Source organism: Thermobia domestica, chromosome 5, assembly GCF_964235325.1.
Source record: "Thermobia domestica chromosome 5, izTheDome1.hap1.1, whole genome shotgun sequence".
NCBI classification, from domain to species: Eukaryota; Metazoa; Arthropoda; class Insecta; order Zygentoma; family Lepismatidae; genus Thermobia; species Thermobia domestica.
Genome location: NC_137458.1, coordinates 300,393,666 through 300,682,023, shown reverse-complemented (window position 1 = coordinate 300,682,023; position 288,358 = coordinate 300,393,666). Strand labels below are relative to the sequence as shown.

The window sequence follows — 288,358 nt, the reverse complement described above, 5'->3', positions numbered from 1 at the left end:
GACCTCGCTCAGCTATGTTTCGTAGCGTAGGTAAGTCACTTCCTTTATCAATAAAGTTGTGTGTGCAAAGTGGACTAATACCACCTGACATTACGTCACGCTTGGATGGTGCATGTTCAATGTAAATTTAACCTCACCCGTTATTTTGAAGGTTATTTGTTGTGCGTATGCTAACCAAGTGACCACAAATAGGTTTATGATAAGCGTTTACAATGACAATCACTTAAAACATTCTTAGGATTCTATTATTATTATTATTATTATTATTATTATTATTATTATTATTATTATTATTATTATTATTATTATTATTATTATTATTATTATTATTATATTTAAATAAATATTTGAAATGTTATACTTACTTAACCTATCCCCTGCACAGAATAAATGGAAAAATATATTTATCGAATTTCATGTACATTATTAAACCAATATTTAACCTTACGCATAAGTATTAACACGGGAACGACAAGATATGCCACTGAGGTCCAAATTATCCATTTAAACCTACCCCTTAAGTCTTTATATCCTCGTTCGATAAGCCCTTATCGTACTATTAAATCCAAAAACCTAAACATTTTATCAACTTGTTCTCGAGAATATCGACGTTAAACTTTGTGATAAATGCAGATAAAATGAACCATTCTGGGCATAAAATATAAATTAGCAATCAATGCTTAATTGACTGCCAAAATATAGTTGATTTTCACCAAGCCACTTTCGAAAAAAAAATAGAGTTCAAACTTTACCACTTACGACATCCACATAAAAAATATCAGTTGTACAGGGGCGAACCAAAAGTCAGATGGCATTCCTAACACAGGAAATGTTGTTGGGTTGGACGTCCACATTGCTCATAGATGGTGTTTGAAGGATTTGGGAACCACAGAAACATAAACGAATACTTGACCGATATGTTGGATCCCTCCACCCTAAATATCACTTTAATGTTTCTAATATGAATTTTGGTATACGACACATGTTTTATATTCAGCCTTTTTGCGGGATTGAGTAGAATCCAAACCTAACTAAGAGCGCAGTTTTTAGCGCTATACTTAACCAAATTTGCCTCTAAAAAGTTTTTCTGCAGCATTTTTGCACATCGTTTGTGGCGCTAATGTTATTGGTTCGACATTTTTTATTAAATACGCACTAAAAAGTATTTTAGGGAAGGGATAGATTACTTTTAGCGCACTTTTCTTCCCATATTTTCGCATAATTACAATTTCTAAAGTTTATTTATTAAGTGAGGTGCTCTGCGCATATGCTTTTATGGACATCATAAGAAGTTCCATCCCTACGGTATCGCTAGTATTATTTCTTAACACCCTTTATTAAATACACCATTAAAGGTTAGACAGCTAAAATTGAGCGGAGCGCTATATTTAACTAGGTTTGCCTTTAATAAGTGCTTTTGCAGCATCAATAATATTATTGCTCAACACATTTTATTAAATATGCTACTGTACGGTATCGATCGATAAATTAAAATTTAAAAAAGCTGCAAAACCAGTGCACAGGGAGGACTTCAGAGAACTTACACCGTTGTCTTATTTGTTTCCTGGTTTTGGTTTATGGCTGCGTCTCAAGCTCCTTTTCTGTCTGTCTGCTTTTTCTGCTTATCTTATTTGTTTGCCTCTCAGGCTCCTTTTTCTGTTTGAATCTGCTTCTGCTAGTGGTCTCTCTCTTTTGCACCTTCATCTTTGTTACATTATCTTGTAATGTCGAAGAGCATTCCAAAGATCTTCTGAGTCTTACGACAGAGGTGGCTAAGCTCTGGTGGTAGTCGACCCACACTACCGCAAAAAAAAAAAAAGGTCATATACGAGTCTCGTATATAGTTACAAACACGTTGAGAAAGAAACTGGCAGAGTTGAGTATTAATTAAATATCAATTTCTGTATTTGTAAGCATGAGAAAAAATCATATTCTTTCTGTCTAAATTAATATTTCTACATTTCTTTGTCGCATTAATTTTTCGATTGAAATAACGTTATATTTTATAGGCGTAGTTTAAGTTATACGTCAGCCATTTTCTGATCATTTTTTTTACATATAGAGGAAAGTACCTAAATATGGAATAGGGTTGAGAATATGGAATACCACCATATCTACCCTGGTAGGTGGTGCACTTTCGTGAAGGTGCCCGGAAACGCTTAATTATGTATCCTGTCATGCGATTCTGGTCAGTTTGTGGTGAAGTAAGCAGTTTGTTGCACGTAATACTTCAAGGAATGGATGTTCGCAATTGTTGATTATCCAAAGTGAGTGTTTCAGAAGTAATTTTCTTAGTTACATTATAATTTGAAATAATTGATAATGAATCACGCGGAAAGTTGATGTTTTCTAGCTATAGGCTATGCAAGTTAGATTATTTTGTACCTAGGCTAAGTACCATTTTTGTGGTTATGAAAACAAATATGGCGAGGCTTGCAATATGGAATACCCTAAGGTTTTAAATATGGAATAGTATTCCATATTTAGAGTCTTATGCACTCTTTTTGTTTCGTTTCCCAAATGAATAAACAGCGGAAGACTTGGGATCACAACGCAATGAGAAGTGCAATTCAGATGTGAGGAAGAAGAAAATCGGATTTTTGAAGGCGGCCAAAATATACAATGTACTTCGGACAACACTTTTTCGCTTGGCGTCGTCTAAATTGAGTCCTGAAGAAGCTGTTGTGAAGAAGCTAGGAAGAAAACCAATTCTAACACCGGAAATGAAGGAGGAACTGGTCCAGTACCTGTTAGTTATGGAAGACAGATTTTTTGGTCTTACTCCGAGGGATGTGCGAACTATGGCATATCAATTAGCCAAACAAAATGAACTTGCATACTCATTTTCAAAGTGCCACGAGTTTGCAGGAAAGACTTGGCTGAAATTGTTTATGAAGAGAGACAAGGGAAAACTTTCTTTCAGAAAACCGACACAAACCTCATACAATCGAACCGTTGGCATTTGTAAAGATAAAGTGACCCACTTTGACTTTTTTGCAATCGGAGGTTGATGATAAGAACATTTCTGCTGATCGCATATTTAACTTTGATGAGACAGGCCTGACTGCCGTTCCGTCAAATATTCCTCAAGTTCTTGCACACAAAGGAAAACGTCAAATAGGCGCAGTTAGCTCTGCAGAACGAGGCTCTTTAGTGACCGTAATAACGTGTATGGGTGCCACGGGTATTTATGTTCCTCCCATGCTAATATTTTCAAGGAAAAAGTGGTCAAATCACCTCATGCGCGGTGCTCCTGAAGGATCTATTGTAGCGTGTCAACCTTCTGGGTGGGTACAGAGTAATCTCTTCACTGAATGGTTCAGACATTTTATTAAACACACAAGGTCATCTGAAAAATCTCCAGTGTTGCTCATTCTTGATGGCCATTATGCCCGCTCAAGGAATTTAGAAGTTTTATATTTGGCGAGAAGCAATAATGTTTCCATACTTTGTATTCCTCCAAATTCATCGCACAAACTGCATCCTCTTGACAGAACTTTCATGAGTCCCTTAAAAACGTACTACAGTGAAGAGATCAGGGTTTGGATGAGAACTGTTAAGACAAAAGACGGTTGTGTGCGGCCTCTCTCTGCATTTGAGGTAGCAGAGCTCTTTGGAAAAGCGTACGTGAAAGCACAAACTGCTTCAAACGCCATTAATGGTTTTAGAACGACGGGAATTTGACCCCTCAATCCCCACATTTTCAATGATAGTGACTTTCTTGAAGCAAAGCACGCACAACAACATGGATCAGTACCTGGCTTTGAACCTTCACGAGATCTCTGTTTCCCTCCTATACCACTACTAGACTCTGAACCTTCATCTGGACTCCCTCTTCCTTCTACATCAATCATACCAAACACTTCTCCCTCATGTATTTCAGACAACCTTTCTACTACCTCTGCTTGTCCAATCGCAATTCAAACTTCAGGAAGTGGATCATCTGGCAGCAGTACAACTCCATGGCATATATCACCAGTGCCTGCAGTGAAGAAGAGGGAAGGCAGTCGAGGAAGAAAGGCTGGCTCTGCAGTCATAATTACTTCATCACATTACTAAAATCAGTTAGAGAAATCTGTGAATGCTGTCGATAGTGGAAAAAAATTAAAAATGAGGAACAGTGCAAAAAACAAAGGTAAGAAACAGAAGAATGAAACAGAAGAAAAGGTAAAATTAACTAAGAAAGGCACGAAAAGTACGTTACGAAACAAATGTGACGACAGTCGTCCCCAAAGTGAAATTTCAGATTCCGAAACATCTATGTCCATCCGCGCATATGATGATCACGTTTAGTAGCATTTCCGATAATGATCAACCAGAGATAGGAGAAGATGCTGAGTGCCTCTTCTGCTTATCAAAATTTTCTGAAGATAAAGGCGGTGAAGAGTGGGTGATGTGGATGATGTGTCAATCCTGGGTTCACAATAAATGTGCTGGATATGACGAAGGTGTTTATATCTGTGACTTCTGCAAATAGACATATATTTCTCATTGGTTTTTTGCAGCATATCTAACACTAGGCAGCGTATATAATAATTTTTCTTTTACCTAACTTTACAACTCCTCTAAGATATAAATGTCTCTTTGCAAATTTTGCTTCTATGCTTCTTTTTGTAACTTTACAGCTCATTTACTACATTTTTTGCATTTTTCAAATGATTTTTGGAATTATTTGCATCTTTATATCATGTAATTAAAATATTTCTATTGTCAACTTCCTTTGTTTTACTTAGCATACCTATATTAGAAGCATGTAGAACACTCTGGTACATTTCATGAGAGTTGTCTATGGTATTCCATATTTAGAGCACTTTTTTTTCGAGTAACAATTTTGTACTATTTTGATTTTCATTTATTTTGGGGTCTCTTTTTTATTATTGATTGAATTGAAATGGCAGAAGTTATTACCATATGTGTATAGAATGCACACAATGTTTTTCATATGTAGAAACGTATAAGGTGAGCTACAGTTGCCAAAAAATGGATCGGTATTCCATATTTAGGTACTTTCCTCTAAACATTAAAGACACTGAGCTATGACATTAAAATCATAAAAACATATATCTAAAACTATCTACTTGTCTTTCTATTTTGTAGTGACCCAAGCTAATGTATTTACACGGTCTTATTTTCCCAATTGAATTTAGATCATAACTTTCGTATTAAAACAGAGAAAGAAAAATAATCAAATGATATTTTAGAGCTATATACGCATGAAAGCATCCTTTCGTAGTTTGCCAGGGCCATCAACACAGCGATTTTATAACGACAGCGAGAACGAGGTCTTACCAGATGGTTCTTGTGGGAGCATGCGGTGTTGAGCGCTGGAGGCAACAGACACATACACAAGCGCTCTTTCCAATCAATCGAAGCAGCCATCAGTTGGTGCTCTCATCTCCTTACTCGAGGGTGGGAAATGCATATGAGTAATAACACTTTTCATCCTTAGTTGAGGATGCTATATACTTCGGTGGGCCTTATTCCTTTCTCCATTACAATCATTATTGAAATACCTCATTCTATCGCGCTCTTTTCAAAAATTGCAGTGTTTCTAACTTACTTGACGAAAACTATCATATATTCTCCAAATATTTTAAGATGGTTATTTTGACCCCCTAAGTTTCAATGTCATATCTTCATAAATAAAGACTATGGCAATTTTCTGACAAAAATTGAATTGGATATACAGTATATACCCATTTTAAAATACAAAATCATATATTTCAGCTTCTATTTCACCGATTTTCAAAATTCAAACGTGCAGGTATGTTTAATTTACCATTAACAATATAAACTTTATAGTTTCACCCTTCAGCCACCCTTAATTCCCACCCCAAAATAAATATATCAATTCCTAATTAACATTTTGAGAAAGTAAGAACGGGTCTAGATTCGTTTACCGTCAAACAAATCATCCCATTTGTTCACCCCAAAAACTACCCCTAACTAGTATTTTTAATTTTATCTTACACTTGATAAGTTTTTATATCTCAGCTCCTAAGACAATAGAAAATTCAAACGGGCACTTTACCTTGATAATCTCAACTATATATTTGCACCTCAATTCATCCCCTACTAACTTCAAAATTTAATATCTTAGCTTCTAATTAAGATATTGAAAAATTCAAACGGTATTCAATAACGGATTAAACTATTTTCTCTAATGCATTACAGATTGCATATTGCTAAGGATAACATTATAAGTAGCTTTATGATATTATAGCCATAAAACTTAATTCCTAAATTGTATGTATTATATGTTTACATGATAATTATGTTTGGATGCTGATAGTGAAATCTCCTGCTTATCTCCCTCTCTATGGAAAATAGTGACTTCTTAAATTCAGTTTAAAGAAAATAAGTAACATTCACTTCGAAAACTATTTCAGTATCTAACTAGACATTTTTGATGATTACAATGAATTTGTTGGTAAGAACAAATTTCTTTTGAGGACCCATACTAACATCTCACTTCTTTATACCAATTTCATTTTGTTTCTAATAGTCTCAAACCTCGTTAAGTATATCATTGATTCTATTAACAATACCCCTTACATTTTCAACTGTTAATTCAACATCCCTTAACTTAATTACATTAACCTCATTTTTAAACAACTCAATTTGATTCAACATACTTTTATAATACTCTTTCTTCGAAGCTAATGTTAAGTCGTGTATACAGGCCAGTTATTATGGCAGAACCCGAGCCGAACGCTGTAGTAATATTTCAATACATAGTAAAATGAATAAACACATTCATAAAAATTGCTGAAGCTGATATTAGAATTTATAACGTAATAAAAGTAGTATAAAAATATTTTATTCTCTTAAACCTCTTTTTGTTTTTCCGTAATCACTTCTCAAGATTTAATATGGTCTCTCGTGGAATGTTATTTGGAATATTCATTTTATTAAATGAAATCTATGATATATATCATAAAACACTTACAAACTAAAAAAACCTAAAAAACATAATTGATTATATTTTCTCAATCATCCTTTCTTTATCTACATCGTATCCAAAGTTCTTGCCAAACATAACAAAGCAAAAATTTGCTTTATCTGGTACATCACTTTCAAAATTAACATTCAATTTCAAATAAGTTCTATCACTTACAGCTACTGACTTATGTTTGCTCGTGTTATTTACAAACATTGGTCTACTTTCTAAAAACTCTTTTGGATAATAATACTTCTCTGTGTTTCGAATTGTAACTCTCTTATGTACTATATACATTTCAAATGCTTTTGATATTTGTGTTTTTCAAAATCTAAATTCAAAGATTCTAAAGGAAAAGATTCCGAGCGCCCATTCTTAAAATGGATATTCTGGACTTTACAATGATCAAAATAGCTTGAATCTCTTTCTTGATTATCATTTCTATCAGTTTGGAAAATGGCAAATACGAAATTAGGTATATCAAATTAATTTGAGTTAAATTGTGTGGTTAAATCAAGTTCTAAACATATGCCTGTAAAACTATTCTGTAGACATTGATATGTGTTGAAGGAAATAGGTATCTTACCCTCTTTCAACATATTAGATCCTAGCAGGGTAGCATAATAGGTTCATAATTAACAACAGACATTCTCAACTCCATATTTGTAATCGTAACTTTACCTGGATGTGATTGATCATTCTCATATATTCCATCCCCTTTCTTTGTTTTCCAAATAGCAAATCATCTATTATCATCAGAACCGCTTCTTTTAAATGTATATTATAATCCTCCTTTCCACGTAATATTATTATAATCAGAACAAAATCCTGGGAAAAGTCTTAGCAAAAACACCATTATTCTTCATCTGTTCTTAACTAAGTAATTCCTTCTCATCCACATTCACCATAATGATTTGCTTCTGGTTTTTAAATCATACATGTATTTACAGCTGTCGAAGTTAAACCAGGATAATCTATAATATCCCATATCTGCCAATGCTTACTAACTTGTATTTGAGAAAACAAATGTGGAAAGAAATTATTAATAACTCTAATATTTTGACCAGAAGTGTACTCTCCATTAGCCTGTCTTCCCCTTATTTCAAAAGTTACATACATATCAGCATAATAAGGATGTATAAAACCCTCACCTATATCAATATCAAACTCAATAGCTCTGTTTGATTTATTTACATTTTCGATTGTCTTTCAATTCATCTTGAAAAATTGTAATTCATAAGATACCATTTTATCCATATTTATTATAAGAAAAATACTTTTATTTGTATAGACGCTCACTAAACTTAAATATACTTTCTGCAAACATCTTTATTTCTATTTAGTTCGCTAATAATTTCTGGAAAACTATATCCATCTATAAACATTTTAACACTGTAATATATAAATGCCCACAGATTAACTCGTTAAAATGTTGTATACGATTGTTACTGTACTCTGTATTATTATGACCAAGACATTTTGTGATTGTTTTTCCTGGATTACCTTCGAATGAATCACACACATACTTTCTATTTCTTTCTTTGCAATAACAAATCCAAAGTGTTCCTACATTTTTAGACTATCAAAATTAATAATACCCCACTCATTCTGCTTCGACTCTTAAGTTAATTCATCACTCGTAAATACACATCTAAAGTTTCTTATCTTAAGCCATTTACCAAGTTGTATTAGGTCCAGATTACGTAATTGTTTAATTCCTTCTTTTTCTTTTCTCTGGGCTTTACGTTTCTTTGAAGCTCACCACCTTGTTCTTCTTTCATTGCTAAGTTATGTCTATTTTCTTCTTATAATTCCTTTTGTTCTTAAGTTTTTCTTGTTCACATCTACCGTTCTGGCTATAGCACAAAGCTCCACTAGCGGCAGAACCAAGAGCACTTACTAAAGCTAATATGGTTGGAATAGTAAATGTCAAACCTCCTTAATGAACTTCGTTATCACTGTCTTCATTTCTTTTTTCTTTTTTAACTTGTGGTGTATATATATATATATATATAGAAAGAGAGAGAGAGATAAAGACATACATTCCCCTTTACTTTGTTTCGTTTCTTTCGTTTGACTTGTTTCTTGGTTAAAATGTGATCAATATTTAACTGTTTAAGTTCCTCGTTAGGAATTGTAAATATAAAACTTTTGAATTTCACACTTATACTTATTATAAAATTAAAGAAGTTTTTTATGGAATATCCATAAAAATTAAACACAATACACATAATAATAAACTAAAGTACTTACAAACCTACACACAATACATATTTTGAAAAACTTAAAATACTTATAAATTTAAACTAAATCTTACTTTTGTATTCATAGTCAAAGCAGTTCCTAAAGCTGGTAAACGTTCTGTGAGTAATTTTGCATCCTTAGCAAAAGATCTTTCCCATGCTTTGTTTTCTAATTGTTTGTCTGCAGTATGTCTAGCAGTTGTATTTTATTATCTCTGTGGTAAATATCATGTTCTTTACAAGCTTCGCCTAATGGATATATATATCCTTATCTCCTCTTTCTAACATTTCCTGTACCTTTGTACCTGGCAGTTAACCCTTCAAGTTTTCCTAAAGCCTGGACTATATCTTAATAGATCATTGGAGTTGGCCAGACTCCTCACCACCACATCCATTCAGTACCTGAAACGGCTCAATATTAGACTAACCATTTTGCTAACTTAGGAGCTCGCCTGCGGATTACACAATTCTTGCCGTTATTACCATTGTGGTTCGGTCATTATCTGAATTTCCCCTAAAAGTTTCCTAATAGAGGTTGTAGATTAGGCTTTAAGGACTTTCCCGCAGCAAGGTGTGTATTGCCATGCTCTTTTAAAAATATGACAGAGGCCCACAGTTGACCGCAGTACGAATATCGTATAATATGCATCTCAAATGGAAGTTTGTTAATAAAGTTATTTATTAATCTTTTCCCATACTTCTCATTATTCCAAAATTTTGGTGGTAGCGTATTCAATATCTTCAGTCTGTTACAAAATAACTGCACCACCTGCTAAAATTTCAAGGTTTTAATTTCTGTTAGAAAATTTTTAATTAATTTTATCTCTAAAGGGGCTTAACGTATCATACACTTGTTAGTCATTGCATTTTGATGTGTTTTTGTTTATTACTACTCATGGATTATGTGTGATCTTTGCTCAACAGGTGGCAGTTCATTCACTATGCAAATGGCTGCCTCATGTATGAGCAAGTGAATGCTAATTTGCTAATTGTTGTGAATGAAAATTTGTTCCACACGTGGCCTTTTGTGCTTCTGGGTTGTTGTTTATGGTCTGTATATGATACTTAGTGCATTGTGATTGTTCCTCAATAGTTAGTGTGATTACATACTAAACATGAGTAAAATACTTAACGACACATCCCCTCGTAAAAAAGGGAAGATACTGGCGTTGAACTATCGTGTCGAAACGTCAAATTGCAAAACAACTTGAACTGCATCATACAACGGTTGGTAGGGTTATTGAAAAGCAAACAATGTATAATAAGTCCTCTTTGAGAGACAAATGTGGCCAAGAGACAAAAACAAACCATCGTATAGACAGAAAAATAAAGGCCATAGCTCTGACAAACAGAGCATCATCTTCACTATAAATTGCTCAAACTGTGTCCGATGGTACAGGTGTTAGTGTAAGCTACGTGACAGTTGTTAGACGGCTAAAGAACAAGGAGTTCGGGGGAAAACACCTAGAAAGAAGCCGATATTTAACACAAATCACGTAAGAGCCAGGAAACACTTTCTTACCATGTACAAAGCGTGGAGTGTGGAAGAATGGGAACATGTGATTTTCTCCGATGTGAAAAAATTTAGGGTGCTTGGGAACGACAGTGGCGTCCGACTATGGATGAGAAGTGAGGAAAAACTTAACGACTGAATATCACCGACAGAGAAGTTTTGTGAGAGTGTAATGATGTGGGGCTGTTTCACGTCGAAAGGTGTCGGAAGATTAGAAATTTGCAGCAGGTCAGTTAACGCACAGTATTACATTGACATTTTAAACTTTTAACTTCTATCAACAGCAAGGGATCATTTCTCATGCAAAAACTTAGATTACTTCATATTTCAAGATGATAATGCGCCGTGTCACAGAGCTGCTGTAGTTAAGAAGTGGTTTGCAGACATGCATTTCCAAAGGTTGTGGTGGCCACCTAACTCTCCAGACATGAATCCTATTGAAAATTTATGGTATATCATGTCTCGCAAGCTTTCAGGAAAGTGCTTTCAAACAAGAAAGGAGATTATTAAAGCTGTGATGCAAGTGTGGTTCCCCGAGTTAGACGAATCTTTGTGCCAATCTCTCGTACACCGCATGCAAAGTAGCTTGGCAGCACTGAAAGCTGCACATCGGAAACATACATAGTACTGAATGAGGAATATATACAGTTATGGCTTTTATACACTTAACAATACTGTTCAAAAAACTCGCACCCATTTCTTGTTCATTAATGAGATGCTAACATGCGTTCATACAAAGTTAATGAAAACAAATATATTCGTACTTTTTGTAATAATGGCTATTTGTAGCATAGTATTATGTAGTATATTGTATTTGAATCTTTTGTCTCTATATATCCAGTAGACAAAACACCAAACGATGTATGAGAAATAATTTGAAACCATTGCTATTAACATCTTTCATAATATATATAACGATTCGCAAAATGTATAGATTTTTCTTAGGTGGTGCAGTTATTTTGTAACAGACTGAGAGGTTGTAGATTAGGCTTTAAGGACTTTCCCGCAGCAAGGTGTGTATTGCCATGCTCTTTTAAAAATATGACAGAGGCCCACAGTTGACCGCAGTACGAATATCGTATAATATGCATCTCAAATGGAAGTTTGTTAATAAAGTTATTTATTAATCTTTTCCCATACTTCTCATTATTCCAAAATTTTGGTGGTAGCGTATTCAATATCTTTATCAAATAACCTATACCTTTTTAATCCTTAGGAATATATTGTAAGAGTTTAGAATTAATTACTTCCATAATATCTAATTCCTCATTGTAAAAATTATTATTTCCAGCTTTTTCTTCCCCATCGATAACAATAAATCGATCAATTAGTTTTCTCACATCATCCATCCATATGTATTCTTTTGGTAATTCGCTATATACCTTTTTCCTTCTCCAGACTTTGGTGTCTTTTTTGGAGGTGTTGATGGTTTTATATATTCATCCCAAACAGGTTTGATGATATCTTTATATTTTCTACTTCTACTAATTTTTTGTTTTCTTGTACTTGGATCATTGTTGTGAAATGCAGTATTAGAATCAATTACTATTTGCTTATAGTTTTCTAGATCATTATTATAGTTTGTTGGATTGTTTTGTTAATAATTCCCATAGACCTCTTCATGTGTAATGCCGATTATTAACGACTAAATCATCACCATGGATTTTAACTTCCGTGCCCCCTATCTTGTGTATGATTTTCCATTTTTATCATATGCTTGTGTTCCAAAACTTTTGTCATGTCCTGTTGCATAATATCTTGAGGCAATTTTACCAAAATGAGTTCTTGCTAAAGACTCTGTTCCTTCTACTTTAATTTGTTTTCTCATGTTTTTATTTCTTCTGTTATAAGTGTATAGAATCATCATTATAATCACTTATAGAACTATCATACAAAGGAGGTGTCACTAATAAGCTTGAATCTACTCACACACTTTTACGTAAACTGGAACTAATTCTCGAATTCGATTCTTATTTTCTTCTGTTACTTTTGATATATCTTGTCCTAAATCTTTATTTGCATCCATAACAGGCTGACGTTTTTTTTATTTCTTATATTTACTTCGATTAGCCTGTTAATTTTGTTAAATCTTTTAACAAGATCTTGTCTTAACTTAATAAATTTCTTAGCTTTATTAACAGCCATTTATTATATAAAGAAAATAAAAAACATTAATGCAACGTAGCATAATATAACATAACGCAAAATCCACGTTTAAGTACGTTCATCTACCTTTACATTACATTTTAGAAACTGTCTAATTTTATTTTTGCATTTGCCATTATTTGCTTTTCTACTCATAAATATATTGTTAAGAAACTATGCTCTTTACTCCAACACTTACTGCATAAAGATTGCAATTTTTCAAGTGATATATCAGATCCAAGAAATTCATCATATAGGCCTATATGAGTTTTAAATTTACATTGCTCTGTCTAAAGATACAAAAAAAGTTTAAGTTATCTCTAATTAATTTTTTTGGTACTTTAGAGTAGTCTTGTCCGAGATAGAAACAGCTTAAATTCTTATGACGATCTCGGTTAACATATTCTTTTACATGGTTTTGTTTTTCTAAAACAAAATAATTAAGCACTACCACAGAAGCATTCTCACATTTATCAAGTGGAATAATTTCTTCGTTATTTCCTCTTACTATTGTATCTTTTATATGGCATTCTATATCTCGAAATAGTTTTAATAGTTGATGATATTTAGGCTCATTTAGACTTAAAATAACTATAAATATTTCCATATTTTCACCAGTCAGGTGCTAACAAGAAATTACACTGGTCAGCAAAATGAAACTTTTTTTCGCTCCCACGAAAATAGGTGATTCCTATAGATTTCGAGCTCCTGAATTCGAATCCGTAACCCGTTTTTCTCCAGGACGTACCAGTTTTCAGGGAGGAGGGGGTGTTTCAATATCCGCCCAAAGATGGTATTTCCAACCCATAATAATTTGCACGTTATAATTTAGTCAGTCATTAGAAGTCAGTGTTCTCTGATATAGTTGTTGAAACTATTTTTTTGCGAGAAAAACACATCTAGCTGCATCCTGGCATATTTGCTCAAAAGGGTAGACGCTGTCCTAGAAGAATTGCATGGTGCCAAGAGTATATCTGGACAAGTGGCTGAGAACGCGAAGAAAATAGTATCTCCAGCCCACATTGAAAGCTTGGACTGAAGAATTTAAGGAACACTCGAATAAATTTATGGCCAATGACAGAGATGGTATTGAACTTGATGAGTTTTTTTTTTTTTTTTTACTTAGTCTTAGGAAATATGAAGAACTTCGTTGACTTATGGTCAGTTATGAAATTGTGTTTTATCTTCTTTCACGGAAACGCATTTTTTGAAAGTGGTTTCACAATAAATAAAATTCTCATTGTTGACAACTTACAAAAAGAATCTCTGATGACTCAACGGATCATATATGATTCTGTGATAAGAATAGGTGGATCATAATGATTAATAATTACAAGAGGTGTGATAAATTCAGTGAGAAGTTCAAAGAGACAATATCAGGTGTATTTGGAAAAGAAAAGAGAAATAAATGCTGGAGACGAGAAAAGGAGAGAGAAACGGAAGATTCAGCAACAACTAAAGGAGCTGGAGGAAGAAAAGAAGAAAATTAAACTGCGGAGACAACAAGAAGGATATTCAGATCAATGAGAAGAAAACAGTGCGAGAAAGAATGGAAAAACATTTCTGAATGGGTTGCATTTAACAACTGCACCAGCAAAAAAGTATGTGTTACATAATGTGTGTGTGTGTGTTTTTTTTTAAATAATCAGTAAAATCATGTATGAACTGTTTATTACTATAAGCAATATTATAATGCTGTGTAATTGGTATTATAATGTGTAAGCATATAATGTGTATTTTTTCATATCTTAAGTACTCTGTATACTGCACGCTTTCGTTTGTAACTTTACATTTTGTGTAATATTTAAATATGTAGGCCTAATCAATATTGGCTTAATGCACATGTTTGTAAATTTAGATTCCTTTGGAAAGAAAATTTAAAAAAGAAAGAAACAGAAGCGGAAGAAAACAAGGCCAACTATTATGGGGAGTGTGGAGACTGGGGATTCTTTCTTTTTTCTATATTTTTAAGTTATTCAGGGGTTAGGGAAATCTGGAATTTTCGTCATGGGAAGTCAGGGAAAAGTCAGAAATATTTTTTCTAAATTGTGTGGTCACCCTGTTTACATTTCCAAATGAAACTATATAAATTAGGGCCTCACTTCATAAAGTGGGGGAGCAATTGCCCCTCTTGCCGCCCCTAATCGCCGCCCATGGTAGTAGACAATGAAGTAGTACTAGACATGGTTTCCTTGTCCCCTACGTTAGAAATTTACGTAGTCATAAGTTTTATTTCTTTATTTATTTTTTAAAAAGCAATATTTCCGAATGTGATTAAACAAACACATTTCTAAATACACAAAAGACCAATTTCTAGGATGATATCTTCCAAGATAACGTAAAGAACAAAACATTCACCGAAGGTGCCAACTACATATTTACCCGTTCCGTATAACATTCTCTAAATCTAAAATATTATTTCAAGTCTAGAGACGGGGACATCGCTCTAGAAGTTTATATGAACTACAAATTCAAAATATTCTCAAAAGGTAAACTGCGGGATATCCATCATTAACACTTTAGAGGAAGAATTTTTAAAAAAGTCAAGTTCAGTGATCTTCAAAGTTACATCTATCTTACCCTATATCGTTATTTTAGAATTTCTGGAACTAATTAAAACGTAGTTTACTCACTAAATGTTCAATGATAACACACAAAATAAAATATATTTAACACATGATGTATACCTATCTTCCGTATATTTTCTGGGCATCTATTCCGAAGTTGGGCGTCCGCTTTCGCCACGTTTGTTTTCGCTGTTATCTCCTTTCCACACTTTCTGCAATTTGTTATTAGGTTCATTAATACGTGCTCTTCACAAACTTTTAAAAGATTTTGTTCATTATCAACGTATTGCTTCACAAATGTTAAAACTGTTAATTCATTGCCCTTGTACATTCGCCATGTTGATAACATAAATGTTCGTTTCTTTCCCACAATGCAACTGTTCGGTTACCTTGCGCCAAGTAGTTCCCTCCGCTCGCCGTATAGTCCCATGTTTATAACCGCTTATATATAACAAATAAACAGATTTTTCGAGACTATTATATATTATCAAGCATACAAATGATCAAATTATCCGTATCTTTCCTGTAAATTTTAAAAATTTTGCTGGAAACGGACGCCCAACTTTTGAAATTAACCCATTTTCTGGGTTCACCTTTCTATTTTTGCAAAATTACTTTGAAAATATATCCACTATTAATGACTTGTCTGCGTGTTACCTTCTCAACTGTTTAAACAAACATGTTTATACATGTCTGGCTAAAAACGTAACAAGTTAATGTTCAGGTCTGGCCATAGAAGAAAATGATATCATACGATACGGACCATTGTCCATATCAACCTATACATATTTATTAATGTTATCGTTATAAAGTGTAACTGTTTCCTTAGTAGATAGAAGTGATAACTCACTTTAAGCTGTAAACCTCTCTCATACAACTAAAACATTCCAATGACCGTAAACGAGATATAGGAGCAAAGGATCTTCAACATTGCAGCAGTGTTTCATTTTCCGCCCTCTGACCTAGAAGATCATCGCTACTGAATTATGAAATTTACATTAAATCTTTCGATATTGACAAATTTTAAATGTATCCCGTCAGCATAACATATTATCACAACAATATGAGCTCTTAACGGGCATCAAACCTGTGTATCTCTCACATAAAGTGTTTATGCTAACTAGAACTAGCCAGAAGGAAACTTACAGAAGTGTTACAACGGCAATAACTTGAAGCATCTTTATGATTCTCCTTCACGCTTTTACTAAAATATTAAGATCCCTTGACAATATATGCATTATAAATGTATTACTCACCAGGAGAATCTGAATAGAATAAATAAAAAGAAAAATTTAGCGGATTATATGAAATTTACATTAAATATTTCGATATTGACAAATTTTAAATGTATCCCGTATCCCTACATTCTTATATTTACTTGCACTGGAGTAAGATTTATCTTAAATTTGATTGTAGAAGTGAAAACATATTATATAGATGCCAATTCGTAGTAAAAAAAAATATGAAAGCGTTTGTTTCTTGTTTTCTGAATGCGTCTTTCAGGAGCGAGACAATATGAGACGTACACCTACAGCATAACATATTATCACAACAATATGAGCTCTTACCGTGCATCAAACCCGTGTATCTCCCACACAAAGTGTTTATGCTAACTAGAACTAGCCAGAAGGAAACTTATAGAAGTGTTACAACACCAATAACTTGAAGCATCTTTATGATTCTCCTTCACGCTTTTACTAAAATATTAAGATCCCTTAACAATATATGCATTAGAAATGTATTACTTACAAGGATAATCTGAATAGAATAAATAACAAGAAAAAATTGGCGGATTATATGTATACACATTATTGAATCATTACAGATATTTACTTTGTGGGTAAGTTCTATTAACCTGATACAATTCTGATATATCTTGGTAAGTACTAGATCAATTTGTATAATATAAAGGAAAAATCGAAAAGTCCTTGCTTTTATTGATTTATTGCCAGATTAAAAAATCATAGACAAAGACCAAGATATACAGAACATATTACTTACTATTATCTATTTTTTTTTTCAAATAATCACCACATGTGTTAAGGCACATGTCGCACAACACCATAAGTTACTTGATGCATGTTGCGTAGAAGGCGGTTGGCTGGTCACGGAGCCAACAACGAACAACGTTCTGCGCTTCGGTATCGTTTGTGAACCTCTATTCGGCAAGATATATTTTCAATGGACCGAAAAGACTGTAAGACAAGATTTGAACTGTAAGAAGGATGTTCCATAATCATCCACTCCCACCAGAGAAGTTCGGCGATTGTTTTGTTCGCCAACTGGAGTTTCAGGTTGTTGTGGAGGAAACCCATAATATCAACATCCCGAACACCCTAACACTTCTAACTAATGGCTGCTTACAGATGGAAGAGTGTGTCCAACAGTAGTGTTCTGTGTTGATAGTTTCCCTCGTGGCAGGGCATCCAGTACGAGTGGTTCTTGAGTGTCCAAAACACTGTGAGTTTCAGTTTCCGGTCGATTTAGTAGCTCGGAATTTCTTCGTTACTCCTGAGTCGGATTGTTTCCACACCAAGCTGTGCTATACAGTTCTACAGCTGTTTCCCGGGTGTGTAATACAGTTGTACGTTTCCTCACCACTGACAATGAAGTCCAGGAAACTGTCACCCTCCTCGACATAACGTTGCAAATGGTTCAGTGACATGACAATTCGCTTGCTCTTGTTGACATTAAGAACCTACCGACATGACGCCTTGCGGTATTCCAACGAATAGCGGGCAATGTCATAAACACTACTATAGGAAATATCAAGCTCTCTGACAACGTCCTTAAAATGAACATGTCTATCTACTTTAACCATTTCGCCAACATGCATAATCTTGTCCAGTGCCAACGAGGAATGAGGTCTGATCGATTGCTTATTGTCTTGAATGTCATTTCGTTCATTTTCAAACTCCTTGCACTACAACTGCACACTTCATAGTGCTAACCACTTGTTCCTACATACTGACTCCTTTCTCTGTGGGTATCTGTGGCTATGTCCCTTGCACCATAGAAAACGTGTGGCGTGGACGTTTGGGGCCATTTCTTTGGAAATTGATAATAGCGACGTTTGATAGAAGAAACCGGAAATTACACTGGGTCCGTTCCGAAAAAAGACTACTGCACCGCACTTCGGTTTAAACTGCATTACATTCTCGAAAAGAAAAGAAGCACAGACTTCTAGGTTCGTCCTTGTAACTTTCCAAAAATTAGGTAAAATTTGCTCCAAATATTAATATGTTTGATCGTTTGTGCCTATAAAACATTTTAAAATGATTTTGTTTTGGAAACTTTTCTACAAAAGAAATATTACGCATTTCAACGAATAAAAATATTACAAAAGATATACTACTACCTTCGTCAACAATTACTGTACGTAGGTAAAAATTTAAAGTGATAACTAAAAGTTAAAACACGTAATTTGGGAGTATCAAATAGAATATTGTAGTTACTGTTAAATACAAAGATACAGTCCAAAATAGATCTCCCAAGTTATAAGTCCAAAATCTGGTTCCAGGGGTACATTGTCTTTCTTTCAAGTTAAAATGGTTTTCTCAAAACACCAATCTTTGAGTCCTATAGACAGGGACGTAAGCAGGAATTTATTTCGGGAGGGGTCTAAAGCGTTTCGGGGGTCCAAATACAATTTGAGGCTAAATTATATGAAAATTTCTAAAATTGTCCCTAAAAGTAGACTACATTTACAAAAATGTCGGGATTTCGGGGGTCCCACCCACCCCCTGCGTACGCCTCTGCCTATACACTATTAACTCCTAGCGAAGTGTATGACTGATATTTTCACCCTAAATAGTGTCAAAATCATTTACTCCTCAAATGTACCTTAAAACCATAACACACCTTTACTATTTTTTGATCAAAAGATCCAATATATTTCAATAAAAAATTTCGTGTAGGCCTTTTATCTGGAGAACTACATATAGTGTAGCTGAACCCAAACTATCGGTTAACTCAGTATGATGTGCTTTCGATCTGGGGACGGTTCAAAAACTTTGTTGCCCCTGATCCAAAAACTAATTGTTGGACAAGATCTCAATCTTTTCATCCTTTTTTGTTTTTTCTAAAATTCTTGTTGGTAATTTTAAGGAGCCATCATAGACCCCTAGCAAAGAGTTAGAGATGATCACTTAATACATCAAAGTATCACCAATATTGAGTCATAAAACCTCATCATGGAGAATAAAATTATTTTTTTTTTAGCAGTTAAGTACCCTTTCCATAGGACTAACATAAAAACGAACATATGATACCCATAGTATTAATCCATTATCAATGTGTACTGGGACTGCGGCACCTCTGCCAAAATGAACAAAAGATGAATCTCGTTTATTGCCCCTGAGTCAGGGACCATGCCCACTAAGCCAGTGATCGAGGAACAAATTCAAATATTACCCCTCAATGACGTCATGCTACATTAAAGGGGCGGAATAACATTCATTTTTTCCCCTTCAGATTACACGACCCTGCAATATCAAATGAGAGAAAGTCACATGACTCTGATTCTCAACAACCAATTAGTGACGAATGCGTCCAAATGACCCACTTACTACTATTAGGTAAGCTTTTTCCCCTTACTTTGTAGCGATACCAATTACATTTTCTATCAATGCGACTTCCCTCAAGAGCCGTCAGTGCTAACACTAACATCATAACAGGAATGATCCCTAGTATCAGAGATAGCTTGCAAACAGTTTGCAATAAGCTTGCATTTTGGAAGTCGGCTTGATTGGAAAGTGCGCAAGCATGCCGCAAGCTGGATTCCAGTAAGAAAGTTAAATGGGGGGAAACCTTTGCATTCAGTGTTCAACTTAAGCTTGACGCAAGCGTTTTACCAAGTCAATGGTCAATGAACGGCCAGTGATTGTATGACGCTCTGCGAAGGATATAAAGTGTCGCTTGCAATTACAACAAAAGACAGATTGTATGAAAGCACTTGTTCGAAAGGGCTAGCGTAAAAAACCAAAAGCGAAGCACGCGACAATTGGCCAAAAGCTTTCTTGCTACTTGGGAGATTTTTGGTCGAAATTTCATTCTTTTACTGTATTTGCTTAACATTCACGAGACAATATAAAGTATTGTAGTGCTTATCAGATCAAGTAAGTAATTGTTAATAAGCTAAGTTGTTTAAAACTTCGGCAATTATTTTGTTCACATTAATAAACAGTAGACCTATAATCATGTAAATAATATGAAGAAAATTTTAAAAACTTACTGTCATACTGTTCTGCTGTAAGAAGAATAAATACATAAGTCGAAATATTGAATGTGTACTCACTTATAAGCAGATACTTACGTGCACTATATACAATGATCTGGTAATAAATACAGTGTGAACAAATTATCATGAAGTGCCCTAGTAACTTTTATTTATTTATTTATTTTATAAATGTTTCAGGTACAAATCATTGTCCATTTTACACTGAAACAATATAACAACCTATATAAGAAATAACAAAAAAAGAAGAAAAATTTTAAAAATAAAAAATTGTTTATATATACATAGAACATGTACCAAGGATGTTATAAATAGAGGATCTGCCCATATGTATCTTCATCCTATTAAATCGGTGCAGCCGAAAAGCAACCGAGCATCGGCACGTCTGATTGGCTACTCTCGTTTCTGCCATCGTCTGATTGGCTACTTTTGTTTCCGCCATGGTTGTTGGCTCAAAACATTGCGATCTTATTGGACGGAGTGGGCAGAGTAGGAGTGGCAAAACTGTGACGTATGGCTTCAAGATTTTGTTGTAAGGGCAGATCCTCTATTTTATAAGATCCTTGATATGTACCCTATTTATAGAAACTTTATCTTCTTTTTTTAATGATTTTCAGAGTCAAAAATATCAACATTTGACGATGAACTATTGTATTATACAATGGCGCCAGCCTGAAGTATAAAGAACGTTGTATAATTGATAATCTGAGTGTTACATATATGTAAGTAACGTATGACTGCGAGTAAGGCGAGAAGGTACGCGAAAATTGAGAATGAGACCAATAATTCAGAGTTAATTTTCCCATTAATAATTGTATGGAGAAACAACAAGTCCCCCACCATACGTCGAGTAAGTGGGGTCTGAATATTAAGTTTGTTTAGGAGACCTGTTTTATTAAGATTAAATAGATTGTTTAGGAACTCTTTGTTTGACAATGGCAAGGGAAAAAAAAGTTAAGGACAGAATCAAAAGGTGATGCAATATTCCATATCGGTGAGTAACATTCAATTTTTGGGAGATGCAAAAGTTTTGAAGAAAATACTGAATGATTTGAGATCGCGAATTTTCGTAAATCTATAGAGAGTGTCCAGTATTCTCATAGCACTCTTCATAGTAAGGTTGAAGTGATCAGCAAATGTAAGATTCTCATCGCACAATGCTCCGAGATCTTTATGTGAAGCGACTCTTTCGATAGACCTGTTACTAATACAATATTTGTTATAAATTTTATTTTTCTTTAAAGAAATACCAACAGTACAACATTTTTGAGGGTTTAGTTTTAAATTCCAAGTCGAACAACAGTCAGTAAGTTTAATAAGAATTTGTTGAAATCGTAGGACATCATCTAAGGTAGAGATTTTATGGAAAATTTTACAATCATCAGCAAATAGAAGAATGTTCGTAGATGGTAAAGACAGGAAAGAAGGGAGATCATCCATGTAAAGAAGAAATAGCAGTGGTCCTAGAACACTACCCTGCGGAATTCCAAAAAGAACTGGGACAAATTTGGATTAAGCATCTGGCATAACAACACCTTGCATACGATCAGTAAAATAATCCTTTAATAGAGACAGAGCATAAGATTAACAATGTTACCAGCCCAACATAAAGTTGTATTTCTTTGAAACATCACTACATCAGGATAATCATTTTTTCAAATCTACATATTAAATGAGTAATATGTAGTAAGAAGTACTAAGTCTCTACACAGTATTAAAGCAGGTGAGTCTGTGGGGCAGTGCACATCCAAAGTACCTGAGTGTTCGTTATAAAACTAGAGTATTACCACGTAATTTTTATTCCACAATGTAGCTTTCTCCAAGGTTTTAATGTTTCTCAAAAGTAAAATTATTAAGTATGAGAAGAAAAAAACGGAACTATTTGTAAAACTTATTATTCTAGTATATTTTGAAAAGACAGTGAACTATTTTTATTGTTATTATGTAAAAAAAATAGTAACCTAAAGACTAGGTTAAAATTCACTAAAATTAATTCAGTTCGTTAGGCTATGAGCATGCAGCGAACTCGTAAAGAAATCATGCATATTAACTTTTGCAGTTGCTCCAGAATGAGGCCGTTAATATGTAGTCTACAAGAGTTTTGTTCCGAGTCTCTAAAAAAAATCAGTGTGTTGTTCTCAAGTCTGCGTTGAACTGCATATTTGTGGGTGTGTTCTTCCCACGTCACCACCAGTGGCGTATACTGGTTTGATGCCTTGCGCTACCACTAACTTTATAGCACCTGTACATTATTTACCAAGACAACAATGTGACTCCACATATCGGTCCAAGACTGTTCAACTGCAGTTTACTGATAACAATGGGTTGTTTGCTCATCTGGATTGGATCGCAAAAAGCCCGAGTGAAAATCTTGCCACCCGCTCTTCAACGATTTTCCCGAAATTTAATAGAACTGGATAGTATTTAACCAAACATGGGGTAATATCTCCCTCCTCAGATGCCACAACCTTATTTATTACATCACTTTTACTATGTGTGATAGCTCTATACAGCGCAAAGGGTAGAGTACTACATATTGAAGTGTGAGATAAGTAGTTTGTCAGAGTGTTTATTTCTCTCTTTCTTTTACCGTTTTTGTTCTGTATCTGTGGATAGAAAGATAGATGGACGCGCGAAATCGTACTATGAGACTTCGCATACATAAGCATAGTATACTTTGGAAGTCTCAAGAAATCTACCGTCGCATATCTATACCGACACTCTTATTACATCTGTACAGTCTTTGCTCTCGTTACATTCAACACTGTGTAGCAGACGCTCATCCGATTGTCCATGAACTCTTAGACCAGACTCGAGCTTTATCGTTACGCATATTCATCGTTATATCACCTTATTGCTATCCATGAACACAATCAGTCCACTGCTCTGATCGGATGACTCTATCGATAGATTAACACCATCGTCCCAACTAGCATCATATATCCTTGTGTCCTGTTACCTCCACTTCCTTTCATCATATAAATTACGTATTATGCCTAGGTCATCTTCTTCCGTATGTCAAACCAGATAAATATATAAATAAATAAATCCTGATACCAATCTCCTACTAAATCCTGAAACTATCTATAAATGAATGTTCATGGCCCCAGAGAAGGTGTTATCTTCTGTGGCCCGCCCATCTTCGGATGGGAATGAAATAGCACTTAAAAAATTGAATTCTTAAATTTCTGGTCAACTATGAAGAAAACAGTTCTTTTTATATGAAACTATTTAAGCTGAAATCCGTTTTGTTGTCCTGACACGTGAAACTAGCTTTACCATCAAATTCCTCAATGTTATCTGTTGATTGCAAACGGAAATGAAGTAGTTAAATCTTGCAAAATTTAAATTAGAATCTTGATAAAATACTGCTAAACGCAGTAAAAAATTGAAATATGTGAATCACAAAAAAAAAAAAAAAAAAAAAAAAACTGAAAGAAATATGTAGACAAACTTGATTTAGGCATCATACCTAAATATTACAACGAACAGAAAACCGTAAGTTAAGTATCACTGTCATCAATCAATATATGGGAAGATTCATTTCCGTCAAAACTCATATTTGAAGTGTGATAATTATTACCAGCGACATTTTATGAATTGTTAATAATGCTTCAAAGTCAGCAACACTTCGATTCACAATACTTTCCAAGTATTACATCGCTACGTACTCTATTAAAAATTTGCCATATATCGGCCTGAGAGGGTCAGCATTTCTTACAAACAGTTGTAATTTTTTTTCTTTTAAACGTTGATTGATTTTGGTTAGGTAAAACTAGTTTAGGTTAGGTTTGTCATTTCAATGTAACTTATGTCTTTCCTTAGCTTCACGGTTTGTATATATAGGCTATTGGCCGCAGCTTCCAAAAATTTGTGCGCTCGGCCTGAGCAGGGGCAATTTTTTTAGTTATTTTTTTTAAAAAAAGTGCCTAATTTTGATTAGGCAAGGTTAGGTTAAATTAGTTTTGTTGAACTAAGATTGAAATTGTGTATTCGTACACTGTTAACTGCTCTTCTGGTAACAGCAAATAGTCCCTGCCATATTTCCCAATCTTCCATTCAACATGCCGCTTTTACATTGCACCATCATCACAGATTACTCACATATATATTAGCTTTCTGTAATATGAACTAATTTCTCCTATAAACGTTCTGTTTTTTTTAAACCTAGTTTTGGCCCCCCTTTGTCCAACATAACCCAAAAATTTTGTCCCTTCTGAATAGTGAGTCTTAAAATTCGTAAGTACTTGAGTAGAAATAGTTTTAAAAATACTTACTTAGTACTGCCACTGCATGTTGGAGGAAAGAAAACAAATATTAATTATAATTTATTTTATTAAATATTGATTCGCATTTAAAATTTCCTGTTAAATAATATTTACTATGTTAGTATGTTAACATGATACGAGTATGTAACATGCAAGCATTCAAGAAATAATGAGGGCAGATATTTAGTTTGTGATCAGATTTTTTTAAAAAAAAAACATTCCCCATGAAACATAAATTATTCACTAAATTGGCGTCGCTGGAAAAACAAGTAGCATATCCGCACAGCATTGAGACTCGGCTCACACTGTGGTGAAGGAAGGAGCTAACTGCGCGCACGCGATTGCAGTGGTGGGCGCCGCGCGCAATGTGAAATAGTTCTTTACTTTCTGAATATTCCTCGTATTATTTCACTCCATGCCACCTGAGAGAAGAAAGAAAAAAATTTGGTCATATAAGTTTAAAAAATGATTGAAATAAACTGAAAATATCAAATCTGTAACAATTGAAAGAACTGAGTTTGTAAATCTTCATTTATTGATATTTATGTGTAGTCTCAATTCATTTCCCTACTCCAATTCTCATTCGTTCTCGTCATACCCCATATAAAAAGATACCTTTCCTACCCCATATAAAAAGATCTATTTCACACTAAATATGGATTGATATTGAATTATATTAACTTTTATCTTGCTGGAATTTCCTGAGTAGAAATCTAATACGGTAACCATTTGTCTATGCGAATCAGTTACTTATTATTGCTCACAAAAATGTTAGCAGGCTAAAACTCTTGATGTAATTGTAAATAAGATACTAAACTACATACGGAGATCATTAGTTAATTTATTTCCTTAATAGGATGTCGATTTTTAGATAATTGTTGTAGCTATTCTGTTATTGCTTTGGTAACAATATTATATCAACGATCACTCCAATCTTCATTTCACAGATTTAACCTGTTTTACATTAGTTATCGTGACGTAAAAGAACATGTAACTTATGGAAGAAATAAGTTTACATATTGAAAAATATATAATTACAAATCATTTATCACGAACTCGGTCATACTTGACTGTAAACAAATCCTAGTGTGAAGCAGAATAACACTTTACACAAATTCAAAAGCAGATTTGAGGTAGCGTAAAAAATAATCAAGCGGTTGAGTGAACAACTTATTAACCATGCTTTCGTGTGTTCAGCCCTGGAATTGGTCAAGTTTACTTTTCTTTGTGTGTACCTAACTTAATGTGAAGAGTGAGGAGATTTCTTTGAATATCCTTTTGGCAACTCCTTTCTTTTGAAATTCAATTAGGAAACATTTTATCGAACTATGAAACATAAAACGCCGTACACTGTAAAAAATGAGGTGTTGAAACAACACAAAATGACTACCACTATAGAGTGTTACTTGTGTGTCAATTCAGGACCAAGCACATCGCCTTCTGAGCATATCAGAAATAACTTGTTACTGCCTGAGAGAATTTGCATTGGTATTTATCGTTTAATAAGAGCAAAGCTTTGCGAAATACATTTGGCACTTGTGACAAGTAACGAATAATGTTCCAAGTTTCCTGTTATCGATCACAATAATATTGTTGTAAATCTGTGAATCATCTGACAACAGTTACATAAGCAATAGTTCTGCCATCTTCTGTTCATACGTGCTAAGACACAAGAATAACAAATAAAGAAAATAGATGGAAGCATTGCTATCTGTGTAACTGTTGTCAAGTGATTCACAGGTTTACAGCAATATTATTGTGACCGATTACAGAAAACATAATATTATTAGTCACTTACCATAAATGCGAAACGTTTTTCGCAAAGCTTTACTCATACCAAACACTAAAAAACGATGCAAATACTCACAGCCAGTAACAAGGTATTTTTGATATGCTCGAAGGCGATGTCTTGGTGTTGCATTGACACACAAGTAACACGATAAAGTGGTACTCGTTTTGTGTTGTTTCAACACCTAATTTTTTTGCTGTGTAGATGAGAACAAGGTATTAAATATGTTTACTATTCTGTTATTATCCTTTCGAGCACGAGAGAGCAGGCTTCAATTCTCGCCAGAAGCTCATGTAGTTTGGATCCCACGTTGAGTAGTGGAAATATGTCTCATACAGACTCGCTGTTGAAAGAGACGTACACTCTAATTAACCAATTGTTATCTTCTGGTTCGTATCATAATATCGTTCCGTAAGGTTTTTTTTTTAAACAAATAAAATATTTCATTTGTTACTTGTTATACATTTTGAAACGGCAAAATCGAGCCATTTCAGTATTCGTTTACTTTTTCTTTTTGCGTTTGAGTGTGTGTTCTCTGATATTTCGTTAAATCCTCTGCGTTCTTCAGGTACTTCTGCACTATCACCATTAGAAATAATTTGCCAAGGAAAATACGAAAAGATCCTATCGTTAATTTATATTTTGCTAGAAACATCGTTATTTTAGCGAAACTATACTTTTTAGCAGAAAAATAAAGTTTTCCGCTATCTGTAAAATTAGTCCTCTCCGTACAATTTTCATATATACCCATCTTCTATTATTATTTTATCGTTAGTTTGTAAAACTTTCATCATTTTGTGTTAAGCATTATAAGTGTTTACTCTATGTATTGGGTGTCGTTAAGTGCTTAATTTTTTGCCATGAACTCAGACATATGTGACTATAAACAAATCCTAGTGTAAAACAGGATTTTTATCTTGCTTGCTTTTTCATTATAATACTAGTAAAACATATTATTCAATGCAATTTTATATATATTTTGTGTATAAATATCTCGAAATATACATTAATGTAATACCTCTTTTGTAAACATTGCTCATTTATGTAAGATACAACATCTTGGGATTCGTTTATTTTATTTTAAAAGTAAACAAGTACATTGGAAGTTTAACAAAAGTTTTCTTTTTTTTAAAAAAAATCAAAGAACAGTATGAAGTTTTGAACTTTGACGGAGTTAAAACAATTTTCACACTTATTTACCTGACTTTGATAGTTTATCGATGCTTTATGTTGGATTTCGTAAACCTAGGGTGGTTCAGCAAAATAAATATTTTATTTTAGAAATAAAATTAGTGACTTGGTGTTAAATTACAATTTCTGTAGTTTTCCACTCGGCATCGTTAATTTTTGTTTTCATTACTTATTCTAAAATTAGTAATTACTTACTATTCTAAAATTACTTATTCTAAACTTGCAGAACGTAAATAGTTCTCTTTCTTTCAGTTTTTAAACAGGAATTCTTGATACTAATATTGTCTTTTGTGGAAAAGCAAAAATACTGCTTTTCTCAAACACTGCTTTAAAATTTCAAAGCATTTTGTGGTTATGATTACAGGCAGTTGTACCTAATTCTGGACAACTTAAACCAGCTTTTCTCAGTCGCTATGTCGCAAATACATATCAGGTGTGTCGCGAGATTTTAAATGTCTTCTAAGAGTTTCCTCAAAGAAATTATCATTAAAAGAAAATGTTTTTATTCCGTAGTCTTCAGAATATGTTTGTATTCAAGTGTCTTTCATAATTTGCTTGTGAAATTTGTACCTCATAGTCGTTCCATATTTTTTTTTTCTTTTTTTTTTTACAAAAAGGTATTTTATTTATTTTTGTGTGTTTGCTTTTTTGCATCTAAGAAAAAAAACACATACAGGGGTACCGCGAAAGTTTGAAACGTACTTTGGTGTGCTCCAAACGAGAAAAGATTGAGAAATGCTAACTTAGACATGAAGCTTCCCGAAAACAATTTGATACCAATAAGCTCCATATAATGATAAATTACCGAATTAACAAATAAATTGCAAATAAATTACCCAAAATGAAATATATAATAAGACCTTTTTCATCTTATCTGATATAAATCGAACTTGAACATGGTTTGAGTATCCGTCATATGCCTTTTTGTTTTTAACTCTAGATTACTACCGTGTCTTCTTATTTCACTATTACTACCGATACATACATTTTACGTACACGTATCTTCTTTTTGTGAATTAAGAATGACATTTTCAAGACTTTAATTACATAACTTTAATGTTTATATGGTTATAGATCCTAAAATTAACGTTAATACAATGAATTAATTAATTGTGGCAGCAAATAAGAGAAATACATTTACATGCATTGATACGTAAAATGTATGCTGGCATCACAACCTTCCATTATGCCGTCACAGGGAGAACTAACCAGTGGAAGCACTGCTGGGTGGCGACGGAAGCGTATATCGTTCTGTGGAGAGATGGGGTGAGCAAAAACGTAGATGCACGTAAATTTTACGCGCGGCAGTAATCTAGGGTTAAATGAACTAGGGTCAAGTGGGGGTAATTGTGAAACGAAAAAAAAACATACTTTTGAATATACAGCAAAAGCTGCTTGGGTTAGAAACATGAAATAAAATCATTATATACCTACGTTACACACACACACATCTTTGAAACTAACTCAGGTGCTTTTCGTTATCACATTTAGTTATCTTGAAAAAAAAATGTAAACAAGTGTTCCAAAATAGCTCCTGCATTTGAGTCTATTTTGAAACAGCAATGGGGCTATTGTGAAATACCCGACTAACTTACAGGATTGGAGACTCTAAAGTATTTTGGGGCTGTAATAAATTGCTTTGGCTGTAATGTTTGACATGACAAAATTTGATGTAATTATCTCTGATAGTTACTCAGTTATTCCCTATCAAAAATGGAATAAACAAAAACTTCTTTTCTTTTTATGGTGCTTACTTTATAGGTATCACCAATAACTTTGCAAGTGATGACGGAGAGCAGGCTTGGAGTTAAGAAAAATCATTTTTACGTTCTGTCTTTACAAAAAAAAAAAAAAAAAGGTTTCCATGAAAAGCTGCATATCATGCAGAAAATATCAATTATAAAATATCATGCCGTATTTGTGATTGAACATGATCCCATTAAATGTGGGAAAATAAAAAAGATGAAGATTTCGAAGCTTGTACTGAACATTAAATGTGGACACACACCTCTGTTGCATAGCATGAAAAGTTCCGAGATTATCATATTCTTATTGGAGTACCTACCAACAGTTCTAGTTTTTACACTTCAAACACATTAACAATCTTGACTAAACAGTATTTATAACTATCACCAGTCTTACCATTTCGGGAGTAGGCAAACTGCCAATGATATCCGACTCTTTAATGAATTAAATGTCAGTTCTCACAGGTTTAAATGTTTTCTTGTTCACATCTGCTTAAGGTCCATAACCTTAAATTCATCATGAGTTAGGACTTTTAATCTTGTCACAATATAACGATATGTGGTATCATTTCGGCGACTTACTTTATAATTTACAAGAACAAAGTCTCCTGGTCTAATGTACTCTGTTTCAGGGTTCTCTATTTCGACGAAATCGTCAGGTTATGGGTAATCCAAATTATCATAATCAGAAGATGCTGTCAGACAAGCAAGCAAGCATCAGCAAGACATTCTTTGTTGCTGCTCGAAGAGTCACGAGCCTTCTATTGTTTATTCTTGGATGCTCTGCAATATAATGGCACTGAAACATCATAATTAGCGTGCAGACCTTCATGTATTTAAAAATGTTATCACATTTCATAATAGCCCCTTGACTTTTGACCCACGTTACTCCTCCATCGTGCATCATTTCACACATTGCTTACATAATCTGGAAAGCCCAAAACATCTTCTAAAAGAGGCATTTGATATACTAGATATAACAAAGTTTTTCAAGAAAAAATAAAAGTTTTTCATTGAAAAATAAATACTTCCAGATTAATTTTTTCTCTCAAAACTGTCATACTTAAGATATTTGAGATATAGCAATAAATTTACTACCTTGTCATATATATATATATATATATATATATATATATATATATATATATATATATATATATATATATATATATATATATATATATATATATATATATATATATATATATTAGGGTGGTTCAAAATTTCGAAAGGTTCAAATTTTACCGTGGCACCCTCTAAATATCTTCTCCCTTCTAACTGAATCATAAATGCAAAATTTCAAATCCATAGCTCAATATTTTGAGGTTGCGCAATGGAAGTTTAACAAAATTAGTACTCATTGTCGCGGTAACCGGAAGTAAACTACCTTCGAATGGCGATGATTTACGCGTATTTCACCATCATCTAATCTTAAAAAAAAATCCATGTAGGGATGCGCACGAGACAAGATTTGTGACTGTCTCGTCTCGAAAATGTTCTGTAAAAGTGATGTCTCGACTCGAAAACTGTATATTTCTCTATTGGAAGAGCCTTGTCTCGACTCGAACTTTGGCAGGGAAGTCCTGTCTCGACCCGTCTTGTGCACATTCCTAAATCCACGATAGTGCTAGAGATGTTATACGAGAAACTGTAAAATTTTGGGGAAAAGTTCGTTCCAATTCGTGAGGAAAAGCATGTAATTGTGAAACTCGAAAAATTGAGAAACCAATGGGCAAATTTAACGAAAAGCAAGAACTTAAAATCTATCAAACAGAAAGAGAATGAAGCTAGAGTAATTTATTTGAGTAATTTATTTGATATAGCACATGGGAATGTCATTATACTAATGAATAATAAAGAAGACAAGTACTTTCTCAATGTTCAAAGGGAAGAGGGACGACGTGGTTGCATGATGTCAGTGGACAGAACTCTTGCTGAAAAGGAAGGCAAGGCGGCAAGAAAGAAGCAACTAAAAGATGAATTCATGGAGCCACGTAGTAGTGCTAACACTGCCACTAACGCTGTTTGTTTGGATAGATAGTGACACTGGCAGTAATTTGGAATCACGTGAAACCTACTCTGATGAGAATTGAAACCCACGCAACCGCATATCCTGCAGAAGTCCTCAGACACAAAACGAAAGCAGAAAACCTGGAAAAAAATGTTACTACTAAACTTACTTCTATGTTAGGTAGATCGAAATTAACTGACAGAGAAGCAACGTTTATTATAGCAGCAACGGCCAGAGGTTTGGGCCATAATCTGGACGAAGTTACCCTCAGTCGTTCATTCATCAAAGGAGCTCGCAAACGCAATCGCAAGCTGAAAGCAACAAGCGCCCTCGTTGCCCATTGGGATAGCAAAATTCCACAAGACATAACAGTAAAAGAAACCATCGATGGCCACCTGTAATACTATCTGGCATGGGAAAAACTCAATTGCTCGGAGTCCTAAAATTGAAATTTGGAACTGGACAAATTAAAGCTGATGCCGTGCTATGTGCATTGAGCTCATGGAATATTATTGACCAGGTAAATACAATGTGTTTCGATACTACTGCCAGAAAAACTGGACGCTACAGCGGCGCTTGTGTCATAATAGAGCGGGAAATTAATAAAAGACTTCTGTATATAGCACGTCGTCACCACATACTGGAGATAGTTTTGGCCGCAGTTTTTAAGGAATGTATGCGTGGAGAAGTTATTTAAAGAAACTTGGGACTCCTTGGATCACACACGCTATGATTCAGCAGAAATAAGTATAGATTTGCCCAATATCAAGCATGAACTTATAAATTTCGCACGTAGCCATCTTCAATGTAGCCAGCCAAGGGACGAGTATCGTGAATTATTGGAAATGACTATTACCTTTCTTGGAGAAATCTCACCCGTGGAGTGCGATTTGCGGCACACGGAGCTATTCACCACGACAGGTAGATGGAAAAAGCATTGTACGCATTCAAATATGGCTTTTTAGAGACCAATTCAACCTTACTCACCAAGAATAGAAAAGGTTGATTACTTTGTGTACTTTCCTTGCTAAAGTTTATGTGAAAGCGTGGTTCTTATCACCACTTGCTATATCTGCTTCATGAACGACCTTTTCCAATATGAATCAGACAATCCAGCAGCTTACAAAGCCCAGGGAAAAAAATCGTGGTCATGTCTGGTTCTTGAGTGAAGAACTCATTGGCTTGGCGTTCTTCGACGACGAACTGTCCGCAGAAACAAAGCAAGAAATGATAAAAAATTTGAACACAGACACCAGCAATGATTAATCTCCAAAATACCTGCGAATACCACGAGGTACTCTTACTACAGGATGCCAAGATCGAGAATTTCGTAACGAAGAACAAGATGCAGTTATTTGAACGTCTGAGTACTTGAACATCCTTCCTTGCACAAAATCCGGAGACATGGAAATCCAACACTGACTCCTTAGCTAGTTATGAAGTAGTTAAAGACAAGCAGGTAGTTAATGGTCACGTAGAACGCGAAGTTTCCCTCATACAAGAGTATAATGATATTGTCACAAAGGACGAGGAAAAGAAATAGTACTTATTTCAAGTTGTTGCGGAACACAGGAAACAATATCCATACTCTTCAAAGAATACCCTGTCTAACAATAAGTAAACTTAATATGTGAAAGAGAGGTATAAACATAGAGTAAACAAATAAACTTTACGAAGTTTTAATAATGCATATATAATCAGGAATAATGTAATTTTATGTATAATTGTGTAATATGTATATAACAATGCGATAAATGTAAACATACCGATAGCATTAAAAATTTCAATCGGCTTGCGCAACTATTAAAAATCGTTGTAAAAGTTTAAAATTTTACCAGTGTATCTATTTTTAGTGGTGTAATAAATATTAGGGGTGCCGCAAGTGAAATTCGAAGAAAAATATATTTCCCTAAATTCTGAAAAACAGGGGTGTTTCACAATTACCCCACCTGACCCTATATATTGTAACTGTAATATTAAGTTGTTTTTAGTTAAACAGTTTCGAGATGAGTTCACCAGCAAATATTATGTTTTATTCTTCCGTAAATCAAACTAAACATTAAAATTCATTCTACTTACAAATTTTCCCCACTACACAAAAATGAGAAAGTGAAATAATATTTACATTACAGAAATGATAATGGAATTAAATGTAATAGAATATGTAAAAAAAATAAACAATTTTTGGAGCTAAATAACAATGGTTATGTTTAAAATAACTTTGAATTATGTAGATATACGTACTACTAAACTAAAACAGCAAGTGCAAATCATTACAATAACTTTCGCATGAACACGTAACATGGAAATGGCAAATTTTTAAAATCGAATTACTTCAAATGGATAGAACAGAAATTTTAGAATCCCATATTAATAGGGTTGTCATTCGTTCTGGAATATCCAAGACCGTTTCGGAATCGAGATCTGTGTCCCGGCGCGCCAAAAATATTTCTCGGGACGCTTAAATGTCCCGGATTTCAGTAAAGAAGACAGGAAGGGAATATTATAGTATAATTATTTTCTTCAGCTTCTGAATATGGCAATTCAAAAGTTGAAACAAAACTTGAATTCATAAAACATGGATTTAATTAAGTTGACAATTTAACTACTTGGACATTAAGAGTCTTCATCCCGGTGAAATTAAAATACCCTAATTTTACAGTAATTATGATATCTTCAAATAGATAAAATATAATTGAAATATGGAACAAGAGCGCCCTAGACAATATTATTTTGCGTGAGGTACCGTTATCACAAGTCACCTAGTGGCTTTCCGTTTTCAGCTGTTTAGAAACGCGAAAATAAATGCCGATTTTCAAAATGGCTCGAAATCGAAAGCAGATAAGTGAGTCGTGATAACGGTTTCTCATGTAAAATAATATTGTCTAGGGCGCTCTTGTTCCACATTTCGATTATCTTTTATCTATTTGAAGATATCACATAATTACTGTAAAATTAGCGGTATTTTAATTTCGCCGGGATGAAGACTCTTAAACGAAACATTCATTTCAGTGGGCCAGGGACAAAAGTTTTTGCTGCTCGATCTTATTGTTGTCTTTAATACTCTGTTTCAATCTGCATCTTTCTTCTGAAATATTTTAATCAATAATCCCTGACCAATATTTTTGGTAATTTTCGGCTGACCATTCAAGAAGAAATATATATTGTTTTAATTAATAAAACTGAACTCACAACAATGAGAAAAAGTAGGGGAGATATGTATGTTTTGCCCCACTTTCCCCCTCCACCCCCTAACTGCCCCAAAAATTTATGAAGCCACCATTGACCATTGTACTTTAACACAGAAGGATACCCCAAAGTGAGATTGAATATGCTTTTATGACATTTAAAATCATAAAAACTTACATCTAAAACTTATAACTAAAACTACACTACATATAATTATATCTACTTCTCTTCTATCTTATAATGCCCCCAAGCTAACGTATTTATACCATCTCGCGCTATATATCTTTTATCGTCCGAGGAATCTAGTGCCAGCTTATGAACGGTTATGCTATATATATCGTGCTTATAACTTCTAATGAGGTTTATGTCCTTATACGTTTTAACATTTTCAAATAAGCTTTCTTTATAGTCATCAAATTGCAACTCCTTGGCAACTACGCATTTAGTTACTCCTTTAGCTTTTTTCTTTTCTTTATTTTCTACTCTATAAGCATACATCTTTGATCTCAATCCAATAAACTCTGTCATTATCTTACCTTTATTCTCATCTTTCATCTTACCTATTACTTTTTTGTTTATTAGTGGTAGTCCACATATGTTATTTTCCTTGTATTCACTCGTGTCAAACTGGTCAATTATTTCTGCTATATCTTTGTAAATGTCTTCAGTCTCAATCTCATATATAAAGCTATCGGTGTCCATATAACATAAATCTATATTGTTTCCATATTTCGGCTTCATCGTGTTACAATGAAAATCATACATTAACAGTTTTGATAGTTCTAATACACTCATACCAACATATATTGGCTTATTAAATATTAATCGCTCTTTTTTCATATGTATAGCACACAAGTTCTCACTAAATATTGTTCTGTAATCAAAGTTAGGTTTAGCAATTAATGCTTCTACCCTCTTAGGATCACATTCTAATTGTATGGGCTGCCTCTTTCTAATATTTTCCATTGTTTTTCCGAATACCGAGTTATTCATGAGCTTATAAAAATCTTTTTCAAACTCATTTTTAGCTTGCGTCCTCATCTCTGTATTTAAATCAATGTATTTCTTTAGCCAGTTTGATTGTTTAAACTCTAATACCCTATACACTTTCTTCAATCTCATTCCAAGTGACATATAAAGTTTTAAGTTTCTATAGTGAATTACATATCTTTCCTTATTGTAAAGCGTTGTTAATAATTTCGATTGTTTTGAGCCGGGTGGACACATGTTCTCTGGAGCTAATGGTAAATCAGAATGCTTGTTATGTAAACGCCTTGGATATTATAAATCTACTTCTAATATGTAGCCAGTTTCTGAGTCATCTGGAATGTTCGTTATATCTATGTAAGGTTTAACCCACTTAAAGTCTTTATAAGGCATGTATTGACTCATAGCCCATCCATATAAGTTGTTTGCGTCTAGATATGCTAGGTATGTTGAACACTCATCTTTATTATAATCTTGCATATATTTGTTGTTAGCTTTTACATATCTTTTACTGCATTGTGAGATTCCTCCTCGTATGCCCTTTTCTAACATTAGTATTTTATCATAATCACTCAACATTTCTAAGTTAATTTTAGTCATCTTTAACATTGCATCCCACGATAGACCTGGTGCTGTATAATACCAAGCAGGATCTAATCCATATGCCTTTAAACACACATCTCTAAAGTTTTCAAATATATCTGTTAATTGAAGGACATCTGTTTTGTTATAATGTTCAGTTAAATCTTCCCCTATTTTCAGATCGAATTCTTTACAAACTCGCACATGAAGCTAATGACGTTCAGGACTCATTTTTTCTCCTGTTAATCTGTTTGTAAATTTATCTGGAGATAATGGAACAGGTTCTTTCAATTTTTCAAATGAATCATAAAAGTCATATGGATAATCGCCTTTTGTAGTAACTAGATCAAGCTTATCAATTGGAAAACACTTCAATGTTTCTCGAAATTGTTCTGGCTTTAAATTCTTTGTTAACTCTGCTAAACTCTTTGGCATAAATCTAAATGAATCAACAAATCTTAAGTTTATTCCATCTTTTTCTGATCCTGCTTTTACATATTTTTCATATGTTATGTACCTTTCCTCATTGTTTGCAATCAGTTTAATTTTCTGTGTATCATAAGCTAACTCCTTAATAAACAAATGCGTATCATAACCAGTTAAGTTGTGAAAAAATACAGGAACAAAGTTAGGATTTTTATAGTTTAAATTGCAATAACTGTGAGCTGCACCTCTAAACTTTCCAGTTAAATGATCATGATCTCTTACCTTTGCTTTATTTTTATTTATCTTATACAAACATTTCTTTAAGTCATGCTTCCATTCTTCTATTTTTTCACTCATATCATCTTTATCCTTGTAGAACTGTATTTTCTTCTTCAGTGTGTTTATTTTTTTCTCAACAGCTGGTGGTAAGTCATTCAAGTTTTTCTCACATATATGACAAGTATCCGAACTGTTATAAACTTCTATTTCCTCCTCACTAAGCGGGGTCATATTAACTACCCTTTTATATATTTTCATAATTTCTATTGCTTCTTTTTGTAACATTTCAATAAATACTTTCGCAGCATCTGGACCTATATAACTAACAGGAGCTTTGTAGTCCCCATTTGAATACTTGACATAGTAACAAAAACTCATTGGCTTATGCTTTTGATATTTTACTGTTTTACTACAATTATGCTCTATTTTTAACTTACATAAGATGCATTCAAAGTCAGCAATTATCACAAATGGAACTCTTAATGATCGATTATAGTTTTGAAACTTTATTTGATTGTCGTATGGTTTTGGAAGTTCTATTCTAACAGCCTCATGCTCTTTACAATACAGCTCATGGTTTTGTAACTGCTTCTCATTTCGAAAGTGTCTTGTTAAACATCTATCACAAAAGTATAACTTCTCAGTATGTTTTGTCACTTGACTTCTTATTAATCGTGATAAGTCTTTTATCCAACAAAAATGACTATTCTTTTCATCTTTTACATATAATAAATTGATATGAGTTTCCTGCTTATTTTTTGTGATTTGAAGTGGATATACATTATAGTTCTTGTCATAGCCGTAAACATTGATGGAGATATTACTTCTTCTTTCAAATTTTGGAATATCTTTTAACTGTACAGGAAACTCAATACCATCACAATATTTCTTTTGTAGTTCATTAACAAGTTGTTTATAATGAGAGGATCTTTGAGGATTTTTTGAAACGGCTCTATCAATAGGTTTTAAATAACTTGCAATAGAATATAAGAAACATTTATTATCTTTATTTTGAATATTTATTACTGCTTTCTTATCTTTAATCTGCTTTGGAAGTTCAATATAGGAAGAAGCTCTTAATGGTACATACTTATTTAATCTGATTTCTAGGTGTTTAATTTGATGTAACGTCCATCCTGATCCTCGGCCTTGAAATTCTTCCATTTCTCTACGAAGTTTTTGTTTTGCATGATGTATATATTCACTTAAGTCAGTTGATTCTAATATTCTCTCATTTGATGTTTTGAAATTTCGCTCTTGTATTTCTTTATCTTTAATATAGTCACAAATGAAAACAAGGTTAACTTTAACAGGGTGAAATTTTAATTCCTCTTTGATTTTGTTAATAGCAACTCTTCCACTTGTATTTAAAAATTTTATTGGGTCTTTATATCCTCCTGTGTTTTCGACTTTAATGGTTTGTAAACGCTTCTTGAGTGCTGTTTCTTCTAATTCTACTTTGATGGGTATACGTGCTGGCTTCGGTTCTTCAATTACTTCTTGTTTAAAGGGGAATATATCTCTAATTTGCCTTCTGCTTTGTTCATCGTCATGTTGTTTAAGAAGGTCTATCAGTTCTACTTTTCTTAATCGGGAATATCTTCTGATTCCCTTCTCTTTACATTGTCGTCTTAACTCTACTACGGTAAATTTATTATAATTACTCATCTTATTTATTATATAGAAAATCTTCGTTAGTACTCTTCACCGGGTTATTTCAGTTCATTTTCATTTTTCTAACACATCGTTTAAACATCTGCACGCGTCTGCCATTGCCTACATATGTTTCCTCGTTGTGTTAGTCTAGAACTTTCATGGGATTAACCCATCAAAGTCACATATATACATTTAAAACTGATTCATTTTTGTAAGCTTACTCATCATCATCATCATCATCATAATCATCACTACCATATTTGTATTCATCATCACTACTCAAATTAGATGTTTTTTGTTGCATTACTAATAACTCTTTTTCCTTTAACAGTATTTGCTTCTCTAGTAGTGTTGCTAAGAGTTTAAGATCTTGATGAATTAGTTCAAGTCTATCATGTAATAAATCAAAATGTGCTTCCATATTTGTTATATAGAAAACCAACCTTAATTATCAGATAATAACCTATCGTATAAACAATCAATTTCTTTAACCAATTATTTTTCTGATAGTGATGTCCAAAACTCATTACCCTTACCTTTACGAATATCTAGTTCTTGCTGCATTAGATTGAATAGCTTAATACTGTTAGGATCTCTAAACTTTTCGTATATTATTACATGATTCGGATATTTTTCTTCTGCATCATTAAGAGGCTTATATAGGCTTCTCTTTTGACATCTGATAGCATAATAAGGGAAAGGATCATTAGGTTTGTTCTTCTTATATATGATTAGACAATTATCTTTTGAAACATCATCTGTATATGGTGCTGCAATTCCTTTTAAGCCCTCGTTTTGAATCTTTAATCTTTCCATTGTTTGTTCTATTTCTTCTACTTTTCTTTGCAACTCTTTTTGGTCTTCTTGAATCTGCTTAAAACTAGAAACGAAATAGTCTTCGATAATATCATAGCACTTATCGTAAAAATCATCTGATAACCAATTGGCAATGTCTAGTATTATCTTCTTGTAAACGTATGTACCTGATATGGTGTTATTGATCTTGCTGCCTGCTAGTTTGACTTCATATGATGCTTGTTTGAAACGGTCGGAAAGCCGACCGTTAATTTTTTTCTTGTAGTACTCCATTCGCCTCTTAGATCTAGTGTTTTCTAACCAATGCTTAAGTTCTTTTCCGCCAGCCTTACACATCTTGGTTGCATTGAAGTACCCAGTGCTCTTGTCTATAATCAACTTGAAATCACCAAACAAACCATACCAGTAGTCATCTTTGATCTGTTCGTAGCAAATATCGTTTAAACTAGGAAAACTATCCATAGTACTCATATTTATTATATAGAAAATCTTTATTTTTAACTTCATTTTCGTTACCTGCTAATTTGACTTCATATGATGCCTGTTTGAAACCCTCAGAATTCCGATGATTAATCCCAGCCACTTCGAAGTTTGTTGTGTTGTTAATTTTTGATAATTTCCACAGCTTGAATACTTTTATTCGTACCTTTTGGTTCTATGTAATATGACGATTTTTGCCGGAGCACATCTGCTCCAGCTAATTTTTTATCATATCCGATCTTCCACATGGTTCTACATATTAAAATGGGTTTTGCAGCTTCCTACAATTATAGGAAGCTAATTTTTCATTGTAGTATTCCAATAATTCTTTAGATATCTAGACCGCTTATCTTTTCTGAAATGAGCTTGTCTTCTGATGTTTTGTTTTGTGTCATAATGGTATATTTTGCAATCGGAAAATCTTCCGTTCGGGGGTTTGTACCTTTAGATGTGAGAAAAATACTTAACAGATAGGGAGCTCCGATCGGTGCTACCAAAAATAACTAATTATCTTTTATGGCTATTATACCATAAAAGTTGTATGTTTGAAAGGGGGCCAGTGCTGATGCCCCCCCCCCAGTTGTAACCAAAACTTATTACCTTTACCTCTACAAATCTCTTATACTTAAAAACAAATCAATAACAAACTCATCATCTTCTTCTCCATCTGCATTCTTTAGATCTACATGACAACGATGCGAAATAACACAATCATACTTTTCTTTTACTTTGTTTAGGAGGTTAATCGAGTTTGGGTCTTTGGTTTTAAACAATATAGTCATGTCTGGATATTTTTCTTGTAAGCATTGTAATCTTGTCTTTACGTTACACTCTTGAATTCTTCCAGCCCAATACCTGTAACTCTCATAGCTCTTTACTTGTTCTCTTTTGTCTGTTTCGTACTTTTCTAATATCTTTTGTAGTTGAATAGGGGAGAGATTCTTTTTAATAATAACTAGCTTGTGTACTTTCCCTGGATCTTCTGTATGTTCAGCTGCTATATCTCTAAGTCTTGTGTTTTCTATTCTTAAATAGCTCATTTGTTGTTCTATCTCTTCTACTCTTCTTTGCAACTCTTCTTGGTTTTCTCTATATTGTCTAAAGTCTTTTGTGTAATAGTCGATAATGATTTGATTGCATTTAAGGTAAAACTCAGGAGAAACCCATCGAGATATATCCAAAATCAACTCTTTACATACATATGTTCCTCTTATTTCGTTCCATGTTTCACCTTTACCTCCAGTTATTGTTTTGATAATTTGATCTCCTATCATGAGAGTAGATGAAATATACTCTATCAGTTCTTTAGAATCTTTATTTTTCAGCCAGTTGTCAAACCTCTTACCACCACTCTGACACAACTTAGTAGCATTGAAGTATCCTGTACTCTTATCTATAATCAATTTAAAATAACCGAAGATACCATACCAATAGTTGTCCTTGATCTGTTCATAGCAAATGTCATTAAGACTAAGAGGACTATCCATAGTACCCATATTTATTATATAGAAAATCTTTATTTTTAACTTCATTTTCGTTACCAGCTAGTTTTACTGTGTAAGATGAGTTTCTGAAGTTCCTAGAATCCGAGGAACTTTGAATTTTGTCAAATCAGCCTTTTACTAAATATGTGGAAGAGCGACTCCCAGAACTCTGGGGGTCGGTTTTTTCATCGTAATACCTTAATACGAGCACTGGAAATACATGATATGAGGGGTAACGTTTTGATACCCTTATCTCATTTAAACATTTATATTTACACTACACTAAGGAATACAGACCAGACTCGTTGATGAAGATTGTATGAGGATGTACACTTGACAATGTCCTAGAAAACGGGACCTTGATTTGTTTGTATGTAACTTTGTTTTGGAGCGACCCCTCGTATATGAGGAGTTGCTTATTTTTTTGATAATTTCCACAGCTAGAATTAGATACGTAAAGCAATCACTCATACATGAGGAGTCGCTTATTTTTTGATAATTTTCACAGCTGGAACGCTGAAATATATGTTATGGGGGTATCGTTTCGTTACCCCTTATCTCATTTAAACCAACCTTTTATGGCATAATAACCATAAAAGACAAACATTTATATTTACACTACAACATTACTCTTATCTATCCAACTATTATGTGAATCATCAAACCCTAGCCATTTGACATATACTTTGTCACCTTTCTTTCTCAACACCTTTTCCACCAAGTATTCATCTTTATGCTTCGTCTTTAATAGTTCTGGTTCGTAAAATCTACCTTGCACATCCTCTTCTTCTAAATCTTTAATTCTATAGGTAGGCGGATTAGATGGAATAACTTCACTAATAACAAATACTTCTTTTGACCAATTAGGTGTATATCCCTTCTCAAATAACCCTTTCGATTTACTTATACGAGCATAATCACCTAACTTGTATTTGGGTCTAACACGCTTATATTCTTTTTGATACACTTTCTCCAATATTGTTTGCTCATTCTTCTTATTAACTTCTACAGGCTTTAAACCAACTGTTCTATGAATTTGATGATTATACTCTTTAACTAGTGTTGGTAATATCTCTATCCATTTGTAGTTCCCTTGTGTCGTGAACCTTTTCCACATGTTCTGCTTAAGTGTTCGATTAAATCTCTCAATAACAGAAGCTTTCTTACCACTATAGGTTGAGTAGTGGTTAATCTTATTTTCATCCATCAACTTCTTAAACTCTTTATTGTAAAACTCTTTACCTTGATCAGTTTGTAAGTTGCTAGGTTTTCTCGTTCTTAATATGGATTCGAATGCTTCTGTAACATTCCTCCCACTCTTATCTTTAACAGGAACAGCAAACGCATATTTCGAGAACACATCAATAATCGTTAGCAAATACTTATAACCTTTATTGATTTTGGAAACACCTTTTAACACACCACTATCCATTTCTACAAGATCAGCCTGCCAAAGATCATCGATACCTTTTATAACTACGCTTAATCTGTCAAAGTTTTTTCTAGATGGTTTGTGAATTTCTTCTATAATGTCTTCTCTAACACCTTTACTTTCTTCTAGTCAATCAGGCTTTTTAACGAATTGAGTTTTAGTAACACCACATACAGAACAAATACCTTTCTTTAGATATCTTCCATTCTTTGTTTGTTCAATTCTAATAGTATCTTTCTTCGTATCTGTCGATTTCTTACACTTAACACAATACATCATTACTATTTATTATACAGAAAATCATTAAAGTTCTCGCTCTATATACATAATAACGTATAATAACTGTCCTTCTTCGAAAGCTGAATTTTTATCTGCTTGAAACGTAATTACATCACTCTTTTTAACGTCTAATGGAAAATTCTCTACTAAAGTGTTGTTCAAAAATATATTTAGAAAGTATCTATCCAAACTTAATTCCATACGCATTATTTTCCCATTATAGAGAAACTTATAACCATTCGATAGATTAAATATTCCAAAGATTGAATCTTTAACATTTTTAGTTCTCAATCGACATAATAGATTTATAGTTTCTTTCTTCATAATGAACATATTTGCTTCTTTGTTTGATGTTTGGAAATCTTCTTTTGTAACAAATTTATCTATATCATCCTTTTTAGCAACGTTCACTAATTGTTTGTTAGCATCGCTTCTAACTGATTCAAGCTGGTTTAGCGTAACAGCATCTTGTTGATCAATAGCATTGGCTACATTAACTATTCTTTTGTTTGTAAAATCAATCCATGATCTATAATTTGTTGTGAAAATTTTATTTATTTCTTCTTTCTTAACAACGTTATCTAAATTCCTTAACAGTTGCAGCTGCTCCTCACTAATATTTACGTTTGAAACATGCTTTCTATCTTTAACATTACCAAATATATCTATACTCATTTATTATACAGAAAATGCCCATCCCAGTTTTTCAAAACATTTCTTTAACATCTCCATTTGTCTAGGTGAGCGTTTAAAATCAATATCAACATGAACATCGTGCTTTCTCAACAGATAGTGCAATACACATTTCAAGTTAATAAACAATGCTCTTTCCGGATACAGCTCCCTAAAGATCTCGTGTAAGTTTTCGAAGTCGTTTATAAGTGTTTCTTCCATATGTCGTAAGTTTAATGGTTTTTGATCGGTAAGGTGATAGTGTATTAAATAGACATCATCATAATATTTTGTGTATTTGTTTTTCTTTAGTACTTTTAGAACATCTTTTGTTGATATTAAATCTCTTGGTATATCTCTAAGTTCATCATTTAACACCTTGAGCACCTCTTCGGGAATAATTCTATCCTGTAAAGCTTGCAAACGAGATAGCTGTAACTTAAATCTTTTTATAGTATCATACCATGGTTTTCGTACGCAAGCAGCTTTCGTTTCTTCACAAGTACTGTAAACCCAACCACTCTCTACAGAACAATCGTCACAAATGTAACTACTCATACCTTTTGTTAATGACTTACTACCACAATAACTGCATTGTAATGGCCTAGAGCTATAACTCGACAACAAGTCCTTTAAGGTAATTATTGGACGTAACTTTCTCAACTCTTCTTCCGTGTACAAAACTTTTGGTATTAACCTTTTCCATAGATCAATAACATTGTATACGTTGTTTTTTATCGTTTAAGTCTATCTCGCTAACATCCTGAAAATACTGATAAAAATTATATCTATCTAGTGCATCTAGTTCATCCTCATGCTTCTCAAAATAATCTAAAAATCTATTGTGTATAGCTTCCATATTTATCTTAAAGCAAAACTTTTATGGATACAAAACCATAAAAGCATTTAATCATTTTTAATCATATACATAACGTCGCTAAAAGAATACCCTTGATTTAGAAGATTTAAAACCTTAACACAAAGATGACCACATATAACTGAGTTAAAGTCTTGTATTCGCTCGTCATTGTAAAGTAAGTTTTCGGTATCAAGATATTGTACTAGTTGTTTAGGAGGAACACCACCATAAGAATCGAACACGTACTTTATGTTGTTATCTTTCCAATAGCATATCCAATGAGTACCAATGTTTTCTGATTTATCAAGGTTAACTACACCACACTCATTTACATAAGGTTTTTGTGGAAGTTCATCACTCATAAATACACCTCTAAATCGTTTTATCTTTAATTCTTTAGCCAACCTCTCTATATCGAAGTTGGTCAATGGTTTTAGTTCTTTGACTTCTTTGGTTTACCTGCCCCCTGCTTTTCTTCCATAGCCATATTGTGTCTTTTTTGTTCTTCAAGTTCTTGTTTATTCTTCTTAGCATCAAGTACAGTTTTAGTAATCGCTGCTGCACCACCTGCTAATGAGCCAACTGCTCCTAAAGCTGCTAGAATGGCTGGAATTGTAAAGATAAAACCGCCAATATGCTCTTTCTTAATCTTTTTCATTTGTGGAGTAGTTAAAGTTAAATCCATTCCTTTACCTTCTTTAATTTTCTTGGCTTTATCGTTAAGTTGTTTCTTTGTTAATACATGATCAATATTTAAATCCTTTAGTTCGTTATAAGGAACACTAAACATACAACCTTTAATAGAACACATCTTCCTATTTATCTAAGAGAAAATCTTGGTTTGCAAAAGTACAGTTGTTGTTGCTCTACCAAAATCAATTAAGGAATCATTCTCATCTGTTATCCTTATCTCGAAATTGTCAACCTTGTCTTTGGATATAGGGAAAAATAATGGATAAGTAGGCTCGTAAATAATACTATGTTTGAACTCAGCATCTGTTTTGAATGACGCAATAATTCCTGTTTCTCTATGTGTGTATTCTGTATCCTTAACAAACATGCCATCAGCTATATTACAGTGAACATTTATAGTATCAAACGGATGAAACTTTGGCAACTTACTTCCAATATGTGTTTTGTTCTTTTCTAAAACTTCATAAAACTCAAATCCAAGAACAGTACCTAAGTTTCCCATCTTGATATCAATATCACCTGTTTCTATTTTTACTCTATTTGTTATATGATCCTCTTTTAACGTTATGTTTATGGAGCGAGATTTTAAATACTCATTAAGACTGTTTAAGCTGTATTGTCCATTTGGTATACGAACAGATTCGCCTCCATACGTAAACCGCGCATTATGTGTAACGTTTGGTGTCAGATATGTACTGTAAAACCCAACTAGTCCTATACTTAAATAGTTGCTGCTGTTGTCTAATTCGTAATGGAGCTTCTTCTTTAAAACAGAAGTAGCACTCGTTAGCTTAAATACCTTAGCCATATATTATATAATAAATGAACGAGTTTGATTTACCTAGAGATATTCCAAGAGAGAAAGTAATCAAGCTAATAGAAGATGTCATTCGAAAGTTAGAATGCAGTTTAAAGAAGAAAAAGAGAAAACTACGAATTGTTAAATATGCATACTACACTTTGATCACGTTGTCGGTTATTCTTTCTGCAACAACTGGGTTTATTAATATTTTTATACCTGTAACAATTTACTCGATATTGACAACGTCTCTTGCAACTGGAAGTGCTATAATAACAGGTTTGTCTTCTAAGTTAAACATAAGCAAAAGAAAAGACGAATATAAAACCATTGTCACTTGTATTAACTCATTTAAAGAACAGTTAGAGATGATAATAACATTGAATGGTGAAATGGACAACGAATATATAAAAGATACGTTGCTTAAGATCAGAGAACAACTTAAAGATATAAGATCATAAGATTTGCCCCGCTGTATTCGGAGGTCCAAAATGTTCTTAAGGGTGAGCAAAACGCTCACCCTACAGTTCATCCTCAAACTGTTTGAAAGGGGGCCAGTGCTGGTGGCCCCCTGATTTTCTCTATAATAAATGAGTAAGAAAACTATTAATTGGGATGTAAAAGAGATGATAAAAGAAACAACAGCTAAGAAAAGAAATGGAGAGCTTATACCTGATGATATTCGTTGTCTTATCGTTGGTTCGTCGGGGTCTGGTAAAACGTTTTTGCTATTTAACTTCTTATTACAGCCAGGTTGGTTAAACAATAATTACTTCTACATATATTCTAAAAGCATGAATCAGCCAAAGTATGAGCAGTTAAAAGATCGATTTGAAAAGGCAGAACTAAAGTTTAAGAAGCAAATAGCAACGTTCTTAAGCGGTAATGATTCTATTGTACCTATTGATGAATGTGAAGAATACTCTGTTGTTGTGTTTGACGATTACATTTTGGAGAATCAAGATACTGTTAGAAATTACTTTACAAGAGGTAAGCATAGACATTTAGACTGTTTCTATCTTGCACAAACATATTCAAAAGTACCTAAACAGCTTATAAGAGATAACGTCAACTTCCTATGCATATTCAGACAAGATGATACTAATCTCAAACATGTGTATAATGAGTTTGTTGGAGGAGATATGTCTTATGATAAGTTTAAAGAGATATGTTCAAAATGTTGGCAAGAAGATTATGGTTTCATAGTAATTGATATGACAAGGAAGGTAAACAATGGTAAGTATAGGAATAAGATAAAACACTTCTTGAACGTTTGATGTTTATTGACGTTTGACGTTTTAACGTTTGACGTTCTTTGACGTTTATTGACGTTCTTTGACGATTATTGACGTTCGTTCGTTTGCTATACAATAAATGGATGAGAAAGAAATTGAGAAGAATATCAAGTTAAAGGAGTTCTTGATAGAGGGCTTCAAATCTTGGAAGAAAGAAAGAGCAGGTATATACGATAAATTTAAGACACAAGAGCAGCCTGTAATTGATGCTATTCAAAACTTGGGAAGTGAGATCAAAGAAGTAGCAGAGCAAAATAAAAATCTAATAACTGAACTTGTTCCAGTTGCACATAAGACGGCTTCAATAGATCCCAGTCTACTAGAAACACCTAAAAAGATAACTTATGATAGCTCTCCAAGTAGTAGTGATACGCCTATAACGGGAGAAATAAAACAAATGAGGAAACAAATTAAAGACAAAGTGGAAGGAGTAGAACCTTTAACAACAACACAGTCATTTGGTAAGATTGCAACGAAATATTATAGTAAAAGAAATGATACTGTGTTTGGAATAAGAACTGTAGAAGAAGATGGAAAAATAATAAACAAGATAGGAAATTTGGAAGTTAAAGTGAATGGCGATGATTTGATAATTAATGGTAAAACTTATAAAGGAACAGAAGGTCTATGGGAATTGTTAACGACGAATACTAATAAATCCATTGAAGATTATGATGATGATGATTTTGAACAGTACAAGGAAATAATAATAGAATCAGATGCCGCCTTCCAAAAATATAATCGAGATAAAAAGGTAGCATCTAGTAGAGGTTCAAAGTACATTAATATTATCAAGCCTATTTGGGATAATTATATTAAACCAACTTTACCCCCAACTCCTAAAAAGAACACGACACCTAAAAGGACTGGTGAAGGAATTAAACAATATACAGAGATACCTAAAGAATATGTATGGATGGATGACGTGAGAAAGCTTATAGATAGGCTAATTGTTATAGATGGAGAAGAAAAGGCTGGAAATGATAACTTTTACAATGAGAAAGTAGGTATAGTGAGTATGATTAATAATAAGCTTTCACAGTTTATTCCTAATGATCCAAAAGGTATAGGTTATTTGATTAAGATCTTAAATACATTACCACCACGATTCTGGAATGATGAGAAGCTTGGGAAAGGACTAATGAATAAGATTTTAAACATGAAGGGAATACCGGAGTTACATATACCAGGCTTCAGATTTTGTGGGCCTTTTACGAAGCTTCAAGAAAGGTTAGAGAGAGGTGATGAAGGTATTAACCCATTAGATGAGGCTTGTAAAGAACACGATATATACTACAGAGACAATAAAGATACAGAGTCGAGACATATTGCAGATAAGGAACTGGAAACTAAAGCATGGAAAAGAGCATTTAGTAGTGATGCGCCAATTGGTGAACGATTAGCTGCTTTTGGGGTTGGTACTGCTATGAATGCTAAGGTTAAGTTGGGATGGGGATTATAAGTTGACTATGTTTAACAAGATTTCCCCATGTGCAAAATCTCACGGAGCGGCAATTCACCGCCCCGCGTTAATCCACAACCTTGTTATTATGTATGAGTCTTTTATGGGTATATCCCATCAAAGCGCTGTTTCAAGATTTTCTTTATAATAAATGGATAGTAGTGTTGAGAGTTACGAGTTACAGAGTTTTAAAGCTAACACAAGAACATTTAATAATTTGAATGAAGCTAACAAAGATATTGAGTTCGATTTCAACGTGGGGGATGGTTTCGTACATCCACACAAAGCAGATTGTCATAAGACTTTTGAAGTTGTTGGTGCATCAGCTGGAGGAACATTTGGTGCAAACGATACTATAAAACTTGTAAATAACTTCTTCCCATTCTTCTTTTCTCAAATTGAGGTTAGAAAGCATGGAGTTGTTATAGATAAGGTTGAGCTACCTGGAATTACATCTACAGCTTTCGGAACATTAAAGATTTCCAAGCCAGAAGTTGAATATTTAAAACAAGCAGGATTTGAAACAGATGATAAACTTGGTCTAAGAAAGGACTTTAGCGTTTTGTATCCATTAAGATTAATTCCAGGCTTCTTAAGTGATTATAAAGAGGTTATGTGGAAAGGTGGATTGAGAATAACATTTACAAAAGCTAACAACAATAACGATGTTTTGTACAAATGGACTGGGTCAGGAGCAGCTCCTCATGATGGAAAAATAACAATAAAAAGTATGGAGATAAGAATGCCTATTGTTGAATACGAATCTAATTACGAAAACAAGTTAAAGTTGAATATTCTTAAAGAACCAAAAATCATGTTTTCATTCCATACTTATCAATGTGTTCAGAAGACTGTTGTAGGTTCTTTCTTAGAGTTTGATGTTACAACTCAATTTAATTCTAGACAATTTGATATGCCTGATTTCGTAGTTGTAATGTTCCAAACTGATAGAAGTGGCAAACAAACAGCAGATGCAAGTAAGTTTGATCATTGTAAGGTAAAGAATATCTATCTTAAGAATGGGAGGAATGAGGTATTTCCAAAAGAATCAAGAAACTTAGATATTGCTAACAAGGATTACTTTAAGATGTACGAAGATTATACTGCGTTTAAGAGAATAACATGTGGCAACACCGAAATGTACTATGACCCTAAAGAGTTTATAGACAACAGACCAATGTATGTGATTAATTGTAGTAAGAGAAAGAATGTATCAGTAAACGAAAGAACAAACATAAAGATTGTTGTAGACTTTTCAGAAGGTGTGGCTGCTAATACTATATGTTATGCGATTTTAATTGGGCGAAAGAACTTTACATATGATCCCAAGAATGAGAAAGTAGTAGAAGAGTTTTAGGTAGTAATTTTCACTGTCCTTAACCCCTAACCTTGCTTTATAGACTTAGTCTATCAAGCGCTTAATCAAACTTCAACACGCTAACGAAAATGAACCACTTGAGCCTTAAACAACCATACGACAACCAGTTATCATGAGTGTATTTAAATTTCAAGACCAAGAGCTTCTAACTGTGATCGATGATAACGGAGCCGTATGGTTCAAAGGTAAGGACGTTGGGGAAATTCTTGGATATCAAAACACTAGAGACGTTGTAAACAATCACGTTGATATTGAAGACAGGCGTGAGTTTAAGTCTTTTACAGACGTCGGGAAAATCGACGGCCGCTGTGATGGTAAAGCAATCTTCATCAACGAATCTGGTCTATTTAAATGTATGTTTGTAATGTTTATGGAAGTTTTTCCATCAAACGAAATTGACGAAAATGATTAAATATTTTTTGGTGAAGATAAAAATTGAAGATTGATTTTCTATATAATAAACACGATGGCAAAACACGTTGATTTTTTAAACAAGCTTGGAAGTCTTGAACAAAAAGAGGTTATTGGATTAAGAGAATTAGAATTAAATACAGAATATAAGATTGTGAATATGGAAAAGATTAAAACTAAGTTTGAGAAGAGCATATTAGCCGAGTGTGAGAAGTTCAAGGTTTTTCTTCCACCTAGATTTACAAAACACTTAACAGATAAAATGATTGATGAGATCGTTAAAGATGGAATAAAAATCAAATACACTGGTCTAAAAGGTAACTATCCAACTGTTGAGTTCTGTATGTAAATCCAAAAATGAACGAAAATGAACAAAAATATGTTGTCATAAGTAAAAAATGAAGTGTTTAGAATGGATCCTCAAAAGAAGTTTATACTGACTAACAATTTCAATGTAATTGTGAAAAATGTGCAAACCGAAGTTCAAGTAGTTTTTGATATTAACGGTTGTCTATTCAGCTTGAATTACGATCAGTGGACAGAGTTTAAGAAGTCATTGTTTCCTATAGAGAACGAGGTTAACAGAAGATTCCATTATCAGTATCCGAACTTGTAATTTTAAGTATGTTCTAAGTGTTTTATGGTAATAAAGCCATAAAACTGAGATCTTTGGATATACAAATACAACTCAGCTATTGAATGCTTTCAACTCTAAAAATGTGGAGAGAAAAAGAGTTGCGAGAAAATACATTTCGTATATGTAATACGCTAGCGCGCGCATGCGGCACGTTTTGGAACTAAATAGTGGTTCTGTCGACAAGGCCGCTCACAGCCAGAAGTCCTCCATGTAACAGCGCGAAATGTTTCGCTCAGTTTCTGTTCGTTACGAGATCGTTACGAAAGGAAAGTTGAGCGAAGAATACAGCGCGCGAGCTATGTGAAGCCGTTAAATCCAATGCTAGCTATATGAGAGGCGACGTATATGCCGTCGTTAATCATTCTCTCTCTGTTTGTATTCCATAAACCTCTCTGTCGTTCAGAGCTGATGGGAAGGAAAGAGCGAGAGAATGAGAGAGAAAAAAATTGGCAAGCGTTCAAGTTTTACTTCCTCCTTCTTCCTCGTTGCTATGTATGTATATGTGTGCTCGACAGCTGATATTGTAAATGTGTGTGTGCGATTGAGCGAGAGTGTATATACATATATCTGTAGTATGCAACATAGTAAACTTTATCTTCTTATAATTCAGTTATTTTTGAACCAATTTACACCAAACAAAAACTATTTTTTCAATCAAAGACAGCGCTATAAGTTGTAGTTTTAGTTTTAGTTAGATGTAAGTTTTTATGATTTTAAATGTCATAAAAGCATATTCAATCTCACTTTGGGGTATCCTTCTGTGTTAAAGTGTAATGGTCAGTGGCGGCTTCATATATGTTTGGGGGGCAGTTAGGGGGTAGAGGGGGCAAAGTGGGGCAAAACATACATATCTTCCTTACTAGAAAATGTTGCAGTATTTTTTAAAAATAGAAGCTTATGAGATGGGGGGGAAGTATTTTTTGAATTATTTACGGCAGATCTCTTTTCCTTCTTTTTACGCAACAATAATACTTGAACAGCTCATCTAATGGAAGAAAGTAAATTAGTATATAACACTTCTTTTCATTTTAAGTATTTCAAAGATTCTCGTAATTTAGTAGCGTTCCGGATTTTCATTTTTGAAATATGGCAACCCTACATATTAAAAAAATGGGTCTGTTCCACGGAGTTTGGAAGGAGGAAAAGTCGCTTAGACGTAACCAGGCAATACACATTAAAGGATGAAATGTCCAAAGTTTAAATACGGTAGGTATGATTGAAAATTTGAAGAGAGGTAGAACGGCTCAAGGTAGATACGAGGTGTGATCGGAAAGTACGATGAATCATTGTATTAGCCCTATGAACAAAGTAATAAATTTACATCAAATATGAATCAATGTCCTTCAAAGTACTCCTCTGGCTTGCGTTGTACTTATTCCAACGTTGATTCCACGATTGGGAACACTTCTAGAAGTCTTCTTCCTTCAGGATCTTCAACTGCACCATCGTCACCCTCTCAGTCAGAAATGATGTCGAAATGTCTTCCTTTTAGCACGAATTAGATTTTCTAGTAGAGCCAGAAACAGCATAGTGCTATATTTAGAGAGTACGTCGGATGCGGACAGACAGGAATATTTTTTTTCGGCCAAAAACTCGCGAATCAATGCAAAGTATATAGGAAGTGGGTTCGTACTCACTCTTCTCATGTGCAAATCGCCGGTTAAAATGCTTTGCACAAACTAGTACGAGTTTAAATATATCATCTGTGTTAATTTTTTCTTTAAAACTTTTAACCTGTTTTTGATGTCGGAGGACGTCCCGGTCGTTGCTCGTTCTCAACCAACTCACTGTCCCTTTTGAATCACTCATACAACTTTTGTAAACAGTCCTCAATGTCATCGCTTCATCACCATACACTGATTTTAACATTTCGTGAGCATCTTTAGTCCTTTTTTTTTTTTTAGCTTAAAACAAAACTTAATGTTGACGCGTTACTGGAAATCCACGAAACGCGATAGATACCCTTACGAGTCTTCATCCCGGCGAAATTAAAATACAGCTAATTTTACATTAATTATGTGATATCTTCAAATAGATAAAAGATAATTGAAATATGGAACAAGAGCGCCGTAGACAATATTATTTTGCGTAAGGTACCGTTATCACAAGTCACCTAGTAGCTTTATGTTTTCAGCTGTTTAGAAACGCGAAAATAAATGCCGATTTTCAAAATGGCTCGAAATCGAAAGCAGATAAGTGAGTCGTGATAACAGTTTCTCATGTAAAATGATATTGTCTAGGACGCTCTTGTTCCACATTCCGATTATATTTTATCTATTTGAAGATATTACATAATTAATGTAAAATTAGCGGTATTTTAATTTCGCCGGGATGAAGACTCTTTAACACGTCCTCACTGTTTTGCCTGTGGAAGCCAACTGACAAGTCACAACTCGTTCAAACTCGACGTGACTGTCGCAGCGGTTCAGGCTACCGGGTTTATTAGTTGAAATTGATTAAAGGTTAATAGGTGGCGCTGTGTATTTACATTCACCGTACTTTATGCTAACAACTCGTATGGTGGGGATGAATCAAGTATATGAAAAGAATAAGATGATTGCTAGTCTGGTAGGTAGTATAATTAAAAATTTGGGAACAGAAAATGAGTTCACTGAGGTTGGAGTTATTTCTATAAAATAAAATTTAGAAGATAGGACGATGAGTCGGAATTTACAACTTAATAAGCGACAGTCATTAACTAGTAACACTAGCGACCAAGCTAGGAAAAATAACTATCATCTAGATACGGAAAAGTCCCCTTTATTGTACCATTTTTAGGAAATGAATCATCTTTCCTTAGTGTAATTCATTTTTTTTAAAAAAAATCATTAAATACTCTCTTAGGTATTTATGATTTTTTTTAAATGGCAATTGTACAGTGCGTTTAAAAAGTCACTCCTCAGTGGATTGTGGCAAAGAGACGCTTAGAAACACTCCGATACAGTAAATGTTGAAAATCGTTTATCTTAGATTAAAGATACGGATCTGTCTTCCTAGACGTTTCTGCGAACATTCGAAGTAATGACTGGTGATTGATAAATTGTATGTACCTTACATATGATAGCATTCCTCAGTACTATAAAGGTTTAGGCAGATCCTGGTACTGTTCAAGGTCCGTCGACCCTACTCTTCCTTTCCTCTTTAAGGTCGCGTCATAACTACCCTTCTTTGAAAACCGAAGATGCAGTAAAATTGTGACGTCACGGCGGGAGCAGAAACAACTTTCGCCCAAGGTCCTTGTCATTCGCTCTTGCTTGTTTCTTTGATTTTTGCAGGAAAGTGAGTGATTCTTGCTTTCCTGTATTAAGAAAACATTAATTACTGTAGTGCTCGTGTTAACCTATAAGCATGTCGAATTCTACACTAAGTACTTGTCGTAATTATAGTAGAAATACTACGGGTTCCAAAGTTATTTATCATGTATTTCCCTCGGATTTTTTTTTTTTTTTGCGGAAAGTTTGGCAAAAGAAATGCTGTCGGAAAGACGTCTTTAAAGTTGAAAACGCCAGCATCTATTCCGATCATTTTATTCTCGAAGCTTATGGACATAATTTAAAATGTGAACTTCTAAATATTCTACCTAAGAAAAAGTTTAAATAAGATGTACCTTCGCTAAACTTACCATTACCATACGGAACTGTGTTGATGTAAATAATGAAAGAATTAAATGTACGAAAGTTAGGTGTTTAAAGAAAAAACAAATCAGACATTGGAGTGCAGCCAGATGAAATATTTATTGTGACTGAAACAAAAAATAACTCTTTGTTTATGTTATTTTCCGTTTGTTCTGTGGAGAGGAAGGGCATAAACCAAAAGAAGAGCTCTCCTTTTTGCGTAAAGAGGACGAAAAACTGAAGTCTAACAGTATGTACAAAGCCAAAATAAAATATGTTTACAAACGAAGTTAAAATAATTGGAAAGCAAATATAATAAAGAATTAATTTCAAAGGCCAGTTCTAAAATATAATATTGTGATCGTTTCAATACAGTGGTTAATAACCGGTGGTGGATATATTACGAAAAAGTTTTATACAGGGCCAAGTAAATGTGCTAATAAATGGCAAGAAAAAACTAAGATGGGTTGATTAAGATATCATTCGTGCATTAACACAACACGCTTCATTGATAAATTATACAATCATCTGCGGTTACAAGTTCGAATCCCCGTACCCAATGTGTCAACATTTCGACGTCGTATGCAAAAATTACCGTTTTTTCCTGGTATTCTAACCCCAGTTTTGAAAATTTTGACTTAGCAAGGGCGCTACTTAAAGAGTATGGAAAAATTTTCAGTGCTTATATTTGATGAATTGAATGTTAATAGGCGCGTATGCTATGACCAAGAGGTTTATTTATTTTTAGGACCACACAGAAATGTCCAGGTGGCAATGATTCGAGGCTTAATAGATGTGTAAAAACAGCCAGTGCATTATGATTTCGATAAGACTATGAAAAGTAAAAAATTACTCTTCGAAATCATATCTAAAGTTAAGGCTCAAGATTCAAGATAGTTGCGATTCTTTCGAAGTTCAATGGTGACAATATGAGGCTACGTGGTGGTCTCGTTTTACCTTCTTCCAGGTGGATGGGAGCAATAAAATAGTATGAAGTTATATTTCGAATATTTCACAAAAAACTGTGAATCGAAGAAAAGAAAAAGAATGTGATTGGCCGACCGTTTCATGTCCTAAGAAAGACACTTCGATCTTGAAATATTCGACACGGCTAAGACATACTTCAGAATTCGGTTTTTGAATAGAAAAACACAGGAATTCCGCCGGAGGAATGTTTTTTAAGATAGTGGATGCAAAGCTATTCTTCAAGTGCTACTCAATGCTATAGTGAGTACATATTGTATCTGTATGTAGTCTTTACTTTTATTGCATTTAAAAATTTGTTTTCCTTTGCAAATCGCTACGGCGGAACATAGGCTTAGCACACGATATTTGTCCCTGCTTCACCGCGGTGACGTCACACTACAGCTGGAGAAAGTGGCTACGCAGAAACAGGGAGTTATGAAGGGACCTGTAAAAGCGCGGAACAGTAGGGTCGACGGACCTTGGGTACTGTTCAACGAATACTGTAGACAGGGTTGCCAACTTTCCTGAAGAAAAATCGGGACGGGACATCGGTGTTGGAATCCCCTTCCTAACCTTCCCCCCTCCGAGATGACTATACGAACGGCAAGTCGTTGAAAACAATGTAAATAATCAGCTAAATAACACGAACCTAAATGAATGCGGCACCTTATATCTCTATCTATCTATCTATCTACCTATATATATCCACACCCACTGCTCATTACTCGGTATAAGGAACATATGCAACATATTGAAACCAAAATAACTGCAATTTATTTAATATAAACAAAATTTTAGAGAGAAAACTAAATAGAATGTGTTAAACTGATTCTATATATATAAAACTGTCAGTGTAAAGGAATAAGTTATCCCTGTTTAAAAATGGCCAAGTAAAATATGAATTAACTTTGAAAATCGATAGATCAGGACAATATGCGTCCCGACAAGTGTCCAGTCGGGACGCGGGACAAATAAGTCAGAAGTCGGGACGGTTGGCAACCCTGACTGTAGAACCACTTTTCAATCACTGGTGTTTTACACGTTTCATTACAAGATAGAAGTCTTCAGCCAAAAAAAAACTTATTTCTCCCTTGGTAACACTGTAATACAGACCTCTATAACTCGATACTCAATAGATATCTGCACGAACTTTGGGCACAACAACTAGTATGAATGTAACTCGAACTGTTTATATTGTGCAGTACACGTCTATATAGAGTTGTAAGTTAAAATACAGATTCGTTCATGTTTGTCGTAACATACATATTTTCAATTATAAAAGTACATATTTCAATCCTTTGCTCACAATAACAAATACCTACGTCTACTGCGAAGCGAATTTTTGGATGCACTGTATAATTTCAATATTATAAATCAGATTTAATTTGAGTAATATTAAATTTATATTTAACTCTAATACATTTTCATAAAACAAGGAAAATTTAACGAGAGTTGAAGAAAAAAATCAGTAAATTCCAAATATTAATCCTATAAGGACGATTAGTTTTAAACAATCTTTCTTCAGAGGCGGAAAAAATCAAACTGATTATTTTATTAAATTCCAACACAGAATAACTTCTTAAACCAACTAAACTTAAATGAGGTTTATAAACCACAGCCCCTACACGCCCTGTTCTCTCTGTCAAAATTTTGAGTTTATATACCATACCTGTCCTGAACGAAACGATCTGATGTGTTTATATACTATGCTAATCTCTAGAGAATCGCTTTAGGAATGGCTACCAATGTTTCTTCAGGGATACATAAAATGGACGACCTAAAAAACCGTAAAGCCTCTAATTGAGTATTGAATCAGTTATTTGTTAAATTAAAAATAAATAAAACTTTTAAACTGCACCCTTACTCTCTGCCAAATATTAGGTTTATATACCACACTTGTCTCTAATGGAACAATTCGTTGTGTTTATATATCACACCCGTCTTCAATGGAACAATTCGCTGTGTGTTTATATACCACACATGTCTTTAATGGAACAATTTGCTGTGTATTTATATACAACACCCGTCTTCAGTGAAACAATTCGCTGTTTGTTTATATATCACACTCTTTTCAATTGAACAATTCGATGTGTGTTTATATATCACACCCGTCTTCAAAGGAACAATTAGCTGTGTGTTAATATACCACATACGGCTTTAATGGAACAATTCGCTGTGTATTTATATACAACCCCCGTCTTCAGTGTAACAATTCGCTGTTTGTTTATATACCACAACCTCTTCAATGGAACAATTCACTGTGTTTATATAGCACACCTATATTCAATGGAACAATTTGTTCTTTGTTTATATACCGCACCCTCTTAAATGGAGCAATTCAATGTGCGTTTGCCTCCGATGCAAGCGGTCCCGGGTTCGATTCCCGGTGGGGGCACTCAGTCGAAAAAGTGTAAAACGCCTTTTCAGGCCAGCCAATTGGGTTTTCCTCATTCACACCGGGCAAATGCCGGAATGGTACCTAACTTACAGGTTCCAGGCCGTTTCCTTCCTTCCCTTTCCCCGAATAGTGTGCTCGCCGAGGGACGTCATCCCTTAAACGTGACGGGCTAAATGGCCTTAGATGTTGAAAGCCCAGAAATCTAAATCCTAAATTAATGTGTTTATATACTACACCCGTCTTTAATGGAACAATTCTCTGTGTTTATATAAAACACCCGTCTTCAATGAAACATTTCGATGTGTGTTTATATAGCACACCTGTCTTCGATGGAGCAATTTGCTGTGTCTTTCTATTCCACGCCCGTCTCTAAAGGGTTAAAATCCAACTTTCTTTCAAAGAAAAAAGAAAAATACTTATGCAAAAAAAAAATCAATTGCTAAAAAAAACAGAGATGAAAATACCATCAACAATATTTGATTCGTCTCTTTTCCAGAGAAAATTACATGAAATATTGGCAAGATTTTTCATGGAGAGAAAGTGTAAATATTTTTGTAACATATCCTTAATATATTTTTTAAAAATGGAGCGATATCCTGGATATTGTATTGGAAACCTCACATTGTTAAAATGAAAATAAATAAATAAATAAACTTACGTAAGTGCGAATCTGTGGGAAAAATGTAATGTAAAGTGAAATATTTATATTATATACAGTAAAAAAATATATAGAATATATACTGTAGCTAAAGAAGTAAGTAAAACTTGATTGTATTTTTTTGTCACAATTTACTGTGTTTATTGATTGATCTTAATACAAATTTATTATAAGTTAAACACTTATTGTAACTTTGGTAAATCCACGTGGCCTTAAATTTGACTTTAATTTTTGACTTACAGTAGAGTTAACCTTAAATCTATAAGGTTGAAAAACTCTGTTACTAAAATCAGGGCCACTCATAAGGGACCACTATGTCAGTTAGTTCAGAGGATCAAGCTGTCTCAGTGGTAGAGCGTTCACCTCTGGTGTTTGGGGTCCCTGGTTCGATTCCAGCTCGCACCAAATCGATTTTGTGGTGGACAATCACCGTGTGCGCGAGTTTTCTCTGGGCCCCACTTTCTTCATTCCATCATTTTATTCATCTCTCTCATGACCGTCTCCTTTAGTCTACCCGGCATAAACGTGGGATGTAAAATCAAGATTTCATTTCATTTTCATTGTCAGGGAATTCAGACCTTAAGAGCCCATGAAAAAAAAATATATTTCTTAAGTTTTCTTCATTCAGGGATCACCACAGCTGGAATCAAATCACGGATGCCACACACCAGAGAGGAACTCTCTACCACTAAGCAACTATGACATTTTGAAGCTAGGGTAATGATAACTAAAAAAGAAAGAGATGTAAGAAAGAAAATATTGTAATTAAGGGTCTTCGATACAGCGAAATTAAACTACCGCTAATTTTAGAGCTTTCTGTAATATCTTCAAAACAAATAAAAATATTAGAAAAGCAGAAACGTAGTGAACTAGACAATACGATTTTGCATGTGATACCGTTATCACAACTCACCTATCTGCTTTTAATTTGCAACTGTAGATATATTTAGCATTTTTTGCGGGTTCTGTAAATAGCGGAATACCAAAAGCAGATAGGTGAATTGTGGTGAAGGTATCACATGCAAAATCGTATTGTCTAGTTCACTATGTTTCTGTTTTCCGAATATTTTTAATTGTTTGTAATGTATTACAGAAAAACTCTAAAATTAGCCGTAGTTAAATTTCGCTGTAGTGGAGACCCTTAAAATCCAAAACGATTTTTCCTTTTATCAAGAGATTAAACAAACTTCATTTTCTTACATAAGTGATTCTCATTTGGTATTATTCTTAAGATTATAAGGAGTATTACTTACATATTCTGCCAACTAAATGTTAAAGAAAAAAAAAAGGAAATATAATTAATTTATGAAGGTAATTACGACATATTTTATTGATTTCCTTATTTGCATTTTAACATGCGTATATACTAATTCTTCATTTTTTTTCCTTTGTAAGCTAAATATGTAGAATGATTTAAGAAGAAAAATAAAACTTACATGTTAAACAAACTTAATTCTAAAATTAACTAGCATCGATTAAACACTTCACTGGGTTAAAATGAAAATTTAAGTGCACAACTCCGTATCTCGTGTTTTTGGTACCCGTGAGATATGCAATTTTTGTTTTTAGCGGCATTGATTTAAACAGCATCGGAAAGACCACCGTTCATCTCAGCGACCCAGAAAACTATGGATTCGACACTAATATTAGTTATTTTTTTATCATTTTTATTATCTCCTTCTCCCCCAAGTTGCGGGGCTGAATTTGGTTGTAATTCAGCCTTCCCCTCCCCCAAGTTGTGCTGAATTTGGATTTAATCAGCAACAGAAGTGTCACTGTGCATCTCAGCGACCCCGAAAAGTATATATTAGCCTCTAATATCGATCATTGACAAATGTTGCTCCCCTCTTTTATCTCCTAAGTTACACCGTCAAAGGAAAATAATCAAAATTGTCACAGGGTCGACCCTCATCTATGCTGAAAATTTGATTGAGATCGGTCGAGTGATTCAAGAGTTAAGATTTATATATTTTTATATATTTCTCCCTCCTCTCCTTCTCCTCTAAGTTCTACCGGTCCCGTTTCCACCGAAACTGGCTTCGGTAAAAACTTTTGGGGAAAAAGAACTATTTCTGTGGAAACGGAATTAGTTTCTGGATAACAACGAAACACTATTCTGGTCAGAAATAGAACTAATTTTGGAAAAACAATCGAAGAAAACCGAAACTGAATCCGGTGAAAAACCGAACCGGTTTTGAATAAAACCGAAACCGGTTTCGCTGAAAACCGAACCGATTTGAAAGAAAACCGAAACCGGTTTGTGTGAAAACCGGTTTTTGAACAATTCAAAAACCGGTTTCGGTTTTCCTTTAAAAAGCCGAAAAACCGGTTTTCTGACCATTACTACTAAAGAGTTTACACTTCTAATTAAAAAAGGCTCTGAAATCATCACTAATCGAAATTTGAATTTCTGCTCAAGCAATGCTCTGTTACAATAACGGTGGATCTGATCTTTATGATATAAAATGGTAAAGTGTTTGTCATGGGTCATATTACGATTAATTTCAATTTAATTATCATATATAATTATTTCCTACTTTTCACTGGAAAATAGAATAAAATTTGAAAAATCTCAAATCAAGGTGAAGTAGGCCAACGTAAACGGACGTAAAATTCTACTGTCCACTTAAGTACCGGTTCCAGATCTAGATCTGAAAACCCGGTTCCAGAACCGGATCTTAAGAACCGGTTCCAGATCTGGATCTGAAAACCCGGTTTCAGAACCGGATCTTAGGAACCGGTTCCAGACCTGGATCCGAAAGCCCCCAAAGACCCGTAAAGGAGGCACAAAGTTCACCTTCAAAAAAATGCAAAGAGGACCATGCGCTTGTGCTTTCCCCGCCCAGACCCACTTGTGCCCCCAGAAAAATTTTGGTTCACCAGTGGGTGTTTAGCCATATGAGTTGGCCAGTTTGCCTGTTTAGCCAATGAGTTTGCCAGTTACCCAGTTTATTTAGCCAAATGAGACAAGCTGCCGCCGCCTGGGTGCCTGCTTGTCGCTTCCACCATTTCATCTAGCGTACTGTTCACAGCCTGCCAGCAGCTCGGGTTTAGCGTAGGGATGGTCACAAAGTTTCGGTTCCAGCGGAACCGGTTCTTGGAGATCCGGTTTTCAGAACCGGTTCCGGATCCGGTTTCAGACCTGGATCCGAAGAACCGGTTCTAGACCTGGATCCGAAGAACAGGTTCCAGACCTGGATCCGAAGAACCGGTTCTAGACATAGATCCGAAGAAACGGTTCCAGACCTGGATCCGAAAAACCGGTTCCGGAACCGGATCTTCTAGAACCGGATCCATTCAGAGCAGAAAACCGGTTCCACCAGGAACCGGTTCTGGCCATCCCTAATATGGACCTGTGGTCGAAAGTGCATAGTTTCGTAGTTATAGGGAGCCGAAAACGTGAGAAAAAAAAATGAACTTTAAAGGTCCATAGTTCCACTACTATAGGATCGATCATAGTTGGGTCAAGACATGACTGAAGAACTAGTATATGAACTATCCAAATATCCATCTTCCAGAACCTCCAGTACTTCCACAATCATTTTTATAGAGGCGGTTTGGAAGTACTTGATCACTCTCCCTCTCCCTTCTAAAAATTGGTATGCAAGTACTGGAGCATTCTTAAACATGGATATTTGAATAGTTCACATACCAGTTCCTCAGTGATGTCTTGACCCGATTACGATAGGTTCCATAGTAGTGGAGCTATGAACTTTTAAAGTTCATTTGTTTCACGTTTTCGGCATCCTATAACTTCGAAACTATCCATTTTTGATCACAGGTTTATATGTTTTTTTCCCCTTATTTTGATGTGACGAATCTGTTTCCAAAATATTGTAACACATTTTTTAACACTATGTATATTATTACTATTTGTAGTATTATGCTTGTTTCCACAATTAACACGTGCACAACGAACATACAATATATATTTTTTAATATATGATAATTTTTAAGACGAAAATCGATAATTTTGTTCTCTGAGATTGGCAACTCTGCTCTCTCTCACGTCAGTGTAACGTTATACGATTTTTTTAAACTATAAAGAGTGCCCAATCAATTTTTAATAACTAGTGTATTTCTATTTCAAAATCTGTATCTTTTGAATGCAACGTTTCATACTGAAATGTAAACAAGAAAACAAATACTTACACAACGGAGAAGGAATATTGTCTAAAAAAAATAAAGCAAAAAGTAATATTAGATTTATCTTGTAATTGTAAAATTTAAATAAATTTAAAAATGTAATTATTGAACTTAAATTTAAAAATACAGTAATATATTTATCGAATAAACTTGTCAAAGCATCTTTTATTCAATTTTCAAGTGTAAAACACATTGAAACGTAATGTGTCGAACGCAAAGTGGTCAGCGTAAGTGGAAAGGTGCTGAGAACGAAATATGTACAGTTACGCTTAAGAGAATTAGACGCATCGTTTGATGGTTCTCTTATATGTCTACTCAACTGTTTATTTGTGTGTAAAGAAACAGATATACAAGAAAACGTACCAAGAAGATAGATAATACAAGGTAAATTAAGGCGTGTTCGGAACAGTGTTGCCAGATCTACTGATTTTGCAGGAGATCTCCTGCTTTTTATACGTTTTACTGATTTACAAGTAAGTGTTGTTTAGATTGGGATTTGGGGTGGAAGAGTGGCTTAGATAATTTCTCCACGATCGTCAGCAAGAAATCGTCTTACGCCACGATCACGTGTGACTGTACCATATAGCTACGTTATCGCTACGTGCATGAAAAGACATTTTCCCACTCCATTTTGCTTTTTCACTACGTTTCACTTCACACACCTGTGTATCAAATAATATAAATATAAATCGGGACTTTTCCCTTTCATTTGCTCAACGTAGTTTATCGGAAATGAATTCTGGACTGCTTGTTTTGACTACTACCCCCTTAATAATGGCAAATTTTATCGCCCCCCCCCTTCCGGATTTACATTCAAACACCACCACTGTATGTGTCTACTGCTTTTTCCTGTTTTTTATCTTCGAATCTCCTGCTTTTCCAACTGACTGGTCTGGCAACACTGGTTCGGAAAGTAACCTCCGATTAGTCACTGTGCTTTAAAGTAGCGGGGGTAACGCTACCATCTTTGCACAGACGGGCGCGGTAGATCAGTCTGCATCCAGGCGTGATAGAGTAAAGGTTGTCTGATCACTAGTTCCACTTTTGTAGCGTCTCAAAATGTATGCTGCAATAGAAAATCCCGCCAAGTGGAGCTGGTGTACGTTTTGTTGTGGCAAAACAGTTTTCGGTAGCAGCTATTCATCGGGAACTTTGTGCCATGTATGGACCAAGTGTGATGAGTGAAGGAGTTGTTCGTGAATGAGTTCGTTCATTTAAAAGTAGATGAACAAACATTCATGACGAAGAAGAGGAGTGGCAGGCCATCAGTGGTCACTGATGAAATCGTTCAGGAAATGGATGGAAAATTTCGTGAAAATCGACGTTCCACAATCTGGGTCTCAGCACTTTTATGATGAGCAGGAGATGAAAGATGCCGTCACAGGCTGACTCAAGGTACAGACGGAAGATTTTGATGCTGATGGAATTTCTAAGCTAGTTCAGAGATATGATAATTGCTTGAATGTTTATGGAAACTATGTTGAAAAATAGAGCAATGAGTAGTTTCCAAATGTATGTAATAAATTCTTATTTACTTTGATACTTCTTTTTTAACCAATCGGAGGTTACTTTCCGAATGTATATGTAATTCTAATACGTACAACTAAAGGTTTTCAATACCCCACCATCTTTGTTTCTTATCCCATTGAATTGTATGAATGTGAATTTGGAAAATTAACATTAAATAGTTATAAAGAAATAACTAAAATGTAATTAGTTATTTTTTACAAGAAAGAAAAAAAGAGAAATCAAGTTCATAATATAGTATTAAAGTAGTTTTACTACGATTTCTTGTTAAAGAAGCAACCATTTCAAACTATACTGATTTCGTAACTATGGGCTATCATTTCGTCGAGATGGTGTCTGAGGACAAAAAAAAATACGAACTTTTCAACCTTGTCAATCCCGGATTGAAACTTAATCATCATTCAGATTTCACAAGATTACTCCAAATAACTGAACTAATTTCGAAACTTCTATTTCCTACCTATTTCTCAAGCACCTTCACGCAATTAATCATTATTTGAAACAGTCGGTTTCAAAGTTTTGAAAAGTTTTGGATGTGTCTATCTTCCTCAGTGGTCGCCAAACTTATGAAGTTTCTGATCTACCGTGCCATTTTAAATCCTACTGTGAACTACCAACGAAAAGAACTATCAATTTCCTTTAGCAAAATTCTTACATTTGTTTATTGCCTTTAAACTAGGCTTATAAATTAGGCGTAACGGGAGCGTTAACGCGATCTACCGAAAATGTCCCCTCGAGCTACTAAGTAGCTCGCGATCGACGGTTTAGCGATCACTACTCTTCATGAATGATTACTTGCTTGTTTATATCCGACATGCTTTTACATTACGGAAAGGCATTCTGTGTTCTCGAGTTCCCGAGAATCGGTTAGGTTATTACTTACGGTGTTGCGAGCTTTTTTGAGAGTGATTCAACACTACACTCTCGCCTAAAAACATTAGGTGGTAGTTTAAAGAAAGTACGTACACAAACACTAATGAGTACAGTTTATAACGACGTTCTGTAACGTGTTTGGGAGGAATGCCTCAACTCGCCCTGATACATGCGCTCTATAAGTAATGGCTATATCGAACACTTTTTGCAGTGGTGCCCACCCCCCTCATATCCATGATGCACCCCCCTGAATTGTCTATCCGTAGGTGTTCTTCCATGAAAAAAATATTTTCGATTAATTTTTACACCCCCTCAAACATATTTATATAGACTTTTACCCCCCCTCAAATATTTCAATGATGCAGTTTGCGTCATAGCCAGTGGCGTATTTACGATTTTGTTTCAGGGAGCTTTGCTAACTTTCGGGGGGGCTTTGCCTGAAAATGTGAAAATTCTGCAAGCTATTTCATATATTTTACTATAGTAAGTAAGATTTCGGGGGGGCTTAAGCCCGGAAGCCCCCCTAAATACGCCACTGGTCATACCCCGCTTTGTGGGCACCCCTGCTTTTTGTACAGAAGATAAAACTCAAGACGGGCAGTCAAATAAAAACCCAAAATTCCTTTTTAAAAGCATACTGAGCGAATTAGAAACACATTGATATTATAATTTCCCCTTCCTCTCACGTTCAATATTTCTTCCTATGGCTAACAAAGTGACTAATGCCTCTCGAAGATTAGGTTTGTGGTTCCTTGGGTAAGAAGTCATGCACTATTTGTTGCACTTTGTAACGTTTTAAGTTATATAACAACCCTGAGATCGTTATATTAAAATTACGAAATTATTTCACAAATAATTCAGATACCAACTGTTCAAATGATAACACAAAGAAATCGAATTTATTTTAACTGCTGTATTATTTGTGGATTTTCTGCATTTAACTTATTATTTTTATAATTTATCTCCTTTGTAAACGAACTTACATAATCCACTATGGCTTCCTCTCGTACTATATACAGAACTATCCAGAAAGAACAAGCTTCTACATGTCTGGCCACAATAGAAGGAAATGATACCATACGATACAGACTATAGGAAATGATATCATAAGATACGGACCAGGGACCTTAATAACATATACATATTTCTACAAGTTATCGTTACAACTTCTGCATCGGATTGGAACTTCTTTCTCCTTAGTGCCTTTTCAAATGGTCCAATGACGTAAAAATTACTGGGGACGAAAACAGGTGAGCAAGGATAATGAAGCAGACACTCAAAATAAAGTCTCCAATGGTTGCAGCCGTTGCACGAGCAGCAGTGTTGCCACACCTGGTACAATTGTACCAAATTCAGCCCTTTTTGTCGTTCAACGGCCCGTTGGTACCACGCTGGCATTTTCAGCCCTTTTTGTGAAAAAGTTGGTACAATTCTACCCAATTCAGCACCATTCAACAAATACTTGTCACATTTTCAAAAGTGTCAGTAAGACTTTTTCTACATCTCACTTTACTCATACTGTGTGTTGGACTCTCAAAAATGCTGCTGAACATTCATTATAAGACGTTGCACCGCATAACGCTACGAGGTTTGAGGAAAATTCGTAATTCGAACTATACCGGGAAACAAATGACGCTTGAAATTAAAAAAATAAAGAAGCACACACACCTTGAATCAAGGTTGAATATTCTGGAGAAGACCAGCGTGTGCTCAAGTAAGTCTATAATTTGTGTCGTTGAAAAGACTCTACACCAGAACGTTTTTAAAAGTAATTTTTTTAAAAAGTTTTTAAAAAGTAATTTTTAAAAAGAACACTTTCTTGATTTGAACTCTGGTAAGAAGGGGGGTTCTAGAACTTCACCTCTTTTAGTTTCGTGTTATAGAGCCATGCATTACAGTGGTATAAAAATTCAGCCCTTTTCGTTTCAAGTTGGTACTATTTTTAAGCCCACTCTAGAGGTAGGACTGTGGCAACACTGACGAGTAGTATGAGGCCAAACAATGAAATGTCATGTTGCCAGTGATCCGTGTTGCTTGGTTCGTATAGTCGGTTTTAAGATCATTTTGGAGGAAATAGGAATACGAGGCACTATATTGACGGTGCATCCCTAGGCAAGTAGTGCTCCAAAATGACACTCTATTGGTCTCAGAAGAAAGTAACTTTCTTGCAAATCATTGTCTTTGGGTGATGACGAATGCTGCCATTTCATGCTCTTTTTATTTTATTTTTTTATTTTTTTCGGAATGTAATAGTGCATTCATGTTTCATACCCAATAACCAGTCTCTTCATGAAGCCATTACCTTCTCGAAGCGTCGCAAAAGTTCTTCACGCACACATCAACAACACGGCGCTATTTGGAGAACAATTTCTGAAACCGGAGCACATCATAAATAAAAAGTTGTGTTGAAACAGGACTTAACAGATGCTAATAATTGTTTTCTTACACTTTTTGTCTGCTTTCCTCGCGTTATCTCAAGTTGACATGTTTGTCAAAACGATTATACACTTCACGTGGCTACGAATAGGCTACAAGGTATTTATTAAACCTTGGTGAGTATCAGTGCACCAAAGATAAAATTATTAAATATAGAAATAAGAAAAAAATACCTCTGATGTTTATTAGTATATCCTGTATGGTCATTATAGCTGAAATGTATTTATTATTATTATTATTATTTATTGATAACATCACATACGAGGTGCATCCAGAAAGTAACTTTCATAGCTAGGAAACCGTATGTTGCGCGAAGCGACTGCGTGCACTTGAGAGACTACGGTCAGAGCATGGCGTGTTCGCTAGTGAAACTTCCCTAGTGCTCTTAGTAGCATCGTGGCATTGGTTGAAGATGGACGTTCCTATTTCAGCTCCCGCCGCGTGTGAAGTGCCAGCAATGATAAAATTTCTGAATGCACAGGGCATAATGCCGGTTGAAATCCATCGTCAGCTGTACCAGGTGTATGGGCCTCACTTCATGAGTAAGAAGATGGTGCATTGCTGGTGTAGACAATTTGCAGCATGACTACTGAGAACACTAGCGAAGTTCGGCTGGCACATGCACCATGCTATGACCTTACTTCTTACGTGCGCAGTCGCTTCGCGCAACATACGATTTCCTAACTATGGGACGTGAGGGAAAGTAACTTTCTGCATGCGTCTCGTAAAATGCAAAACTACATACAAAAAACAGATTATTAAAAATATGCAGAGAATGAAATGAAATGAAAATAATACAATAGATTGCATATTGGCAGTTACACTCCTAACTTAGTAAAGAATGCATATTTCCTTTTTATTTTCTAACTTAACGTTTGATTGCTGCTAAGTGTAGCAACTGCTCTCAGTTATAAAATTCCCATCTTGTGACTAATGTAATACAACCTGTCGACGTTGCAAGATAAATCAAACTGTGAAAATCTTGTGCTTATTCCGTCAACTTCTCATGGAAAATTCTTGGTTATCCATGCTTTATAAATGTGGCAGAAAAGTATGGTAGTGTTTCTACATTTCTTTGTCTTAATTTATTTTTCTATTACTGGATGCATTGAATCAGTATTTTATCCAGGCATCTTAGGAGGGGAAAGTTTCCTCTCCAAAGTTGAATTCCCCCCCAAAATTTTTGAAGATATAGGAATAGCCATGTATATATATATATATATATATATATATATATATATATATATATATATATATATATATATATATATATATATATATATATATAGGGTGTTTCAAAACAACACCGACAGAGTTTGAGAGGTGATTCCTGACACCAAAATAAGACAAAAAGTATAGACCATCCTGGGTGCACAAATGCTTCCTTTCGGAGTTATAGGCTGCCGAAAACATGAAAAAATGAACTTTAAGGGTCCATAGCTCCAAACCTACGGGATCTACCGAAGTCGGTTCAATAATTCACTTAGGAAATAATATGTGCCCTATCTAAATATCTAAATTTCAGAATCCTGTGGTACTTCTGCAACAATTTTTATAGAGGTAGTTGGAGAGTATTTCAAATTATGTGCCAGTAGCTAAACTCCCTCTATAATAATTGCTTCGTGAGTACCTTAGGGTTCTGAAACATGTATTTTTGGATAGGGCACATATTAGTTCTTAAGTGAAGTCTTGAACCGACTACGGTAGGTCCCATAGTTTTGGAGCTATGGACCTTTAAAGTTCATTTTTACCTTTTTTCGGCAGCCTAAATCTCCGAAAGGAAGCATATGTGCACCCAAGTTGTTCTATACTTTTTGTCTTATTTTGGTGTCAGGAATCACCTCCCAAACGCCGGTGTTGTTTTGAAACACTCTGTATATATATTAACATGCAGTTTATGTTCTTCGAATTTGCGAGTTTTCAGTGGTTGTCCTTTTTCATATTCCGCAAAAAGGTCAGAATTTTTTCATGGTACCATTTTTATATCTCCTACTTTTTTCGACCTTAACAGCCTATGAAGTTCTTTCATAAGCCACCGAAAAGTCATACAAAGTTAAAAGTATTACAGGCTATCATGAATGCTTCCAATCTGGAGCTCGTGAACGTAGGAAACAGTCGTCACTTTCGAGCTGCCAAGTCCCTTGTTGACTGACAGCAATCGTAGTAACGCTACAAGAAACACATACAGATTGCGGGGATTTGTCATCAGAGGCAGGGGGATTGTTGTTAGTAGTCCAGAACAAAAAGCTAACGGTCTTATTGTTCGCTATATTGGAAGTGTTGAAACCAATTCATTCGTTGAATCTAATTTTACAGCCCGAAAGACTTACTCTTAGTGATTTACTGATGAAAACGTCAGTAACAACCTCTCGATTGAAGGATATTATGAGTTTCATCGACTTATTTGAAAACATTTCATAAGTATCACAAGAAAGTGATGGAAGAAAGTCTGTAGCAGATTTTGGAAGCAGATCTTGAAGACTATGAAAATGAAGTTGTGAGGCCATATGTGATAGTGTTGCTAGAAAATTTTGATAGAAGATTTGGCGATACCGCTGGCAATTTTTTTTTTTATCCCCCAAGGTTCAACCGTTCAACTGTGGTGACATTATGCTTAGGTATAATGCAATACAAAAACTCAAATCTTTGTGTGATATTTTCCTTTGATTTTTAAAGAGTGCGTAACTGAATATAAGTGTTTTCATTCAATTTTAAAGAAGTATACAAAGAAGAATATGAAGTTGAGTGGTATGTAATGTAAACCTCAAGTGGATGATATTAGGGACGGTTTTCCTACACTGCGACACTTAGCTGCTATATTAAGTGTGTGTGCTATAGGTACCTGCAAAATTGAGAGACCATTCTCAAGCAAGGCTTGAATTTGTCCTAAATTAAGACAACAACTTACACCACATCACTTAAGTTCACTTGTGTTAATATTCATGGAAGATCCTCGTGAACTGGAACTTTTTCTTATAAGAAATATTATAAAAATCTGGTATAATGCTTCCCCAAGAAGAATTGCACTGCCTTATTTCAAAACTTAAAATGTAAAATATGTTCGTTTATTAAAAATGTGTATTTCAATGTTTAGTTCAAGAAAAGGTAAGAATCTTCTAGATTAGCAGTAATATTTTAATAATTGGATATTTGAGGCATCTAGTATCAAAACCCACCAAATCTTTTTTTTTTTTTTTACCGAAATTGAGTTATATATCGCTTGTTATATGTTTAATCTAAAGGAATTCCATGGAAATAGAACTTTGTTTAAAAGCTTAATATTTCATACTAATAAAATCTAGCTCAAATATGGTACTTTGTATGCGTATATATGGAGCTTCACTGCACGTTTTTCGAGATTACTCGAAACTAAGCGAGATTAAGAGTCTTCATCCCGGCGAAATTAAAATACCGCTAATTTTACAGTAATTATGTGATATCTTCAAATAGATAAAAGATAATTGAAATATGGAACAAGAGCGCCCTAGACAATATTATTTTGCGTGAGGTACCGTTATCACAAGTCACCTAATGGCTTTCCCTTTTCAGCCGTTTAGAAACGCGAAAATAAATGCCGATTTTCAAAATGGCTCGAAATCGAAAGTAGATAAGTGAGTTGTGATAACGGTTTCTCATGTAAAATAATATTGTCTAGGGCGCTCTTGTTCCACATTTCGATTTTTATTTTATTTATTTGAAGATATCACATAATTACTGTAAAATTAGCGGTATTTTAATTTCGCCGGGATGAAGACTCTTAATGTGGCGGATTTTGATACTGGGCGCTTCATTTCATTTTCATTTCATTTATTTACATGGTATTTGGAGGGTTCAGTTCACATGTACATAGTATTTATGTGAGATTATGAAACAAACATAAAATGATTTACAGAAGTGATTATACATATAGATAAAATATTTTACATTGTTATGCGTATATTTTTAGATATTCTTTAACACTATAAAATTCTTTCTCTATTAGATAAGTTTTTTAAGTTTTGTTTAAATTTATTTAAGTTTTTCTCCATTTTCATGTAATTGGGCAAAACATTAAATATTTTATTTGCCATATGTCTGAAGTCCTGCTGTACCAGTGACAATCCAGTAAAGTAAGACTATTTGTTTTGATCTCTAGTGTTACAATGATTTTTCATTTGAGTTAGACTGAAAACGGATGCTTCATATATGTAAATACATGGAACTGTTAATATCATTAACTTTTTAAAGTACAATTTACAGCTTGTGGTGTAATGTAAGTTTGCAATGGTACAGACGGCCTGTTTTTGTTTAATAAATATAGATTTGCTTTCAGTTGCGTTACCTCAAAATAGAATGCCATACATTATGATAGGGTATATGAATCCATAGTAGATTTGTATTAAGCCTTTTAAAGTTAATGTGTCTTTATCTGATAGTAATTTTCTGATGGATCAGTCTAAGAATATTTATCTGATCAAAATATTATTAATAATAATTCCTTGTATTTGGAGAAGCTTTATATTTCAATAGTTAAAAATTAATGTGTAGCAGTGAAGGACAAAAATATAGTAGAGGAGAGGTGGGCAATGGCGATCACCTAAGAAAAATTGGTTATCACGTAGTTTCATTTGCAAAATATATTGAAACAAATTTGTAAACACGTACTCCAATCTTTCTACAATAAGTGTGTAAAAAAAAAAAAAAAAAGGATCGTTCTTTCACACGATGGAAAAAACACGATGAAAAAAACTCAAATTGCTACTTTGGTCGCCATTCCCATCACATGTTGGTAATGAAGATCACATTACAAGCTTAATAAACACTCACAGTGTCATAGGCAGCTCATTTTTTTTTTTTGGCTACACTGCGCCTTCGAAAGACTGGGAAACGTCAACTGAATGTTTTATTGATGTTTTTTCAAAGACACGTCACAGATAGATCCATGTGGGGAGTCAACAACAGTACAGACAGCATGCACCCATGATCCACAAAGGTTACACCGATACCAAAGTTTCAGTGTTTGACTCAAGTAGGCATATTACCTATCTTAGGTCTAGCCTCTTTTATAATTTTTGGCTGGAGAAGTATTCCAAATGTTTGTTAGAAATGGCGATCACCATGATCATAAACCGATCACGTTGATCGGCATTCCGAACATTGCGCCATTTTGAAAATTGAGCTGGTTATACTGTAAAACGTAGTTTATTTGAAAAATAACTATGTGTCGTGCATTAGACGTAATTTAACTTTTTATGAATCTTAATAACTTCAAGATCTTACAACTTAAAATTGTACGTATCGTGAGTTGAAATAATCAGATCCTTATAAGAAAATCAACAAAAACATGTTTCAACACGCTGTAGACTTCAGTCTTCTCTGGCAACTTCCTCGACAATATACAAGAAACCTTGCTACAAGAGGCAGATGGCAGCACTAGTTTGACTTCTCCTCGCGTCACGCAAGAGGGCAAAGTGGGCTGATCGCCATTCCCAATTGATCGCCATTCCCTTCTTCTCCCCTACTTTGAAAGTATATAGACGGTTTCTTTGGGCACAGTATATAAAGGTATGAGTTGCATAAGGTACCTGGTTACTTTCCACATTTTTAATGGGCTCCCTCTTAGAACTTTAGATTCTCCCCCAAAAAACTGAGGGGACTGAATAGAACACTGATTAAATAATAGCAGATGAGTCATTTCTTAATTGTTTTGATTCTTTCCGTTTAATTTGTTTCCGATGACTTCCAGAGAAATGTACCACATATGGAAGTTACAATAGTTATATTTTGCACTCACTTATAAATACGAGGGTCATTTCGGGCCGCAGTGGCTCAATGGTAGAGCGGTCATTTCGTAAGTTATGACAGACGTACTAGAACCGCTAAAGAACTGCAACAATGGAAATTTATTATGTGTAACAGGTAACGGCAACAGACAAGAGAAGAATATGCTCATGCGTATTAATTACTCGAATAGATTTTAATAAACACAAATGAACATGAACAGAAAGCATAATTTGACATTGAAGAGTACGTAATGTGCATAGCAAACAACGAAGACCCTTCACATAGTCCCCAGCGAGCTGAATACCATCTGCTTTAGATGCACCACATGTCAACGCCTTCTCCATCGTTGGCAAAGATGTGTGGACACCACGGAGGGTTATTTGAAGAATACTCGCTGTCAACGATACGTATTTATTTCTAAAGCTAATTTCAAGAATGAAATTGTTACATCCCATACACTGAGATATCCTCGGTCAACAGTACATACTCTATAGCTAATACTAAGAGTTAAATTGCCACATCTCTCTTACTAAGAAAGCATTCAGTCAACAATATTATTCTGCAGCAGATTACGAAAATTAAATTATCATATGTTCTGTTATTACCTTCCGATGGAAACATATTTCTTTCTACAACTGATTCTGAGTATTAAATAATCACACCTTGTATTCTTAGCCTCCCGTGGACAATAGGTAATATTTCTTTTTATAGCGCATTCCAAGAATGAAGTGTCACATGTACAAAGCCGTCAGTGGACAAGGTCTGTTTCTTTTAAATCCAATTTTGAGAATAAAGTTGTCCTATCTTATAGCATCTGGTCAACAACACATAGCGCAAGTATGTCTAATTTCGCAATAAATTGCATACTTGCATATATATTACAAGATATATAATTGGCAAGTAACAGCAGAGTTGATTGTTTTGGAGGTACATATTAACCTGACTAGATACATGTGTAGTAGCTTTCTTGCTGTGTTTAGAAATTTAGTAATGTTCCGTCGAAGTACAAAATATAATTGGTCTCAATTTCGCAGATATTTGTCCTAATTTCGCAATAGGTGTGCATAATTTCGCAGTACTGTCTGCTTGTTACTAATTTCACTATTCTATATGCGTATTTGACTTAAGTGTTACAAACTGATAGGATCTGAATTACATATGTGAATACACTTTTTTTATCATAGCTACATCTTATTGATCATTATTACAAATATTGTTTTGTAAACATAACATTCATCATTTCATTAAAAAAAACTACTACTGAAGCCAATTCAAAAACATTACACACGATGAAATAGAGCCTAGCTGCAATATTGGAAAGCAGAACATGAAGAGAATTGAGTGCTATAGCAAAGCTAGAAACAAAACAGGCTAATGTAGCTAAACATTATCTTACTCACATGATAAAGCAAGTGTTAGAACATCAAATGGTCAAAACACAACAAATCAAATTAGCTTAAGTAAACAAAAGCTGCTACCGAAACCAATTCAAAAACATTAAACTTGATGAAATAGCTACAACATCAAACAATAGAACACGAAGAGAATTGAGTGCTCCAGTAAGGCTATAAACAAACCAGGCTTAGGTAAACATGACAGATCAAATGAAAGAGAATCAAATGTGCGAAGCATAGGAAAGCAAATCATCTTGCTCCCTGCAATCAAGGCACATGAAATCAGGCGCATAGCCTTGACAAAGTTCATGGACCTTGACAAAGCCTTTGACAACGTTGCCTCCTAGAAAGCTTGTTACAACGAAGTCTCCTTGCCTTTGTTTTCTTTTGTACCCAGGCCACAAACAGCCTTACGGAACTTAACCCTGTACTGAGCTTCATACAATGACTAGGAATATTTTGCATATATCATTTCCTCTACACACCCCTTGTAATTTCCTCTACACACTTATATACACATGATATGCTGTGCTCTAACATCTATGCTACAAATACCTGGTGAATAAGCAGCTGTACTTCAAGTCCCAATGAACACGAAAAAATTCACACTGCTTTTTTCTATTTCATCTAGTTTCTGAGAAACTCTGCACGTGGGAACGCAGGACAACATTTCTTCCCATAAAGGAGTACCTGCCATGTATTACTCATGCAAAGAACTACTTCCATAACATTTTTTCAAATTCGTAATTCTTCATGTTATGTGGTACTGCGAAGTTAGGGATACTGCGAAATTAGGCATACTCACCCTATTTGTTTCTACCGAGCACTAAATTGTCACATTTCGTGTTTTTAGCTGTCGGTGAACTATGTGCATACATTTCCGACGATATTAATGAAATAATCACATAGAAACAACAACCAAGAATCTACGTATGGTTATATTCATACAAAAAACCTTCAATCAAAACTGGATCTAGCCTATACACTATCCATTTATGGAATTTGGTTGCCATTTACCTCTGCCTTTTCATAACATCCGAACTATAAAACTACATGATATGACTGCTAGAAAATAAAGGGGTACTTCCGGTTGACGTGGAAGGTTGAAATTTGGCTGATTGTATCTTTCCGGGACTAATCCCCAGGAAAATTGCCGAAAGTGAACATTTTTAATTTTTAAGGGGTCTAAATGGGGATGAAGAAATTCCCCATGCTATCTAAATGGGCTTTTTTTCTTTTTTTTACCTATAATCTCATGTTTTAGGCACTTGGAATAAAACTTTGAAATTCGATATGCTTGTACGTTTTCTATAGGATTATTTAATAAAATCACTAAAAATAAAAATTTATAACTTAAAAATGGTTTTATGGAATTGAAAAATATTCCCCATGTTATTTTTATGGGACACCTTTTGCACCCCAAAATTATGGGCACTTCCTGTAAGGCTACAATGATTAAATTTGATATGATTGTGGATTTTGGGGACTAACCGACAGAAAAATTGCCAAAAGTGAATACTTTTAAGTTTTAGAGGATCTAAAGAGGCAATGAAGAAATTCTCCATGTTATTTAAATGAGCTTTTTTGAACTTATAATCTCATATTTTAGGTACTTGGAATTGGTATAAAAACTTGAAATTCGGTATGCTTATAACTTTTTGATAGCGTTACCTAAGTAAATCACCAAAACTAAAAATTTCCAAATTACAGTGGTTTTATAGGGAACTGAAAAATTTTTCCCATGTTATTTATATGCACTGAGAAAAAATATATAGGTGGCGTATTTAAAAAGGTAGGTTACATGCGTAATTCCTGTAGTTTTTGGACTTAACGTACAGCAGACGTAAAACTGAAAACGCATGTTTTATAATACTTTCTGCATAAGTGTTCCATCTATACGTACTTTCCGTATGAAACAATATAGGCGGTCAGGATCTCACATACAAATGGACGTATATAACATGTAGCTGACGAAGATAACATAAGTATATGCATGTGATATACGGAAAACTGTTAGATGTCAGACATCCTGTAACGGCATGATGTAACATCTAAGGGCAGTGCCTATGTAGCATACGGATAACGTATGCTCCGTACTGATTTCTATAGTAAGCAAGAGGATACCTTATATTTGTACAATATACCGCTGTCCGGAGAACGGATTTTTCTCTGTATGGGACATCTACACTCCAAAATTTTTAGGCACTTCCGGTAGGATCAGAAAGATGAAATTTGGTGTAATTGCAGCCTTCCGGTATTAACCCACAGAAAAATTGTCAAAAGTGAATATATTTTTTTCTTTTAGTTTTTAAGGGACCTAAAGCGTGGATGAAGAGATCCCCATGTTATTTCATGGGCGTTTTCTTGGGATCTTATCTTTTAGATAGTTGAAATAGGAAAAGAAACTACACATTTCGTAGAATTGTGGGTTTAAGAGGTATACGAGGCCGTATGCCGAGCAATTGTGAGTATATAAAGGTAAACAAGGTGAGTTGACACTAAATTATTACATTCCCTGACTTTTTATAGCACAAATCAAGGGACGAATGAGAATTTTATTCTTCTGGTTAGATCCGGTGCACCTGATGAATAAAGGTACAGTTTTGGTGCGTGTGATTGAAGTTAGATTTAAGATAAACAATCCTGATTCTGAATAAGTCATTAAGTAATAGCGAATATTATAATAGTAATCTCTAAGCTTCTCTGGAAGAAAATATTTCAATAGGGTTAGAATGTAACAATTTAGTTAAAATTGACAATTGTGTTATTTTAGGTGAAAACGAAGTGAGAAAAGGAACTGCAATTTGTTGCAAGGCCAATATAACTTTGTTGCAGCGAAACTTGAGCAGTTGAAATAATACAGTACAACCCCTCAAATCCGAACTAATTGGAGCTGAAGCCTGTTCGGATTTCGGGGGGTTCGGATTACCCGGGAAATAATATTACGTACTTATTTCGTCACTGAATTGGCGGTAAAACAACGACTGAGGTTAGACAGGGCGGCCCAGTGGTCGAAAGGGCAGTGATCTTGATTGGCGGGTGTACACTCATGTCCAAAATGTTTTTCGCATATCTATAACTGTCTTCTTGTAAGAACATAATTAGACAATTATTTAGAATAAGCATTAAGTCTAAAAATGTTAAAAACAAAAAAAAAACTAAATTTGTGTGATTAATTTTTTTTCATTTTCCAGCTGTAGTTATTTTTTTCTCCTGAGAACGTGTTCGGATTTGCCAGGTTTTCGGATTTCCGGAGTTCGGATTTGAGGGGTTGTACTGTACGTCGTAAACAACAACAAAATGCGATTGTTAATGATATTAGTGAGTTAGTCAATTAACGTAATCAATAAAACTATTTCTAAAATGATTTCCAATACTCTTACCATACCAGTCGTCGTTCCCTTGCCATCCTTGCGTTCGCACTGCAAGAAATAATCAGACATTTATTATTAAAAAGAAATTAAGGCACATTACAACATGTTATAATATATGAGGTAGTCCTCCAACTTGATGTTAAATACAACTTCCCAGTAGAAATCGAACCCTCATATTTCGCAGAAGGGCCGTATCTATTTTCATTCTAAAACATTATTGTAATTTATCAAAACAACTCAATAATTTATATTGTTTTACAGGGATATGAATTAATACTTATTAATAATAATTTCTGTCATTTATAGGTTATAGTTATCAATAAACAAAAAATATTGTTCATTTCTGTAACCTTTGTCATTGGCGTAGCTAGATGTATTGAACAGGGCTTATGCCTTCACAGAGTTGAAAGTCTTTGAACTATGATATCCACAGAACTAAATAATATTCATATAAAATGGAAGAACTTTGTCTCCAATTGTAAGTAGTATATAATAGCTAATCCTGGAACAATGATACACGGATGTTACACAGGAAGTTTAAGCATAGATAAGGCGAGCAAAATACCATTTTTTACAGCAAAACCACGTGCCTCCGGTTTGTTAACTCCATATTTATACCTATACCACAAACAACTAGGCACAGAAGGCCAAGAGTGGTACCAGTACGAATACGAAATACCTCATAGTCGGGGTGTATGTGGCATAAGACAGAGAAAGAAACATAAAGCCCTGAAACTGGAAGTATACTGTATCTCCGCAAGCCGAAAGTAAACAGGAAGCGGACCGGAAGTGTGCAGAAAGTATAACTACTTAGTGTCTATGAACAAGCCAGATACAAGTAATATAAAATACCATTATATATAACATCACACAACATATACCTAGTATGTAAATACCATCATACGTTAAGCAAATGTTATACAAATACACATACATACGTAACATCATATAACACTGAACTGGTACATAAATACCATAATACTCACAACATGTCTACTTCTAGACCCCAACTAACGTGTCCATAATGTAATAAACACAATATCTATGCCCAGCAAATGGGTGACTAAGAAAAGCTTCTACATTTTAAAAGTTAATAAAACAAAAAATACTGTTGATAGAAACTAGTTTATTTAAAAATATAAAATGAAATTGAAAAACGTTTTTAATTACTATGCTTGGATTCTGTTCTGTTGTGTGGTGTAGAGGCCTGCACGGGCCGACTCTGCTATTTCTTTGGGCCGGGCTGGGCTTGGGCGGGCAGTAGAGTGTTGTCACTTGAGCGTGTTTTTTTCCTACTGCGCATGCGCAAACCCTTGACGCTGATTGGCTGGCGCAGGTCACGTGACCCCGCCCCCTTGGCCACGCCCCTTGACGCTGATTGGCTGGCGTCGGCCACGCCCCGGCCACGCCCCCAGACCACGCCCCTTGACGCCGGTTGGTCACGCTCTTTTATGACCTCCATTTTAGGACTATCTACTGCGCTGACTGGCTGGCGCGGGACCCCCGCCGATTGGCTGGCGCAGGACCCTCTCCCCCTTAACGCTGATTGGCTGGCACCGGACCCCGCCCCCCTTGACGCTGATTGGTCGGTCGGCGCCGGACCCCGCGTACATAAGATTCGTTCCCTTTTATGAGCACTTTGATCGATAACACACAAGACTATATAACATAGCAGGGGTGTACTCGTTTTTTACGAACACATAGCAGAGCCGATAACACATTTTCCATCCGCCTAGGAGCACTCTTTTAAACATAGCAAAGAATAATGGGTGTACTCGTTCCCTTTTATGAGCACTTTACAACCACATAGCAGAGCAGATATCACATTGTCCATCCACCTATTTAACATAGCACATAGCAGTGGCATATTTTCCAACCCCTATTTAAACATAGCAGAATTAATAAAAGACGGGCTTATTTTCCACCCCTATAATAAGGGAGTGTATTCATTCAACCACTATTTTAATATAACATAGCAGGGCTCAGATGAGAACAGAAAGTGGTGGACAGTGTAACACATTAAAAACTTGTTCTTTTGTATGAACAAAGCAGTCAAAGTTGAAAGTCGGGCGATGTTTACCAAACGTGGGTAGATTATACATTTGATGATCCTAAATCGAATGCCGTTAAAATGTATTTCTATCTCTCACCGTTTTCGAGATATGACGATCCTAAGTTTTTTTGGCAACTTGGCCCACCCTTGTCGTACAAGGTTGAAACATGGTTCCATGGGTTCTTCATGTGTAAAAACGGCAAAGGGTATTATAAAGGGGAGATTTTTTCCATTATTTTTTTTATAGTTTTGACCGTTTTCGAGATATGGGCCATTTTATGAATTTTGGACATTCAAAGGGATTTAGAAAATATCTAGCACATATCTTAGACGATCTGTTTGGAATATTTCTCGCAATGACGCCCGGAAAGTCGAGAAACAGTGCTTCAATATGTTATGTTTGCTCTATCTCTTACAGTTTTCAAGATATGACGATCCGAAGTTTTTTTTTTGGCTCCTTGGCCCACCCTTGTCGTACAAGATAGAAACATGGTTCCATGGGTTCTTCATGTGTGAAAACGGCAAGGGGTGAGGTACGGGGAGATTTTTTCGATTATTTTTTTGATATTTTTGACCGTTTTCGAGATATGGGCCATTTTATGAATTTTGGACACCCAAAAATGAACTTAGACGATTTGTCTGGAGTATTTCTTGCAATGACGCTTTGAAAGTCGAGAAATAGTGCTTCAATATGTTATGTTTGCTCTATCTCTTACAGTTTTCAAGATATGACGATCCGAAGTTTTTTTTGGGCACCTTGGCCCACACTTGTCGTACAAGATTGAAACATGGTTCCATGGGTTCTTCATGTGTAAAAACGGCAAGGTGTGAGGTACGGGGAGATTTTTTCGATTATTTTTTTGATATTTTTGACCGTTTTCGAGATATGGGCCATTTTATGAATTTTGGACGCTCAAATGGACTTAGAAAATATTTAGCACATATCTTAGTCGTTTTTGTTTGGAGCCAATAGTAAATAGTTTTATTTTAGCCAATGGGCTTGCAGATTTTGCTCCAATGAAAAAGAGTTTTTATTTTCCCCAATCAGAGGAAAGCAGAACAACTATATAAGGGCTGAGGTTCGAAGCAATTCCCAGTCAGTTATTCGTTGGATTGTAAAAATACAACATCGTGTGTAGTGTGTGAGAACATTGAAGTGAATTTGAAGTGTGAATTAAGGGTGTTTTTAAACTTTGTCAAAATTTTCGGTGGTGATTTTTAAGTGTTCCTCATAACCGCACCCAAGACCGATTATTTTTTGAAATATACGTTGTGTTGAATATGTTCGTGAAAACTAGGGGTCACAGCGGTCAAAAATAAGCAAAATATCGATTTTTAAAGAAATTAAGTACTTTTGAACTTTGTCAAAATTTTCGGTGGTGGTTTTTTGGATGATTTTGCAATGTAAGATTCCTTTTTTTCTATTTACAGGTTTAGAAAGAATACGTTATTGGGAAAAACACTTTTGGTTATCTATAGTGGGAACAGCCCCAATTACTTTTTTTCTTGCAAACATCTGATTTTTCCGAGAAGAGTTTTGCAAAAAAATACAATACTTAATTATTAGGAAAAAAATTCTATAAGCATTGCTTTCAATATAGCGTTACAGTGAATAATTGTTGATCGTTAATAATAATAGCTTATTAGAAAAAATATTAATTGGCGTTTTATAGTTGGAAGACTACAATTAAGATAAAACAGCAAGCATTAACGATTTTATAATATTCTAAGCATTGCTTTCAATATAGTGTTACAGTGAATAATTGTTGATCGTTAATAATAATAGCTTATTAGAAAAAATACTAATTGGCGTTCTATAGTTGGAAGATTATAATTAAGATAAAACAGCAAGCATTAACGATTTTACAATATTCTAAGCATTGCTTTCAATATAGCGTTACGGTGAATAATTGTTGATCGTTAAGAATAATAGGTTATTAGAAAAAATACTAATCGGCGTTCTATAGTTGGAAGACCACAATTAAGATAAAACAGCAAGCATTAACGATTTTACAATATTCTAAAAGTTAGCTAAACAGCAAAACATGGAGCGATTTAATATAATATCCGAATCTCAGCAATATTATAGACAGTTTAAAGATAACGGGAATTTACTGACAATTGAATTAACTCCTCCCCCAGAGGGAGAAAACCCCCTTGAATGGGTAGAAAACTGCATTAATGATTTGGTACGGTATGTAGAGAGGTGTGCTCCCTCATCATCGTGTAGGGTTGACTTTTATAAACCAAAATCACCCAGATAAACCATTCTATTTTTCTTTTCGAACTGCTAATAATATGACTGCTGAAAATTTGTGGGGTGCGTTAGAAAAAGTAATTCAATCCAATACTTCATTCTTATATCAAGATCGCTTTATTCTCTATTTTCACCACGTCGAATTACCTATTGGTATGGGACGGGTGAAACAGAATTTTTCTGACATAAACGAATACATAAAACATAACAGAGGTATTATAGTCATTAAAAACCCTGAATACTATTGTTTGGGTCAAGCTCTGGTGGTGGCTATAGGGCTTATTGAACATAAAAATGATAAAAAGGAAAGACATAGATATCGCGATCAATACGCAAAACATATGTTTCAAAAGGTATCCGAACTAAGTGAAAAGGCTGGTTTTAGCCTAGAGAATGGCGGGGGGATACCGGAATTTAAAAAATTTCAGGCATATTTAGCGGATTATAAAATCACAGTGTATGATGGGTTATCGGGGGAAAAATATTTTTGAGGGTCACGGTCATGGGAAACGGATTAATTTGTTATATATTAACAACCATTATAATGTCATCACTAGCCTAACAGCGGCCTTTTCATGTGTTTACTATTGCGAAGAATGCCACAAAAAGTTTCAGAATAAAGACAGGCACGTGGGGAAGTGTAAAGCTTTATGCAATAAATACCAGAACAGACCACCATGCACAATTATGAAAAGTGTAGTATACTGCCGGGAATGCAATAGATGCTTTTATGAGGCTCAGTGCCTCAAAAACCATAAGGCTTCATTGTGTAATATTCTGAAAGTGTGTCGTCAATGTCGTAAAGCATACGTGGTGAAAAAAGGGCTGAATCCCCATGTCTGTGGGGAAGTATTCTGCACAGGGTGTAATAATATGATGCCGTCAGGGCATTTATGTTATATACAACCCTGCCGAATGCGTACTCCACAGAAATGGCTATTAGTGTTTTACGACATTGAGTGCCTCCAGGATAAAGAAGTAGCCGGTGGTATTTTTGAGCATGAGCCCAACCTGCTAGTTAGTCAACAGGTGTGCTACTGTTGTAAAAACAGTGCGAGTGAACGGTGTGGTGTATGCGGCGATAGAACTCATGTATTTTATGGGGACAAATGCATTGTCGAATTTTTAGATTATTTAGCACAAAGGCGTTCTGAAATAAATAAAATAGTCGTTGTAGCTCATAACGCAAAGGGTTACGACGCCCATTTTATTTTACGCGCGATGATGCTTCATAAAGAGTGGACGCCGCGAATAATTATGCGGGGGTGCAAAATTTTATCGATGGAATATTTATATTTAAAATTTATTGATAGTCTAAATTTCTTACCAATGCCTTTGTCCAAATTAGGCGACGCGTTCGATTTGCCTGTCTCGAAGGGACATTTCCCTCATTTATTCAACACAAAAGCTAATCAGGAGTATAGGGGTGCTTTACCAGGCATCGAGTATTACGATGTGGGGGGTTTGAAAAAGAAGCAGAAAGAGAAGTTTTTGCGTTGGTATAATGAGGAAAAGGAAACACTTGGAGAGACGGGTTTCATTTTAAAAGAACAGCTTATAAAATACTGTGTGAACGATGTGAACGTGCTGCGCAATGCTTGCATAAAATTTATGAACGAGTTTGAGGTTATATCTGGAGACAACCCGTTCCTAGAAAGTATAAGCATTGCCAGCGCGTGCAACTTAATGTATCGAAAAAAGTTCTTGCGAACAGACACCATTGGTATTATCCCACATAGAGGGTACAGGTGGCGTGATAACCAATCTGTCGGCGCCGTTCAGTGGCTCGTGTACGAGGCCGACAGATTAAAAGCCCAAATTCAGCATTCTGGTAACGGACGAGAGGTTGTGGTGAGAGGTGGGTATAAAGTGGATGGTTATGCGCACTATAATGGTGCAGAACATGTTTGGGAGTACCAGGGGTGTCTATTCCACGGGTGCCGGGAGTGTTACCCCACAGGCCATGATAACCCCATATATAATGACGCGTACATTACTTTTAATATGCGTTATGAGAGTAGTGTAAACAAAATTAATCGATTAAAAGAGCTGGGGTATATAGTGCATGAAATGTGGGAATGCCGGTGGCGCGAGTTTTTGAAAGAACACCCGCCGGTGAGTATATTTGTAAAAAACCACATCATGGCTAAGAAATCCCCAATTCATCCGCGGGATGCCCTGTATGGCGGTAGAGTCGACACCATGAAACTCTACAAAAAGGCGAAAGAGGGAGAACGTATCATGTATACCGATATAATCTCCCTTTATCCTTATTGTTGTAAGGTGAAAAAATATCCTGTGGGTCATCCGAAAGTTTATGTGGGTGATGACGAGTGTCCTGATATTTCGGGGTTTGAGGGAATAATAAAGTGCTCGGTATTACCCCCAGCCAATCTCTACCACCCGGTGCTGCCCTATCGGAGTGGTGGAAAATTATTATTCCCCTTATGCCGAACGTGCGCGGACACTCTGAATGAAGAAGAAGAATGCACGCATTCGGAACGGGAAAGAGCTTTGACTGGAGTGTGGATTGTAGACGAAGTGCGGGTAGCTGTCGAGAAAGGATATAGAGTGCTAGAAAAACACGAGGTATGGAGCTATGAGGTTCTAATGTATGACGCTGAAAAGAAAGAGGGCGGTCTTTTCACGGAATACATTAACCTGTTTATGAAGATCAAGACTGAGTGTAACGGTTGGCCTGCAGGATGCGTCACTGAACAACAAAAAGACCAGTTCATACAGGAGTATTATGAGAAAGAGGGTATCCAATTAGACCGGGAAAAGATTATGCGCAACAAACCTAAGAAACGAATTTCAAAGCAAGGAGTAAACAGCTTGTGGGGTAAGTTCGCACAAAGAGAAAACATGGAGCAAGTCGCTATCATTAAAACTCCCGAGGAGTATTTCGATAAATTAACAAATCCGAATATTGAGGTTAAATCGTGTATTCCAATCGACGACAAATTCCGTGTGCTCAACTGGAGTGTTAATGAGAGCGTTATTGCTCCTGCTAAAAATATTAACGTGATAATCGCAGCATACACCACGACACACGCTCGCCTCGAGTTATTTCGTTATTTGAATTTACTTGGCGAGCGTGTGTTATATTATGATACCGATAGTATTATTTACACTCAATCGCCTGGTGAGCCACAGTTAAAATAGGAGTGCATTTAGGGGAATGGAAGAATGAGTTGGCAGAATATGGTCCGGATGCATATATCGAAGAATTTTGTGCTGGTGGTCCCAAATGTTACGGTTATTCCGTTGTTAACACTCTTAATGGTAAAACAAAGACAATATGTAAAATCAAGGGAATCACACTGAATAATAAAACATTAAAATATGTTAACTTTGAACAGATGAAAGATATGATTTTAAATAATTCACCTTCTATTAGCGTTCCTCTCGGTCGACAAATTCTACGTACTAAAGATTATAAATTGATTACTAAGCCGGAGGCGCATAAAATCTATCAGGTTACTGCTAGTAAAAGGAAACGAATAGAAAATTTTGATACACTTCCCTAAGGGTATAAAAGAAAACGAATAGGGTAAATAGAGAGAGAGTAAAAATGGATAATCAAATCGAGGTATGTGTTGGTCTAGCATACGATGATGAGGGAGAATTTTACATAATTACTATGATCGTATTCGTCTTTCACCTGATGAGTGGTATACTTTTCTATCATATTATTCATATATTGAAAACTACTTTAATGCTGTTACAAATTCTTCATTTCCATTAGTGCAAATTATAAAATATCATTGTCAGATACTGTTAAAGGTATTCGTCAGATGACGATAGTAATGGTCAGGTAAATTTCTGTGTTTGTACATGGCGAAAACTCCAGCTTCATCTGCCGTGCATTCAACGGGCCATAATTATGTAGAGATGTAAACATGTCTGAAAGTATTCACATTCTGAATCGTAATAATAATAATATGTTATTATATTCATAATTATTTTGTGGTGTATCAGAATATGGAGTTTCAACATCCATTTACTTGTATTATAGCTGGCCCCACTGGGTGTGGTAAATCATATTTTGTAAAAGAGTTTTTAAAACATTATGCCGAAAAATGGAAAAATATAGTATGGTGTTATGGTGAGTGGCAACCTCTATGAAACTCTATCCTCAGGTTGTACATTTAAAGAAGGGCTCCACAAAATAGATGATTTTTCAGCACAAGCGGGCCCACATCTTGTAATTATTGATGATTTAATGCGAGAATGTGATACACGAATTGTTGACTTTTTTACTAAAGGTAGCCACCACCGAAATTTAAGTGTTATTTTTCTAACACAAAATATTTTTCACCAAGCTAAAGGTATGCGAGACATATCATTAAATTGCCATTATATAATATGTTTTAAAAACCCCAGAGACCAGGCTCAAATTAATTATCTAGCACGCCAATTATATCCTGGTAACACAAAATTTGTACAAGAGGCCTATCAGGACGCAACACGAGATCCTCATAGTTATTTGGTTTTTGATTTAAAACAGGGCACTCCCGACGAACATCGTGTTCGAACAAAAATTTTTCCCTCAGATTCTTACAATTATGTTTATGTACCAGTAAAAAAATAATCTCAATAACTGTTATATTTTAATACTCAATTTTAGTATAATAGCTACAAAAAAATGATTAGCAAAGAGAGTGCACATTTACTAAAACTTTTAGCAAAGGCAAAACCTAAAGTACGCCAAGCAATTTTACAAAATGCTGATCCCGAATTAATTCGCTCTATTTGTGAATGTTCCTATAACGTATTACAAGGAAATGTTCCGTTAAATAAAAAAGAGAAAAATAGATTAAAAAGATATAGAAAGGAATTGAGGTATTTAGCGAAAAAAGGTCCATCATTAAAACAAAAGAAAAAACGAATAATTGTACAAAAAGATGGGTTTCTTACTGCTTTGCTTGCACCTATTATTGGAGGTATACTATCTAGTTTAATTAAATAATTATGCAGCATGCACAAAAGCTTGTTTTAATTGCACCAGAAAAATTGCACCAATATCAAACTATATCTAATTTAGATAATGAGATGAAAAATATTTTAAATAATAAAAATATGAATGTTGAAGAAAAATGGATACGCTATAAAGAGGTGTTACAAAAATATTTACACATTGTGCAAAAACCTACTGCAACAACATCAACTAGTGTTGGTACTAAGAAGGAGGAGGAGGACGAGGACGTGGAGGATGAAATACTATCTACTCTTCCCGAAAATTGTCTGCGTAAAGCAAGACCTTTATTACGTAGATTAAAACAAAATTCAAACATTCATTGGGATGACAATGGTAATGTTAATATTTATAATAAATTAATTCCTGGTGCTAATATAGTAGATCTAATAGCAGATTTTGTCAGGTGTCGCAAGAAAAATATTCCCCCTACAGGTTGGGAACCCTTTGCTGTACTGTTAGCAAAATCCAATATACCATTAGAGTATATAGGTAACCCACAGCGCATAGAATATATTCGTAAGCTGACATCATCATCATCTGCCGCTGATCCAAAACAGGAAGAAGAAGAGGAGGAAGAAGAGGAGCCACCACGTAAACGTAAAGTTGTCAACAGATGGCGTGATTATAAAATATGAAGAAGCTGTCCGATATTTATTATAACCCTTCACACTCTGCCTCGTTTTCAACTGCTACGTCATTATGGAGAGCTGTGAAGAAATCTATTCCTTTACACAAAGTGCAACAGTGGGTGAAAGAACAGCCGACTTATACTCTGCATAAGCCAGTACGTAAAAAGTTTCCACGTAATCCCTATTTAGTGTTCAATATTGACGATCAGTGGCAAGCTAATTTAAACGATATGCACAGTCTGCAGAAGTATAATGATGGCAATAGGTATATTTTAACAGTGATTGATTTGTTTAGTCGTTATGCATGGGCTGTGCCTGTACGTACAAAAACTGGTGAAAACATTATAAAAGCATTTAAGCAAATATTTGCATCTACCCGTCGTAGACCCTTACGTCTACAGACAGATAAAGGTACAGAGTTTGTTAATAAACCATTTCAGTTATACTTAAAAAAGCAAAATATTAAATTCTTCACAACACAAAACTCCGATATTAAGGCAAGTGTAGTGGAACGTTTTAATCGAACTCTTAAGGAACGAATGTGGAAATATTTTACAGCAAAGAAGACTTACCGGTACATAGATGTGCTATCGAAACTTGTTCAGGCATATAATTCTAGACCACATAGAGCTCATCAATTACCACCCGCCAGTGTGAACCAGGACACTTTTCAACAAGTTTGGAATAAATTAATAAAACCGATGCCACATACTAACATTGCAAAATATAAAAAAGGTGATACTGTACGCATTACTAAAGCAAAACGGCATTTTGAAAAAGGGTACAAAGAAAAGTGGACTGTAGAAATATTTAAAATAAAACAGGTGATACATAAGGAAAAGAAAGTGGTTTATGTGCTGGAGGACTTAAATGGTGAAGTAATTGATGGTACATTTTACGAAGAGGAATTACAAGGAGTGCCTCTGCCTAAAGTTTATGAAATAGACGAAATTTTAGAAGTTAAAGGTAAACGTGTACTTGTTCGTTGGAGGGGATACCCCCTTCCTTTAATTCATGGATTCCTGTGTCACATTTAAAAAACATTTAGCCACAATACAATATTATAAACGACTGTTATATTTGTGTATATAGGAAAAAATAATAATAATGAATGATCCATACTTTAAATACTATACGCACCAAGCAGGAGGTGGTTATAACGTGTATAGGGGTGCACCATATCAAGAAGGTTATGGTATTGGAAGTTTTTTAGGTGGTTTATTTCGAAGTGTATTTCCGTTAATTAAACAAGGAGCAAAAACTGTTGGTAAAGAATTGTTACGTACAGGAATTAATGTAGCTGGAGATGTATTAGGTGATAATAGACCTATTGACGAAGCTTTAACATCACGTTGGCAAGAAGCTAAAAATAATTTAAAAACTAAAGCTCAAAATAAAATAAATCAAGTGTTGGAAGGATCTGGAAGAAAACGGAGAAAAGTTCATTTTGCAAAGACCGGTGGTAAAAAGAAAAGGAAGAGGAAGAGTGATATTTTTGATTAATATGGAGCAGAGTACTACTAGCTTTTATCTTACATTACCGAGTAACAGTTCTATGGAGTATTTCCCACAAAATACTTTGTCATGATATACTACCAAATTATATCATCCATTGGTGCTAGAGAAAGGTGAGTGGGAGACAGCAGTTGTTGAAGTACATTATACAAATTCATTTCAGAATGTTTCCAAATATACTAATAATATTTATTACCGTCTCATGAATACAAAAAGCTGGAACATAACTAAAATCTTACCAGGAAACTATTATAATGTTGATGATATTCTATCTCAAATTAATCATAAAAGTGATATATTAAATTTACAATTAAAAGTTAAAGCATCAGTAAAACGAATTGAAGTCAGTAGAGTAATAATAGATCAAGAGAGGCATATAGAAGTACGTCTATCTCCTGAACTAGCCAGAATACTAGGCTTTGATCACATACAACAAGAAGATATCGCAGTTGTGCATCATGCTCGTTATCCACCTGATTTACAAAAATCGCTACCTACACTTATGTATATTTACAGTGATATTGTAGAACCACAAATGGTGGGTGACACCATAGCTCCATTGTTACGTATTATAAATACAAATATTACAGAGTATGGTATTAATAATGTACATATTTTTGACAATCCTCACTGTCCCCGTGCAACGTAAACAATTTGATCAAATTATTATTGATTTAAGAGATAGTACAGGTAATCCACTTCCTTTCCAACATGGCAGTGTATGTGTAAAATTACATTTTCGCAAACGTAACACGGTATTATAAATTTTACCATGTGTGAATATTAATAGTAAGAAACGAAAATGCAGTGCGAGTGTATGAAATCAGAATTAGATTTATTTGCTGGTTTACCCACTCAAACCAGTATTATAGGTAATAAAATAGTTCCATATAAGCCTGTGGCTTCGATAGCTGGTAATGCACCAATAGAATTTGTTGTCCCCGGTCATGGGGATGACTATATTGACTTACCGCACACAATGTTTTATATTAAAGGTAAAATTACTAAATCAGATGGTTCTAATTTAACTTCTGCCGATAAGAAAATCGGCCCTGTAAATGATTTTCTCAACGCAATGTTCAGTGAATTGCAATTATATTTAAATAATCAACTTATTTCCTACTCTTCACATACATATCCATATCGATCGTACATTGAAAAACTACTAAATTATAATGCTGAAGCTAAATCAACGCATCTCCAAACATCAATGTGGTTTAAAGATACTGCAGGGCATATGGACAGTGTGGCCGATAGTAATGTAGGATTTAAACAACGTTATCTTCTCACTACTTTAAGTCAGTCATTTGAATTATTGGGTTATATTCATGCTGATATTTTCAATCAGGAGAAATTTTTACTGAATGGTGTACAACTTCGTATTAAACTAATTCCAGCTAAACCTACATTTTGTCTAATGGGTGGCGCAGATGCTGATGGAAAAGTTGTAATTACAGATGCAACATTGCTTGTGAAAAAGGTTGATGTGTCACCGGCCGTTAAAATAGCACAAAATAAAGTATTACAAAATCCTAAATTTAGAATAAAATATCCTATAACAAAAGTGCAAGTGAAGACTGAAACTCTGCCACAAGGAATTATGGATAGTACACTGCCAGATCTGTTTTCAGGCATAGTGCCTAAACGTATTATTATTGGTTTTGTTAGTAATACCGCTTTTAATGGTACTTATCAGACAAATCCATTCAATTTTCAACATTTTAATATGTCATTTTTTACATTGTATGTTCATGGAACGCCTGTGCCATCCAAACCACTACAACCTGATTTTGATAATAAGCTATATATACAAGCATATTCTACGTTATTTACAGGTTCAGGTATTTATTATTCTAATCAAGGTAATAATATTTCACTCGCCGAATATCCTAATGGTTATACTCTACTGGTGTTTGATTTAACTCCTGATTCAAGCGCAAGTGCTGCATTTCATACTAGTCCACAACGGCAAGGAAGTGTACGCCTAGAGGTTCATTTTAAAGAAGCACTGCCATCTCCTGTAACAACAATTATTTATGGTGAATTCTCTTCAGAATTAGAAATTGATTTCCAGAGAAAAATATATATTAATTAAAAATGTTAAATACAATTGAACTTTATGAGGCACTACAACAAAATCTACCTAAAGATCATTTTATTGGTGTGTATGCTGCACATGAGTTACCTCTGTTTATTCATACATTTCCATCCGCCATAATTATAAACACTGATTCTAGTGATAAGCCTGGTGAACATTGTGTTGCTGTTTATATATCTAATATGGGTGTGGGAGAGTATTTCGATAGCTATGGTATACCTCCCTATATACAACATCATATAAGGTTTTTAAAACGAAACTGTCTGTATTATACATGGAATAATAGACGTATTCAAGGTGATTTATCTCAATTTTGTGGACATTACTGTTTTCTATATCTGGCATGTCGTGCATCTGGTTATTCACTGCACGATTTCTTAAACAAATTCTCACTCACCACTATTGATGCTAATGATATTATGCTTTATTCATTTATGAGAGTATGATGGTGTTATTTTTTAAACTCCGCCATTGCCGGCCCCAAGCCCTGGATGAGAAAGGAGAAGGGTTGGGGGTGTTGCTACCCCCGTAAAAGAAAATAAGCCATACTCTGCTATGTTATATGTGCTATGTTAAATAGGTGGATGAAGAATGTGTTATCGGCTCTGCTATGTGTTCGTAAAAGAACGAGTACACCCCTGCTATGCTATATAGTCTTATGTAAAATGTGCTATGTTATGTGTTCGTAGTCTCTGTGTAATTTCTGGTATGTTTAAAAGAGTGCTCATAAAAGGGAACGAGTCTTATGTAATATGTGCTATGTTAAATGGGCGGATGGAGAATGTGTTATCGATCTGCTGTGTGTTCGTAAAGTGCTCATAAAAGGGAACGAATCTTATGTATTATGTGCTATGGTATGTGGCATGTACGCTGGGTCCGGCACCGACCAATTAGCGCGGTACTCCATAAAGACCGTGCGCGTGGCCGACCAATCAGCGTCAAGGGGCGGAGTCCGACGCCAGCCAATCAGCAGCATAAAGGGGGAGGGTCCGCTGCTAGCCAGTCAGCGCAGTAGATACTCCTAAAAATGGATGTCATAAAAGAGTGTGGCCAATCGGCGTTAAGGGGCGTGGTCCGGGGGCGTGGCCGACGCCAGCCAATCAGCGTCAAGGGGGCGTGGCCAAGGGGCGGGGTCACGTGACCTGCGCCAGCCAATCAGCGTCAAGTGGCGTGGCCAAGGGGGCTGGGTCACGTGACCTGCGCCAGCCAATCAGCGTCAAGGGTTTGCGCATGCGCAGTAGGAAAAAACACGCCCAAGTGACCCCTATCTACTGCGGGCCGACACTGTTATTTCTTTGGGCCGGGCCGGGCTTGGGCTGGCCGACACTGATTTCTCTTCAGATCGGGCCGGGCTGGGGCCGATTAATTGCAACTCTTTAATAATTATTGACTTTCGTTAAACGATAATTGGAATAAAGCCAAACGTTGAAGAAGTGTGTCCGTGAAAAATGTTACAAAGAATGCAATAGCTATTTGGAGTTTGTGTTGCTTAGCGGTTCCACTTTCACTATAGAGAATTGCAGGCATTATGCGGTAAATTGAGCTCTGACCTTGACCTTCACTGAACTCAAAATATAACAAGAAGGGGTGGGAATGTTTTGCCTGTCGCTAACCAATATTGCCATCTTCACTTTATACTAAAAATCAATTAAGTTAGATTTCTGTTACAGGGAATGGAGTTTGTGTCATCTCGATGACAGGCAAAGTTCTAGGAGGCAATGGTATCATTCGGGAGGCAAGCGTCAGATTGTGAACCAGAGTTTAGAAAATGTTTCTGAGGGTTAGGTCAAATTTAGTACTAAATTTTGAGAAAGATTGGGGCTCGAGCTAATTTTTTTAAAAAAACTTATCGGGCCGGGGTCGGGCCAAAAACTTTTAAAATTTATCGGGCCCGGGCCGGGCTTGGGCCAAGAATTTTAAAAAACTTATCGAGCCGGGCCGGGCTCGGACCGAAAATCTCCAAAACTTTTTGGGCCCGGGCTGGGCCGGGCCTAGGTACGTTCGGGCTGGATTGGGCTCGGGCCGAAAAATTCGGCCCGTGCAGGTCTCTAGTGTGGTGGTATGACACAACAGTTGACAATACAATTATTGTCAACAATACTCAATAAAAGTCACTTTTTGATAAGTTGTAGCGTTGTCAGTGGAGGGGCAAAAGGAGTGAGGGCCGTCGATTCCACTCACCACTCTTCTTCCGTTTACAGACGTCATTATGGTTTGGTTGAGTTCATCGCGCGTATACAGTCGAAATGTGTTTCAAAAGCAGCAGTTCTGTGATTACAGTGTAAAAAGCTTTTTTACTTAGAGATTGCTATTTGACGCAATGAAAGTGTTCCTCACTGGAAGATTATCTTGCAATGGGTCGAGAACTTCCGAACTGGTTCAACGTTGAAACAGAAAAGCGTCTGCTCGACCTAAAATTTCTCGCATGCTTGAAAATATTGAGCAAACCCCAAAACACTCTGCAAGAAAGCATGCAGCTATTGAGATTTCTAGCGAAAGTTTAAGAAGTACTTAATATAATAACGAACAGTTTTCAATACCATTTAATATTTTTAATATACAACTTTATATCTGCAATACTTTTTGTTCTATTAACTTTTAAAATCTAAAAGATTTCGTTGGGTCACTCTTTTATGAAGATGTTTAACGCAGCTGAGTACAGATGCACATCGAGATCTCTTCAATGGCATATTAATTCATTTAACATTCAAAAAAGGTTCGACCCGAGATAACCGTACGTTTCTAGCATATGTCAGAAGGAGAGTGAATGAGACCCCAATGGCATCAGTTGAAAATTATTAAAAATGATAGGACGGATTTTATTGGTTCCTAGATATGACCTTTTCTCATTTTCTGAAATATACTGTATAAGCTGTAGAGTTAGAAATTATATTTGGTAATTTGTCTGATGACGGTAAAGATATTTTGTTGAAACTGTAACGCTATTATTTATTAGATAGTATATGCTTTGGCCAGAATTTGGTCTTTTATAGTATTTCCTTGTGACACGTTCGTGTGTTATATACGCATCGCACATTTTAAATAAGTCAAGCACTGACGTTTCCAGACCATACGATTCACGTGGAAACACCTCGTTTCGGCCGTTCTTCAAATAAATATTCTTCATATCGCATCAATTGAACATGCTACTCTCAGCATCCTCTGTATCATTCGTACTTATTTGAAACATAACTGTCACGAAGTTCGGCATGTCGTACGCTAGTGATGAAAATATATTCGTAAAATCGAACTCAACCTGCTTCCCGAATACATATTTTTGCAAGCATTGGTAGTATGAAATTTGAGTGAATATAGGGGTTACGTAGAATCTTGGCCTTCAGTGTCATTGATAATCGGAGTCGTATTCTACTATTGCTACTCTTATCTCCATCCACTTAATACAGTGTTTCTGACTGATTCCGGGTTTTATTGAGTGTATCTTCCCCTTCATATATAATGCAGAAATAAAACTTAGCTTGAAAGGAACGGTAACTCAAACATTTTTTTTCTACTTTGCACATAGTTTCGTAACTCTCCCAGCTAGTTGTAAGGATGATTACAACTCCTGAGCACAAAGTATTCTCTCTCTTGGAATCTACAAGTTGTAACTCAGCAATTCAAGAGCAATGTGCTTTACGAAGGAATAAAAATGTGATCTCCCATCGGATGACAATATCCAAAGATGGTGAAAATAATTTAAAAGTACGAGATGCCTGCGCTAGGGGAAGAGTTCCGGAAGATTGCGTGTGTGAGATGAGCAAGAGGAACATGTCAGAGCAAGTTTTGTTCGGAGTTTCAGGAAATATGTACGGCGGGCGATTTAAGAACTAGCTATGCCGACCACGATTCTGTTAGGTAAGAGAGTGCAACTGGGGCCGTCTGCAATTGTTACAAGCCCCAAATCCTGAAGATAATGTGGCTTGTGTAATTCATGAAAAACTGCTCGACATGGAAGATGATAATTTTCTTACTCGTGTGATCTTTAGTGATAAGACCTCATTTCATATTAGTGGAACAATGAATGCGCATAACGTGCGTATTTGGGCTTCTGAAAATATACACGAAATATTGCAATACATGAGTGATTCACCAGAAGTGAGTATTCTTTTGTTCAATATCCAGAGAACAAGAATGGACCTCTTTTTGTTTTATGGGAAAACACTACCACTGGTATTGCATATTTGGACTTGCTTCAGCAATGGTTCTCCTCTCAACTGGATCGTGAAAAATAGAACACCACCTGGCACTAAGGTGGCGCATCTCCTCAGTTTTGTCATGAAGTACGGAACTGGTTGAATGCTGTTTTTTCCCAACACTTGATCAGTTGTCATTGTGAATATGAAATGGCTGTTTTCACAATAACCCCCAAAATCTCTCAACCTCTGCCCCTGAGATTTCTTTTGATGGAAGTATGTAAAGGAAAGTCTTTACATGTCATTGCTGCCTGCCGACCTTGCTGAATTGTTGCAGCAGTGGATTCTATTACACCAGATATGCAAGCTTCACTAGGGAAGAAATTGGCTACAGATTACATGTGCGACGTGCCACAAGGGGATCCCACATTGAACACTTGTTGCAATTTGTAACAAATAAATGTTTAAGTTACCGTTTCTTGTAAGATACGTTTCATTTCTATAGTGCATGTAATAGAAAATACATTGAATTAAAAATCTGAAATTCATTTAAGACACTGTAGTAAGCACCGGCTAATGAGGAAGTGTGCTAGGATCAATATATGCATTCCAACGGTAAATACAATCAGGCAATTTAAACGCTATGGATAGCTGTATGTAAACATTATGCATTGTATTATTCGTGTAGGCCATTCTTCTAGGTTCCGATTCGACTACTACTATTAGCTATTAAGACAAACTTACATAATTAAAATTGTTAATCTACTGTCAAAATAATTAATTTTATTTTTAAAGTGCAGAGGATTTTTTTTGTTTGTTTTTACACATTTTCTAACCTAATAAGAGCATTGTTACAATCATTATTATTTTAAATGTAATGCGATTGGAGATCGTAGTGTATACTCTACTGTCTGATTACCTTTGTGTTAACCTCTTAGAAGAAAACACCTCCATACCTACCTAATTCATACACTGACTGAAATGCAATTAACGAATCTAAGCAAATGTGGTAGGACATAGTAGGCCCAACATGGGTCCGTAGATACCCGAATATGTTTGTTGCAATAATATATTCTCACTTAAACAGCACTTACACGTGCTTGATAGGAGTTAGATTCGAGTATCTAACAGAAGGTTTATACTGACAAGAAAGTGTCACACAGTGACTCTTCTGAGATCCGAACGAGACATTTGTGTTTGCATTTGATATGTTATAACTAGATGAATCCCAAAGTTATACGTGCCACCGGGCGAAATATCGTAAGTTGCAACATATTTTGTACTGTAAGAACTACAAAAAAATTACCTGGCAGAATAGTTTGAAAGGAGTCATTTATTCGGAAACGGTTGGGTAATTGGAAAACTCGGCCAACACGTATCCTATTTTCTACGACAAACTTTTTGGGGTAAAAAAAAACTTTGCCCCAGGGTCCCTGGTAGGATCCCAGACGTGGTCCGACTCAAAATTTTCAAGTAGCAAGGGGGTTAAGTAGTACATCGTTTGAAAGTTGTTGTAAAATGAAAGAAAATGCAGCAAGTCTCGACTCTCTACAACAACCCTGTGCAAAATGGCGACGGGTCAAAATGTAAACAAAATCTTAATTGAAAAGTCCATGGTCACCCCTATAAATCGGAAACGGTGAGACAAATGTCAAAACAGAACAGGAAGTGTGGCATTATTTTCAAAGTACAACGATTTAAGTTAAAACATCTTGTCCAAGGGTAGCCACATGGTCCCAGGGGGGACCAATTAAAAAGTTTCAAATGGCAAGAGGGGTTAAGTAGCACGTTTGAAAGCTCTTGTTAAGTAAAAGAAGATGGAGCACGTCTGGACTTTCTACGACAACCCTGTCCAAAATTGCGGGGGTCAATATTTGTTCTTTGAAAATAATGCCACACTTCCTTTCCTGTTTTCACATTCGTCTCACCGTTTCCGATTTATAGGGATGACCATGGACTTTTCAATTAAGGTGTTGTTTACATTTTGACCCGCCGCCATTTTGCACAGGGTTGTTGTAGAGAGTCGAGACTTTCTGCATTTTCTTTCATTTTACAACAGCTTTCAAACGATGTACTACTTAACCCCCTTGCCATTTGAGAATTTTGAAAAATGAAAATGAAATCTTTGAGTTTTACGTCCCACGATTATGCCGGTTAGGCTAAAGGAGACGGTGATTATGAGAAATGCATGAAATGGTGGAATGAAGAAAGTGGGAGGAAACGGGAGAACCCCGAGAAAACCCACGCACACGGTGTTTGTCCACCACAAAGTTCACTTGGCGCGGGGTGGGATCGAACCCGGGACCCCAAGCACCAGAGGTGAACGCTCTACCACTGAGCCACCGCGGCCCCTTGAGAATTTTGAGTTGGACCCCGACTGGGACCCTGCAGGAGACCCTGAGGCAAACTTTTTTATCCGAAAAGGTGTGTCCTTGAAAATGATGGGGTACGTGTTAGCTGAGTTTTCCATTTACCCAACCGTTTCCAAGCAAATGACTCGGTTCAAACTATTCTGCCAGCTTTGTAGCTTTTACATTACAAAATACGTTGTTACTCACGATATTCCGCCCGGTGGCACGTATAACTTTGGAATTCGTCTAGTTATAACATATCAAATGCAAACACAATCGTCTCGTTCGGATCTCAACGGAGTCACTGCGTGACCCTACCCTATGATATTGTTGTTGTGGTATACGAACATGCGTCATATGCTCAAACATATGGTTCTATAAAGTGTCCACATAATTCGGACTACAGGACAAATAACACTAAGAATGTACTACGTACTAGCCTATCTATACTTATATCAAAGGTGAATGTCATATAAAAGTCATTATCTCCTATGACACAATACAAGGTGTAGGCTCTGTATCGCAAGGGTCATATGGACCTTTATGGACGTGCACTTGGCCTTCACCAAGTCCGAAATAGAATAGCATTGCCCTTCATTTGTCCCGTCATTGCAGTCTATCATAATTAATATTTCATCGTCTTCTTTAGCCTCAAGGACATAACAATGAGAGGTAAAATTCAAAAACAGAAATGTCTACTTTCAGTCACTTAATTGCATAATCGGTGTTCGATGGGATTGTTCTACAATTGTAGGCATATGACCCATACAAAATGAATTCGCACACATATCCACACCGTCGCGTTCAACGACCTTCGAAGTACTCCAGTATGCCCTCTACTCTTACCTGTATGCTGTGATCTTCAAACCAAGGTCAGTATCCCCCCTTGAGAAACACCATGTGGAGTTGACTTTGTTGTTCAAATTGGGAGCTAATTGTGGGGTTCATTCTTAAGAATAGATAATAACAGGAGAGGAAACGAGCGTTAGAGTGAGGGCTATGAGTAATAAAAATTTGTATCGAAATAGGAACAGAAGGTGCAATAGTTTGTAGAGACAGAATTTAAACTATTATTAATGAAGCGTTTCACGACACAGCAACTCCAAATGGTGAGACAAACACATGACTGGCTTCTAATTTTCTGTTTCGAAGGCACTAGAAATGAAACGAAAGTCAGTAGATACGTCTAGTTAGACCACTACATGCTGCATGTCAAGGAAATAAGACAGAATGTGATAAATATAGGAATAAATACGAACTTGGCGACCCAGCCAGGACTTTAACACAAAATAACCAGCAAAAAAGGAGCTAACTCTCAGCAGTGTAAATAGATATTGTAGCAATGCTCGGTAATATTGATAGGATGTCATTATCTAGGTCGACATGAATTGTATGCAGCACTATTGAATGTTTAATCAGAAGGATTGTTTGGAACAAGTAAGCATGTATTATTGCAGTTTATAATCTGAATATGCTAAAAATGAGTCATTAAATGAAGCTCATAAATGAATAAGTAGGAGGCAGTCTTAAGGTAATTGTTATTTCTAAGAAAATAGATGAAAGAATATTATAATGGTATGATTACATCACGAGGAAAATGAGGATTATGTATTCAAAAGAGTAGACAATTGTGTTGGAACGTACAAGAGAAAGAGGGAGACCAAAACAATAATGATTGAATTTGAAAGGAAAGAGGTAAATGGAACACAATGTGTAGGACCGAGCCAGATGGAAATGAATCGTCAAAAATGTTAATCATTTGTAAGAGGAAAAAGATGAGAATCTAAATACTAGTACACATTAATACTTCGAAGACTGCTGTAGCAGAAAAGAAAGTGGATTTTAAAACGGAACTGAGTTATTTCTAGTTGATTAGAATGAAAGAAAGATCATTTTTACAAAGCGTTACTCCAGACATTCAACATGTTTATCAGAGGATGACATTGTTAATCCATAGACGCGCACTTGACGTCTACAATCCAAGTTTCCTTTAATCTTCGATTTTTTTGTAAATTCTTACAAAATTTGAACAAATTTTCTCGCAAGGCTTGAAGAACACAATGAAAATAACGAATTTATTATGTCATTATCTTACAGGTAGAGTGTGTTTACTCAATTGGAGCGCAGTTCGTAAAAAAAAATTTTTCAAGTTCCAATGCTGATTTTTACAACAACATCCTTTACTCCCTCTATCCCTCTTTTGACCAGATTTGTGGGTTGAAACGTCTTAAATAACACTGTGTTCGTTCCTTCTTCCCAATACTTTGGCTAATATGAAACAGATGTCAACGAATGTAAGAACAAGGAAGCTGGTGTTGGGAATCGAGCACTCACTTAAACAGTGGTGCCCACCCCCCCTTATGTCTATGACGCACCCCCCCAATTGTCTATCCGTAGGTGTTCTTCCATGAAAAAAATCTTTTCGATTAATTTTACCCCCCCCCATCAAACATATTTATATAGATTTTTAACCCCCCAAATATTTCAATGACGCAGTTTGCGTCATAGCCCCCCCTTGTGGGCACAACTGACTTAAAGGACAACATTTGGAACTATGGCAACTAAGACTCCACTTGGAGTTGACAAACGACTGTCAATTGTTTGAAATGAGGTTTCTGATTGGTCATTTACGTAGTTACCTGGGGTATTTTCCTCAAAACCCCTCGGATGACGACTTATTTATGGCAAGAGCCACCACACGTAGAAGGTGGCATTCTTTATGTACTTACAATATATTCAATATGATATTTGCAGCCTTTTATGGTTATCTGTTGAGAGTAGTTTCACTCGATGTTAAAGATCGAATCTTTTTTGCTAAAATTTTGTTTGAAGTGTTGCTGGATCTTCAGCAGAAATATTTATTTGTAAACATCTTAATTATTGTTGTTATTGCGCTTGTGTAACCAACTAGCTATCGCTCATGGCTCTGGATGCAAGACTCGATGAAGGAACAGAACCAAAATGAATTAGGAAAGCCAATTTCTTTCTTCGCTTATCAGTTTAGCTGTTTTCAAACATGAAATGTCATTATAGTTCATGTTCTAGTTAAACCTAATTGGAAAAGTGTGCTTAGCAGTTGCAATATGGTAAAATTTTATCAATATATAAAAAAAGGTGTCCTGGATAAAGTACTTGTATCAATGGCAATACCACAGTTTCGTCAACCCTTATAGATGATTTAGAATTGGAACTCTTTACGCTCACACACACACACACACACACACACACACACACACAAAACACTTTGATCATGTGAAGCCAAAATATACGTATTATTTTAGTATTTCTGGATCATGTTTTCCTACAGTAAACTTTCAAAAATATGTTCATGGTATATTACGTACTTCGACTAGCTAGTTGGCGAGATCGAAGAACCTGTTTTTCAATAATGTCGAAAACACTTCTTTTAGATTGGTGTTTGTCTTCCAGTTCATTGAGTGCCTTGGGACCTGTAATGAAAAAAAAAAAAAAAAAAAACAAGCAAAGTGTAGATATAAAAAAAAGTAAATTACACGTACTCTTTAAAAATACCAAGCATAAATTTACAATTAGGAAATGTAATAACTATTTTGGGTTCGATAACTTAAATACCAATATTTCCAATTCAGTATGTTTATTTATAATCATTTCCAAAGAATTGACTGATAATTGGATATGCATAACGTATCAAAACTAAAAGGTGGAAAGTAAATCAAATAGGTATACTTCAAACAAATTATTCATATTTCTTTCATATCGAACCACAAACTTGTTATTATTCTGATGATTAAGAAAGTAATTACATATTTACAATCTAATTGTTATAATAAATTCAAATGTTAGAATCTAAATACCAATATACACACAATCCCGAAGGATTCTGCTAATACAGGGTGTCCGAGAAGTCCTTCCCTGATTACAGAAATTGATAACTCAGGCTAGAAATAAGATAGAAATATGAAACTGGTGTTGAATTGTTTACAAACTATAACAGTTTTGGTCACATCAGTACACTTCCACATGAGCACCCTTGGTAGCACGTAGCACATCTAGGCGATATTCAATTTCCATCCACACATTAGCCAACATCACTGGAGGGATCGATGCAACGACTGTGGTTATTCGTTGCTGCATGGTTTCAGGCTTTAATGCTCTTGACATCAGGTGGAGTCCTCCCAAATGTTGTCTGGAACTGTCTCTGCACCGTGGTTGGTGATCGTGTCTCATGGTACCACAGGACACACTGTGCCTTCTCCTGGTTGGTTCTCATGGCTTCTTGGGCTTCTTACTTACGTACTACAAACCTAAAACAAAAAAAATGAGACTTGGTAAAACAGAACAAACCTAACACAGACAAAAACTTTTATAGTTTGTAAACAATTCAACACCAGTTTCATATTTCTATCTTATTTCTAGCCTGAGTTATCAATTTCTGTAATCAGGGAAGGACTTCTCGGACACCCTGTATTAAGCACAATTCTTACCAGCTTATTGCAAAGAACTATCAGTACAAACCCAACCACATAATTTACATGGAGTTAGTCTATTTTAACTGCATTTCACCACCCTTATGTAATTGTGACTTCGTAATATTAACAGCGAATCGGAGGATTAGAACATTGTTGATGCATCCACTAAAAAGTTAGGACAGTCACAGTCATTACGCGCAGGTTCTATTCTATTCTATTAATCTCCCTCGCGGGAGATTTTATAATTAAAAAGTCACAGCACTAAGGTCAAGTTGACTGCTTCACTAGAATTGTTTTAAATCCTTTTGTTGTTAATATAATTGTAGAAGGTGGCCCGTTCCAAAATGGACGAATTGGCCTGTTTCAAATAATTCTGTTTCCACACTAGTTTGTGAATTAAAAAGGAAGGCAGAAGCGTAGAACATACAAAAAATTATGTATAACACTATAAAAATTGTAATACACTAAATTATGTCCAAAATTGAAATTGTTGTTAAAAATTAAATTGAAATAGTTGAAGAGCATGACGCTCTATTGTGTAGAACATTCTACGCCATCTTGCCAACCCCCTACGCGCAGGTTAGAGCAAAAACTGTCAATGGTCGCTTAAGCAATTACAGAAAACAAGGAGGTTAATAATGATCACGATTGATATTCAAACAATGATTAACAATAACGTCATACACAATGTTAAAAATTGAAAGAGTAAACTTGTTTGTTTCAGTATAAAATATTTGACTCTCAGTTAACTTAACAATGACATGATAGTAATTTATTGTAATTTTATGACAACGCCATCTTCGTAAAACAACTACCTTTAATTCGTGTTTGTAGTGTGCATTTACTTTTGTACTTTTTTACACGTACGTAATGAGTGTTGTAGACTGTCTCGTAACAAATAACGGAATAAGAAAAGCAATATTCTGAACAAAGTGTACGTTTACGAAACATTATCCTGTGCCCTGATCTACTTACTATAAGCAGCAATTTTCTCCAACCAAACATTGTCAAAAATTATGGCTGTAGCTCATACACGTCAGTGACAAGAAATATTTACATCCGACACCACAACAACACCTACTTGATACTTGGTAAGCATAAGCCATTACTGTTGTCATGTTGGCGTTGTCTCGGAGAGGGATTATAGGATGGTTTTTGGTACTTTTAGGAGAACTTGTTTGTAGTTTTTTTTGTTGGAAGATGTGAAAATACTTCTATGATGTTTGCAGCTTATACACTTGAGTATTTTTCCTGAAGTCCCTCACATAAGTTCGCGTTGAAAATGCGAAATTACAGTATTTATCTTTGCTGAATACATGTCTAAGAAGAATTAACACAACGTTTTAAGGTCGGAAGCGTCTGTACTTGAATTCAAATGTAATCTAGTTTATTCACTAAATAAATTCACCTCCAGGTATTCTTATTTATTATCCCTCTTCTTACCATTTAGTCATGCTACTTGTTTATCTTGTTATTGTAACTGGCCAGTTATAAACTTTTTATTTCTGTTGTACTTTAAATTTAACATTAATTGTCAAAAAAGATTAACAAAACAAGGAAAAAATTCCTTCACATAATTTCAAGTCAAAAATCTATTATAAAATAATAAAAATTATGTATTTTTGTCTGCGAATTCATTTTATATGCTGAAGACAGTTTGACTTACATAATAAACTTCCTCATTATATAAATTTTGCGTTGACGGATTTCATCCTCTGAATTAAATTACGTCTTGCATCAACCTAATTTTCTGGGTCACTTTTTCGATAGCGTGATTCTACGTCATAAACACGGGCACTTTGGGTAACAACCTCAGCAAAAGTAATAGTATAAAACCTCAAAATATTTCCAAAATAGTATGGTGTGTTACCAAACATAATATCGTTAACTGTTTCTATGTACGATAAAAATTAAAATCACATCTTCAAACTCGAAACTTTTGTATCAATTACAGTTAAAAAATGATAGTTTCATCGAATAACAAACTTTTCTGTAAATCTCCACAATATTAAGTACTTACGCTAAAATTAAACCTCAAGTAACTGTTGTGAAACAATAACTCCAATAAAAAAAATCACAAATATGTGCTTAAAAACTCTGTCAGCTACAAAAAATGTCTCAATACACAAAACAATTCGACAACACCACATAACAACTAATCAAAAACATTAAATCCATACATATTTAAAGCTTATATTTTGTGTTCATACCTAAAATTACCAAGTATTTAATATTGTATAATTCTTCTATCTAGAATATAAAAAAAAGTTAGTTATGTTTAAGTCACTAAAACACCACTTGTAATGCACCCCAAATAAAATTTTAAGTATAAACCTTTAGTATAACCGCATTGTGTTGGGTTTAATGACTGTATATCCTCGCGTATTCTTTACATTGTTCTACACAAATGATCTCTCCTACTTTTTCAGCCACAGTTTTATTGTGGAATCTTACAATGTAGTCAGAAACGTCTGGTTTACAACCAAGTGGTTCAGTGATACTTAGTTAAACCTAACATTACTAATCAAGTTCTACTTTCAAGTGCAATTCTTATGTACATCGCTTAAGCAGCATTAGTATCTTTTTTTTTTATTATTTTTTAGTCCTTACTTGCTTTCCCGGTCTTGGGTGCCAACGGGTCTGGAAGAAACACAATGAAAATTATTAAAACATAGAACTTAGAAGAGAACTTTATACATATTCCTGTAATTGTAAATACTGACGTTTTGAACTTCAGTTACATCGAACTACATAAAAAAATTAATTTATTTATCATGACAACTGATTTATAATTTGTTGAAAAGTAGTTGCTTAATATACATGTGTTTGATCCAATATTTTACTTAATTTGACCAGAATTAGTTAACATGCAAATTTTTTAAAAAACTGTATTACTTCAATAAATTATATAACTCAATTTTACATCCTATTGGATAATATATCATATCAACCTCCCTCTGTGAATAATGTGATTTCTTATCACAATAGAAAGTCAGAATGTCTTATAACGATTGGACAATTGTTTACATAGTAAGAACTATTTGTGTAATGAAATCAAAATAGCATACAGTGTAAAATATTTAGTGAGTAAATTTCAAAAGAAAACTGTTTGCAATACCGTGATGTAAATAATTCTCCTTATCTAAAATTGTAAAACAAAATAAACGTTTAGTAGTAAAATCTTTACCATGTACTGGTACCATCAGATTCTGTACTAAATATTTGGTTACAAATTTTGATCACCTCTGATTTTAGTGATCAGCTAGTATGAACATATAAGTTGGTGTGACAACTTTGACACCATATGACGGAGCTACTTGTGTGTCGTGTTTAAAACAAAATTTTAAGAGTCAGGTTTCCCAGATCAAACAGCATTGATGAAAACTTATTTGTATAATTCAAATCAAGATGTTTCCTGGAAACATATCCAACTTGACTGATATCTTTGCTCCTTCAGTGTTATATCGTACTCTGGGTCACACTCAACGATTGATAGTCTTAATGATTTGGGTAGGGTGTGGGTGGAACTTGATTTACAACTACCTCCTTGTGGTGAATTTTGGACCATTTCATGAAAAAGAAAAAAGTTGAGAAATAGGCGAAGCAATAGCTCCAAAATCATTGTGAAAATAAAATATATAAAATTACTCACATTAACAAATTATTAACAAACATGACCTCACACAACTAAAATAATGTACTTACACGTGATAGAAATAAAAAAAAGTAACTTGTATATTTCTTGCGTAAAGGTAAATCTTGATGTTTTTTGTCACTTATTTTAAATTTAGGCCGTTTGCGCGAACTGAAGATCCAAAAAGTGATTATTTTCGTTATTTTTCCATTGATTACGACATGAATATGCAACTTCTGAGCTCTGTTAAAATTCGATATTCGAAAATCTGATTTTTTTCGCGTAAAGGTAAATTTTGGTGCTTTTGTGATTTTTTTTTTCAAATTTAGGGTATTTTCGTGAACTGAAGATCTAATGTGTGGTTTTTTTGGTTATTTTTTCATTGATTAGCACACGAATGTGCAACTTTTGAGCTCTATTAGAATTTGATACTCGAAAATGTGATTTTTTTCGTTCCACCCTAACATGCATATTTCAATAGAGCAGATATGATTTTTTCTATGTTCATTTTTTACCCGTGCTCTGTATGTTGGATGGTTTTCGCAATATTGGCGTCTGAAATTGATTTGCAAACGCTTTCGGCATCTTGTAGGTTTGAAACTATGTCCGATTGCCGAAAGTTCAGGAGAACTTTCTTCTTGTCTCACCTACCACGAGTTTCAATAGTCATTTTGCAACGCCCTATATATATTTATTTGCAACACCCCGTGAACTATTTACACATTTTTATCGTTTACATTTCGTAAAACACATTGTAACATGATGATACTTTATACTACCTTCACCGGCAACGCTTCGTTCAGGTCTCGCTGTAAGAAAGAGAGAAATATCCATAAAATGGAAAGTACCACTCATATTAAATTAACAGTTTATTTTATGTTTAACAGGTAATTAATACTATCTACAAAATACATACAAATAATTCAAATGGAAAAATGGTTGTCTTTTAAAGAAAAAAAATCACAAAGAAAAAATAAATCTGCAAATTTTGTAGACTTTCTCATAGGTAACTGCTTCTCATACTATAATTAACTGGTTGTTAAATTCATGGCTCATACATTATTGTCTTTAGAACGAATCCAGATTTCGAGAAATACTACAGGGTGTCCAATATACAATGCAACCCGGAGTTTGGGATAGTAGAACTTCTGAGCTCTATTAGAATTCAATACTCGAAAATCTGACTTTTTCGCTTAAAGGTACATTTTGGTGTTTTTTGTGATTTTTTTTAATTAGAGCGTTTTCGTGAACTAAAGATCTAATGTGTAAATTTTTGGTTATTTTTTCATTGATTAGCGGGCGAATGTGCAACTTTTGAGCTCTATTAGAATTTGATACTCGAAAATTTGATTTTTTCGTTCCACCCTAACATGCATATTTCAATAGAGCAGGTATGATTTTCTACGTTCATTTTTTATCCGTGCTCTGTATGTTGGATGGTTTTCGCAATATTGGCTTCTGAAATTGATTTACAAACGGTTTCGGCACCTTGTAAGTTTGAAACTATGTCCGATTGCCGAAAGTTCAGGAGAACTTTCTTTTTGTCTCAGTAGCAGCAATCACCTTCCACGAGTATTATGCCTAATAGTTATTTTGCAACACCCTATAAACACACACACACACACACACACACACATATATATATATATATATATATATATATTTCGTTGATGAACTATTTACACATTTTTATCGTTTACATTTCGTAAAACGCATTGTAACATGATGATACTTTATACTACCTTCACTGGCAACGCTTCGTTCAGGTCTCGCTGTAAGAAATAGAGAAATATCCATACAATGGGAAGTACCAATCATATTAAATTTACAGTTTATTTTATGTTTAACAGGTAATTAATCCTATCTACAAAATACATACAAATATTAAGGATAATTCAAACGAAAAATGGTTGTCTTTTTAAAAAAAAATCACAAAGAAAAAATAAATCTGCAAATTTTGTAGATTGCTCATAGGTAACTGCTTCTCATACTATAATTAACTGGTTGTTAGATTCATGGCTCATACATTCTTGTCTTTAAAACGAATCCAGATTTCGAGAAATACTACTTGTAGACGTATGTATCATGTTTCCATATATGTCTTGAGAAACGGGACATATTCGAAATAATATTAATTTAAATCTGATAACGTTTCTTTTTTTAAAAAAATAAGACTCAAATTTAAATGTTATTTGTAACGATCAACTCTACTAGTGCGTATATATATCCTTACTTTGTTTGCTGCTGTCGGGTGTAAAAATGTCTGGAAGAAATACAATGAATATGATTAAGCATAACTCTCAGAGTGAAACTTTATATGTTAAACAGCTATGCTAATAGATGGCGCTATATATACTATCACTTACCTGTGTGACTCAAATACATTTCGCTAGTTGCGAGATTGTTCTGTATAACGTAATCATTTAAGAATTGCATAAAACATTTGTATGGCGTTTGGAGTGCTTATTGTCGGGCTAACTTTAAAAAAAAATAAACAATTAGTACTTTTAATTTAACACGATTCTAACCTTTAGTAAACATAAGCCCAAAGGCTTGGGTGTAATACTTATTAGTGATTGTATTGATCTCTTTTCTTTTACGGTCATTCTTTTCAAAGGTAGGCAAAATTGTTATTGAAATGAAATCTTTGAGTTACATGTCCAATAGTTATGCGGGCTAGCCTCAGAGAGATGGTAATGATGAGAAATGAATGAAATTGTGGAATGAAGAAAGTGGGAAGAAACGGAAAATCCACGCACACGGTGTTTGCCCACCACAAACTTCACTTCGGGTGATCTGGGATCGAACCAAGGACCCCATGCAGCAGATGTGAACGCTCTACTACTAAGCCACCGCGGCCCGTAAAATTGTTATTGAATTCCGACTGCTTCATACAAGTATATTTTATTTCCAGTATTTGTTCATTACCGATTTTACTAGCTCTAAAAAAATAGATCTACAAAAATAACATGAAACTTATTTAATTAATTAATTAATTTTTGTTATTAGTTTCGAGCTCACGATTAAATTCAGGTCGCATAATACGAGGCATATCCCTAAAATAAAGTTACAACCATTATAGGCGGATCGTACCCCAGAAGAAGGTTGTCATAACTCAAAATGGATTTTAAATTATCATTTGTAAATGTATAGTATTTGAGAACAAGATTTTCTTTACAGTAAGAACCCCGTAATACTATAGATATTTAAATAAAGTTACAATTCCCAAAAACAGAAGAAGATAATCAATCTTTCTTTTAAATATAGTAGTATGTTTAGGGGGAAGGGGCTCATCTAGGAGGGTCTTATTCTGGAGGTGCGAAGTAATGTTTTCATGCATAAGTTTTCTATAGTGCGTTTAACTGTAAGCCTTTCGCTTCCCTCTCTCGGCTATTTCTAATTGTTATGGTGTCTCGTGCTATCGCGGCTTTAGAATCTAGTGTGAGTAACATGTGTTTACAATGGCTGCACCGATTCAGAATCCCCCAAATGTGAAGTCATTCCCTTTCTCCAAGCAGAAGGTAGACGGATATTCAGAAAGCGCTTGTTCACGTTCATGAAAATATCTTGCTGGACATCATTTCCAAGACGAATAAGATATCAAGAACGAAGTAAAAATGTGGTTTCAGCAGCAGGCGCTAAAGTTCTGACTGTGCAATACACGAAGTTAGTACCCTGACTTAACAAGTGACTTATACGAGAGTTGGAGTATTAGTAATGGCAACACTGCTATATATATACTCGGGAGCAAACCAATCCATTAAAATTCATTAAGCGATGTACTAGATGCCGACCCTCCCTCAGAGCACATGAACTCGTCTGCCCTTCCCTCCAGCAAATAGAGAGCAGTTCTGAGTGAGTGCTCGTGGTCTACAGTCACGCTGCGTGAGTGCACGCGGAATACAGTCATGTTTACGAAGCAATATCAGAGGAGCTGGTTGAAAATTGAATGTGCTAGAGGTAGGAATGCAAAACAGTGCTACGAAGTATTGCAAGATGTTTGTGGTGCAAGTGCATTACCATACCGTACAGTAGCATGGTGGGTCAAAACCTTTAATGACGGACGACCAAATGTCACATTTATGCCTTGCTCCAGCCATCTTCCTGTAAGTAAAGAAGATGTGCAGAACGTGAACGCGTTAGTGCTAGCAGATCGGAACGCCACTATTCTTTAATTGGTCAACGATACAGGACGGGTTCCAGATGATCTGACTGAATAACACAAGTGCATGCGATATGATGTCGCTCGAACACACTTGGAGCGATATCAACGTGAAGGTGATCATTGTTATTGGTGAGACCTTGGTCAGAGCGTATGAATCACAGCTGAAACGACAATCAAACTAGCGGCGTCATCCTGAGTCACCGAGAAAAACAACAGTTCGGAATATTCCAACCAATGTGAAAGTTATGCTCATCATTGCATACAACTGGGATGGTGTAACCACAAACCATACCGTCCCCGAAGGACACACCATTAGTGCAGAGTACTACTGCATTTTTTGCAAAACAATCTGCAAAAGCAACTGTAAGACGAAAATGACGCCACTTCCTGACGAACCCACCCATCATTCTGCATGACAATGCAAGGGCACACTCAGCAAGTGCGGTCACTGATTTGTTCCATCGTTGGGGCTTGGAAGTGCTGTATCACTCCCGCTATTCTCCAGATTTAAGTTCCTGCGACTACGACCTCTTCCGGAAGATGAAGGAACCACTTCGTGGGACACGCTTCCATACAGTCGATTATCTCCTCCGGGCGACCGATCGCTTCATCCGCACTATTCAGAGATTAGGCACTACCAACGGCATCTAGCGACTTCCACATTGCTGGGAACGCGTAATTCACAATGCTGGTGATTATATCGAGGGCCTGTAAAACTTCGAACCTTGTAAGTACTCTACTTCTCAAAATATACCGTTGTTGTCATTACTAAAAATCTAACCCTTGTATTTGGACAACTGCAGTAATTACTGTAAATACGCGCGTAATTTTCGCCCTCGCATAATTTTCGCATCCCAGTTTTGAAGGGCATTTTCTGTATATTTTATTTTCCTCGCGTAATTTGCGCACGCGAGGATTTGACAGTGATTTCTTAATCTATTTTTTAATGTTATTTTTCTACAAATTTAGAATTAGTTGTTTGTTGTCAATTCTTGCTACAAAGAAAATGTGTACCGGTATTTTCGTGTTATTTTGACTGGGAAAAAAAATAGATGATGTTCACTGATGTGGCTATTTTTTTTCGCATAATTTACGCACCCTTGTTTCAAAACAACTTTTTTCGTCTAAAAAAGTGCCAAAATTACGCGAGTAAATACGGTACGTCAAAAACACATATCATTAAAAAACGTTGTACTGTAATAAACATTTTGATAAACACACTTTTTTAATGACACATTGTAACCTTACACTCCGGATTTGTCTCGTAAACAACTGTATTTTACTCAAGTAATATTCTCTTCTTTGTGAGCTCTGAGAACAGGATGGTAACGATTAAGCTTTCTGTCTCATTATTTCATTGTTTATATTTTCTTTTTCTTTCTTTTTTCTTTTTTTTTTTTTAAGAAATAGTTTCTTACCTACAAGATCCATCAGGATATTCTCTTCTAGAAAGAAAAAAACAAATTAGATATTTTCCTGAAAGCCTCGAAGGGCCAAGATAAATTATTTCCCGCCATATTTATTCCTTGATAACTGAACTGCCAGTGAATTGCAGTATTTGCATAAGTTTTTAATTGGTTTACAGTCAAAACATGTAACACACCTAGCCATCCCATAAGTAGAGTTTTCTTATGGTTTCCCTATTTTGTTAAATCCCTGCTATCTATATGGTGAACAAGAATTAACCGAACCCTTACACAATGAATCAGGAGTAAATGGTTATAATTACATTACACATCAAGTGTAATTGTAAGTGTTTCTCAATGATACAAACACAAATCTACACTCTTCCATGAAATTAAATAAAATTTCAACTTTAAGGTTCCATGTTTATACTCTTTAAGCTATAGGAGACGAATGATTGCTAAATATGAATAATTACGAAAGGGTTGGTAGAATTATGCGGCCTGCCGTTGTCATTGTGTTATACGGCACCCTTTCTTTTGACCAGTTCCGGCCGTTTCCTTTGAGTAACAAGGTGCACTCGCGATAATTATCCACAGTGCAGGTCACAGTCTATCGTTCTATCCGGCGGCAGCAACCTGTAATGCACAATGCCTTTCCAATCAAACACACAGTATAACCTCCCCGGGTGCTAGTACGAGCTTTGCCACAGACTGTCGATCTTCTCCTAGCTTCGACCAGGATTTGTTTCCAAACTGTAGTTGTAGATTAACCATTTTCCATTACGCATGATCCACCATTTCAGAAATGAATCGAGTTTAATACGTTTCAGTAGATATTCGCGAATAGAAATTCGATCGACTAAGGTTAGTGTAAAGGGACAAGTTTTGCCGATAGATGTCACTACTGTCTTCGTATCTGTCCCATGTATTTTTTTCCTTTCACGAAAATTTACAATTTCTTTTATAAATTTCAACCTAGAGACTTCAAATTTTTAGAGAAGGAACTTCAAAACCTATTAAAGGAAACAATCCGTGCCGATTTTTTATTTAGAATTTTCTTCATTGTTGAAACAGTTTCATTGTTAAAGGTTTGGATATCCATTTCAACAATGAAGAAAATTCTAAATAAAAAATCGGCACGGACTATTGCCTTCGATAGATTATAAAGTTCCTTTTCTAAAAATTTGAAGTCTGTAGGTTGAAATTTGTAAGAGAAATCGTGAATTTTCGTGAAAGACAAAAAATACATGGGAGAGATACGAAGACTGTGGTGTCATCTATCGGCAGAACTTGTCCCTTTAAACCAACCTTAAATGTATTTTACTCACAATCTTGACAGATCTTGAGGAATCAAAACGTCGAGTTTTTGATACCCAGCTTTCTCCAAATGGTTTAACGCTGTTTGATTATGGATACTCGTATGTAGGTGATTGGCGATGTCATAATAGCTTACATGCTGATCTTGCTTGGCTTTTGCTTGAATATCATTCATTTTTACTGTAATTGATCGCCCACTGCCAGGAGCATCTTAGGACCGAAATTACCAGAGTAGAAACGACTATACCATCTTTTGGCTTTGCTTTTGACAACTTATCTTGCCTATAAAAAGCACAAATTTCTTCACGAGCCTGCTTGGGATTTTCGATTTATCTAAATAATATTGTAAAATGGTAGTGAAGTATTGCAGAATATTCGGTCATCTTTACCGTGTAATACCTTACTCTGATTATAACTATTCTAACGATTTTTGTACGTCTACTACCTTCAACTATCAAATGACGTTAGAGCTGACCTACTACAACTCATATACCCTGAAATTTGGACAGTAACGACATCTCGTGTGCAAAAAGCTCATATCTTTTTAGACTACCTGATACATTGAAAGGAAAGGCAAACGTGCTGCCATCTGATGGCGAAAGTCAAACTTCTGCACCTACCCTAACCTATTACAACAATAATGTATATTTTGTATGTACTTCTAAGTATTGTTTCTATTTACGTTCAAAAGAGTTATTTAAAAGGCACAAGCTGTTAAGAAGAAGAAGATACAAAGAAATAATTTTAAATATTTTGTATTATATCGATATATTTCTTGTTTTTCGTTGTTATGACAACCTGTTTATTTAGTTGATATGGTAGCTAAAAAAAGATACAACGAAGAGCCATCTTGTAGGAATGTCATTGTTCATTTTTCAATGTGACAAATTCGATATATAGTACGAAATATACCAGGGAAGCAAGAAAGTTCGTGCGCTTTTGAACCACTCCCGCTTCCATTTGGCTGCTGCGGCGATATCTGTCCCCGGAGCATGAAAGTTTTGACTGTTTGGGAAAGCTTATTCATTGACGCATCAGCCACGGTGAATATAACAACGCATTTGTGAGTGTAATGTGTAAAAATCGCTCGTGATCATGTCAGTGTCAAATGAAGTTTTTAGAGCTTGTTTGCTTTATACGAGTTTAAATTGGGGACAAATGGTGCAGAAGCAGCTAGAAAAATATGTGTTGCGCTCGGAGAGGGTGTAATAAGTAAATGTACAGCACAAAAATGGTTCCAGACCTTTTCAACTGGTGACGAGACCTTTCAAGATAAGCCTCGCTCTGGGAGGCCTAAATCAGTGGATATGGACCACCTGAAGGCCTCTATTGAAGATTATTCCAGTCAAACATGTGAGGAACTTGCTCACCGATTCGAGGTAAGCAGGAAAATTATTAGGGTAAGTCTGCATCAGTTGGGGAAGACCTGAAAACCGGGTCAGTGGGTTTCTCACGAGCTGACCGCTATGAGCCAAGTTCTAAGACTGAATATCTGTTCATTTTTGTTGACGAGACACAAAATCTGTCCAATTTTGGACCGTATAATAACTTATGACGAGAAGTGGGTTATGTATGACAATAAAAAACGGTCATACCATTGGCTATCACCGAATGATCCGAAGCCTTTGACTGCAAAACCGAACATCCATCAACACAAGGTTTTGCTCTGTGTTTGGTGGACTACAAACGGTATCGTGCACTACGAATTCTTGGAACGTGGTAAGACAATTACCAAAGATGTGTACTCATCACAACTGAGAACGGTAGCCACCAAACTGACCCAGAAACAGCCAGCACTAGTGAACAAAAGAGGTGTGCTCTATAACCAGGACAACGCGCGCCCTCACACCGCAAAACAAGCGCTGGAAGTAGTCTCAGAACTTGGTTGGGAGCTTGTATCTCATCCTCCCTACTCCCCAGATGTCGCCCCTTCGGATTGCCATTTATTCTTGGCCATAGACAACTTTATGCGTGGCAGGCAGTTCAAGACTGAACAAGACGTCAAAAATGCAGTTGCTGTTTTCCGAGGCTCGGGAACAAATATTCTACAAAACTGGCATTTACAAGCTTGTTGAGCGCTGGGAGAAGGTTGTAGAAGCAAATAGAAGCTATTTTGCCGAATAAACAAACCGTTAAAACCCTGTAATTGACAGTCTTCTTCCATAGTATAAAAGCGCACGAACTTTCTTGCTTCCCTGGTATATTGGGAAGTGTGTACTCGAGGTGTGATTTTATCATAATCTTACGTAGTATATAAATACTCAATATATATTTGGAATCAGGGATTGTAACGGAAGAAATAACGTTACACTATCCCAAAGTGTTGGTGGCTACTCCTAAAGCTTCCAAAAGATTTTTCTTAGTAGTGTGAAGATCCTGTATGTACTCAACTTCACCTCCAGCCAAGCCATTCTTTATCTCTTTTTAAACCGGCTATGTTTATCTTTATGTGTTGCTTCGTTCATTTACCTAATTCTGTAACACTAACTCTGTGTTATTTTCACACCACTCAACACCGGCTTTATGCCAAACCGGTAACACTGAGTCTGTGTTAACCGTAACACCAGGCTCGGTGTTCAGACAACACGCTTAAGTAGGGTTGCCAGATTTGTAAAATCAAAAAGGAGGACACTTTGACTTTTAAAAAATCACTAAAAAAGTTGCGTTTACCGAAACCTAAGCTTGCTTCCAGGTTATATCAAACAACACATTTTAAACAAAAAGAAAAAAATAATATAGAAAATAACACATTATTAAAGTAAACTAATACAAAAAGTACAACTACAAAATGATGATTGACTAGCAGGCAGCAATACTTATAATATTTATAAATCGTGGTATTTAATAAAGTCATGGTACTAACAACTTATTTATCCTATTTCCATTCTGGCAATATTTTAAGCATCTTGAAAACCTGTTTACTGATTCATCTCCTGAATCATCCCTGTTCCATTAATTAGTCTCCAAACTCAAAAAAGGAGGAGAAAAGCGGGTCCGGCTTGAGTACAAAGCCGGACATCAATTTTTATGTCCAAAAGCCGGATTGTCCATCTAAAAACCGGACGTCTTGCAACCCTACGCTTAAGTTGTATTCATGCTGGAACCACTATCCTGAGTTAAATTAACTTATATCTAGGTATTAACTATTATTTCTTGCTGTATACTTTTACAATTGTTTTTGCAAAACATAATGACGGGTAAATAAGATTATTTTGGCCCTTGTACTATACATTTATATCTTATTAAAATTCTTGATTAAAATATTCACAGAAACTAAAAACACTGTTTGGAAATGTAGATAAATATTTTTCCTTACGTACGGTCTTAAAGAAAAGCTAACCACAATTTATCTTCATCACAAATATTAGTGAAAAATCTATGCTTCACGTTTTATTATGAAATAAAAGTAGTGGCGGGTCTTAAGAGAAGTCAATCGGTACAAAAAGTATAAATTTTAGCGCTACGAACTAAAAGGAAGAAGCTTATCTAAAGTAATTACTCTTACGTGAAGTTTTCTGAAGCTATATGAAGCTCTCTTACACACTGAGAAAAATCCGTTCTCCGGACAGCGGTATATTGTACAAATATACGGTATCCTCTTGCTTACTATAGAAATCAGTATGGAGCATGCATTATCAGTATGCTACATAGGCACTGCCCTTAGGTGTTACATCATGCCCTTGCAGGATGTCTGACATCTAACAGTTTTCCGTATATCACATGCATATACTTATGTTACCTTCGTCAGCTATATGTTATATACATCCATTTGTATGTGAGATCCTGACCGCCTACATTGTTAGATACAGAAAGTACGTATCGATGGAACACATACAGAAAGTATTATAAAACATGCGTTTTCAGTTATACGTCTGCTGTACGTTAAAACTACAGGAATTACGCATGTAACCTATCTTTCTAAGTACGCCACCTACAATTCTTTTTCTCTGTGCAGACCCGTATCCACAGGACGCACGGGGCCAGTCCCCTAAATTTTTACTTCTTCTAAAATTTTCAAGGTAAGCTTGCAAATGAGCTATAATATCGTGATGAACTATAATATCGTTGGATCGCCGCCCCTTAACTTCTACCGGACCCCCCTACATTTTTAGGAAGGCTACGGGTCTGCCCCCTTACCTTCCTTTGTAGCTATAAACCCCACTCCTTTTTTTAATTGATATGACTTCTCTGAAAATCTGCTTTTGAAATAGAGTTTAAATGGTACAAAAACTAAGAACGTTTAAACTAATAGGCGAAATTTCGTAATATGCAAAAATCAATAGAGAGACATTGTTGACATACCCCACAATACCACTCAATTAACATCGTTACATTTTTTTAATAATATTTTTTTTTTAAGCAGAGGAACTCACTTTGGAAAAAACCTACCTTAATCACCTTAGGTTTTTATATCTTGGCATTACAATGAAGCAGAATTTACAATGATAGGCCTACTACACGTTATTTGTCACTAACGATAAACTACGAAAAAATTGAAAAATTTTCCTCAAAAATTATACTGTAAAACCTGCCTTCAGCGGACCCTTTGTTAAACGGAAAACTGTCTTAAACGGAAATATTCCACGGTCCTATGAATTTTGGACTGAAAAACGTGTAAAAGTCCCTTCATTAAGCAGAAACTGTATTACACGGACAACGGAAAGCAAAATAAACCTTTAACGTAAAATTCTGAGTTCCGGACTACAGAATTTAAAAAATTTTTAGACATTGTATGAGGGGAAACATATATATTATAGTGTCTTCCATAAACCTTTCTGGACAATTTGACGTACGGCATAATGACTGATTTACTTTAGTGTAGTTTCTCATGGTGCTGTGTATGCGGAAAGTCGAGCAGCCAAGCAGCAATGTATACTGAAAACCCTGTTTGACTATTAGAAAAATAAAGTAAACATGTACATAGCATACTTTGTGTTCCTTTTAAGCTTTTTCATGAGTGTGTGTGTGTGTGTGTGTGTGTGTGTGTGTGTGTGTGTGTGTGTGTGTGTGTGTGTGTGTGTGTGTGTGTGTGTGTGTGTGTGTGTGTGTGTGTGTATGAATTAGTAGAAGAAAGAAGTACTATAGTTGAACAAGCTACGTACAGCAATATATTTTCTCAGTATGTCCGTTATAAGCATGTATTTTGTTTTTTTAAGGAAAGGTCTACCTCTATGAAGCGGAAACATGACTTTAACGGAAATTTTGCTAGTCCCGCTCGATTCTGCTAAAGACAGGTTTCACTGTATCTCCTAATTTGAGAGCCTCTTCGGTGCCTGCACAACGAGTGTCTCAAAAATACTTCAAGTTCTATGATATACATTTCTCAAGTTTCGTTGAAGTTCGGTAAATAGGTATGGAAATACAAACGAATGAAGGACAGTGTTTGTAGGTAATGTAACTTGTAGTGATAAGAGGGATGGGACATATAAATAGAGATAACGTGTGGTTTCATGTGTAAACGGTACCACATAACTTTATGAGTAAAATGTGTGGTGGAATAAAATTTGGAATAAAATTAAAAATGCAATTATAAATAAAACATCATTAATAATCTCGACCACTATATGGTCTATAGTCCTTAAAAGAGATATAGGAACTTTACCTTCAGCGCTTCGTTGAAATCTACCTGTGAAGAACAAAGAAATATTTGTATAACAAGTAATACTAAAGTTAAATGAAGTTCACAAAAGTAATTACATACTAATATTATGGTATTCAATATGTAAATACTAATGTCATTTATAACTTAGATCTAAAACTTGTACATCACCAGATTTGAGCTCACTGAGCAGCATTTCGTGAGACAATTTCTTCAGGTCATGTGTCACAGCTACACTGAGGTGTTGAAACAACACAAAATGACTACCACTTTAGCGTGTTACTTGTGTGTTAATTCAGCACCAAGCACATTGCCTTCCGAGCATATCAGAAATAACTCGTTACTACCTGAGAGAATTTGCCTTGGTATTTATCGTTTGATATGAGCAAAGCTTTGCGAAGTAATGAATAATGTTTTGTTTTCTGTAATCGATCACAATAATATTGTTGTAAACCTGTAAATCGTCTGACAAAAGTGACATAGGCAACAGTTCTGCCATCTTCTGTTCATACGTGCTAAGACACAAGAATAACAAATAAAGAAAATAGATGGAAGCACTGCCATCTGTGTAACTGTTGTCAGATGATTCACAGGTTTACAACAATATTATTGTGAGCGATTACAGAAAACATAGAATGTTATTAGTCACTTCCAATAAATGCAAAATATATTTCGCAAAGCTTTACTCATACCAAAACAATGAAGAACGACGCAAATACTCACAGCTAATAACAAGGTATTTCTGATATGCTCTGAAGGCGATGTCTTGGTGTTGAACCGTCAGTATCAACGCACTGTTCACAACTACCTCGTTGCTTATAAACGTCGTCGTTGGATCACTAGCTGCAATGATCTTTCCACCATCACCCATCCTACCAGGTACTGGAAGCGATTCCACCAACTCACTGGCCGATCATCTCGTACACCGTACCCTCTCTTAGCTGGAGACGAAGCTCTCGCTGACGATACTGCTAAAGCAAATGCTTTTGCCGATTATCTTCAAGGCATTTTCACTCCTCTTGCACCTGTCCCATCAATACGCCGTCATCCAGCAGAAAATCTCAATCTTTCTTCACCCGATCTCCAACCCAATTCCAACCACCATTTACCTGCAAATAATTATCTTACTGCCCCTATTACGGTCGAAGATATCCGCAGTACAGTCGCCAGAAAACGTCAGTCGGCTCCAGGCGCTGATCGTATCTCTTACCGACATATCAAAGAGGCTCCCTATGTTCTTCTCCATTTACTTTCAGTTATTTACACATTTATTTTGCGTACGGCCTACATTCCGACTCACTGGAAATCATCGATCACTCTAATGTTTCCCAAACCAAACAAACCTCCACATGATGTCTCTTCTTACCGGCCTATTCAGCTCACTCTTGTATTCAGCAAAATTCTGGAACGCATCCTTGTCACACGTCTACATCGTCATCTTTCCGATCATAATCTTCTTCCTCTTCCACAAGCTGGCTTTCGACCTTCTTATAGTATCAATGATCAGCTTCTGCGCCTTACCACCCATATCACAATGCAGTTCAACACATCCAAACCTTCCTGCCTTGTCTTATTCGATTTGGAAAAAGCTTTTGATAAGGTGTGGCATCTTGGTCTTGTGTACAAACTCTTCTCTTACCGCCTTCCTCTGTGTTACATCCGTTTCATCTTCCACTTTCTTTCTTGCCGCCTTAGTTATATATCTATCAACAATCACCTCTCGCACCCTATATTTCTCCATTCTGGTGTTCCTCAAGGTTCCTCACTATCTCCGTTATTATATCTGTTATATGTGGCCGACTTTCCTATTTTGCCTAGAAATATCAGTTTATATCAATTTGCGGATGACACAGCCTTTCTCGCCATAGCCAATACTATCCAAGAGATAAATCGAACTCTGCAGATTGCTATTGACACATTTCTCTCATGGTGCAATCACTGGCTACTGACCCTAAATGCTGCTAAAACACAAACCATTATCTTTCTTCCTCCAAACAAACGCTCTCGCGTGTACCGCAACCCTGCTAACTTTCATGTTCATGTCGACAACGTTCCTCTTCAGCCTCAAAACACCGTCACTTATCTTGGTATAGTTTTTGACAGACATCTTAAATGGACTGCTCATCTCAGGTCCATCTGCGCCAAAGCCTATAATCGCCTCAACCTTTTACGCCGTATCACTGGTACTACCTGGGGATTGAACACACATACCTTATTAACCACCTACAAAGTTTTTCTCCGCCCAGTTCTCACCTTCGGTTTTACAGCCTGGATAGCCGCAGCTCCCTCATTTTATACCAGACTTCAAATTCTTGAACGGCACGCCCTCCGATTAGCTTTCCGTATCCGCCTTCCAAGCCCAACTCATGAACTCTATGATCGCACCCCATTTCCCCACATACTCTATCACCTTGAAACCCTACGCCTCCGCTACATTTCAACTCGCTTTCAAACTCATCATCCCCTCCTACTAGACACGATGCATCACTTTGCTTTACACCCGACCGATGTCCTTCTCCGTCATACCCCTCTTTCGCTCCTATTTACCTTGTACCACTTCTCCTTACCACCTGACAGTCCTGACCATCTTTTCATCACAGACTACATCACTGACACGGCATCACCTTGCATTATTCCATCTTATGCACAGTAGTCCTCTTGTTTAACTGGGCTTCCCCTGTCTCCATCAGATCCGGAGTTGCCCCCGGATCAGAAGATAACACACATCTGTCTTGCTAACAAAACCCGTTGCTGTGACGTCTTGTGCACCTCATTACCATTCATTCCCATCCACCTTCAACTATGATTATGGTTAACGGCCATAATGTCCAACCCTTCTCATACTATATGATACACTAGTCTGTTTGATCTGAAAATGCTCCAATATATTTATGATGATGTAAAATAAAATGTTGAAATAAAGTTTAATAAATCTACGAGTACCCATCCACAATTTTCCAATCCCCATCATTCCTTTACTCCACTTCCCGATATAAAGGGCGGTACCCTTTGGGCGGGAGCTAGTCGTCTACGACTAGCAAAAAAAAAAAAAAAAAAAAAAAAATCTTGGTGTTGAACTGATACACAAGTAACACGTTAGAGTGGTAGTCATTTTGTTGTTTCAACACCTCATTTTTTACAGTGTAGTTATGGTATGTGTCATTGAATTGCATAGAAATATTGAAGTTGCTTTGCCAGTTTACTCAAAAATTCGAAAATGTGATATATCCACATGTTCATGTGTGATGCAGTTTCCGTGCTGATTTCTTTTTCTTTTCCATTTTTTTTTCCATTTAAGTATAAACATTCACAAACTTTACGAACATGAAATGATAAGCATATTTCGGTAAAAAGATGAATCAAAGCCTTGATATTACAGGTATCGGGGATCATCACTTTCTTTGTAAAGCTGAGGGAGAAGCAGGAAAATAGGAAAACGAAACGGCTGGCCGCAGGACTCAAGCATAATACCTCTCGTTCATGAGATAAGGTTTAAAAGTTCACCAAAAATCAATTATTTCAAGGTATAGTTTTAAGATAAGGTTGAAACTCCATATATATTAGCTTATTAATTTATTTTAGTCGATTGGTTACAGTTTAGCGTCCCTTTACTACACCAATAATATATGAGATGTGAACTTATAGTTCAAGGTAGAATCCGAATCAAATTTCAAAGCTCTCACACCGAGAATCGAATCCAACACTCTGTGCACCAAAGGCGCGTGTGCTAGCAATTTAAGCACCGGCGAGAACTTTCATATTATTGTTTGTTTGTTTATTCAAGTATACCGTCCCTTTTCAGCACAGAGGCTGTACGAGACGCCGATTTACATTTTAAGGTGGAGTCCGAACCATCATAATGCATTCAAAATTTTCCAACCGGGAATCAAACACACATCGTGTACTAAAGACATGCGAGCTAGCCACTGGATCAGCACGAAATTTTGAGTTCGAGTTTAACTTCCTTTTCAGCAACAAGGTTATTTATATGAGTGTGGAACTACATTTTAACGTGGAATCTGAAGTACATGAGCTCCCACTGAGAATCGAAGTGTTATCAAAATTAATAATAATAATAATAGGCCTAATGGTCAGAATTGTGTATTTTTTTGTATTTTTGTGTATTTTGTATCTTTTGTGATACAAACGTGATTGTTACGTAATATTTAGATTTTTCATGTATGATTTCGTTTATACAAGAAATAATTTCGTTTCAAAATACAAGAAATAATTTTCTGCGTATATATAAAATATTTCAGAAACTTCTGCGTAACATTTCAAAAACTTCTGCGTAACATTTCAAAAACTTCTTTTTCATCATTAGCTTTCGTAGACCAACATACTTTATTTGGTTACATTTTACACTTATAAGATTCATACAATATATTTTCAGTCATGAAAATTCAAAAAAGGAATCTGATTAAGCAAATATAATTATAAAACTTAACATCATAAGATGAAATCATTACTAAACACACTTTTCAATATTTTAAGCAGACACGTGACTTTGTTTGTGATTGTTGTTGTTCGTGATTTAACGTTTTCCTATTTTCATAGTTAGTAACTTCTTTGCACGTGGAGGAACTACTTTGCACATGTTCCTTAGCCTCGCTCTCGGCTCCGCTGAAATAATGCTTAACAGAAAACATTTTTGCCTTTTACGTTTCGTAAAACAAACTATAATATTATGGTAAATTGATACTACCTTCAATACTTCCTTCAGGTCCTTCTGTGAAAATAAAGAAGCATTTGTAGCAGTAATGGGTAATACTAGACCATATAAAATGTAAAATTTGTTTTTAACTGGTTACTCTAATTACAAATTACATACTTATATCATACATAGGGTTGTCAACTCTGGAAAATAAAAAAAACTGGCACCCCCTCAAAATTCCCTATGGTATAGGTCTCAAATTTACATTCTATATATGGCATTGTGTTTCTCGGAGTTCGTAGACCACCCTTGATCCACACCGTGGTTCCAGGCGGACTATACGGAACATGATCCTTTTTAAGTAATATTCCGAAAATGTATAACTGTTCCAGTACAAGGCATCGTCGCTGTTCCAATATACATCACTCCATGCATTGTTCTGAGTCTACAGAATTTTGCTACATTGTTGTTTGTTTCTTGAAATTTAGCACCCCTTTTCAATACAATTGCTATATGAGACGTGGAACAACAATAGAATCAGAACCACCATAATACATTCAAATTCTAATGCAAGAGCTGCTCGAAAAGTTTCTGCAAACTACTACTAACAGAAACGCTAGCGTTTCACTATTATAACCAGGGCCCGGATCTTGTTGACAAGTCAACTTTTTTCTGTTACGCATAGGACAAGGCAACTTCAAATAAAAACTTTATCCGTCAACTCAAGGTTCTAAAAGTATATTGTTTTAGGTTCAACTTTTGGTCACTTTTTGCGGTTTTGAAGTTTCACGTCATTTTTTAATATTTTAAGGTAACTTTCAGGTCACTTATGGTCTTTTTAGTCTTTTTCTTCTACATAAGGATATCTTAAAATGAACACTGTTTACGGATTTGAAAAATACGGAGTTATCTCTTTTCCTGGTGCCTGACTATTGGGTGGAAAAACTGCATTCCTAGACTGTAACTAAGCTGTAGCTGGTTGACGAGGGGTAGTGGTTGCTAGGTGGCCAAACAGATGGTTTTAGATTATTGGCCACAAAGGATGTGATCATATGAATAACTAAAGAATAGATTAGAAGACGTACAAAGATTTTAAACAGGGCTTTTATCTATTATTCTCATGTATAGTCTACACGTGCGAACTCCTATTCTTTAAGTGTGCTTCCTAGTTTCAATTCGGGAGTGAGTTGACGCTTTCAGTACGTACAATGCCGTACAATGGACTGATCAATAGACTGCAACTAACTGAAACAAAACTTTTGAGAATGAGTCAGAAATGGTAATTAAAATCTAATAGATATTCAAAAAATTACAATGTTTAACGAAAGAAACGTTTTTTTTTTTTTAAAAAAAAAATTGTAACGTCAATTTTTGTGAATTAGGGTCATTTTACCGGAATCTTAGTGTCATTTTATGGGTCACTTTCTAGAAAAATTTAGGTCAACAACATCCGGGCCCTGATTATAATATTCTGAGGAATAGACCTTTCTATGTTTATAATTATTATCTTTGATTGTTGAAGCATGTTTGTTTATTTTTCACAACAATTTGAAGAAGTTTTTCGGAAACCCCTGTTCGGAGTGGGTTAACAGCTCCAGACAACACAATTCGCTCTCCATGCTTTTTATTTTGTCATCTATGGTGACAGAAAGAAATCACTAGGTGCTAAATCAGGTGAGTACGGATAACGAATCATTAATTCGACATTGTTACTGAAATAGAAAATAAGTTTTTGTAGTGAGTAGGAACTGGAGTTGTTTTGGTGAGGAATGACGCGATGATTTTAGTTTGTTTTCCGCAATTCATTCATAAATTCTGGCAAATACATAGTTGTATATCACTCAGTATTTACAGCTCTCTGATATTCTAAACCTATGGTAGCAAAACTTCATATAATACATTTTAGACGTAATGAAAGTTAAAAAAGTAACTTCATTAAGCAAGCTTATCATTATAGAGTAAAATGATAATTAAACACGACTTCCTTTACGTCATGCAGACGTGCTTTCTAATTTAACCTGTTTCTCGTTTCATATTTAACAAGTGCATTCTACGTGATGGAACTACCTTGTATATGTCCCATGGCATCGCTCTGAGCCTCGCTAGAACTACGCTTAAGAGCCCAAATAGCAGACAGTTTTCAAATTTACGTTTCGTAAAAGACACTATAATATTATGGTAAATTGATACTACCTTCAATGCTTCCTTCAGGTCCTTCTGTGAAAATAAAGAAACATTTGTAGCAGTAATGGGTAATACTGGGCCATATAAAATTTAACATTTGTTTTTAACTGGTTACTTTAATTACAAATTACATACTTATATCATAGTAAGACATATATATAGGAGAGACAGGAAAGAGAGTGAAAGAAAGATTAAAACAACATGAAGATGATGTTAGGAGGAAGAAAGACATCAATGCCATATATAAACATGTTAATTAGACGAATCACGGAATTAATTGGGATAAGACGGAAGTATTGGAGATGGAGAAAAGAATGATAATAAGGAAGTGGAAAGAAGCAGATTGGATAAAGAAGGTAGGAAGGGATAAACTGATGAACGGGACAGGAGGCTTACTTATTAATGAATTATGGCAAGGAAGTTTGGATAGTATAGACAAGAAGAAAATAAAAAATAGGCCCTTATAAGAAACAAAAATGGCGGAACGTGATAGTCGGAAAGTGAACAAGAAGACTTACGGGATTGGCTAAAGGCCTCAGAAAATAGATGAAGAAAAACAAAAAGAAGGACAACAATAATTATATATATATATATATATATATATATATATATATATATATATATATATATATATATATATATATATATATATATATATATATATATATATATATATATATATATATATATATATATATGTCTGTTAAAAGTATTTAAATGTTTTGATAACAATCACTATATATATGACTGCTAAAGAATTTAAATTTTGTCATAACAATGACTATAGATGTATGTCTGTATTTTCATTTATTTTCGATATTGTCTGAAGAAGGATATGTTAGATATCCGAAACCGTTATTATAATTTAAAATAAAGTGTGTTTGAAGCTTTGATCAGTGTTTATTTCGTTAAAATTATATCATAGATCATGCTCCCTCAGAATTCAGCTGCTACGATAACTGCTAGTGAAACGGTTTGCTAAAGTAATATGTAGGATGTAAGTTAGTTATGAGCAATACAGCAAAGTAATGTCAGTGTTTCCATTTCAATATTCTCGACACCAAATCGAGTAGTTTCAAGAGGGTAAGTGGCTGCTTAAACAGTTAAAGAAGACATAATTAGGGCTGGGTGCATAACACAGAATGAACTATAAGGAACAAACAGTAATTGGGAACTTAATCAACTCCAAGTTCATTCAGCTCTTCTTGGGAGGAGTTGTATTTTCACGTAGAAGACAGAAATACAATGAGATGTTTAACATGTCGGAAAACTTTAAGAGGTTGTCGGAAAAAGTTTAACGTCAAGCGACATTATTCAACATATGACACTAATGAATACGATAAGTATGAAGGATAGAAGAGAGCACAGGTTGCTGCAGAAATGGTAAAAAAAGAAGAAAAGAAAAAAGTTTAGAGGAAAGTCGATAAATATGGAAAACGTTCCATTTTGTGTAATGTTTACATGTACTCAAATCACTGACTTCTGGTAAGTAAAAACAAGATATGAATAGCTCTAAGAACCAAAAGTAGTACAAAGTCGAAATGTGAGAAAAAGGGAACGCAGTATGGAATACCACGAAAACAACATGAAAAGTCAACAAATATGTTAACCCAAAGCAAAATATTACTAGGATTTGAATATACAAATAGAATATGAAATAAATGGGTCGAAGCAAAGAAAACCATATTAAAACACTCCTTCTTTTAGTCTCTGAATGTGACTTGTAGTATAAGTGTCAGTCTCTTTGCATAAGTTATAAATATAAACTGAATTGCCATAGCAATCACATTCATTGTGTGTCCAACACTAACACATCATGCACATCACCCACACTTTACCGTGATGGTCAAGAGAAAATGTTGACAAGCAAAACAACACGCTGCGTCATCTTGCTTAACTGGGTTTTCATCCTCAAATATACCAAAGCTGGATGCAGATGAGCTATGAGATGATAAAGATTGACTGCCGTGGAATCTTCTGAATCATTTTCAGATTGTTGTTGGTCATTGCTGTCTACCTCGAGTTCATTTCTTGATTTTTTACTTTCTTGTTGTTTGTCTTCTTGCTATGCTTTCTCGTGTTCTTCTTGCATTTCTTCCTTTCGGATTGTCGACATCAGGCATCTTTTTCTTCAGAAGATTCACATACTTTCTTCTTGTAAGGGGATGAAGTGATGGTTGCTGCTGAGCACCTTCTTGCTCTCTTACTTTGTATCTTCTTAACAACTAGTACCGGAGACATTTGCCACGGACTTTTTATTTGACTAGTAGAAAGTTAATTAATTTTTCCTGTTTTTACTTCTGTTATTTTCTGATGAAAAGAAGGTTGGCATACCCCTAAGGTTGACAGAACACAAATGTCTGTGTCTCCGTCAGAAGGAGGAGACACCGAACGTGTTGTATAAGTGCTTGCTTCATTCTATGAATGAGAATCCTTCCTACAGAACTATTTTGTTCATGTATGTAGGGATGGTACCGAGACCGAAACCGAGACGGCCTTTTATATACCGAGACGAGACCGAGACCGAGACGGCCTTTTATCTACCGAGACCGAGACGGAGCTCTATAAATCGAGACGAGACCGAGACGAGACTTAGGTCAGTCTCGAAAGTCTCGGTCTCGTCTCGGATATTGATATAGACAACTATTGAGATTGATCTTTACTCAAAATTTCTTTCGTTGCTGTATTAGGTAATATGGGAACGGTTGACTAATGTTCAGTGGCGTATTTAGGGGATAGCTATCGGATAGCCCCTCCCGAAATAGATTTGTGATCATTTTTTCTCATTGCACGTACAACAAAAATATTTCTTACTCGTTCTCAAGCCTCTCCCGAAACAAAATCCACTGCTGATGTGTATAGTCATCTCTGTCTCTCTCTCCCTCTCTCAACACACACACACACACGCATATATATATATATATATATATATATATATATATATATATATATATATATATATATATATATATATATATATATATATATATATATATATATATATATATATATATATGTATATATATATCAATCAGCGGATCCAGGATATGTTCGAGGGAGGGGCTAAACCGTAGTTTGACATTTTATCCAGTGTAAAGAAAGAAGTAGGATTGAAGCCCATTTTATACGGTGTATAGCTGAGCGTCAAGGGGAGGTATAACCCCTTTAACACTCCCCTCGGATCCTCGCCTGTATATCATACCTAATATAAGTAAAAGGAAGAGTTTATTTGTCTGTGTGTCTGCGTGCCTGTTTGCGGCCTGGGGACCAGACGAGAGTCCAAGAGTTACGAAATTTGGATGACAAGTATCATGTCCCAGGCCTCAGACCAAGAAGCGTTTTTTTTTTTTTTTTTTTTTAATTTTGAATCAGGAGGGGCGTTTACCGGGACATGTAAAAGTAGTAGAAAATGACCGATATTAGTGTCGAATACATAGTTTTCGCAGTCGCTGAGATCAATGATGATACTTTCATTAGCGATGACTTTCAAAGTCAGCTACCAGTGCATGCGGGCCGTGATTCACTTGCGGGGGAGGGGAGTACCGAGACGTAAAAATAATACAAAATGACGGACATTAGTGTCAAATAGTTTTCGCGTTTCCTGAGATCAATGGTGAAATTCCGATCGGATTAACCTCCAAATTCACCCCATTCAGCTGCGGGCCGGAGCTCACAGGAGGGATACCGAGACATGTAAAAGTAATCCAAAATGGCCGATATTAGTGTCAAATACATAGTTTTCGCGGTTGCTGAGATAGTGGTACTCCCACAGGCCTTGACTTCCAAATACTGGTCCCATGCGAAAAATGGGTATTGCATCTAGTTATATATAATAGTCATATATATTAAAAATGCTGAATTTTTTTAACATGCTGTGTGAAATATGGAAGGGGAAATTCTTCTAGATACTCTGCAATACCACTAGATAAACAAGCAATGTTGCCAACGGAACATAAACTTGTAATTTCTCAAATTGCACTACGTTTGATATTACATATTTCTATTCAGTTAATTTAGTTTAGTGCGTGGGTTTTCTCGGGGTTCTCCCGTTTCCTCCCACTTTCTTCATTCCACCATTTCATTCATCTCTCATCATCACAGTCTCCTTTAGCCTAACCGGAATAACCGTGGGACGTAAAACTCAAAAATTTCATTTCATTTTTTAATTGAGTTTAACGCCTCTTTCAGTAGCGAGGTTATATGAGATTGAACCTACTGATTAACGTTGAATCTAAACCACATGAGCTCCCACCGGGAATCTAACCCGGATCTCTCACGCCATAGGCTAAGTGCTTAGCCACGAAAGAGCTCTACATATTTCTAATTTAGATATTAAATTAAACCACAAAAGCACATATATTATTCAGTGTAACAAAGGACAATACAGTATCACTAACATCAACATTTTGGAGATCTCTAATAACTCAAATGCCAGGAAAATTATAACAGTGTTCAGTAGTTTTAATTACAACAAGTCGCAGTTACATTATTTTAAGCAGTGTTGCGAACTTAAATAAATTGCTAAATATTATTATAAATATAGTGCAAATAACGTAGCTAAAGTGCAAAATATTTTTAAATTACTCGTAATTTGTTTTATGGTGCAAGAATGTTTTCAAAACACGATGTTTTTCATTGTCTTTGGGCTACTTATAATGTTAATGTCAAAGTTTTCGTTCCAGCAATACATGTAAAAGCAAATTGTAACGGAAATTAAACGTAACTGACAACTTTTCAGTAGCACTAGTTGTTCTCCCTAAGCCTTAGGCCTAGTGTATTTTTTTTTAGATTAAAACACTGTTTTATTAAAATTTTAATTACACCCTAACTGCATTTCATTTGTTATAGTTTGACCACCGACCACCTCAAACTCGATCCATACCATATAGCTATATGCAATTATTCAAAGACTTACAGTTAGTAATACACATTGTGTTGATTTTTGGTTTGTTTTGTTTTAGTTTAACGTCTCACGGTTATGCTAGGGCAGCTAAAGGAGACTTGGAGTTACTGATCATAGTGGAATCCGAAAAACTTCGGTCGTTGAACATTACCGCCACCAGGAATCGAACTCGGGACCATGCGAACCAAAATCAAGCGTACTAGCCACTAGAGCAAATGGGGGTCCTTACTTTGTGTTGATTTAAATAATTGAGTCTGTGTTGCCAGATCCGAAGATCAAAAAGTAGCGTGTCTGTGCTCCAAAAGTAGAGGATATGAACTATTTGTAGCCCAAATATATAGAAATGAATTATTTGGCAACTAATGACTGGTACTAATGAAATAATGTTTAAAATAGACCGGAAAATGTGATGGACATATTGCAAGACGAAATTATGATCGACAGACGAAAACAATTTTAGATTGGATACCACGTGACAAAAACAGCCTAGGAAATGTCGGCATACAAGAAATTGTGACAAAATCAGGAACCACTGGGGAGTAACCTGGACAAGAATTACCCAAGATAGATAGTTGTAGAGAAAACTTGGGAAGACTTCATCCAACAGTGGATTGATAATGCTTGATTATGATGATGGTGATGATTTTATATCGAGACCTCAGAGGTAAACTAAACCAAGTCATAATTTCGTAATTTTACAGAAGCGAAAAACCGGTTCCTTAACTAAGATCTATAATACTGTTTTTGAAACTATACTAAGTAGTTACAAAGTAGTAAGATGGCTTTAGACTTACATTATTACACCACTAGAAAGAACATAGTCTATTTAAAAAAAAAGTATTCTAACTCAATTTGACCAAAAAGTGACTTAACATAGTCTACCACTAATGTTTATATATATATATATATATATATATATATATATATATATATATATATATATATATATATATGACTATTTAATACTTCATGTTGCTGCAAAACTACGAAAATAAATACAAAAGAAAACTAGAAAGTTAAGAATCACTTGTTTTGGCGAGAGAGAGAAAATAGATACAGCTAGCTCGAATTACCTAATACTTATATAATATGTATGTTCATGTTTCGCAAGTAATTTTCAATCAATATAAAATTTCACCGTAATGAACGCACGATTGGTTTTCTCGAATAAAGATCACATGCACCGCTAAGAGCTCAGGAATAAGCTTAATCTATGTTACGGCAGTGGATATACGTATGCGTATGTAATGCATTACAACTTTAGGAACTTGTATAAGAAACAGAATGTACTTAAATTTAGACGCGAACTATGCGAAACATCTGACTTTGAATCTAACTTTTTTCGTGATGCAACCCGAGGCCACACATAGCAAAGATGAGTGCCGTAGCTCCCACCACAAAGTTCAGGAATTTCGTGTTATAAGGTGTCAATTAAACACGTAGATGTGAAACGGTAATAAAGCATTTGATCAATTTTAAACAAAATATATTGTAGTAATAATTTACCCTATTTGATCAGATAATGAACGTTATATTATGTTTTTAAAATGACAGTCAAAACAGAATGTATTGGATAATAAATGAGAAATGGTAAAATTTCAATTTCGGTACGGTTAAATACATTCATGCTGCTATGTGTTGCGTTATTCGTTAGAATGTATTGAACAATTCTTATTCTAAGAAAGGAAATAAACTACTGTATAGTACTGAAGTTAATTTAATAGAGTTTAATTATATAGGCAGTACTGAGGCCATATGAGAAAGTCTTTTGCTGAAAGTGAAATATGGGTTACTATTAGAATTTTATCCCAGATATGATATACTCATTGATGATTGAAACTGGAACCCACGCATGGAAGGCATCAGCGCTAGCAAATTAGCTCTGAATAAGTACACCATACTATAGTTCTAAGTCAAGAATAAGGCCAAAAATAAGAAGCAGAAATGACAGACTTTACAATAATAATACTTTTACAATTTTAATTTCACCTATTTATTCCGAGACTTTCGAGACGAGACCGAGACGAGATCGAGATTTGGCCTTCGAGACCGAGACCGAGATCGAGACAAGCATTTGTTGACCGAGACGAGATCGAGACCGAGACGGCGATTTTTGACTCGAGACGAGACCGAGACCGAGACAGCTATTTTTAAGCCGAGACGAGACCGAGACTGTACAAAGTCTCGTCTCGTCTCGTCTCGATACCATCCCTACATGTATGGCAGCAAGGAAGTCTGACTCTCAAAGATATGGGGATTAACAGGATAGATACACTCTAAACCCGTCAATTTCATTTGAAGCTGTTTGAGTTGAGATGTATGCTCTCCAGATGAGTTACGTAACATCATATGGTGTGGCAGGCCGAACATGGTTGTTCGTAGTCCTATTTGTTCTCTTCCAGATTCTGGTCTCTTCGCTGTAGTGTGTTTTTGGAGGGCTCATAAATATTCTATCAAGAGGTTACATTTGATAACATGAAAGTGGAGAAATGCAGATTACAATGATATTGTTCCCTCTATCCAGGAGCAGTACATCCAAGTTTTTTGAGTGTAATGGCAATGAGTAAAACTGGATGAGTAAAACTGGATGAGTAAAACTGGATGAGTAAAACTGGATGAGTAAAACTGGATTTTCTGTGGATGGTCGAAAATGTCGGAATCACTCAGTGAATAAATTACTTTGTACCCATCCAGACAGATGTCACGCACTATTTGCACTTGCAGCACCACACATAAGCTGGATAGAAAATTTCTTTCTGGAGAAATTAACATTGGAGGGACATAGATACCCGTTGCTCCCATTCAAGTAACTACTGTCAGCAACGAATCTCGTTCTGCTCAAGAAATTGTATCCACTTATTGTTTCCCTTTGTGAGCAAGTATTTACGTAACCTTATACTGGATAACAGTCAAACAAGTCTCATCCATATTAAATATGCGATCAGGCGGAAAGTAATGTTTATCTACCACTGACTTTAAAAGTTTTAAAAAATGTTCCTGACAAAATCCAACAATCTGCGTTAGGCTGTTGCTCTCGGTTTTCTGAAAGATGATTTCGTCTTGTTCCTCTTCAGAAACAACTACGCCAATGTTTTTTCCTGCAAATTCTTGAGATCTGCAAAATGAATGTGCAAGTCTAATTCGAAATAATAACTGGTAAGCCATAACCCTAACATTTCTCCTTGTCAGTCCAAAATATTTACTTTCCAGCTCCAATAGCTATTGTGCGAACCTTCAGATATAACAATGTATGATTTCTCACGTCTTCAAATGCGTTTCAATAGCATTTTCAACCTAACTCTTTCATTTCCAGCTCATCTCAAAAAAGAAGGCAAAGAAGGTATGAAGCTCCAAACATGGAATACTATTTAATTTTTCAATCTTCATAGTATTCTATATTGCATAGTATTCTATATTCTATATAACCATCCTTGTTTTCATTTCAAAAAAACTCAGGCTTCGCATGATAATAAAATAAGGAAACTTGGTTACAAAATCACTTTTTCATACCTCACTCTCACTCTCATTAGCTTAAAACTACATCATGCATAAAATAATCAACTACTAAAATTACACTTGGAAATCACGAAGTCTTCAAAACCAGAAATTCACGTGCAGCCTAGTGTATCAATTCACTTCTATTCAAACTGAACAGCAATGCATTGTGGGTCCTCTCTACAAGTTTTTCACATCACGTTCATCAGGTGGTAGTACCTATTAAGCGAGATACACTGGTATTCCATATTATCAGCCCTATTCCATATTTACTGATTTTCCTCTAAAACTATTATTATTATTATAAATCGTAACTATAGTTCTTAAAAATTCTCCTGGTAGTTGATGGATAAGCAATCGTTGTACGTCTAAAATTTTCAAATTTACATTCTATATATGGCATTGTGTTTCTCGGAGTTCGTAGACCACCGTTGATCCACACCGTGGTTCCGGGTGGACTATATGGAACATGATCATTTTTTAAGTAAGGTTCAGAAAATGTATAACTGTTCCAGTACAAGGCATCGTCTCTGTCCCAATATACATCTCTCCATGCATTGTTCTGAGTCTACAGAATTTTGTTACATTGTTGTTTGTTTCTTGAAATTTAGCATTCCTTTTCAACACCATTGCTATATGAGACGTGAAACAACAATAGAATCCGAATCACCATAATACATTCAAATTCTAATGCAAGAGCTGCTCGAAAAGTTTCTGCAAACTACTACCTACAGGAACGCTAATGTTTCACTATTATAAAATTCGGAGGAATAGACCTTTCTATGTTTATATTATCTTTGATTGTTGAAGCCTGTTTGTTTATTTTTCACGAGGGTCTTATAAAATAGAGGATCTGCCCTTACAACAAAATCTTGAAGCCATACGACAGTTTCACCACCTCTACTCTGCCGAGTGTGGCCAATAAAATCGCAATGTTTTGAGCCAACAATCATGGCGGAAACGAAAGTAGCCAATCAGACGATGGCGTAAATGAGAGAAGCCAATCAGACGTGCCGATGCTCGGTTGTTTTTTGGCTTCATTGATTTAATAGGCTGAAGATACATATGGGCTGAAGATCCTCTATTTTATTACATCCTTAATTTTTCACAACAATTTGAAGAAGTTCCTCGCAAACCCCTGTTCGGAGTGGGTTAACAGCTCCAGACAACACAAATCGCTCTCTATGCTTTTTATTTTTCATTTATGGTGACAGAAAGAAGTCACTAGGTGCTAAATCAGGTGAGTACGGATAACGAATCATTAATTCGACATTGTTACTGAAATAAAAATAACAGCTTTTGTAGTGAGTGGGAACTGGAATTGTTTTGGTGAGGAATGACGCGATGATTTTAGTTTGTCTTCCGCAATTCATTCATGAATTTTGGTAAATACATAGTTGTATATCACTCAGTATTTACAGACCTCTGATATTCTAAACCTATTGTAGCAAAACTTCATATAATACATTTTAGACGTAATGAAAGTTAAAAATGTAACTTCATTAAGCAAGCTTATCATTATAGAGTAAAGTAATAATTAAACACGTCTTCTTGTACGTCATGCAGACGCAGTTTCTAATTTAGGATGTTTCTCGTTTCTTATTTAGCAAGTGCATTGTACACTCATGTCCAAAATGATTGTCGCATATCTATAACTGTCTTCTTGTAAGAATATAATTTGATAATGATTTTGCAGGGTACTTTTAATACTGCTACTATGTGTGTATTTGTGGTAAATTTCATAGGAAAAGGATTATAAATACGAAAATTAGAATGAATAATACAAAATGTTGCTAAATGGGCAAGAAAGTTTTATTTTCGTTTAATTGTTCTTATTTACTGCTCTTTTGACGAAATTTGTCACATACATGTCTTTGCCAATTATACACATATTAACATTATATAAGAGATACCGGGCGAATTCGTTATCAAATTATATTCCTATAAAAACATATTTATAGACATGCGACAATAATTTTGGACATGAGTGTACGCGATGGAACTACCTTGTTATGTCCCATGGCCTCGCTCTTAGCCCCGCTAGAATTACGCTTAAGAGGCCACATACAGACTGCCTATAATCTTTATTATAAATTAACTAGAAATGTTATAGTTTCGGAAGTATATCACTTCCTTCTTCAGATTACTACTCCAACTGAAATCATAAATAACATTACATAAAAAGAACATAAAGGGTGTAATGTTATTTATGATTTCAGTTGGAGTAGTAGACTGAAGAAGGAAGTGATATACTTCCGAAACTATAACATTTCTAGTTTATTTATAATAAAGATTATAGACAGCCTTGTAAGAAATTTGTAATTAGAGTGTGTTTAAGATGGACACAAGGCCTTTTCATCATAATATACAGTTTTCAAATTTACGTTTCGTAAAAGACACTATAATATTATGGTAACTTGGTATTACCTTCAATGCTTCCTTCAGGTCCTTCTGTAAAAATAATGAAACATTTATAGCAGTAGTGGGTAATGCTAGATCATTTAAAATTTATTTTGTTTTTAACTGGATATTCTAATTACAAATTACATAGCCTACTTATATTACAGATCACGCTCCCTCAGAATTCCGCTACTGTAATAACTGCTAGTGGGGCGATTTGTTAAGGCAATACATAGAAGGTAGTTATGAGCAAAACAACAAAGTAACGTCAGTGTTTTCATTTCAACATTTATGACACCACACTGAGCAGTTCGAGAGGGGAAGGGACTGCTTAAACACTTAAAGAAGACTTATATAATCCAAGCTGTTCTCGTAACATAGAATGGATTATAAGGAACAATGAGTAAGATGTAAGTCATCCATCCCAAGTTAATTCAATCTCCCTTGAGTATATTTTTCCGTAGAAGAAAGAAATAGAATTAAACGTTTAATACGTCAAAAAGCTTTAAGAGGTTGTCAAAAGAAGCTTAACATCAAGCGACATTATTCAACTTATGATGGCAATAAGTGTAGTAAGTTTGAAGTGAAGGCAAGAGTACAGGTTTCTGCTAAAACGGTTTAAAAAAAATATATTAACGAATGACTGTAGCAACTATTATTATTACTAAGCGTAACTATGTTTTTGAAATTCTCCTAATAGTTGAAAGATAAGCAATTGTTGTGCGTTATACAATTTTCAAATTAACTTTCAATGTACAATTAGGTTTCTCAAAGTGTACAATTAGGTTTCAGTGGTCCAACGGCGATTCACAGCGTAGTTTCTAGTTGAGTTGATCTGATTTTGAGTTTGAGTCGACTACACTCAATATGATAATTTTCAAATGATATCCAGAAGACATACAATCATCATCATAGTATTCTGCCATTATTGGCAGGTCACTTGCTGCCACTGAGAAGCTTCCATGCTTCACATTCTTCCGGTAACCTCTTCGTCTTCATGTATGATTTGTCTGCTTTGATATCGTCCATTAATTGTAGTCTCCTTCGCCCCCTCCATCTCTTTCCTGCCACCATACCCTCTAAACTAGCCCTCATAATGCAGCCAATGTCCCAACCAGTTTCTCTTTTTTCTTAATAATATCTTTAAAAAATTCGTGAAATAAACGCAAGGATGGGAATGGGGAAATAAGATTTAAGGAAGAAATTACTACTTTGTGGGACCTTGAATAAAGTGTTGAGAAAAAGACTCATAAAATGCTTCGTGTGGAGTATTGTATTGTATGGGTCAGAAACATGGGCATCACGGGAAAATGATGAAAATCGACTGGAAGGTTTACAAAATATGGGTGTGGAGAAGAATGGAGATAATAAGCTGAGTCAAGTGGAAAATAGAAGATGTATAAAATGTATGCAGTACTACTTGATTTTGCTTTGCTTTGAATAGTGTTTGAAGGGCTACTCGATTATGAATGAATATTTTTTGAATGATTCTTTTATTTTAAAAAAGTATCTATAATATATAGACTATATTGAAAAACAAAAGAAATATTAAATATTAAGTTTTCAAGTTGCAGTATTGGGAGTTAAATTCAAATGTACACTCATGTCCAAAATGATTGTCGCATATCTATAATTGTTTTCTTGTGAGAATATAATTTGATAATGATTTTGCAGGATACTTTTAATACTGATACTATGGGTATAATCGGGAAATGTATTTGTGGTAAATTTCATAGGAAAAGAATTATAAATACGAAAATTAGAATAAGTAAAACAAAATGTTTCTAAATGGACAAGAAATTTTTATTTTCGTTTTATTGTTCTTATTTACTGCTCTTTTAACATTAAATTTGCCACATACATGTCCTTGTCGATTATACAGATACTAACATTATAAGAAATGGCGGGCGAATTCATTATCAAATTATATTCCTACAACAACATATTTATAGGCATGCGACAGTAATTTTGGACATGAGTGTACATAAATGATCTATCTTTTCTCATTTTCATTAGCCTCATGACAACTGAAGACAACAGTAGAGAAGTCGGTAAAGCGACCCGAACCGAATTTGATCCCGGTCTAGACGGGAAATTTTCCTCATCCTTTCCCGACCCATTGCGAATCTACAGTTCTCCCAACTTTTATGGAATGAGTATCTAAGGCAACCTGAGTAAACAAAGGCAGTCGAAACGTGATTCTATCTACATGTTCATTATGTGCCAAATTTAATAAAGTGTGAGCCTCTGTCTTCACAAAGCCCGTGTGGGCCATTTGTATCTTTCTTATATGGGTCCGCGTTTTAGTTTTACATACCAAATGATAAGGCATTAAGTGGTGAAACATGAAAAGTGTTTGTAGATCACTGGCAGAGCTTCCAGATTATATCTAGTATTAAATCGGAATAGTTGTAATAGGAGTTCCATCCTGGAACATTTCTTCTTGGGAAGAAGAATACAAACTCAGACAGTAACATAGATGGATATAATTTGTGTGTGTTGATTGATTGGCTATTTTAGAGTTTAACATCCCTTTCAGCATCGAGACTATATGAGACGTGGATTTAAGAATTTAAGAAGTAAGCATAACCAGCATAAAATATTGAAATTTTTGAAGGCATTCTCGCACCTAGGACCCCATCCACTAAAGGTATGCGTGCTCCGCTGGTCCAACAGAGAGGGCTAATAATAATAGTCAAACTGTGCAATTTTCATGTATAACATTATACAGCTTTTCGATACGAATGTGCCTGCTACATAATATTTAGGCACATTATGCTTATCATAGTCCTTTCTAGGGATGGACAATTCCGGAATTTTTAATTTCCGAAATCCATAAAATTAAATCGGAAAAATTTCGACGCCGGAAAATTTCAGGAATTATTCTCAATTCCGGAATTTTCTAAATTTCAGATTTTTTCCGAAATCCGGAAAGTGCTTCCGAAATCCGGATATTTGTAAAGTTAATATGTGTAGCAGATATGAATATTGAATCATTCAAATCATTTTGAGACAATTTCAAAAATCGTTTTCATTTATAAAGAAGAAAATTACTTTGATAAATTTTATTCGTATCATAATTACCTTAGGTTCGTACTCTGCATGTCCTTGTTCGAAACTAGATTTCGAAAGACATCATACAGTCACAATGTACAAATTAGGAAAAAAAATCGGGAAATTTTCTAGAATTTTATTTCACAAAGTATTTTTTTTCTAATTTGGACGCCTTTCCGGCATTTGCACAAAAAAATTCCTCAAAAATACTACTGTTCTATACTATATATTTTCCAGATTTTATTAACATTTGGTAAATAGGTAGAAGGACAAATTAATTTTTTGAGTCAAGAACAATATGATATTGTGAGATGAGAGGGCCGGAAATAGAAACAGTGTGTGGTTTCTTATACAAACAGTAGCACATAACCTTATGAATAAAACATGTGACGGAAAGAGTACTTCAAAAGTAATTAAAAATATAATTATTGTTTGTCATTAATTCTAAACATTCATATGGTCTATAGATTTTAAAAGCGTTATAGAAACTTTACGTTACCTTCGGCACTTCGTTTAGTTCTCTCTGGAAGGATAACGAAACATTTGTGTAACGGATAGTACCAAAATCATATAGGGCCCTATGCTGAATCACTTTTAGCATTGTATTGTAATAATTCCCTCTTATCTTAATTTCTAATACTGTATTTGGACAACCCTGCGGAAAAGTCGTGTCTGGTCTTTTCAGATCTAAATTAGTGCTAACTTCACTAACGTGTTTACAAATATGGAAGTTAGCATTACACGTTAGTCAAACTCTTAATTCGATGTTAAAAACGACTCTGCATATGGACCAATGACTTTAAGCTAAGGTAATAATAGATTACCTGTAGTTTTCAGCATTATTTTCAACGATTTCAGACAATTAAAGCAAGCTGTTTAATAGGAACAGAATACCTTCAAAAGAAACTTTTAAATGAGTGCAAGAATATTTTAAAATAGAAAATTTAATCTTTTTTTTTCTTTTACAAAAATTCTTAATGAGGGCAATACCTTTTTAGCCTGAGAATTTTAAACAAAGATGTTCGAACAAGGTGATCAAAAACTTTTTAAACATAAAATTCCTAAAAACTTTCTGATGAAGCTAAATGAAACAAAATGAAGCTAAATGCTTAACCAATCAAATTGCACCGAGGATAGCTTTCTACTAGTGATCTTAGACTAACAGTTGTGACTAAATTTCGAAATGTGAAATTGTTGTTGTTACATATCAAATGTGTTAATAATTACTTATTACGTTACAAAGGAATAATTTTTCTACCAATGATCCTAAATTACAAGTCATAATTACAGTCCTAAGGTTTATCAAATTTTTCAAACTAAAATTCAAAACTGACCAAAAGAAATTTAAACATAAGTATTCAAACATTTGAAAATTTCAATATTAAAATTCAAAGTAATTTATAAAAAGTTCAGCTTTCGAATGATACCATTTGTATGTGTTTTCTATTATTCATGATTTATAAATGAGGGAGAAATCCGAGTGAATTTCCAGAAATTTTCCTGAAAAAGACATTTTTCATAATCTGGATACCATCTTCGATATCTGCACAAAGAGCATCTCAGAATTATTACATATTCTTTAGTACATATTTGCTAAGTTTCACTGAAGTTCCGTAAGTATGAAGGGAGATCTAAAAAACTCAGACCAGGAATATTTTTTGTAGTTAATAAAACTTGGAGAGACTTCAGAGCCTGACTTCCTAAAAATAACAAAATTTACCAATTTTCTTTTGTTTGTTTCATAAGTGAAAGAAGATAATGAAATGCAACTTAACACATTTACAGATAAGGTTATTCTACAACAGAAAATATCAACATGAAGAATTTTCAGTGTTGCCATCCATGAAAATTACAGGATTGCCAGAAAAACATTTCCCCAAAAATCTAAGATAAGACAGCGACTAGAGGAACGAACTCAATTGCGTTTATTTACATATCATGTTGTGGTACAGTCGAAACTACCTTTTAAATAACATTATTATTTAATTTTAATAACTGTATGTTAAAACTATTTTATTTATTACAAACTACATACAACTATTATTTAAAAAGTAGCTCGCAGGTTTCCAAGACAAATAATACATAATCAAATGCAGTTGAGTTCGCTCCTCTAGTTGCTGCCTTAACTTGGGTTTTGGGGGAAATGCTATTCTGACAACCCTATAATTTCTATGGATGGCAATACTGAAAATTCTTCAGGTTCATATTTTATGTTGTAAAATAACATTATCTATGATTGTGGTAAGTTGCATTTCATTATCTCCTCTCACTTATGAGAACCAAGCAAAAGAAAACTTGTAAATTTTGTATTTTTTTGAGTAAGTCAGACTCTAGCACTTGCAATGTAATTATATTATTAAACGTCATCAATAATCTCGATCACCATATACCTATGTAGTCTATAGCTCTTAAACGAGTTTTAGGTACTTTACCTTCAGCACTTCGTGCAACTCTCCCTGTCAAGAACAAAGGAACATTTTGTATAACGGGTAACACTAAATTAATATGTTTAAAAATTATTTTGTTTTTAACCCTAATTATATATTAATATCATGGATACCCTAGATTTAAAAAATGTTTAGATGATATCTTACCAGGTTTCAGCTCATTGAGAAGCGTTTGGTGCGGGAATTTACTCAAGTGATATACCACACCTAGCTATGAGGAGGCAGGTATTCAAACGTTAGTATTGCCAACTCAAATTTTATGACACCGTATCGAGTAGTTTAACCAGTGTGGAATACTTCAGTTCAGCGAGTGTGTACGTAGAATACTTCAAGTTTTTTCCTCTTTTTTATTTTTCTTTTAATATTCCATAACTGAAGCAGTGGCGTAGGGAAGGGGGGCTCAAAGGGGCCGGGCCCCCCAAAGAGGTCCGACAATATACTTTGGTACTTTGATGTTTGTAATTTTTTACATATTTTTATGTTTATATATTTCTTTGTTTGTAATTTTTCTATATGTACTTATAACAGCACTTGCCCCCCCCCCCCAAACACACATCCTGGCTACGCTACTGAATTGAAGGGTTGGATGCAAGAACCAGGTAAGTCCTCTCTTAGAAATTTTTCCGGAGCTGCCTGCTTCTTACTCTAACTTCATGATGAACTCTGTATTTAGCTATCTCCTTTTACATTATAACACTGAATATAATCATCGGATCTACATGATTCTTGCACAGAATATAAGAGTGATTTTTTTCCTTGCTAAAACATGTGAGAATCTCAAATTCGCTAAGAATTGGTTCTTGTATCCTACCTGGTTCTTGCATCCAACCCTTCAATTTGTGAGGGATCCTGATCATTGGGGGAAAGGATGACCTAGGATTTCCAACAAGGTGTGAGAAGATTAAAAATGGCAGTGACAATTTTTATAAATTAAGCTGTGTCCTTCATCCAGACAGCAGCTACGGTGCTTTACTCCTCGTTGTAGACAGACAAGCTCTAATATGGACGGGTGAGTGAAATCTCTGGAAAAGAGTGAAACGTACAGCTCCACTAGACTCCTAATGAAGAACAGAAAAATAGGATGAATCTGGGAACATTCAGAACCGTTAGATTTTACTCTGACAGGTCTAAAGTGCTAGTCCAGTGGCAGCTTTAGCGGATAAGCCGGGTAAGCACGTGCTTACCCGAAAGTTTTGAAAAATATATAAACGCTAAAAGATGCAATAAAGAGTAAATATATTTTCCATTATTTATATTAATGGTAGATAATTATTTAACAAATAGTATCAACCACTACTGTAAAAGTAATTCCCTACTACCATTAATCAATCAAATATGTAGGCCTATATGTATCCATAACCGAGGGAGCGGAGCTACCCAAACTTACAATCCTAAAGCCGCCCCTGTACTAATCTCTGGATAACTAACGTAAATATGAGAGTTTTCACATTAGAGGGGTCGAACCTGAGACATCTACTAGGTATGATCCTTCCAGAACTAAAATAGTGAAACGAGATTGGCATTTTCTTAATAATAGCACGTCGTCAGATATAAGAGCGAAGAAATATTCGTATCCTTGGTGCTCCAAACTCTACCGCATGTCTGAGTTCGGAAATTAAAACTCGAAATTACTCTTAGTATTATCAGGGATTCAGTAATTTCAATTATACATGGCATAACAATTTATCAATTAACAAAACGAAGGAAAAATACGTTAGCTATGTCGCGAATTCCATGTTCCGAAATTAACTAATAACTAGAGCAACCCACATTATGCTTAATTTTTTGTTTAATTAGGCTTTATTTTTTTCAAATTATGCTTTATTGTTAATTTTAATCATTGTTTTATATTAATCGTGTATAATATTTACTATACATTAAATACTCTAAATATCTTGATCTATTTATTAATAAGATCTATCTCTCTATTAGATCTTAACTAATAGTTCTGTCATCTATCCCCACAAAAATTGATCAAAACTCCAAATGTCCCGATTTTTCTCCAAACCATGAGATAATATAATTGTCGCGATATTTTAAAAACCCTGCTTTCATTAGTCATCAATACTAAATTAATAGAATTAATCTAATCGCTGTCAGTCACTTCTGGTGAGTATTGGCCTATTGTTTTGAATACTTCTGGTATTTCAGCGAAAAGTAAATGTATAAATATGAATATACTAAAAATTTTCATAGAGCATTCTGGTGTTTTAATCTAAAAATTTGGGATCCATGTATCTATATAATATGGAATAAACTAGTTTATATTACTATATTTTCTGTGCACATAAAACTGGGGATTTCATCTTCGGTAGGATTATGGATCTGTATTCATAATACGAATTCAGAACAGAAAAGAAACGCTAAACTAACTGAAAAAAAAACTATGAAGTTCTGAGTAGACTAGACTTACATACCCATGTCAATATCATCTGCAAAATCTAGAAAGAATATCAATACATAAAAATCCATTGTTTGATATTATACTTATGCATGAATTATTAATTTATGCAAAGTGTTCAATCTATTAAATATATGCAGTATATTTGCGGAATATACAGCGAAACATAAAAAGATTTTTTTACCGTATAATTTGGTAAAAATATTTTATTTATTTCAATTTTTGCATAAATGCTGAGATAATCAACAGATAGAAGATACAATAACTAACACAATTATTTTTCCTAAACATAGTCTTTTTTTAAAAAAAAAATAAAAGATAATTGAATTAGTTCATGCAAAAATGGCTTCACCGAAATGGTAAAATTGAGTTAACATCGGATTTTTGTTCCTATTGGGTAAACTTCTGTTTCTATGCATAAAGAGCTTTAGTTTCATTGGTTTAACATTTTATAAACAGATGTCAACCTCGACTGTTTTAGGTAGCATGGATTTGAGGCAGTGACTGAAGCCCTTTCTGCATGAAGAATTATATTTGTTCTACATGTTAGTGGCAATAGCTATGGATTTCGTCCCATTCGGTTGGTAGACCTGCAACGTCTGGAACCTGGCAAACAAAAGTCTTAACACAGTTTTGTTAACAATTAAAAAAGAGAAAAAATAACAACTAAATAAAATTACATGTATACAGGGCTTCGTCTAGACTTTACATGCAAGAAGGGCTTCAGTTCATAGCGGAAACCATTTTTTTTTTTTTCATCATGGCAATGAGCATAAAAATGGTTTTCTTATGCAGCATTCAATTAATGTAATTTTTATCTACAAGGCGTTTCAAAACTACAATTTTTTTCTTATTTTCCTCAAAACTTAGTTTGTTTGACTGAAGCTCTTTTTGCATTAATTGATTCCATTGATCTGATTTTTTGAAGAAACAACAAAGTGCAAAATGTTTCAAACCTTCAATACATGCATTTCAAAATATTGTTAGCGATACCTTGTACTGTTTAGCTTTTATAACTTAATTTAAGGTGATAACTAGTATTTTTTACACAACTGCACTTAAAAGTCATCAATTTGATCATTTTGTCTTTCTTTATGAATAAAGTTATTTCTAACGAAATTTATATTTTGTACCTCTGTAAGGAATGGCCTCTTAATTTACAATGGTATGTACCTAAATATCAATTTCTGTTGTGAATTATTCAATATTTTGTGTAACAAAGAGTTATCGAAGAGTAGAATTACCTTAAATTTGAGCTGATTACAAGATAATAGAATGTTAATGAGACAGCCGTTATCGACGAGAAATTTATAACGGTGCTGGCTATAGAAACATGGAGATTGGATGTAGATTGTGTGCAAAGCAGGGTTGAAAAAAAGTCACGATTCATTTCCAAGAAAAATCATTCTAGTTGATATTTTTATTTATTTAAATCATTTTTTTATTTAAATAACACTGGTATACAAAATTTTGCTTATTATTATTTCTTGATGAATTTTTATGTATTTTGACTCCCCGAACACGAATCTGGCACTTATTTTTATGTAGTGTCAATATTTTCAGTGATATAAGCATGTTTTATTTTTCTCCTATACTGATTTATGCATAGCAATTTGCATGCTTTTATTTCGATACTCGCTAGTAGTATCGCATTTGTTTTAAAGATAATTGTTCGGAGTAGGAAACAGAGAATATAGATTCTAAAGATACATAGCAGAATTGTAAATTGATTAAATAGAGTTATTCAAGTGTGAAGCTGATGTTGGAGAAAACTAAATATGAGGAACATCGAAGGGACGTGTGTGGGGGTTTCAAAATTATTGGTTTTCTTCTTGGGTTGCAAAGTGGTTATATTAAATATTCCTGCTTTCTATGTCTGTGTGACAGTCGGACAACTAACCAGCATTATGATCAAACCGTATGGCCTGAAAGAATGGAGCTTATTCCAGGAACACATAATGTGATAAATGAAGCATTACTGCCCAGGGAGAAGATTCTCATGCGAACATTACATATTAAGTTGGGATTGGCAAAACAATTTGTGAAAGCTCTGGGCCTGCCCTACAATGAATCAAACAAATGTTTCCAACTTTAGCAGAGGCAAAAGTTCTGGTTGGCATTTTCACAAGGCCTCAGATTCATGTCATGCTTAATAGTGCTACACTTAAACAAAAAATGACGGAGTTGGAAAGAAACGCATGGGAGGCCTTTCATAAATTGGTGACGGGATTTCTGGTGCATAACCGAAGTGAAGCGTTTGATCACCAAGTTAAGACACTCATTGATCAATATCGAGCAATGGGATGTAGAATGTCTTTAAAATTACATATGCTTCATTCACACTTGGATTTCTTTAGGGAGAATTAAGGAGATGCTAGCGAAGAGCAGGGGAACGTTTCCATAAGGACATTCAAGTAATGGAAAGCAAATACCAAGGAAGGTGGGACTGTGCAATGATGGGTGATTATATTTGGAGGTTAATCCGTGACGAAGTGAACGTTTCCCTCAAAAGAAAGAGAACCACTAACCTTCACTTTTGATTACGGAATCCCAGTACTTGATGAAGACTTTCCTCCAATCTCAAGTACTTTTGTATATTTTTTATAAATGTAATATTCATATATTTTGGTATTTAGGTATTATGCAGATTTTTGTTACCCAAAAAGTTGATGTCCAAAATGTGTGTGTTATGTTTGTAGTTCAATGTTCCTCTAAGACACAATTGTATAATATATTACTGTTTGAGTAAAATCTAATATGCTTATATCATTACAAATTTTGACATTACGGGAAAATAACTGCCATACTCGTGTTCAGCAAGTACAAGTCATTAAGAAAACAATGAAAAATCAACAGAAGCACGACTACAATGTTTGTGTTATGCTTGTAGTTCAATGTTCTCATAAGATACAATTGTATAATATGTTATTGTTTTAATAAAATCTGATATGCTTATATCATCACAAATTTTGACATTACCGGGAAATAACTGCCATATTCGTGTTCAGCGGGTGCAAATCATTAAGAAACCGACGAAAAACCAACATAAGCACGACCTTGATCAAAATTTGTATACCAGTGTAATTTATATATAGGTCATGACATAAATGACATATTTCAGTCTAACGTCCCATGATTATGCCCTATTAGGCTAAGGGAGACGATGATTGAGGCAAATGAATGATCATGGAAGAATTGGTGGAATGAGAAAGTGGGAGGAAACGGGAGTACCTCGAGAAATCTCATGGACCAGGGCTCGAACCAGGGACCCCTCGCACCAGAGCTAAGAGCTTTACCACTGAGCCACCGCTCCCCCAATTTGTATATAGGTGTAGCATGTAAGTGATGAATATGATATCCCCCTAAAACATTAGATCAACCCCCAACCTCCGAAACCGAAAAGACTGGATAAAGCACTGTTTAAACAGCAGATCTTGTCCTGCTGTTCCATCTATTCCTTATGCTATGTGCAACTAGCTACAATGTTTAAGTTATTGCGTTTAAATTGGTTTGTGGAGAATGGTTTATGAATCTTACAATGTGCAAAAGTTTTTACTTGTAATGTCTGGAAGGGAAAGTGGAAGTACTGCTGACTAACTCTACGGCCTATGAAACTCGGAGGTTCAATGCCGCGTTCATAAAGGCTCTCCATTGACTTTCTGTCCTTAGCCAACTGGATCAAGTTTCTATTTCGTATTCCTATTTCTTCAAGATCCATCTTAATATTGTCCTCTTATCTGCGCCTAGATCTTCCTAATGGTCGTTTTCCCGATTGGATTTCCATCGAAAACGTTCCTACTTTCTTCCATTCTGGCTATATGACCTGTCCACTTGAGCCTCCTGAACTTGATGACCCTAACAATGTGTGATGAACGGTATAGAACTGCTGGCAGTCGATGTAAATACAATTCACTCCTCTTATCATAATTAACCAATATATCTACAAAGCCAAATATGTTACACATTAAATAAACTAAAAACATTAAATGGTAACTTACGTGTCTCGTCATCCATATCTATCACAGAAAAAGAACGAAATAAAAATTAGGCATCTCGTTTTGGAATGAAACTTTTTAAATAGGTTAAGGTTGTTGCATGTTAGCACCATCTTGGTTTTATTTCCATAATTTATATAGGCAATTTTTATCATTAGTTTGAAATGGACGGAGATATTTTGCTTTATAGACGTAAAACCTCACGTGGTAGATTTCCGCCGTGTCTAGTTTTGGTAGAGTTGAAGGTGGGGATGTAACCTATTCTTGCAATACATTACTTTTTAAATACCAAGATATCATTCCTGTTTCACATATCTAGGCCGAGAAGCATTACTCATCATGTATATGCAGATGCACCCATTATTAAAATGCTCAGCTCAGCTTGTATTACAAATTGAACGATAGGATTGGTCTTATTTTCAGATTGCGAGTTAAATTTATTAAATTTTTGTATCAAATAATTCATAACGATCATGCATAACTTCTTTTGTACGCTGACTCATTGGCATGGATCTTTTGTTTTTTATTTTCATGTTTTTTTTCTTTCCTTACTATTTTTTGGATCAAAAACTCCAGTATAATGAATCAAAAATTTTCTTGTAGGCCTTATATCTAAAGAGCTACATATAGGGTAGCCAAACTCAAACCATCACTTAATTCAGTATGATTTGCTTATTTCGTAAAAAAAAAAAAAAGAAAACTCGGTTTGGAGGTCGTTTAAAAATTTTGTGGCCCGTGATCGAAAAACTAATCATTGGGCAAGATCGCAATCTTTTCATACATTTTTTGATCATTTCAAAAATTATTGTTCTTTGCTTTTTTCTACATTATAATATTTATATTGTTATTTATAAGCAATGTAAGAAGCTATGTTATATGTTTATGCCTACGTAATAAATAAATAAATAAATAAATAGCCACAAGTAATACAGTGAGGTATGATATTGGAGATTATGAGGTAAAGGAAATAAGTTCACATGAATAAAAGTCCTAGTTAACAAAAAAACAGTAACTGATCTCTCTGGCATACCTTGACTGACAGTATCAAACCCATTTTTCAAATTCATGTCCAGTCGTTCTGAAAAGCAAATATTATAATATATTAATGCACATAAAACACTAATTTTTATCTGTCTATTTTTCTACTTGTATATAGATTCTTTCTTTTTGTTGCTACATATCTGGAAACTAGGGTTACCACCAGAGTTGGCGTGGGTCAATGAAAACTTGACCCACCACCCACCATGACCCCACTGTAACCCACCACCCACTGTGACCCACTGTGACCCACCGGACCCACCACCCACAATGAAACACTCGCATCCACTGTGATCTACTCTGACTCACCAAAATCCATCGTCATTAACTCTGACACATGATCCAGGCCTCTTCTCTACTGACTAAAGAGTTTACGCTTGTAAGAAAACAAGATTGAAATTGTCACTAATCGGAGTTTGAATTTCTACGGTCAATCGCTCAAGCACCACTCTGTTACAATAAAGCTGGATCTGACCTCTACGATATCAAATGGTAAAGTGTTTGTCAGTGTGTAAATTGAAGCACTTCGAGGTGGTGGTAGGGAATTAGTGTGTGCTTAAAATATACTTGTACTAGGAGAGTATTCTTGCAAGTGTTGATTTCTCAACGCATTCCAAAAGGAACTTCTATTCACAGGAAAATACCCCTGTACAATATGGAAAAGGTTATGATTTATAAGTTCTTTTATCACAAAAGACTTGAAAAATCAGTTTTTCATAGCGTATAAAGGTGTCCAAGTAAAGGTGTCCTCTGTGAGAGCATCTCCATAAAGTATGCTTAATCACTAAAACACCACGTTAAATTCAAGTTACAAATATGCATAATTGCAATTATTATGAGTATCTTTTCAAAGTAGTTTACCTTCTAGTTTATAAACAACAAAGAAGAGGCTTATTAAAAATTAGGTACAAAGTTGAATAACACAAATAAGCCATTAGTAATACAAGTATACATTTTCCATAACTTGTAATTTGCCACCTTAAAACAAATCTGAAATCGGGTTTATTTCCTGTTGGCCTCCAGAACTTTTTCCGCAGAGGAATGATGATGTCCATCTTTCAGCCCAGAAATAACTAGCTCGTCTACTTTGAGCTTGTCTAGTGATGAGTCATTAACATTGATGAACAACAAGTTAGACAATGTTTGAGCACTTAGTCTATTTCTAATATCAGTCATCTGTAAATTCATAAGGGGAAATCCCCGTTCGCACTCTGTCGTGGAAATTGATAATACTTCTACTCGATTTTTGCAACTCCTCATCGACAATCTGCTTGTTAGACTTAAGTCTGATAACGATTTTTCTCGGTCAGTTTCGAAATACTCAGCAAGAAGTATCACCTCTCTATCACCATACAACATCTTTTTCATATCGACCATCTCAGTTAGCAATGTCGACTCATGGAGAACAGAAACTTCATCTATCACACCTTCGATAGGAAAAATCTTGTGCATGAATTATCAATTAAAGAATTATAAACTGATGATTTCTTATTTGTTTATAAATTTAATTTTTGTAATTACACATGAAGGTTTGATGTCATTACCAAGTCCCCCCCCCCCTCTAGAAAGGGAAAGGGAACGAGTTTCCAGGGAAATGTTCAGAGGTGAATGGGAATTTTCTTCCTTCCCCTTCAATTACCACATTGCTGTTTGTCATCGACCAAATTACGATGAATTTCAATTAAATAATCACAGTATAATTATTTTCTTGTTGCATTATCGATACTTTTCAGTGGAAAAAAGGATGAAATTTCAAAGTTCCAAATCAAAGTAAGTGGACCAACGTAAAGGAAAAAAAGTTTAAAATTTTCCATATAATTATGCGTACAATCCAAACTTAAAATTTCCGTGTAATTAAGCTTACAGTACAAATTTTGTGTCTATTTTTCTCGACTGCCCTGTGGTGTAAGCGCTCCATATAATAAACATAAGCTTCAGCAATTATTATAGTAGAAAACAATGGATATATGAAGCGAAACACTGTATTTTTTGTTTCTGAACTTTTTTATTAGCTAATATCAATCGTTTTCGATCATTTTTACAAACCAACTCACTACCAATTTTCCATATATAGAAATACCCCCCCCCCCCATAAACGAGAATTTTAAAAAATGCTAGGACATATTCTGTTTATTTTCAATAAAGAATTAATACACTGAATTTTAGCTCCGTAAGTTTAACGGCTTGCGAGATACTGAATTTTTTTCACAAAAATTCGGATAGTCACTACCTCCTTAAGATATGTATTATATGAGAGCAATATAACATCCCAGTTTTGACTAACTATACACCAAAAGTCATTTCATTTGACTTTGCAATTTGGCCGTAATGATCAGGCACACACAGTTACATTCAATTTTTTATATAATAATTTATATATTACAGTGATTCAAAAATGTATTTTTTCAGTAGTTAGCTCCTCTAAAAACTCTCAGGCCTCGAAAGCCAAGTAATAGTATAATTCCTATTGCTGTTATTACAATTATAAATATCAATACCCAAAAGTGCCTGAAGTTCTTTTGTTCACTTAGATATACTCACCTCTGGTAAGTAGACAAAAACAAATGTAAAAGGAAGGAAAATGAAAGTCTTGAAAGTAAAATGCAGACAAATTTACCACTCTTCAGAAGATACTGTCTGCAATGCAGTGAGCAGAGTGCGTCGGTACTGAGTCGGTGGGTCGCAGTGGGTCATGGTGGGTGGTGGGTCGCAGTGGGTCATGGTGGGTAGTGGGTCACAATGGGTCACGGTGGGTGGTGGGTCGCAGTGGGTCACGGTAGGTGGTGGGTCACAGTGGGACACGGTGGGTGGTCAGTGTATCGAGCATACATCATATTTAAATATATTTTGCATATGAATATTATTGTTTGCATATAAATATTTTCGTAATTTACATATAGGGTAATTACATAGTTTGCATATCGATAGTTTAATTATAGGTAAAGGTAGTTAAAATAAAGGATTAGTTGTGGAAGCGATAATGTACATTTAGGTTGATTTATGTGTGAAGGATAGAACTAAGCTAATACTTTATTAATGATGAATATAAATTCCAATATAGAGTCAATGTAAAGCTTTACGCTAGCTAGAAAATGTTATATCAAAACTTATATGAAGTTTCAAAAAACTCTCTCTCTCTCTGAAAGTGCAGCATAGAAAAAAAAAGAGTTTAAAGAGAAGAGTCTTTGTCCACGGCAAGAACAGTATGTGTGGATTGAAACATATGGAGCATAGTTGCTAACCGTAACAACCAAGTTATAAGTACATTTCGCTGCATCTGAGATACCTAAAGCAATACAGGAAGAATGGTCAATATTGCTATGGTAGGAGACATTGTAACGTGGAGACCCGATGTCGCGAGCAGCTATTGTTACAAGAGTACTGCAGAATTTCATGGATACATGTGATAATCCCCAATACTAAGAAGTGTCAAAAAGTACGAAACTGTCCAGTTTTCACACATATATCCACGATAGCTTGGTTTGTAACGATTTCATTCGCCAGCCAGGGCGGATCTATAATTTTGAACTTCCAAGCCACAGACTAGAATATACAGACCGCAAACTCAGCGAAAATCTGGAAACTTGGCTACAGTAGCGCCTCTAAAACACGACGACGGAACTAACAAATCGATCTGACATCACCTACGTGGAAATTTCGAAAGTAACCACAGACTGGGGTAGCGAGATTTTCGCTAGGGTAGCTTTTTCTGTTCACGTACTTCCGCGGAACTTAGATAGTTTCAACTGAACTCTTTAAAAGAAAGAAAAATCTATTAATATTTTTTTTAAAAAAAAGCTGTAATGTAACGTCTAGTCCAGAGACAGTACAAAAAAGTGACTAACACTGAGATGCGAAGCAGACGAAAACAATCCGCCGGGTACTATGACAACCCATGACGCGACGTTCCAAGACCGATGCCAGCGCCATCCACACATGACGACACTGATCCCGCCCACCGACAGCGTTGATTGGTTCTTTCGCTGTGTAGACGATTCAAACTGATTTCAATAGCGCATATTGGAAGTTGCTTGTCTGTATGTATTCTAGTCTGTGTTCCAAGCTGCTTTGTATGAGAGATGTAGAGAGGGAGCTATTCCTCCTAGAAGCCTTCACCCCTGTTTGTAAATATGCTTCCGCAAATAATTCTTTATTGATGTAAGTTTTCTTGAATTTCCCGTAATAGTACCATATAGTATAGGTTAGTCGTATTCTGTTATATGTTGTCAATTTATAAGAAAAATGCTTATTTCAATTCTTGGTGACAACTTCAGCAGTTTAAATAGGGGGAGATGCCTGCTACCCGTAATATCGACGTAGATCATGCCTAAGCAGACAGTGTCCTGGGTAGAAAACCAGCACTGAACACGACAAAATCATTTATAATGAATTAACTACGCAATGGCAGCACTTCAGATAATAATATGTATATATAGTTACTTTTATTAATGTGTCGCATACAAATGAATGTTTAGTTCACCCAAAAACATTGAAAACTTGGTAACTACATCAAATTACAAAAACTCCTCATGCAGGTGAGATACCTTTCAGAAAACCCGCCAGGAGGCAGCATCTGCTAAGCCTGGAGAGTGAGTGTGGAGAACTCAAGTGACAAGATAGTACATATTGTTTCTATTTAATTTTTGTGTTTATTTTTCAAAATTATAATAAGTGTCGCATATCAGTAGAAAGGTTTATCCTTCCAGACAATAGAGCAAGTGCCGGAATTTAAATATAAAGCTGCACATTTATGTAATTAACGTGTAAAGCGAACAAGGTGCAGTAATGGGGTCAAACTGGCCAACGACCTGTGGTGAAAACTCCCTCTCACGGAAAAACCCACCGTCATAAGAAAAGTGGCAGCTTTGAGGCGAGCCCAAAAACTTTACCGAAGAGACTAGGGAGATTCGCTATGGTGACTTCGAGCGGTTAAGGTTCCTGTGAACTCCCCCTTGTCCGAGCACTTCGCCTTTTCGCCACCAGATGCTCACTTTTTCATTTAGCAATCACTGCTGGCACCTCTACTGGAAAGAACTGAAAGATCGTACCGCTCAGTTTGAATGTGTCCAGGATATCCACACTTGAAGTGGGCGGGGAGAGGAATCCAATAGTTTTTTTTTTTTTCGTGCACCTGCAGTCAGTCAGAGTCTATTTATACAAGCCGTGTTGTTCAGCCGCAGGGCAAAACCTCAACCATTGATGAGTAACATAAATCTTTTCTTTTTGCAGGTAGGAATAGAGTTTTTGTACGAAAAACGGAAATTAGGTTGCAGAGAACGTCATTCGCATCGCGTTGACAAATTATCTTTCGTACGTTTATCACATGAAACTCTTTTCTTTTTTTGATTATTACCAGAATATGAGATAAGAAGAACCTAAATGGTCCTTTGTATACAGAAAACAAACAAACAATACTAATATTTTCTTACATATCAGTATTATATGATTTTTTTCTGAAGTGTATGATGCATGAAAAATGGACAAAATGAATTTTTACTTTTCTATTTGTCCCTATCCTTCTGAGTAGAGAGAATGATGTGGCGCAACTAAAGGGCCTGCAGGGCCCGCAACATTGAGAGGCCCAGAACAGAAAGAGGCCCATTTCAGTTTCGAAGTTAAACTTTATAATGTTAAGATGTTAAAATTTATGTGATGTTCCAACTATATCTCATTTTTACCTATGAAGACGGTAACACCTGAGCGATTATTTAGTAAATTAAATGCCAACAAAACTTTTACTGACCAGCGAAAACATTATGACCACTCGCTACTTTTTGAATGAAATCATCGGGCTGAGATAAGAGCTACAAGGCATAACACAACCGCGCGCCAAACACGACAAGAATCTCACTCGATTAGTAAGTGTGATGCTTGTGCCTTGAATGGGGAAGGACGACGATATATCAAGGTGACTAAGTGGCTGGGAGCTTCATTTGGTATAGCAGAATAGACGAAAACTATAGCACAATATAATAATAATAATAATAATAATAATAATAATAATAATAATAATAATAATAATAATAATAATAATAATGCGCATATTTTTGCATAAGAGCAAGTTGTGACTCACTAGATAGAACATAGAAAGTCAAAACTGTTCTCTGTAAATTTTACATGACTCATGAATGTGGAAAGAGGGGGTCCGTTTAACATTTTTGCGGGGAGGCCTATTCGTCCTTACTTACGCTACTGAGAGAATGTAAGGTAAAATAATAACACCAATATATATATAATCCTGGCGCAACAGTCCCTTGTGATCTGAGCCTGCAGCGGGCTTATGTTAGTAGTAAGCACAACCACACCCAACGTCGCCGGCTGTCTAGATTGAAGTCCGCTATCTTTTAGTTTCCCAACTTTTCTCTCGATATTTGGTCAACACAGAAATGTTTGAGTGCCACACCGGGAATTAATCCCTGGACGATGCACACCGTATCACTTTCGCTAATCATTTGGTAAAATTCAGGTTAGGGTGGTACTGAATTAATTTTGGAATATGCCATTTCTCATAAGGTAAAGTCCAAAAGTATTGTGACATAATTAAAAAGCTCATTATCAACCACGTATTCTTGCCTCTAATATCTCTAAAAGTTTTCGAGTTATGTGTCAAAAATGGTTGAAACACTTGAAGTTAGTTTACTAACTTGAAGAAGATAGTGGACTTATACATACATGATTAGAATTGTTCCATTTTTTTACTTTTATTCTTCTTTCTCGTAAAGAAATACAAAATCATAATTTCAACCATTTTGGTACATTTTTCATAATTTGAAGCACGAACAGCCGGATTCTTTCCTTACGTTTTGAACTTGGGATTTATATTCTCCTTGTCACTTATCGTGAAAGTCATATAATAGCATGGGTCCCAAAGCTAGAATATCTTATGCGACAGAGGTAATGCCAATTTTTGTCATTTCATCTCTCAAGATCTGTTAAATTTGACATTTATTGAATGATATCGGTTTTATAATACCAATAAATTTTTCGCAATAAGGTGCGTATAGTGGTCGTAAGAAATGACAAAAGCTACCACTGACCTTTATAGTTTGACTCATGCTTTTTCGATCATGGTATTCCCCTTAAATTTTGAAAGGACAGTATCATTTTAATTATCTTAACCTATTTTCCTAAAGCATCTCATTCGTACGCTAAAAGAAAGATTTCTATTTTTTATGTATAAGAATTCAGGGGATGCAAATTTATTCAAAATTCCTTTACAATTAAAGCCGCCTAAACAGATATTCCTTCGAGATTTCTGTATTTTGAAAACAATTCACGATTTCAGTTCTTTGTATTTACTTGTTTCCATGTTTATTTATATCAATGCTGTATGATCAGTTCCCAGAATTATTTTAGTTCCCCGGTAAATCCATTTATAACAAGCTCCAAATACTGCTACAATTTTAATGTGGTTTCAGAAGAATCTGCATATCTCATCCTTTTGTTACTCTCTATATATTCATCTACTACGTAAACAAACATCGGTGAAAGAAAGAGGCTCAGAGCTAACATGTGCTCCGTGAGGAACGTTGTCATACCTTGCACTGATATATGTAGAGAGTCTAGTGTTGCCACGAGACGAAACGAGACAAGACGAGACTTCTGGCTGTGTCGTCTCGTCTAGAAAAGATGTGTCCGTCTCGTCTAGTATCGAATGGTTCTGTCTCGTCTCGTGGCAACGCCAGAAAGGCTGAGGCTCACAAAAGAGCTGTCAAACCAAGTGGTTAAAATTATAACTTTTAACCAAGTTTAGTTAACAGAGCACAACACACAACACGACTGCAATCTTCCAGCAACGACTGCTTAGTTTCGACTGAACCCGTAATTACTTCGATAGGAACATTTGTCAATACCGTCAGTACAGACGAAAGGCAAGATTCCCCCATTTATTCTGATATCCTTTTTTCAGAACCCCTGGCGCCACTTCAACAAATAAGAAGGCCTATGTAACTTTCCCATTTAAAAAATGGTTTATCTTCGAATAACATCATAAAAGGATAAAAAAGATAAATTTTATTGTCAAATCAGAATCTTTTCAAAACTCAGTATCGAGAAAGGCTGACACGTTTCTGTCTTGGTTCGGAACGAGAAAGACCATGAAACAATAGTTAGTTACTGATAAAATTGCCACTTCTACGCGTACTTGTACTTCTATTAAAGGATTTTTATACGTAGATATCTCCACCAGCCCCCGGAATAAAATCTTTTGAAACACTGATCTCAATGAACGCTATACATTGTATTTGAATCTCGAGCACTATCACAAAATAATTAAACTTGAATCGATTGAAAAATGGAAGTGAAAGCTGTTTGTAAGAATCATTTTTAAAAAGTGCTTTAGGTATTCCCTGTTCTTTGTAGGGTTTGAAACGTTGAATCATTTGGATCATTTGAAATAATAAAAGATGGTATACATTTCGAAGGCAAATAATTTATTCCGAGTTAATAAATTTTTAAGCAAATTCAGAAACTGTGTTTGTATTTTTCGAGACATGAGACAAGACGTTTTATGAAACGTTTCGTAAGTAGTTGAGACTGCATATATGTCCTAAATGTGTTGCCAACCCCTAAAATAAAATTATCTGTTTTTGCACTATTTTATTAAAATTTTACTAATTTTATCCTATTTTATGGTACAAATTATGGTGATTTTATACAATTTATGGTGATTTTATGATAATATTATACTGTTTTTGGTGATTTTTATCATATTTTTGCCATATTTATAGTGATTTTCAGTGTTGCCATACAACAAAAAATTATTGTAAAATATTTTTGATAATATACTTTGAGATCTAAGTTGGTAACCTTTGATGGAAACACACAAATGGTTGAGAATACAAAGTTAACTTCCTACGCCTCTAAAGAAACTTGTTCCTTCCCTTTTTTGTCCTTCCCTCAAGCGATGAAGGAGAACAGGTGAATGAACTTGAAGAAACTACCTGGAAAGGGAGGGAGGAAGGAGACCCAGGTGCATGAAAGAATGCTAGGAATTCCTTTGTTCACGGAGTAGATAATTTTCGTAATGTGCGTCCTTTGTTATGCAAATTAGGGTGAGTGTTGGCAATAGGCCTTTTGTTAAGAGGAATGTCGTTTATCCTTGAGGGTTCACGTACGCAGGTGGGAACAATGGATGCCGCAGATGTGTATATGTAATAAATTAGGGTCAATGACATGCCGGCTTCCTTTATCCTTTGTGACAGAGAAGTAGTTGGAATGACTACGTGACTGGATGCATGTACACAGAAGGAATTGTTTAGGGAGCGCAGCTGTATGTTAATTTTTTTATTCAGGACAGGAATGTCGTTGGAATGCCTACGTGACTGGATGCACGTACGCAAGGGTTGAATGTTTTGATAGACTAAATTTTTGATAATAGGATGGAAAGGTAAAATATTTAAATCATTGTAGGGAGGCCTCTTAACTGGTAGTTGAAAGAACAAAGTGTCCTTGTTGTGTTGTAGTATTGGTTATTGATATTTTTATTGATAGGTAGATAAAATATTTATATTATGTCTAGAGACCATATTGATTGAATAGAGGATGAAAATCTAATCAAGTATGTTAATTTGTATTAATTTATGTTTAAATTTGCATGAATTATAAGCTGTTTTTGGTTCTTAGGAGATAGGAGAATATAGCCTGGTAAGAGGTAGTTCTTTCTGTTCTAACTTGTTTGAGCTTTGAGGCAGGAGGTGGAGCTTGTTAACTTGTATAGAAAGACTCTAGCAAATGAAAAACCAGACTTGGAGAATGGATTTACAACTTTTTATTCCAACCCAAAACTTGTAGAAACCAATAATAAAAGGAAAGAGGAGGGACTAGGCAAGAACGAAGAACGAATGATAATTTGATTACCATTGCTTGAAGGAGGTTCTTTGCGGCTTAAAGATCCCTTTTCAATTGGCCTGTCCCCTGTCAACCAGCTTGTTTTATGATCCTGCCACTCGAGGGTAAGGAAGATCGTCCCTTCTTTACCTGAGTTTATGTTTATTGCAGGGTGCAATAAACCTGATACCTGCCTTTAGGTTTATGAGGGGTACAATAAAATCTTTACCTGACCAGAGTCTTCTTTCCTTCTTTGCAGCCAAACAAGATTTCTTTAAAATATTTTTGCATAAATTAGATTAATGAATTAATTATTCATGAATATTAATTAGTTGGTAATGAAAGGGTTAGAAAGAATGATTTTTTCGTATTTAGCGTTTATTTAGCGGTATATTATGATATGTATCGTATAGATTAGTATATATTGTACACACATACCCAGATATTGTGGGAGGAAACGGAGAGAACTCTAAGAAAAGTATCTTATGCATTTATATGGTCTTTTCACTGAATGATAGGGGATTTTATCGATCTTTTAATGATGTTTGGGTGTACGAAACACAGTTGAATCACAAATGACGTATGTATATAAGTACTTTTTGGTAATGGATGTATGTATATGTGTTTTGCCTGATATGGACAGGTGCATGCATATTGTTTTGTAACCATGTAAGTGTTTTACAGTCACCTTTAACGTAATGTAGGGTTGCATAACTTCTTCTTTGGTGACATGCTTGGTGAATGCAAACACCTGAAGTGTTTGTATTGTATTAATATTGGATTGCATTGCAGCCTTATATATTATGACTCTTTATGCATGTACCCTTATCTTCAACGTAATGTAGGGTTCTTTGGGGCATGCTAGCTGAAGGCAAACACCTGAAGTGTTTGTATTGTATTAATATTGATTTATATTGTAGACTTATATATAGTGACTCTTTATGCATGTGCATTATCTTCAACGTAATGTTTGGTTCCTATTGGTATAATGATGGACGAATAGCTTTTACCTTATCGATTGTACTGTAGACATATATTGTGACTTATTATACAAGTAACCTTGCCTTGACACGATTGTTAGGACCACTTATGATGATTTTAATGATGCCTTGCATAATGTATCCTTTGTTTGTTTTGTATTGTTATATATTGTGGTGCTTGACGTATGTAACTGATTTAACCATGTCTTAAATGTATAGTTGAGATATATATTGTGACTTTTTACGTATGTAAGTGCTTGTTAGACATATCTCGGTTGTATTTTAACCACATATACCATTTTTAATTTGCAAATAATTTATTTGTGCGTCCTTGTAGAAGGCATTATGACGTCATCAGGGTTTGCAGTACATACTGATTTATTGTATGCTGTCACATAAATAACCTTATATGAACCATATGTATTCTTTTCCTTTATCTTATATAGAATACCATATTTATTTATAAGATACCAATATTTTGTATAAAGGTTTGAACGTCACATAAAGTATTATTAAACCATGTAAAAGTGATAGGTAAATACTTGATATGACACAGTATATGTATTCTTCCTTTATCTTATACAGAATACACATACTTCTTGATATGATACCTATTATTGGGTGTATAAAATAAAACATGGATTTGAAATTTGTGTTATTTGTATATTAGCATTAATTCTTGTTCTACACTGGTAGGCTATGTTATTGATTAGAGATATTATTTACATATATTTAGGTGATCGATATATTTATAAGTATTCAATATAATAAATAATTATATATTTCCTATAATTGTAGTTTTCTATTTACGTTTTTCAATATTGATATTTTTATTGTATATTTTCAATATTGAAGATTTCATTTATATATTTGAATATTTACATATTTACATATTTACAATATACTATTTACATATTTATAATATTTACAATATTTACATTATTTACAATATGCTATTTACATATTTATAATATTTACAATATTTACATATTTACATTATTTACAATAACAATATACTATTTACGTATACACATATATACACGTAGGGAAGTGCCAATTGACGAGTGCTGTGAAAATATTTATGAAATTTGTTTCTGTCTGAGATTATTATGATTATGTCACTATGTTAGGACACATTTAACATAACAGATATACAAATATTTATCAAACACTTATACCAATAATATCAATTATACGACACACATATTACTTTGATACCCGTACGGTAATGTTCTAAACTCGGTCATACTGTGAGGATCAAGTCGACGTCTTTTATTTTCAACTTTTTGATGTGTTTTAGTTTCAGGCCTGGATACAATGACAAACCCCGGCTTTCGAACAATCCTCCCTGGATTGTTTAACTGTTTACTGTCAACTTTATCGTGAATTAGATTATAAAAATGATCAAAATTAATTTCTTCACGCGTACGATGATTTAAAATTATACCCCTAATTTTAAATACATAATCTACATTGTCCGTCCCAACCTCTTTTAAACGGTACGCATAATTCTTTGGCCCTATTCCTATAAATGCATTAATTTCCCACCCATCTGGAACTTCGTTAGTTAGTTCACCCAGGTAGGAACCCAAGGAAAACGGAGGTTTTTCATTACGTGGCTGTACAAACATAATACTATCGGTGTCGCAGTACAGCACACGGTCAGGCCCTACTGTTGTTAATAATTCATAAAGTTTTAGACGCGCGCACGAGGTGATGAACGCGGCAAGAACAACATTTGAGAACTTCCATGGTTTGTTTTTGTTCTCAATGTTTTTATACGTTACAATGAGATGCCGCTCTCCAATAGGTAATACAGTTTGCACCTCGTATTGTGGTGCCCATAGATAAGTCAAAAATTTTTCCGGAGTATCGACAATTACAGATTGCGATAAATCCGTTCGCTGTCCCCATTTTCCATATAGTGAATTGAGGAATATTTTAGAAATATACCTCAATCCCGGGTTTTTCCTTATATTATTATAATTTAATTTAATGCCTTCATGGGTATAATAGTCTGCAATATATTTTTGCTGGTCTTCTTCGGTTTTGCAAGAAGCAGGAAATCCCGAAGACTCCTGTTTCATTTGAAGAAAGGAATTCACATAGTCTTCAAACAAACCATTTGAATTATCCTCCTCGCCGCCAACCAGGTTAAATTCCCAGATTTCAATTACTTGCAGAATTTTGTATCCCAGCTGTAAAGCTACATGGAGTTCAGGGGTACAGTACGTACCCGTTAAGGTTCGCTCGTAATCGCTATGCACGCAATTGTCAATACTTTTTTCTATACACGTACGGCACAACCCAAACAAAAGACGCCCATTACATGCATATGGTAACACCGGAAAATACAAATCATTAGGGGGTAAAACAGTGCATTTTACTAACCCATGAATACTTTCCACGTCTGGAAAGTCTGGCCCCTTGTATATTTTTGGCTTACCTACAGGCAATGGTTTACGTGCCATCACCCAAGGGTATAACGATGTTACATCATAATATGCCACGGTTTCCTCGCTGGTACACTCGTACAAAGCATTAAAGCATTCTGTACGACCACCATGGAAACTATCTTTTGGTATTAGATGATCAAAAAGATCCTTACAGTGAGTTTGAATAAACTCCTGCATGGACTTATCAGTCTTCACCCAATGATCCCATTCGCATTCCCACATTTGAACAACATTAAGATTTAATTTTTTTCAGGAATGCTATTTTCGTGGTGGTTCTTTCATATCGGTCTTGTAAGGATATACCTTGTTTAGAGGTGGAATCCAAAGACACGTGTCAAAGTGTAGGATAGCAGGTCAAGCACCCGTGGAAAAAACACCCATGAAATTCGAAAACTGTATTCGTTCGAGGTTCAAACCCATCGACCTTATACCTCCCAAATCGTTTTTCCAAGCCATTCCCGGAATGTTGGATTTTATTACCTCTGGTACGTTCTAAATACCGTAACCAGTACATTCCCTTAAGGCTTTGTTGGTCACGATGGTCGAACCCATAGGGTGGAATAATTGGAATAATTTCTTTAGGCAAATATAAGATACGATAGGTCAGTATGGCCAAACTAGCAATAGTAGGCGCGACGATAAAACATTGAATGCCATTTGTTTTTTCCTCAATTAAGTTTGAAAATTTAATTACAGCTTCTGCTAAAATTTTGACATCATTTCGACAATACTCCACCATCTCCTTTTGGAGATCATACTCCTCGCCGCTAACAGCACGTTCTTGGTGCCAGGCGATTAGTTGTTGTCTTTCTTCCGTGTTTCGCGAGTCAGGATCAAAATATTCAAGAGCGGGAACCGGACCTACATAATTTTGATTTTCTAAAGTGTTAAATAAATATGGGAAATCTCCCTTTTTCAAATTTCCAGATAGACCTAAAGTTGTAGGGAGTTTTGATAATTTTACTCCCATATACAAATACGTGTCACGGAAGTAAATCTTTTGTCCTAAACGCATTTCAACAATTTTTTGCCCTGACATTATTACTTCAGGTGTATGATGATGGCTCGTTATCAAAGTTTTAGCACAGAACTGCATATCATAATTACTCCCATTATGGGAAAGTATAATGATTTTTTAAACATTGGTCGAGTTATTAATACATGATTAACAAATCCATCAATGTCTTGGAAATCAAACGAACGGATACCATTTTTATCTCCGCATACAAAGCAAGGATCATCCAGCTTTGCGTCCTTACACTTGTAACAGGCATGAATACAATTTACGAAATTCATGTAATGTTCTTGTTCTCCCTGTTCATTTTTAGGAAGTAACATCGTTTCTACATCAAAGATGATATATAAAAAGGCCTCTACATGTTGCAAAGTAGCAGCCTGAACAAAACAAATGTGATCATCGTTCACAAACGTATAACACGTTTTACAATAACGTTCACCGCATTCGTGTTCAGACTTACGACCTCGCATGTCAACCATATCACCACATTGGACACAAATTCTTTTTGTTTCGCATAAAGTCTTTCCGCGAGCAATCACCGTTTTATGATTGGCAAAACATTCTTCTGAAGAAAACAGTCTGCGACAATCACTACATTCGCGTTTAATATCATTATTAGCATTAGAAACATCGTGATACTTCTCGCACATCCTACATTTGAAGTTACACTTATGATCTTCTGTATGATAATATCCTTCCAAACAATACTGACAATACCCATTTTTGTTCAATAGAGTTCTAATGTTTGTAATTAATTCATAGTGTCCTTCAGTATACAAAATGAAAATTTTCTTTGATGCATGTATTCCAGGATAAATTACAGTGTAGTCTCGAGTCGATCGGTTCTTTTCGTAAATAACAATTTGGTAATGAGGCATTAGCTTACTTTGGAACTTTTTCGCATCATCAATAGTACATCCATCACGGATTTCAATGTCAACTTTAGCATTGACACACAAATCCTTTGCCTGATTTAACAATCGTTTAGGATGATTTTTTAACTTGTAAACTTGGATATGACGATGATCAGCCCTAGCCATCCCAAGGACAATGCTCTTGGGAAGACAATACACATCCTTTTCCATTGGGATAGTACACTGTTCCAGGTGTGTTACAAGACTGCTATATTTTGCTGAACCCATAGATCGACCCCTACCTTTACGTGAATCAACAATATGAATTTTGAAAGTTACTTTATCCCCAAATAAATAATTTTCATTACTATTTAAAACATTTTCAATACTCTGAAACAAAACCTCGTGACTTAATTCTGACTTTTGACGCCATGATATGTATATTGGCTTTTTGATCGTGGAAGCAGAACTTTCTATTGTCATGCCAACGTACATGTGTTCGTCGACCTCGTTTAACGTGTGCTCCTTTACAAATTCAAATAATGAATGAATGTATTTTTCAGGGTCATAAATCCCATTAGTGCGCATACGTTCAATGGTAACTTTCTTTCCTGTTAGTCCAAAATAAGTATAATGTTTGGTTGTACTATTAACAATACGAAAATATTCATCCGTTCCAGCACCATACATTACAGGTTCTGGTGCAGAATTATTGCTACGCTCAGGAAGAATACCGAGAAACTCATTGGACTCATCTGCAATTAAACCAAATGTTTTCCCTGAAGACACAAGTTCCATAAACTTTTCACGAGCTAAATTCCTCGTATTATCTTGGCGAAAGAAGCCTACATGATATAAATCAATAATATCTTTTGCAGACTTACATTTCTCCAAAACAACATGAGGATTACAACCAAAATGCATGAACAATGCTTGCAATAGCTTGGAATAAGCTTCATTGCTTACCCTTGCACCCGTAGCATGGCATTGCGTCAACACTTCCCATGTAAATAAAACATCGTTTGGATTATCGTATCCACGCGCTTCTTGTGCTGCCAGCATGGTACAAATCACATTACGGCCATCCATTGTATTACTGTTTAAGTAAGATACCCACGTTTTAGTTTTCAATTACTATTTGTTAGAACACTATAATTACTTCTTATTAAAGATACACTTAAAAGTTTTGAAATGACAATGCCACCAACTCCTCTTGAAAATGATAATGTCCCACAACTTTTACAGTATAACGACGATTCAGCTGAAAGTTTATCGGCAATTGCACTAATACTTTCCGATAACTATACTGATAAAATTCCCGTAACTTTTGCAGTTTACCGTAGATATTCTTCTAAGATTATTCGTAAATCCTTAACTACTTTCCAGTAATTGTAATTTATAATCTAGTGTATAAATATTCTTCAAGTTAATTGATTCAAGTTACGTAAAACCAGGGAACGTCTTCAGCATACAACTTCTTCTTTTATACTAATTTGTGATGCCTCTGTTATATACATGCAGACTATTTGATATATTCCACTACGTTTTTTTCTCGAAAATGACAAACTCTTGTACCTTTTCAGTATAGAGATGATGCAGTTAAAAGTTTATTGACAAATCTTCCGATAACTGTAAATGTCAATGTCCAGTAATTTTTTATCTAGCTGTTGTGTGTTTACAATTGCAACTCGTAGTGTTCAATCAGAAACGTCTTCACTGCAGCAGTACTTCTTCTAAAGTGAAGCAGCGCCGATTTCGCACTTCTTATATAGATGCAAAACGTAATCTCGTCCCCAGACGCATTCAGTTTGTAATCTCGCACCCAGGTGCATTTAGTTTGTAATCTCGTACCCAGGGTCATTTATTTTATAGTTTCGTACACAGATATTTTAAAATGTACGTGATTTTTTCTAAATTAGTATTAGTAATATTACGGACAGTGTTAATTATATTACATTATAACAAACACAAAATCATTTCATGATCATTACATAACTTATAAATATCTTGCAACACTTTCACAATTTTAATCGGCACGCTTCATATTGAAACTCTAAACAATCTTTGAATGTGATCTTATAAATGGTATTTTGACGGAACGCTTCATATCTTTTCCGCAACATTTCTAATAGAAACCCGTTAACTTTTGTTTGTTCAATCTCTGTTGGAATCTCATCAGAACAGCTACGCTGTGATCCTACAAATAATTTCGAAAATATTAACATGTATGATCCTACTAAAGAGTTGTTTGTTAAAAATAGTTCTGATCTGTTATCTTATTTCATTATATGAAACTTAATATTACGAATGTAAGTTTATAAAACTAAAAAATACAAAAAAAGTAAAATATAAAAATACAAGAAACAATAACGTAAAACTCAAAATGAAAATGCAGAAAGAAAATATAAACACAATGTTGCAAACTAAAATACAAAAGTAAAATGTAAAAGCACAACTTAAAAAGTGCAAAACTAAAAATGAAAATACAAAAGAAAAATTAAAACAGTGTTGCAACTGAAATACAGAAAGTAAATATGTAAAAGTACAAGTTAAGAATTAATAATGTAAAACGAAAAATGAAATTGCAGAAAGTAAAAAATTTAAAAAACATTGTTGCAAACTAAAATACAGAAAGTATATATGTAAAAGTACAAGTTAACAAACAAATTGTAAAACTGAAAATGTAATTGCAGAAAGCAAAAATTTAAAATACATTGTTGCAAACTAAAATACAAAAAGAAAAATGTAAAAGTACAAATTAAACAAAAACGATGTGAAACTGAAAATGAAAATGGTGAAAAAATTAAAACAGTGTTGCAACTGAAATACAAAAGTAAAATGTAAGAGCATAAGTTAAGAAACAAATTCTAACACTGAAAATGCAAAACGGTGAAAGAAAAAATTAAAACATACTTGCAAACTAAAATACAAAAGTAAAATGTAAAAATACAAGTTAAGAAACAATAATGTAATACTGAAAATGAAAATGCAGGAAGTAAAAATTTAAAAAACATTGTTGCAAACTAAAATACAAAAATGAGAAAGTACAAGTTAAGAAACAAATTGTAAAACTGAAAATAAAAATGCAAAAAGTAAAAAGTTTAAAAACAGTGTTCCAACTGAAATACAAAAATGTAAAAGTACAAATTAAACAAAAACGATGTGAAAAAAATTGTTGCAAACTAAAATACAAAAATGAAAAGTACAAGTTAAGAAACAAATTGTAAAACTGAAAATGAAAATGCAGAAAGTAAAAAGTTTAAAAACAGTGTTGCAAGTGAAATACAAAAGTAAATTTTAAAATACCAGTTAACAAACAAACGTAAACTAAAAATTTTAAAAAATGCATAAAATTTTGAAAACACAATGTTGCAAACTAAAACACAAAAAGAAATTGTAAAAGTACAAGTTAAAAGCAATCATGCAGTCTAAAAATTAACACACACAAGTAAATTTTTTAAAACAAAATGTTGGGTTTTCAAATACAATAAGTAGAATTTAAAAGTACAAGTTAAGAAACAAAAATACAAAACTAAAAATGAAAATGCAAAATCAAACTACCAGTTAAACAAAACATGCAAACTAAAAAAAAATAAAAGTGCAAAAGTAAAATTCTAAACACAGTGTTGCAAGGGAAAATGAAAAAACTAAAAATAATAAAATGCAAACACATATTATGCATGAAATATAGCACGTAGTAGGTTAGACTGCATTTGGAAACGTAGTGAGCTTTCCCAAAATTTTGCAGGCAATGGCAACGTAATTGGGAAAGCTATGCAGTCTAACCTACTACGTGCTGTATTTTTTCACATCGTTTTTGTTTAATTTGTACTTTTACATTTTTGTATTTCAGTTGGAACACTGTTTTTAAACTTTTTACTTTTTGCATTTTTATTTTCAGTTTTACAATTTGTTTCTTAACTTGTACTTTCTCATTTTTGTATTTTAGTTTGCAACAATGTTTTTTAAATTTTTACTTCCTGCATTTTCATTTTCAGTATTACATTATTGTTTCTTAACTTGTATTTTTACATTTTACTTTTGTATTTTAGTTTGCAAGTATGTTTTAATTTTTTCTTTCACCGTTTTGCATTTTCAGTGTTAGAATTTGTTTCTTAACTTATGCTCTTACATTTTACTTTTGTATTTCAGTTGCAACACTGTTTTAATTTTTTCACCATTTTCATTTTCAGTTTCACATCGTTTTTGTTTAATTTGTACTTTTACATTTTTCTTTTTGTATTTTAGTTTGCAACAATGTATTTTAAATTTTTGCTTTCTGCAATTACATTTTCAGTTTTACAATTTGTTTGTTAACTTGTACTTTTACATATATACTTTCTGTATTTTAGTTTGCAACAATGTTTTTTAAATTTTTTACTTTCTGCAATTTCATTTTTCGTTTTACATTATTAATTCTTAACTTGTACTTTTACATATTTACTTTCTGTATTTCAGTTGCAACACTGTTTTAATTTTTCTTTTGTATTTTCATTTTTAGTTTTGCACTTTTTAAGTTGTGCTTTTACATTTTACTTTTGTATTTTAGTTTGCAACATTGTGTTTATATTTTCTTTCTGCATTTTCATTTTGAGTTTTACGTTATTGTTTCTTGTATTTTTATATTTTACTTTTTTTGTATTTTTTAGTTTTATAAACTTACATTCGTAATATTAAGTTTCATATAATGAAATAAGATAACAGATCAGAACTATTTTTAACAAACAACTCTTTAGTAGGATCATACATGTTAATATTTTCGAAATTATTTGTAGGATCACAGCGTAGCTGTTCTGATGAGATTCCAACAGAGATTGAACAAACAAAAGTTAACGGGTTTCTATTAGAAATGTTGCGGAAAAGATATGAAGCGTTCCGTCAAAATACCATTTATAAGATCACATTCAAAGATTGTTTAGAGTTTCAATATGAAGCGTGCCGATTAAAATTGTGAAAGTGTTGCAAGATATTTATAAGTTATGTAATGATCATGAAATGATTTTGTGTTTGTTATAATGTAATATAATTAACACTGTCCGTAATATTACTAATACTAATTTAGAAAAAATCACGTACATTTTAAAATATCTGTGTACGAAACTATAAAATAAATGACCCTGGGTACGAGATTACAAACTAAATGCACCTGGGTGCGAGATTACAAACTGAATGCGTCTGGGGACGAGATTACGTTTTGCATCTATATAAGAAGTGCGAAATCGGCGCTGCTTCACTTTAGAAGAAGTACTGCTGCAGTGAAGACGTTTCTGATTGAACACTACGAGTTGCAATTGTAAACACACAACAGCTAGATAAAAAATTACTGGACATTGACATTTACAGTTATCGGAAGATTTGTCAATAAACTTTTAACTGCATCATCTCTATACTGAAAAGGTACAAGAGTTTGTCATTTTCGAGAAAAAAACGTAGTGGAATATATCAAATAGTCTGCATGTATATAACAGAGGCATCACAAATTAGTATAAAAGAAGAAGTTGTATGCTGAAGACGTTCCCTGGTTTTACGTAACTTGAATCAATTAACTTGAAGAATATTTATACACTAGATTATAAATTACAATTACTGGAAAGTAGTTAAGGATTTACGAATAATCTTAGAAGAATATCTACGGTAAACTGCAAAAGTTACGGGAATTTTATCAGTATAGTTATCGGAAAGTATTAGTGCAATTGCCGATAAACTTTCAGCTGAATCGTCGTTATACTGTAAAAGTTGTGGGACATTATCATTTTCAAGAGGAGTTGGTGGCATTGTCATTTCAAAACTTTTAAGTGTATCTTTAATAAGAAGTAATTATAGTGTTCTAACAAATAGTAATTGAAAACTAAAACGTGGGTATCTTACTTAAACAGTAATACAATGGATGGCCGTAATGTGATTTGTACCATGCTGGCAGCACAAGAAGCGCGTGGATACGATAATCCAAACGATGTTTTATTTACATGGGAAGTGTTGACGCAATGCCATGCTACGGGTGCAAGGGTAAGCAATGAAGCTTATTCCAAGCTATTGCAAGCATTGTTCATGCATTTTGGTTGTAATCCTCATGTTGTTTTGGAGAAATGTAAGTCTGCAAAAGATATTATTGATTTATATCATGTAGGCTTCTTTCGCCAAGATAATACGAGGAATTTAGCTCGTGAAAAGTTTATGGAACTTGTGTCTTCAGGGAAAACATTTGGTTTAATTGCAGATGAGTCCAATGAGTTTCTCGGTATTCTTCCTGAGCGTAGCAATAATTCTGCACCAGAACCTGTAATGTATGGTGCTGGAACGGATGAATATTTTCGTATTGTTAATAGTACAACCAAACATTATACTTATTTTGGACTAACAGGAAAGGAAGTTACCATTGAACGTATGCGCACTAATGGGATTTATGACCCTGAAAAATACATTCATTCATTATTTGAATTTGTAAAGGAGCACACGTTAAACGAGGTCGACGAACACATGTACGTTGGCATGACAATAGAAAGTTCTGCTTCCACAATCAAAAAGCCAATATACATATCATGGCGTCAAAAGTCAGAATTAAGTCACGAGGTTTTGTTTCAGAGTATTGAAAATGTTTTAAATAGTAATGAAAATTATTTATTTGGGGATAAAGTAACTTTCAAAATTCATATTGTTGATTCACGTAAAGGTAGGGGTCGATCTATGGGTTCAGCAAAATATAGCAGTCTTGTAACACACCTGGAACAGTGTACTATCCCAATGGAAAAGGATGTGTATTGTCTTCCCAAGAGCATTGTCCTTGGGATGGCTAGGGCTGATCATCGTCATATCCAAGTTTACAAGTTAAAAAATCATCCTAAACGATTGTTAAATCAGGCAAAGGATTTGTGTGTCAATGCTAAAGTTGACATTGAAATCCGTGATGGATGTACTATTGATGATGCGAAAAAGTTCCAAAGTAAGCTAATGCCTCATTACCAAATTGTTATTTACGAAAAGAACCGATCGACTCGAGACTACACTGTAATTTATCCTGGAATACATGCATCAAAGAAAATTTTCATTTTGTATACTGAAGGACACTATGAATTAATTACAAACATTAGAACTCTATTGAACAAAAATGGGTATTGTCAGTATTGTTTGGAAGGATATTATCATACAGAAGATCATAAGTGTAACTTCAAATGTAGGATGTGCGAGAAGTATCACGATGTTTCTAATGCTAATAATGATATTAAACGCGAATGTAGTGATTGTCGCAGACTGTTTTCTTCAGAAGAATGTTTTGCCAATCATAAAACGGTGATTGCTCGCGGAAAGACTTTATGCGAAACAAAAAGAATTTGTGTCCAATGTGGTGATATGGTTGACATGCGAGGTCGTAAGTCTGAACACGAATGCGGTGAACGTTATTGTAAAACGTGTTATACGTTTGTGAACGATGATCACATTTGTTTTGTTCAGGCTGCTACTTTGCAACATGTAGAGGCCTTTTTATATATCATCTTTGATGTAGAAACGATGTTACTTCCTAAAAATGAACAGGGAGAACAAGAACATTACATGAATTTCGTAAATTGTATTCATGCCTGTTACAAGTGTAAGGACGCAAAGCTGGATGATCCTTGCTTTGTATGCGGAGATAAAAATGGTATCCGTTCGTTTGATTTCCAAGACATTGATGGATTTGTTAATCATGTATTAATAACTCGACCAATGTTAAAAAAATCATTGTACTTTCCCATAATGCGAGTAATTATGATATGCAGTTCTGTGCTAAAACTTTGATAACGAGCCATCATCATACACCTGAAGTAATAATGTCAGGGCAAAAAATTGTTGAAATGCGTTTAGGACAAAAGATTTACTTCCGTGACACGTATTTGTATATGGGAGTAAAATTATCAAAACTCCCTACAACTTTAGGTCTATCTGGAAATTTGAAAAAGGGAGATTTCCCATATTTATTTAACACTTTAGAAAATCAAAATTATGTAGGTCCGGTTCCCGCTCTTGAATATTTTGATCCTGACTCGCGAAACACGGAAGAAAGACAACAACTAATCGCCTGGCACCAAGAACGTGCTGTTAGCGGCGAGGAGTATGATCTCCAAAAGGAGATGGTGGAGTATTGTCGAAATGATGTCAAAATTTTAGCAGAATCTGTAATTAAATTTTCAAACTTAATTGAGGAAAAAACAAATGGCATTCAATGTTTTATCGTCGCGCCTACTATTGCTACTTTGGCCATACTGACCTATCGTATCTTATATTTGCCTAAAGAAATTATTCCAATTATTCCAACCTATGGGTTCGACCATCGTGACCAACAAAGCCTTAAGGGAATGTACTGGTTACGGTATTTAGAACGTACCAGAGGTAATAAAATCCAACATTCCGGGAATGGCTTGGAAAAACGATTTGGGAGGTATAAGGTCGATGGGTTTGAACCTCGAACGAATACAGTTTTCGAATTTCATGGGTGTTTTTTCCACGGGTGCTTGACCTGCTATCCTACACTTCGACACGTGTCTTTGGATTCCACCTCTAAACAAGGTATATCCTTACAAGACCGATATGAAAGAACCACCACGAAAATATCATTCCTGAAAAATTAAATCTTAATGTTGTTCAAATGTGGGAATGCGAATGGGATCATTGGATGAAGACTGATAAGTCCATGCAGGAGTTTATTCAAACTCACTGTAAGGATCTTGTTGATCATCTAATACCAAAAGATAGTTTCCATGGTGGTCGTACAGAATGCTTTAATGCTTTGTACGAGTGTACCAGCGAGGAAACCGTGGCATATTATGATGTAACATCGTTATACCCTTGGGTGATGGCACGTAAACCATTGCCTGTAGGTAAGCCAAAAATATACAAGGGGCCAGACTTTCCAGACGTGGAAAGTATTCATGGGTTAGTAAAATGCACTGTTTTACCCCCTAATGATTTGTATTTTCCGGTGTTACCATATGCATGTAATGGGCGTCTTTTGTTTGGGTTGTGCCGTACGTGTATAGAAAAAAGTATTGACAATTGCGTGCATAGCGATTACGAGCGAACCTTAACGGGTACGTACTGTACCCCTGAACTCCATGTAGCTTTACAGCTGGGATACAAAATTCTGCAAGTAATTGAAATCTGGGAATTTAACCTGGTTGGCGGCGAGGAGGATAATTCAAATGGTTTGTTTGAAGACTATGTGAATTCCTTTCTTCAAATGAAACAGAAGTCTTCGGGATTTCCTGCTTCTTGCAAAACCGAAGAAGACCAGCAAAAATATATTGCAGACTATTATACCCATGAAGGCATTAAATTAAATTATAATAATATAAGGAAAAACCCGGGATTGAGGTATATTTCTAAAATATTCCTCAATTCACTATATGGAAAATGGGGACAGCGAACGGATTTATCGCAATCTGTAATTGTCGATACTCCGGAAAAATTTTTGACTTATCTATGGGCACCACAATACGAGGTGCAAACTGTATTACCTATTGGAGAGCGGCATCTCATTGTAACGTATAAAAACATTGAGAACAAAAACAAACCATGGAAGTTCTCAAATGTTGTTCTTGCCGCGTTCATCACCTCGTGCGCGCGTCTAAAACTTTATGAATTATTAACAACAGTAGGGCCTGACCGTGTGCTGTACTGCGACACCGATAGTATTATGTTTGTACAGCCACGTAATGAAAAACCTCCGTTTTCCTTGGGTTCCTACCTGGGTGAACTAACTAACGAAGTTCCAGATGGGTGGGAAATTAATGCATTTATAGGAATAGGGCCAAAGAATTATGCGTACCGTTTAAAAGAGGTTGGGACGGACAATGTAGATTATGTATTTAAAATTAGGGGTATAACTTTAAATCATCGTACGCGTGAAGAAATTAATTTTGATCATTTTTATAATCTAATTCACGATAAAGTTGACAGTAAACAGTTAAACAATCCAGGGAGGATTGTTCGAAAGCCGGGGTTTGTCATTGTATCCAGGCCTGAAACTAAAACACATCAAAAAGTTGAAAATAAAAGACGTCGACTTGATCCTCACAGTATGACCGAGTTTAGAACATTACCGTACGGGTATCAAAGTAATATGTGTGTCGTATAATTGATATTATTGGTATAAGTGTTTGATAAATATTTGAATATCTGTTATGTTAAATGTGTCCTAACATAGTGACATAATCATAATAATCTCAGACAGAAACAAATTTCATAAATATTTTCACAGCACTCGTCAATTGGCACTTCCCTACGTGTATATATGTGTATACGTAAATAGTATATTGTTATTGTAAATAATGTAAATATGTAAATATTGTAAATATTATAAATATGTAAATAGCATATTGTAAATAATGTAAATATTGTAAATATTATAAATATGTAAATAGTATATTGTAAATATGTAAATATGTAAATATTCAAATATATAAATGAAATCTTCAATATTGAAAATATACAATAAAAATATCAATATTGAAAAACGTAAATAGAAAACTACAATTATAGGAAATATATAATTATTTATTATATTGAATACTTATAAATATATCGATCACCTAAATATATGTAAATAATATCTCTAATCAATAACATAGCCTACCAGTGTAGAACAAGAATTAATGCTAATATACAAATAACACAAATTTCAAATCCATGTTTTATTTTATACACCCAATAATAGGTATCATATCAAGAAGTATGTGTATTCTGTATAAGATAAAGGAAGAATACATATACTGTGTCATATCAAGTATTTACCTATCACTTTTACATGGTTTAATAATACTTTATGTGACGTTCAAACCTTTATACAAAATATTGGTATCTTATAAATAAATATGGTATTCTATATAAGATAAAGGAAAAGAATACATATGGTTCATATAAGGTTATTTATGTGACAGCATACAATAAATCAGTATGTACTGCAAACCCTGATGACGTCATAATGCCTTCTACAAGGACGCACAAATAAATTATTTGCAAATTAAAAATGGTATATGTGGTTAAAATACAACCGAGATATGTCTAACAAGCACTTACATACGTAAAAAGTCACAATATATATCTCAACTATACATTTAAGACATGGTTAAATCAGTTACATACGTCAAGCACCACAATATATAACAATACAAAACAAACAAAGGATACATTATGCAAGGCATCATTAAAATCATCATAAGTGGTCCTAACAATCGTGTCAAGGCAAGGTTACATGTATAATAAGTCACAATATATGTCTACAGTACAATCGATAAGGTAAAAGCTATTCGTCCATCATTATACCAATAGGAACCAAACATTACGTTGAAGATAATGCACATGCATAAAGAGTCACTATATATAAGTCTACAATATAAATCAATATTAATACAATACAAACACTTCAGGTGTTTGCCTTCAGCTAGCATGCCCCAAAGAACCCTACATTACGTTGAAGATAAGGGTACATGCATAAAGAGTCATAATATATAAGGCTGCAATGCAATCCAATATTAATACAATACAAACACTTCAGGTGTTTGCATTCACCAAGCATGTCACCAAAGAAGAAGTTATGCAACCCTACATTACGTTAAAGGTGACTGTAAAACACTTACATGGTTACAAAACAATATGCATGCACCTGTCCATATCAGGCAAAACACATATACATACATCCATTACCAAAAAGTACTTATATACATACGTCATTTGTGATTCAACTGTGTTTCGTACACCCAAACATCATTAAAAGATCGATAAAATCCCCTATCATTCAGTGAAAAGACCATATAAATGCATAAGATACTTTTCTTAGAGTTCTCTCCGTTTCCTCCCACAATATCTGGGTATGTGTGTACAATATATACTAATCTATACGATACATATCATAATATACCGCTAAATAAACGCTAAATACGAAAAAATCATTCTTTCTAACTCTTTCATTACCAACTAATTAATATTCATGAATAATTAATTCATTAATCTAATTTATGCAAAAATATTTTAAAGAAATCTTGTTTGGCTGCAAAGAAGGAAAGAAGACTCTGGTCAGGTAAAGATTTTATTGTACCCCTCATAAACCTAAAGGCAGGTATCAGGTTTATTGCACCCTGCAATAAACATAAACTCAGGTAAAGAAGGGACGATCTTCCTTACCCTCGAGTGGCAGGATCATAAAACAAGCTGGTTGACAGGGGACAGGCCAATTGAAAAGGGATCTTTAAGCCGCAAAGAACCTCCTTCAAGCAATGGTAATCAAATTATCATTCGTTCTTCGTTCTTGCCTAGTCCCTCCTCTTTCCTTTTATTATTGGTTTCTACAAGTTTTGGGTTGGAATAAAAAGTTGTAAATCCATTCTCCAAGTCTGGTTTTTCATTTGCTAGAGTCTTTCTATACAAGTTAACAAGCTCCACCTCCTGCCTCAAAGCTCAAACAAGTTAGAACAGAAAGAACTACCTCTTACCAGGCTATATTCTCCTATCTCCTAAGAACCAAAAACAACTTATAATTCATGCAAATTTAAACATAAATTAATACAAATTAACATACTTGATTAGATTTTCATCCTCTATTCAATCAATATGGTCTCTAGACATAATATAAATATTTTATCTACCTATCAATAAAAATATCAATAACCAATACTACAACACAACAAGGACACTTTGTTCTTTCAACTACCAGTTAAGAGGCCTCCCTACAATGATTTAAATATTTTACCTTTCCATCCTATTATCAAAAATTTAGTCTATCAAAACATTCAACCCTTGCGTACGTGCATCCAGTCACGTAGGCATTCCAACGACATTCTTGTCCTGAATAAAAAAATTAACATACAGCTGCGCTCCCTAAACAATTCCTTCTGTGTACATGCATCCAGTCACGTAGTCATTCCAACTACTTCTCTGTCACAAAGGATAAAGGAAGCCGGCATGTCATTGACCCTAATTTATTACATATACACATCTGCGGCATCCATTGTTCCCACCTGCGTACGTGAACCCTCAAGGATAAACGACATTCCTCTTAACAAAAGGCCTATTGCCAACACTCACCCTAATTTGCATAACAAAGGACGCACATTACGAAAATTATCTACTCCGTGAACAAAGGAATTCCTAGCATTCTTTCATGCACCTGGGTCTCCTTCCTCCCTCCCTTTCCAGGTAGTTTCTTCAAGTTCATTCACCTGTTCTTCATCGCTTGAGGGAAGGACAAAAAAGGGAAGGAACAAGTTTCTTTAGAGGCTTAGGAAGTTAACTTTGTATTCTCAACCATTTGTGTGTTTCCATCAAGGGTTACCAACTTAGATCTCAAAGTATATTATCAAAAATATTTTACAATAATTTTTTGTTGTATGGCAACACTGAAAATCACTATAAATATGGCAAAAATATGATAAAAATCACCAAAAACAGTATAATATTATCATAAAATCACCATAAATTGTATAAGATCACCATAATTTGTACCATAAAATAGGATAAAATTAGTAAAATTTTAATAAAATAGTGCAAAAACAGATAATTTTATTTTAGGGGTTGGCAACACATTTAGGACATATATGCAGTCTCAACTACTTTCGTATTGTATCGTGTCTCGCTTCAAAGAGTCCTGTCTTGTCTCGTTGCAACACTAAGAGAGTCTTACGCATTATCTTTCCAAGAAAATGAGCTAGAAGCTTGAAAAGCACATTCAGTCAATTGTTATCATAGAATATACTATGGGCATAGCCGCTGATGTGTAGAAGGTGACACAGGCGGAATTTGTTTTTGGCGAGTTGGAGCCGTGGGGCTCTATTAATTTGATTGGAAACATTGGTTCAAAAATATTTTACATTTAGCATACATACATATACACATATCATACGTACACACACACACACATACGTACATGTGTGTTACATATACTTTAATTAATGTGTGGACCTAAGGACAAGGTCCGGTTCGCCCACCCAAAAACCGCCTCTGGGAGGTGGATTGGAAGCGCACCCCTGAAACATAGAATTATGCTAATCGTAATCTTCTGAGATAGACTACCCCCCGAGGAATAAGTAAATAAATAAAAATAGTTTATTAATGTTTATCTTCCGTATACGATTAATTGAAAAATTTTAGTGTCTCAACAATGAGAGCCATATACAGGTGATCCTGCGTTCCTGGCGGAACTTCCCTAGTTGCGGACAAAATTTCATACTATAAACTCTTTTCGGCTCTCTCCCCCACGGTAGTTTTTTTTATCTATTATCTACTCCCTTGGAGTAACTGTTGCTCTGTATTTTCACGGGCTTGCAACCGTCAGAATGAATATCTTGACTGCCTTCCCAGCTACCCATTCAGCATGCAATAGATACATGCAATAACAATCAAATCCCACACAAACTACTCTAACCATCAAATATTTTAACATGGAAAGTTCTTTTACGCAACGTATTTCGTTTGTTTAAAATGGAATAGACCTAAATACATCTTTTTTTTAATGTTCTTCTGGAGATTCGATAGCGAGACCGCTCACATCAAAAAATGAGAGAATTAGTACTCTGACAATCTGGTAGAAATACAACATGCCATATGTACATTACTGTGATTACATTGCTATTTATTCAGTGATTATTTTGCTTAGAGTTTTCTTACTCTCCAGGGTACTCTTCAAGGATATACAATTACTCTTCACTTATGTCGCGAAAAAATATTCAGCTTGCAAATTTATTTCGAGAACTTCTCATTCCCTAATACATGTTTATACTCTCAATTTGTGCGTACAACCGACAAACTTACACAGAATCTCAACAGAGTTCAAATGTGAGGTGTCTGCTGTGAAACACAGGTCAGTTATATGGGAGGGGCTTTTAGAGTGCAGCTCTAGGAACACTGTGGGCTTTTAGAGTGTAATTCTAGGAACGCTGTAGGGGGCCATCCCGCTCCACCTGAGACAAAAAAAAGAAAAAAAGAAAGAAAGAAAGAAAAAAGAAAAGAAAGAATGAAATCTGGCGGCACACAACTAATTCACACTGGTTACAAAGCAGGCACAACAAAGTTCTGAATGAAATATGTTTATTTTTTTTGCACTATTCCATTTTCCGAACAATAACATTTACCGATGACTTGTTAGCCCCTCCACCACAGCCACCATGAAAACAAATTCAATCGGAATTTGGCCAGCTCGTTTGATCACGAATAATTATCGTTTGATCCCAACACATACTGACGTATTACACACAATTTGGCTAGGGCTTGTTAGCCCTTGATAATCGACATGTACCATTCAATAGACATTTCAATCGTAAATAGGTAAGCAAAGTTTCGTTAGTTTCTGGTAGAAAGTATGACAGATAAAGTTGATTGTTTATTTAACAATGGTGGCCTCTAACAATGAAACTAACAACAACAACTGAAATCGACAAGTACCATTTCATAGATAACTCAGTGGCAATCCGATGAGTGTGCCAAGTTTGGTCAGTTTCTGGTACAAAATATAGCAAAGTTGATTCTTTGTTTAACGATGGTGGCCTTCAACAATGAAACTAACAACAATATGTGGAATCAACACGTACTATTTCCTAGATATTTCAATCTTAAATGGGTGTGCAAAGTTTGGTTAGTTTGTGGTAGAAAGTATGTAAGATAAAGTTGATTGTTTATTTAACAAAGAAGAAATCCAATGATTGTTTATTTAACAATGATGATCTTCAACAATGAAACAAAAACAATATGTGAAATCGACACATACCATTTCATAGATATTTCAATCTTAAATGGGTATGCAAAATTTGGCCAGTTTCTGCTAAAAAGTATGGCTGATAAAGATGATTATTATCGTTTATTTAATAATGATTGTTTATTTAATAATGGTTTCCTCTAACAAGAAAACTAACAACAATATGTGAAATCGACACGTACCATTCCATAGACATCTTAATCGCAAATGAGTGTGCCAAGTTTGGTTAGTTTGTGGTAGAAAGTATGGCAGGTAAAGTTGTTTGTTTATTTAACAATTTAGAAATCCATTGATTGTGTATTCAACAATGGTGGTCTTCAGCAACGAAACTAACAGCAATACATGAAATCGACACGTAGCATTCCCTAGATATTTAAAACTTAAATTTGTGTGCAAAATTTGGTCAGTTTCTGGTAGAACGTATGGCAAAGTTGATTGTTTATTTAACAATGGTAGCCTATAACAATGAAACTAACAACAATTTGTGAAATCGGCAGGTACCATTCCCTAGATATCTCAGTTGTAATCCGATGGGTATGCCAAGTTTGATCAGTTGGTGGTAGAAAGTGTGGCAGATAAAGTTGATTGTATATTTAACAATGGTGGCCTTCAACAATGAAACTAACAACACTATGTGGAATCCACACGTACCATTCCCTAGATATCTCAATCTTAAATGGGTGTGCAAAGTTTCTTCACTTTCTGGTAGAAAGTACGGCAGATAAAGTTGATTGTTTACTTAACAATGGTGGCCTCTAACAATGAAACTAACAACAATGTGTGAAATCAGCACGAACCATTCCATTGATATCTCAATCGTAAATGAGTGTGCCAAGTTTGGTTAATTTGTGGCAGAAAATATGACAGATAAAGTTGACTGTATATTTAATAATGGAGAAATCCAACGATTGTGTATTTAACAATGGTGGTCTTCAACAATGAAACTAACAACAATATGTGGAATCCACACGTACCATTCCCTAGATATTTCAATCTTAAATGGGTTATTATTATTTTTTAGTTTAGCGTCCCGTTCAGCAGCGAGGCTATATGAGACGTGGACTTACTGATTAACATGGAATCCGAACCACATGAGCTCCCGCCGGGAATTGAACAATCTTAAATGGGTGTGCCAAGTTTGGCCAGTTTGTGGTAGAAAGTATGGCAGATAAAATTGATTGTATATTTAATAATGGAGAAATCCAACGATTGTGTATTTAACAATGGTGGCCTCTAACAATGAAACTAACAACAATGTGTGAAATCAGCACGAACCATTCCATTGATATCTCAATCGTAAATGAGTGTGCCAAGTTTGGTTAATTTGTGGCAGAAAATATGACAGATAAAGTTGACTGTATATTTAATAATGGAGAAATCCAACGATTGTGTATTTAACAATGGTGGCCTCTAACAATGAAAGTAACAACAATAAGTGAAATCAACACGTTCCATTCCATAGATATCTCAATCGTAAATGAGTGTGCCAAGTTTGGTTAGTTTGTGGTAGAAAATATGACAGATAAAGTTGACTGTATATTTAATAATGGAGACATCCAACCATTGTTTATATAACAATGTGGCCTTCAATAATGAAACTAACAACAATATGTGAAATCGACACATAGCATTCCCTAAATATTTCCAACTTTAAATGGGTGTGCAAAGTTTGGTCAGTTTGTGGTAGAACGTATGGCCGTTAAAGTTGATTGTTTATTTAAACAATGGTGGCCTCTAACAATGAAACTATCAACAATATGTGAAATCGACCCATATCGTTCCATAGATATCTAATCTTAAATGAGTCCGCAAATTTTGGTTAGGTTGTTGTAGAAAGTGTGGCAGAAAAACCTGATTGTTTCTTTAACAATGGTGGCCTTCAACAATGAAACTAACAACAATATGTGAAATCGACACATACCATTCCCTAGATATTTCAATCTTAAATGGGTGTGTAAAGTTTGGTCAGTTTATGTTAAAAGTGTGGCACATAAAGTTGATTTTTTTATTTAACAATGATGCCTCTAACAATGAAACTAACAAAAATAAGTGAAATCGACACGTACCGTTCCATAGATATCTCAATCGTAAATGAGTGCGCCAAATTTGATTAGTTTGTGGTAGAAAGAGTGTAAGATAAAGTTGATTGTTTTTGTAACAATTTAGAAATCCAAAGATTGTTTATTTAACAATGGTGGCCTTCAACAATGAAAGAACAACAATATGTGAAATCGACACATACCATTCCATAGATATCTCAATCGTAAATGAGTGTGGAAAGTTTGCTTAGTTTGTGGTAGAAAGAGTATAAGATAAAGTTGATTGTTTATGTAACAATTTAGAAATCCAACGATTGTTTATTTAACAATGATGGCCTTCAACAATGAAATAACAACAATATGTGAAATCGACACATACCATTCCATAGATATCTCAATCGTTCATGAGTGTGAAAAGTTTGCTTAGTTTGTGGTAGAAAGTATGACAGATAAAGTTAATCGTTTATTTAACAATAGAGAAATCCAACGAATGTTTATTTAACAATGGTGATCTTCAACAATGAAACTAACAACATATGAGAAAAACGACACATATCTTTCCCTAGATATTTTAATCTTAAATGTGTGTGCAAGGTTTGGCCAATTTCTGGTAGGAAGTATGGCAGATAAAGTTGATTGTTCATTTTAACAATGGCGACCTCTAACAATGAAAGTAACAACAATAGGTGAAATCCGACACGTACCATTCCATTGATATCTCAATCGTAAATGAGTGTGCCAAGCTTGGTTAGTTTGTGATAGAAAGTATGGCAGATAAAGTTGATTGTTTATCTAACAATGGAGAAATCCAACGATTGTTTATTTAACAATGGTGGCCTCGAACAATGAAACTAACAACAATATGTGAAATCGACTGGTACCATTCAGTAGATATCTCTGTGCTAATCCGATGGGTGTGCCAAGTTTGGTCAGTTTGTGGTAGAAAGTGTGGCAGATAAAGTTGATTGTTTATTTAACAATGGTGGCCTCTAACAATGAAACTAACAACAATATGTGGAATCCACACATACCATTCCCTAGATATTTCAATCTTAAATGGGTGTGCAAAGTTTGGTCAGTTTCTGGTAGAAAGTACGGCAGATAACGTTGATTGTTTACTTAACAATGGTGGCCTCTAACAATGAAACTAATAACAATATGTGAAATCGACACGTACCATTCCCTAGATTTTGTAACGTCCATTAACCAGATTATATCCGTTTTTGCTTAATTTTTGAACTGTTTATTTTATATTTGATTGTTTTAATTTTATTAGTTGTATATGTTAACATTGGTGACGGTGGCGCCATCTATCGTTTTAGACACAAATTGTTTGGACGTTCTGATATTCTTCGTGCTCCGTTCTCGAGATACTGACTACAGCCATCATGTGCTGTATACGAGATAGTGCTACAGGCAACTAATAGTTTCAGTTGATTGATCTCGTTGTTTGATCAAGACTTTTCAGAAAACTTTATACAACTTCATCAGTATTGTAACACTTGTATCATGTGTGCTAAAGTTTAAATTTATCGAAAAGAAACTACTGTCAAGATTCACGACAGTTTAGCTGAATAACACACGATTCAGTGTCATCTTCCTTTTATTATAAAGGTGATTAAATCAGTTAGACGCTTTTAAACCAAATTACCAGGCTGGCTCGCGGTAGTTATGGAAACACGCGTCTCGACTACCATATCAAAATAGAAGATGTGCACCGTGGTAAAGAATATGGAAAATGCAAATATTCCCAAAATACTAGCTTCATACTGCAAGAAGGACTAGTTATAGCAGTAAGAAAGCTATATTTCAGTGAAGGACGTCGTTGTGGCAATCTGCCAGATCAAGAAGATACGTCTCCTTTAACGGGAAGAGACGAGACTAACGAGTGACACATATCTTGTTAATGGGAAGAGACAAGACCAACGAGATAACACAGGAGATGGAGTCAACACAGGAACACCAAGGAGCCAGGAAGAACAACCAATGGTGATATCATCAGCACGTGCACGAACATTTCAAAATTTAAAGGCCTATATAAAAATAATTTCGTACTAATATTTCAAAATTTCAACCTAAATTAATATTTTTTTCTCCCTCTTTCGTGTACGAAAAAATGTGTGTATAATATTTAACGTGCGCTTGTGAGCCAATTAAAGCTGTCGATCCAAATGAAACTCGTGTGCGTTCTTTCTACTCCAGGAGATCTTGTCAGGTATGTAAGCAATTTTAGTAACATATTTCTCTTTCAGCTGTCTTGGAGTTGTCTTGAACCAGCAAGACATGGTAAACAATAACATTTATGTTGTGTGTGTGAGCGATAGTATTGATTTCAAAGACCTCAAGTAAAACCACAGGAAGACCCTGTAATTTAGAGTCTCAGCCAAATTTAACTTTCTAGTAAATTAATTTTGTTCGTTTAATCTATTTATAATTTGTTTTTACATTTTGCTCTATCCAATTTAGTCTTGCTCTACCGACTTTGCATAAGTAATACATTAATTTACATAATATTCAAATCAGTTCATTTGCATATATTATTTATTTACATTTTGATCTCATGCTCTACCACTCTTACACACTCACATCTACACATGGGTCACAGTGGGTCACATGCTGTTGACCTACGACCCACTGACCCATTTAAAAAACTTGACCCACTGATCCACTCCATCTCTGATTACCACCTGTCTTGATTTTACTAAAGCAGTACCGATTTCGGAGAAAATGTAAGTCGCAACTTTATATTATTACGACTTTCATGTTTATTGATGAAGTTGTTGTTATTGTTATTATTATTATTATTATTATTATTATTATTATTATTATTATTATTATTATTATTATTATTATTATTAATATAGCTAACAAAGTATGACCATGACTCTGTTACATGACCCTAGAGGTTGTAACCTTGTTCGTTATGAGGAGAATTAACAAACTTGGAGCTGATACGTGCGATGACTCAGTGTAACTTCTGTTGTAGAAAGGGAGACACACAACCCATACAGGCAGAATGGAATAAGGTGATTGTGAGGAGAATTCCTGTACAGAAACAGACAGTAATGACCCGTGATCCAAGCGATGTCCAGACTACACAGGGACAATGTTGGTCTACAAGTTTATCGACGATCAACGGGACATTTTCTTATATCATGTCTGAAGGCACAAAGGAAGCGTAAATGTGAATACCTGCTTCAGCGATTCAGGAACAATGAGCACAAATAAACTCTTTATCACTGAGGAATTGTTCCTTATCAAGGATGAAGAGAGTTTCAATCACTAAAATGATAAGGTGTGTGGATAATGTGAATCCAGAGAAGGGTCAGAAAATATAAAGTGGCCATCATTCCGCGTCATTGTGTGGTGAAGAGTGAGCTACTGGTATCACACGTCTTCATTATTGTGAGAAAGGCATGAAATCTTGTTCCCGGATGTTGCAAAACACCGTGCTGGAGTCTGTAGTGAAGAATTTGACCCCCATCTTGTTCAGAATGCACCAATGGAATTCTGCTCCTACTCACAAGGCGAAATCAACCTAGGAGTGACTGGAGCACAATTGCCAGACCATACCTAATAATTACTAGCCTTCTAGAAGTCCTGACTTTAACCTTAGGTTTACATACTGTGTGCAGTGTTTGAAGGTATTGCCTGCAAGAAGAGTCACCCTCTATTAACAGTTTGAAACGCACTATACTGGCTACAACAGCGAAATTTTCTGTGTGAAGGTCGATGCTCCATGGTACAATAGACGTGCGGTTTCCAGGCTCCGGGACTATGTGCATGCTAATGGGAGACATTTTGCAATCTGGTTGGCCCAAACTGTTGTCTGATCATTCATGCTTCACATCCTTCATATATTTTAAGTTATCTTTTACCGTATTGCTGGTTTTCTCTTTTTTCCTTTCTAACAATATTATGGCCAGCCTTCTGAGAAAGTTTAAGTCAGATCTGGCATTTTATTAAAAAAAATTTAATAATAATATATATACATACCCTTGATAATATTATTCTCATTGTTAGTTTCAGACAAATTATGCTCTGAAAACAGAAAAAAATCAAGTAATTTTTATTAGAATGGTTCATCTTCCAAAATGGTTTATAAAAATTTAAAAAGGACTTCAAGTTATATATATACAGTGGCGGATCCATGATATGATCAAGACAGGGGCTAATCCATAATTTTCCGCTTTATCCAGTTTAAAGCATGATTGAATCCCATTTTATCCAGTCTATACCTGAGCGTCAAGGGGGGCTATAGCCCCTATACCCCCTTGGATCCGCCACTGTATATATTTAACAACTTTACAAAAAACAGAATGATAGACTTACAAGGGAAGTGGGTGAAGTGGTACGCATGAATCTGCATGTCTTATATATCTTTGGAAAGGACACACCGAATACATCTCACAATATATATCTTGCTTGAATGGGGCCTATAAGGGGTGTGGCAACCATTTGAAGATCCAAACAAGGCACGCTCCGAAACACCAGAGAATGTGGACAAAATAAGAAGCTACGATGTAATTGTTCTGAGATGTGGTACGAGAGGCTTAAAATATAGCTGAATACGAATCTGACATCAAATGTTTACAAATCAAAATGACGGATCCAACATGGCGGATAGAGCTCCTCCGTGGCTAAGAAGTTAGCGTACGCGCCTTTGGCGTGGGAGACCTTGGTTCGATTCCCGGCGGGAGCTCATGTAGTTCGGATTCCACGTTAATCAGCAGATCCATGTCTCATATAGCCTCGCTGCTGAACGGAACGCTAAACCCAAAATCAACTCAACTCCAACATGGCGGATACAAAGAAAACAAGCTATGAATCTGAAATTAAGTATATAGAGATATTCGACGTCACTATGTATGGATCGGATACCAAAAGTTTAAAATTCAAAATTTCGGACAATTCGTATTCAGCTACTTTCTAAACCTATATATACCACGTCTCAAAACAATTACATCATAGCTTAATATTTTGTCCACGTTTTCTGGTGTTTTGGAACGTGCCTTCTTCGGATCTTCCAATGGTCACCACGTCTCCTACAGGCCTCATTCAAGCGAGATATTTCACATGTGAGTTATACTAGTTGAGACCGTTCCAGCAATACATATAACACATGCAAATCCCCGAGTATCACATCATCTACTTTCCTTGCTAGTTCTGATGTCTTGGATATGTAAGATTTTAAAATCATAAACTTGCCACCTTCGTTAACGACTTTTGCACATACAAGATTCATTTAATAAATAACCGGAAAAGTATAAAAAATACAAAACTTTGACAAAATTTGTGGTTCTTTGTTATTTTCTGTTGGCGTCTTAAAACTATTGTCAAATGGGTCAGTCACGCCTGCCTCGCGAATGGAATGCTGAGAATCAATGAAACAAGATGGTGGCAACTGACAATGATGTTGTAGCAGCAACAAATTATTTCCTACATTCTTTATTTAGTCAAATTGGCATTTCATTAAATGATAAATTAATTACTTTTTCGTCAGGATTTTATCCTTATCGTACATACCTTGAAACACTATTCAATTATTCCAGTGATTCTTCTGATACACATTTAAAATTAGGTATGTGTTATAAAAATACTGCTAAACAAGTTGATACAATAAGTGCTAACAATGTAGGTTTTCAACAACGTGCTAATTATATTAAAAATAGGAAATCGTTTGAAATGTATGGTCGCTTGTATACAGATATTGCTGGATTGCCACGAGCAATTGTAAATAAAGAAGGTCTTCGTATAAAATTACATCGTAGTAAAGATGCTTTTTGTTTAATCTCTCCTGCAAATACCTCTTATAAAGTAACACTTGAAGATGTTACTCTACATATACGACGTATCGATGTCGCACCTCATTTAGCAATGGAAATTAATAGTAACATGATTCGTGAAACAACAAAATATCCCTTTACAGAAGTTCAAACAAGATCATATACTATTTCTGCAAACGTTAATTCGTACAATCTTGATAATATTTTCCTGGGTAACGTACCTAAAGGTGTCGTAATCTGATTTGTATCTAATTCGGCATTTAATGGAAAATGTGAACTAAGTCCATTTCATTTTCAACACTTTAACGTTAACAAACTGCAAGCACAGTCCGGATCAAAATCTTTTCCTCCCATTCCCCCCACCCCGATTTTAAAAACGATTTGTACCTTCTAAGTTATCATTTTCCGTTTTCCGGTACTGGATTATATTATAAAAATGCACACACTACTACTCCTGAAGGATATCCACACGGCTATACTCTTTATTCATTTATCCTATCACCTACAGCAACTTTAGATGAGTGTACGTGGGGCTTTGTGCGTGATGCACCTGTAAATGTTAAAGTTTCCTTTTCTGAAAATTTAACTGAACCTATAACATTGTTGTATATGCACAGTTTGATTCTCAAATTCAAATTGATAAAGATAGAAATATATATAAAGATAATACTTTTTAAAAACATTTTAATAAATGAAGTATAACCGGTCACTTCTATGCGTATAGATCTCATGTGCCCTACTGGTACAAAGTGCACTAGACATTTTATATTGTAATATATTGCTTGATTATTATTATTATTGTTCAAAGAGTTGCAGGGTATCATACTATGAAGTGTGTCAAAAGTATTTTCCTGGCGTTAGCAGCAATCATCATTATTGGAAAAGTTATTAAAAAATCTATGAATAATATTTTGAACACGTTATTTCAATTCATGAAAATATTTCATACCCCACTAGGTCTTCCAACATATACGCGCCTGTATGAAGTGATGTGAAGTGTTTAAAAAGCATGATAATGTACACCGACGATATAATAAAAGTGTTACTTCGTGGTAAACTTACTGGTGCCTATGTGCATGGTATTTATCTCGTTGATAGAATACCTAAAAGTGTGCAACCACCAACTGGACTTAATATAAACCTGGACAGTTGAAATTCGGGCGGTACACATTGGGTGTTTGTATTCCTTGATGAAAATCAAAGAGGTTATTATTTTGATAGCCTGGCATTACAAATTCCAAAACAAATAAAAACTTTTTAAAATAAAAACTGCAAAATATATTTAACAAATAGTTCCGCATACCAGAATGATAATTCAATCTTGTGTGGACATTTTGTTTCATACTTTCTTCATCATATTGTACGCAAGAAAAGTTTTGAAAAATGTTTAAATTCATTCAGAGAAAATAATCTTAAAACAAAATGATAAAATTATATTTAATTATGTAACGAATATATTAAAAAGAAACAACAAGTAGACTAGGTTAATAATTTTTTATTTACAATTTTAAATCTTGTGATTATATTTACAAGAACAAAAAATATCATATCATATCCTTTTACAACTTTGCAAATGCATTAGTTAATGTTATAGTACGTTGAAACTTCCACCAAAAACATAATTGTTGTGCATTACGATATGCACATCCTGATTTTTTCTCAAATTTAATATTTTGTTCATGAAAAGTACAATAATCATTAAATACATTCGCATTCAATGTGCTTAATGGTGGACAATGTTTACTTTCCAAATCAATAACATTAGCTAGTGCAAAACTATTTTAATTCAAAGTGTTTTTTTGCACCTTTGCAATAAAAGTTTGCATCTTGTTTACAAAGTTGATATATAAGGTTACGTATGTGTGATACAGTATAACCGCGTTTATCATTCCAAGTTAGTCCGTGTAAGTTTAATATTATTAATCATTCAATTTGTTTTTGACAACCTAACGGAAGTAAATTGTATTCTATTGGTGATTTTATTAAACAATACAAATTTACTGTATCATCACATACAGTTAAACAAAATTCACGAATAATAAATTCATGATTTGAAATCTTAAAACCTTGTATGTCAATAATGTATTCATTAACACATGGTGAAATTTCCCGTTTACGTTCCAAGAAAAACTGAATAATATGTCCAACAAATTCCGTGTTGTTTAAAGATTCACGTGCTTTTCGTATAAAGTTTATACTTGATATTTCACTATGTTGTTCTTCAAACACTTCAAGCAAATCAATAAGAGTTATTACGTTCGATAAATGTTCTACAGCAAAAGTTTCAATATCATGAAGAAATAAGCAATGATGTTCATTATTCAACATGCAATGTTCACAAGAAATATGGTTTAAACGTAAGTATACACTTATAGTTTTGAGAACACAAACTTCACTAATATGTTCTTCACTACATAATACACAGGAATTACTATCGGAAAATATTTGGCACAGTACATTTTCTTAACACACTTCACTGTACGAATTCGAACTGTCTTTTTCAAGTAAAATACGCAAAAGATCTTCTCTTGCATTCACATCAATTGTTAGTTCCCCATGTGTAATATTAAAATAGTCTCTTGTTAATGGTCCAATAGTATGTGTTTGTCCATAAATGTCAAACAATTCGTCCTGTACACGAGGACTCACCAGCACAGACCAAACACGTAAGCCTAGAATATCCTCATCACAGTAAAACATTCATGAGCCTATTGAAATATATCATCCCAATAGCATGCATAACATATCAAATAATCATTTGGATTCCATTTGACAATGCAGTTTCTAATACAGTTCAAATCCACGTAGTTAACACAACATTCACACTTCCAGCCTAATTCCGCTGAAACGGTTGAAAGTAACGTACCCACATTTGATACCAGGGCTTCGTCTGATTCCACCTCAGAATCCAAGTTATCCTCCGGAAACTCGCACACTTCGTCATCGGGTAAATCATGTGTCTCTTCACTATCAGATGATAAACATGGGTAAACTTCTACATTATCATTTTCATATCTTTCTAATTCCATTTCGTTCAATAGTGAAACCGAAGAATCTGAATACTATTCTATCTTTACTTTCTTTGCACAAGAAGTATCATTCCAACGTCTGACTTACGCTTCTCAACAACGTCTTCGACAAACTGACGGTTCTCCATCGGTAGCAAAACATGTAAATTTTAAAAATCAATATTTAAATAAAAATTTCAAACGTCACGAGCTCGCCTCCGCACACGCGGGTGTTTTGCGTTCGCGCGCCCCACGTACCCCGCGTTTTTGCCACCGGCCGCCGGGATGTGTGTTCTAACAAGGCTTTTTTCTATTATTATAATAATAACCTCTATGTATGTGGAGTCCATAGCTGATATTTTTTCATAAATATCCCACTTACAAAGCACTGTATACACAATTTCTCTTACCGCCACACCATCAACATCTGGTACTATTCTTTTTTTGTTTACTATTCAAGTATCGCAAGTCAACAACAACCTTTTTCCCACACTCACCTCTTTTCTTTTGTATACGATTATTCTTCAAACCATACAGCTGCAAAGCATTGTGTATATACGATTTCTCTTTTACCCTGTACTATTATTTCTTTTAGTTACATTCTATAGCCGTTCTCACCCCTACCATCACCATTTTCTACTGTCCTCTTTTGTTTACATGCTCTCATCCGCCCATCCCCTACCTGTCATCATATAACAAAAATACAATAGAATGGAATCCTCATAAAGTTAACATTGGTATAGATAAAGCTCTATACCTACTCATTAACATTGATGAACAAGTTAGACCATGTTTGAGCACTTAGTCTATTTCTAATATCAGTCATCTATAAATTCATAAGGGGAAATCCCCGTTCGCAATCTGTCGTGGAAATTGATAACACTCCTACCCGACGTAGAAATTTCTGTAACTCCTCATCAACAATCTGCTTGTTAAACTTAAGTCTGATAACGATTTTTCTCGGTCAGTTTTAAAATACGCAGCAAGAAGTATCACCTCTCTATCACCATACAACATCTTTTCCATATCGACCAACTCAGTTGGCAATATCGACTCATGGAGAACAGAAACTTCATCTATCACACCTTCGATAGGGAATCTTGTGCATAAATTATCAATTAAACCTTGATACTGATTGTTTCTTATTTGTTTATAAATTTAATTTTTGTAATTACACATGAAGGTTTGATGTCAGTACCAAGTCCTCCTCCCCTAGAAAGCAAAACGGAACGAGTTTCCAGGGAAGTGTTCCGAGGTGAATGGGAATTTCCCTCCTTCCCCTTCAATTACCACACTGCTGTTTGTCATGTACCAAATTACGATGAACTTCAATTAAAATATCAAGGTATAATTATTTACTTGTTGCATTATCGATACTTCTCAGTGGTAAAAAGGATGAAATGTAAAAGTCCCAAATCAAGGTAAGTAGACAACGTAAAAGAAAAAAAAACGTGTAAAATTTTCCATATAATTATGCGTACAATCCAAACTTAAAATTTCCGTGTAGTTAAGCTTACAGTACAAATTTTGTCTATTTTTCTCGACTTTATGGGTTGATTGCCCTGTGTTGTAAGCGCTCCATATAATAAACATAACCTTCAGCAATTATTATAGTAGAAAGCAATGGATATATGAAGCGAAGCACTGTATTTTTTGTTTCTGAATTCTTTCTTAACTAATATCGATTGTTTTCGATCATATTTACAAACCATCTCAATACCAATTTTCCATATATACAAATCCCCCCTCCATAAACGAGAATTCTAAAAAATGATGGACACATTCTGTTTATTTTCAATAAAGAGTTTATACACTGAATTTCAGCTCCGTAAGTTTAATAGAAGTCACTACCTCCTTAGGATACTGTAGTATTATAATGAGAGCAATATAACATCCCAGTTTGGATTAAGGCCTAATTATACAACAAAATTCATATCATTTGACTTTGCAATTTGACCGTGATGATCAGACACGCATAATTACATTCAATTTTTATATAATAGGCCTAATTTATATATTACAGTGATTCAAAAATGTATTTTTTCCAGTAGTTAGCTCCTCTAAGAACTCACAGGCCTCGAAAGCTAAGTAGTAGTATAAGTCCTGTTGCTATTATTACAATTAAAAATATCAATATCCAAAAGTGCCTGAAGTTCTTTTTTTCATTTAGATATACTCACCTCAGGTAAGTAGACAGAAACAAATGGAAAAGGAAGAAAAATGATTTACCAGTCTTCAGAAAATACAGTCTGCAATGTAGAGAGCAGAGTGCGTCAGTACTGAGTCGGTGGGTCGCAGTGGGTCATGGTGGGTGGTGGGTCGCAGTGGGTCATGGTGGGTGGTGGGTGGCAATGGGCTACGGTGAGTGGTGGGTCGCAGTGGGTGATGGTGGGTGGTGGGTCACAGTGTATCACGGTGGGTGGTGGGTAGCAGTGGGACACATGCTGTTGACCAACGACCCACTGACCCACTCAGAAAACTTGACCCAATTGACCCACCAACCCACTAACCCACTGAACCACTCATCTCTGGTTACCATCTGTCTTGATTTTGCTAGAGCAGTCCCGATTTCGGAGAAAATGTCTGTCGGAACTTTATATTATTACGACCTTCATTTTTATTGATGAAGTTGTTGTTATTATTATTATTATTATTATTATTATTATTATTATTATTATTATTATTATTATTATTATTATTATTATTATTATTGTGGTGGTGGTGGTGGTGGATACATTAATAATTGGCAGGTCAGATAGTATAAGTGTATAAGGACATTGACTTAAGAATCTCTTGCCTTGCTTAAAACCAGACTTTCGTGTAAAGAATTCTGTATACGTACATTGCTCTATAGACTTCGCAACCAGGAAATATGTAAAACACTTGGTAAAAATTCAGAGTCAGGTATAAAGAAGTCTTGCTACAAGGAAGACAATTTAGTCACCTACGAGGTAATTGTAACGATAGGAATTTAAAGTATTGCAAGAAATACGGAAGGGAGTTTTCGACCTGCATGTAGAGCTCGAGGAGAGCAGTCTCGACACTCCGTACTCCCGTTTCGGAAAGATCCCGCGATTCGACATCTAAGTCTCTATATTTTTAGTGATTGTAATCTCGACACTTCCATACCAAGACTGAAGTACTTCAACAGCAACCAGGTTAGTAGTTTCTCTTGAGATGTCTAAATTAAGCAATTATTAACAAAACCGAACGATCTTTAGCTTCAACTAAAGTCAATTAAATTAACTTAAGTTTAAACTGTAAATCCAATACTTTATGAATGAAATAGGAAGATAGATAGTAGCCACACTGCCCATGCAAAGCCCTAAGTCGTTTATTAATCTAATTGTCATGAGAGTCAAAAATAAATTATTTAACGATATATGTTAAGTGTATTTATTTAGCTGGTTGTCTGGTTCGCTATCATCGAACCCAGATTGACCGAATTACGGTAATATTAGCATCAAATGATTAACCTCGATTATAAATCATTAACACCGAACCAGACACCACATGGTGGCCAGTGAGGTTCTTTTCTTTGAAAGTGGCAGAATGTGTTTAATTACAGTATAGTGGGTAATAACCCTGCTTGGTAAGTGAGAGAACGGGGCTCGATTCCCTGTCAGAGACACATAATGGCCAGTATAAGTTTTAAAGGAATTTTGTAGTACGAAAAAAAAAGTAATTACACAAATTAAAAGTGGATAATCATACAATTAAGTTTGGCCCAGACACCACATTATTATTATTATTATTATTATTATTATTATTATTATTATTATTATTATTATTATTATTATTATTATTATTATTATTATTATTATTATTATTATTATTATTATTATTATTATTATTATTATAGCTAACATAGTATGATCATAATTCTGTTGCATTATCCTAGAGGTTGTAACCTTGTTCGTTATGAGGAGAATGAGAAAATTTGGAGGTGGTACGTACGATGACTCAGTGTAACTTCTGTTGTAGAAAGGGAGACATACAACCCATACAGGCAGAATGGAATAAGGTGATTGTGAGGAGAATTCCTGTACAGAAACAGACAGTAATGACCTGTGATCCAAGCAATGTCCAGACTACACAGGGACAATGTTGGTCTACAAGTTTATCGACGATCAACGGGACATTTTCTTATATCATGTCTGAAGGCACAAAGGAAGCGTAAATGTGAATACCTGCTTCAGCGATTCAGGAACAATGAGCACAAATAAACTCTTTATCACTGAGGAATTGTTCCTTATCAAGGATGAAGAGAGTTTCAATCACTAAAATGATAAGGTGTGTGGATAATGTGAATCCAGAGAAGGGTCAGAAAATATAAAGTGGCCATCATTCCGCGTCATTGTGTGGTGAAGAGTGAGCTACTGGTATCACACGTCTTCATTATTGTGAGAAAGGCATGAAATCTTGTTCCCGGATGTTGCAAAACACCGTGCTGGAGTCTGTAGTGAAGAATTTGACCCCCATCTTGTTCAGAATGCACCAATGGAATTCTGCTCCTACTCACAAGGCGAAATCAACCTAGGAGTGACTGGAGCACAATTGCCAGACTTCATACCTAATAACGACTAGCCTTCTAGAAGTCCTGACTTTAACCTTTGGTTTACATACTGTGTGCAGTGTTTGAAGGTATTACCTGCAAGAAGATTCGCCCACAATTAACAGTTTGAAACGCACTATACTGGCTACAACAGCGAAATTTTCTGTGTGAAGGTCGGTGCTCCATGGTACAATAGACGTGCGGTTTCCAGGCTCCGGGACTATGTGCATGCTAATGGGAGACATTTTGCAATCTGGTTGGCCCAAACTGTTGTCTGATCATTCATGCTTCACATCCTTCATACATTTTAAGTTATCCTTTACCGTATTGCTGGTTTTCTCTTTTTTTCCTTTCTACCAGTATTATGGCCAGCCTTCTGAGAAAGTTTAAGTCAGATCTGGTATTTTATAAAAAGATTTTTAATAATGATATATATACATACCCTTGATAATATTATTCTCATTGTTAGTTTCAGACAAGTTATGCTCTGAAAACAGAAAAAAATCAAGTAATTCTTATTAGAATGGTTCATATTCCAAAATGGTTTATAAAAATTCAAAGAAAAAACACTTCAAGTTAGCGGATCCAGGATATGATCAAGGGAGGGGCCGCTTTATCCAGCGGGGATCATAATTTGCCGTTTTATCCAGTTTAAAGCATGATTGAATCCCATTTTAACCAGTGTATACCTGAGCGTCAAGGGGGGCTATAGCCCCTATACCCCCTTGGATCCGCCACTGTATATATTTAACAACTTTACAAAAGCAGAATGATAGACTTACAAGGGAAGTGGGTAAAGTGGTACGCATGAATCTGCATGTCTTATATATCTTTGGAAAGGACACACCGAAATACATCTCACAATATATATCTTGCTTGAATGGGGCCTATAAGGGGTGTGGCAACCATTTGAAGATCCAAACAAGGCACGCTCCGAAACACCAGAGAATGTGGACAAAATAAGAAGCTACGATGTAATTGTTCTGAGATGTGGTACGAGAGGCTTAAAAGATAGCTGAATACGAATCTGACATCAAATGTTTACAAATCAAAATGACGGATCCAACATGGCGGATAGAGCTCCTCCGTGGCTAAGAAGTTAGCGTACGCGCCTTTGGCGTGGGAGACCTTGGTTCGATTCCCGGCGGGAGCTCATGTAGTTCGGATTCCACGTTAATCAGCAGATCCATGTCTCATATAGCCTCGCTGCTGAACGGAACGCTAAACCCAAAATCAACTCAACTCCAACATGGCGGATACAAAGAAAACAAGCTATGAATCTGAAATTAAGTATATAGAGATATTCGACGTCACTATGTATGGATCGGATACCAAAAGTGTAAAATTCAAAATGGCGGACAATTCGTATTCAGCTACTTTCTAAACCTATATATACCACATCTCAAAACAATTACGTCATAGCTTGATATTTTGTTCACGTTTTCTGGTGTTTTGGAACGCGCCTTGTTCGGATTTTCCAATGGTCACCATGCCTCCTACAGGCCTCATTCAAGAGAGATATTTCACATGTGAGGTATACTATTTGAGACCGTTTCGGCGATATACACATAACACATGCAGATTCCCGAGTATCACTTCATCTACTTTCCTTGCTAGTTCTGATGTCTTGGATATGTAAGATTTTAAAATCATAAACTTGCCACCTTCGTTAACGATTTTTCTTCAGTTACAAATTATGAAATGACTAAATAGCTTACAGTGACAAAACTAAGTAGTTAGTAAACCATTTCTCAGTACAACATTGAAATATCAGATACTTTCATTGAGATTCAGGAAAACTTGATTCGTTCTTATATCTACAGTGTTTTGGGAAGAATCTACATCTACTACAGGGTCATTTTTCAAAGAAGCACGATAGACTATTCAGTATAAGAAAAGGAAAATGTGCTGGAAAGCACACGAAATACCATATCACCTACTTGCGTTCTTGTCTCTTAATAATCGGAAATTAGATTGTATAAAAATACAAAACTTTGACAAAGTTTGTGCTTCTTTGTTGTTTTCTGGTGGCGTCCTAAAACTATTGTCAAATGGGTCTGTCACGCCTGCCTCGTGAACGGAATGCTGAGAATCAATGAAACAAGATGGCGGCACCCTTGCAGGTTTGTACCAACGTGGAACAATGGACTGTCATTAGATTTCTGTTAGTTGAAGGGTTGAAACCAATCGGTACGTCATGAACAATATGCTGGGCTGATCTCAGAATAATATTTATCTTTGCTGCAATATCACTCACCGTAATTAGCCTGTTTTCCTGTATTAACACATCAACTCTCGCAATGTTGGTCTTCGTGACTGCACAGACAGAACGTCCTGGGCGTAGCGAATCTTTAACACCTGTTACACCCCGTTTGAACTTATCTGCGTACTCGTACACTTGTGTTTGACTCAAATAACTTTCACCATATTACACTGTCATCCGACTACGAATTTCGATTGGTTTCAACGTTTCAGCTAACAGAAATCTAATGACGCTCCACTGCTCCACGTTTGAACAAACCTGCAAGAGTGCCGCCATCTTGTTTCACTGATTCCCAGCATCCTGTTCATGAGTACAGTATATGTCCCATCCTTGGACAATTTTTTTGTTTCGTTAAAACCTAATAATATTGTAGAATTTAATTCCTGTATTTTATAGAATATACTGGTAAGTAGTATGTGATGTTCTTTGTCTTGTTCTAACGCTAACGTACATAATCCTACGAGGGACACACGTAATTCTAACAGTGGCATATATAGTTGTAACAGTGACATAGATAGTTCTAGCAATGACAACATAGTCTTAACAGTGACACACGCATAGTCCTAACAATAATACAGAGATTTTTAATAGTCACAGCATAGTTCTAAAGTGCCACACGTAGTCCTAACAGTGACATACGTAGCTCTAATAGTGACACATAGTTCTAATAATGACAACATAGTCAAAATAGTGACACACAGGTACGTACGCAGTTGGTGGGTCCTGGGGGTCCGGATCCCCCCGAAATTTCGACTTTTGTGTAAATTTAGCCTAATTTTAGAGGTAATTTTAGCACCTTCATATTGAGTTTGAACTCCCTGAAGTAAATTCCTGTTTACGCTACTGGTGACACAAATAGTTATAATAGTTATAACGTTGTTCTAAAGTGACACACAGTTCTAATAGGGACATCATAGTTCTAATAGTGACACATGTAGTTCTAAGTGACATACATATTTTTAACAGTGACATACAAAGTTTTAACAATATGAACATAGTCTTAACACAGACATTCATAGTTCTAACATCGATAACATAGTCCTATAATACGGGCAACATAGTCCTAAAGTGCCAAATAGTCCAAACAGTGACATACGTATTTTTGATAGTGACATGTAGTTCTAATACTAACAACATAATTCTAAAGTAACACACATAGTTTTATCAATGACCCACATAGTCCTAACAGTGACATACATAGCTGTAGCAGTGACACATAGTTCTAACAGCGATAACATAGTACTAACAGTGGCATACATCTCTCTGACAATGACAACATATTCCTAACAGTGACACACAAGATTAAAAGTAACACACACAGCCCTCACAGTGGCATACGTAGCTCTAATAGTGACACACATAATTCTAATGGTGACAAAATAGTCATACTAGTGAGCACATAGTTCTTACAGTGACAATGTAATCCTGAAGTGCCACACATATTTATAACAGTAGCATACATAGTTTAAATAAGGATAACATAGTTCTAACAGTGATACATAAAGTTCTAATAGTGACACAAATAGTTTTAAACGTGACATATATAGTTCTAACAATGACAAAATAACGTTAACAGTGACATACATCGCTCTAACAATAACAACATATTCCTAACAGTGAGACACATAGTTCTAATAGTGACAACTAGTCATAATAGTGACGCACATAGTTCTAACAGTGACAACATAGTCCTAAAGTAACACATAGTCCTAACAGTAGCATACATAATTTTAACAGGTACAAGATAGTCCTAACAGTGACACACATATAATTCTAATAGTGACACAAATAGTTTTAACAGTGACATACATAGTTCTAACAAGGACAAAATGCTCTTAACAGTAACATACATAGTTCTAACGTCGATAACATAGTCCTAAAATGACATATGTAGCTCTAACTGTAATACACATAGTTCTGACAGTAACATAAAGATTTTTAATAGGGACAACATAGTCCTAAAGTGACACATGTCGTCCTAACTGTGACATACGTAGCTCTAATAGTGACACACATAGTTCTAACAGTGACAACATTGTCCTAACAGTGACATACGTGGCTCAGACAAAAGAGTTCTAAAGTAACACACATAGTTTAAACAAAGATACAGATAGTCCTGACAGTAGCATACGTAGCTCTAACAGTGACACGCATAGTTCTAATAGTGACAACATTGCCCTAACAGTGACATACGTGGCTCAGACAAAATAGTTCTAAAGTAACGCATATAGTTTAAACAATGGCACAGATTGTCCTAACGGTGACACGTATAGTTCTAATAATGACACACATAGCTTTAACAGTGACATGACAACAAAGTCTCAATAGTGACACACATAGTTCTAACATCAACAACCTAGTCCTAAAATGACATACGCAGCTCTAACAATGACACACATAATCCTAACAGTAACACAAAAATTTTTAATAGCGACAACATAGTCCTAAAGTGACACAGATAGTCCTAACAGTGGCATACGTAGCTCTAACAGCGACACACATAGTTCTAATAGTGACAACATAGCCTAATGTTGACGCACATGGTTCTATTAGTGACAGCATAATCCTAAAATGATACATAGTTTTAATAGTGACAAACATAGTCCTAACAGTGACACACATAGTTTTAACAGTGATATACATAGTTCTATCAATGACAACATGGTCTTAAGAGTAACATACATAGTTCTAACATCGATAACATAGCCCTAAAATGACATACATAGTTCTAACAGTGACACAGGTAGTTCTAACAGTAACACACATAGTTCTAGTAGTGACAACATAGCCTAATGTTGACGCACATGGTTCTATTAGTGACAACATAATCCATAGTTTTAATAGTGACAAACATAGTCCTAACAGTGACACACACAGTTTTAACAGTGATATACATAGTTCTATCAATGACAACATAGTCTTAAGAGTAACATACATAGTTCTAACATCGATAACATAGCCCTAAAATGACATACATAGTTCTAACAGTGACACAGGTAGTTCTAACAGTAACACACAAGGCAGTTCTAGTAGTGTCAACGTAGTTTTAAATTGACGAACATAGTCCTAACAGTGAGACACCCGAAGTAATAACAGTGAGACCTATAATTCTAACAGTGACACGCATAGTACTTGTAAAAATTCATACTCACTGTCTGCCGTAGTATATATGACGCTGGCTTCCAGAATAATACAGAGAGATAATAGAGCAATAAGACATTGGATGATTGAAATTGACAGTTTCTCCATCTATTTAGGGGAAAAAAAATAATTTTTAGTATATGGTATACCATGTATGACGTTATATTAATGTAAAAATGCATTACACATTAAAATATAGTTGTTTTACATAAATCATATATAATGACACAAATTTTCAACTCATATAGATGGATTCGTTATATCAACTCGTAAAATTTTATTAAACGTTATAAAAATAGAAAATATTTTACATGTTCAATACTTACAAAAAAATATTAAATATAAAGCACGATATATAATTAATTTCGATACCCTTATATTAATTGGAATCACTAATTTTAGGGTAATTGAATTTATAAAAATAATTTGTAGAAATTAAAATATAAATAAACACTTTAAATACGAGCATACTTGCAATATTTGTAAATGTGTAATTTAGTTTTTACCGTATTTGAACTATTTTCCAAAATATCATTGAAGTTTTTATTTAAAAAATAAATTTGTTATTCTTTTAAATGACTTCTTAATGTGTAACTGGAAAAGATACCAATTATAGACCCAAATCAACATAATATTTAAGTTGTATGGATGAGATAAGTTGATTCTGATGAGACATTTACTTGTTTCGGCTGCCTAAAGATATTATATTATAAGGAATATACAGGGTGTTTCAAAACAACACCGACAACGTTTGGGAGGTGATTCCTGACACCAAGATAAGATGAAAAGAGTAGACCAACCTGGGTGTACAAATGCTTCCTTTCAGAGTTATAAGCTGCCGAAAACATGGAAAAATGAAACTTAAAGGTCCATAGCTCCAAAACTATGAGACATACAGTAGTCGGGTCAGGACTTCACTTAGGAAATAATATGTGCCCTATGCAAATATCCAAGTTTCAGAATTCTGCGGTACTTCTGCAACAATTTTTATAGAGGTAGTTGGTGAGTACTTCTAATTATATGCCCGTAGCCAAACTCCTATAAAAATTCTTGCGTGAGTACCTTAGGATTCTGAAACATGGATATTTGGATAGGGCAAATATTAGTTCCTAAGTATAATCTTGACCCGACTACGGCAAGTCCCATAGTTTTGGAACTATGGACCTTTAAAGTTCATTTTTTTATGTTTTCGGCAGCCTATAACTCCGAAGGAAGCATTTTTGCACCCAGGTTGTCTATACTTTTTGTCTTATCTTGGTGTCAGGAATCAACTCAAAAACGTTGTCAGTGTTGTTTTGAAACACCCTGTGTACATAAAGCTGCATTATTCATACGCGTATACAGAGCCGGCTCTAGGCAATTTGCCGTCCCGTGCAATGGCATCATTTGCCGAATCCCCTTTCTCCAGAAAGAACAAATCTTAAAAGCCACAATTTAAAGTATGCTACCCCATCATGAATAACAAAGGAGAAAGAAAGTGGACTCTCACTCAGAAAGACCTAAACGCTACAAGTACAATCTCGTTGTGTCTGTGTTCTCTTTCTTTAAATAATAATCTATTATGCTAGTGAAAGATAAAGCAAGCACGCCTGAAAAATATTAATATTTCTTTTTTTTTATAGAATTCAATATCGAGCTTCAATCTCAATATATCAGTTTGCAATTCCAATGCAACTAACTCTTTTATCTTTATTTCTTGATTTTCGTTCTGTATCTGTTAAAAAATAATATTAAAAGAAACTTATTTCCACCTTCAAGGATAAGGAATTTGTTTGTGACAAAGACAGGACTAGTTTTCAAATCAAAACTGATAACTAAATGCAACAGGTATTCACTACTTTCAAGAATTGAGTTCTTGTATTTGTCACCGTCCTACAGCTCATTTTTTGCAATTTAAAAGAAACATTGAGAAAATAGATTTATTCTGAACTTTATTAACCAACCCTCGAATAAACCCAAATGTTCTAGAAACTCGTTGTCATCGCTTTGGAATGTCTGTTCATCTGTGTTAGTAGACTTCCGTTAGATTTCGTAACCATATACGGGCATACGACGCAGAAACAACGACTTTCTTTGTGAACGTTCTCTAACTCCGGAAAATCGGGAAAGTCGCAAAACATTTTACTTTTCTTCAGTGCTCAACGCTGATTTGACTAGTTAAAATGCCCGCACTTCTTTAGCCAAAGAGCGCGAACTTAGTAGTATACGTCATCATCTGAGCGCTCTAACACCGAGAACATATACGCAATAGCTAACTGAACAAGAGGCAGTCGCCGTGGACCAGTTCAAGAGGAACGTGTTGACGTTCGCTCGCCCGAATTACATTTACCTAAAAGCAGCATTCAGGCTGCCTAGTTTTCTATATACAAAGTGACAGTTCATATTTTTCATAGTGATTTTTCTATAAGTGCACTTATTTGACAATACAGCGGTAACGAACTCCTGGAGCAAAACCTGCATTTGTAGACCCTATGGGGAACCATCACTGAAGAAGCAGTAAATTAATTTTGGGACCTTAACGCCAAAACCAGTACACATCATCGAACACAGGACAGCGGAGGAGCGACATCGACAGGCTAGCCGAAGAAACACGTGAGTTAATTAACATTTAATGCCACCTCGTCGTCTATTATTAAAATCAAGCCACTAGCGTAAAAACAGTGTTAGATTGTTCATGGTGAATATATTGCAAATGCAAACGTATGTAATATTTGTGCTTTTATAGTAACATTATATTTCTTTTATCGAAAAGTAATTTTATCATTTGTATAGTTAATATCAAATCCTATTGTACTTGTAGCCTAACAAATTTATTTACGTTGTCTACATTTTTCGTTTATTGCGTTTCCAGCTACCGCATAACGAAACTGTAGGCATGGGCAAGTGATCGTATACGTCGTAAAGTAGCTGGAAAATAAGAGGAGAAAAGGGCGCAGTATGAGACTGAGAAATTAATCCGAACCACGACGCAAAATAACGATTACACCCGAAATGGCTCAACCGTGACAAGACGTACTTTAATCTTCGGATAGAATTGCATTTAATTATTTCAGAGTTCATTTACTAAAATACGAAAATAGTTAACATTTGAACCACGTAGTTACAGATAGCTAACTCAGTACAGAATCATGCGCAGGTCGCTTCAACTTGTGAAAAGAAAGAAAAGAAAAAGAAAACAATGAGTAGGATTTGAAAAAAAAGAAAAAACAAAGTAAATATAATTACCACGGAAATATAATTAGTACAATTTGTTTTGTAAGAAATTAAAACATTTTGTTTGTTCGCGAACTTTTCTTTCGCTAAATTTTTCATAGTATGTATGAGCGAACATGTCGAACAGCTGATCACACACACATACGCACACAGTTGTAGTCACATATGCACCTTTCATGAGTAAAGAATGAAAAAACGTATCTTGTGTAAGATATTCGTTTATGTTTGTGTAATTTTCTAGTGAAACATCTCATTTAGTGGAAATTTAAAGCAAGTGTTGTGTAATTGAAATTATACTGGTTTTAGAAAAGTGTTTGTTTACATTGTTATTTACTGCAAGTGTTTGTTGCTGCATGTTTTGTATTGTGATTTGGTTTGTTTTAAGTTAAGTAAATATGGAAGCGAATATTTTAGAACAACTTCAGGCAATATTAATAGAACAATTAGAGAAACAGTCTGAGAAATTAGAGAAATTAGAGCATAAAATTGATACTAATAACGAGCGAATAGATGAATTGAGAAACGAGTGCACGAAGAATAAGTTAGAATTAGGAAATAAGTTTGATTGCAAATTCGACCAATTGCGTACCGGTATTACAACCACCAATAATTCCATTATCGAGGTACATTCTGGACTAATTGATGTGACCAATCAAGTTGAAGCAGGAACTGTTGAGTTTAAAAATAGTGTAGCAAAATGTAGGGAAAGTCTCGTTGAGTTTCATGAATGCATGCAGACGGCACGACTTGAATGCAAAAAAGTGCAAGGCGAAAGTGAAATCGTAAATACTCTTGAATTCGCGCAGGTTCCCATTGCGGAAGATAGATGCCTCATAAGTCAGAGAGTTAGTTCTAGTCAGGAAAAGGAAATACGTAGTGTGGAAGTAGTAGTAAGCAAAAGCTTGGTATGTGTATCCGTAGACAATTGTGATTCTAGTATACTTAGCGTTATTGATTTACCGGCTAGGGATGCCGATGGCTCTCACACAACGAATGGTAGCGTTGGGAATACGCGTACCCATCCTCTCCAAGAAGTCAGGGAAGACTTGAGAGTTGAATTGTTGTTTTTGTGTGAAGATGTAGTTACAGTGTTGTCGTTTTTACGTCGCGGGCAAGTGGTCTTGCGCGACTTAACAGATTCAAATTTGTCTTTGGTACCATACACGGCCAACGTGAATTGCATTTTTATACTGCAGATCCATTCCGACTTTACTAACTTTGAATATGGCAGTAAGAGACAACTCCAGATTGATAATTTGAAGTGTAGGCCTATCCAGCGAATTGTGTTTTACGCGCTAAGCGCTTTATTTGTAGATAACTTGTCAGAAACGTTTACGGTAACTGAGCCTAAAAGTAACATTCTTACTCAAGTGCATGCAGATAAAGGGAAATTGTCACCCGTGAAAAAGTTAAAATGTAATACCGAGGTTAAGAATAACAGTGAGATAGTCCACAATAACCAGTTGAATTTTGCTAATTTGGTAGTTTACCTGAATTCGGTCCCAATGCGTACCGATAGTAAACATGCTGCAAGAGGGCGTAAATTAGATTCTAGTATGGTCACCTTTTATCAAGCTAGTACGTCACCATTGCGAAAGTGTAGAAAACGAAGGTTCAAACGTAAATCTACTCGAAAACAGCTGATCGTTCGTGATTATGCTCATGCTCGTCAATTTCAATGCAAAACGTTCTCACAGCGCGCACAATCCCGCATTAGGTATGTAGCGAAAAGCAGGGCAAGAGTAAAACAAAAACGTTCTCAAAAACGAAAGTTGGCACAAAGTAATCGTGGGAGAAAGAAATTTAAGTGTAAATCGAAGTTAGTGGAATATCAACAAACTCGTAAGAAAGCCAAGACGCGAAAAAGGTGCATGTCGACTCCGAAGAATACTAAGAAGCGCAAGCGTAAATATGTACGGGTATCGTGCAGCAAGTTACATGGTAAATACAGTGGTAGTAAGTGTAAACTTAAAAGGAAAGTTGTGCATGATCCTAAATTTAAGCACCGTAAACGAAAACGCGTTACTATGTGGAAGTTCAGTAGATGCATTGCAAAGAGGAGAAAAGCCCCCCAAGTCATAAGAAGGAACTGGAAGAGTACTCGTAAGCGTATAAAATTGCAGGCGTACAAGTGTAATAGACATCGGTGGAAGATTAAAATTCTAGCGCGACCTAGGCGTAAACTTTGCCCGAACTTAGACTGAATCCCGGAAGAGACGAAAATTAAATACCGAATTTGATTCGTCAGATTTTATAAGAAATGAAAATAAAGATTGCTATTTCTTTTTCTTCAATTATTCCCCACCGAATCTCGAAAGTTAGGAATTTCTTTTTCAGTCTCAAGTGTGTGCACACTGTCACCGACGCGCCCAGCCAGAGGAACCACCAGTATCCATTCATAATCAGGTACGTTTATTTAAATACCATGTTTTATTCTTTCTTTACAGCTTTTGGAGATGAGAGATGAATGTGAAAAGTAGAGGAAAGACAGCATTGGAAATTTTTAAATAGGTAATCATTTTAGATCGCGATTCCGGACTTCGAAAGTTTAAAATGGCCCCACCACTTTTGAAAACTATGGTTATCCCGTTTTGGATACGGAACTTCTGTATCAAATTTTTGTTAGGATGTTTATGTTTTGTATGTTTTATTTCTTTTCAGATGCTTCCAGTCTTGGGAACCAAACGTTATTAATAAAATTTTACCATTTTATTTTCTTTGAGTTTTTATTTATTTACCTTGTATGATTATATGAACATTTAGCTGTCCCCATACCATCAGGCATTTAGAGAAATGTTAGGCAATTAGAGATACTTAAAATTCAATTAGAGAAATACTAATGAATGTTACAATTAATTATGAAATTTGAATTTAAAAAAAAAGTGTGTTCTTCATGAATCTTTTCATCCAACTTTGTTATTAAAAGCATGCGTAAAAGCATATTGAATTTGTAATATATAAGACTGGTTAGGCGTCGAAACACTGAAAATCAAATAATACTTAGCACGGTTTCGTAAATACTTGAAAATAATGTTGAATTTAATAATTTGCCTATGAATCCATTCACGTATAATGTTCGTTATGTAAAGTCAGTGGGTATTTGTTACGACATTAATGAAATTTGAATTTAATTGAATTTAACCCCTAGAGGCGTCGCTACTATTCTCTTTCAAAATTACAGTGACGAAATCGGGTTGGCATCCGGTTGGGCCTCAGCTAGTGTGTGAATTTGGCCTTTAGACACACACACTTCTAAATTCTATTTCGGCTTGTGACATTCTAAATCTATTTATTTAATAACAAGATATTTAATTTGACGCTTAAAATATCACATTTTATTAGATATTCATTTTTAATTGACGAAAAAGAGATCATAAATTGTGTTTATTTGGATTTCGGTAAATGATTTTTCTCTTCTTTCTTTCCTGTAGTTCAGTTTTCACGAAATGTTACGTATATTTGTAATAACGTTTCGGGAAAATTGCACTACCAATAACAACCGATACAATTTGGTATCGAAGTAAAGTGTTTGTTTTGTTTAGGTAGCATTACCTATAATATATTCGGTATATTTAAAAGTGAAATGTTTTATTAAAAGTTAATAATATTTTGCATCGTAAAGAATCCAATGTTGAAGTATTCTCGTTATTTGTTTAAGTTTGAATCAGAAACTTGTTTCAGTTTAGTGAAATGTTTTCGAAATCAGTTTTGTTTAGTTTGAAATGTTTTTGAAAAAAAAAAAGAGAGAGAGAGAGACGTATAGTGGCAGTAAGTAACTGAGATTTGCGAGGAAAAAGACCACTGGTAATAAGAACTATAATTGGGCAAGAATGGATTAAAAGGAGCTAATAAGCAGTTCCCATGTTGCGGGTTAATGCCGGTGTCAAAGGCTATTTTGAAGAGCGACACCGATGTTGTGTTTCAGGATACTAGCGATAATATTCGCATAGAGGGCGATAATTGCGTATAAGGCCTATAGGGAGGCAGACGCTTATGTTGAGGACCACATATATATTGCGAAGTGTGCACGATGCAAAGGGCAATGAAAGGCCGCATCTGTGTTTTTCGAGGTTGATTTTTTCCTCGTCGTTGTTAAGTTCCCAGCTAAGGGTGCTGGAGGAGGCAAGAAGCCTATATTTTTGTGCGTTTATGCTGCTAAATGACAATGGTCCACAAGGGTGACATGTATATCCCCTTTTATATTCGATGTTGTGAAGGCTCAGAAGATATTTCTAAGAAACGCCCATTCTTTGAGGTGAATTCATCCCTCTTATGTTGTGTAAAGTGTCTTTTTAAAGACAACCGCATATGAATTATTCTAGCTCAGTTTTGCAGGTGCCCATAACCCAGTTAGTTGCCATTAAACGTCTATTACAAAATTGTTGTTGATAAATTGTTATAGCTAGGTTAAAATAAATAAATAAAAAACTTAAGATGTTAAGTTGAGATTTCAAGCAATGTTTTTTCAGAATTAAATTTACGTTATGAGAATACATTAACTTTATTACGTAACAGTAGATGCTAAAATGTATTAATGTTTAATGAACAAGTTATAAAACATTATGGAAATTTAATAATTGAATTTATCATTAGCTTTGAATTCATTAACATTATTGGTTTGATTTTGGACAAAATTTGATAAATATTGTTCTAAATTTTGAAATGAGTGTATTTTAGAAATTGAGGGAGCGTGAATAATAGTTATTAAAGTAATATTAATTGAATAACGAATGTAACATTCTGATTGTAAGTGATATGGTCACCACCCGATATGGCTAAATGTATTGATTTATTCCCGATTGTGACTTAATACCGGACATGACGATATTACTGATGTTGATAAGTGCAATTTGCTAGTAAAGCCGCACAATTCTTTTGTACCGGCTGGCGCTCTCTGATAGAATACTTTGTAAACCTACTAATTTTGTAGGTATGAGCGGGCCTAGAATAACTAATAATTATTGAATGGTTAATGAAATTGAGATGCAGGGCTGTAGTATCGAACTTCCCCTCCCCAGGGTATTCTTCTTGTCCTTTTCATATTTTTTTTCTCAATACCTTCTGTAGGTCTAGATACTGGCAGCCCAATTGGGGTTGGAAAAGTTTACCCGATTATGCCATAGCTACGATGCGTAAAGCATCTAGCTGGGAGGGATTAGGATTTCATGCAGAAGCGATTTTATCTAAATCGTCGGGAAGGTTGGCGATCCCGCATACTTCGAGCTGTAAGAGGAAAATAGTAAGTCAGCGCTCATTGATCTTCGGGATCAACTCATTAACCTATTTTTGTTTAATTTATGACTTACGACCTGCTTTGTCAATCAATGGCACGCAGGATGGCGCTTCGAAAGGCCTAACCGCCGTTTAACTTATGTATATATTAAAATGTTTTAAAGTTTACTAGTTAGGTTATGTAATGCAAATATATAGATTGATATTTTAACTATTTTGCATATTATGATATAATCCGTAAAATGTTAGTATATAGGTGAATTTTGTTTAGTTTTGAACTTCACTAGTTTATGAATAGATTTTGCATATTTAATGAGAAACTGTAATCAGAATTTGAATTTCATTCACATATTGTATTACTTTAATATATATTACGTTCGTATATTCCAATCATTGTTCTGGAAAACAGACATTTAGAAATGAAGAAGTAGCCTTAATGTGGAAAACATATTAAAAAAAAAAGTGAGTTGACATGTGATTCTAAATTTATTGGAAACAATTCGATAAATCTCTTGTTTGTTGTTTGAGCAATACGATTATTGTGACTTGATAGTATAATTGATTTTGCATTCTTTTAGTACTTTTGATGTTTAATAAGCTCAAATATAGTATTTTGAATGATTAGTATGTGACTTACAGTATATCTATTTTGTGAATTCTTGTTTTGAAAATTCCTTTGAATTATTAATACTTTATATGTATGGATATATATTAGTTGACATAATCATTTGATGTTATTTTAGAAAATTTAAGTACCAATTAAGTTTATTGTAAGAAGGTGCATATACACACATTACACTACACAAACTACATATTAGGAATTTCGATATTACCGTTCGTTACGTTGTTAGGCTACACTTTCGAAATCGGTATACATATTTTATTATTGTTTAGTAGTTAAGTATTTTCTGTATTAATGTTTATTTGTATATCTATTTGGCTTAATATATTTGAATCTATTATGTGTTTAGTGAAAAACAATGAGAAATAATTGAAAGGTAAACTAAAGTACATCGAATTATAGTGAGAAACCAATGTTAAAAAAAATGAATAAACAAATAACAGGAACTATAAACTGAAAATATAAATAAATTAAAAATGAACAATTTATTAATGGTGGCATAAAGGTGGCTTTGTTTAAACAAAAGGTGGCTTAATTAAAACTTAAAAGTGGCTTAATTCGGACTTACAGGTGGCTTCATATAAATCAAAGGTGGCTTTAAAGGACATAATAGGTGGCTTTAGCAAAGGTGGCTTGTCGTCATACAGGGTGAACAACCTCACAGTTAATAAGTGAAGTGCGATAGATACAGTGCAGTCCCAATATGTCGAATTTTCATAGTGAGTCCCCAACGATTTTCAATTTATATACAGTGTGTCCCATAATATAGTGATCTCCTAATAACACTTCCGTACACTAGTGGAGTGAATTATATACAGTATAGTTCCGATATACTGAGTCTTTATGGAGAATTTCCAGTGACAGTTGATTCATGTACAGGACGTTCCCAAAATACAATGATCATTAAGTGACATTCCGGTATGGACCATTAACCCCTCAACGGCCAGGGTTCTCTTCACAAATTGAAGCAATTCGCTCGGACACTGCTCGGGCCCCAATAGGATGTCACCGTCCTACAGCTCATTTTTTGCAATTTAAAAGAAACATTGAGAAAATAGATTTATTCTGAACTTTATTAACCAACCCTCGAATAAACCCAAATGTTCTAGAAACTCGTTGTCATCGCTTTGGAATGTCTGTTCATCTGTGTTAGTAGACTTCCGTTAGATTTCGTAACCATATACGGGCATACGACGCAGAAACAACGACTTTCTTTGTGAACGTTCTCTAACTCCGGAAAATCGGGAAAGTCGCAAAACATTTTACTTCTCTTCAGTGCTCAACGCTGATTTGACTAGTTAAAATGCCCGCACTTCTTTAGCCAAAGAGCGCGAACTTAGTAGTATACGTCATCATCTGAGCGCTCTAACACCGAGAACATATACGCAATAGCTAACTGAACAAGAGGCAGTCGCCGTGGACCAGTTCAAGAGGAACGTGTTGACGTTCGCTCGCCCGAATTACATTTACCTAAAAGCAGCATTCAGGCTGCCTAGTTTTCTATATACAAAGTGACAGTTCATATTTTTCATAGTGATTTTTCTATAAGTGCACTTATTTGACAATACAGCGGTAACGAACTCCTGGAGCAAAACCTGCATTTGTAGACCCTATGGGGAACCATCACTGAAGAAGCAGTAAATTAATTTTGGGACCTTAACGCCAAAACCAGTACACATCATCGAACACAGGACAGCGGAGGAGCGACATCGACAGGCTAGCCGAAGAAACACGTGAGTTAATTAACATTTAATGCCACCTCGTCGTCTATTATTAAAATCAAGCCACTAGCGTAAAAACAGTGTTAGATTGTTCATGGTGAATATATTGCAAATGCAAACGTATGTAATATTTGTGCTTTTATAGTAACATTATATTTCTTTTATCGAAAAGTAATTTTATCATTTGTATAGTTAATATCAAATCCTATTGTACTTGTAGCCTAACAAATTTATTTACGTTGTCTACATTTTTCGTTTATTGCGTTTCCAGCTACCGCATAACGAAACTGTAGGCATGGGCAAGTGATCGTATACGTCGTAAAGTAGCTGGAAAATAAGAGGAGAAAAGGGCGCAGTATGAGACTGAGAAATTAATCCGAACCACGACGCAAAATAACGATTACATATTTGACAACAATCAAGCAATTCATGTTGGGATTTATTTGACCATTTGCTTTAGCACTGTCCCTTTAACCTTAAACTAATGCGATCTAAACATAATGTATGAATGTACTATTGAAATGGAAGGTCATCTTAGTTAATTTAACTATCATCATCATGAAGTGTGTTTCCAACAAGAAATATTTATTTTAAATTATATAGTTATGACAGATTTTGCAGCCCCTCTAAACCTGTCGGCTCGTGCAAATGCATGTGTTGCACATATGGTACAACCGGCCCTGTGTCCAGACGTGTTCAAATTATTAGACTCAACATTCAGTTTCTGAATATTTTACTGTTCTTACAATATTACGTGAGAAAATACGTTCAAACTTAGTCCAAATTACTACTTTGTAACGCTGTCCTAATTTCTAGTGGGTGTGGCATATGCTTTTCGATATCAATAAAACAAATGCGTACGTAACATCCAAATATAATTGCTATAAAGTGTGTATATCCAAATTGGAAACAAAAATGAAATGGAATACTTAAAGAAAATTATCTCTCACACAAAGATTAATATTTCTTATGAAATCCCTTATTTTTTATTAAATCTTTTATCCTTTGTGGCATCCTATGTACGAATTTAGCACATTTTGCCCTCAAGCCAACATCGTAATACCACAAATTGTTTATCTCTTTGATCAATTGAAGTTTGGTTCTAATGTGCTCTAGCTTTTTTTTCATGAAGCTCCAAAAGTTTTCAATCGGGTTCATATCAGGACTAGTGCCTGGCCACGGAAGAACACCAATTTCGTTGTTCTCGAAGAATTTTGTTACAGCTTTGGCCCGGTAGCATGAGGCTCCATCATGCATAAAGATGAATTGTACGTCATCAAACCAGAGTGCAGTCTGGGAAAGCAGTTCTTCTTGAAGAACTTGTAGGTGTTGGTCGTGGTTCATTGTCCTCTCTACTATATACCAGTGGCGGCTAATGTTAGTGTTGCAGCGTTGCGCAACGACCAAAGTATTTCTAGGAAAAATATTATTAGCAACAGTAATAAAGAACAGAAAAAAATACTTTCTGATACTCCCATATATACTTTAAATAACATATTTTTTTTTTACTTCTGTAACTGTCCGTTTCGTTAATCCGTTTTAAAAAGCGAAAAATAATCCGTCACAGAGTCTCTAATTATATTGTGTTGCAGCTAGCATGCAACGACCAGATTCCTTCAGCGCGGGAATTGGAGCAAATGTTAAGTCTTCTTTCCCCTATCTCAGAAGTTAAAGGGTCTGGTCGTTGCAGTGCTTCTGCAACACAGCACGGTTTTCAGTGAATGAGAAGGTTTTTCGCGCTAAATAAGCTTTCTGAATTTTATTTCACTAGCAATTAACAAATGGAATTTGTTTTTATGCATTCATATTTTTAAATTACGGTACTTATACTGAAGCAAATCAATATAATGACAATTTTAAAAAAAAGTGATAGCAGAATTACAAAATATGAAAGAAAATATTTAGTAGAGCAGAAATCAAATGAAAGTAGATCCGCATTTACAAGTTAATTCTTAGCTTATATAGATAACGAAGATTTCTTCTACAGTAATTTGTGAACCAAATATTAATAAGTCAATATGCAGAATCCCCCCCCCTCTGTGGATAGTATTTTAGTATATACATATTTCTTTTACAAAATAAGTATATTTTATACTCTTGATAAAACTTTATGGTGGGGAACGCCACCTTGAATTTGGGACTAGTTAGCAATGCTCAGAGGCGTAGCCACGAGGGGGGGCACCGGGTCCGGACCTCCCAAAAATTTCGAAACTTGACTAACATTTGTAGACTTTCCTAACGAACTATACTTGTTTAACAAAGAAATGATTGATGTACGCTAAATATTTTATTTTACGCCTCATCATGTACTCTTTCTTTTCTTATAGAAATAATCGTTCTATCATTTTTTCTAAAAATATAGGTGACAGTAATTAAGAATTACTTATCTTTTCGGGTACAGTATAAGACAGGTTCGTAATTACGTACACGTATTGGACCTTCCTCAAATGCTTTGAACCCCTCCCAGCTAACATGTTGTTCCTATATCTGGCGGGTTTCAAGGTTGCTTTCCAGAACGTTGATAAACATTGTTTCGCCTCATGTGGAAGTATATTGTGTTCATCGTGCATTACGTAACAACCAAGATTGATGATTTGGATAGTTTTTTTTTCTTTTACGCACACGTGTGTGTGTGTGTGTGTGTGTTGATATATGAATAGGGTTGCCAACTCTGTAAAATAACCTTAAAATTCTCTATGATATAGGTCTCAGCGTTAAGTATCTCTGTTCAGACCTATCCATGGAAAGGAAATGTACTATCGTGAACAAAAGTGCATTAACACATATATTTTGTATGTCCTTAGAACATTCACTAATAAGCTTTATAGATACATTGTGCTATAAATGAGAAACTGAAATTCATCAATCGGCATTGATTAATTTATTGTATTTACCAGTACCTACCATTTCTTTGAAATTATCGAAACAGATGAACAAAAGTATAATAATCTTTACGTGACAATTTTGGATTTGGAAAATGAAATTCACACTTTAAACGTATAGTCTCTACTTCAACTATAGGAAATTGCTTTAAGAAGTCCTTTTCCACTCTTAATAAATGTATAAAATTCCTTGAAAGTAAATTTCAAATTTTCCCTGATACAGTCCCTGCCATCTCTCTAAAATTTTCTAAACAGGTGAACAAAATATATTAATCGTTGATAGATGGTGAAATGTAACATTTTTGAGTTTACAGAATGACAGCTACTTTTCAATATCTATACTTCGAACTAGATACAAATTTGAAAAAAAAAACGGTTATAAAGGGGCTGGTGAGAAGTTTGTACTGGCTTTAATCAAAATAACAGCAATTTTTCCGGCCAGGCCAATGAAAAGCCGGCCAGTTGACAGCCCTATGTATGAATATGTAACATTCGCAATTCATATACCAGTAACTCTTTTTGTATCAGCTGTTTTGGTTATTAGTTATTAGATTTAATTTTATCGTGTGTGCTTTAATTCTGTATATAACCTACAAATTCTGAATGAATTGCATACCATGACTTCTGTAAATAACTTGCAAAAAAATTACCCAGCTTTCAACTGAGAAAAACCTACAATTAAGGCTTAGACAAAACAAGCAAAGTGCAATTCAGGAGAGTGTTCGGAAAAGATAGGTTTAAATTTACAGGACATCTTATGGCAGTAATGTTGTATGCACTAGATACATTTCCACAATTTATTTTAAATTTCCCTAGATGAATTGTGAATAAAGCGTGTTCAATGTACACTTTTTTATAACATTAACCTCTGCTACGAACTCTCTTCAGTCTACACTCAAGAGGAATTCGGATCACTGTCAGGGACTGAGTTTGCTAGAATGAATTGTTCACAATAATCTAGAAAAAATATTTAGTGAATCTACAAAGCTTCTGAAATTAATATTAACTGTACCTATGGCGTCAGTAAAAGAAGAAAAGTTTTTTTTTCACATCAAAAAGAATTGACACTTTCAAAAAATTGAATATCCCAAGAAAGGTTATCACCATTGGTTATGCTTTTCATCGAAAAATACCTGACAATAAGAATACTAGAGTTCAACCAGCATGTATTAGGCAGATTTGCTCCAATCAAAGAGAGAAGAATGAACTTACTAATTAAAAGGTGATTAATCGGATTAAATGTTCTGCATTTTTTTATTTTTTAAAAACATAATTTTATTTAATTTAACATGTTACATAGCATTTGCATCTAAAGTTATGCTGATTAGTCAATGAGACCATTTTATATCTTCTGTCTCCGATCGTTCGTACTGCAACACCCGAAACCACAACCCACCGGCCGCCACTGCTATATACAGTCTTCCAGGCCCGAAGACAGAGATCACACCCAGACCATGACTCAAGCAGGATGCTTCACGGTTTATTAAAGACGTTCCAACTTGAATTCCTCCCAGGTCAACGTCGCACATATTGTGAACATTCATCAGACACAAAGATACATGAATCATCACTGAAACACATTATTCTCCAAAATCTTCAGCAGTTCAATATTCTAGGCTGTGTACCCATTCGAGGCGCTTCTTTGCCATGATTGGAGTAGACTCTAATTTTGTTTTCTTTCTTGGCGGTGTGCTTTTATTCTCTCGGCACAAAGAATCCTTCGAACATTTTCAGACCAAATGTCTGCGCCATACTCAGTCATTTTTATGCTTAAGTCTATTAGAAGTTCACTTCTGTTTCCCAGAGCCAATCTTTTTAGTTTTCTGATACCTCTTAGCGATAGCTTTGGTTTTCGCCCACACTTCCCAACTCTATTTTGGCTCTTGTTCATTTCAACAGAGATTCTACTCACATATTTTTGTTCTATCCTAACTCTACTAGCAATGCATTGCCGTTTATATCTTATTTCCACCAGAAGTAGTTTGTTAACTTCCATTTTACGCGGAGAAAGATCTTTTGCTTTTCCCATTACGCTGCAATTACAGGACTACACAGAATAAAAGATTGATACACGAAACACGTCACGATCATTTTAAACTGGCCCATTTGAACTGTTGAACGCTTTGAAGGTCGTTAACTTCTTACGACAGCAACCACAACACTTCAGACTGTAACTTGTTGATAGGGACCACAATAGCTATCTACAACTGAAACATCACTTTCAGAATTTCCCCCTCACTAATACCATCTGCTGTTCAACACTGATATCACCACTTCAACTGTTCAGTAAACAAATGAAGGATCCTATATTCGTGGTTTAACTATTAAATTAAAAGTTGTAGAACTCTGAAATTAGGACTCCTACATCAATTTTGCATTTTTCGAGCGTGAGTCTAATAATTTGAACACGTCTGTATATACGCCGGTTTACTATATTCAGGTGTTGCTACAGATCATTGTTTTGATTCGAGCATTAAGAATGGAGTTTGAAGTTGCTTGCTTGAACGTGCACTGTCCTTTCGACTGACGGTCTTTCATGGGTTAAACAAAAGTGTATATATATATATATATATATATATATATATATATATATATATATATATATATATATATATATATATATATATATATATATATGGGGGGGTTACAATTAATTATATAAATGTCTTGAAAATAAAACTTGCGGCTTTGTGCCACAGAGTAGGCCCAAAAAGTTAAAGCTTAGGTTAAGTTGCATGCCTTTGAACCTACTCTCCAGTACTTAACTCAAAACTTGTTGTGGAAGAATTAATACTACAACATATTGTAGATATTATTTACAGAAGATAATGAACAACTTTGACATGGGAATAATTCTCGTAGTTAATGGTAAATTTCCTGAAGTATAAAGTTATAAACTACTATTTTACCGGTTGGCCGGTGTTCTTGTCAAGCTCAACTACATATTACTTTACGGTTTAAAATTCAATTACTCTTCATCTGTTTTGAGGATTACAAGCGGGTACTGGTATTTTATTTTTCAGAGCTAGCTAGCTAGATATATAGATACGTGACGCTTTTTCGTGCAGATTAAGTTTGAAGATACCAAAACAGGCAACTGCTCAAAAATTAAAATTCTTTTACTATTAATCCTTCATCCTTCTGCAGAAGATTTGCACACGATTGACAGACATAACCATATCTAGCACAGATGAATATTGAAGAAGCACATCATGCTTATAAATATATTACCTTTTGTCAGAATTCTTTATAAAATCATTGTCTTTTTGCAACTTCTCATTTGTATTAGGGATAGATCAAGCAAAGAGGAAACAGTACAAACATGGCTTAACTCTTTGGAAAAATCGTCACTTAATGCCTTGAAAGAGAATCATGTTCTACCGGTGAAATTCCATTTATAGTAGATTTGCGCAAAGAAATTTGACTGATGATCACCTGGAAGAGGGAGACAAGTAGCATACTCAGAAAAATATAATGGTGTTGATACGTCTCAATTTCAACACAGGCCAGTAGTCCTAACATGATTACCAGTTTAGCGAGTTATTTCAACCCAAAGAATCTGGCGTTACAGTTGACACAGACTCGCTGTTACCGCTTTGACACAGAGCTGGTGCTGCGCGGTGTGAGAATAAAACTGGGTGAATGAACGACGGAATGTTGAAGTAGAAACAGCGTCACCGAATTCTTTCAATGTATACACTGACAAGGGATCTTGTTCTGGTGTCACATGTAATGTGGAACGACATTATGATTAATCGATTTGTGTTAGTGAACACGAAAATCCATAGGTGAGTCATTCGATGTCAAATCACCTAATTTTAAAAACATCACCGTGCTTCAATCTCTCAGATTCTCTTCAAAATTTTGTCATACATTAACACCAATGAAATCATGCTAAATTATTTTTTTCCCGAGGTTTTGGATGGGAAATGAGCCGGGGAGAAATTTTTGAAAAATGTGAATTTTGCTTCAATTTCACTTTCCGGCACTCAGCATCATTGAACTAAAATTACCATAACTTCCTTATTGTTGAAGTTATTGGGCTCATCCAGGTGTCAAAAGAAAGCTTAATTTTTGCTCTCTCAGTAGATTCTAAGTAACCTTGCAAAAGGGTACACTGCCAAACATTAATAGGCATACAAAGCAAATTTTAGTTTTTTTTTTTTTTTTTTTTTTTTTTTTTTTTTTTTTTTTTTTTTTTTTTTTACAAATTGTGCCTTTGCTCAAAAGTTACAACTATGAAACTTTTAAAACTTTTTTGTACATTCATCTTAACACGTACATGATATGGTTAAAAAATAAAGAGGGTGTTTTTTTTGTATTTTTGTAATTATTATTTTTTATGTACGGAAATATACAGTTTTAAGTTTTGTTACAAATTGTCATTGCTTGTAAGTTACAACTATGAAACTTTTGAAACTTTTTAAATGGAATTATCTTAGCACATAAATGATAGGTCTATGGTTAAAAAATAAAACAGTGTGCTTTTTGTATTTTTTTATTTTAAGTGTACGGAAATATACAGGTTTAAGTTTTTTTTACAAATTGTGTCATTATTTACAAGTAATGTCCGGATTTGTATGTAATTACATATTTTTTCCCTCATATGTAGGTTCGTCAAATCCTTAAATGTTTGTGATTCACACCTGTAGGGTGTTTCAACTCAAGTTTCATATTACATATTTTTACATATTTTGACCAATATTACATATTTCTATGGCTTCTACATATTTTTACTTAAAACTGTCTTAAAGTTTTGCGTTTACTGAAATTTTAATTTAAAATAAAAATAATAAACTCTCCAACTGCGCAAGGCTTGCATCTAGATTCAATTTTGTTATGTCTATCTTTTCGTTTCTTTACCGAAAGAGAAATCTCTCTCTCTCTTTTTTTTTTTTTTTATTTGTCAAACCATGTTTCGCAGAATTTTCGCCGATAACAAAAGAAATATAAGAAGAAACAAGTAAAAATCCTCCCTCCGGAGTACATTAGCAGCGTCCTTTATTCTAAACTCCGGAGGAAAATAGATCGCGTCCCTGACAGGCGACTGGCCGGGAAATTCCTAAAATGAAGTCTATTTGATTGTTATCTGAGGTCGGATGGGAAAAAAGATGAAAGCAAATACTGCAATTCAAGTTAAAACTGTATTCTAGTGTGCTTCCAGGAATTTACTGCAAGAGTTCGTTCCAAAAAGCTGGAGACAATGGCAATATCATAGCAGGTAACGTATGCTTTCAAAGAACTTCGTTTGTTCAACTGAATGACAGGAGGATAGTACTCTAGTATTGCAGTTGCAAAACACACGTGTTCTGTATTGACCGTCGAAGTTAGAAATGGCTCCGGTTGCCTCAACTTTATCCGCGAAATTGCGGTCGTGGGTAACTATCGATGATGCGTTTACTACGTACGGTAAAGTGGTGTTGTGCCAAGTGTGTGATAAAAAAAAATTGAATATTCAATGAAATCTCAGAACAACATGTATGAAGTGCACTCCATGCAAGAAATAAAAATTTGCGAACTGAAAAAAAAAAAGTACTCCTGACGCAAATGCATCAAGATACTTCAGTGAGTGAGTTTTTCAAAGACTTGTGCCAATCAATGATATCAGCAAACATTCCTTGGAACAAAGTTCAAGTGCCAAAATAGCGTGCTTTTCTGGAGAAGTACTGCGGGCGTCGAATTCCTGACGAATTTACTCTTTGAAAGTGTTATCTCGAAGTTTGTTGTAGGGAAGCTATAGATACCATTAGGACAAAAATAGGTAGTTCATATATTTGGATTTCTGTGGACGAAACAACAAACGTTTTGGGACGTTATGTAGCAAATTTAGTGATTAGAAAGTTAGATGAAGATGCTCCATCTAAATCCTATCTTATTGCGAGTAAATTGCTGGAACGCACCAATCATTCCACGATTGCTCGCTTTGTAAACGATGGTCTTAAAGTGTTGTGGCCGGGAGTTCAGGAAGAAAAAGTTCTTGTTCTCTATACACACAGTGCAGCGTACATGTTAAAAGCGGCTAGAGCACTTACAGTTTTTACCCTCACTTAATTCATTTTACCTGTATGGTCCATGCTCTTCAGCGTGTTGCTGAAGAGTCGAGAGACAACTTTTACGAAGTAAATCAACTAGTTTCTTCCACGAAAAAAAAAAATGTTTGTTAAGGCGCCACAATGTGTTCAAGTTTACAGAGATCAGCTGCCAGACGTGCCAATTCCTCAGGAGCCTGTGCTAACGCGATGGGGCACTTGGATACAGTCAGTATATTTTTACAATGAACATTTTCAAAAAATTAAGCCTGTTGTTCATTCATTTCCATCGGAGTCTGCTGTGTCAGTTGGCATTGCTCAGAAACTGTTTAATGACTCAAAAGTAGCGTGTGATATCGCATGCATAGACAGCAATTTTGGTTGGCTACCTACAAGCATTAAAAGGTAAAGACTGTTGGGCGGCCTCTTCCGGAATCCATGAAAATCATAGAGGATGCAAAGAGACTGCTGCAAGGTGTGTGTGTGTGTGTGTGTGTGTGTGTGTGTGTGTGTGGAGATGTAGGAGAAAAAGTTCGAAATAAACTAAATGCAGTGCTGGAAAGAAACCCGGGTTACGACAGCCTATTGGCAGTGAGTGAGATTCTCAGTGGTGAAACAAGAACCCCCCTGAAGATATTTCCCCAAACTACATCCCTGTTGATATACACTCCTGTTACCTCATGTGATGTGGAGAGATTATTCTCTGCATACAAGAATATTTTATCCGATCGCCGACAAAATTTTACTTCTGATCATTTCGAAATGTACCTTGTAACCCATTGTGCAACAACACACAGTTGAACTGCAGGCACATCTTTTGTAAGTACTTGATTTCAAATTTAAAATGTTCATTAATGAAATATTCTTCAATCTTAGTTCAGCTGGTATTGTTTAAAAGATATAGGACTGCTTTCCCTGCATGAAATAAATATATATAAAACAATACACTTCGTCTTAAGTTGCTTTTAGTATTTAAATTGTATATTGCGCATAATTCATTTCAAGATTGGACCGTGGTGACGGTTGCGCATTTAGTGTAAAAGGTTCTAGATTTGAAACGGGACCACACCACACCACATGAGATTTCTGACGTACAAATGCCATATGCATTGCTTTTCTCGGGGCTTTCCTGTTTCTCTCTAGCATCTTCCTTCATTCGCGTCTGATTTTTATTATCCTGCAATCAGTCACGTCAGTGACGTATGGCTGTCTCAGCTCTTCAAGCATTTCCCTTCATTGGGGGACTTGCATTAAGCAGGATAAAGTGTAGTAGATTTTCCTTTTTATTTTCATGATTCGTTTAAATATTGCATTCTCATACGCCTGTCAATATTACGTTTTCATAAATATGTAACATATGTAATATTACATATTCTTATATAATATTACATATTTCTTACATTTCAAGCGATTTTTGTTACATATTTAGGGGGTTGATATTACATAAAAATCCGGGCTCTACTCATAAGTTACAACTATGACACACTTGAAGCTTCTTTTTATAGAATCATTTTATCACATAAATGATATGGTTAAAAAATAAAAAGGATGCTTTTGGTATTTTTGCTATTATTATTATTATTATTATTATTATTATTATTATTATTATTATTATTATTATTATTATTATTATTATTATTATTATTATTATTATTTGTGTTTTAAATGTACAGAAATATACAGATTTACTGTTGTTAACATATTATACCTTTCCTGTGAAGTAGTGATGGCCAATCCCGAAATTTTTACTTTCAGGATTCCGGAAAGTAAAATCGGAAAAATTTCGGAATTCGGAAAAATTCCGATTTCGGACAAATTTGGAATTCGGAAAAATCCGGAAAGTAAAATATCCGATTTCGGAAAATTTTGGCCATCCCTACTCTGAAGTAACAACTGTCACACTTTAAAAATTTTAAAATAATCATCTTAATAAATATTAGATATGCTTAAAAACAGAACTGGAGTAATGTGTAGTTTTGGTATTACTATAATATTATATTTTTGTACTTTAGCTATGACTTTTAACCTTTTTCCCAATTGTACCATCGCTTACAACTATCAAACTTTTGTAACTTTTTATATGATTAGTTTGGATTTATTAGGTATGATTAAATAACAAAAATGGATACCTTTTTGTAATAATCTTGTGGTTTTGTGAATGGAAAATATAGGCCTAGCAATGTAAGGGGTTGAGTGATTATTACAAACCCTATCAACAGAAATTAGAAATAATAGACTAATGTACATGGATGGAAACAATAAACATACATACCAGTAATATTTCTTAGAATTGCATAGATTTACATACAAAATGTTGCGTCCTATATTTCACAGTTCATTCTTTTCATTAATGATATAATGTCTTCTTTTAATTTTCCTTTCAGTTGCGTAAGTCCGGGTTGATTGGCTTGTAAGAGATGGAACAGGAACTTCCGAGATGATATTTTCAAAAGGTATCCAACAAAAGGTTTCATTTTCTGTCCAGTAGAATATAGAAAGCCCAGAGTGATTCATGAATTGCACTCTGACGTAGAAAAATTGTAATTACAAAAATACCAAAAGCACATTTTTTTATTTTTTTAACCATATCATCTGCTAAAATGATCCTATAAAAAAGGTTTCAAGAGTTTCACAACTGTAATTTACGCACAATGACACAATTTGTAACAAAACTTAAAACGGTATATTTCCGTACATTTAAAATACCAAAAATAATAATAATTACAAAAATGTCAAAAGCATTCTTTTTACTTTTTAACCATATCATGTATGTGCTAAGATGATTCTATTTTAAAAGTTTCAAAAGTTTCATAGTTGTAACTTACGAGCAATTACGTAATTTGTAACAAAACTTGAAACTGTACATTTCCGTACATAAAATATAATAATTACAAAAATACAAAAACACCCTCTTTATTTTTTAAGATGAATGTACAAAAAAGTTTCAAAAGTTTCATAGTTGTAACCTTTAAACAAAGGCACAATTTGCAAACACCCTAAAATTTGCTTTGTATGCCCATTAATGTTTGACAATGTAACTTTTTGCAAGGTTACTTAAGATCTACTAAAAGAGCAAAAGTTAAGCTTTCATTTGACACCTGGATGAACCCAATAACTTCAATAATAAGGAACTTATGGTGATTTAGTTCCATGATGCTGAGTGCCGGAAAGTGAAATTGAAGCAAAATTTACATTCTTCAAAAATTTCTCCCCGGCTCATTTCTCATCCAAAAAATCGGTAAAAATTAATTTAGCACAATTTCATTGGTATTAATGTATGAAAAAAATTTGAAGACAATCTGAGACATTGAAGCACAGTGCTCTAGGTGATTTGACATGGAATGACCCAGGTGGGAAAAACCCTCGATCGCAACCGTTCCGTAATTATCAGGGAGAGTAGGGGCACTGGCAACACAACATCACAACACGTTGTGGATAATGAGACCAAATATGGAGCGAATTCGATGAAAATATGCATAGAAGCACAGCTAAACATATACTACAATGTGACATTATATTCGATAATACTCTGACAAATGAGAAAAGAGGCGTAGCACGTAAGGATAGAGGAGGAAGGCGGGTAAGAGTGAAGTATAGCATAGAGGTATGAACACATACGAGACGAACTTGAGGTGAATAGCATAATTATATATCATGGACATGGTCAAATACATGGGCGGAGAGTAGAAAGTCAAGGGGGCAACGGCCCCCCACCTTCCTGAACTTATCTTTCAATGTATAATGGTGTACTGAACTTTCTCTGCCTTCTCCCCTCCCCCACTGTCAGCATTCAAATGCTGTCCGTCGTCCCTATTATAGCTTCAAAACGCCAGCACTAATCAATTAAGTATACAAATACAATAACGTTGTCGATCCACTGCTGAATGAAGGTCTCTCCAATACTTCACAACCATCTATCTTGGGCAGTCCATTATGTTGCACTACATTTCTCCGTATCCTATATTTTTAGTCATACTTCTCGATTATTCTTATTCATGTTCAACGTATACTTCCAACCAGGCACGTAGCAAGTCAGGAGTTTAGGGGCGGAGGGGAGATCCTAGCAATGTTGAGGGGATACACAGACAGTATCACGTGCGACAAACATATGAAAGTGAATGCCTACATGTATATAACCAGTCTATACACATCGGACGTTACGAGGGGAGGAGGTCCTTCGTATGGATTTTCTTCTTCACTAACACAAATCGATTGACCATAGTCTTGTTCCACATTTCGTGTGACACCAGAAAAAGGTCCCTTGTGAGTGCTCACTGAATTGCGACCACCTATAGCTAATATTTTGTTGAGCCAACTTCTGATCAGAGGACGACCTGGGCACGGCGTGGCATGGATTCCAGTAGTTGCTTATATGTTACCACGGGGATCTGACACCATATATTCCTGATGGCATCCCACAATGAGTTCACAATTTCGGTGGAGTCATGGTGAAAAAAGATCGTTCCACAACATCCCATAAATGTTCTATAGGATTAAGATCCTGTGAGCTAACGGGCCAATTCATATGCTGCAGCTCCGTGGAATGTTCCTTAAGCCAAGCAAGTACAATTCTAGCTTGGTGGCACCATGTGTTGTCGTCTCGGAAAATGCCATCTTCGTGTGGGTAGAAGTGTTGTATTGTAGGGTGTACGTGATTCTCTAACACCTGCAGGTACACAAGGGATGTCTCACTGTGGTCCATGCACATCAACGGTCCCAGTCCATACCAGCAGAAGCATCCCCAAACCTTCCAGCCGCCCCCACCTGCCTATACAGTAAGCACCATGCTCAAGGGGTCCATAGCTTCGTGCTGTTGGCGCCACACATGCATACGCCAGTCCGAGAGGAGTAGCACAAACCTTGATTTATTGGAGTGGCACACCCTTTTCCAATCATCCACGGTCCAATTAGCGGATTCCTGTGCCCAAGAGCGACGAAGTCAGTGTTCACGAGTCGTAAGGAGTGGGTGAGGAATGGCTATTCTGCTGGGGAGCTTCATGTATGCCAGTGTACGCCGTACAATTGCGTGTGACTTGGGTGTTGTGTATCCACCATTGTATTGGTTACATAATTCCCGGACACTGATGGTTCATTTGGCTGTTACAAGCTCTTTGACGCGATGCTCACCCCACGTTTAGAACTTCCATACGTCCTTGCAGTTCCGTCTCTTGGAGTCCGTTACCCCATTTTCTTCCCACTCCTTGTACATCTTCACTAAACAGAAACAGGCCCATCCAACAAATATTGCTATCTGGGTTATTGACGTATCTATTGGTCGGGTACCAACAATCATACCGTATTGGAATGCGGATAAATCTGCCCACTTCCGATTCAGGGGCGTCATTTCAGACTTTGCTTGGGGGGGGCAAGAGCACCACCGACATAAGACTTTCACGTTTTGTACTAGTATATTAGTAGGCAATCTATTAAAGTACATGTATTCTTCAAACTCTTGGGGGGGGCAATTGCCCCCTCCTGCCCCCCCTAAATGACGCCCCTGTTCCGATTATAACAGTGTGTTGTCTGCCAATGTATAGTCTCGAGTATATTCTTTCTCTGCAACACTTGTCGGGGTGGTCATGTAATCAGCTCGGTTGCTGGCCACGCTTTCTTGTACGGAGCGGTGGTCATTGAACACCCATGTATATCATATGTTGTTAGTTACATCTCTGCTAGCAAGATAAACGGAAACTATTAGGATACAACTACTGATAATTGTCTTAATCGTCAGTGATTCACTAAACTTTTCGTTTGCTAAGAACAATGACTTAACGACAGTTAGTTAAAATCAGCTAGTTAATATACACTCTAAATTTGAACATTCACATTTCCTTTCATATATATCTAAGTAACAGACATTTAGAATTTCTATTAGTTTTCATTCTCTGCTTTCAGCAAAGTTTTATGCGGAATGTTTGACATTTATACTAAGTAGTGAACAACGTACTTTAATTTCTGTAATCTTTCACTAATAAAATTTGTAAGTATGTGGACTTTCTGACTTTTTTTAGATTATCAGAGGAGCTGCCAACTATTTTTGATGTTCTTGATCTGTTTTAATCAGTAAAGACTTCAAAGTGGACTTTAAGCGAAGGATGTATACATTTGACACCACTTTTGATATATTTATTGTACATTTTCCTGGTATCCTTCTTTCATTCGGGAAACGTGATTACAAATCACAACATTAAAGTTTACTTTGTTGACCCTTCAGATCAACTATGTTTTGTCCCTCATAATCGCTTATAAATTATTTGTACCACATCGCTAATAATTTCTCATTATAGTAATGTCCGTTTAATAAGAAAGAAAATGTTTTTAGTAACCGTAGTTGTCTGGCAACTGTGCACAAAACAATACCAATGGTGTACTAGGAAAAATGACTCCATATTACTAGTTACCATGTCCAGTAGTTGATTAAGCTACTACCATCTTAACGTTTACTTCAAAAAGTACTATGGACTTGAAGTAGCGCCAGATCTATGTTTAAAAATATCCGCAAAGTAACACAGATTGTGTATTGAATCGGCACAGTCATTTGTTACTATGTACAGGGTTAGGGCGCTATCAAAAGTCTTCAGTGTATAGTGAAAACATGTATAGACATCCTAAGTAAACGTATATATTTCGAAATTCACGGACTATTTCATTAGAACTTGTATACAATTTATGATGTTGGTTTACTTTTGAAAGATTGACAAGTAAAATTCAGTACTTTGCATGAAAAGACATATTTATATACAACAAATTTATGCAAGCAATAGAATGAAATACAACATAATATACAGTATTTTATGTTTACAAGTGTAGGATTAGGTCTACTAGTGTAAACTCATTAAAAGTGCTTTACGACGGATAAAATAATTGAGTACATATGAAAGATGATTGTATTAGGAACTATTTTTCACCGGCGGTGTATTTCTGCACAGTGTACAGACGTATGTTTACAAGTAGAGCACTACTAGTATGAAACCATGACAAGTGATATTGAAACTCGTATCCTTATGAAAACCAACTTAATTTCACTACCCTCGCTACTCGTATACACACCTTCACTGGCGCGCCTACTTCCTTCGGACACACTCCCTAGCTAAACACTCGGGCCCCATGGCTTACTCGGTTACATATCATTCTTGCTTTTATTGGCCACCTAGCACATGTTGTTTTGTGTTTTTGCACTATAGCTTTTATGCATACATCCGGACGCCGCATTTATACGCAAATCGTAAAAGAATTGTAATTTTTTAACAATTCCTTATTATGATCCTCTTCAATTTTATTTATGCCATGTGAGATATCGTATTTTCATGTCGCCCAGCGCTAATCATTTAGGAAACATTAAGAAGGAAGCAGTGAAAGAATTCTAATTTTTCAACAATTATTTCGAGTGGTGCGCTAAAAGTAAACCTGTACACAAGTTATATTCAGTCAAATTGTGGACCAGGCCCGTATTCACGGGGGGGGGAGGCAAAGGGGCCGGCCGCAACTTCGTGAACGATTATTAGTGGTCTTTATTCTTTCATTCATTAACCCATTAATTTTACACATTCAAAAGATTAACTTCATTATCAACATCATGTTTTACAAATGTTAGTACTGTCAATTCACATCCAGCGTAAAGACCCTGTACACTTACAGCAGGCACGTAGCCAAGGGGCGGGGTCCGGACCCCCCTCGAGACCAGAAATGAAAAAAATTAAGGAAGGATGAAACAAAATGAAATGAGAAAAAGAACGATCAGCGTTAACAAAAAAAAAAAAAAAACTACAGGAAGCTTTTGGTTACTCTTTCATATGAGGAGATTTGTATTACTTGCAATACATGGTGGCGAGGTGAGCGAGATATCCCGGAAGAGTCAGGGAATTTGAAATTTCTAGAAAAGTTACAGAATTCTCAGAATTTCTGCTACTAGTCAGGGAGATTTCAAGCTTCCGAAAGCATAATGCCGTTGAGTAACTGCGTGGACATTTTTTATCATAATTTTTCGTCATCGCATCCTTGCAGAATCAAACATGTTATTTCAAAAACAATTTTCTACTGCTCCTTTAACCTGTCATTTGGAACCGACAGTAGTTGAAGGAATAATAAAAACAAAAGTTTATATGGAAAAGGAGTTCTGTTACCATTTGATTCAACAGAAAAAGGAACGCAGATATTATAAAATATTTTACAAGACATTATTGAATATGTACTTTTTATTATATTGAATATGTACTTTTCATAATAGTTGAGATCATAATGAAAGGAAAATTGTTATATTTGAATGAACAAAGAGAGGAATGTAAATATTGTTAAATCTTTTTCAATACTTTTTTTTATTCTTTTATTACTCGAGATTTTTTCATAGTTTGTTATTAAAACTTACCAACATATCCTCATTTTATTGTCCTAACAAACCAATATATCCTGATAGTAAAGTATTTTACATTGATCAAGCTCCTGAGCCTTCAGAATTTCATATCACGCCTCTCCCTCCCCCGTTACGAAATCCTGGCTAAACGAACCAATATATGTTGCAATAAAATAGTTTAGAATGATCGAGCCTCTGGTGTGATGATCACAGTATTTTGTCACGAACCCCACCCCCCTTCACGAAATCCTGGCCACGTACCTGCTTGCAGCCATGTTTACTCGAAAATTATCCACAATCCAACCGTCCTGAACCTAGAGACAAGTAGTTCCCTCTACTTGCGAATTAGACCCGTCTTTATAACCGCTTATCAAAAGATATTACACATAGATTAGGCTTTACGTACCTGTTATCAAGCACACAAGCAATCAAATTATCAATTTCTTTTAGGTAAATTTTCAAAATTTTGATAAAAACGGACGGGTAACTTCGCAAGTTAACCCTAAACAAAAGTAAAGTTGAATTTCCTTTCTCACAGTAGATCATCTCTCGTTCTTGATCTTAATGTTAGTATTACATGTGAAACTATTAAAACATATATATTTTAATTGTAATTCATGTAGTTAGTAATACCTATTTAATAAAATTTACGTTTTTTCATGTAGATTACAGAATGTTAACTTAATGTGTGTGTGTAGAGGGGGATAATAGAATTATGTAGAAGCAAAATACTTAAACATTTAAGAGCAGATGTGATAAATTGCTGATGTTACTATTTGATGAACTATAATATGGTTGGCTCGAGCATCCCCTAACTTCTACCAGGCCTCCTCTACATTTTGGGGCTGACTACGGGCCTGTGGTGGACTCTGTACTCACTGCGATGAATGTTTTGTTCTGTAAGATATTGCTTAACTTCCACTTCAGCTTCTCTGTGTTATTTAATAATTATTTATGTTGCCTCCAGAAATGTATTCTGTATGTCCTTCCATGTAAGTACTCAATCATATCTGTAAAATTTCCAAATGATGGTGTCTTTAAACTTAATCTGCACCGAATTCTTCCAGAACAATAAATTCAGTTACCCAGACACACTTTCTAAAACAAACGAAAAAATTTGCCAGTAATATATAAATATATACCTATTCTATTGCGAAATCTCAACTTACTTAATTCCTTCTGGATAATAAACTGCAAAATAATGTTAATAATCGAAATAATAAATTACTTATGCGTTTAAATACGTATATCAATCAACAATATAAGACTTTAATCAATTTTGTTTTTAAAGTAAAATTATTAAAAGGGCATAACCTGTTCAAATGACGTCCTCGAAACGAGAGTGAATAATCAAGAAACACTTATTCTGATATTTCTTCAGATTATATATAAGGTTTCATTCTTACTATACATAATGAAAACTTTTTTTTTAAATTATAATCTTCCACTTCAAATTATAATCTACCAAAACATCATTGATATTTTCAGAAAATAAAAGCATTCGCTCAACGGATAGATATTATACTATAATAGCATTATTTATAAATATGACAGAATTGTTATTAAAAGGAAACAGACTGATATGTCTTGTTATCGGGATGTTTGCTCTCTTTCAATGTATTGTGATGTCGTTGTTAAGAATATAATAGTTCATGATATACGGTGTTGCTGAATAACTAAACGCACAGATAGGTCTATGTATTTAAGAGCGATGTTCCATATACTACAGGGTGTCCCACATAAAACATTTGTGGTAACAAGGAACATTTGTGACAGAAATGGGGCAGTTTGCTTTAGAGCAGCGAATTGATATAGTGGAATTTTACATAAAGACACGCTCCATCAAGAAATTAAAGAAATGTTTCACGCGAAGTATCCTGATAGGAAACTCCCCAAAATGAACACTATTCAAAACCTGTACAAGAAATGGAGAGCTGTAGGATCCATTCAGAATGTGCAGAGGAATAAACGACCGACAGTGAGGACATCTACAACTATAGACAGAATTCGTACGGACATTGCGAGAAGCCTCCGCAAGTCAGTAAGGAGGTTATCGCAGCAGCTTGGTGTATCTCGTATATCGTGTCATCATGTACTAAAAGATGTGAGATTAAAAGCCTATCGTGTAAGTGTGGTGCAAGAGTTTAAAACGTGAGGATAAGGAAAATAGAGTTTATTATTGTAACAGGCTGTTAACATCAATTGCTAACAGTTACTTGGATCCCTTGTTTTACTTCATGTCAGATAAGGTCTAGTTTCACTTGTCATGTTATGTAAACTCCCAGAATTGCAGATACTGGTCGCTGGATAGAGGTCTGGACGGGCCGGAATTTTTAGCCCAAGCCCGGCCCGGCCCGTGAATTTACAATTTGAGGCCCGACCCGAGTCCGAAATATGTTTTAGCATTTAGGCCCGGCCCGGTGATAATCAAATAAGCCCGAATTAAAGAACTTAATAATTAATGCAAAATTGTATTTTTGTTTACGGCAATAGAGGTTTGATTTTGCAGTTGTACTTTAAAAGTTCTTCAGAAGGAACGGCGCAATATATATCGTTGTACATTATATTTACAAAGTTAGGCCCGAAAAGCCCGAGAAATATGGTTATATATTTAAAAATTTACGGCCCGAGCCCGGCCAGGGCCCGAAGTGATATATGCTTTGTAGACCCGAGCCCGTGCAGACCTCTATCAGAGGATAACCCATACATTCTGTATGAAGGACCTTTCCACTCAGAGAAGATAGGTATTTTGTGTGCATTGTCCGGCATGCGCATTATTGGCCCCATATTTTTCAATGGCACCTTAAACAGTGTCCATATATCTAAAGATCTTTGAGTCTTTCTATGCCCAATTAACAGATGCAGAGAAGTTGTATGCAGTATTCCAACAAGATCGAGAAACGGCCCACACATCCAACCAAAGTATGTCCCACATCAGCAACTTGTTTCCTGAAGACAGACTTCTCAGTAGAGGCTTTTGGCCCCCAAGATCCCCAGACTTAACATCGTGTGATTTTTATTTATGGAGCACACTGAAAAGCAAAGTATATGTTAACAATCCTCACACAATAGACGATATTAAACGGAGCCTTACTAAAGAAACTAACACCATCACGCCTCTAGAATTACAGCGTTTGCTGGTAACGTCATCAAACGAGGTTAGCGATGCCTGGATGCCCATGGCCACCACTTCCAGCATCTCTTATAAACAGGTAACTGTTTAACGTTACTATTATCTACTAATTGTTAGTTAGTTCATTGTTGCTGTTAAAGTGCGTGCGGCGTACCGGTTTTATGTGGGACACCTTGTAAAATTTTAGATATATGTGTATGTGTTGTGATATATGTGTATGTTTTTTTATTCGTAGTGTACGTCATGTCTAAACGTGAAGACTATATAGTCAATGAAAACTAAAACAATGACTACGAAATTATGTGAATTCAATACTCAAAAAGACAGTTTTTACGAAGAAGTGGAACGAATATTTGACCAACTCCCGCGATACCATATGAAAATTCTATAAGGGGATTTCAATGCGAAGGTAGGACGAGAGGATATTTTCAAACCGATTGTAGGGAACGAAAGTTTGCATAAGGAAAGTAATGACAACGGTGTTAGACTCGTGAACTTCGCAGCATTCAAAAACCTAATCGTAAAGAGTACAAAATTCCCACATCGCGACGTTCATTAATACACTTGGACATCACCAGACGGGAAAACACATAATCAAATTGATCACGTTTTAGTAGATAGAAGAAGGCAATCTATCATAATTGATGTCCGATCGTTTAGAGGGGCTGATTGTGACACTGACCACTGCCTGGTAGCAGCGATAATACGAGAGAGGTTATCGTTGAATAAAGGTAATATTCATTGTCCGAAAACGGAGAGATTGAATTTAAAGAAATTAGAAGAGAGCCAAGTAAGAGAGAAATACCAGATTGAAGTTTCGAATAGATTCCCGGCTTTACAAGATCCAGAGTGCACTAGTGTTGAGGATACCAGGATTGAAATTAGAGATAGCATTAAAATTTCAGCAAAAGAAAAATTGGGACACGCGGAAATACGTAGGAACAAACCCTGGTTCGACCAGGAATGCATTAATTTAGCAGAGAAGAGAAAACAGGCAAAATTACGCTGGCTACAAAACCCGAATGAAATAACTACACAAAATTTCGCAGATATCAAGCGGGAAACTTCCAAAACTTTTAGAACAAAGAAACGCGATATTCTGAAAGCTAAAATTAAGGAACTTGAAGATAATAGTAAAAATAAAAACATCCGGGACATGTATAAGGGAATCAACGAATTTTAAAAAGGCTGTCAACCTCGTGCTTATATATTAAAGCAATCTGACGGTACAGTTCTCACTGACACGGATAGCATCTTAAATAGATGGAAAGATTTCTTTGACGATTTGCTTAACACGCAACCAAAAACTAGTGTGCGTGGAGAAAAGGAGATACACACCGCAGAACCGTATATTCCAGAACCCAACCGAATAGAAGTAGAAACCGCTATAAAGAAATTAAAGAAACACAAATCTCCGGGTGTAGATGAAATTCCCGCTGAGTTAATTTTAGCTGGAGGCGAAAAATTGTGGAACAAGATACACAAACTCGTTCTCCTTATCTGGAACAAGGAAGAATTGCCACAAGAGTGGAAAGAATCAATCATTGTTCCAATTCACAAGAAAAGCGACAAAATTGACTGTAATAATTATCGAGGCATTTCTCTTCTGTCAACATCCTATAAAATCCTTTCAAATATTTTACTAGCAAGACTGACTCCATACGCAGATGAAATTATTGGAGATTATCAGTGCGGATTCAGACGAAACCGATCAATTATCAATCAAATATTTACCATTCGACAAATACTCGAAAGAAAGTGGGAATACAATACCCCGGTACATCAACTATTTATTGATTTTAGAAAGGCGTACGACTCGGTTAGGAGAGAAACATTATACAACGTTCTTACAGAACTTGGAATACCGAGAAAGCTAATTAGATTAATTTAGATATGTTTAAATGAATCCCAAAGTAAAGTCCGGGTAGGAAAATTTTTGTCCACGAGCTTTCAAGTCGAAAATGGCCTGAAGCAAGGAGATGCGTTGTCGCCATTATCATTTAACTTCGTTCTGCAATACGCTATAAAGAAAATCAAAGATAGCAAACAGGGCCTACAGTTGAACGGTATTCACCAGGTTATAGCATATGCTGATAATGTAAATTTAATAGGGGATGATAGAAGAACAATAGAAAGAAATGCAGAGATCTTATTAAACGCTTGCAGGGACATGGATTTAGAAGTAAATGCAGAGAAAACTAAATACATGGAAGTGCGTCGGGACAGGAATACAGCAAATTATGGACGCGTTAAAATATTAAATAATACTTTTGATAAAGTGGATAGTTTCAAATATCTAGGATCAATATTAACAGATGAAAATCATATTCACGGAAAAATTAAATGTCGACCAAAAGCAGGGAATTCGTGTTACTATTCGGTTCAAAATCTTTTGTCGTCGCGAATTCTGTCGAGGAATTTGAAGCTTAAAATATATAAAACGATAATCATGCCTGTTGTTCTGTATGGCTGTGAAACATGGTCACTTACTCTGAGGGAAGAACATAGACTGAAAGTATTTCAGAACAAGATCCTGAGACGAATGTTCGGACCCAAGAGGAACGGGAATGGGGAATGGCGGAAACTTCATAACGAGGAACTACATAGTTTATACGGTTTACCCAACATTGTTAGGGTCGTCAAGTCTAGGAGGCTTAGGTGGGCAGGTCATGTAGCTAGAATGGAAGAAAGTAGGAACGCTTTCAAAGTCTTGACTGGAAGACCAATCGGAAAACGACCATTAGGAAGACCTAGGCGCAGATGGGAGGACAATATTAAGATGGATCTCGCAGAAACTGGAAACTGGATGCAGTTAGCTAAGTATAGAAGTCAGTGGAGAGCTTTTGTGAACGCGGCATTGAACCTCCGGGTTCCATAGGCCATAGAATTAGTTAGTTAGTTAGTTAGTCAATACTCAAATTTAAATTAGTATATCTACGTATAACTACTGGTTGCAATAGAGAATAAGACCAAAGATAGATGTTGTTTCTCTGACACTGGATTCATATCGAAAAGCCATTACCAGCTATCTCTCTGTTTTTGCTCTATAAGGATCATCGGCGCAAATCTGTCTTCAACATTGGGGGGACGGTCCTATATTATATATAGGGCCTATATATATATATATATATATATATATATATATATATATATATATATATATATATATATATATATATATATATATATATATATATATATATATATATATATAGGGTAATTTCGGGTAATAACGTCATTTAAAGCTTTCCACAATGCTAGCATAAACACGTGGTTCGTAAGGTGACCGCTTATGAGTGTGTGATAAACAGTGATGCCTGTTGTCTTTGTAGACACAAAGACTACAGTAGAGAGAAACCGGTGAACAAATGTTGATGTGACAGCCGCGGAGCAGAGGAAACAGCTCGCAAATTTTTATTGTGTCAAACGAGGTAGGCGAATTGTTTGGATAAAAGTGAGATTTTACTATTACTAAAGGTATGCGTTGATAGGGCCGTACTTGCATAATATTATGATACAGATAAAATGTGCAGGACCGCTATTCTTGGTCTAAATTGTACTGCTCTGAAGCAGTTGACAGTTATCGACGAACGCATCCCAGAATAACACTTGGGAACCTACAGTTTCCAAAACTTTTCACAGGCATGGTATAGAAATAATAGCCAAAACAAAGTCTATTGTTTCTGAAAATAACGCCACTGTCGCGTCGGGAAATAACGCCACTCCATCTAATCGCTAATCGAAACTAATGCTAGTGTTAAAAGAGCCGGAAAAGTCTAGTTTTATGCTTTCATGGCAAGACACTCGAATATCGTGTGCAGAAAGGCGAAGAATTATACTCATGCGTTTCAACAGAACTATGTGAACAAATTGTATACGCTATTGGGAAATACACTTGATGCTATGAACCTTTTGTGACAATCCTGAACTTATTTACAATGCACACCAAATGCAGGACTATAACTAACGCACAACAATAGCCTAAAAATTTTGGCACAGAAAGGGAGCAAGCGAGTAGTTAACGCCACACATGGCGAAAAAGGTGAAACTGTGAGTGTTGTTGCGTTCAAATTAGATCCCTCCGATGGTGTTATACAAGGGAAAGTATTTAAAAAATAGTTTGGTGATGATCTTCCTCCAGGTAACACCTATGCAATGACACCTAAAGGCTATGTTACAAAGGGAGAATTCCGTACATTTCTGGAACATTTCAACAAACATCGGATCCCTGGCCGAGCACTGCTTGTTGTAGATTGCCATCGCAGTCATCTTGTTATTACCATTTTAAATGCTGCTGAGACCATGTATATTAAACTGCTGTGCTTGCCTACACATTGCACCCGTGAGCTTCAACATTTCGACAAGAGCTTCTTCAAATCGTTAAAATTGTACTGCTCTGAAGCAGTTGACAGTTATCGACGAACGCATACCAGAATAACACTTGGGAAGCTACAGTTTCCAAAACTGTTTTCACAGGCATGGTTCCGTTCAGCAACACCTCAGACCACAATTTCAGGCTTCAGCGCTACAGGGCATCCTTTTAACAAAAATACTATACCCGATGTCGCTTTTTCCCCAAACGATGTCTCAGAGCAACAGCAATTTCTACCAACACCTCCTAGCACATGACCAGCCTCCATCTCTCCTTCAGCACCACCGAGTGCCCACTCCATCCACGAGCTTCTGCCTACAGCTAAAATAACTAGGAGCAAATCTCATCTCAGGGGGATTTCTCTTACTGCCAGATGAGTATTGGTAACACTAGACCTCTTTCACTCCTTCCGACACGAAGAAACAAGCATCCTCTGGAAAGACGAAGGATGGAAATATGCTCCGTGGGGACCGTGAGGACTGTGGAGGATATTACTATGATCTCAGGGGTCTCAAAACGCGGAAATTGAAAACCAAAGAATAAAATGGATCAGTAATCGAATTGGGCAAGGTGCAGGAGATTATTTTGAGGTCCTCAATCAGCAAGTTATTTTGAACATCCAACAGTTGAGGATTGATCTCATTACCAGAAGCCTTCGACAGAACCCTATCTATCTATCTATCTATCTATCTATCTATCTATCTATCTATCTCTCTCTCTCTCTCTCTCTCTCTCTATATATATATATATATATATATATATATATATATATATATATATATATATATATATATATATATATATATATATATATATATTTCTATGGTTGATTCCCCTCAAGGCCATGAACAAGTAATACAATTAAAACAACACAATGGGCGGTATTCAGAGAGGAATCGTTAATCGAAGGTTAGTCACAGACTAGTTAGTAAGAATATTAACTCTACTATGGAAGGTGCACTTTTTGGTATTCAGATTCAAATGTGAGTACAACTAAAATAATGATTTGTGTATGATTAACTTATATAACCCTAATGCATCGGGTAAGAAAAATAAATGTGGCAAATACGGAAAAGTAGATCAGCGCATGCGTAGTCTGTAAAAATGAAAATATGAAATACGAAATGTTGTGTCTCACGCTAAACCGTGGGTAAAGGATTAGCCTTTGCTCTAGATTAATTAGTCACATGTGATTAACTTCATCAAATACAACGTCCTAATCAGAGACTATGAATACAATTTTGATAACCATCCGTTAGTCAACCCCGTAGTATGGCTTTAATCAGACTTCATAAAGATTCTGCATAAGGCCCAATAAGTCTACTAGATTTTTCAATTTCAACGAAGCCATATTACACATAGGGCCAAATGCAGAGTCGTTTTGATGAATGATTAAACTAACTAACTAGATTAACGAATTTTCTCTGAATACCACCCATTAACTTTTTAAAATTTGGTTTCGCCGTCATTTCGATGGCTAACTTGCTTATCTGTATACGCTGGCTACATGAAAGATATTGTGTATAATACGTACAGTCCAATACGAGCTGTTTTAATATTTAAATGAGTGTTAATTTTGAACTTACTTCCATGTAACAGTAGGGGAGGGGGTCAAAACAAGTTTGCCGCTAATCTCAGATTTAATAAATTGTACACTTATAAAATGAAAAAAGGGATAATGAGTTCAAACAGCGGGTGCGGGGCTGATAATTGTGTCTCTGGGCACAACTGTTAACACGTGGGGACTCATTCAACAACAGTTTGCGTTAACGCTACGCAAAAGCTGCGTTTTAGTTTGTAAAGGCGGATTTTCATGTGTCCTTTACCTCCGTGAGTTGCGAGCGATTGTGCTAAACAGCCAATGAAATCACGCATCGGAGATGGCGCGCTACACTCGCGTCAGAGTAGAAATTTGTTCAATTCTGACGGAAGTAGCGCGCGTACACTATTGTATTCACTGACTAACATGGCGGAAGTCTCAAACTTTCTATTTTACGCATGCGCATTAGCTAGGGAGTAGTAATTTGGCGCAATACACGCACGGATGTATGAAAACGAAAATAATTTACGGTGAATACGCTACATGCGATGCTTCCGTTCTAACGCGGGCATGAAAATCCGCCTTAACACCACATTATCTGCGGTGCGTTGCGGCCTGGAAATTTCGCGATGACTGGTACGCCATGAGGTCCTCTAAATACTTCTCGATTTTAACTATTTTACACAACTTACATATACGTACAGTACAGGCCCTATCTAGGGGGGTCTTCCCCCCTAAAATTTTCATAGTAGACTTGCATAAGAACTATAATATGGTTGGATCGGGCCCCCCATACATTTTTAGGCTGGCTACCGACCTGGTAACGACCCGCTCGGGAGAGTAAAGGCGGATTTTCATGTGTCCTTTACCTCCGTGAGTTGCGAGCGATTGTGCTAAACAGCCAATGAAATCACGCATCGGAGATGGCGCGCTACACTCGCGTCAGAGTAGAAATTTGTTCAATTCTGACGGAAGTAGCGCGCGTACACTATTGTATTCACTAACATGGCGGAAGTCGCAAACTTTCTATTTTACGCATGCGCATTAGCTAGGGAGTAGTAATTTGGCGCAATACACGCACGGATGTATGAAAACGAAAATAATTTACGGTGAATACGCTACATGTGATGCTTCCGTTCTAACGCGGGCATGAAAATCCGCCTTAATACTCCCGGAAGTACGTTTTTCCGCACGCTACTCTAGACAGCTGTTTTACGCGCTATCCTAGCCATTTGTTTTAAGGTGGTCACAAAATTTATATCATGAAGTACAAGGGGAACAAAACGACCCTATATCATGGAGTATAAGGGCATAAGTACTACAACTACTTATCTGCATAAAAATAAATAAATCACTTTTTTAAGTATCATTTTCATATTGTTTTAATTTAATAAGTGCTATAAAAATGTAAAAAAAAAAACTTTCCTCGGGCGGAGTTTGAACTCGCGCCAAAAGAGGATTATATTACTAGCATATAGCGCTAGCCCATTCAGCCACTGAGGCCGACAACAGCAAGCGTTTGTTGTCTGCTATTTCAAAGCAACGTGGCAAGAAGTTGATAACGCCAACCAATCAGAAATGTGTTTCTCGTTTCTACTTCCGGGAGCATTACTCTCCCGAGCTAGTCCTACCTGGTACAGTACACTAATCACAATCCATGCAGGTCAGGGGCGGATCTTGCCAGAAGAGCGAACTTTCTTATTTTATATATATAAATAAAACCCATCAAAACGTTTGGAGCCCTTAAAAAAAGCAGTATGACAACATACCCCCCAAGAAGTCGGTCCTGTATCCGCCCCTGATGCAGGTTAAGTTTAGGCATACCGCTCGAAAGAATTATTAACAAATTATAGTTCTTGCACTAAGTTTCTTTGTATTTTCCTCCAAGACATTTGGGTTGGGCTGCGTGATAGTACCTCATTTAGGATAGATGAAATTCTATGGCGCCACTGGAAGTAATTAATGAAAAGTTACAATTCTTTCATGACTGATTATAAGTATAGCTTCTGGATATATGACATAAAAGCTACAGTTCAAAAAATACAAGCCAACCTGATATGGCACAAAATCACAGATCGGAGCAGTGGTAATGAATGGTTCCACACTTGCAACTTTATACTTGTAAACATAAAATACTGGTTTCCTACATCATGCAGAAATACTCCGCTGGTGGAAATTATGGTACAGTCATCTTTGGTATGCACTCATTCATTGTAAGCCTAGTATGGCTCTTGTAATAGTCAAATATTCGTAACATTACACTTGTAAACAAATACGTCAATACATCACGAAAAATTCATTCGAGAGTGGAATATTTAATATCCTATCTATTCCTCCTTCATGTGGTCATCTTCATTTTAACCGTAAAGTTACCATTTTTATGACGGACTATTCTTAATCAGTACCGACATTTATATAAATATGTCTTTTCACCCAATCTGCTCAATGTGTACCTGTAAGCTTTGCAAATTGTGATGTAACTAAACTTAAACTGCATCTTATAATCATCTAATGGAAATTCCATTAAATCAAAGAGCGCAGTCTATGAGAAAAATTTCTGTTTTCCTTGTCTGGTGACATAGTCTATTTAGTGTCTTAATAGTGTCTTAAGTGTGTGTCTTTAAAAAAAAAATAATAATAGTGTCTTAAAAAAAAAATCAAACGAAGAGATATTCTGGTGGTTTTAAGCATTAACCTTATGAGAAAACACACTACCCAGTGACGCCAACCCGTGGGGAAAATCCCGTATTGTGGTAAACATCCCACATGGTGGGATATTTTGATAATGATTTCTCGAACTGGGATAAAGGGATTTTTGTAAAAATTGCTAGGATTTATGGCGCCTTACGCATAGTCGTTCTGACACGTGATTAGTATCATACTAAAGAGTTCGATCAACAGATATTTGCTGCACTAGTCAAGTCTGTAGTATGATGCTAATCATTCGTCAAAACGACTCTGCATAAGGCGGATGGGATTTTTCATATAACTATGCCATGGACGCGAACAAAATTGTTTATAAGCGACAAATGAACCTTCAATAGACTTGAAATTAACGCCAATTGAAATATTTTTTTTCTATTGACTTCTGAATCTTCACAAGTGACTTCTAGTTACTTGTGAATCTCAAAAAGCAAGTACCAGGGAACGTTTATTGCACTGAGGTATTAAAAAGAGGGAGGGAGAGAAAGAAATGGCAGAAAGAACAGAATTAACGGAAGAAAATAAAACGAGAAACGTTCAACTTCCAAATTGTTCCATATGAAATGGCTGAAAAATGAAATTTATCTAGTTTTATTAAGGTGTTAGATGATCGCACAAAAGCGTGATGGAAATACTAAACTGACAGCAAAATGTACTAATTTTGAACGACATTTTCAATTGTCTCTTTTAGTTAAGGAAAATACTTGTTCACAGGCCCGTATCCAAGGAAGCCTCCCCCCTAAATTTTTACTGGCCCCCTAAAATTTTCACGATAGGCTCGCAAATGAACTATAATATGGTGATGAACTATAATATAGTTGGATCGGGCCCCACCTACATTTTTGGGCTGGCTACCGAGCTGCTTGTTCATAAACTGTTTGATTCTCGTTGACAATCGGAAGTTTTGAATAATTCACTCATAAATTGAAGACAATGACTTATATACCCTAATTTCACTGTTCATGTTTTCTAAGCTTAGAAAATTTTATTTGGATAGCGTGGGAAATTCAAGTACAAAATGAGGATTTCTGCCGCTCGAGATGGGATTTTATAACGTTTCAGTTGGCAACATTGTACAATTAGTAGGATGTGGGGATTAAATTGTGCAATGTGGGCTCATGTGAAAATGTTATGAAGATAACGAAACAGTGAAAGTCAAAATCAACTTTGCTTCTCTTTGGCACGAGCCAAAATACACATAAAGAGAATACGTAGAGTGCACATCATACGCAAGAAATAGAGGGCACAAAAGTACCAATTTCTTACGGTAAGTATCATGGCTCCGGGACAAATTTAGAAATAGTACAACGACTTGTGGCTTCAGTGAGGAAGAGTTGGTCTGTTCAACTTTTCATCTATCCTTGTCAAAGTGTTCTATGTAATATTACATTGGATTAATATCCCCCGCGGCCTTGTAAGAAAGCTGGTTTGGGAGCATTGTTGGAAGCACATGCATATTAGTTAAAAAATATAGGTAAGGTTTCTTTAGGTTCCCTACAAGTTGATACAGGTGTGATCCGTAAATTCGTTTAGATTGACAGGCTGTCGACACAAAATTATTCAAGTTTTATAGATGGTAATAGTATACATGAGACCGCCCTTGTTTTCGGTGCTCCAGGATACTTCTTACGGTAATAGTATACAACAGTGCCTCATGATCTGTGCGCGTGGATACTTCCTACTGTTGCACTACGTATAAAAATGATTTTATTACATTTAGAAGTAGTAAGAAGCATCCACGTGCACGTGACATGCGATATGTTTCAAATCCCCCACATATACTCATACACTACGTACAAGGGCACATTATTATTCTTCGCATACCATAAAACACAACGAAACGCAACGCAAACCGACGTACATTTTATTTTATATTACTCAGTAATTAAATGAAAGTCGCATTTTTACCTCATTTTCAAGTTCCTATATCCTCAATGAATAATCCTTAAAAGACTGCACTTCCTGAGTCCTCGGTAAATGATGAGGCACTCTCGTATACTATATCCCTTCTTACTCTTGCATTACGTAGGGAAATGATGTTATTTCATGTTCAAGTGGTAACAGAACACAGAGGAAACCCAGATCATGTTGTATTCACAGTCTAATATAAAGTGTGAATACACCCTGATCTGCGTTTCTTCTGTGTTCTATTACCACTTCGACATGAAATACCATTTCCCTACGTAATGCAAGAGTAAGAAGTATCCTGGAGCACAAGACATGCGATATGCATTAAATCCCCCCACACACACACACACACTCATACATAAAGTACAAGGGCACTAAACATGCAGATATAAAGTACAAGGGCAAATGTGAGGAATGAAAGTAAAAAGACAATAAGGAGCAGAAGGAGCACAAGACATGCGTTAAATCCGCCCCCCACACAGTCATAGATAAAGTACAAGGGCACTACACATGCAGATATAAAGTACAAGGGCAAATGTGAGGAATGAAAGTAAAAAGACAATAAGGAGCAGAAACCATTCATATCGAATCACAATCAAATACTAGGAGGATATATTCGAGCTACTTCCAAGAGAAACTTATGAAACCGCGTTTGTATGGGACACTTTTTCTTCAAAAGAAAGGAGGCCACGTGTGTTACGACATTATGACGCATCCCTACCACATACCTAACAGAAATTACCAAATGCATGTTACTACAACGTCCTCCTTTTTCGGGAACTCATCCAGCTTCATGTATTAGTTATAATTACTCATGCGTCTTCAATAAAATATAATATTTTGCAATCAAACTACGTCTTCACCACTTCAGCTTCCATTCTTCTCCTATTTTCGATCGGCATTTTTATAAATGTTGCCAGGTTCATGTAAAAATACCATCGCACGTAGGCGGAACCTCATCCTACTGCTGCAGGACGTTATACGGCCCGCAAGAAAATTCCCGAAAATGCAAATTAGCAGTAAGTGAAAGTAAACAAGAAAAAAACAAACTTCCCGTTGCGTTCAGCTCACAAAAACCTCTATACAATGACGCAAACCTGTACGGAAAAAACCTCAACCTAATACGGAAAGAACGGATTCTTTGCACAAAAACCGCAAAGCAATCACGCTAGACCTGCTACTACTGCATACATCTCTCAAACATTTGCACATCATTAAACGCCTAATGTAAATACAGGCAGAAGAACAACAAACAGGTACGTTCTTTTTTATTTTCGTATCACTCGCGAAGTAAATGAAAGTGGGTTTGTTACCCCCTTATTAAGTTCGTAGATACTCAATGAATAATCCGTAAAAGTACGAGCGTCCAGCTCCTTCTGGAACTGCTCCGGTCTTACATATACTATATCCAATACTTATCGCTTATGTTATACATTTCCTTGCACAGATTTACAATAGTGGAAACTGTAAAATCACTTTTACTTTTCTGAAACTTTAATCTTCCGCAGATGGCGGCCCTGGATTAGACCAGCTTGAAACTGTTTTCAACGTAATACTACTATTTATTTGTTATTATTTTAATATATCTTATCTAGAATTACTCCTCTTCCATTTCCACCGTTCAATCCTAACTGTTAACCACAAATATATCTTTATGCTTTCTTTGCTCTTCACTGGATAAGTATTCATTTGCATTACATTATTGCACAATGAATTCTTCCGAACTGTTAATTGTTGGAAATTGCGCACTATCAGTATTCGTAGGTTTAACAAAATTTCCCTAAACTGACTCAAAATTTTCCCTTTTATTGTCAAGTTTTCCCCAGATTCTTGATTATTCAATGTTAACTGCTGTATCGTCGGACCAATTTGGGAAAATTTACCAGATGAATTGGAAAATTTATTTTAGTTTGTGAGGCAGAGTGAGTGAAAGTAAGGCGATGATAATAGTTGAAGTTAAGAAAAATACTTGTTATTAGTTGTTGTTTCTGATATTGTGTCACTATATATGGAAGCGGAAGGGAGGCAATGTGGAAATGGTGCGTAAATGACAAGATGGTGTCATATCGTGTTTGAGTTTTATCAGGTTATACAAAAATAATGAATATTAGTTGTTGAAATTGTGTGAAAGGCATGGTCTAATAAACAGACCAACAGTTTATCGTGAGTGTAGAAACAAAACTGCTGAAAATAAGAGGAACATCGTTAACCAAACCTAATAGTATCTAACCTAGTATAGTACAGGTTAATACTTTTTTGGATGACATTTAGTATCTCCCCCAAGGCTGTGCAGCACATAAGCCATACATTATATGACATATTTTTTTTTCCACTATCCTCGTTTGTTTACCCACCGTCGCTGGCGCGCCTGGTCTCGACGAACGTACTCACTTGGTACCGCTGCCTTGGATAGGTGGCATTCGTGCTTTTTTTTTTTTTTTTATGGCCACCTGGCACAAGTTGGTTCGTGTTTTATGCACTAGCTTTTATGCCGTACGTCCACACTGTATTTCAAACAATAATCTCTACCAGTTGACTCAAGGTTAGTCACAACCTAGTGTTCGCTTTCTTTCTTGATTTTCGTGTGGTCCGGCGACAAAACTGTGGTGCCTAATTTAGCTATAGTAAAGGAAGTGCCCCCCCATATTTGTTTTATTCATTTGCTATTAGCTTCTATTTTTTCTTCATTTTTTTAATTAATACAAAATAAAGTATACACGAATCCATCCAGAACAATGACTGCAAGTTATGCAACTTTAAACACAGACGCACGTACAGAAATACAAACTATTGCTATTTTATTGGCTTATTTCTGAAAAACAAAGGAAAATTTAAGCAATTGTATTGGTAAATCAGTCAGCGTAAAAGTTACCCTGGATTTTCACGTTTTATCGAAAAATTCTCTTTTGGCTGTTTTTACCTACGAAATTTCTCTCAATTACGGGGATATCCCTTAAGCTAGCGTACGAACACTGAGCACTATTCAGAAATAACGAAAACGATGAATCCTTGCCTTCTCGTGTTTCAACTAGCACTATAAATACTCTCTACTACAATGTTACTTAAATTAATTTTTAGAGGGTTGATTAGGGATGGATACCCTGTACAATACATTATTGGGTAACGTTACTTTGGGCGAGGCAGTGATATCCTGTCACTCTTAGTATTGTTCACTGGTTCCTTGCTGTTGCTAATTCACCTGCGTCTAGTTCTTGTATTTTCTCAGTAGATGTCGTTCCTGTTCCTAATTGATATGGATATAGTACTTTTATTTTTTCACTAGATGTCTTATATATATATATATATATATATATACACTACCGGCCAAAAGTACTGCATCACCCATGGAAATGCTGTAAATACGTACAAAGTGTACCGATTTTCATGAAAATATGTTGGAATGTTATACATAAATTATCGTTAAGTCATTCTGAAACGTTTCTAAATTTGTCGCCAGTAAAATAACTTCTCGCGATCAAAAATTAGTTCAAAATGTGGCGAGATCTCACCCTCACAGCAAAAAGAAAAGTTCTTGACAATTGGGAAGATAATATGCTTTTAGCTGATATAAATATTAACATGAATACTTGTTTACATACAACATAAAATGTCATTGTAAGTACGAAACCAGCTGCAATTGTGCCTAGTTTTCTTTTCTGTTCACCTTTCAGGGACCAGTGGTCACCAAGAGTTGTCAGCTAAAATATACTAAGTAAGTGATTGTTTGTCCGACACATATGAACAGTATGGCTCAAGTTCGTGAACTTAGTAAAGAACAAGGTGGTATTATTGTGGAATTGTACACGTTAAAGTTTTCTATGTGACAGATCGCTAGAAGAGTGAACATACATCAATCTACAGTTGTTCGCACTATTCAAGGTTTCAACGAAACTCTGTCAAATGTTAATTGTCGATGACCTGAAAGACCGCGAATAACGTCAAAGAATGAAGATCAGTTTATTGTGGTCACAAGCAAACGTCAACGAACACTAACTGCCGCAGAAATTCGAGAAAAACTTAATGCTACCCGAGAAACAGTCGTATCTGTTAAAACACTAAAACGCCGACTTCGAAAACACGGTTCATCAAGGGGATGCATTGCAACAACAACAAGAATTTTTTTTTTAGTAAACAAAACAAACGTAGACGATTACAATGGGCTCAACAACATAAGAATTGGTCAGTACAACAGTGGTATAAAGTGCTCTTTAGTGACGAAAGTAAATTCGAAATTTTTGGAACTAAACGCAGAAAGTTTGTTCGTCGACTTCCTGGAGAACGCAGGCTCGAACAATGTATTAATCCAATTGTCAAACATGGTGGTGGGTCTGTCATGGTATGGGTTGTATCGCGGGTGAAAATGTTGGTGATTTAGAGAAGAGAGAATTGAGAGAAAAATGAAAAAAAGATTATCATCGCATCATGGAAAGACATGCTCTACCCAGTGGCAAAAGGCTTGTCGGTCAGGGATTTATTTTTCAACAAGACAATGACCCCAAACACACATTTCATTTGTGTAAGTCGTACTTAGAAAGAAAGAGAGACGAAAAGAATTGATAAACATGCGATGGCCACCGGAAAGCCCGGACTTGAATCTGATCGAGTTATTGTGGGATGAGTTAGACAGAAACTTTCGAAAAGTCTACCAGTTAATAAAGCACAGTTGTGGGTACATTTACAAACGTGTTGGAATGGACTTAAAGCCCAAGCATTACGGAAATTACTCGTGAGGATGCCTAGGTTGTGTGCTGCTGTATTGAGAGCTATTTGTGGATATTTTGATGAATCCCAAATTTGAGTGATTTCGTTTCACATTCTGACTCTTCTGTTTTGGTTTTGTGTTACCCTTTGTTGTTTTGTTTCACAAATATAAAATTGTTCTGTGTTCATAATTATGTGCATTCATTTAGTTTTCTACTGATATCGTTGGTGATGCAATACTTTTGGCCGGTAGTGTGTGTGTGTATATATATAGTCAGCTGTTGTTAGTTCAGTCGTGAATGTGCTGTTTAATGGTATTTACTGTTCGGCTGCTGTAGTAGTGTGTTGAAGCGGGCAAGTTGTATGCCCACTGCAGATGAATTACGGGTTGCTGTTAGTGAATCTTTTATGGAATTTAATGCATGCCCCCCTTTATCTAAACATTAACTGCAGACTGCCACACAAGGGATGCTTATTTTCATGAAAAATGAACTTCTCTTAGAAGGAAATGTACTCTTACTGCCTTAGGAAGTATTTCTTAAGGGAAGAGTTGCAGTAATAGCTGCAGATTGACTTTAGATTAATTTACAATCCTATTGTGAAGTCAAGTGACATATATCTTAGTAGCTTTTACAAATTTATGCCCCCGTAAAATGGGATAGCACCCAAAATCCCATTTGACATTATCATATGCTCTGTTCCTGTTACTCTAATACCGTATCGCATCAGTACGCTAGATCATCAAAGTCCAATGTTAACTTCGTTTCTCTCCCTAATTAATCATTCACTGATTACCTTTATTATCTTTTTGTCACTCTCATGCTGACAGTTCGTCTGATTCAGTCCATTTCTCCTTGTATTTTGTGACCGCCATCTGTGGTGAAAACATTTGCATTGTCGTAATAAGGAATTTTTAACTTACGACTACATTCATGAAAGAATCATTGCCCCATTCGTGCAGTAGTAATTGGTGAGTATTGCTTTGGTCATTTCATTCAGTTTATTCTATTCAGTGATTTTGATCTTTTGGTTCCGGTTTTGAGAATGTATCCGTTCTTCTAGGTTCCTTGCTGATTTCGAGTCATTCTTGATGGCGACTTACTATTAGTTTTCTGTTAGAGCACGGAGATACGGATTTGACTTGACATTGTGCTTTGATAGTGTTCTTTTTGGTAAGGTTTTACTTTGAGTAGCACAGTGGCTGGAACCGGTTCTTATATGTTTAGTCACTTGCTGGAACTGTTTGTGTATTTCGTGCGATGTCAATTGTGAAACTAGTTGGTAGTAGTTTGCTGCTGTGATGTCAAGTGTCCGTAGCTCCATGTAGTTGGTATGTGTCAGTATGTTAGGTTTATGCGGTAGTTGTGAAATTCTTGGAAGCGCGTACGGTACTTCAATTTTTATTTCATGGCGACTGTAGAATTAGTAAATGAGGTTGAAAAACCGTTTCATGGATTTGATGCTAAGAGTTTAAATTCGTCTTTTTGTAAGTAAGTTTGTATTAGATTCACATGTTATTATCGCTTTGCAGCATTGTGTGGTTTAATTAAGTTACAGAAAACTTGTGTTAGTTGTTGTTGTCGAATGCTAAAACTATTGAAGAGTGGACGTTTCTTTTGCTTGTTTGCTTTAACAGGAATATTGTAAAACGAAATATAGTGTCAACTCATAGTTGAGAAACCTTATGTTACACTTTTCATGGTATTTCTGGCGACGTAAAATTGCTAAGAATATGTCACTTGGTGAGCAATATTTTCAATTTTTACGCTATGTTGGATCTCTGTATCATTAGCGGTGTTTAGTTTTAATTTTTAATTGATATCCTTGATTTTTATTCTTGATTTGTTTTGCATTCGTGCCTTTTTTTAAATTATGATATCTGTTTTGATAGGGTTTATTTTATCCAACTATTTTTTAGGGGACTTGGGAGGGGGGGGGGCAGCCCCATGTTCTTTCGAAAATAAGTTTTTAGCTGAGAATGAAATATCATAGTAGCAGGTTATGGATAATTTGGATTAGGTTAGTTTAGAAGCTGGTTTTCACTTCATTTAAAGTATGTTAGGTTTATCTCTGCTTTGTAATGTGCATTTTTTTTTGCAGAATTTGTGAATTAGGTACGGTTGTTTAAAAACTGATTTATTTGAACCAGTTTCCGGATCAGTTTGGGAAGCAGTTCCCAGACGTTTCTATTCTCTGGAGTAGTCTGGGAGTGAGTTCTTCGTAACAAGTTGTCTGTTTCAAGGAACTGATTCCTAGACTGCTTTGATGACTTGAATCATTCTTGGGAAGTGATTCCTACACTGCTCCGGGAGTCGGGTCAGATGAATCGGTTGCAGTCAATGTCTAGTCAAAGTAAAAACATTCTTCATCATGTGGTCTTGCTTATGATTTGATCTCATGTACTGTCCCTTCTGACATGTGTTAAGCAATTTTCCTGGCGGCATATGTCTGATGTGGTGTACGTTTGTTTATATCGGTTGTCAACGTTAGTATGTGTCAATCAAGTTAACACTCTTGCTCAGTGGTTATTCGTTGTTAGTGGTCAGTAGAGACATTTAACTGTGAACCATTCCTTTAATTTTATCAGTCCTTTTTGGTGGGGCACAAAATATGAATAAAGTTTGGTACAATTCGGAAAGAAAATTGAACTGTACACATCATTAAAAGGAAATTGTGATGCAGTTCGGTTATTATTTATTGAGTAGGAAATTTTGTTGTAATTATAGTATTGGGGAGAAATTTTTATTCGTGAATCAAGGTGCCTACCTGTATTTATAACGCTAAAATTAGGGGATTTATTTCTAATTTTTTTTTCTCGTTATTTTAAGATTCATAGCTGGTTCTGATGGAGGGATAATTCCCTTTCAAGTATATAATTTTGTGAAATGTTAGTATTAGTTTTAATACTTTTATGATTTTAATTGTTGTTCGGGTGGGGGAGGGGGGTGGTAAGAGGGCTTGACCCTTCGCATGCATATAGTCCAATATGTGGTTCATATTTTCCATCATGGCAAGTTACATTTTTGGCAAAATAAATTTTTTCCTTGAAAAAACAAACAAAAAACAACTTTTTTTTGGAGGGGGGGGCGGTAAATAATTTGCTTTATGTATTTACATTACATATGAATAGAAATAAGTTTGTTTCGTCTGTGCGTTATCATGCAACCACGGGGTATTGCTGGAAGGAGTCACATAAGCTTAAAGGGGAATCCAAACCTCGTCCCGGCTTACATCCGAGAGAAATTGTCCTACATTGGACTCGACACCGGGGCTAATTGGCCACAAATATTACCTCACTGTCGACTCACTCTCGAAGCACTCCTGATAAAAATACGTTGTATTGATCTTTGCATACTTGCAATATAATCGTCAAAACTCATTTCAGGACAAAAAGGTAAACAGTTGCACAAGTGAAACCATTATATATAAATCGGGAAACTCCCGCCTTAGCCATTGGAGAAATCCCGTTATTGCATGGTATGTAAAATTTGAGTGTCAATGTATCATAATGTTGATATATGAGATTGTTCTAATTTCGGGGGGGGGGGGAAGCGAGAGGGACAATAATTAAATCTCATAAATCGAACTTAAAAAGAGTCAATTTTGAATGCGAATTTGTGTCTGTGAATGAATTATCGTATGCACTTGGTAAGCCTAGCACAGATTTCTCTGGCACATACCTGGTAAGTTCTGATGAGGATGAAACTTCCGATGGACTTTTCCTTTTTGACCAAAGGTTGTAATTTAAGGACATCATCGCGTAGAACTAGTCTTCAATATACCACATACCAAAAATCTCAGAAAAATATTTCTTCGTTACGGAGATATAACGCTTCAAGCAATGGAAAAATGAGCTTCTTACGTCACGGCAACACAGACAAGGGTTTTGGCATGACGTCACAGGTCCGTAGCGCTCTGTGAGTGGCATTGGAAGCTTCAGGGAATCTTTTCATATTGCAGTTTCTCACTGCAAACTACAAATAAATTTAGTAGAATAGTGAAAGGGAAAATGACAAAATAAGTAATACACTTACTGTATATAAACGTAACGTGTTAATAAGACCTATTTTCCTAGCTTGAAATACATTAATGGTCATTTGTAATGTTCTATCTTTACAAATATTTTAGATAGTTATACACTTAAGCAGGATTACTTTACTATTGTATTGCCCCAAAACATTAGAGCCTAAGCCCTATATCAGTTCATGCGCAGATTGAGAATATCTAGGCCATCATATAGCTTTCCTTTATTTTGAAGATTTGTCATGAATCTCCATGCTATTATACTACGGCTACAAATAAGCACTTTCTGCACCAAAAATCTCTTAATCCCTTTAAAAATATTCATATCCTATTACATCCTTTCATTTTTTCTATTTACTCGTATATTAGCAATCGGTCACCGCACCCCATTGCTACAACTATTCTTATCTTAATGCTACAAGAATCGTATTATATAGCGCTTTACTTTCTTATATTTCTACAAGAGAAATGCTTTTGTGGTCACCGCAGTGGTTTAAAGCTGAAGAAAGCTGTAGCGAATAGATGCAGTTAGTTAGGCTGCCGAAAGACCATCATAAACAAGATAAGTGCTCGAGAATTTTTCTTCTGACCTAGGCGCCGGTTCTCAAGGCACCATAATAATACAATTTCATACATGGGCCTTCATAATTTTATTTTTGATTTAACTTATTTAAGAGCCAGTATCCCCGGGAGGCTGCCCCCTAAACTTTTCAAGATAGGCTTGCAAATAAACCTTAATATGATGATGAACTATAATATGGTTGGATTAACCCCCCTAACTTCTACACCCCCCCCCCTACATTTTTTGGGGTGGCTACAAGCCTGCCCTCAGCTCTGCGATTATTAATGTTTGGTATATAGTAGTATATTTGCAAAAGATTATATCGTGAAAGTATTGTGTTTTGTATTCTGAGGTCCACAAGTTAAAGAAAAAAAAACATAAAAGCAAACGTTTTAAGAGTTCAGCCTTTGTTAAGTTTCGACCAGTAGATTGATCTCTCTTATATTGTTTCACTCACTGGAGCAGAATATTGTGTTCATTACTCGTCATGACATATCACAAACATTCATTATCAAAGGACACAGTGGATCAATAGTGGAGTGCTCACCTCTAGTGTGAGTGCTATCTGGTTTGAATTCAAGCCATATGAATTTGTGATGCACAACATCGTGTCCGTGGTTTTTCTCGCGATTCAGACGTTTCCTCCCACACTAACATTCTACCGATTCTTTTATAATCATTCACTCTCATTTATCATCCGTCTCCCTTTGCCTACAGGACATATTCGTGGAACATAAAAGTAGAAATTTCATATTATTCAGTAATAAGCCACTGTAACTAGTTTGTTATCATTACTGTGAGACCACATCTGTTCATTTGTTGGTTTAAATGTAAACTCATGTGCTCAAAACACTTCAGCCAATTTGAAAATGTTCACATGGACTAATATAAACAATTTACGAGTATGTTCCATTTCTAAAGAAAACGACAATAAGCGCGAAGATATTATGATGGAATAATATTGCTAATGTGTAAAGTAGTTCGATAATAGCACTGGTAAATTATCAGAATGCTCATGAATATAATTATCGTAAGTTTGTGCGTCCTTGTGTCAGGGTTTGAAAAAAAAAAACGGATATTTTTGAAAATACTCAACCCACCTGGGCCCATGTTTTTTAATACTTTAATGTCTTTGGGATAAAAATGTTAAAATATGATTCACATTTCAAGATTGTCATTGTCACAACTTGCAACAATTTCCTATTCACTGCTGTTTTGAAAAAAATTGTCGCCATTTTGAAATTTTATATTGGATAGCCGAAGAAAATATGTACAGCAAATTTAGGATGTCTTGTGCTTCTACCCTCAAAATTTCAACTTAAAAATTCCAAAAGTTGCACCCTGTAGCATGGATATCCTCTGTTTTGAATAATGGCTCATTTTAAAATTTTATTTCGCCAAAATATATGTACAGCTAATTTAATCTCTCGTGCTTCTACTTTGAAAATTTTAACTTGAAAGACCGAAAACTGCCCTTTGTAGCGTGAATATCCTCTATTTTGGAAAAAAGAAAAGAAAGAAAGGATGCCATTTTGTAATTTTACGTTGGTATGCAGAAAATTCTATACAGAAAATTTAGAGTATCTCCAGCTTGTATCCTGAAATTTAAGACCAAAAGTTGAACGCTGTGGTACAAGCACACAAACGAACAAATGTAGATCGAGTCATCCCAGGAGCCTGTGACGTTCGCCAAATATGAATATCAAATAGCTATATTAATTTAAGACATAATTCATCAAAATGTCTTATACGAAATAAATATTTTTAAACGTAATATAAATGGTTTTATTGTTGAAGTTCTTTCGATGCTTTGTGCGTTCAGTTACAAGAATTTTCCGAGCACTTGTTGCAAGACGGTTCTTTCCTTAAAACAATTAACAAAGATAGGCCTATAATTCATATTTTATTAAAGTAAAGGTTTCAAAATGTCATAAATGAAATTAAATATCTTCCAGCGTAAAATAAATAGTTTTATTGTTGAAGTATTCACTTCCGATGCCATCTGGGTTCAATTGCGGGAATTTCCCGAACACTTCTTTCACGACGGGTTTTCCTTGAAAATGCGGCTTGCTTTACTGTACATCGAAACTTCCATTAATACTGAAGTTTGAATTCAGCACTTAAAATAGTAAGCGTTACGTAGTCTTTGGAGCTCCGAGCATTAAGCTTCTTAATTTTGACAAGAATTTTTACGCTGTTCTTGGTGTTGATTCTACAGAATGCTTATTTGAAAGGTAGCAACAAATGACTGAATTGAACTGTTGTTGGAAAACCAAATTTTACTGAATACTTTTATTACCGTGAAAGGCAAGAAATAAAACTAATAGTTTTACTAATGTATTTACATATTTACTGTTAGTACCGGCACCTATGATCTTAAACCTGTCAACGTATGAGGGATAACGTCCCTCGGCGGCACCGAGTCAGGAAGCACACTATTCACAGAAAATATTTTCTAAAATACAAAATTCCTTATTTTACTTCAAATAGGCTATAAGCATAATCCATTACTTTATTCTTTAATTATCTCAAGCTGAGTTTTTTTAAAATTCATTCATTCAGTGCATTCAGAACTTTATAAAGGTCTTATGTTGACTGTTGTTGACTACCTTAACATAAAAGAATATAATTCGCCCTGTACCAATAATATACTAACAGAAAAGTCAAAAACCCAGGTTGGTTTTTCAGTGGGTCCAACCCGAAAACCACTGGGTTTTTTCGGGCTGGGTTCACTTGGGGAAACCCTGCCTTGTGTTGAACTCCATAGAGAATTTAGATTACTCTTACTTAAAGAAATGTTTTTTCATGTATTAATTTCCTTGGGCTTCCCTCTGAGCGCATAACTATCGAATCCAGGATGAGCTTGCATTATAAGAAATTAGCACTCAACTATCAAATAACTACCGGTATGTTTTTATATTGTCTTTTTTTCTTAAGAATGAATAAAATTTCGCTTTGTAAGTTCGGTCGGTGACCGAAACATGAGAATATTAATTAGTTTTTTACTTCAGGCTGCAAACAATGTCAATAATATACTGTAGCAAATTAGTACACTTCAACATTGTCCTCAGATATTCAAGTATATTCAAATATTTGGTAATAAATATATAAATAAATAAATAGCTTGCTTTTTAAATAAACCTTAAATTCTGTTACTTTTCTTACTATTTGTGTTATTAGCTACGTCGTACACATTTGAAAACATGCATCATATCTTTTGCTAAGCCGTTTCCGTGGTGGGTGGGCGCAGACCTTCAAACATAGTGGTCGTTGTTTTAAGCGCACGAGTAGCAGACCGGAATTCAATCGCAAATTTCGACTGGTTAGAATCGTCGCATGAGCAAAAGGAAGTGTTCTCCGTAATCAGGTAATCAGCTAGCTCGTTTTTAATATTATTATTATTATTATTATAGAGCAATAAAAAACAACAGTGAAAATGTCCATTCGACGTTTTTGATTACTGCTCAGCTCCGACCCTTATATAGTTCTTGGTGGTGATTTATTACCTCGGAGACAGAGTATTGATGACTAATAGTTCTTTAAATAAACCTTAAAGGCGGTGTTAAACTTGAAAGAAGTAGAGAACTTTTCGTTATGTCCATGATGACGATAGACAGAGTTGCTGAATCAACTGCATGAACTCCTTTCTTGAAATTACCTAATATTTTATATCAGGATCTTTGCTGAGATTGATAATCTTAAAGCTCGTGGACGTGACGTAAAGCCACGTGCAGTAGTAAAGTATTCCGAGTCCGGGCTCCAAAAGTTCCAGAACAAATTTCGGAATTTAGAAAGAAAGAAGTATGTCTGTGCCAGCTTTTCGTAGTGAGTTTAATTATGTAAGTACAGCTGTCATAAGCGCATAAGACAAATTTACAGACATGATTATATAACAGTTACAACGTGATCTAATTCTTCAGATACAGTTGTTTACAAATGAACTTATTTCCGTATTTTCATATTTCATGAACTAAAAATGAGAATCGGATTTAACTTGAAAATAAAATCTAAGATTGGTACTGCCACAATCAGCAGTACGTTAAAACTGAGGGATTAAATTACAAATTTAGTATGTAATCATCATTCCATAAAAGTAAAACTGAAAGTCCAATCCAAGCTAATGCTGGAAGCTACGTAGACGGTCGATAAATTTTGCCAATTTCTATCAATATATTTAAGCAACCTTGGTTTCTTTATAAAACAACAGGCATTCAGGCAAGCAGAAATATGCAATTTGGTGTAGTTTCGTATCCTTATGTAATACAAAGAGTATCAAGGAGAAGACTTTCGCTTAAAGTGACACCCGAACTGCTATTTGGTTTTACACTTGAAAGAAAAGTTGTGGTTCGACCGAGAATTGAATATGAGACGCCTTGATTAAAAGGTGAGAAGGAGATAAAACTAATGCAGATGATTTGATATGTGAAAACGCCACCAGGAAGTTCACACGATTTAAAGCATTTTTTTAAAATCTTTCTTTTTCTTAAAAAAAGCAGCTGGTTTAAATCAAGGTTTAAATCAGCCAACCCTGTTTTCCATTCATTCTCTTTTGTGTACTCTTCTACTTTGACTGTCGGGTCTTTGTAATTTGCTTTCTTTCTTATTGCCCATTGTTTCCTCTTTTAACATACTACAAATATGGTGGTTCTTGGTGTTATTATTTTATACATTGCATATTTCAAGTTTTGAATAATTTAGAACTGTTACGAGGGAAGTTAGCATGGTTATCAGTCTATCAACATTTGAATCTGGCAGTGTTTAAAATAATTGGGATACGTTGGTCTAAACCACCATAATTTCTGTCCGATCCGATTCGTGAGGAACTGATTTCTAGTGCTATTTAATGAACAGTTCCGAAGAACCAGTTCCCTGTAATCCGTTACCACAGGTTATTAAGAAGGTACAGTCGACAATTGATTCTTCACCACTTTTAACTGACATTGAAAAAGATATAAAAATACATGCACCTAGTCTTCCCATTATTTATGGTCTTCCGAAGGTGCACAAGCCTGACATCCCCCTTCGCCCGATCATATTAGGTTTCAATCATCCAGCTTATTTACTATCAAAATGGTTATATAAAAAACACAGCATTTACAATAGTGTTTTTAAATATGTTGTAAAAGACAGTCTAGAGGTAAAACAACAATTATTATCATCTGTAAATGCCAATACCATTTTACTTGCCTCCATAGACGTTTATGTGTATCCGTCCATACCACTGGAACAAAATGGCACTTCTACCTATGAAACTAATTTTTTATTACAATTACTTGAGGTTTGTTTAACAACTAATATATTCCAATTTGAAGATCATTACTTTTCACAGAATGATGGCTTAGCCATGGGTAACACATTATGCCCAATATTGTCAAATATCGTTTTAAATCAGATTGAAACGTCTATTTTATGGCAGGACACATTTAAATACTTTAGATATTGCCGTTATGCTGATGATATTTTACTACTTGTTCGTGACGAAAGTACACTTGCACAGATATTTGAACAGTTCAACAATTAGAATTCTAAGCTGAAGTTCACCCTTGAACGTGAATCTGATAACGGCCTTCCATTTCTAGACGTATTGATTACCCGATCACTGATAAATTTATTACAAAAGTATACCGAAAACCCAATGCAGGTACTACTTACATACATCAACAGTCAGCTCATCCGCCAATGTACAAGGCCAATATTTGGAAGAACTTCTTTCGTAGAGCATTATTAATTTGTGACCATCAAAAAGATCTCAATGAAGAAATACAGTTTTTATATAAAATAGGACAAGAAAACGGTTATAAGCTGTGTATTTTACAAAAAATGGTTCAATCAAACACGTAGATCGCTGCAAGTCTCCAAAACGGTAACTTCCAAAGAAGCAAAAACTTGGATTGGAATTCCTTATTTTCCACAGCTTTCAACAAAAATTCAATGCATTCTTGCAAAGCATAACATATCTGCTTCAAGTATTCCCCCCAAAAGTTTACAAAAACATCTCACTGTATTTCAAAGCTATATTGTCGATCCATTAAATAAAGCAGGTATTTACCGCGTCTATTGCGAATGTGATTCCTCATACATTGGCCAAACTAAACGTAATATTAACACGCGTGTGAAGGAACATGTTAGACAATCAAAAAAGTCACAAGAAGGCATGTCGGGTTTAGCGCTTCATCTAAAACAACGTTCACATAATATAAAACAGGTTAAGGTAATAGGTTCAGCAGCAAAAGCAAAAAACCAACGGGAAATTAAAGAATCGTTCTTTATTCATAAATACAAACCTGCATTGAACCTTGATACTGGCAACATTGATCGAACTTGGGTACCTACCTTTGATGCATACTTTGGATCTGGCAATAGTGGCCTAACATAGACACCGCGTTCTTTTTTTATTCAGTTCATTCTTTTTTTTTTTCATTCTGCTCTGTTCATCTCAGGATCTTTTTTGTACGTTACTTTTATATAGTGGGAGGTATTCCTGGTTTTATCTCCTTTCCGTTTTAATCCTTTTTACCTTGCCACTGAGGAAAGAACCAGTTGAGAGTTCCTAAACGTCAAAATCTTTAAATTTTTCAAGGGAGGATTCATTGGTGAGTAGCCAATTTTTTTTTTTTCTTAAGGTCGTTATTTTTATAAATTGAGAATAATAGAAATTGCCTCCTCCCCCTACTCTTTAGGAGCGAAATTTTCTAAAGTGCAAGTCCTCTCCTCCACCATTTTTAGGATATGCATTTTAATGAAAATGACAACACAGATTTGCTCGGTTCGAGTGCTATTTTCAAAAATTATTTCAAACGATTTCGTCCTTTTTGACAAGACAGGCAAGGTCAAATGGGATATAGACGAGAAAAATATAGAAATTTTCCTCTGCTTTACTTAGAATTTTTGAAAAAACTGGGATACGTGTGGAATTCTTTTTAATGAAAAGTTTATATACCAAGTTTAATTTTTCTAAGGTTCCTGAGACACTATCTTTGGCATAAATTGTTTATCCTCCTCCCCTTTAGGATACATGTTTTAATCAAACCGATGTGTTCAAAATCCAGTTTGAAGTAGTTCTAAAGGTTCACTCCGTTATATATATATATATATATATATATATATATATATATATTTGGTCTAGGAATTAATTCGTGCGGTTGGTACGCACACATTGAAGCTGTAGTACAAACACAAAATACATAAATACCTTAAGAAAATTATTGTCCATCGCTAGCCACCACTTTCGCCCATCTGTCAGGCAATGTACGGATTCCGTGGCGAAAGAAGTCCTCATCCTTGGAAGCGATCCAGTCAGAGACCCATGTTTCGATATCTTCTGAAGAAGTAAACCGCTGCCCAATCAAATCGTTGTTCATGCAATCGAACAAGTAGTAGTCCGAAGGAGCAACGTCTGGTGAATACGGCGGGTGGGGTAAAACTTCCCATCCGACATTTTCTAAATAGGTTTTGACCGGTTTTGCGACATGTGGGCGAGCGTTATCATGTTGAACAATAAGTTTATCATGTCTGTTCTCCCATTCTGGTCGTGTTCTGGCCAGAGCTTGCTTCAAACGCATTAATTGTCGTCGATAACATTCTCCATTCATAGTTTCACTCGGTTGCAGCAGCTCATAGTACACCACACCTTTCATATCCCACCATATGCACAGCATAACCTTTGCACAGTGAATATCTCGTTTTGGTTGTGATGGACCTGGTTTCACCCAGGCCTTTTTTCGTTTAGGGTTCTCGTAATGGATCCACTTCTCATCATCCGTAATAATTCGATGCAGAAACCCCTTTCTCCTCTGTCGTTGAAGCAGCAATTCGCAAATGGTTTTTCGTCTTTCAACGTCTCTGTCTTTCAATTCATGTGGAACCCAATGTGACATCTTTTGAATCATTCCCATGGCTTTCAAGCGTTTGGAGACTGTTGTTTGATCAACGCCTAATGCTGCTGCAAGTTGTTCCTGCGTTTGACACGAATCCTGCTCGAGCAATGCTGTAAATTCTTCGTCTTGAAATTTTTTGGGCTGTCCAGCTCGCTCTTGGTCTGCCAAGCCGAAATCACCACTTCTAAACCGTGCAAACCACTTCTGACACGTTCGCTCAGCTAGAGCATGGTCACCATACACTTCCACCAAAATACGATGACTTTCTGTCGCACTTTTCTGCATGTTAATGCAGCAGGACACCCCGCAAAAACACTTTATCAGGCACAAATTGCGCCATGTTCACTTAACTACAAACTGGTGTTGTTGACGCTTTAATCCACTGCCCTATACTACGAACGATACGCGATGACAGGGGTTTGCAACACATGTGTGGATACACGGAACTGTGGGACGCTCCGTTCGTTGCGCCATCTCTTGTCCACCCGCACGAATTAATTCCTAGACGAAATATATATATATGAACGTTCCAATTATGATAAAAAGGGCTATGATATTGCTGATATAATGAATATGTCACTGTTATAGGGATAAAGATAGAGCTTAAAATACTACAATATTCAGTGCAATGGGGAAACGTACTTTACCAATCTCGTATTAGTAATCTTAGTCTTTTCGCAGAATTGTGTTTCATATTTGAGTTTAATAGTCTTTCATTGAAAATATAAGAATATTTGGTGTGATGTGGTGAGTTTATGTATGCAAGGAACATATTTCTCTCTGACTAACCTGCTCTTGATTATGTAGATGGCTTCCCTCTTATGAATGTGGAAACTGTTTTCGTCCTTTTATATCGATGAATGAGAATAAACGCGAAGTTCACTGGATTCAATACTTATCCAGTGGAACTTAGAATGAGAATAGATGGTAATTGAGTGTGTTATCTCTCATAAGATAGGTTGACTTCAGAGTTAGTGTGTAAACTCTTCTGTTTACGTGTACCTCTCAAAGGTTAAGGTATTGGTCTGCTAGTTACGAGTGACTATAGTAGACACCGAATTGCATGATACTGGACAAATATTCTCAGCTTATATTCCACGAACGGGAGAACACTGAAACGTGGAAAAGTACAATCTATGTCGTCTCAAATCCAAAATTCCGAAGTGTACAGAAAAACGTCAGTTCGAGAGAAATATGTTCTTTAGCATAATGTAACTGACGAAGTTCGTACAATTTGTTGCATACACAAGCTTACGCAGGGTGTCTACCAGGCAGAGAATTTTGTAGGGTCAGGGAATTTCATTATGCGTCAGGGAAAAATCTTTACCAGGACCTCTATAATGGGAACTAGCCTAAGGCTAGCTTGGGCTTCGCCGCAAGACCTTCGCGCTAGCTCGGGCTACGGTGTCGCACCTCATAAACGTACAAGCATGCCAAATTTCGTCATTGTGGCCCTACCGGAAGTACCAACATTTTGGAGTACAGAATATACATTTAAATAACATGGGGAAAGATTTTTCAGTTTCCCATAAAACCCACCTAAAATTATATTTTTTTTATTTTTTATTTTATTTTATTTTATTTTATTATTATTATTATTATTTTTTGTTATATAAGCTATCAGAAACCCAGGCCTCCCAGCTGTCCTATTTTCCTATTTTTTTTCCTATATTTTAAAAATTTGTGTATATTTGTCCTCATTGGCGTCTCTGGCATGTAAAATTTGGGGGGGGGACATCAAAGGAAATGATCTAACTACTAGTGAGTATCTAAATAAATTAAATTATAAATAAAATATTGAATATTTTGCATTTCAAAATATTGGGGGGACGCGTCCCCTCCGCCAGAGACGCCCATGTTTGTCCTATACTTTAATATTGTCCTTTATTGCCTGTATTTTTCAGTCTGTGATAATGGTCTAAGTTAACCATCCCATTTTCAAAAATTTTTGCGTTTAAATTCTATTATAATATGATGACTAAATAAAAATAAATAGTGGAAAAGGTGGGTGTTAGGGGTGAAGGATGGCCACTAAAATAGTCATAAATTACAGATAAATGAATTGGTTCGTTTGTACGTTTGTAGAGTATTGTATAAGCATATAAACAATGATGAAAACTTACAGTTCACTCTAAATATAAGTTATTTTTCATGACATGTACTAAGAAAAAAAGGTAGCGACAGTCAGGGAAAATTATAATTTTGTCAGGGAATTTGAATTTGCTTACTTGGTAGACACCCTGTTACATGACACGGGAGCTATACAGTAGAGACAAAACAACATAATTTACATGTGTACTATAGACATAACGTTATTCTTTTCCGGTTTGTCTGGACTAGTTAACCAGTGAATAATAAAAAAAATTAACAAATCCACATGCGTGAAATAAACATAAAACTTTCAATAAAATTAAAACATTGATTTCAGTTTTTATTTTTTAAGTCAATATCCCCGACGACAAAAATGAGGTTGCCTCGCATCGCGATGTTACAAAATTCCAATGTGTGAGCAAATAACTATGGTATCTGAGTCATACACGAATAGAATATACAGGATATAATTCGAGCAAAGATCAACCAACACCATAATTGAAAGAAAAATGCACTTCCAGAAAATTCCATTAATATTATAAATCAAATACCAATATATATACGTATGTCCATTGTTTTTGAAAAAGATCTTGAAAACCAAGCTAAATGTTGATCAAGTCTGTATCGAAAATCATTTAAACCTCTATGTATTTCACTCAGTGTTAATTCTTTAGTTGTCATCAACAAAGTTTGTTTACTGTCTTGATCGAGTGAAGTAACAACGAACTTGGACCTTGAACTTTTTACCGTTCATCAAAACGCTGACTTACGAATTTTTTCTCTTTGAAGCAAAGTTTAACACATTATTTTTTTTAACACTTAAAACAGCAGATTAAAGAAGAATGTTAACAAATTCCAGTGTTGCTAACTCTCTAGAAAAGTTACTGTTTGTGATCAGAATATTTCCCACGTATGTATCAATTGTAAATTGTTGTTAATGTACTTAGGGTTTGATATTACCCTGGATTTGTACTAGTAATCACTTTTCACTGAAATACATTAAATTTGACATTGTAACACTTAGATCACTAAACACTCACGTAGCTCTTGTGTGATGAATGTAGTGTGACAATACTGAAATAACTGGTATCGAATCGTAGGATGACTATAATAACCCTAGCTGGATGTGGTTAGGTACCAGGCGGGAATCGAACTGAAGCTCCCCAACTTGATGATTCTTCAGACACTGTTTGCTGATAGTATCGTACTATTTCGACAACAATTTAGGACCTACGAGCTCCCTCTTAGCTAAGCGGTCAGTGTACGTGCTTTTGGCGTTATGTGATCCGGGTTCAATTCCCGGTGGGAGCTCATGTGGTTCGGATTCCACGTTAAGCTGTAGGTCCATGTCTCATGTAGCCTCACTGCTAAAAGGGTCAATGAACTCAAAATCAGTCAACAGTTTGGATCTTGCCTACCACTGTAGATGGTAACACTGGTACAGTTGGAGGGTCTCTGAAGTCATATTCACACATCCGGCAAATGAGTAAAAGTCCATGGCAAGATTTTAGTGAGAGAATTCGTGTTGTCCATGCAACTGTGTGTGTGTTAGTGTAAGTGTGAATTCGGTTGTGATAGTGGCGTCGTAAGAATTTCGTGTATGTGGGTGACAAAGTACGTATAAAAGTGTTCTTCATTGAATTAGTGTTCGAGCATTTCGAGCTTCTTGTGAATTGAACTTTAGTGTGTTACTATAGAGTGATGTACCCTCATGTCCAAAATTATTGTCGCATGTCTATAAATATGTTGTTGTAGGAATATAATTTGATAAGGAATTCGCCCGGTATTTCTTATAATGTTAGTATGTGTATAATCGGCAAAGACATGCATGTGGCAAATTTTATGTCAAAAGAGTGGTAAATAAGAACAATAAAGCGAAAATAAAACTTTCTTATCCATTTAGCAACATTTGGTTTTACTCATTCTGATTTTCGTAATTATAATTCTTTTCCTGTGAAGTTTACCACAAATATACATTTCTCGATTATACACATAGTATCAGTATTAAAGTACCCTGCTAAATCATTATCAAATTATATTCTTACAAGAAGACAGTTATAGATATGCGACAATCATTTTGGACATAAGTGTACATTATGATCTACTGAACATTGTTGGCTTGTATTGATTGTAAGTACTAAATATACATTTCCATGAATAAGGAAGACCAAAATTATCTTACAGATATGAAAAGCTATAAACTATAGACATCAATTACGGGTATGATTGAATATAAACCTATTGGGCCTTATGCAGAGTCGTTCTGACGCGTGGTTAGTGTCATACTAAAGAGTTCGACTGACATATGTTTCCTGCAGTAGTCAGGCTTTTAATAAGACGCTAATCATACGTCAAAATGACTGCGCATAAGGCGGATTATTTCTTAAAATCTATACATGAAGTAAACTGGCACGTAAATTAATATATAATTAATGAAATTACAGGGTGTCTATCGGTCACGAATGTCACGATTTTTTTAAACTGTATAAATGTAAGTACAGATTGGAAAATTTTGTTCTATAAAACATCAAAATTCACCACCAAAAATGTCTATGGTCGGGTTTAAACGCTACCAAATCGCAAGCAAAGTACGTTTCTATCACATGGATGAAAATTAGGCCTAATTCGCACCCAAATTCACTCTTCAAAGTGTTAGAAAATTTTATGGTTTGGTAAAGAAAAGGTCACGAAATTTCATTTTCGTATTTTAGTAGACACCTTGAATTATGTACAATGTCTATATCATGATGAATTCTATTTGTGGCTGATATATGTGTGCAACATGCTACACATGTATGAGTTTTTAAAAAATGAAAGTGAATTCCTTCAGTTTAACGTCCCACGATTATGCCTTTTAGGCTAAGGGAGACGAATGATCCAGGTAAATGAATGATGATGGTAGAATGAGAAAGTGGGAGGAAATCGGAGTACCCCGAGAAAACCCACGGATACGATGTTGTGCGCTACAGACATACTTGGCCGGGTATCGAACCAGGGACCCCACGTACCAGAGGTAAGCGCTCTATCACTGAGCCATCGTGTCTCCCTCATATATAAATAAACAACGGAATATTTAATCATTGCAAAAAAAAATCTGATAAAATTAATTTAGTTGATGATGATGATACCTTATTACCGCGATATGTAAAACTATGAACTACAAATTGTGAGAATTGAAAGTTTGTAAGGGACAACGCGTTTTCGGGGCATTTAACGTGTTTCTGATTAAAGTTAGATGCAGATTTAAAATATGGGGGCCACTTTTTGGATAATTTACAAGTAGAACGTTATTTCACAAAAGAAGAGTTAGTTCAAGGAATTTATTTTTGTGGGCACCCAATACGTAACCTCTATATGAACATACGTACAACACTGAAAAATTTATTTTATTAACATGCTAAAGGCCGTGGTGGCTCAGTGGTAGAACGTTCACCTCTGGTGCATGGGGTCCCTGGTTCGATCCCAGCTGACGCCAAGTAAGCTTTGTGGTGGACAAACATCGTGTACGTTGGTTTTCTCGGGGTTCTACCGTTTCCTCTCACTTTCTTCATAAGAGGAGAATTGTCTGAGAGGAAAGTTTTGTAACAAATACAGAAATTTTAAAAACCAGAATAGAAAGAACACTGTACACTCCACTTGAAATCTGCACATTTTGGTTACGATATATTTCTACTTAAGTACTGAAAGTTCTCAATACAAGTAAGAAGACCAACAATTAAGCAAGGGGAATGTGAATTGGTACTCAGTTTATAATATATACAGGGTGCGGCACGTAAAACCGGCCCGTAAAGTGAACACATAAAATGAAATGTAATGTATTGAATATGATTAACTACAACACATAAATGAAATGTAATGTATTGAATATGACTACTCACCTTCACAGCAGGTGCTGAAAGTGTCCTCCGCCCACTTCAACACAAATGTGAGCACGATTGAGGAGATTCATATATACCCTTGTCAGTTCTTGTGTTGTAATGCTATTGGTGACATCCTGGATCCTGGTCTTGAGTTCAATTGTGTGTGGATTTGTTTCGTATACTCTTTCCTTTAACAGTCCCCATAAGTAAAAGTCACACGTGGACAAGTCTGGTGACCGAGGAGGCCACAAGCCTTTGCTGATTGTCCTCTCTGGTGTAAACATCTCATGCACAAGGGACAATGATGCAGCTGATGTGTGGCATGTTGCACCGTCCTGCTGAAAGTAACATAACTGACGCTCCTCTTCGGTCAAGTGTGTATAAAACTCCTCCAGGATTTCCATATACACGTCACTGTTCACTGTCGTCTCAAAGAATATGGGCCCAATAACGCGTGTGGCGGAAATGGCACACCAAACACCAATCTTCTCATCATGCAAGGGTACCTGGTGGATTGCGTGTGAATTTTCTGTCGACCAATACCGGTTGTTTTGGGAATTTACGTACCCAGACAGGTGGAACCACGCCTCGTTACTCATGATGAGCATTAGTGGATCCAAGAAACCACTGGCAACATTGCTCAACAGCCATGAACAGAAATGCACCCTCTTCTGCAGGTCAGGCTCCTTCAGTTCTTGCACAACACTTATCCGGTACGGTTTTAACTTCAGTCCCCTTAAAACACGTCTGCAACTTCTCTCACTCGCATGAACCTGTTGACTCAATCTCCTGGTTGACTTTCGAGGACTTCTTGTCATTATCTCCTCCACCTGCATCTTTAATTCAGGCGTGCAGACAGATGGTCGTCTGTTCCTGGGAGCATGTTGAACCGATCCTGTACGCCGCCATTTTTCAATCAATTCCTGAATGGTGCTTTTTGCTGGCACAGAACGTCCTGGAAATTTCTCCCGAAACAAATTCTTTGTTTTCACCAAAGATCCAGTGAAAATGAACCCTTCAACAATGGCAACACGCTCGGGTATCGAATACGGCATTATCACACACTGACACTCACCCGGCTTCACACAACGAGGCCTTTTTCTCAACTGGTTTCGACAAGTTTCACTGGCTGCGGCTGCACGTGACTGATGCAGGTCACGTAAGTCGACCCGACCTCGACACGTCATCTCTTGGTAGGAAGGTAGATTATTTAAGTGTTGCCAAAAACACAATATACCAGAATATTACGACGGGCCGGTTTTACGTGCCGCACCCTGTATTATTTTGTCAACAACTCGACATTCTAATGGCACACTAGAAAATTCTGATTATCATTCTTCTTACAGATTCATCAATTCCGGAATATCGCTTGCACTTTCGACACTCTTGTGGACTTTTCGTCACGGAGGATGAAAAGAGAAGAAAGGAAAAAGTCAGGAAGATAAAAGGAACGGACTTGACCAGGATAGAGCAGTACTGGAGACACTTCATCAAAACCAAGGATCACATGTCAAATTGTGTAAACCCAGGTTACAATATATGAGGTAAATTTGCGAATTCTTTTGTTCATTAGTGGAAGGTTGCTAACTCGTCTTAATATTTTTATTGTTATGCCAAAGGCAGGGTTGGCTGGCTTAAACCAACTGTTTTTAAACGGTTTACACCAAGAAACTAAAAATGTTCGTAAAAGTATAAATGTTCGTAAAATCGTGATGAACACACATTTGTGGGTTATCACGTTTCACTCCCGTATATTATTCGTATTATATTCAGACCTAAATTCCCCATTCACTAATCAAAGAGATTATACTACAAAAGCAACTTGTTTTTATAAGTTTATGAATGTTTCTTTTCTGATTTTTTATAGCTTATTATTATTATTATTATGCAATTGCAATCAAAGAAAAAATCTAAATATTGTTTCATTGATAAAATACATCGAAATGCCGTATTTTTTTTTCTTGGAAGGGGTCATACAAACCCCACGAGAGACATTTATTGAAATCAGAAATATCTTTGGTATCTATTTATGTATAAACGGGTCAGAGCCAAAGTGGACTCAAATAATTCGTATCTTTATTAACTTTTCTTATCTTTATTCACTTTTCTTGCTAATGTGGAGATTAAATCGTTGTATTCCTTTAACTTGGACTAATAAAAGTCGTAGTGAACTAAACTTGGACTAAATTAGTTCTTCTGTGCTTTGCAATATTTTGAAATTGTTCATATGTAATTCTGTATAATGGTTTCACTTGTGCAACTGTTTATTTTTTGTCTTTCTGAAATGACTCTTGACAATTGTATTAACAAGTATGTAAAGATCAGTACAACGTATTTTTTATCAGGAGTCCTTCGTGAATCGGCGGGCAGGCGTTTCGCATTTGTGGCCAATTAATCCCAGTTTCGAGTTCAAATGAAGGACAATTTATCTCGAATGTAAACCGAAAAGCGGTTTGGATTTCGCTTTAAACTTATGTGATCCCTTCCGGCATAACCCGGTTGTTGCATAATAATTATAAGGCGAAACAAACGTATTTTTGTCCATATGTATTATTTAAACAAAAAAAAATGGATTAAACAAAAAAACGGGTTTTTGGTTTTTTTCAATAAAAACCCTAGTTTTTGCCAACCCTGGCCAATGGTGTACAAAGTTGGAAGTTACTGCTTCCCATTTATCACTTAACCATCCCCTATCTAACTTTTTATTCTTTTTTTTTTTTTTCTAGTGAATAAACAAATTTTCAAACACTAATCTTTCAAATTAGTTTTCATCTTCTACTGAAACTATTTTTGGATCAAAAGATTCAATATATTTCAGTCAAAAATTTTCTTGTATCTATATATATAAAAGAGAACGTACAAATCCTTTGTTAGCTCATCACGCTAATACGGCTGAACCAATTTCTTTCATTTTTGGGGGGTTATTAAGATTTGGACCCTAGATGGTTTTTATCATATCACTTTAATTTTCAATTACCAGTGTCTTGAGATAATTGACCATTCAAGTGTCCATAACGTAGAAATACTTTGTTAGCTCATCATAGCTAAATCTAACCGTATTTATATGCAACCCACATGACCGTGTCACTCGGCGGGTTAACATAAATGACAGGCGATATAATGTTAACATTTACTGCAATCTTCTATGGTTTTTATCATATCACTTGAAAGCGAAAAAGTAAAAATTATCTAAGTAACAAAGTTTATTGCGTTCCGGGGTGACCCCAGCGAAGCGGGGTGAACGCTGCTAGTGCCTTATATCTGGAGAACTACTATAGTGTAGCCAAACCCAAACTATCAGTTAACTCAGTATGATGTGCTTATTCCGTAGAAAATACGAAAACTTGATTTAGGGTCCGTTCAGAAATTTTGTGTCCCTGATCCAAAGACAAATTTGCCCAAGATCGCAATCTTTTGATCCATATTTGGTTTTTCTGTTTTCTTGTTAGTAGTTCTGCATTCTGCATTCAGAGATCCATTTTTACATCATTGAAATTACGAGTATTTACTAAATATTTTAATTTCATGGTGTCTTTGGTTATGTACTTAGTTAACCATTTAAGTATTATAAGAGTGGGATGTCTTCTTCCTGATACAATGGGCCTAATTGAAATGCCAACTTTATGTATCCTTGGTAAACGATGTACGAAGTAACCAGAAAAGTTACAAGTGATAAACAAAGATTATAATACAGTGGATGTTCATACTTTTCGGTTTCGAAGTAATCTCCATCAATATCCAACATCATTTGCCAACGTTCCTGTGGCTGCACAATGCCCTAATGATAAAACTCGGCGGCCGTGGATGGGAAGAAGTGTCTGAGTGCGTTCCGCAGGTCTCCCTCATTTACCAAGGATCTCCCTCGTTGTAGTTGTCGAGGGAATGAAATAGGTGGTAATAAGTTGGGCATGGTCCAGTGAATATGACGAATGGCAGTCTTCCAGCCAAGTTGCTGAAGGGTCTTCCGGATCATCTTTATCATATGTGGCTGGACATTATCGTGCAGAACCAGCACACCTTTGCTATTCACCAATACCGACTCGTGCTGCAATGCACGGTGCATTTTTTGCAGCTGCTGAGGGTAGAAGTCAGCAGTGATGATAATTCACCACTTGCCGACAATTCCGCCATACAGAGAGCATAACTTTTCATGGGTGCAGAGGTGGTCTTGAGATGTCAGGAATAGGGTAACGTGGCGACAACCAATGTCTGGTACGCTTCGGAGTGTCATAGAGGACCCACTTTTCGTTATCAGTAAGCAAGCAATCGAAGATGGATATGTTCAGGTGCAGAGTAAGCAAGAATAAACAGGTTGTCACTCGTTGTTCCTTGTTGGCTGCCGACAATGTGTGGTGTACCTACTTGCTTAACTTATATGACCCGTATCCCATGCAGGAGAGTCGGACTGTTTCATCGGAATCATGGAACCTTTCTGCAAGTTCTTCACACGATAGACTACTGTCCTCCTCGATAGCTGCTTTCAGGGCCTCGTCATCCACTGCGAGGTTCATCCGAAAGGCTCACATCACTCGAACGGAATTTCTGAAAGCAATGCCTGGCGATGCGTTCATTCACGGCATTATCCCCAAATGCCCGTTATATGCAACGACTTAATGCAGCAGCGAACAGGCTGTTTCGATACCTCCATTTCTCTTGCATGTTCAACCATATTTAGAGAAAAGAATATCTGAAGTACTCTACATCGAAATTGAAAAGAAAAAAAGTCTCCTTTCTACCAGTTAATTTTTGAGAAGTGACCTGCCAACTGCCATCCCATGGCAGTACCTGAATCTGTGGTTACACAAGAAATCATGTAAATAATACTGTTTACATATTTAATATTATTCCTTCTCTGTTTATAGTACCTAATATTAACTGGTCTAAGGGAAAAACGCAGACTGAAAGTATTTGAGAACAAGATCCTAAGACGAATATTCGGACCCAAGAGGAACGGGAATGGGGAATGGTGGAAACGCCATGGCGAGGAATTACATAATTTACACCGCTTACCAAACGTTGTTAGTCATCAAATCTACGAGGCTCAGGTGAGCAGGTTATGTAGCCAGAATGGAAGAAAGTAGGAACGTTTTCAACGTTTTAACGTCCAATGGAAAACGAGCATTAGGAAGACCTAGGCGCAGATGGGGAGACAATATTAAGATGGATCTCGCAGAAATTGGAGTACAAAGTAGAAACTGGGTCCAGTTGGCTAAGGCTAGAAATCAGTGGAGAGCTTTTGTGCTCCGGGTCCCATAGGCCATAGAGTTAGTTAATTAGTTAGTTAGTTAATATTTAACTGGAACAATATGATTCAAGTGATGAAAATTTAGAAGTCAGAAGACTACTGATTAAACAAAAAAATGTGGATTACTAAATCTACAGTGTCTAGTATTTAGGAAACAAGTCTACTAATTTAGTTGATCTGTACAATTGAAGTAAGAAAACTGACAAGTAAATAAGGATTTGAATAGGACAAGCATAAAGATTTGATTGATTGAAAAAGATGGTAGTGTGCATCGAAACAGTTTTGGAATAGAATAAGGATTATCATGCATTAAAGTTTGCAGTTCATTTTCGTAACTATATATTGTGCAGATTTACCGAAGTTACTATTAAAAGTGTAACATTCGTGCTCCAAAACTTCTGGTGGATTATGAAAGGTTTCTACCGTCTGCACAAATATCTAGTAAAAAATGTAATGACAGGTTTTAAGGCTTTACGAGACTGATATTTTCTAATAGTGGCTATATGATACATTTTAATATTGAAGATAAAAATACCTTACCTTGTATCCAGCGTTTTATTTATGCGCTATTGCATCGCAGTTTCCTGCACAAAATGTTAAGAAATGCGATGCATCCGTGGTCAACTGAAGTGAGTTATTTCTGCAACAGAAAACTGGTATATCGTTGTCTTCATGATAAGACCTGCTTTCTCTTACTTTCGATCGCACTAACAGTTAAAGCTAAGTAAACCTCGTAAACCTTTTCCGTTTAAGCATATGTTACGTTCTCATGAATACAACTACTGCATACTAAAACAATATTACTTAAGATTGTCTGTAGAATTGACGAGAAACAGACATTGTTCATTTCAACATTTTATTCCATCTGTAAAGAAAACACTTCTTTGCAAGGGCTTACTTCTTCAAAACTAGTTCAGTAGCGAAAACGAAAATTTTAACAGTACTCCCTTGTCTTGCCCTTTTGTTTCTTTATAGCTGTTTCATTCATAGCATTAAATCAGAAATATATATATATAATTTCGTACGCTTTTGCTGTTTTGCATTAAAATTGCGAACGAAATGGTTAAAAATTGGACCTGAGTACCATTTGGCTACTATATGAGTTAGAAAACGAAAATTTATGCGAAATTAAGCTATCTTGTTTTTGTCGTAATGAAAGTTTATTAAATGTACTTCTAGTTCTGTTTCTTGACAGTATTATGAAATCGGCACTTAGTAATAGCTCTATATGAATATATTTAGTACCAACTACCTGCTTAGACGGTCTGTACAGCCTCATAGTTAGTACATTCTAAAAGTATAATTTTAATTACTTTTTCTCTATTGTACTTTTCGTTATTACACTTGTTTATGAGACTTTTTTTAAATATATTTTTAATTATATTTTCTAATAATAGTTAATAGGTGTCGTTACGTGTGTTGCTAGCCTTGACGCCAATAGATGGCGCTAGAGTGCAGCCAATTTCTAGATTTAAAACTGTTGTGACCATTTAATTTCAGGTTAAAAACGGAATTCTTTCAATTACATTATTTCAATATAGGACAAGGACCATAACCATCTTTACATTTGAGCATTGGTATTTGTGTAACCACAAGCTTGTTGGTGGGCAAACTAAAATGAAAAGTTAAATGTAATTTATTATTTATTTATTCAACACAACAGGCTCTAGGGCCAGTTATAGTGTTGTTCCTTTATAAATACATTTACCCACAGTTATATCTTTTAACAAGATTATACATTTTCGTTATCACATATATTTTAAAGTATTCTCGTATTCTTACTCTGACATTGCAGAAACATCTATACCAGACATCCTTTCATTTGCATTATAGGAAGCACTCATCCTCCATATAGAAAGACCTAGCAAGGATATTTGTTCTTGCCTTTTGCAGTAAAATGTATTGGTATTTCCTACACCGGTTTTACGTCAGTGTCAAATGCTGCGCTGTTAGGTAGTTAACATGTACGTTGACTTATTCCTTTCCATGGATTTTGGTTGATAGGTGTTGCTGGTAAACAATAAACTGTATACATTTGCATTTTTAGAAAAGCAGCTACTTATGATATCCGCGTTCACAGGGAATCCGCACAGTAGTTATTAACCTAAGCTAGTATATGGAAAAATTTCTTCTTACGCGCTTTTCGCACTATACCACAACAGAGGAACTCAATAATTGTGTATATTTGAATTGGGAAAAATTAGTGGTTGCGAAACACACACACACCTTTACAGAACTGGAAGGAAGTAGCTTAAACGTATCACAGTATCTTGATTTGAGAATTCGAGACCTAAAACCAAAAAGGATAAATTGATTTCTCTACGACTCTGGTCAGACATTTCACAAAAAAAATCGAAAACATTGCAAATATTCTCGGATTAATTTTTTCCGCAAAATCAGACATAAGTATTAAAAAATTATTGTTAGGATATAATGATTATTACAAGGATTATTAAATTAAAATATATACTCAAACTCAGGTGGGCAATTGTCCTCCCCTCGCGTCCCCGTGTTGTGTATAGTCCCCCGAAAGAAAATCGTTAATACTCAACTGTTCCAGGGCCTATTGTTTCTGTATAACACCTTTGAGTGTTTACGGGAAAAGGTAATTCAAATGTAGGATTAACATTAAATGTAGCTCAGATTTGTTAATGAAGCTATAGCAAAATCCCAGTTCTTGTCGAGGTTGGCTTCATCCAGATTTAACTTAGGATTCATGGTCCTTATAAGTAGAAATCGGGTGTTCAGACACTAAACAACACGGAAAATAATCACAGTTCAAAGTATATCCACTAAAGTCTAACTCAAAATAATGAAGATAAACGGTGCGTAATGTCCAGATAATCTAGAAATATACCTGTTTGATCATTGTAGAGAATATCTACCACAGAAAGAAGCATTTCACTTAATTGTCCGTAGAAAGAAATTATTGGTTATTCCTGAATCAAAGAAAATTATATTTTATTTTAGTGTATTTTTGTACTCAGTCACAAGTTGGTTGGTTTGTTCTTATGGTCCGTCTCAAAGTATAATTAATTGCGCTTGTAGATGATAATGAGATATTTTTTCAAGTTGTTAATTGATTATTATGTCCTTGATTGTAAGGTATATTTTATCAAAATCTAAAATATTTATACTATACAGACGGGCGGGTTATATAAACTCTCAGGTGATCGTTAAGGACGGGCGTGGTTCATAAATTTCGTTTGTGTTTGGCAAATAAGTAATTCAGTAGCAGTCATAAGATTGGATGGCTTTTAGAGCGTCCTTTTTTTCTGAAGACAAAGTGATAGTCATTCATAAATAGTTTCCACTAGCGTGGCATATACACAACCAATCGTTCCGTTTATGAAAGGTGTGGTATATAAACAGACGACGTAGAAGACGAGTGTGGTTTGTAAGCCTCTTTTGTGTTTGCTTAGTCAAATAAGTAATTCAGTACCAATCATAGGATTGGGTGACTTTTCGAATGGCCTTTTTTTTCTGAAGAAAAACTGATAGCCGTTTTTAAGTAGTTTAGAAACTGGCGTGGCATATAAACAGGCTGGACGTAGTAGATGGGTGTAGTTTATAATCCTTATTCACGCTTGTCAAATAAGTCATTCCATATATTGGAAAGTAATAAAAATTCAGTTGTTTTAAAATAAAGATTAGCTTTTTTTAATTTTTCTTTCTGACAAGGAAGACTGATTTCAAGTAGGCGTCCCTAAACTATTAAGAAACATGCAAGAACTTTTGAATTCGTATATTTTCACTCTTGAGCACTTATCCAGTTCCCTTTAATATCTCAGGAGCTGCGGTTACAACGAGTTGTTTTGCATTTAATATAACGTAATCTATATTTAACTATATGTAATAATCATCATACTAATAACAAGTTACCATGACTATGTGAGATATTAAAACCTTACACTTCTTTTATTTCAAAAGATGACTACTGGAAACCATTACATCACAAAAATATGTCAAATATATTTCTTCGTGACATCAACTATATATCTTCACGACAACCACCCTTATGAATAATAATCTTTTTTTTCTTGACAACCTAATCAAGAAACTTTTTCTTTTTCAATATACATATTTCTGCTCAATTATTGCGCCTCTGATCATATTCATAAAACAGGTACAGTTGATAATATTATTACACCATTATGATCGTATGATCGTATCGTTATACGGTGGCTCAATGGTACAGTGTTCACCTCTACTGCATGGGGTCCCTGGTTCAATCTCAGCAGCGGACATACACCGTGTGCATGTTTTTTCGGGATTCTCCCTCTTTCACCATTCCCCGCTTTACATAGTCTCACGGATATGTCAACTGTGCACCCTATAGTTCAGCAAATTCTACTCTCTTGCCATTCCTTACGACTTGCAGGTTGCGATGTCCAATTTTGTTGGGTGCCTGGCCATGCTGGTATTCCAGGGAACGAGCGTGCTGACCGTGTTGCCAAAGAAGCTGCCCTTACAGGACCTGAGTATCCGTCACCGCTCCCCAGCTCTGATATTTGCCCTGTAATCAACCGTCTTCTCCTTCAGCGCTGGCAGACAAACTGGGATGAGCACCTTCAGAATAAATTGCATGCTGTCAAGCCGCGACTTGGTGTTTGGGCCACGAGTTCTCGTCCTTCAAGACTGGAAGAACGACGATTGGCACGATTACGTATCGGGCACAGCCATCTGACCCATGGCTACCTGTTACGTCGTCAGAACCCGCCTTCCTGCACCCAGTGTGGTGCATTCCTGACCATCCGTCACCTTCTTGTGGAATGTGTTCCTCTTGCTCCTGAGCGAGCCCGCCTTGGCTTACCAGCTGATCTGTCTACCTTGCTTGGAGACGATGTCCAGATGATCCAGAAAGTTTTCACCTACTTGCAGCTTTTGCACGTCTTGCGTGATCTGTGAGTGCATTTCTCACATTTCTTTTAATTAATTTATTTCTGCTTTTATCTACCGTTTGTGTTTTTTCATGGTGGTTTTATGCTTGTAATAGCATTTCCTTGCTTTTATCTTCTTTACTGCACTGTCATATTCATTACTAATTATGGGCTGCCCCACGTGTGTGCACCTATTGCCGAGCTGCCCCGGCAGAGATGATTAACATGCTGTTGTGTACTAACCCGTCCTTGTGTTTGTGTATCGAGTTTGCACATTTCTTGAATGCTATGACATTTTAATTCGTAAATGACCGAACACCATTTACGTACTCCAGACTTTGCTTTTAGTTTATTATATCTGTGATACTATGCTTTTTTGTTCTTGTGTACTTCATTTTTCCTGTCAGAGAAGGGTGCAAAAGACCTCGATGTCGACGCGCCCATATAAACCCTTTCAATCAACCCACTTTCACCATTCCCCATTTCATTCATTCTCATCATCACAGTCTTCTTTAGCCTAGCCGCCTGTGCAGTCACGAAGAACAATATTGCGAGAGCTGATGAGTTGATACGGGAAAACAGGCGTATTACGGTGAGTGATATTGCAGCAAAGGTGAACATACATACACACGAACAAACGTACGCAAATCTTATGCGTGAAAATTTGAAACCGGCAACTTAGAGAAAGCGGCATGGGTTAACACTCAGCTGTTCCACGTTGGTGCAAGCCTGCAAGGGTGCTGCCATCTTGTTACACTGATTCCCAGCATCCCGTCCGCGAGGCAGGCGTGCCAGATGCATCTGATAATAGTTCTAGGACACCACAAAAAAAAAAAAAAAAAAAAACTGTGTCAAAGTTTATTTTTATACAACTTTTTAGGTTATTTATTGAATGGGTTTTTTATTATTATTATTAGTATGATTATTATTATTATTATAATGTAGGAAAGAATGAATTAAATATATGTTGTGCAAACATTTGCTGAACAAAGGTATATTTATTTCGTTTGACTTTATTTCCAGGTGCTCTTGTTAACAGGTTGAAGAACTCCGCTGTGTGTGTGTTTGGCTAAACTGCACAGGCCAGCCCTCTTTTCTGAACACTGGGGATTCAGCATTTCATGTAATAGAATAAATATTTCGTGTTGAAGTGTTGTTGTGCTCAAAGTGAAATATCAGTTGTATCTTATTGATCCAAGATGCCACCAAAAAAGAAGACACCGAAGAATGCATATTATTTTTTTATGTTAGAATTTAAGGAACAATATGATAGAAAGAATCGTACTAAGTTACCAATGAACAAGGTGGCTGAGTTAGCGGCTCCGCTATGGAAGGATGTGCCGCCTGCAGAGAGGGCCAAGTACGAGCAACTCGCGAAGGAATACAAAGCACGGGAAAAAAACAATGAAGAAAATAAATATACGACCACTGGCGTTACTTTCGCCGAGTTGCAAAGGCAACAGAGGGAGGAAGAACAGCGAATATTAAAGATGATCACCGACATCCGCAACGAGGTGCGACATAGCTTTGAAGCACAAAATCTGCCTGAGCATAGTTTTTATTTCATTCATATCAATTACCATTGTCGAACCGTTGATGATAAGTATTATCCGTGTGAAATAGCTATACTGGAATACACTCTTGAAAGTGGGATAAATCGAGTGTTCCATAGTTTTATTAATTGTGGACAGTTGCCAATTGGATATAAGCGTGAAGCGATAGAACTTGCTGAAAATACTCATAAGATTGAGATTCCACCTCTTGATAGAGGAGAAAGTGATTACGGGAGACTGCTAACTCAGATGAAAGAATTCATTAGCGGCAACGATATGGGAATAAATGCTGGTCACCTACCACCTTTGTTCACAACTTCAGATTGCGTTGAATGTGTGACTAAAGTTATTCAACAATTTTGTGATATAACAGGTGATGACCCGGAAAACTTCCGTGTGTATGCTTTACACAAGCTGCTATTTGAACTTAAATCAGTAGTAGCTTTTGAAAATAAGGATCGAATACCATCCGAAAGTTTTGCTGAGTTAGAATTAAAAAGTGACGTGTTCTTCTACACGAGTGGAATAGCTTGTTCGTGGCATGATAAAGAATTGGACAGCTTCCCTTATTGTAGTCAGTCCTTCGTTAAGCGATGGAGCTATATTGTATCTGATCATTGTTGTGCGTTGGCAGGAATTGATTTAATTCCGGGTAGCCATATTCCTCCCCAAGCGGATATCGATAGAGCCAAGAAACGCGATGGAGAGGGTAGTGAGAGGAGTTCTTCTCGAGCATCTCAGAAGAAGGCGTCGCCCCGTGGCAAGGAAAATAAAACTTCGAATCCTCATTATAATGTAACTACTTTTATTGTCGACGAAAATGATGATGATGATGATGAAGATTTTGTGCCGTTGCGTAAGCCGATGACCAAAGGATTCGCCCAGGAAGCATTTTTAGCTTCGAGAGGTGCTGTGGGACAAGGAGAAAGGAACGACGATGATGATTATGGTGATCGAAATGTATCGCAGGGCATAGCTCGTGGCAGAGGTGTAGGATTTGGTCGTGAGCCCGAGCTACCAATGGCTGTAGCGGGTCGAGGAGCTGGGGTTGGAAGGCCACCTGCCACATGTAGCGACAATTTTCCCATTGTTGGACGAGGCCGCGGTTTGGCTGCACAGTTTGCGAACTTACATATGAATTAAACAATACTGCGTTGAGCGGTAACTGTGATAATGCTTTGTTTCCTTAGTTACGGTGGTTCAGTTGTATCAAAAAAATGTAAAGACTGCACTTCGCACTTGTTAGTTTACCTTTATGATAAATTAATACGATGCAGTGATGCTTACCTTATTTGCTTACTTAGCGTTACAGTTAACTATAAGTGACAATTTACAGAGAAATAATAAGCAGAGAAAATCCACATAAGAGAAGTATGTGGATTTGCCTAATTTTTAAGTTTCAAGAAAACAAAATGCAATGTAAAAATTAGTCTTTACGATGGTGTAGTCCTTAGCAAATAAAGCGAAACAGTGGCCAATGTCTGCAATGTTCGTCATTAACTTAATTTACTTGCCCATTAATTGCAAGGGACTATCAAATTAGGTAACGATAAGTAATATTTCAGACATGATTCATAGTATCTTTTAAGCAAGACCAATGTGAAGCTCAAATATATACGGAGTGTTTCAAAACAATATTGACAACGTTTGGGGGGTGATTCCTGACACCAACATAAGCGAAAAAGTATAGACCAACCTGGGTGCACAAATGCTTCCTTTCGGAGGTATAGGCTATGAACTTATAAAGACCCATAGCTCCAAAATTATGGGACCTACCGTAGTCGAGTTAAGACTTCACTTAGGAAATAACATATGCCCTATCCAAAAATCCTTATTTCAGAATCCTAAGGTACTCACGCAATAATTTTTTAGAGAGAGTTTGGCTACGGGCATATAATTTAAAGTACCCAGCAACTGCCTCTAAAAATTGTTGCGGAAAGTACCGCAGGATTCTTAAACACGGATATTTGTATAGGATATATACTAGTTCCTAAGTGAAGTTTTAATCAGTCTGCGGTAGATCCCATAGTTTTGGAGCTGTGAACCTTTAATTTTATTATTATTATTATTATTATTATTATTATTATTATATTTTCATGTTTTCGGCAGCCTGTAACTCCGAAAGAAAGCCTGTGTGCTCCCAGGTTGGTCTATACTTTTTGCCTTATCTTGGTGTCAGGAATCATGTCCCAAACGTTGTCGGTGTTGTTTTGAAACACCCTGTATATATATATTACACCGCCGTAGTAAAAACAAAACAATATGTGACGAATAAATGGACGTAAAATCTAATAAGTGTTAAGTAAGTTGTATGAACATAACACGGAAACTTTTGGGTATGACATTATGGTTTTACAGTTTTTAGTTTTCTTCAGTTGAGAGTATTGGTCAAGTTGTTATTATTTTGAGAATTATGTCATGTGGAAACATTTTGAGTGTAAAATTAGATAAAACGCATATAGAAACTCAAAATAGTAATAACCTCAATTACCACATGTTATATTTTAAAACTGAAAATATAGAAATAAAACAACTGTGAATCAATTTTTTTAAGTAATAAAAATAAGGAGCAAGGTGGTCATTGTACTATGAGTTCCCAGAATGTGAAGCTTTTACCTTCAGTTATATGATTTTTTGAGTTTGTGATCGCATTTATCTGAATCAACGACAAGTTTTTTCTTTAAAATTTTTCAGGTTTTGTTTTCATTGTCTGAGCTTAGAATAGTTCTCAATATATACAAACGTTTGTAAGCTATAGTAGATCTGCACGCAAATAATGAATCCTTTTGTTCGTTACTTATTTCTGTTTGGAATTACGTTACGCGAGCAGCAATATGTGCTAATATATATCTCAGTTATAGACTGTTTCAGTACCTTTGTGCTAAATAGACTGCTTCAATAGCCTTTTTGTTAATTGGTGTGTCACCCATATAACCGCTTTACTACCTTAACTTTTACTTTAATTTCTTAACGTCATTTCATCTTGATAAAGCCAATGAAGTAGGTTTCTTTTTCTTTTTTTAAATAGTAAAACAGAACATCATGTGCTCTATAAGTTTCTTTAAAATGAAGTTAAAAAAATGTTTTAAGAAATACGTTTATAGTGATGTTGGAAATACTTGTCAAACATTTTTTATATATATTTACTGTTTGTACCATACATGTAATTTTGCATTTACATATGACAAATGCAGCAAAAGAAGGCCATGATAGTCTGTGAAAGAACACTCGCCATTGGTTGATAGAGCATTTTGCAACTGCAGACTCTTTTCAAGTCAGGCAAAAGCAGACAAGCAAGAAACTGCGTGAAACAAGTACAGGAGGTAGAAAGGATGTGGTTGGATATGAATTTAATAAGATAGATGACATTTTATTGAGCTTTGGAATGAACTGATGTCACTTTCTTTATCGGCCCCTAGTTACAGGGTGATATATCTGGACTGCACGGAGATAAGCCAAGCGTCTCAACACAGAAACTATTCCATTTCTTTTGTGCTCGCTTGGACGGATCTGTTTATTCACACTTCAATTGATTACATGCTTCTATACAACATACATTCTTCAGATAGAGTGCGATTCTCTATTTGTCGCAGTAATCATGTTAGAAGTACTTAATACCAAGCATATACTTCTCGTATTTAAGTACATATAATTAAACTGCAACTGTCGTGTATGAAACGCACTAGAAAAATTAACAAATGTAGTACTGTTTGCAGTCTTGGTGTTAACATTTATCATAATGACTGTAAGCCATGTTTATGTTGGTTACCATGAACCATAAATGACAGAAAATGACTATATATTTTTGTTCCTGTGTTAAGTAAATGGTGAATTCTTTACGCATTACTACATATGGAATGATGTAGTAAGTTATGGCAGCTGAGCTTCTCTAACAATGTGTTGTTCATATATTTTGTGTAATTATTCTCAATGAAAGATAAAGAAATGTATAACAAATATTTTCAAAGATTTGTTGTGTAAAAGGTACCTCAAATTACTATGAAAAAATAAGTTTATATACCAAATGCGCTGCCAAAATATTTTAAGTTCCTTTTATCTGTTTTTTGTTCTAACGAATTATTTGTTTTTAAAAATCAGTTTTGTGTTGTATAAAATACTATTTTTTGCACAAAAAAGATTAAAATCAATGAGTAGAAGTTCTGAGGAAGTATGCATTCCAGAGTGAACATTTAATATATTGGACAGATTTGTTATTACAGATAATACTATTTCAGTTACGTAACCAACCAATTTATTTTACGTAGCATAAGAAAGTGATTAAGTTTATATAGTTCACTGTAGGAATGCAAGGGAGAGCGCAGAAGGTACTTGACGTTAACCATAAGCCGTGTATAAGGCTCCGAATGAAATGGAGTTTATCCAGTCAAGTTATAAAATAGAACAACAACAGTGCGCATCGTGTGCTAATAGTGCGCACGGAATTACCAATACAAACCGTTATGGAGACTTCAAATCTGGTCTTCGTACAATGAGTCAGTTATATTGTTCCCTATATATAAACAGAAAAGTTACTGTTTTGTTAACGTCTATTTTATATACAATTGTAGTTTTCAGATTTATTTACCCATTGTTTGTATTACTGTCTAGTAATTTCGAGTAGGTACAAGTATTTTTGTGTGAAATTTCATTTTATTGTTAATTATTATTTTAGGTTTTTAAATATGTCCATTCTAGAATCAAATATAAACACGTGCCGTACATTTAGTTTAATTTCCTTATTTGACCATAGTCAAATTATATGCACTTGAATTTTTAAAAATTATTTATCCTAGATTTAAACCTTCTCTAGAAAGGAGTGATAATGCCATTGGTTCCAGCTTTTTTTTCTCCCCAAGAATGTTGAAAAGTTACTAACCGATGACAGAAGTTATAGACTAACACGGAAATGCCAAGCAAAGTTTCATGCAAATACAAACAAATACGACAAAAACATTCTGTAGATTGATTAACACATATATATAAAGATTAGGAAACTTACGTTAATAATGAAAAAGTATTATCATATATAATCACGAATTTCTTAAAACAAGGGAAACTTAATCTGAGAAACAAGGATAAAGCAGCTTCTAGAAGACTTAAATAACAAGTTTTACAAACGAAAACAAGAATTTTGACGACCTTACTATTATAACAACATTATGTGCATATTTCAACTATAAAGAAACATGTAATCAAATGGTAAAAGAAGTATACAAATAATTATCAGCATTGAAAATTGAAAAACAAATACAAATAGCGGATAGTACCACATCTTTATGTATGTAATTCTAGATATTGTGTAGATAATAATTGGACTTTATCTATCGGATATTCAGATAATTAATCATTAGTGAATCAACTATACTCCGCGTCACCCGAATTGGCGTATGACATTAGCCAATAAGCTCGCAGTGCACTGTTACTAAACCTTCAGGAAGGAATCTAATCATTCATAGTTGATTTGTGTTCGTATTTGTGGATAATTATGAATGATTAGATTCGTCATTGAAGGTTTAGTAACAGCGCAGTGCGAGATTATTGGCTGACGCCATACGCGAATTCGAGTGACGCGGAGTTTAAAAGGATATCTACGGCTATAAGAAGATAAAACAGCTTAATTCAAGTAAACACTTGTGGGGTAGAAATGGATTTATATCTTCGACTGCAAATAACACCTTTATAGGCGTTGAAAAAAAAATATTAGGATAAATTAAAGATTCGTGTGCATCAAAGTTTCTGACCTTGGTGAAATGAGGAATGAATTAGTTAGGCCTAAGTATTTACATAAATAAGGTACTCTTCATATTGTGAGGACCTCTTTATTAGTTATTTGTCTTTGTTTTCCATGCTTTCGAATTTTTTTTAAATATTCTGCTTACTATATATAGGGTGGCCCAAAACAACTAGGTATACAGTCCCGTGCTGATCAGCTCACTTTGTTTTATATCATTTCTTATTGTTATCAAACAGGTAGACCTAGTTTCTTTATTTGTTGTTGTTAACTTTTTTTTTTTTTTTTTACTTATAACTTAAACCAGGAACAGTCGAAGCAAATACATCCATAAACTAGAATGTTACACTTGATCAATGCAGGGGTGTAAACCTACTTTTGGGCCACCCTGTATATTGAAAAGTTAACTGTATACCACAATCAAGATTATCGTATGTATATTTTTTAGGATATTCATATCGTTTGTACTCGTGTAATATTATTGAAGGGAGCAATTTACACGAAATATAAGTTTCCATTAGTTTCTTTTTTTTCTAGTTTAAATCTTCCATGTTAGGTACAGTGGCACACATACTGACTGGTAAAAACTAGTCTTGTTTCATCCTAAGTTACATTACGAAAGTTACGTATTCTTAGGTGAAGATATTAATATTTGTGTAACTGTATTGTACAACTTGGAAATCCACTATATACTTTATATATAACCCAAGTCTGAATTGTATTATATGTTGAAGTATATATTTTTTATGTTGTATGTTAAAATGTATATTTTTATGTTAGGAAAAAACAGTCCAAAAAGTGTATTCATTCATATGACATCGGATGAAATACGGAATAACATCAAGAAATTTATCAAACCGTTTATCCAATGTCTGTTTGTAAAACTGTAATAAATAATTAATATGTTATACATAATGCATCTTTATATTTCCTTGTATTACATTCTTGCTTCCATAAAATTCGTTCATCTCAAGACACGTTTACATGGACTTGAAATTCCCAGAAATAGCATCCTTTTCTGCCATGCATCGTAATTCGCCAAGACATCTTAAAGGGGGATATCTTTCAATCCACTTGTCACTGCAGTTTCGACGTTGTTTGTCCGAAAATGGTACTCTTGAAAGCATAATTCGAGCTGGTGAGGGCTGTAGGAAGGATGAGGCAGATTTGCCACGGTTTATTTCACCAGAAATTCGTGTCACTAGTATTGTGAAGAATTCAATATTTTAGGGCGGGTTGTATACTGACCATAGAACTGGACCGACCTAAGATTCAATCCAGTGAGCAATGCAACAAATCCTCGATTGTTGTGATTGATTGATTATTAAATGTTTAATGGGGATCAGCGACAGAACCTTGTACCGCATATTCATTTGAGCACGTTCTAGAGCAGCGTTTCCCAACCGGTGTGCCGCCGAAAAATCGAAGAAAATTATTAATTTTATAGCAATTAAATTGCAAAACGTAGGGAAAAATATATATATTTGTATTTCACATTACTATGAATCTACAATTTTAAGTTGCATACCAGGTTACTGTTCTGTACATTTCTAATGTTGAAAAAAGTATTTGTTATCATTGTTATGACCATTATTGTTTATTTATTGTTGCAGACTATTTCGTAACTTGAAAATTTAAAATATCATTCAATCCTTTCGACAAATTAGTTACATTTGTGTATTAAAAGTAAAAGAGATTTCTTTGTTCGTTCGTTATTTAGTGATCTTTCTTAATGAAAGGCTGGATAGTGTTTCTAAAAAGAAAGCGTATTTTTAAAACCTGAGTCAAATATTTCATTGCAATTGTTTTCTATTTTTAAATTAGAATGAAAAATAAGCATAATGATTTACCACGGGGGAAAACCAATGATAGAGCTTTCTTCACTGTGAGAAGAAGATCAATAGTCACAGAAAAAATACCTCTGTGTTTTATATTTACAAATAATAATATCTTTAAGTGTGCCGCAAGAATTCAAGTAACATCCTTAGTGTGCCGCAAGTTGAAAAAGGTTGGGAAACGCTGTTCTAGAGAAAGGTGACTGAGACAATCAATGCACATCTCTTCGCATCCTCTGCCGCGACTTGGCTGGCTTTCTAGTTAATATGCAGCCTATCTTAATAGAAAAAAGACCATTATTTCATCTTCGGTTTGCTATTTCACTGCTCTTCGTTAAAATAATTTTAACGTTACGGTTCAAATTCGGAATAGGTTACGATACACAATGTTACAAAAATGGCGCCCGAACAGGAACACGACCCGGACCTGTTAGAAATGGCGCTACGAACAGGAACCGAACCACTGTAGTGTTTATAAGATTCGGTAGTGTGCTACCGAAAAGAACACTTGTACTTTCGGTAAAGCAGCCTTCCGAGAGACTTATCAAATTTAACACAAAACTTTATCGCGTATAGCTGCACGACACTCATCTGTGTATTTTTTTAAAACCGTTATGCGACGTCCATAAACAACTGTCTCACTCGCGAACAACCCACACTCCATATAAGCTAAGAGCCAAGTGATGAGAAACCCTTTACGTACTATCACGCCCGGAGGCTAGCACTTCACCTGTGGTTGGCGTAAGAAAATCAGTCTCAACACTTTGTATATAGTCCAGTCTTCAAAAGTTTGGGTACACACTTTTTAGAAGGACGTATTACAAGAACCATGATTAGACAATATAACATTTGGGCTTGAAATGAAGTTAGAGTAAAAGGCTATTTCAGATTCGCTTAATTTACTATGCAGAGCATTTTAAAAAGACATGCGTTGTCAATTTTTTAAATACCATGTACTGGATGTATTATAAGTCGGCCGTAGGCCAGCTCCGTTATGAGTAAAGATGCGAAGAAAATATTGGAAATAGTTTTCTGTCTAAAATGTTGGATTTTTAAAATCATATCAGTCGTTTGGGCCCTACAGGGGTAAGGTGTTTGTGTTAAATGTAGAAATGTTGCCATTTCAACCGGCTATTCGAACGGAACGAAAGAGTACCGTAATTGCGGGCTACTTGGACCCTTAAGGGGCTACTTGGTCCCATACCAAAATCTCGTTTAAAGTCCCATATGCAATGCAATAATGAGTTAGTTCAGAGTTAGATCCGTTAGATGGGATCAAAATGCAGGCGTACACACATTGAAACTAGTTCTGTGGTAGGCTACGATTGAGCAGCATTGGTGAGAAAGGTCGTTCACGAAAAGAATGTATTTATTGAGCGCCAAACTTTTATGTGTGGATACTATTTGCAAGGAAGTGGAACCAATGCTAAGTAAACACATAAGTAGTTACATATAGGTTAATGAAACTGACATGGTAAACTTTCTCACATACAATAAGATGTGTGCGTAATTGCATTATACAGTATATGAAGTGTGTACATATGACCTGGAAAACATGGATATTTTGTCCCACATCTTTTGTTATCTTTATCCCACCCCATCCTTTGTTATCAATGAAAAATAAAGGTCTGTTGTCACGTGTCACACAAGTAAGGACTTTTCATTGTTTCCTGAAGGATACCGGTACAAAATGGTACATCAATATAAAAGATCGGCTGCAGGTCGAAAATATGCTGATTTTTCATAACAGCTTGAAGAATGTTTACCAGCAATTCAGTCGGGGAAAATGTCGCAAATAGAAACAGAAGTTCACTTCAAGATAAGTCGTTCCACCATAGAAAGAATATTAAAGAATAGGTCAAGGCAGAATCCGGGCCATCTGAAAGTGTTCACTGAAGAAGAAGAATTAGCCTTCACTAGTCATCTTGATAAAGTTTGTGATTTCGGATTCCTCGTTAATTAACTTGATTTCAGATTTATTGTGAAGTCCTATTTAGCCATGCATGGGAGAACTGTCATTGCTTTCTAAGACAATCTTCCCAGTCCAGATTGAGTGAAGTTATTTTAGAAAATGCACCTCCAGTCAACGACTAGATTCGCTGCTAATATAGATAGGGCTCGTGCAGCTGTAGAAGAAAACGTAATCAGCTATTACAATCATTATATTTGATTGTATCTCTTAACATGTTCTCTTTGTGGTTTGCAGTAAATAAAAAGTGTTGTTCTTGGAACACCTACGTCCTACTTAGTCTCAGAACCGATTTCAATGGTTTTCTGTAGGAAAATATGGGGGTGGGTTCAAGTAGCCCGAACGCGAGTCTTACTTGGACCCATTTTTTACAATAATCGCCTGTGCTTTGTTTTCAATATATGTAACTGAAACTGTCCTCGATATGTGCAATAAAGTCTGTAGTTCCACTTAATATAGGCTATGACAATAACTTTAAAGTTTTCGTGGATGAAAACAGGCCGAAAAAACGAATTTGTTGCAAAATTGGGTCCAAGTAGCCCGCATCTACGGTACATAAAAATGACAAGGGGAACATACATATAATGAGGGCCCAAGGAAACACAACGTTGCTGCTTCATTTAACATACTGTGCTACCAGTATGGAACTCCAAATGGGTGGTATAAGTGGAAAAATTCCACCATTTTGCTATGTTCCATTGTAAATAGTCTGAAGTTGAAATGTAGGTGTTCATATCCTTTTTCAAAGAAAGGTTTTCATATGCGTCTAAGCATTTCTGGACTCACTACAAACCTCTACCTTCTGAAGTTGTATATAATAGCATTAGACTGTACAGTAAGGGCCTTATGCAGAGTCGTTTTGATGCGTGATTAGTGCCATACTATAGAGTTCGACTAAGTACTCAGGCCTTTA

The 288,358-nt window shown here is 35.3% G+C and overlaps 3 protein-coding genes across 4 annotated transcripts; 2 read left to right on the top strand and 1 right to left on the bottom strand.

Moving 5' to 3' along the window:
• Positions 1–59,720: 59,720 nt before the first annotated feature.
• On the bottom strand, positions 59,721–230,908 carry LOC145685611 (uncharacterized). The gene is made up of 23 exons (XM_081758000.1): positions 230,777–230,908; positions 201,425–201,521; positions 196,452–196,496; positions 186,657–186,701; positions 149,763–149,810; positions 148,736–148,753; positions 144,754–144,777; positions 142,322–142,345; positions 140,389–140,412; positions 136,863–136,886; positions 126,047–126,070; positions 123,905–123,928; positions 119,203–119,226; positions 112,296–112,322; positions 108,946–108,975; positions 108,455–108,484; positions 107,492–107,521; positions 105,689–105,718; positions 101,975–102,079; positions 78,623–78,661; positions 68,256–68,294; positions 63,253–63,273; positions 59,721–59,827 (listed from the first exon to the last, which is right to left on the bottom strand). The coding sequence occupies exons 2-23, from the start codon at positions 201,519–201,521 to the stop codon at positions 59,721–59,723; spliced, it is 879 nt and encodes a 292-aa protein (XP_081614126.1). The 5' UTR covers positions 230,777–230,908.
• Positions 230,909–242,298: 11,390 nt separating this feature from the next.
• Positions 242,299–284,556, top strand: LOC145686743 (protein maelstrom homolog). 2 transcript variants are annotated; one of them, XM_081760376.1, is made up of 3 exons: positions 242,299–242,477; positions 267,579–267,776; positions 277,381–284,556. In XM_081760376.1, the coding sequence occupies exon 3, from the start codon at positions 277,557–277,559 to the stop codon at positions 279,051–279,053; it is 1,497 nt and encodes a 498-aa protein (XP_081616502.1). In that variant the 5' UTR covers positions 242,299–242,477; positions 267,579–267,776; positions 277,381–277,556; the 3' UTR covers positions 279,054–284,556. The 2 variants fall into 2 exon arrangements, with proteins under 2 accessions (XP_081616502.1, XP_081616503.1); XM_081760377.1 differs by lacking the exon at positions 267,579–267,776.
• LOC145685610 (uncharacterized) lies at positions 275,795–276,385 on the top strand. Its single transcript, XM_081757999.1, has one exon. It carries the CDS (start codon positions 275,795–275,797, stop codon positions 276,383–276,385), a length of 591 nt encoding a protein of 196 aa, XP_081614125.1.
• Positions 284,557–288,358: the final 3,802 nt, after the last annotated feature.

Coding starts and splice junctions, on each gene's coding strand:
- LOC145685611 (XM_081758000.1), bottom strand. CDS start 201,521: ATGGAGAAACTGTCAATTTCAATCATCCAATGTCTTATTGCTCTATTA. Junction 196,497..201,424: donor CATATATACTACGGCAGACA/GTGAGTATGAAT, acceptor TTCTGTTTTCAG/AGCATAACTTGTCTGAAACT. Junction 186,702..196,451: donor TGAGAATAATATTATCAAGG/GTATGTATATAT, acceptor TTCTGTTTTCAG/AGCATAATTTGTCTGAAACT.
- LOC145685610 (XM_081757999.1), top strand. CDS start 275,795: ATGTCAACTGTGCACCCTATAGTTCAGCAAATTCTACTCTCTTGCCAT.
- LOC145686743 (XM_081760377.1), top strand. CDS start 277,557: ATGCCACCAAAAAAGAAGACACCGAAGAATGCATATTATTTTTTTATG.